Consider the following 266,067-nt stretch of genomic DNA (forward strand, 5'->3'; position numbering starts at 1 on the left):
CAGGGCTTGGTTCACGTTGTTTGTGTACTTTGGGGATAGCATAAATGGTTGCAATTGTTGGATGTGAATGGTAAAGCTCACTGAGCTACTTTTACTGTGATCATTAAAAGCTATGTTTTATAGGGAAACATTATCTGGGTCAAGTTTGGGAAGTAAGCCTCGTGGCTTACAGTATGTGTTTGTTGAGAGACTGACACTGGGAGATCTGAGAGATGAAGTAAGAAGAACTCTTGTGTGTTATGCCCAGGGCTTTTTTTCTGGCGGAACGCACCGGAACGGCGTTCCGCCACCTTTTGACATCGCAGCCTGCCATGCTCCAGCATCGCAGGTTGCGATGTATTAGCGGGGAGGGACTGGGAGGAGGAGCTGGGAGCCGGTGCGTTCACTGTGCTCCGGCCCCGCCGCTCCAGTACAGTTATAAAATGTGTAATTCAATTAATAACTATTCATGCTGCCCCCTCTGTAGTATAACATTCAATATATCCTACTCACAGGGCTACTGTTATATCGTAATGCAGGCCGGCCAGGCAGACGAGCGGCAGAGTGACTGCCTGCTTCATTCATAAAGTAGGCCGGGCAGGGTCTGTGGATGGCACTGTTATGGGGTGGGGGGGTCTGTGGATGGCACTGTTATGGGGTGGGGGGGTCTGTGGATGGCACTGTTAAGGGGGAGGTCTGTGGATGGCACTGTTAGGGGGTGGGGGGGGTCTGTGGATGGTACTGTTATGGGGTGGGGGGGTCTGTGGATGGCACTGTTATGGGGTGGGGGGGGTCTGTGGATGGCACTGTTATGGGGTGGGGGGGTCTGTGGATGGCACTGTTAAGGGGGGGTCTGTGGATGGCACTGTTATGGGGTGGGGGGGTCTGTGGATGGCACTGTTATAGGATGGGAGGGGTCTCTGGATGGCACTGTTATAGGATGGGGGATCTGTGGATGCCATCCACAGATCCCCCATAACAGTGCCATCCACAGATCCTCCACCCCATAACAGTGCCATCCCCAGATCCCCCATAACAGTGCCATCCACAGATCCTCCACCCCATAACAGTGCCATCCCCAGATCCCCCATTAACAGTGCCATCCCCAGATTCCCCATTAACAGTGCCATTCCCATCTGGGGGGTTTCTTTGCTGGGCTGGACTTTTATAGCCCCCCCAAATTTTACTTGCATCCCTGTTCTCTAAAGGGGCGGTTTTAGGGGGTGGTCCTAGGGGTGGGTAGGGGCGTGGCCAGGGGAGGAGGGGTGAGTTCCACCACCTTTTCTCTGAGAAAAAAAGCCCTGGTTATGCCTCATTCATATGTCAAAGTTTTGGTCAGTGATTTCCATCAGGGATTTTGAGCCAAAACCAGGGACGGCTCCAATCACAGAACAGGTGCAGATCTTTCCCTTATACCAGGGATGGCCCCTGCGGCTTTCCAGCTGCTGCAAAACTACAACTCCCGGAATGCCCAGACTGATTACAACTATCAGCCTACAGCAGGGCATGGTGGGAATTGTAGTTTTACAACAGCTGGAGAGCCACAGGTTGGCCAGCCCTGCCTTATACCTTAAATCTGTGGAGGCTCTAATCTTGGTTTTGGCTCACAGTCACTGATGAAAATCATTGATCAAAACACTGACGTGCAAATGAGGCTTTAGGCAGGGAGAAGGAAAGAATCTTATTCAAGATAAAAATGACTTGCGTTTGAGGCATTACTAAAAAATGTGAATGATTGTTCCCTATGCCGATTGACATCACAAGCAAAGAGGAGAAGATGTAGGGAACATCTTGAGCAGTCTGGAGGGAACACTGTGCCATCTAGTCAGTAACTTATAAGCTACTTCTTGGCATTTGCTAGCAATGGAAGACTTATGTGTTGTATCAAACAACCTCTTACACTGATCTGGTGAGATAGTAAGGGCTGTAATACACTGGCCAAGGGTCAGCCAGATTATCGCTAACAAGCTTTCATAGGTTCTGTGTAAAGGTGCTGTGATTACCCGATGAATGAGTAAATGCTCATTCATCAGGTAAATGCATCTTTTATGCAGTCACAAAAATCATCTATTTCCAGAAGCAGATCATGCCATCTAATCCCTCTCTGCTGTCAGCAAATAATGAATTTGTATGGGGATGAGCAATGGCATTGGCAATCGCTCCTCCCCATACGGTGGAGAAGATATCGCTGCATGTAATAGCAGTGGTCTCCTTCACTGATGAGCAAGCTATTGTCGGGAAGGAACGTTTCCTAACCAACAATGGGTGAGCCTCATCTGTCAGTGTAATACAGCCCTAAGTGTTAAGTCAGATGCCAAATTCTTGGTCTATGGCCGTTTAAAAACTGAGGTAGGCATAGTTAATAGTTGGTAGAATTCTGCCAAAAAATGTAGAAGACTGGAGCCAGAAGAGGCCTTTATAAATGGGGTTATAAATCTGTCATAAGCAGTCTGTGAGGGAAGAGCAGACAAAAAGTAGGACAGCTGTGTGACTCTCCATGAGCCCAAAGAGCAGGAGTCAAGAGACTATTTAATTCCAAATGGGAAAGCCACTGTCCTCACTCTCCAAAATGAGATGTCCGGCATTTCTGAGCTAAGTCCAGCAGAGAATATGGGGTTCCCCAAGATTGGAACATTTGGGGGGGAAGGGTGGGAGGCGGAGAGATTTGTTCTAATTGAAAGACTTTTTGGCACGTTAGTAACATAGGGCCTATTGTAGGGTGAATTTTCAAAGAGGAGGGGAATGGGAACCTCAAAACAAGGGAAAAGGTAAAGTGAGATGGAAGAAAACTATTTTAAAAGGCATGACAACACCAGTCTAGGACCCTCTGAAGCATGGAGGCGTTATCATACCTACTCAAGTCAGGAATACCCAGGACTCCCCGAGATTTCATCATATATAAAAAGAGAAAGGTTACTGGTAGAGTTGAGCGAACACCTGGATGTTCGGGTTCGAGAAGTTCGGCCGAACTTCCCGGAAATGTTCGGGTTCAGGATCCGAACCCGACCCGAACTTCGTCCCGAACCCCATTGAAGTCAATGGGGACCCGAACTTTTCGGCACTAAAAAGGCTGTAAAACAGCCCAGGAAAGAGCTAGAGGTCTGCAAAAGGCAGCAACATGTAGGTAAATCCCCTGAAAACAAATGTGGATAGGGAAATGAATTAAAATAAAAATAAAATATATAAAAATTAACCAATATCAATTGGAGAGAGGTCCCATAACAGAGATTCAGGCTTCATGTCAGCAGAGAATCAGTCTTCATGTCATAGCAGAGAATCAGGCTTCACGTCACCCACCACTGGAACAGGCCACTGTCACATATTTAGGCCCAGCACCCAGGCAGAGGAGAGAGGTCCCATAACAGAGATTCAGGCTTCATGTCAGCAGAGAATCAGTCTTCATGTCATAGCAGAGAATCAGGCTTCACGTCACCCACCACAGGAACAGGCCACTGTCACATATTTAGGCCCAGGCACCCAGACAGAGGAGAGAGGTCCCGTAACAGAGATTCTGGCTTCATGTCAGCACAGAATCAGTCTTCATGTCATAGCAGAGAATCAGCCTTCACGTCACCCACCACTGGAACAGGCCACTGTCACATATTTAGGCCCAGGCACCCAGACAGAGGAGAGAGGTCCCGTAACAGAGAATCTGGCTTCATGTCAGCACAGAATCAGTCTTCATGTCATAGCAGAGAATCAGGCTTCACGTCACCCACCACTGGAACAGGCCACTGTCACATATTTAGGCCCAGGCACCCAGGCAGAGGAGAGAGGTCCCATAACAGAGATTCAGGCTTCATGTCAGCAGAGAATCAGTCTTCATGTCATAGCAGAGAATCAGGCTTCACGTCACCCACCACTGGAACAGGCCACAGTCACATATTTAGGCCCAGGCACCCAGGCAGAGGAGAGAGGTCCCATAACAGAGATTCAGGCTTCATGTCAGCAGAGAATCAGTCTTCATGTCATAGCAGAGAATCAGGCTTCACGTCACCCACCACTGGAACAGGCCACTGTCACATATTTAGGCCCAGGCACCCAGGCAGAGGAGAGAGGTCCCATAACAGAGATTCAGGCTTCATGTCAGCAGAGAATCAGTCTTCATGTCATAGCAGAGAATCAGGCTTCACGTCACCCACCACTGGAACAGGCCACTGTCACATATTTAGGCCCAGGCACCCAGGCAGAGGAGAGAGGTCCCATAACAGAGATTCAGGCTTCATGTCAGCAGAGAATCAGTCTTCATGTCATAGCAGAAAATCAGGCTTCACGTCACCCACCACTGGAACAGGCCACTGTCACACATTTAGGCCCCGGCACCCAGACAGAGGAGAGGTTCATTCAACTTTGGGTTGCCCCGCAATATAATGGTAAAATGAAAATAAAAATAGGATTGAATGAGGAAGTGCCCTGGAGTACAATAATATATTGTTAAGGGGAGGTAGTTAATGTCTAATCTGCACAAGGGATGGACAGGTCCTGTGGGATCCATGCCTGGTTCATTTTTATGAACGTCAGCTTGTCCACATTGGCTGTAGACAGGCGGCTGCGTTTGTCTGTAATGACGCCCCCTGCCGTGCTGAATACACATTCAGACAAAACGCTGGCCGCCGGGCAGGCCAGCACCTCCAAGGCATAAAAGGCTAGCTCTGACCACGTGGACAATTTGGAGACCCAGAAGTTGAATGGGGCCGAACCATCAGTCAGTACGTGGAGGGGTGTGCACAGGTACTGTTCCACCATGTTAGTGAAATGTTGCCTCCTGCTAACACGTTCCGTATCAGGTGGTGGTGCAGTTAGCTGTGGCGTGGTGACAAAACTTTTCCACATCTCTGCCATGCTAACCCTGCCCTCAGAGGAGCTGGCCGTGACACAGTTGCGTTGGCGACCTCTTGCTCCTCCTCTGCCTTCGCCTTGGGCTTCCACTGGTTCCCCTGTGACATTTGGGAATGCTCTCAGTAGCGCGTCTACCAACGTGCGCTTGTACTCGCGCATCTTCCTATCACGCTCCAGTGTAGGAAGTAAGGTGGGCACATTGTCTTTGTACCGGGGATCCAGCAGGATGGCAACCCAGTAGTCCGCACACGTTAAAATGTGGGCAACTCTGCTGTCGTTGCGCAGGCACTGCAGCATGTAGTCGCTCATGTGTGCCAGGCTGCCCAGAGGTAAGGACAAGCTGTCCTCTGTGGGAGGCGTATCGTCATCGTCCTGTGTTTCCCCCCAGCCACGCACCAGTGATGGGCCCGAGCTGCTTTGGGTGCCACCCCGCTGTAAACATGCTTCATCCTCATCCTCCTCCACCTCCTCCTCATCCTCGTCCTCCTCGTCCTCCAGTAGTGGGCCCTGTCTGGCCACATTTGTACCTGGCCTCTGGTGTTGCAAAAAACCTCCCTCTGAGTCACTTCAAAGAGACTGGCCTGAATGTGCTAAAAATGACCCCTCTTCCTCCTCTTCCTCCTGGGCCACCTCCTCTTCCATCATCGCCCTAAGTGTTTTCTCAAGGAGACATAGAAGTGGTATTGTAACGCTGATAATGGCGTCATCGCCACTGGCCATGTTGGTGGAGTACTCGAAACAGCGCAACAGGGCACACAGGTCTCACATGGAGGCCCAGTCATTGGTGGTGAAGTGGTGCTGTTCCGCAGTGCGACTGACCCGTGCATGCTGCAGCTGAAACTCCACTATGGCCTGCTGCTGCTCGCACAGTCTGTCCAGCATGTGCAAGGTGGAGGTCTACCTGGTGGGCACATCGCATATGAGGCGGTGAGCGGGAAGGCCGAAGTTACGCTGTAGCGCAGACAGGCGTGCAGCAGCAGCAGGGTGTGAACGCCGGAATCGCGAACAGACGGCCCGCACTTTATGCAGCAGCTCTGACATGTCGGTGTAGTTGCGAATGAACTTCTGCACCACCAAATTCAGCACATGCGCCAGGCAAGGGATGTGCGTCAAACCGGCTAGTCCCAGAGCTGCAACGAGATTTCGCCCATTATCGCACACCACCAGGCCGGGCTTGAGGCTCACCGGCAGCAACCACTCGTCGGTCTGTTGTTCTATACCCCGCCACAACTCCTGTGCGGTGTGGGGCCTGTCCCCCAAACATATGAGTTTCAGAACGGCCTGCTGACGTTTACCCCGGGCTGTGCTGAAGTTGGTGGTGAAGGTGTGTGGCTGACTGGATGAGCAGGTGGAAGAAGAGGAGGAGGAAGCTGAGTAGGAGGAGGAGGAGACAGGAGGCAAAGAATGTTGCCCTGCGATCCTTGGCGGCGGAAGGACGTGCGCCAAACAGCTCTCCGCCTGGGGCCCAGCCGCCACTACATTTACCCAGTGTGCAGTTAGGGAGATATAGCGTCCCTGGCCATGCTTACTGGTCCACGTATCTGTGGTTAGGTGGACCTTGCCACAGATGGCGTTGCGCAGTGCACACTTGATTTTATCGGACACTTGGTTGTGCAGGGAAGGCACGGCTCTCTTGGAGAAGTAGTGCCGGCTGAGAACAACATACTGTGGGACAGCAAGCGACATGAGCTGTTTGAAGCTGTCTGTGTCCACCAGCCTAAATGACAGCATTTCATAGGCCAGTAGTTTAGAAATGCTGGCATTCAGGGCCAGGGATCGAGGGTGGCTAGGTGGGAATTTACGCTTTCTCTCAAATGTTTGTGAGATGGAGAGCTGAACGCTGCCGTGTGACATGGTTGAGATGCTTGATGACGCAGGTGGTTGTTGTTGGTGGTACATCCCATGTTTGCTGGGCGGCAGGTGCCAACGTTCCTCCAGAGGCGGAGGAAGAGGCCGAGGCGGCGGCAGCAGCAGAAGAGGCCGAGGCGGCAGCAGCAGAAGAGGTAGCAAGGGGAGCCTGAGTGACTTCTTTGTTTTTAAGGTGTTTACTCCACTGCAGTTCATGCTTTGCATGCAGGTGCCTGGTCATGCAGGTTGTGCTAAGGTTCAGAACGTTAATGCCTCGCTTCAGGCTCTGATGGCACAGCGTGCAAACCACTCGGGTCTTGTCGTCAGCACATTGTTTAAAGAAGTGCCATGCCAGGGAACTCCTTGAAGCTGCCTTTGGGGTGCTCGGTCCCAGATGGCGGCGGTCAGTAGCAGGCGGAGTCTCTTGGCGGCGGGTGTTCTGATTTTGCCCACTGCTCCCTCTTTGTCTTTTGCTACGCTGTTGGCTCGGTCTCACCACTGCCTCTTCCTCCGAACTGTGAAAGTCAGTGGCACGACCTTCATTCCATGTGGGGTCTAGGACCTCATCATCCCCTGCATCGTCTTCCACCCAGTCTTGATCCCTGACCTCCTGTTCAGTCTGCACACTGCAGAAAGACGCAGCAGTTGGCACCTGTGTTTCGTCATCATCAGAGACGTGCTGAGGTGGTATTCCCATGTCCTCATCATCAGGAAACATAAGTGGTTGTGCGTTAGTGCATTCTATCTCTTCCACCCCTGGGGAAGGGCTAGGTGGATGCCCTTGGGAAACCCTGGCAGCAGAGTCTTCAAACAGCATAAGAGACTGCTAGATAACTTGAGGCTCAGACAGTTTCCCTGATATGCATGGGGGTGATGTGACAGACTGATGGGCTTGGTTTTCATGCGCCATCTGTGCGCTTTCTGCAGAAGACTGGGTGGGAGATAATGTGAACGTGCTGGATGCACTGTCGGCCACCCAATTGACTAATGCCTATACCTGCTCAGGCCTTACCATCCTTAGAACGGCATTGGGCCCCACCAAATATCCCTGTAAATTCTGGCAGCTACTGGGACCTGAGGTAGTTGGTACACTAGGACGTGTGGCTGTGGCAGAACGGCCACGTCCTCTCCCAGCACCAGAGGGTCCACTAACACCACCACGACCATGTCCACGTCCGCGTCCCTTACTAGTTGTTTTCCTCATTGTTACCGTTCACCACAATAAGAAAAATATTATTCGGGCCAATGTATTGAATTAAAATTCAGGCCTTTTTTTACAGACACCTAACACTGTCTGGCTATCTATTTAGGTACCGTATTACACTAATACAGGCACACAAGTAATGACAGATTTGGTTGAATATAAATGTGAGGCCTATTTTTTACGCGCTGTGTGACAGATATACCTTTAATCACAGAATTAGACTTGTATCTGTACTGTAGCGTGTGTGTTAAGTTTTTCAGAATGACACTATCAGCACCTTCAATCTAAGATATCCTTTTTGGGATAGATTTAAAGTAGGCCTGATATAGCAGAAACTACTAATTTTGAGAATGGCAAATTTGGGAATAGTTTTTCAACCCAGAACAAAAACTGTGCTTTTACGGTCACTACAAATAATTTGACCAGCTAAAACAGTACAGATTTGGTTGAATATAAATGTGAGGCCTATTTTTTACGCGCTGTGTGACAGATATACCTTTAATCACAGAATTAGACTTGTATCTGCACTGTAGCGTGTGTGTTAAGTTTTTCAGAATGACACTATCAGCACCTTCAATCTAAGATATCCTTTTTGGGATAGATTTAAAGTAGGCCTGATATAGCAGAAACTACTAATTTTGAGAATGGCAAATTTGGGAATAGTTTTTCAACCCAGAACAAAAGCTGTGCTTTTACGGTCACTAAATATAACTTGACCAGCTAAAACTGTACTGATTTGGAGGAATAGAAATGTCAGGCCTATTTTTTACGCGCTGTGTGACAGATATACCTTTAATCACAGAATTAGACTTGTATCTGCACGGTAGCGTGTGTGTTAAGTTTTTCAGAATGACACTATCAGCACCTTCAATCTAAGATATCCTTTTTGGGATAGATTTAAAGTAGGCCTGATATAGCAGAAACTACTAATTTTGAGAATGGCAAATTTGGGAATAGTTTTTCAACCCAGAACAAAAACTGTGCTTTTACGGTCACTACAAATAATTTGACCAGCTAAAACAGTACAGATTTGGTTGAATATAAATGTGAGGCCTATTTTTTACGCGCTGTGTGACAGATATACCTTTAATCACAGAATTAGACTTGTATCTGCACTGTAGCGTGTGTGTTAAGTTTTTCAGAATGACACTATCAGCACCTTCAATCTAAGATATCCTTTTTGGGATAGATTTAAAGTAGGCCTGATATAGCAGAAACTACTAATTTTGAGAATGGCAAATTTGGGAATAGTTTTTCAACCCAGAACAAAAACTGTGCTTTTACGGTCACTACAAATAATTTGACCAGCTAAAACAGTACAGATTTGGTTGAATATAAATGTGAGGCCTATTTTTTACGCGCTGTGTGACAGATATACCTTTAATCACAGAATTAGACTTGTATCTGCACTGTAGCGTGTGTGTTAAGTTTTTCAGAATGACACTATCAACACCTTCAATCTAAGATATCCTTTTTGGGATAGATTTAAAGTAGGCCTGATATAGCAGAAACTACTAATTTTGAGAATGGCAAATTTGGGAATAGTTTTTCAACCCAGAACAAAAACTGTGCTTTTACGGTCACTAAATATAACTTGACCAGCTAAAACTGTACTGATTTGGAGGAATAGAAATGTCAGGCCTATTCTTTAGGCGCTGGGTGACAGGCTCAACTTGCCCCTGATGTAGTATATGGCCAAAAAATAACCACACTATTGATGGTTAAATGCACTTGGGTGACACAGGCTCAGCCTGCACCTAATGTAGTATATGGCCAAAAAATAACCACACTATTGATGGTTAAATGCACTTGATGAAAGATTGACCCTGATGTAGGATATAGCAAAAAATAACCACACTATTGATGGTTAAATGCACTTGGGTGACACAGGCTCAGCCTGCACCTGATGTAGTATATGGCCAAAAAATAACCACACTATTGATGGTTAAATGCACTTGGGTGACACAGGCTCAGCCTGCACCTGATGTAGGATATAGCAAAAAATAACCACACTATTGATGGTTAAATGAACTTGGTGGTAGCTTGTGCTGGCGCACCACAAGCCACAAAATGGCCGCAGATCACCCCAGAAAAAAGTGATATAAAAATGCTCTGGGCAGCCTACAAAAAGTGAGCAATTCAATATCAGCACTTCAATGATCCACAGCTGGAGATCGATCACTGAATTAAGTCTTTTGGAGGAGTTAATCTGCCTAATCTCGCCCTAACGTCGCAGCAGCAACCTCTCCCTACGCTTGTATCAGCAGAGTGACGTGCAGCGCTACGTGACCCAAGCTTATATAGAGGCTGGGTCACATGCTGCACTGGCCAATCACAGCCATGCCAATAGTAGGCAAGTCTGTGATGGCCTCTTGGGGCAAGTAGTATGACGCTTGTTGATTGGTTGCTTTGCAGCCTTTCAAAAAGCGCCAAGAAAGCGCCGAACACCGAACCCGAACCCGGACTTTTACGAAAATGTTCGGGTTCGGATCCGTGTCACGGACACCCCAAAATTCGGTACCAACCCGAACTATACAGTTCGGGTTCGCTCATCCCTAGTTACTGGCCCAAACGAAGGGTTAATTTCACCAGGAGAGTGTCACGGCCTTTGGTGTGCGCCGCTATGCGGTTGCCGTGCATACTTTTGCCTTCGGCAACCTGTTGTGGTTAGAGCATGTAGGTGCCTCCTCCTTTCTCATTGGGCCTTTCCTGTCTGGTGCTGGAGTGGTTAATTATCTAGCTGGTGGGGATTTAGGTGTGTCCTGGGTGTGGCCATGAGGTTTATATTACTTGTGGCTTCCTGGATGGAGTCAGTTGTATTCCAGCCTTGTTTGGTGATGGAGCTCTGCTCCTTTCCTGGGTGAACCTGCCCAGTCCTTGAGGGCCACCTTGTTGGACATAAATTGTCTTCCCATTCTATCCTCCATATTCCCCTTCCTTACCTGTGTGGGTTTATGTTCAGGGTGTGGTGTCTCATCTTGTTGTTGTTGTTACATGTCTGGTCAGTTGGTGTTTTATGTCATATGATGTAAAAAAAACACGGCACTCGAGTAAGTAGATAAATTATGCTTTTTTATTATCCATCCAGGAAGGTTAATAAATGGACTAAGGCCAACGTTTTGGTCTCATCCCGAGACCTTGTTCACGGCCTAAGTGAAGAAAACGTCTGGTGCGCCATCCATTTATTAACCTTCCTGGATGGATAATAAAAAAGCATAATTTATCTACTTACCCGAGTGCCGCGGTTTTATACATCATATGTCTATTGGCTCTACCGCCGAGCACCGGAACATACACTGCGTGCAGAATTAATAGGCAAATGAGTATTTTGACCACATCATCCTCTTTATGCATGTTGTCTTACTCCAAGCTGTATAGGCTCGAAAGCCTACTACCAATTAAGCATATTAGGTGATGTGCATCTCTGTAATGAGAAGGGGTGTAGTCTAATGACATCAACACCCTATATTAGGTGTGCATAATTATTAGACAACTTCCTTTCCTTTGGCAAAATGGGTCAAAAGAAGGACTTGACAGGCTCAGAAAAGTCAAAAATAGTGAGATATCTTGCAGAGAGATGCAGCACTCTTAAAATTGCAAAGCTTCTGAAGCGTGATCATCGAACAATCAAGCGTTTCATTCAAAATAGTCAACAGGGTCGCAAGAAGCGTGTGGAAAAACCAAGGCGCAAAATAACTGCCCATGAACTGAGAAAAGTCAAGCGTGCAGCTGCCAAGATGCCACTTGCCACCAGTTTGGCCATATTTCAGAGCTGCAACATCACTGGAGTGCCCAAAAGCACAAGGTGCGCAATACTCAGAGACATGGCTAAGGTAAGAAAGGCTGAAAGACGACCACCACTGAACAAGACACACAAGCTGAAACGTCAAGACTGGGCCAAGAAATATCTCAAGACTGATTTTTCTAAGGTTTTATGGACTGATGAAATGAGAGTGAGTCTTGATGGGCCAGATGGATGGGCCCGTGGCTGGATTGGTAAAGGGCAGAGAGCTCCAGTCCGACTCAGACGCCAGCAAGGTGGAGGTGGAGTACTGGTTTGGGCTGGTATCATCAAAGATGAGCTTGTGGGGCCTTTTCGGGTTGAGGATGGAGTCAAGCTCAACTCCCAGTCCTACTGCCAGTTTCTGGAAGACACCTTCTTCAAGCAGTGGTACAGGAAGAAGTCTGCATCCTTCAAGAAAAACATGATTTTCATGCAGGACAATGCTCCATCACACACGTCCAAGTACTGCACAGCGTGGCTGGCAAGAAAGGGTATAAAAGAAGAAAATCTAATGACATGGCCTCCTTGTTCACCTGATCTGAACCCCATTGAGAACCTGTGGTCCATCATCAAATGTGAGATTTACAAGGAGGGAAAACAGTACACCTCTCTGAACAGTGTCTGGGAGGCTGTGGTTGCTGCTGCACGCAATGTTGATGGTGAACAGATCAAAACACTGACAGAATCCATGGATGGCAGGCTTTTGAGTGTCCTTGCAAAGAAAGGTGGCTATATTGGTCACTGATTTGTTTTTGTTTTGTTTTTGAATGTCAGAAATGTATATTTGTGAATGTTGAGATGTTATATTGGTTTCACTGGTAAAAATAAATAATTGAAATGGGTATATATTTGTTTTTTGTTAAGTTACCTAATAATTATGCACAGTAATAGTCATCTGCACACACAGATATCCCCCTAAAATAGCTAAAACTAAAAACAAACTAAAAACTACTTCCAAAAATATTCAGCTTTGATATTGATGAGTTTTTTGGGTTCATTGAGAACATGGTTGTTGTTCAATAATAAAATTAATCCTCAAAAATACAACTTGCCTAATAATTCTGCACTCCCTGTATTTACGGAGTGCCGTCCAAACAACCTTTAAAGGTGTCAGGCATGTAGGCAAGTCGTACCCTGTTTGTTGTGCCTCCGGAAGGGGGCTCCATGGTTTCCCGGAGGGGTGAACCAAAAGTCAAGTCTGTGAGCTGTTGCTGGAGTGCTGGTTCCTGTGTGTCAGTACGTACTGCATCCGTTTGGTGTTTGGATTGGAGTATGTTTGTATGGGTTCCAGTTTACCTTGGTGTGGTCTTCTTTTGTGGCGTCCAGCAGCTGCGGCAGGTAAGTTACCATGCCTTCCTGGGTTCTTGGTTCAGTGGTTATCCCCGCCACTGGATACTTACCTGCCATTCCTCTTGGCTTCCTTTCCTTGCTGTTAGGCCTGCAGAGACTCCTGCTCTTCCGTGTCTTGGAAGAACAGGTCGTATCTCCCCTGCTCCTATGTGAGGGATCCTATGTGAGGGATTATCAGGGTCCTAGGTATCCTGGGTATGAGCCGTCATCCAGGTCCGCTCGTACGGTGAGGAGTTAGGGCGAGGATTAGGGATGCTTTAGGAGGTGACCTGATCCCGGGCATCCTGGCCTAGCTGCTTCCCCGCTACCTACCTAGCGATGTAGGAGAAAGTGGCCACCAGGAAAAAGCTGCCCCAAGACCAGAGAGCTGAGGTCCTCGCTCCTTTTCTGACATCAGAATCCTTTTCTGACATCAGGTGTTTTTCGATTTGCCGGACGATCAAGCGGCCGAATACCCAAAGGTAAAGGGGGAGATTTTGGCAAGACTGGGGGTGAATGTGCTGGTCCGGGCCCAGCGGGTGCATCAGTGAGGGTTCAACCCGGCGGAGCCTGTGAGACCCCAGTATTATCATCTGCTCAACCTGTTGCAAAAGTGGCTACAACCAGACGTGCTGAGCCCCACTGCTATGTTGGACCGGTTGTTAGCAGACAGGTTCTGGAGGGCTCTGCCACCCCCTCTCCAGCAATGGATTGGCCAGGTCTCTCCAGGTAATGCGCTGGAGATGGTCGACCTGGTGGAGCGCTATGAGGCTACCTGGAACTTACAGGAAGGTTCTGTTGGGAGGGGGACAGTCAAATCCCGTAACTCTCCACCCCGGACCCAGCAACCGGTGCCCACCAAACCCGCCCGGGATGTAACTCCTGTGGACCCTGCTCCAATAATCTTCTGGCGATGTCGGCAGCCTGGATATGTTCGAGCGGACTGTCCACGTCAGGGGGAACCCATGGACACGAACTATGGCTTCCGTCAATCATTATATGCCAGGAAACTGTGTGCAGTGGGTGCTTCGGAGTCTCTGAACCACCTGTGCCAGGTTGAGGTGGGAGACACTCCAGCGGAGGTTCTGTTGGAAGTCTGGTGACCCTGGTACGCTCCGCTGAGTACACCGGCCGCAAGGTCGGAGTCATGTGTATACATGGGGACTTAAAACACTATCCTACTGCTATGGTGTCTCTGTCTACGGTTTCCGGCAGGTGGATCCACGAGGTGGCTGTCGCAACCAACCTACATTATGAACTTATAGTAGGGAGAGACTTCCCGGGTTTCACGGCACTGTGGCCTGTTCCGAGAGTGACTGATACGCATGAGACAGATGTAACCCTAGCAGAGTGGCCCGGCTCAGGGGGGAGACCAGAACCCTGGGAACCTGAGTCCAAAGGGCCAGCGGTAGGGATGACCGCCACTTTGGTGGAAGAGGAGGAGACAACCCCGCTGAGTGTAATGGTGGGAGACATGGAGGACTTGCCGCCGGGGCCTGAGCTGGCAGACCTCAATGTCTCCAGTGATAATTTTGGTACCGCGCAACACCGGGATCCAACCTTATCCTGAGCCTGGGAAAATGTACTAATAATAGATGGTGAACCACAACAACCAGGGGCAGAGTCGGTGTTCCCCCATTTGGTGGTTCAGGATATGTTGTATCGGGTAAATCAGCTGCGAGGTGAATCCGTTGAACAGTTGGTGGTGCCTCAGGCTTATCGCAAACTCGTGTTAGAGTTAGCCCACCAGCATGTTCTCGGGGGTCATCTGGGAATGCAGAAAACACAGGACCAGATACTACAACGGTTTTACTGGCCCAGTGTGTTTAAAGAGGTGGACGAATTCTGTAAGTCTTGCCCGACCTGCCAGGCAACTAGCCCCCAGCACCTTTTCCGCAGTCCCTTGGTACCCCTCCCGATCATCGAGGTACCGTTTGTGCGAATCACTATGGACCTGGTAGGTCCTGTACCGAAGTCTGCTAGGGGACACCAACACATTTTGGTTGTCCTTGATTACGCTACTCGGTACCCGGAGGCAGTGCCACTGCGATATACATCGGCGAAACTTATAGCTAAAGAGCTAAGAGATGTTCTCCCGAGTGGGGCTACCTAAAGAGGTCCTGACTGACCAGGGGACCCCTTTTATGTCCAACGTCATGAGGGAACTCCTCAAGTTGCTGCGTATTAAACAGTTACTGTCACGGCGGACATGCACAGTATAACAGATAACACACCAACCAGGCTCTGGACGAGAGACAGGGGAAGGGTCACCTCCTAGTTTATCCCTGACCTCTTTCCCTGCACTGCTCAGCCCACAGACAGACCTTGAAGGTAGGTTTGCTGTGTCCTCCAGCCTGTACTGACAGAACCCTGAACTCCCTGAGATGGTGAAGTGGGGAGAAAGGAGCAGCCTGCTCGCCCAGAACCTGGATGGGATAGATGACATAAACAACCAAACAAGAAATGACACTTATCTTCTGAGAGCAGGAACTGACAGCCAACCTTCCCTCCAAACTTCCCAGACCAAAATGAACAGTATAATCCGCTCAGAGCACTTAGCTGGAGACCATTTAAACTAATGACTCCACCCAGTGCACCTGATGTGAGGCGATCCAGCACGGCATCAAAACAAAAACTAAACTCGTGCTGCAATCCTGGCTGACCTCCGCACATCGTCAGAGTGGGGCATGACAGTACCCCCCCTTCTACGGGTGACCTCCGGACAACCTGGACCAACCTTATCCGGATGGGACCTATGAAAGGCCCTCACCAGTCGGCTGGCGTTGACATCTGACGCCGGAACCCACATCCTCTCCTCAGGACCGTATCCCCTCCAGTGCACCAGGTACTGGAGGGAACCCCGCAGAACTCTCGAGTCGAGAATCCTGGAGATCTCGAACTCCAAGTTTCCCTCGACTAGAAGGAGGAGGCAATGGCGATGGTACCACCGGTTTAACATATTTTTTTAGTAAAGACTTGTGGAAGACATCATGGATCCTCCAAGTCTGCGGCAGATCCAGTCGAAACGCCACAGGATTGATCACCGCAGAAATTTTATACAGACCAACAAATCTTGGACCCAGTTTCCAAGATGGCACTCTCAACTTGATATTCCTAGTGGACAACCACACCAGATCACCCACACACCAGTCACACGTCTCCTGTCAGCCATTCGTTTATACCTCTCACCCATCCTCTCCAAATTCCCTTGAATCCTCCGCCAGATAGAGGATAAGGCAGAAGAGAATCTCTCCTCCTCTGGCATCCCGGAGGAACCAGACCCAGAAAAGGTACCAAACTGAGGATGGAAACCATATGCGCCAAAAAATGGCGACTTACCCGTGGACTCCTGCCTACGGTTATTCAATGCAAATTCTGCTAAGGACAAGAATAAGGACCAGTCCTCCTGATTCTCATCCACAAAGCACCTCAAGTAGGTCTCCAGGTTTTGATTGGTACGCTCCGTCTGACCATTCGACTGTGGATGAAAAGCCGACGAGAAAGAAAGTTGAATGCCAAGTCGAGTGCAGAACGCCCTCCAAAACCTGGAGACAAACTGCGTGCCCCTATCAGAGATCACATCCGAAGGAATACCGTGCAATTTCACAATATTATCCACAAAAATCTGTGCAAGAGTCTTAGCGTTAGGCAGACTTGTTAGTGGTATAAAGTGAGCCATTTTACTGAAACGATCGACTACCACCAAAATCACTGTTCTCCCGGAGGAACTCGGTAGGTCCGTAATAAAGTCCATGGACAAATGCGTCCAAGGACGAGATGGAATAGACAATGGAAGAAGTGAACCAGGCGGTCGAGTATGAGTAACCTTAGACCGAGCGCAGGTTTCACAAGCTGTCCCGTAATTCTCAATACTCTTACGCAACCCTGGCCACCAGAACCTCCAGGACACCAGATCACAGGTGGACTTACCACCAGGATGTCCAGCGAGAACAGTATCGTGATGTTCCTTGAATCTAGGCCCTCAGGAACAAACAACCTCCCTGGGGGACACGAACCAGGAGCCCCCTCCTGAGCTCCCAAAACCTCCATCTCCAATTCAGGGTACAGAGCGGAGACCACCACTCCATCCGCCAAAATCGGCGCTGGATCTTCTGAATCACCTCCCCCAGGGAAGCTGCGAGACAAGGCATCTGCCTTGACGTTCTTGACCCCTGGGCGAAAGGTAACCACGAAATTGAACCTGGTAAAAAACAATTACCATCTGGCCTGTCTAGGGTTCCAACGCTTGGCAGATTGCAGGTAAGCCAAATTCTTATGGTCTGTATACACAGTAACCGGGTGAGAAGCCCCCTCTAACCAGTGACGCCATTCTTCAAAGGCCAACTTGATCGCCAACAACTCCCTATCTCCAGCATCATAATTCCTCTCGGCGACCGAGAGCTTCCTGGAGAAGAAGGCACACGGGACCCACTTGCCAGGAGAAGGACCCTGCGAAAGCACCGTCCCAACCCCCACCTCTGATGCATCAACCTCGACCACGAATGGCTGAGATACATCCGGCTGCACCAGATGGCTGCAATGCCTCATCCGACCAGACAGAGACATCAGCGCCCTTCTTGGTCATATCAGTAAGAGGTTTGACTAGCGTGGAATAATTCGAAATACATTTTCTATAATAATTCGTAAACCCCAAAAATCGCATCAAAGCTTTCTGATTCTCCGGTCGGTCCCACTCCAGAACCGCCCGGACCTTTTCGGGGTCCATACGAAAACCAGAATCAGAAAGCATGTATCCCAAAAATGGAAGCTCTTGCACCGCAAACAAACATTTCTCCAATTTGGCGTATAACTTATTCTCCTGAAGGATCGTCAAAACCTGTCTCACATGATCCTGATGGGTCTTCAGATCAGGAGAATAAATTAAAATGTCATCTAGGTAGACTACCACGAACCTCCCCACCAAATGATGAAAAATATCATTGACGAATCGCTGAAATACCGCTGGCGCATTCGTCAACCCAAAAGGCATTACCAGGTTCTCAAAATTACCCTTGTGCGTATTGAAGGCCGTTTTCTACTCACCCCCCTCCTTGATCCTGATCAGATTGTATGCTCCTCTCAAATCCAACTTGGAGAACACCTTGGCTCCAACAACCTGATCAAAAAGATCAGAGATCAAAGGCAGGGGATATGGATCCCGGACTGTAATACGGTTCAGCTCCCGGAAATCCAAACACGGTCTCAGTGATCCATCTTTCTTCTTCACGAAGAACAAACCTACAGCCACTGGAGACTTAGATGGTCTAATATGACCCTTTGCCAAACTTTCGCATGACCTCTCTCTCGGGTTGAGAGAGGTTGTAGAGCAGAGACTTAGGCAACTTAGCCCCCGGAATGAGATTCACAGGACAATCATAGTCACGATGAGGGGGCAATTTCTGAGCCCCACCCTCTGAAAAAACGTCCGAAAAATTAGAGAGATACCGAGGCAAGGCCGTAACGGACACTTCAGAAATAGATGAGACAAGACAATTATCCGAACAAAACTTGCTCCAACCAATGATTTGTCTCGCTTGCCAGTCTATAATTGGGTTATGTCTAGACAACCATGGCAACCCCAAAACTATTGGAGCTGGCAAATCCTTCATGACGAAACAGGAAATAATCTCAGCATGTGAATCACCCACCCTTAAATGAATACCATGAACAACGTGAGTAAGGCTCCCTTGAGAAAGAGGGGAAGAATCAATAGCAAAAACACGAATCTCGTTCTCTAACGTGCAAATACTTAGTCCCAAACCCTCAAGAAACAGAAAGTCAATTAAATTAACCCCAGCACCACAATCAAGAAAAACATCAACAAACACATTTCTAGACTCTAGCGCCACCATAGCTGAAAGGAGAAAACGGGAACTGCAGGGAACTTGCATACCAGTCTGCTCCACCACACCATTCATACTACCAAGTGTGAGGGGAGTTTTTTTTTCTTTTTCTTTTTTCTTTATCACTTCCCCCTGTGGTTCAAAATACGGACAAGAAAAAACAAAATGACCCCTCTTCCCACAATAGAAACATAAATTGTGCACTTTTCGAAAGTCTCTACTATATAAATGGAAAGATATCTGACCTAACTGCATAGGTTCCTCCCCTACCCCAGAGTAACAAGCAATATCACCCTGGGCAGCTGGTGAAACAAAACCACACGCGGGAGGAATCCCCTGCACAGAGGGACCCTTACACCTCTCTCTGATACGTCTATCCAAACGTATCGCCAAAGACATTGCGTTTTCCAAAGTATCTGGGTATTCATGAAAAGCCAGAGCATCTTTCAACCTTTCAGATAACCCCTGACAAAACTGGCTACGTAACGCGGGGTCATTTCACCCCGACTCAGTAGCCCACCTCCTAAACTCTGTGCAGTAAACCTCAGCAGTATGTTTACCCTGTAGTAAGTTACGTAATTTGGACTCTGCCATCGAAACTCGATCTGGATCATCGTAAATCAATCCCAGGGCTTTAAAAAATTCCTCCACCGACCGGAGAGCCAGAGAACCGGGCGGCAGGGAAAAAGCCCAGGATTGCGCGTCCCCTTTCAGCAAAGACATGATGATACCCACCCTCTGATCCTCATTACCTGATGAAAATGGGCAAAATCGAAAGTACAAATTACATGACTCTTTGAAATGGAAAAAATCATCAGTACCCCCTGCAAATTTCTCAGGAAGAGCGACTTTAGGCTCCCCAACAATTTGACCTGTACCTGAAGCCAACACCCTCTGACACTGTGTGACCGTACTATGCAGATCCGCAACCTCCAGGGACAAACCCTGCATGCGGTCAACCAGTGCATCAATTGACGCCATCACATAAACGCTGAGCAATGGCAGTCACAGTAAGGCGGATTATAATGTCACGGCGGACGTGCACAGTATAACAGATAACACACCAACCAGGCTCTGGACGAGAGACAGGGGAAGGGTCACCTCCTAGTTTATCCCTGACCTCTTTCCCTGCACTGCTCAGCCCACAGACAGACCTTGAAGGTAGGTTTGCTGTGTCCTCCAGCCTGTACTGACAGAACCCTGAACTCCCTGAGATGGTGAAGTGGGGAAAAAGGAGCAGCCTGCTCGCACAGAACCTGGATGGGATAGATGACATAAACAACCAAACAAGAAATGACACTTATCTTCTGAGAGCAGGAACTGACAGCCAACCTTCCCTCCAAACTTCCCAGACCAAAATGAACAGTATAATCCGCTCAGAGCACTTAGCTGGAGACTATTTAAACTAATGACTCCACCCAGTACACCTGATGCGAGGCGGATCCAGCACGGCATCAAAACAAAAACTAAACTCATGCTGCAATCCTGGCTGACCTCCGCACATCGTCAGAGTGGGGCATGACAGTTACGGACGTCCGTGTACCATCCAAAGACGGACTGGTTGAAAGGTTTAACAAAACTCAAAAAACTATGTTAAAAAGGGTGGTGACCAAAGATGGAAAGGATTGGGACCTTCTGCCGTATCTCATGTTCGCAGTGTGAGAGGTGCCCCAGGCCTCTACTGGGTTCTCGCCCTTCGAATTGCTATATGGCAGACATCCTCGTGGCTTGTTGGACATAGCCAAAGAGGCGTGGGAACAACAACCCACTCCGCATAAAAGCGTCCTTGAATATGTTACCAAGATGCAACAGCGGATAAAGACCATTTTGCCTCTTGTCAGGGAACATATGGAGGCCGCTCAGCGAGCCCAGAGTCGGATCTATACTCGGCAGGCTCGGGTCCGGAACTTTAACCCGGGTGATCAGGTTGTGGTTCTGGTGCCGACCATGGGCAGTACGTTCCTAACCAGGTGGCAGGGGTCCTACGAGGTGCGGGAAAAAATTGGAGATGTAAATTACAAGTTACACCAGCCGGGGAGGTGAAAGCCGGAGCAGATTTACCATGTTAATTTACTATAACTTTGGAAGGATAGGGAAACCTGAACGGAAGACAGCCCGCGGGCTGGCTTTCTTGGACAAGAGATAGCGGCTCCTATATCTGTTGCAAGGGAAGCGGTTGCCACAATAAAAATTGCTGACAGCCTCTCCAGGCTCAGGAAACCAGGGAGTTTGTTAGTCAGAACACGGATGTGTTCCCAGACCTCCCTGGACGCACTTCCGTAATCCAACATGACATTGTCACTGAGCCTCAGGCAAAAATCCGGTTAAAGCCATACCGAGTACCCGAGGCTCGGCGAAAAGCCATCTCAGAGTAAGTGCAGCTCATGTTGCGGCTGGACGTCATTGAGGAGTCTAAAAGTTAGTGGGCCAGTCCTATAGTCTTACCTCCCAAGCCAGACGGGAAGTTACGATTTTGTAACGATTTTCGGAAATTAAACGAAATATCAAAGTTTGATGCATATCCAATGCCTCAGGTAGATGAACTAATTGAGAAATTAGGCCAAGCCAGGTATTTTTCTGTTTTGGACCTCACCAAAGGGTATTGGCAGGTACCCTTGACAAAGGCTGCCGAAGAGAAAACTGCCTTCATTACACTAGAGGGGCTGTACCAGTATAAGGTATTACCCTTTGGCCTGCATGGCGCCCCCGCCACTTTCCAACATCTAATGGATATCGTACGTCGTCCACATCGGCGGTACACCTCGGCTTACCTGGACGATATTATCATTCACAGTATTGACTGGGAAAGTCACCTGCCCAAAGTACAGGCCGTAGTGGACTCCCTTCGAAAGGCGGGACTAACAGCTAACCCAAAGAAATGTGCGATAGGATTAGAGGAGACTAAATACCTTTGGTATGTCATTGGGCACAGAGTCATTAAACCCCAAGTAAGCAAAATAGAGGTGATACGGAATTGTCCCCGACCTGTCACCTCTAGGCAAGTAAAGTCGTCCCTGGGAATGGTGGGCTATTACATGAGGTTTTGTCTCCCATTCCCCATTAAAGGGACGAAAGTCAGTGATAGTCCGCTGGAATGACCAGGCGGAAGAGGCTTTCTCCACTTTGAAGTCGGCCCTGTGTGGGTCCCCGGTTTTGGTGACACCCGACTTCAAGAGGGAATTTGTGGTACAGACTGATGCCTCCGAAGTAGGCTTCGGTGCAGTACTGTCTCAGGAAGTCAACAGGCAGGAGCATCCCGTTGTCTTCCTCAGCCGTAAGCTCACTCCAGCGGAGACCCGGTACAGTATAGTGGAGAGAGAGTGCCTGGCCATCAAGTGGGCACTCGAGTCTCTCTGCTATTATCTGTTGGGGAGGAAATTCCGTCTGGTGACCGATCACTCCCCTCTCAAGTGGATAAGCCAGGCCAAAAAGAGGAATGCTCGGGTCACCAGGTGGTTCTTGTCTCTGTGAACTTTAAGTTCACAGTAGAACACAGGGCAGGCCGGTTACAGGGAAACGCGGATGCCCTGTCCCGAGTACACTGTCTCGTGTGTTTACCCCCTCAGGGTTGAACAAAGGGAGGAGGTATGTAGGAAGGCGCAGGGGTCCGTCATTGAGGGAAGGTACATGTCACCGAGGTTCCTGGCCTCGGTGAGATAAGAACCGGAAATTTTGTGTGTCAGCAGCAGCTAGTGCTCGCTGACACTGTTTTACTTAGAGTAGCTGTAAAGCTAATCCGGGCCAGTTCTTATTGGGAGCAGCCAAAGAGCAGGGTGGGTGGCTGTTCCCCCACGTCCAGGCCAGGTTTTGGGCTGGGGTTTAAAAGCCCAGCCAGCAGCTCAGCTGGGTGTGGAATGATCCTCCAGGTGATAGTGGAGCTCTGTGTTTTGGGAGCTGAGGATTTCTGTCATACTGCAAGGCTGAGAGATGCATGAGAGCTGCCAGCTGGAAGCCAGGTGCCCTAAAGCCTGCTGTGGACTGCCAGGTGACGTTTTTTTTTTTTGTTCTGTGGACTTTTGCTGTGTGAATTAACACGAGGATTCCTGCAGTGTGAATTAACACCAGGGCCCTGCCAAGTATTGTGTTTCTTTTCTGCCTTTTTGTGTGAATAAACACTGACTTTTGCTTTTCAACCGTGGTTTTGCCTCTGTATTGCGTCCGCTTACCCTGCCTACCAGAGCAAATCCCTACAGTCTGCATATATATATATATAGATAGCAGTCACTGATAGCTTTACACAGGGGAGGTGTTATCAGTGATTGTGCCACGGACGTTCCCGCATGTACTGTAATTTATTGTCCAGACGTGGAAACACACCAGGATCACGTTAGACAGGTGTTACAGATCCTAAAGGACAATAAATTGTACGCAAAATTAGAGAAGTGTGTTTTTGCTGTACACGAGGTGCAGTTTTTGGGCTACCTGCTGTCATCTTCAGGTTTTCGAATGAATCTAGAGAAAGTCTGTGCTATATTGGACTGGGATCGACCCAAAAATCTTAAGGCTCTTATGCGGTTTTTGGGGTTCACCAACTATTACTGAAAATGTATTCAGAATTATTTGACAATAGTAAAACCCTTAAATGACATGACTAAGAAAGGGTCAGATGTCTCAGTGTGGTCTGATTCGGCGTTGTGAGCCTTTTCTGCGATTAAGGAATGCTTCTCTTCTGCCCCTATATTGGTGCAGCAGGAAGTATCACAACCTTTCATTGTGGAAGTGGACGCGTCCGAGGTGAGGGTAGGAGCAGTTTTATCGCAGGGTCCGTCACCTGGTAAATCGCGTCCATGTGCCTTTTTCTCTAAAAAATTATCTTCCGCAGAGAGAAATTATGATGTGGGTAACAGAGAGTTACTGGCCATTAAGTTGGCTTTTGAGGAATGGCATCATAGGTTGGAAAGGGCGATTCATCCGATCATTGTGTTCACTGATCACAAAAACCTGGCTTACCTGGAGTCAGCTAAACGACTGAACCCAAGACAAGCCAGATGGTCTTTGTTTTTCACCAGATTCAATTTCATTGTCACCTATTGTCCTAGGGGTTAAGAACATCAAGGCAGATACCTTGTCACATAGTTTTCCTGGAGATGGTGATTTTGAAAATCCAAGTCCTATACTGTCGGAAGGGGTGGTGATATCCACTCTTTACCCTGACCTAGAGGTGAAGGTGTTAGAGACCCAGGGAGACACACTGGATTCTTGTCCCTCTGGGAAACTGTGCCATCGGAATTGCATCACAAGGTGATTGAGGAACATCACTGTACGGTTCTTACAGGACACCCTGGGAGTAGATCCACTGCCGACCTCATCTCTCGTAGAATCTGATGGCCGGGGTTGTGTAAGTGTGTGGAGGACTATGTGTCAGTCAGGCTGTAGTACTTGTGCACGTGCTAAGATGACACATACTCTGCCTTCCGGATCTCTACTTCCGTTGCCCATCCCGTCCAGACTATGGACTCACTTATCCATGGATTTTATCACTGATCTACCTAATTCTTCAGGAAAGGCAGTTATTCTGGTGGTAGTTGATCGCTTTAGTAAAATGGTGCACTTTATAGCGTTGCTGGGCCTACCTAATGCTAAAACACTTGCACAAGTGTTTGTTGACAACATTGTGAAACTCCATGGCATTCCCTCTGATGTGGTCCCGGATTGTGGGACTGAGTTTGTTTCCAGACTCTGGAAGGTGTTCTGTACTCGACTGGGGGTAAAACTGTCCTTTTCTTCTGCTTTTCATCCTCAGTCAAACAAACAGACGGAACGCACTAATCAAAGTCTGAAGACTTACTTGAGAGGTTTTGTCTCCGAGAACCAGGAGGAGTGGTCTTCGTTTTTGTCTTTGGCAGAGTTTGCCATAAACAATCGTAGACAGGAGTCCACTGGTAAGTTGCAGTTTTTTGGGGCATATGGGTTTTACCCGCAGTTTGGCACATTTTCTGGTTCTGATACTTCTGATATTCCTGAGGAGGAAAGTTTTTCGTCATCATTGTCATCTATATGGCGGAAAATTCGAAATAACTTGATGAATATGGGCAACAAGTATAAACGTGTGGCTGACAGGAAACGTATGAATGGTCCGGATCTAAGAATGGGTGATTCTGTATGGCTGTCCACAAGAAACAAAGTTGAAGGTACCTTCTTGGAAGTTGGGTCCAAGATTTATTGGTCCATATAAGATCACTGCCATTATTAATCCTGTAGCTTTTCGTCTTGAACTTCCTCAGGCCCTGAAAATTCATAATGTGTTTCATAAATCTTTGTTGAAGAGATATGTTGAACCTCTAGAGCAGTCTTCCTTGCCACCCACTCCTGTCATGGTGGACAACAGTTTGGAATTTCAGATCGCCAAGATAATTGACTCTCGAGTTCTCCGTAAATCTCTTCAGTATCTTGTTCACTGAAAGGGTTATGGACCAGAGGAAAGGATGTGGGTACAGGCATCTGACGTGAATGCCAGTCATTTAGTGAAAGCTTTTCACAGGTCTCACCCGGATAAGGTCGGTCCTGGGTGCCCAAAGGTCACCCGTAGAAGGGGGAGTACTTTCACGGACGTTCCCTCGACAGATGGCAGGAGATCGGCGAGACTGGCAACATGTGGTTTGATCTGACAGGTTTTCCCTGTGGATCAATAGGCATCTGTGTTGCTTCTGGTAATGGCCACACCCCTTGCCTCAGGTGTTGCTAATGTGGTCATTTAACCTTCCTTATTTATTGTTGCTTCTCCGACAATGCTGTGCGGTTTATAGCTTCAGTTTCAGTTGTGGATAGCTGGTGTGTGGATCTCAGCGGAGTTCCTTCATAGCCCCATTGAAGTTAAATCTTTCCTTTCCCTTTTTGTATTCTGTTTGGGTTCTGTGTGTTGCATTTCCCTATTGTTTGTATTAGGCCTGAAGGAGACTCCTGTTCGTCCTTCTCTTTGGAGGAACAGGTAGTCTTGTCCCTGCCATTAGTACCACGGTCCTATAGGGCTAGATAGGACTCTAGGTATTCCTGCATATGAACACACCTACCTCTGGGGTCTGTTCATACTGGTAGTCAGTCAGGATTTTGGTTAGGGTTTTATTAGGTGTCCATCTTCCTTCCCTAGTTCTCAGGCCTGATTCCCTGTTCCTTACTTCCCTCTTATGCTCGGTGTGGTGTTCCCCTCCCACACCAAAGCATGACAGATTGATAGCATTCTATGTGTAGGTGTATATAATTATTTTGGCCCAGATTGGCATTTCTGGTGCTAATGTAACCACCACTTCACTCTACTGGTGCCTTAACTATATGTTACTTCAAAATTTTTTAAAGCAAAAGGTGAAAAAAAAAATATCTTTACTGCATTTCATAATATCCACACACAGACAACTGTAAAAAATAAACTTTATTTTTTTATTGCTTCTCTTTCTCCTGACTGTCAAGGTCACAGGTTGTGGTTATAAATTCACAGCTGTAATTGTGCTGCAGGGCAGATTTGATTTTTACACAGTCGACGATATTCATTTTATTTTATAATAAAAAGAATACACAGGAAAACACTATAAAATAGTTGCAATTAACCTCATTACATTTGTGCAAAATACAACAAACAAGGAGTGAGGTATTTCTGAAATTCAGGCATCAATTGTACCAATCTCTTGGGAGTTAGTGACCTGGGGTGCATCTTGTATTGAAGATGTGGAGGCTTTACCTAGATAAAAAAATAAGGTGGTTAGAGGTCAGTTTTATATCTTTTCAACAATTATCATTGCATTCTAATGCATTCTAAATGGCAAAGGATCCGCTCAGAATGCATCAGTTCAGTCTCTATTCTGCTTTGGAGACGGATACCAAAAGCGGATCCGTCCTGGCACACAATGTAAGTCAATGGGACGGATCTGTTTTCACTGACACAATCTGGCACAATAAAAAACGTATCCGTCCTCCATTGACTTTCTATGGTGTTCAAGACGGATCCGTCTTGGCTATGGTAAAGATAATACAAACGGATCCGTTATGAACGGATGCAAACGGTTGTATTATCTGAACGGATCCGTCCATGAAAGTAGCCTTAAAAGGATATGTCCTTTTGTTAACTCAAAAATATTATGCAAAGCAGGACCTGCAGTTGATGCTTACCTGCTATTAACTCAGGGCTGGTGCTTGGCTGATTCTACAGCTCCAATTACAGTAGAGCTGTCATCTGTGACTACACTTTAGCTGCACGGTCTACAAGAAGTGTGAGGTAGGTTGAGACACCCCCCAATCTCATCATTAGCTCAAAGCTGCAGCTTTCTCCACTCTCCTTAAAGCTCTGTCTCCTCAAACTGACTGTTATGTAAGGTATAAACACATGTAGACAAAAATCTGTTGTGGTAATGTGAGTGACATAGGTGCACAGATTTAGGGCTCTTTCACACTTGCGTTGTTGTGTTCCGGCATAGAGTTCCGTCGCCGGGGCTCTATGCCGGAAGAATCCTGATCAGGATTATCCCCATGCATTCTAAATGGAGATAAATCCGATCAGGATGCATCAGGATGTCTTCAGTTCCGGAACGGGACGCTTTTTGGCCGGAGAAAATACCGCAGCATGCTGTGCTTTTTGCTCCGGTCAAAAATCCTGAACACTTGCCGCAAGGCCGGATCCGGAATTAATGCCCATTGAAAGGCATTAATCCGGATCCGGCCTTAAGCTAAACGTCGTTTCGGCGCATTACCGGATCCGACGTTTAGCTTTTTCTGAATGGTTACCATGGCTGCCAGGACGCTAAAGTCCTGGTTGCCATGGTAAAGTGTAGTGGGGAGCGGGGGAGCAGTATACTTACCGTCCGTGCGGCTCCCGGGGCGCTTCAGAGTGACGTCAGGGCGCCCCACGTGCATGGATGACGTGTCGCATGGATCACATCATCCATGCGCATGGGGCGCTCTGACGTCATTCTGGAGCGCCCCGGGAGCCGCACGGACGGTAAGTATACTGCTCCCCCGCTCCCCACTACTACTATGGCAACCAGGACTTTAATAGCGTCCTGGGTGCCATAGTAACACTGAACGCATTTTGAAGACGGATCCGTCTTCAAATGCTTTCAGTTCACTTGCGGTGTTACGGATCCGGCGGGCACTTCCGGCAAATGGAGTGCACGACGGATCCGGACAACGCAAGTGTGAAAGAGGCCTAAGCCACAGCTGTAATAACTGCAGTGTAACTGTAACGAGAAGTGGACCTGTGTGTCTATCATTTGACTAGAACAATTTTTTATCTACTAAAAAGAAACTAAAATAAATTTTAAAAATGATATATTATTGGGGTCATTCATTAACAGACTTTGTTGCACGCCATTTTTTTTAAAGTGGTGAGAATACAGGGAGTGGAAAATGTCTTACATCTATGCCAGCAAGGGAGCGGTTATAAATTTAAGTCTCTTGCACTGCCTGTTGGAGGACGCCCCAAACTTATGTAGAGGCCAGTGCCTCTACATAACTATGGCGCTTCCTCCAGCAGTACAGAGGTACCGGTGAGGACAATCTCCCCCTTTATTTCTATATCTAACACGTATAACTACACCAGAATTGCAGGATGAAAATGAGTCAAGTAGTTGTATATATCCCAAAATGGTACCAACAAAAATTATTGGTCCTCACACAAAATCCAAGCTCACAAATAGGTCCATCTAGAAATTTTTTTTAATGTCAAGGGTCTTTGGATGTGGCAACATATTTTTTTATAAAAGTATTTCTATTGTATAAAAGTATTAAAATCACCATATAAATCAAGCGAACATGTCATTTATACCACATAAATACAATTAAAAAAATTGCAGCATAGCACTTATTAATTTATTCCACAACCCCCCACCCTGCCCCAAGTTAAGAATTTGAAAAAAGGATGCTATACAGGGCATTTTGGTGATTCTAGGGGAGAACCATCTCTGAAATTTGAAGGAGTATGCCTCCAGTTTTTTCTGCTGGATTTGTATAGAATCTGAATAAAAATGTACCTTGTGCCTTTGTATGAAATCAGTGGCATAAGTAGGAACAGTAGAGCTCCACAGAAGTCTATGGGTGCCCTCATAGGTGATACAGGGCATTAATACAGCCATCTGTAGAAAGGTTATCTTGACAGATGGCTGTACATATGTTCCATGACAGTTTTTTGTGCAGAAGGATTGCAAATTTTAATAGCCTTTGCACAGCAGTGTAGGCATTTAAAAAAAAAGTAGGGAAGTGCTCTTTATGCAATTTTCTACTACATAAAGGTACATGTAGGTAAGTATTAAACTTTGCCACATCATACCCAGTAAATTAACTTAACACTTTGCTATTCTAACACCCCCAGTAATAAAAGATCACAAAGATGTTTGTACACACTATACTGTGCAAATATTATCAAGAAGATCTGTAAAAGATAAAGAAGCCACATAGGATGATCATCACAAGACCATGAGATCCCGGTTCAAGTTTATTCTGTAATAATGTGACAACAGGGCCAAGGGCACACTGAGTGAGGTAGCATCGTGCAAGAACCAACCCTCAGATATGCAGTAACAGAAGTTCTGCAAAAATGTCTTCAGCTTGTTAACTTACATATTCAGTTATCAAATATCCCAGACCCAATCAACATTTACACCATACAGCAAGTTCTGGAATGTATTGTATAACACTGACATAATGCTGTCAGTGTTATCCAATACATTCCAGAACTGTAAGGCTGAGTTCACACGGGCGTTGCGGGAAAAGGTGCGGGTGCGTTGGGGGAACAAGCACGATTTTTCTGCGCGAGTGCAAAACATTGTAATGCGTTTTGCACGCGCGTGAGAAAAATCGGCATGTTTGGTACCCAAACCCAAACTTCTTCACAGAAGTTCGGGCTTGGGATCGAAAAACGAAAAAATAATTTAACTCCCCTTAATCCACTTGCTCGCGCAGCCCGGCATCTCTTCTGTCTTCATCTTAGCTGTGTGCAGGAAAAGGACCTGTGGTGACATCACTCCGGTCATCACATGGTCCGTCACATGATCTTTTACCATGGTGATGGATCATGTGATGACCGGAGTGAAGTCACCACAGGTCCTTTTCCTGCACACAGCTAAGATGAAGACAGAAGAAATGCCAGGCTGTGCGAGCAAGTGGATTAAGGTGAGTTAAATTTTTTATTTTTATTTTTTAACCCCTCCAGCGCTATTGTACTATGCATTCTGTATTCAGAATGCTATTATTTTCCCTTATACCCATGTTATAAGGGAAAATAATAATGATCGGGTCTCCATCCCGATCGTCTCCTAGCAACCGTGCGTGAAAATCGCACCGCATCCGCACTTGCTTGCGGATGCTTGCAATTTTCACTCAGCCCCATTCACTTCTATGGGGCCTGCATTGCGTGGAAAACGCACAATATAGAGCATGCTGCGATTTTTACGCAACGCATAAGTGATGCGTGAAAATCACAGCTCATGTGCACAGCCCCATAGAAATGAATGGGTCAGGATTCAGTGCGGGTGCAATGCGTTCACCTCCTGCATTCACACGGGCGAGTATTCCGCGCGGATGCGATGCGTGAGTTGAACGCATTGCACCCGCACTGAATCCTGACCCATTCATTTCTATGGGGCTGTGCACACGATCGGTGGTTTTCACTCATCACTTGTGCGTTGCGTGAAAATTGCAGCATGCTCCTCTTTGTGCGTTTTTCACGTAACACAGGCCCCATAGAAAAGAAGTGCGGATATGGTGCGATTTTCACGCACGGTTGCTAGGTGACGATCGGGATGGGGACCTGATCATTATTATTTCCCCTTATAACATGGTTATAAGGGAAAATAATAGCATTCTGAATACAGAATGCATAGTAAAATAGGGCTGGAGGGGTTAAAAAAAAATAAAAAAATAATTTAACTCTTCTGTCTTCACCTGTGAGCAATAGGACCTTTGATGACGTCACTACGCTCACTACCATAGTGATGGATCATGTGACGTACCATGTGATGAGCGTAGTGACGTCATCAAAGGTCCTATTCCTCACAGAACAAGACAGAAGAGATTCCGGCTGCGCGAACAAGTGGATTAAGGTGAGAAATTATTTTTTTTAAAAATGTAACCCCTCCAGGCCTATTGTACTATGCATTCTGTCTACAGAATGCTATTATTTTCCCTTATAACCATGTTATAAGGGGAAATAATACAATCTACACTACAACTAACCCAAACCTGAACTTCTGTAAAGAAGATATATGATCTGGATAGCCTGCATCCCAGGGGTCTCAATATTGAGTTCAGGTGAGAGACCTAGGATCTGTGGCTGGCCCCCGGTCCCTTGGCATGTTTGCGCTTTGTCTTTCTCATTTTTGTATATTGGTGCTTGATAACCGTGAAAGATTTATCTGCAATTATGAAAAAGATCTATTTTGAAACTAAAATATTTTTTCTCTGCTTTTTAGGATTTTATATTTTCACTAAATTGGATGTGGATCCTAGAACCAGACCCTTTGGAAGCTATGCGACCCGAGGTGGACATCAGCGTTCTTGTATTAATGCGTTACTCCAGATATGTCATTATATTTCAATAAGATAAGGCTGTTGGTATAATTGAGGGATCATCCCTCTACGACTGCTATTTTTTTGGCAATTGTGCTTGTAATGGCGCTTTGGTCAGGTGTCCCGCCCATTTGGACGGGACCCCTGTCCATTTGCTGACATATGTAGGAGATTCCTGCAGCGGTCGGAGATATGATTGTTCCGTGTGGACAACAGTTAAATAGACAACCTGTACGTAACCTTTAGGTATCTTTCCCTTATGTAAAATGGCGCTCTCATGTCGACCCAGGCAGAGCGCTTGCGCTTGACCTTTACACTGTGATGCATCGGATGATGTCAGTGTGGTCATGCGCAATGAGGACCTGGAGACGCACAAAGAACGCCATGGTATATGCGGGCCCCATCGCTTCCTACGGTTTGACTTCTGTGATCCACTTTCATCATACTATCACTTATATAATTGTGATTTTAGCTTAGATGAAGTATCGCATACATTTTAATACACTTTGTAGGGATGGCATCCCTTAGTCATGAATTGTATACCACTGCTCACTTTATGCACATGCACTTTATTTGTATTGCTATGCATCGTATGTTTGCAATTGTAATTGATTGTAACCACACCCTTATGGGTTGGACACTTTGTAAATGCCTTTATAATGCTCTCACTTTCACTGTTATCATGCTTGAGGAAGGCTCTTGTGAGCCGAAACGTCGCAAGACTTGCCATATTATGGGTGAATAAACCACTTGCTGATTTTATCACTATCTTGGAGTGCAGTCCTACTTCTTTGTTCTCTATACCATTGGGGATTGCCGTTACCCTACGTTGGACCTTGCACCCACATGCTGGCTGGTGCTCCCACTGGACTTTTTCTTCTCTATATATATATATATATATATGGGCCTATAACTGCCCATGTATGCCCCAGGTTTATAATGAGTATATATATGTATATAGATGCGCCCCAAGTATCTATATACATATATATATACTTGAATTCCCCCCGTAGGCACAGCGTTCAGCCAGTTCCTGCAGGGGGGTGGATATGTCTCCAGGTGGCTGGGGACTTCAAAGGCCTTTTGTTGAGTTTATCAGCCTAGGTACTATGCTCTGACGCTCCTTATGTTTGTGACATGGCTGGGCGTGTGGTGCTGATAGCCTCAGGGGGCCAACTGGCAGGCATACGTCACAGTCACACTATGATGTCACATCCCTGAGGAGGGGGGGAGGTGGGCTGTTTCTGAGGCTGATATAGGAGCCTGAAACCAGGAACAGGGGGCTCTTGGAATCTGGACTACAATCAGAGACATATGGGATGGGAACAGCTCCCTGAAGGAAGAGAGGCCACATGCAGCCACATGCTCCTGGAAAGGGCTGAGTACCAACCATCCCCTAACCCCTGGCTGCTGACTTCATGTCTCAGCATTAATCCCTGATGAGCCTGTACCCTGGAAGCAGCCCAGTCACCCCCTGTATAACCCTTGGTTACCCTTAACCTCTCCTGCCCTGAGTCCCCCTATAATCCTAATATCCCCTGTGTTCCCCCAGGATTGTAGATCCCTCATATCCCCTGGTTATTCCCCGTAGGGATAGTATATTGTCAGGATTAGGTGGGCTGCTGGTAAAGTGTATGCATGTGTATTATTACAATTGTAGTTAGATGTTGGGGAGGACTTGGGACTGTGTTAGTGTAGTTAGTACCGTAATAGTGTATTGTTATAGCGTGTGTACTTATATTGTTGTGTGCTGCTATAAATATATATATATATATATATATATCTATTCCATTGATATAGATATATATAATTATAAGCAAATATTAGACCGTGACATATAGTGTGTGAATAAATCCCTGCAGAGCATTAACCTCTGCATTGCCCTGTCCCTGCAGAGTCCTGACCATTAACCCCTTCAATCCTCTGTTCCCCTGCTCTGCAAGTCTGCAGAGCATTAACCTCCCAGAACCCTGTGTCCCTTGGCCTGCAGGTATTATCTCCTGCAGTGCCACAATTGTGTTTAACCCCTTGTAACCGGTAGGGACAGTAAGTAGCCAGGCGGGTAGGTTATTGATATTTGTGTGTATAAATGTATTATTGTAATGTATAGATAGTATGTGGGGTGGAATTTGGGATTGTGCTGTGTAGTGTAGTTAGGCTTGTATTGTGTTTATGGTAGTACTGTTTCTGTACTGCGGTGTGTACGTCTATATGTACAGTGGGATGCGAAAGTTTGGGCAACCTTGTTAATCGTCATGATTTTCCTGTATAAATCGTTGGTTGTTACGATAAAAAATGTCAGTTAAATATATCATATAGGAGACACACACAGTGATATTTGAGAAGTGAAATGAAGTTTATTGGATTTACAGAAAGTGTGCTATAATTGTTTAAACAAAATTAGGCAGGTGCATAAATTTGGGCACCACAAAAAAGAAATGAAATCAATATTTAGTAGATCCTCCTTTTGCAGAAATTACAGCCTCTAAACGCTTCCTGTAGGTTCCAATGAGAGTCTGGATTCTGGTTGAAGGTATTTTGGACCATTCCTCTTTACAAAACATCTTTAGTTCATTCAGGTTTGATGGCTTCCGAGCATGGACAGCTCTCTTTAAGTCACACCACAGATTTTCAATTATATTCAGGTCTGGGGACTGAGATGGCCATTCCAGAACGTTGTACTTGTTCCTCTGCATAAATGCCTTAGTGGATTTTGAGCAGTGTTTAGGGTCGTTGTCTTGTTGAAAGATCCAGCCACGGCGCAGCTTCAGCTTTGTCACTGATTCCTGGACATTGGTCTCCAGAATCTGCTGATACTAAGTGGAATTCATGCGTCCCTCAACTTTGACAAGATTCCCAGTCCCTGCACTGGCCACACAGCCCCACAGCATGATGGAACCACCACCATATTTTACTGTAGGTAGCAGGTGTTTTTCTTGGAATGCTGTGTTCTTTTTCCTCCATGCATAACGCTCCTTGTTATGGCCAAATAACAAAATTTTAGTTTCATCAGTCCACAGCACCTTATTCCAAAATGAAGCTGGCTTGTCCAAATGTGCTTTAGCCCACCTTAAGCGGCACTTTTTGTGCTACGGCGGGGAAAAAGCTTCCTCTGCATCACTCTCGCATACAGCATCTCCTTGTGTAAAGTGCGCCGAATGGTTGACCGATGCACAGTGACTCCATCTGCAGCAAGATAATGTTGTAGGTCTTTGGTGCTGGTCTGTGGGTTGACTCTGACTGTTCTCACCATTCGTCGCTTCTGTCTATCCGAGATTTTTCTTGGTCTGCCACTTTGAGCCTTAACTTGAACTGAGCCTGTGGTCTTCCATTTCCTCAATATGGTCCTAACTGTGGAAACAGACAGCTGAAATCTCTGAGACAGCTTTCTGTATCCTTCCCCTAAACCATGATGGTGAACAATCTTTGTCTTCAGGTCATTTGAGAGTTGTTTTGAGACCCCCATGTTGTTACTCTTCAGAGAAAATTAAAAGAGGAGGGAAACTTACAATTGACCCCCTTAAATACTCTTTCTCATAATTGGATTCACCTGTGTATGTAGGTCAGGGGTCACTGAGCTTACCAAGCCAATTTGAGTTCCAATAATTAGTTCTAAAGGTTTTGGAATCAATAAAATGACAACAGTGCCCAAATTTATGCACCTGCCTAATTTTGTTTAAACAATTATAACACACTTTCTGTAAATCCAATAAACTTCATTTCACTTCTCAAATATCACTGTGTGTGTCTCCTATATGATATATTTAACTGACATTTTTCATCGTAACAACCAACGATTTATACAGGAAAATCATGACGATTAACAAGGTTGCCCAAACTTTCGCATCCCACTGTATATATATTCATATCCATTGATCCATGAATATATATAGATATAGCGTATTGCTAGACTTGTATAATTGTATTGTGTAATAAATATTCCTTATTGTTCATAATGCAGTGTATGGTGTTTTTAGTAGTCGCCGCCGTAGTATAGTGATAGTAAGTCGCACGTAGTGTAGTTCAGTGTAGTGTATATGCAATCAGAGGTAATCAGTAGTGTTTGTTGTTTATGTTTATTTAGGTATAAATAGGCGGAGTCATCACTAGATGACTTACGCCTATTTATGAATATTAATTATTGAGATTTGCATAAATATCAATAATTAATATCCCCTTTAACAAACGCATTGCACCCGCACTGAATACCGACCCATTCATTTCTATGGGGCTGTGCACACGAGCGGTGATTTTCACACATCACTTGTGCGTTGCGTGAAAATCGCAGCATGCTCTTTATTCTGCATTTTTCACGCAACGTAGGCCCCATAGAAGTGAATGTGGTTGCGTGAAAATCGCAAGCATCCGCAAGCAAGTGCGGATGCGGTGCAATTTTCACGCACGGTTGCTAGGAGACGATCGGGATGGAGACCCAATTATTATTATTTTTCCTTATAACATGGTTATAAGGGAAAATAATAGCATTCTGAATACAGAATGCTTAGTACAATAGCGCTGGAGGGGTTAAAAAAATAATAATAATAATTTAACTCACCTTAATCCACTTGCTCGTGCAGCCCGGCATCTCCTTCTGTCTCCTTTATTGTACAGGACCTGTGGTGAGCATTAAATACAGTTACAGGACCTTTGATGACGTCACTCCGGTCATCACATGATCTTTTACCATGGTGATGGATCATGTGATGACCGGAGTGATGTCACCACAGGTCCTGTTCAGCAAAAGAGACAGAAGGAGATGCCGGGCTGCGCGAGCAAGTGGATTAAGGGGAGTTAAATTATTAATATATTTTTTTTTTAACCCCTCCAGCGCTATTTTACTATGCATTCTGTATTCAGAATGCTATTATTTTCCCTTATAACCAGGTAATAAGGAAAAATAATACAATCTACACAACACCGATCCCAAGCCCGAACTTCTGTGAAGAAGTTTGGGTTTGGGTACCAAACATGCGTGATTTTTCTCACGCGAGTGCAAAACGCATTACAATGTTTTGCACTCGTGCGGAAAAATCACGGGTGTTCTTGTAATGCACCCGCACATTTTCCCGCAACGCCCGTCTGAAAGAGGCCTAAGGGTTGTCCCACCAATCAAGTAAGTCTGTTACAAAACACATTTTCAATTGAAATCATAAAAAAAAATTATATTCTTATGTAGTGCAATTGATTGGGCCAGACAAGATTACTATGCAAGAACCTGACCCTGCCTATCAAAAAGGTGTGGGAAATGCTGTCAGAAGAAGCAGGAGGAGCAGGGGTGCACAGAGTGGCTTGGCAGCACTTTTGTGGTGCCCTTAACTACTTATCTGCATATGAATTAACACCTTAAAGGGAACCTGTCACATTACTACGCTGCCCTTCCTAAGCCCGAAACAGCTCACTGCCCTGAACTATGATTGATAGGTTTCCACATAATTTACAAGGCTATAACACAATCTTTATTAAGAAATACTTAAAAAGCACATATGCCAGAGGAAAAAGCCAAAACATGAAAAATCTGAAAAAGGGTGCACCTGCAACAATCACAGACTAAATAACAGCCTATGCAAGATCAGTTAATAAATATATACATCAAAGGACAATGCCACCTAAATTCATAAAACAGTACAATGTGTACAAGTATATATGTACTAAGGCAGAGCTCACCCACCACACCTGACGCACAAATCAGCTATTTTTTTTCTTTCCATTTTGGTGTTATCCACACACTACACATGGTTATATTTTCATAGTTCGGACATGGCACTATCCATTATGTGTGTAATGTTTATTTTTATACGTAAAATTCTGATAGCAATGTGATTTGAATTATTTTAAGTTTTTCAAAACATTTTTTTACTGAACTTTTTAGTCCCCTTATGGGACTAGTACAAGTCATCTTCTGATATATAACAACAGAGGCCCCTCCCTCTGTCTAACTCCACAGTTGCCACAGTCACTACTGACAGTGGCATCTGAGGGGTGAAATGACTGGGATTGGAGTAATATCAGCTTCCGGTCACTGCCAGTGGATATCAGCTGTATAATATAGCTGGCTAAGGGTGAGCCCGCTCTATAAATCCCTTAACGCTCATGATGTACAGGTACATCATGGTGGGTTAAGGAGTTACCTTTCTCTTAGCGATCTTTTGCTTCACTCTGGAGAAAAAGTATCATTACATTCAGGTGAACTAGTCCTACAAGGCATTGTACCTGGTTCAGCAATGACAAAATGACAATGACAAACAATTGTAATGCGCTTTTCTCTTAGGGACTCAAAACTCAGGCAGTTGTATGGCCGGGGCAACTCTCTTGGAATTTAGTGGCTGCCATGTAGGTGCATACTAGGGTCAATTTCATTGTGACAGACTCACCTTATTCCCTTTCGGATACAGCAATTTCCTGCCTTCAAGGAACAATAACTTTTTTATTTTTCCATTCACATAGCTGTATGAGGGCTTCTTTTTTTGGCAAGAAAAGTTATAATTTTTAATGGCACCACTTAATATTGCATATGATTTAGTGGGAAGCAGAAATAAAATTCTAAATGGGGTGGAAGTGGAAAAAAATGAAACTCTAGCACTGTTGTAAGGGTTTTAATTTTACAGCATAACCTGGGCAGTAAAATTGACATGTTAACCTCATTCTGCGGGTCAGTACAATTAGAGCAGTATCACAGTTTCTTTAGTTTTTCTTGTGTTTTTAATAACATTTTTGTGTTGTAATACATTTTTTCTTTGTATCAACATATTTTGACCCCCATAACGTTTTTACATTTATGTCCATGGAGCTGTGTGAGGGATCATTTTTTTTGTGGGGCAATCTGTATTTTTCAATGATACCGTTTTAGAGTGTGTATGACAACAACAAAAAAACAATACAAAACATCATGCTACTAAAGTCAAATTCATCATATACAATAGAAATAAATTTCATATCCAAGGGAAGGAGGGCACTCAAAAATAATAAAAAAAAGAAAAGAAAAAAAAGAAAGAAACTTGTAAGTAAGGCCTTATTCACATGTCAGTGTTTTGGTCAGTGATTTCCATCAGTAATTGTGCCAAAACCAGACGTGGAGGCTACAGAGAAATAAGTTATAAGGAAAAGATCTGCACCTGTCCTGTGTTTAGACTCACACCTGGTTTTGGCTCACGATCACTGATGGAAATCTCTGACCAAACATTGACTGTGTGAATATGGCCTTAGTAGGGAAAAATCTCAGTTTGCAGATATTCTAGCAAATCTATATTGCGCCCACGGCTGCCATTACCTCAATTTTCTACCATATGCTCTATGCTCCCATGTAAGTGAGATCTCATACAACATATTATGAATTTTTCATTACATCGTTCACCGTATGTGATAAATACTTTTATATTTTAATAGTTTGGATGTTTTGGGTCGTGGTGACACTAATGATCTTTATTTTTTTTATAGGTTATTTAGTTTTAAAAACTGAGTAAGAGGGTTATTTGAGGGTTAATATCTTTTTGCTTTTTTAAATATATTTTTATATATAGAGGACTTAAACATGTGATCGCTTCTCTCATGGACTGCAATGATTTAACACTGCAGTCTATGGGAAATGTACTTTGTTCCTATGGAGCCCTGCCACAGTCAAGGCTTGATACGACCTAGGGATGAGCTTCGGATGAAACATCCAAAGTCGATTCGCATAAAACTTAGTTTCAATATTGTACGGAGCGAGCGCTCCGTACAGTATTAGAATGTATTTGTTCCGATGAGCCGAAGTCTCGTGAGACTTCGCGTAATAACTTCATAAATTGATTTCTACTGTAAAAAAACATTTAATTAACTCGGGTTCGGTTCCATCTTGGAACTGAACCAGAGTTCGGGAAATGGTTTTTAACTTCGGAACCAATACATTCTAGTACTGTACGGAGAGTTTGCTCCGTACAGTATTGAAACTAAGTTTTATGCGATTCGACTTTGGATATTTCATCCGAAGTCGATTCGCTCATCCCTAATAGGAACTTTCCTGTGGCAGGCCTCAGAGCATTCAGAGGCAGGGGAGCGCAGTACAAATACGTCTGATTCATACGACTGTGCTTCATCTGGGAAGCATGGCCCGTGTGTCAGCTACAGACCTTTCAGACCAAAAACAGCTCCTCTGACGCGAAGCGACTGCATCATAGTGATTTATGATTCAATCAGTTCCTATCTGAACGCAGGTCTATTATACTGTACTGACATCATCATCACTATGATACAGTCAGATCGGGTCAGGAGATTCAGCCGACACACTAACTTTGTTTTCTGAACCGAGCATGTCATGTCAGGCTAAGTTCACACAGAAAAATCTGCTACAAAAAAAATGATTAGCTAAAAACAGGTTGTTTTTAGTGGTGGATTGTTAATTTTATGGCGGATTTGCCGAAGTATTACAAACGTTTTAGAAGAGCGTTTGGTTGAGGAGTTAGGAGAGGATTACAAGAGGTGTTAGAAGCGGTTTCGCCAGCATTTAATTTTATCCAGCCCTTGGTTGAGCTATAATTCAGAAGTATTTTTGGTAGTAGAAACGCCACCAAAAACACTTCTAAAAATGCTGGCCTTTCTTTCTACTTCTCCACTGACTTCTATACAAAATCCTCTATCAATCTGCTTCTAAGGCCTCATGCACACGAACCAGTTTTTGCGGCTTGAATGCGGACCCATTCACTTCAATGAGGCCACAAATGATGAGGACAGCACTCCGTGTGTTGTCCGCATCTGTTGCTCAGTCCCGTTGTCCGCAAAAAAATATAACCTGTCCTATTCTTGCGGACAAGAATAGGCAGGTATATTAATGGCTGTCCGCGCCGTTCCACAAATTGCGGAACGCACACGGACGCCATCCTGTTTTACGGATCCGCAATTTGCGGACCACAAAACACACAACGGTCATGTGCATGAGGCCTAAGAAGTAACATGCACATGGTGATGAAGTCAATGAAAAGCTATTGATGGCATTTTGATGGTGGATTTAATGATGGAACGCTTTCGTCTGAACAAATACTGAATCAGGTCTTACATACGAACTTTGCTGGTCAGGTGAAAAAGTGAAGTTATATGCTGCTTTTGAACGTGCCCAAGGCTTTTCTTCACTTGAACTGAACTCTTCTATCAACATTGAGCTGCTTCACAGGCCCTCCCCTCTGCTCTGCGTGACAGCTATGTTGGTTTGCTGGGTGGAGGCTACTCATAGCAAAGGCATGAAAAGCAGCTCTACAGAGAGAGCTTCATAGCAAAGCCCTGGCCTGGAGACTTGCAAGAACAGAATCTAGCAGAATTGGGCTGCGGCTACACTGTTTAACTATGCAATGACAGCAGCAGTCCACAAGATTGCGTTCAACTGAATGCATTAGTTTGGACTGCAGCTGTAGTTTAATAGTTAAAATCAGTCGCACTACAAAAAGTTGCAGGGTAGCCCTGAGCTTAGGGTGTCTTCACATGCGGTAGATTTTGTTGCAGAAACTTTTCTGTTACTAAAAATCTGTTCCATTCACCTGAATACGTTGTTTCAGCATGAATCACGTGGATTTCTACAAGCCCTATTCAGGAGAATGCAACAGATTTTCAGTCACAGAAAATTTTCTGCAACAAATCTGTCATGTGTGAAGACACACTTAAATTTCATGTTCAAACTATTCCTAATGAGAAAAGCTCCACAAAAAGTCTGTTTATATTACTCTCCCTAGCCCCTACCTAGTGTTGTCAACAGCTTAACTTACTGATAAAAGTTATCACCCAAATAATCCAAATCACCCCAAAATTCAAAGCACAGGTGGATAGATTTTGCATGAATTTCATCACGGAAACTCAATGTATGCACTCCCTAGAACATCTTGGCATGCAAGTGCCCCCCCCCCCCCCCCTGGAATCTGTGAACCGAGTTCTGCCTGGCGGATACAGGGGGAGGCAACGGGGCAACGGGGCAACCCCCCCCCCCCCCCCCCCGAGCTGCTCAGAAGTGGGGGGGGGGGGGGGCGGCGGCGGGGCACAGGGAGATGAACGCTTTCATCTCCATAGTCATCTGTATCGCCGTCCTCAGGACAGCGATACAGATGACTGTGCTGAGGCAGGGGAGGGAGAGGTGTGTCCCTTTCCCTTCCTCTGATAGGCTGCCGGCCTAGTGCCTGCAGCCTTTCAGAGGCCGGCGCAGGCGGCGCGATGATGTCATCGCGCCGCCTGAGCCGTACAGCGCGGGACACAGGCCGGAAGAGGCCTGCATCGCATCGCTGCCAAGGAGGTAAGTATAAGTGTTTATTTTTTTTTGTGTACAATACTGGTGGCTACTGCCACATAATGAGGGTCTCTGGCTACTGGCACATAATGGGGGTCTCTGGCTACTGGCACATAATGAGGGTCTCTGGCTACTGGCACATAATGGGGGTTTCTGGCTACTGGCACAAAATGGGGGGGCTCTGGCTACTGGCACAAAATGGGGGGGCTCTGGCTACTGGCACATAATGGGGGGCTGTCATTACTGGCACATAATGGGGGGCTGTCCTTACTGGCACACGGGGGGGCTGTCATTACTGGCACATGATGGGGGGGCTGTCATTACTGGCACATGATGGGGGGCTGTTATTACTGGCACATGATGGGGGGCACTATAGTGGCATCTACTGAGGCCACAAAGAAGGGGTGTTTTATATGGGGGGCTTTGTACAGTAGAGTTTTATACTGGGACACATTATGGTGGGTACTATGAGGAAGGGGGGAGAGGAGTACTATGGGGTCATCTACGGGGGGCACTAAGAAGGGGTATTTTATACTTGAAAATTATGGGGGACACTGAGGGCATCTACTGGAGCATTTTATACTGGTACATTATGGGGGGCACTAGGAGGAAGGGGGGAGAGGAGCACTATGGAGGCATTTACTGGGGGCACTATATAGGGGTATTTTATACTGGCACATTATGGGGGCACTATGGGGACATTAGCTCAACTGGGGGCATTACAAGGGGGTATTTTTTGCACTGTCACATTATAAGGAGAAGTATTCCTACTGGGGGGCTTTATGGTGGGCTTTATTACTCCCACATGGTATGACCCCCTAGTAGCAGCACCATCCTCTCCCTGCTCTGCTATTCCTCTGCCCCTTCTCCAAATCTTTATGATGAAATCTTTCTCATTAGGATAAAACACATCAGCTCCACCGAGCCCCCCCAGCCAAGTGTTGAAGTGGTGTCCGAGATCCCCAAGGGCCAAGCCAAGTAATTGTAAGTTTTCATGTGAAATATGTTTATGTTATACACATATAGCCTACACTGTGCCACACAATATGCAGTATATCGCTACACTGTGTAGTCTGTTCTATAAGCACCATTGTTTTGTGGTGGCGGACAGAAAATAATCTGGAAGTGCCCCTCCCGAGACCAGGCTCTGGATCTGCCACTGCACAGCTCATGCGTTATTATACTTTGTGATAATGAATATGCCCCTCCCCTTCATTACATTCTCAGAAACAAGCAGAGCATGGATGTCAATAAAATTATGCCCCCCCTGGAAAAATTTCTGCAGACGCCCATGCCTGGGGATAGCCTCTCTGACCTGGATCAGGGCATCACTGAGCACCTAGGCAGTCTGTGGCACTACTGCACTGATACAGAATGTCCCAGAGGTTCTCAGGTGGATTCAGGTCTAGGGAACATGAGTGCCAGTCAATGGTATCAATGGCTTTGTCATCCAGGAACTGCCTACATACTCTGGCCACACGAGCATTATTCAACCCCAGAAGGAATCCAGGGCCCACTGCACCAGCATAAGATCTGATAATGACTCTGAGGACTTCATAATACTAGTTACAGCAGCCAGGGTACCATTGACTATCATATGGAGGTTTGTCTAATCCACCAAGGATATGCCTCCCCAGACCATCACTGACCCACCGCCAAACCACTCATGTTGGATGATGTTGCAGGCAATAAGATTCACCAAGGCGTCACCAGACTCTTTGATATCTGACACGAGCTCAGTGTGAACCTGCTCCCATCTGTGAAGAGAGAACGGGACAGCAACGGGAGACCTACCAATTCTGGTGTTCTCTGATGATTGGCAATCGGCTGCACAGGATGTTGGGCCAGGGGTATACACAGACCGCATAGGGCCCCCAAATCCACCCAGTTTCCCAACATGCACGCATCAATCAGTTAGTCGTAATGCATGTAATCCATGTAATGCAGAATGCCAAGCACGACTCCTCAGATGTCTGACGACTTAATTTTTTTTTTTAACAGGAAGAAACTTTAATAAAAAAATGTAAGGAAAAAAAAGCTCTAGGCCTCGCGTTTGGTGCGGATCCATCATGGATCTCCACAAACGCTTCCGTTCAGATAATACAACCGCATGCATCCGTTCAGAACGGATCCGTTTGTATTATCTTTAACATAGCCAAGACTGAAATTCACTAAAAGTCAATGGAGGACATATCAGTTTTCTGTTGTGCCAGATTGTGTCATAGAAAACTGATCTGTCCCCATTGACTTACATTGTGTGCCAGGACGGATCCGTTTGGCTCAGTTTCATCAGACGGACACCAAAAAGAGGTCACTTACTAATTGTAATGATCTATGATCTAATTCATCACGTATGCTGAATATTGAAAAGTCAATAGTCAATAGACAAAATGCCCGAATCACCATTTTCTGGCTGCTTCGCCTTCCAAAAAAAATGTGACAAAAAAGTGATCAAAAAGTTATACATACCCCAAAATCATATGACTCAGACCGAAATCTAAAAAGTTTTGGGGGTCAGAATATGGCAATGGAAATAATTTTTTTCAAAGTAAAAAAAAAAGGATTAAAAGAAAACATTTTTTTTTCTCTATTATCATACTGACCCACTAAATAAAAGTAACATGTCATTTTTACCACCCAATGAATGCTGTATATACAAAACCCGGAAATTGTGTTGTTTTTTTTTTCAAATTCCACTCCATTTAGAATTGTATGGAATATTAAATGGTACCATTAGAAAGTGCAACTAATAAGCCCTCAAATTACTATGTGAAAGGAAAAGAAGAAAGTTTCAGCCATTGGAAGGCAGGGAGGTAAATAGGGAAAACATGAAAATTGATCTGGTCTGGAAAAGAGGCCAAAATGCCTAATCAGATTATGTTTGTCATTTTTTTTCCTGGTTACGAAATGAAAGCTGAAATTTGATTGGTTGTCATAGGCAGGACATATAAAGACCTCAGTGGTCCATTATTCACTAACAGCTTAAAGCTAAACACTTTGGAAGTCGTAGCAGATCAGTACCGCATGGGCTTTCCTTTCTCATAGCCTAAAAATACAAAGGGACATAATAAGAAATATTGTGTACATAGAGCATATTCAAAAACCAGGTAAGCAACATAATGGGCACATTTATAAAAAGGGTCAGCTTTGGATGATTTTTCCATCAAGTTTTATCTGCATCTGCCATCTTTTTGGCAATAGGTTTAGCTATATGAAAGCTTTAATTGTTCCCAAATTCTCAAATATGTTAAGTCAGCTTTCAGAAAGCATTTTGGTAAAAGAAAATGTAGCACTGCATTTCATTTAGGCCCAGATTTTACAAAGATTAAAGGAATTGTTCATATTTTTGGTGGGGCCCTACATGTGGCTGGACCTGTGGAAGGAAGCATACTTACCTGGTTACCCCGCTGGGTTCTCTCTCCTTTGGTCCGCTGCCACAGCCTCACTCCGGTCTCCAACGAGTCAACATCCTGTTTAATGTGGGTCCCATGGCCGCTGCAGCAAATGACTGGCTGCAGCCTTGATGTGTACCCCATGTGTAACGGTCATGTCCACACACACACAGGGGGAAGGATAGTGACCACTGCGCTCCACCCTCACCCCTGCCTACTTGCCTCACGAGTCCTGATGACAGGGGACAACTGGACGACAGTCCCTTACTTAGGATATGTGCAGGGAAGACAGACAAGACAAAATACGGAACGTGAACGGACCGGGTCAGAAGCAAGAAAGCTACGCCGTACAAAGGGTTAAGCAAAGAATGGTCAGGAGAAGCCGGGGTCAAATACCAGGAGAGTAGAGAAGTACCAGAGGAGTCCGCAAAGAGTAGTCAACAAACTGCCTGTATTTATAGTGGGGTCTGAGGGTCATGTGACGTGGCCAGCGTCACATGACCGACAGACAGACAAGTCGAGCACCGAGTGATCAGCTCGGCGCTCAAGGCAGACCTAGGAGCAGGGAGCCTGCCAGCTAGCAAAGCCGCCCTGGGAGGCTCCCTGGGAACGAGGGCAAACACAGATCCTCGCTCCCGAAGCTAAGCAGCAGGTCTGCGGCTGATGGGAGACAGAGTGCGCCTTTGGCGCCCCGTGACACCATGCATCACATGATCCAGTGACATGACACAAGGGAGACATATAACCACTGCAACAAGTTATTGGCTGAGGTGGCCATGTGACCCGCATCAAACAAGATGTTTACTTGTGGAGACTGGAGCATGTTAGTGGCGGCAGAAGACCAAAGGAGACGGAACCCAGCCAGGGCAAGCAGGGTTCTTCCATCCACAGGTCCAGAGTTGGGCAGAAAGACTCCTTGAAGCTGAACCCTTTTAAAACTGCACTCTGTGATTGCTGTAAAATGCTATATAATGGTCCATGATCTCCGCTAATGACCTATGAAGTGCACATTCATATGTACATGCCATATCCTATAAACATGCAAACCTCATTTAAATGCCCTCCTTATTAACAACGTGTGTCGCACTACAATATACAAGAATTGCAAAGGGCAACATTCTTCGCCATCGCTGAAGCCATGGCATAACATTTTTTTTTTTTACATCCAAACATCTACCCTGATTTTTATAAGCGTGCCCACTACCTCCCAATATTTGAATACTTATTTCTTACTTTAGATTCAATAAAATGCATACTACATACAAAGTAATTGCAATATTGTAGCTGAAATACCACTGCATCATAAAAGCAGCCACAGACAGCTCTGCAACAAACGTGTAGTGTTGCAGATTTACAAACGTGCCACCTGCAACAAAGAACACCATCTGTGCTTAAAAAGCAAGATATCCTATGAAGCGCTGTAATAATGGAAAAGCCTTTGCATAGCATAACATCAGACAGTACAACAAAAACAGCAAGTTCAGACTTGAAACATAGTACATATATTTATTTAAGACCTTTTACTGGTGCTAAGAAATATTCATAGCTTTCATAGAAAATTGTACACTACCCATATGCAGATGTAGGGAAAAACAAGGATCAGTTATGTCAGATTTCAATGTGGCCTCCATAATTCTTAAATGGAAGACGTTTTGAACTACTAGGGCTTCTCCTAGAGCTGGCCATCCCACTAAACGAAGTTATTGGGGGAGAAGGGCCATGGTAAGAGAGGCTACCAAGAACCCAATGATCACTCTGGTTGAGCTTCAAAGATCCTATGTGCAGATGGGAGAAACTTCCAGAAGGTCAACCATCACTGCAGCACTCCACTAATCTGGGCTTTATGGCAGCACCTAAAGGACTCTCAAACTGCAAGAAACAAGGGGGAAGATTTATCAAACTGGTGTAAAGTTGAACTGTCTTAGTTGCCCATAGAGTTTGATAAACCTCCCCCAAGATTCTCTGGTCTGATGAAACCAATATTGAAGAACTTTCTGGCCTCACTTTAAGCATCATGTCTTGAGAAAACCAGGCACTGCTCATCACCTGCCAAATACCATCCCTACAGTAAAGCATGGTGGTGGCAGCATCATGAGGTAAGGGTTGTTTTTCAGCGGCTGGGACAGGAAGACTGGTTAGGTTTCAGCAAAAGCTGAATGGAGCAAAGTACAGAGATGTTCTTAATGAAAACCTCATTCAGAATGCTCTGGACCTCGAAAATGGGCCAAAGTTTCACCTTCCAACAAGACAATGACCCTAATCACACAGCCAAGACAATACAGGAATGGCTTAGGGACAACTCTGTGAATGACCCCGAGTGGCTAAGCCAGAGCCCTGACTTGAACACAATTGAACATCTCTGGAGAGACCTTAAAACAGCTGTCCATCAATGGTCCCCATCCAACCTGACAGATCTTGAGAGGATCTGCAGAGAAGAATGGCAGAAAATCCCCAAATCCAGATGTACAAACCTTGTGGCATCATACAAGAATACTCGAGTCTGTAATTGCAGCCCAAGTACTGAATAAAGGGTCTGAATACTTGTCAATGCAAGATGTTAGTTTAATTATTGAGTCCAGAATGAAGGGGAACAACCGAATTATTTTTTTAATTTTAGCACAAGGCTGCAACATAACAGAATGTTAAAAAAAAAATGAAAGGGTCTGAAGACTTTCCGAATGCATTGAATACACCACAGAACCTTGCAATATGTATTACAGATGTTGCAATTTCTTCCATAGCTTGCACTCCTCTCCAACACTAGTATTTTGTGCATCAGAGTCCAGTTTATTACCTAAGTAACTAGTCAGCGTATCTATTTGCAATGTATTTTTAAAGAGAATCTATCACCTGGATAAAGTCGTGTTTTTATAGAAAAAAATTGTTAGCTCTACATAAATAAATGTACATACATGTTGTGTAAATCACCGGACTCTGCAGTAAACAGATCAGACCTTCTGATTAAACAGCTCATGTCATACATATTAGGACTCTCTGCTGGAGTCTGGTCCAAACTTCTAGTTAAACAGTCACCAAAGAAATTGCACAAACATCTTCGCATAGTAAATCTAAATAAACTTTATTGACAATGTAAAATACATACACAAAGATAAAAAAAAAAGGCAGCACAAAGGTGGAACACAAGGGAGAGGAATAGGACCCAAGGAGGGGCTGGGAGGTCAGCACACCAGGAGTCAGGGAAAAATATATTATAATAATCAGATGCTAGTCACCAAGATACCTCAAGACAATAAGCCCCAAGCAATGGCAAATGGAGACAAATGTGAGGATAAACAGACTTGGTGATTAAAAGAAAAGGATAAGCATACCCTGAGTGGTGTGTCGATCTCTCAGCCACCTCCTGACCCAACGCTGTTTCACCAGTAGTCTGGCTTCATCCCCAGAAGAAGCCAGACTACTGGTGAAACGGCATTGGGTCAGGAGGTGGCTGAGAGATCGACACACCACTCAGGGTATGCTTATCCTTTTCTTTTAATCACCAAGTCTGTTTATCCTCACATTTGTCTCCATTTGCCATTGCTTGGGGCTTATTGTCTTGAGGTGTCTTGGTGACTAGCATCTGATTATTATAATATATTTTTCCCTGATTCCTGGTGTGCTGACCTCCCAGCCCCTCCTTGGGTCCTATTCCTCTCCCTTGTGTTCCACCTTTGTGCTGCCTTTTTTTTACCTTCATGTATATACGCTGCTCAAAAAAATAAAGGGAACACAAAAATAACACATCCTAGATCTGAATTAATTAAATATTCTTCTGAAATACTTTGTTCTTTACATAGTTGAGTGTGCTGACAACAAAATCACATAAAAAAAAAAAAACGGAAATCACATTTTTTAACCCATGGAGGTCTGGATTTGGAGTCACACTCAAAATTAAAGTGGAAAAACACTACAGGCTGATCCAACTTTGATGTAATGTCCTTAAAACAAGTCAAAATGAGGCTCAGTAGTGTGTGTGGCCTCCACGTGCCTGAATGACCTCCCTACAACGCCTGTGCATGCTACTGATGAGGTGGTGGACGGTCTCCTGAGGGATCTCCTCCCAGACCTGGACTAAAGCATCTGCCAACTCCTGGACAGTCTGGGGTGCAACATGACGTTGGTGGATAGAGCGAGACATGATGTCCCAGATGTGCTCAATTGGATTCAGGTCTGGGGAACGGGCGGGCCAGTCCATAGCATAAATGCCTTCGTCTTGCAGGAACTGCTAACACACTCCAGCCACATGAGGTCTAGCATTGTCTTGCATTAGGAGGAACCCAGGGCCAACCGCACCAGCATATGGTCTCACAAGGGGTCTGAGGATCTCATCTCGGTACCTAATGGCAGTCAGGCTACCTCTGGCGAGCACATGGAGGGCTGTGCGGCCCTCCAAAGAAATGCCACCCCACACCATTACTGACCCAATGCCAAACCGGTCATGCTGGAGGATGTTGCAGGCAACAGAACGTTCTCCATGGCGTCTCCAGACTCTGTCACTTCTGTCACATGTGCTCAGTGTGAACCTGCTTTCATCTGTGAAGAGCACAGTGCGCCAGTGGCGAATTTGCCAATCTTGGTGTCCTCTGGCAAATGCCAAACGTCCTGCACGGTGTTGGGCTGTAAGCACAACCCCCACCTGTGGACGTAGGGCCCTCATATCACCCTCATGGAGTCTATTTCTGACCGTTTGAGCAGACACATGCACATTTGTGGCCTGCTGGAGGTCATTTTGCAGTGCTCTGGCAGTGCTCCTCCTGTTCCTCCTTGCACAAAGGCGGAGGTAGCGGTCCTGCTGCTGGGTTGTTGCCCTCCTACGGCCTCCTCTACGTCTCCTGATGTACTGGCCTGTCTCCTGGTAGCGCCTCCATGCTCTGGACACTACGCTGACAGACACAGCAAACCTTCTTGCCATAGCTTGCATTGATGTGCCATCCTGGATAAGCTGCACTACCTGAGCCACTTGTGTGGGTTGTAGACTCCGTCTCATGCTACCACTAGAGAGAAAGCACCGCCAGCATTCAAAAGTGACCAAAACATCAGCCAGGAAGCATAGGAACTGAGAAGTGGTCTGTGGTCACCACCTGCAGAACCACTCCTTTATTGGGGGTGTCTTGCTAATTGCCTATAATTTCCACCTGTTGTCTATCCCATTTGCACAACAGCATGTGAAATTGATTGTCACTCAGTGTTGCTTCCTAAGTGGACAGTTTGATTTCACAGAAGTATGATTGACTTTGAGTTACATTGTGTTGTTTAAGTGTTCCTTTAATTTTTTTGAGCAGTGTATTTTACATTGTCAATAAAGTTTATTTATATTTACTATGCGAAGATTTTTGTGCAATTTCTTTGGTGATAGTTAAGGCTCCTTGTGGGTCCGCAATTCTTTGCGATTTTTTCTGTCCGGTAACAATTTGGTAGCCCTTCTAGTTAAACAGCTACCCTCATGGCCCTGACACCTACCCATAATCCTCATTGGTATTCGGTGCCATAACGAGAGATCTTGCAGATCTAACTTCATACAGTATTGTGTGTTTCTGTTGTATATAGCATCTATAAAGCACATATAGCACTGGGGACTATAGGTAGTTGTCAGGGCCATGAGGGAAACTATTTAACTAGAAGAAGTTTGGACCAGACTCCTGCAGAGAGTCCTAATTTGCACACACAATACAAAGCATTTTATTTTCATTGCCTAGAAACACAAATTTGCACATCATTTTTATACTCGGAGCAGTTGTCACTATTTTCCCTGTCCCGCATAGTGAGAGAACTTTGCAGCCAAGTTTATCGGCCTGAATAACAGCATTTAGAAGCATTATCTGGTTTATTCATTTAGAAATAAAAGCCTCTAAAGATAATCTAGCATCACAAACTATAAAAGCAGTCCAAAAACACTGCTTAAATTAAAAATAAACATTTTCAGGAAACTCCATATTAAAATGCTGAGAATGGGAACCGAGTTACCAATTTATCTGGCAGCCATGACATCTGTATCTCACTGTAGAGCAGAATAATAGCTTTATCTATAGATCCAAGTGGGTGATAGAGGTCAAACTGTCTGGCCAAGCCGGTCTCATACCTAAAAATTTGAGTTTTTTTTTATTTTTATTCTACAACATAGACTAAACAAGGACCATGATATTTAAAGGACAACACATCCCTGACCATGCATTGTGGAATGCCTAGATTATTCCTCCTAAAAATATATGATAAACTGATACCTGGATGTTACCGTTTCCTTTATAAATGGTCCTAAACACTCTGCCCAATCAGTGCAGATAGTGTCAAACTACATGTGGCCTACCTGCTATATAAACAAAAAAAACAAATCGATGTACAAAGAACTGAAAGCGGGGGGGGAGTCACGCACAAAAATAAAAGAGCACATTTTAGAAACAATTTCTGTTTTTGCTTGACTTAAGGGAATGTGTCATCAGAAAATGACCTATTGTTTAAATCAAGTTTTTATGTTAAATATATTTTTAAAGAATTTTTAAAAGTTTTTTCTAATTTTCCATGTTAAAAAAAAAATCCTGTAGTTTTTACTATGGCTGCCAAGTCTAATAAGCTACTTCTTGGTCTATATAGATCTCTTTTCAGCAGTCATCTAAATATCACAGGCAGGAATACAATGACAGAGATCACCTATATATAAATAACACAGGATCCACCATTCACAATAGCTGATATCACATCTCATCTACTCCCTCCTGACCTCTGCACAGGTCACAGAGCATGCCTAAAAATCAATGAGTTCCTAAAAATCAATGGTCAATGAGTTCCCTTCCTGCCCACTGTTTCCATGGTCCACAGTGGCTGCTGTAAAGTATGTCCCTAAATGCTCAGGCAAAATGGCAGCCCCAAAAGGAAACAGAATAGAAAAAAATCTACAATCATAAAATAAGAACAGATGACCAAAAATGAAATTCATTACTATCTGGTTTTAACTGGGAGAAAAAAAATATTATACTGTAGGTGACACATTCCCTTTAAGCACAGCATAAAACCATTACAGAGATGTACAACACCGCTGGGCACAAATAGAGCTGCACTTTCAAGCTAGCACACATATTGGCTATAGATTACTGGTTCACAATCGGCAGACTGAGTTTAGTGAATGGCTCAGGTTCCAAAAAAGGCAACTACTGAGGCTGGGTTCACATCATGTTTTTCCCATCCGTTTAACGTATACAAAAAAAAACATATATGTCAAATGGATGCATAAAACATGATGTGAACCCACCCTAAGGCTACTTTCACACTAGCGTTGTTTAAATCCGGCGTTCAATTCCGACACCGGAACTGCCCGCCGGATCCGGAAAAACGTGTGAAAACGGATTACATTTGAATCCTGATCAGGATTTTGATCACAATGAAAAAGTGCATTGGAAAAAACGGATGCGCCATTTATGGACTTTAACTTTTTTTTAAAACATTTTTCGGGTTTAACATGCAAAAGCCGGGTCCGGTTTGACTGAACACACGGCGCAGGATCCGGAGTTAATGCAAGTCAATGGGAAAAAGGCCGGATCCGGCGTTCAGTCAAAGTGTTCCGGATTTTTGTCCGGAGGTAAAAATACAACATGCTACGGTTTTCTGAAAAGCCTGATCAGTCAAAAAGACTGAACTGAAGACATCCTGATGCATCCTGAACGGATTACTCTCCATTCAGAATGCATTAGTATAAAACTGATCAGTTCTTTTCCGGATTTGAGCCCCTAGAACGGAACTCAGCGCCGGAAAAGAAAAACGCTAGTGTGAAAGTACCCTAAGAGAGCAACACTTGTGCAATGAGCACTGTGCCCAACCATAGAGTACAATGGTACAGTAAACACTGTTACCAATGTGGGGCACTGCAGGTGTCGCTTTTATGTGACCAGTTGCAACATCAGCCTTGATAATGTTGGTGTACCAACACTTCAGACTGCAATCACATTGCTATATTAAGGGACCCTGGACCAATTGACCTCTTGTGATATAATCATTTAAAGGGAATCTGTCACCAGCAACCTCCCTAGCCAATTGTTTGCATAGACACATACAGTGGCATAACTAGAAATGACTGTGCCCCATCCAATTTTTGAACAGACCCCTTCCCCCCAAGCAACTTTTTCGCAACCTCTTCACCTCCGGCTAGTCAAGATCGCTCTCTCAGACCAGACCTGGCAGACACTCTGTCAGTTTCCTACACGTATATAATGTCATTGTATGATAATGTTGAGGGGGCCCCGAGAATAAAATCTTTTAGTCCTCCTCCTGGGTGGGCCCCTTCTGAGTTTGGGCCCGATTGCAGCCGCTTTCCCTGCTTCCAATATAGCTACGTAAAGTGTTTTTTATTTTGTTGATCTAAGGCTTCGTTCCAAAGTAATGATATCTTTTGATGATATCCAAATTAGACATTTGGTGCAGTGAGGGGGTTACCATTCCTTTTTTTCACCCAAACTCTGCTCCTTTCTGTAGCCAGCCATTCCCTCGCTACTTTGATTGACAGGGCCAGGCTTTGGGAGGGGCTGACCACAGAAAGGAGTGGAGCTTGGCTGCAACAAGAGCAATAGTCACTCCCTATTTGCACATTAGGAAAAAGTGTCATTACTTGGGAACGGATCATCAGATCAACTAAAGAAAAGCAGCACTTTAATCAGATGGACCACAACTATGTGTCTATGCAAACTGTTGCATATGGAGCTTGCTGGTGACATAGTCCCTTTAAGCTTACATAAGAATGTTACAAAATGCTGGGTAAACATATTTCTACAAATAAATATACAAAAGAAATTAAATATGTACTTACAAAACCGCACATTTATAGGCCAGATCATTATGGAGCTCAGTGAGAAAGCAGCCACTAGAGCAACAGCTCCAGTTATGATCACCATCACCCAGTGATAAAATGGAGCACAAGCCGGACAACAGTTAAGAGAGCTGAGGGGAGGAAAAAGCAACAAGTTGTTATACAGTTCCTAGCTCTCGTCTAGTCTCCTCTATGAAATATCAAGCAGCACAAGGTTGCCTTGAGGCGTGTTTGCTCCTGGGGTGCTTCACTTGACATTAATGAAACATTTAATAAATACTGTAGATCCAATATCTATTCACGGTATAATCACTAGTGAGAAAGGATGGATTAAGCTGTCTTTGTCTTATCCCCCTCCAAAAAAAAAGGCTAGAAATAAGTGGTCAGCTGGAATTTACTCGCATCTGGATACGAGTAACAACTTGTCTCACTGAACACTGAAAATAGGACCAGTTAAAGGGGTTGTCCAGGTTCAGAGCTGAACCCAGACATATCCCCATTTTCACCCCTCCAGCCTCGCTGAATCGCACATGCATGGGCTTTTTCTGGAGATCCAGTGAAGTACCGGGGTCTCCATAAGGACTGCTAGACGGAGGATTCCGTCCAGCAGTGAGCCCGGCGACGTCACCGGCACTAATGGGTGGGCTTTAGGGCTGCCAATGGTTTAATAATGCCTAATATGAGCTGTGCTGCTCCAGGTACACGTGCAGCTAGAAATAGATAGCGCCAACTCTTCTGCTGTCTGGACTGTGGGCATAAAATAAAGGGGATGGCAAATTGGTAAGAATCATTGCAGATATGAAGTAATCTATATCTTGTGTGACATACAACTTTATCACAAAATGACTGTCACCACTCTGTAGATGACGCTTAGGTCCCAATCCGTGCGCTGAATAAGCATCAGTACTTGTCTACTGAGTCCACAGGGCACAGGATGGCTGCAGTAACGTGATTCACCCATGTCACCGTTGTCTGTGCCACCTCTGGATGGATCCTCTTCTGGGCTTGTGCTAAACAGGTCACAAGAAGAGGTCCATCCAGGGGCAGCACAGACAGTGGTGATGTGGGTGAACCGTGTCAATTCCACCATCTTGGTCACCTTCAGCGTGGATACATTTGTACATAAAATACAGCTACAAAATAAGACATGAGAATTAAAGAGGTCAGGGGCCAGCACCTAGGAAAAGAAGAAGAACAAAACAGGTCAGTGGTCATGGACATAAACGCTCAGTGTATCACCAGAACATACAGTATTAGTAAGTAAGACACTCAATTGTGAGTCTGTTCGTATTAATTTTAGAGATTGTTGGAAACCACTTTGTGTCATAGAAACAGGTTTCACATAACAAGATCCATGAATGATGCTGCCATTTTTTATTCATTTAAAAGTCCCAGTAACAGACATTAGGAGTGGGCATGTTTTGCTCGACCACCTCACTAAGAAGATCAGTCCCATGAGGACTGTAATTTATAACAGGACCACATTAAAAGGGGTTGTCCCACAACAAATATTCTACAGTTCTTAAACCAGCACCTGGATCTGAATACTTTTGTAATTGCATGTAGTTAAAAATTTTGTATAGCCACTGAGTTATTCAATAAAATGTATCTGTGTAGCGCCACCTGCTGTTTGAGACTGTGGCACTATAAAATGTGTATGATCTAGAGCAGGCATCCTCAACCTGCGGCCCTCCAGCTGTTGTAAAACTACAACTCCCACAATGCCCTGCTGTAGGCTGATACCTGTAGGCTGTTCGGGCATGCTGGGAGTTGTAGTTTTGCAACAGCTGGAGGGCCGCAGTTTGAGGATGCCTAATCTAGAGTGTACAAAAAGAGGGAGAATGATCATTCTGATGAGAATAATGCCACATGCACACCGTGGGTATTATGTGTGGATGTTCCATGTGGAAAATCTGCAGCTTAATAAAGAACTAACTAAATAGATTATATTTTCAGATTTTCATCTACACGGTGTAGAAATTATCCTCTTGGAAATTGACCTGCAGATTTTGAAATCTCTAGCATGTCAATTGTTTGTGCAGATTTTACCCTTTGCAAGGCAAAGGGTGAGAGATGGAGTAAATCCACAAGTATCACATGTGGATTTAGGTGTGGACAATCTGCATAGAACTCTTTGAATTTATCTCTGAGATATAATAGCAGGGCGTAGCGTATGATCTCTAGCTACAAGGACCTGTAAAAATGTGAAACATTAGAAAGGCAACAGTAGCAAAACCCTCTTCTGATAGTCCAACCATTCTGCATCAGGGTCTAAAATGACTACAGTACTGATGTTTATGCAGCCCACAGATGGTGACCTGAGGGCTTTCCACAGCAAGTGACAGTAAGTTTTTGTGTGACAGATTACAATATATCTGCAATGATTTCAGAAAATTGGCCTCCACTTTAACACGCTTTGTCAGTGAGGGGTGGTGACTCAAGTAAAGCATCACACATCCACTATGCTATCCTAGTAGTGTGCAGACAAACCCTTCCCTGTGCAGCAGGCTCATCTTCCTGAAATTACTGCTACAGGAGGAATGAATATATATTATATATAGACATATTTACACCTTTCTGATGAAAGTGTCCCTTTAAGCCAACCCATCTGTTCAGAGAAAAACACTGGCAATACTTACTGGCATGGATGCAAAGACTGAATAAGCACTACAGCCAGTCCATTGGCAATTTTGTCAGTGAAGCTCATCGCTCCATATACAAAAGCTCCGCTGTGCTGTAAAGTCAGAAATAACATTACTCATATTGATAGATTTCATTTTTATTTTTTTTAAATTGTGCAATCATAAACTGCAAATACATCCTAAATAAATTTATATCCATGATCAAGCTTTTTTGTATGTTAATAGATACAAAGGGAGTAATTTATTATCCAGAAATACGTCTATATTAGGCGTATTTCTGGTGCAGATTGCACCACAATCTGCGACTTTTCCCCGCTCACACCAGCTCTAAAAGAGTGGGCGTGGTATGGGCGGGGAAGATGAGGCTCGTCTCATTCATCATTTTGTGTTTCAGGCATAGAAGATGGTCTTAATGTAAGACAGCTCGGAAGCTGGATTACATTTAGACTGGTTTTGGAAACACCGAAGTTATGTAGAGGCCGGCGTCTCTTCATAACTTCGGCGGATCCACCGTCAGCTATAGGGGATATTCAGTTTTAGAAGCCGGTCTTAATAAATGACCCCAAAGTTCTGTGCCACTTAATTACTTAAAAGGAACACTAAACAGAAAAATGAACAAATTGCTGGGAAATTTTTGGGTGCATTTTTAATGTCCCTTTAGGGTACATGCACTTGGCAGTGTAGTGTATGCAGATATTCGCACAGATTTTGCGGCGTTTTTCACCGCAACTCCGCACCAAAACTCACATGTGTTACCTGAAGATTTTGTCATGGATTTGCCCCAGATCTCACCCTAGGCGTTACAAAGGGTAAAATCTGCACTAAAAAGGCGCACAAACAATTGATATCCTGCAGACTTCAAAATCCGCTCCACCTGACAATTTCTGTGTGGAAATTGTCATCCACTTAGCTGGTACTGTATTACATTGCAGATTTTCCATAACACACACCGTGTGCATATACCCTTAACTTTACAGTGAGGCTGGCCATAAACACCAGGGGGAGCCAGGTGATTGCTGTGCCAGTCTCTATGTCCCCTGCAGTGTGTGCAGACTAATATACTGTATCTAACTATTTAGCAGTTTACACACTACACTGTATATGTTCTCTGAGGTATACATATTAATTAGAATATTTAGGATTCATTTGTCTGAATTTGACTTCATATAAATCTGCAAACTGCATTTTATCTGGACAAAAATTATGGGTCGAAAAAAAAAAAACTCTAAGCAATGGCGAATGGAAATCGGAAAATCCTACTGAATCTGGCCTTAAAGGGATTCTGTCATCAGAATTTAGGCCTATAACCTAAACATATGGCGATGTCTACTAATACACAGAATCCTAAAGTGACTTTATCAAATGCGCCTGTGGCTCTATAATCATAAAAAACAGGTTTATATCACCTGTCACCCACTTCAAAATGTGTCCAAGGGGACGTCTCATGGTGCAGGGTGCCCGGCTGCAGCCATCTCGTTTAGGTGCCCAGCGCCGCCATGTGAAGTGAAATCGCCGCCCTCCCTTTCATTAGATCCGCCTACCTTAGTTCATCGCTGCCTCTCTAACATCCACTCGCTTCAGCCAGATCTCGCGCGTGCGCACTTGGTATAACCTGATGCGCAGTGCGGACTACTGGCAGCGGCCTTGTTTAGCGAAGTGCACATGCGCCGGCCGGCGCACTTCGCTCGAACCTGCAGGATCTGGCTGAAGCGAGCGGACGTTAGAGAGGCGGCGATGAACTGAGGTAGGCGGATCTAATGAAAGGGAGGGCGGCGTTTTTACTTCACAAGGCGGCGCTGGGCACCTAAACGAGATGGCTGCAGCCGGGCCCCCTGCATCATGAGACGACCCCTTGGACACATTTTGAAGTCAGTGACAGGTGATATAAACCTGTTTTTTATGATTATAGAGCCACAGGCGCATTTGATAAAGTCACTTTCGGATTCAGTGTATTACTAGGGACATCGCCATATGTTTAGGTTATAGGCCTAAATTCTGATGACAGAATCCCTTTAACCACCTCAGCCCCCAGTGCTTAAACACCCTGAAAGACCAGGCCACTTTTTACACTTCTGACCTACACTACTTTCACCATTTATTGCTCGGTCATGCAACTTACCACCCAAATGAATTTTGCCTCCTTTTCTTCTCACTAATAGAGCTTTCATTTGGTGGTATTTCATTGCTGCTGACATTTTTACTTTTTTTGTTATTAATCGAAATTTAACGATTTTTTTTGCAAAAAAATGACATTTTTCACTTTCAGTTGTAAAATTTTGCAAAAAAAACAAGATCCATATATAAATTTTGCTCTAAATTTATTGTCCTACATGTCTTTGATAAAAAAAAAATGTTTGGGTAAAAAAAAAATGGTTTGGGTAAAAGTTATAGCGTTTACAAACTATGGTACAAAAATGTGAATTTCCGCTTTTTGAAGCAGCTCTGACTTTCTGAGCACCTGTCATGTTTCCTGAGGTTCTACAATGGCCAGACAGTACAAACACCCCACAAATGACCCCATTTCGGAAAGTACACACCCTAAGGTATTCACTGATGGGCATAGTGAGTTCATAGAACTTTTTATTTTTTGTCACAAGTTAGCGGAAAATGATGATTTTTTTTTTTATTTTTTTTTTTATTACAAAGTCTCATATTCCACTAACTTGTGACAAAAAATAAAAAGTTCTATGAACTCACTATGCCCATCAGCGAATACCTTGGGGTCTCTTCTTTCCAAAATGGGGTCACTTGTGGGGTAGTTATACTGCCCTGGCATTCTAGGGGCCCAAATGTGTGGTAAGGAGTTTGAAATCAAATTCTGTAAAAAATGACGAGTGAAATCCGAAAGGTGCTCTTTGGAATATGGGCCCCTTTGCCCACCTAGGCTGCAAAAAAGTGTCACACATCTGGTATCTCCTTATTCAGTAGAAGTTGGGGAATGTGTTTTGGGGTGTCTTTTTACATATACCCATGCTGGGTGAGATAAATATCTTGGTCAAATGCCAACTTTGTATAAAAAAATGGGAAAAGTTGTCTTTTGCCAAGATATTTCTCTCACCCAGCATGGGTATATGTAAAATGACACCCCAAAACACATTCCCCAACTTCTACTGAGTACGGAGATACCAGATGTGTGACACTTTTTTGCAGCCTAGGTGGGCAAAGGGGCCCATATTCCAAAGAGCACCTTTCGGATTTCACTCGTCATTTTTTACAGAATTTGATTTCAAACTCCTTACCACACATTTGGGCCCCTAGAATGCCAGGGCAGTATAACTACCCCACAAGTGACCCCATTTTGGAAAGAAGAGACCCCAAGGTATTCACTGATGGGCATGGCGAGTTCATGGAAGTTTTTATTTTTTGTCACAAGTTAGTGGAATATGAGACTTTGTATGAAAAAAAAAATAAATAAAAAAAATCATCATTTTCCACTAACTTGTGACAAAAAATAAAAAATTCTAGGAACTCGCCATGCCCCTCACGAAATACCTTGGGGTGTCTTCTTTCCAAAATGGGGTCACTTGTGGGGTAGTTATACTGCCCTGGCATTCTAGGGGCCCAAATGTGTGGTAAGGAGTTTGAAATCAAATTCTGTAAAAAATGACGAGTGAAATCCGAAAGGTGCTCTTTGGAATATGGGCCCCTTTGCCCACCTAGGCTGCAAAAAAGTGTCACACATCTGGTATCTCCTTATTCAGTAGAAGTTGGGGAATGTGTTTTGGGGTGTCTTTTTACATATACCCATGCTGGGTGAGATAAATATCTTGGTCAAATGCCAACTTTGTATAAAAAAAATGGGAAAAGTTGTCTTTTGCCAAGATATTTCTCTCACCCAGCATGGGTATATGTAAAATGACACCCCAAAACACATTCCCCAACTTCTACTGAGTACGGAGATACCAGATGTGTGACACTTTTTTGCAGCCTAGGTGGGCAAAGGGGCCCATATTCCAAAGAGCACCTTTCGGATTTCACTCGTCATTTCTTACAGAATTTGATTTCAAACTCCTTACCACACATTTGGGCCCCTAGAATGCCAGGGCAGTATAACTACCCCACAAGTGACCCCATTTTGGAAAGAAGACATCCCAAGGTATTCGCTGATGGGCATAGTGAGTTCATGGAAGTTTTTATTTTTTGTCACAAGTTAGTGGAATATGAGACTTTGTATGAAAAAAAAAATAAATAAAAAAAATCATCATTTTCCACTAACTTGTGACAAAAAATAAAAAATTCTAGGAACTCGCCATGCCCCTCACGAAATACCTTGGGGTGTCTTCTTTCCAAAATGGGGTCACTTGTGGGGTAGTTATACTGCCCTGGCATTCTAGGGGCCCAAATGTGTGGTAAGGAGTTTGAAATCAAATTCTGTAAAAAATGACGAGTGAAATCCGAAAGGTGCTCTTTGGAATATGGGCCCCTTTGCCCACCTAGGCTGCAAAAAAGTGTCACACATCTGGTATCTCCTTATTCAGTAGAAGTTGGGGAATGTGTTTTGGGGTGTCTTTTTACATATACCCATGCTGGGTGAGATAAATATCTTGGTCAAATGCCAACTTTGTATAAAAAAATGGGAAAAGTTGTCTTTTGCCAAGATATTTCTCTCACCCAGCATGGGTATATGTAAAATGACACCCCAAAACACATTCCCCAACTTCTACTGAGTACGGAGATACCAGATGTGTGACACTTTTTTGCAGCCTAGGTGGGCAAAGGGGCCCATATTCCAAAGAGCACCTTTCGGATTTCACTCGTCATTTCTTACAGAATTTGATTTCAAACTCCTTACCACACATTTGGGCCCCTAGAATGCCAGGGCAGTATAACTACCCCACAAGTGACCCCATTTTGGAAAGAAGACATCCCAAGGTATTCGCTGATGGGCATAGTGAGTTCATGGAAGTTTTTATTTTTTGTCACAAGTTAGTGGAATATGAGACTTTGTATGTAAAAAAAAAAAAAAAAAAAAAATCATAATTTTCCACTAACTTGTGACAAAAAATAAAAAATTCTAGGAACTCGCCATGCCCCTCACGGAATACCTTGGGGTGTCTTCTTTCCAAAATAGGGTCACTTGTGGGGTAGTTATACTGCCCTGGCATTTTCCAGGGGCCCTAATGTGTGGTAAGTAGGTAAATGACCTGTGAAATCCGAAAGGTGCTCTTTGGAATGTGGGCCCCTTTGCCCACCTAGGCTGCAAAAAAGTGTCACACATCTGGTATCGCCGTACTCGGGAGAAGTTGGGGAATGTGTTTTGGGGTGTCATTTTACATATACCCATGCTGGGTGAGAGAAATATCTTGGCAAAAGACAACTTTTCCCATTTTTTTATACAAAGTTGGCATTTGACCAAGATATTTATCTCACCCAGCATGGGTATATGTAAAATGACACCCCAAAACACATTCACCAACTTCTACTGAATACGGAGATACCACATGTGTGACACTTTTTTGCAGCCTAGGTGGGCAAAGGGGCCCAAATTCCTTTTAGGAGGGCATTTTTAGACATTTGGATACCAGACTTCTTCTCACGCTTTGGGGCCCCTAAAATGCCAGGGCAGTATAAATACCCCACATGTGACCCCATTTTGGAAAGAAGACACCCCAAGGTATTCAATGAGGGGCATGGCGAGTTCATAGAAAAAAAAAAATTTTGGCACAAGTTAGCGGAAATTGATTTTTTTATTTTTTTTCTCACAAAGTCTCCCTTTCCGCTAACTTGGGACAAAAATTTCAATCTTTCATGGACTCAATATGCCCCTCAGCGAATACCTTGGGGTGTCTTCTTTCCAAAATGGTGTTATTTGTGGGGTGTTTGTACTGCCCTGGCATTTGAGGGTCTCCGCAATCATTACATGTATGCCCAGCATTAGGAGTTTCTGCTATTCTCCTTATATTGAGCATACGGGTAATGAGATTTTTTTTTTCCGTTCAGCCTCTGGGCTGAAAGAAAAAAATGAACGGCACAGATTTCTTCATTCGCATCAATCAATGTGGATGAAAAAATCTCTGCCAAAAAAAGAAAAAGGAGGGGAAAGGCGTCTGCCAGGACATAGGAGCTCCGCCCAACATCCATACCCACTTAGCTCGTATGCCCTGGCAAACCCGATTTCTCCATTCACATCAATCGATGTGGATGAATAAATCATTGCTGGGATTTTTTTTTTATATATACAAAGTGTTTGCCAAAGTATATGAACACCGCCACCTCCTCAGCTCATATGCCTCGGCAAACGTATCTTTTACTGCAGAGGAGAAATCTCGTCTTGCAGCGCCGCATACACCGACTTGCGTGTAATCTGACAGCAGCACAATGCTTCTGTCCGAATGCACATCAGTGCTGCAGCTAGTCGATCGGTTGGTCCACCTGAAAGGTAAAAAAAAACAAAACAAAAAAGAAAAAACCAGGCCGCAAAGCAATAACTTTATTAACTTTAGAACAGAACATATTAACTTTTTTTAACTTTTGTAACTTTTTTACTTACCGGTAATTTTTTTTTTGTTTAGTTTTTTTTTACCTTTATAGAACAAACCTCTCCTTCCCCATGGGACAATGTGCAAAGCGCAAATCGCCCAAAGATGTGGCGAAGTACGTTATGCACTTTATCCCAGGTGAAAGGAGAGGTTTGCAGCAGCTGTGAGTAAAAGGGCCCTAATAGCCCTGTGTGCCTGTCCTGTGAGATGCAATCCCTATGCTAGGTGTACCTGTGTGTGGTACTTCCGGAAACACTCACCTAAGCATAGGGCAGGGTGGTCAGGGCAGTCAGGACAGAAATAGCGGGTGTCACGCCTTATTCCACTCCTGCTACAGACACGACATTTTTTTCGGGGTGGCGGTTGGGTTGAGGTACCAGCAACGACACTGGGGAAATGTCGCTCGTGTAGACGGCTAACTACACTGGTGGATGGGGCCACGGAACCTCCTGGGTAAAGGAGGTTCGCGATGATCTCTTCCTGGAATTTGAGGAAGGATCCTGTTCTCCCAGCCTTACTGTAGAGAACAAAACTATTGTACAGCGCCAATTGAATTAAATATACAGACACCTTCTTATACCAGCGTCTGGTTCTGCGGGAAACTAAATAGGGAGCCAACATCTGGTCATTGAAGTCCACCCCTCCCATGAGCGCATTATAGTCGTGGACTGAGAGGGGCTTTTCAATGACACGGGTTGCCCTTTCAATTTGGATTGTCGTGTCTGCGTGAATGGAGGAGAGCATGTAAACGTCACGCTTGTCTCTCCATTTCACCGCGAGCAGTTCTTCGTTACACAAGGCAGCCCTCTCCCCCCTTGCAAGACGGGTGGTTACAAGCCGTTGGGGGAAGCCCACGCGACTAGTTCGCGCGGTGCCACAGGCGCAAATCCGTTCTAGAAACAAATGCCTAAAGAGGGCCACACTTGTGTAAAAATTGTCCACATAAAGATGGTACCCCTTGCCGAATAAGGGTGACACCAAGTCCCAGACTGTCTTCCCACTGCTCCCCAGGTAGTCAGGGCAACCGACCGGCTCCAGGGTCTGATCTTTTCCCTCATAGATCCGAAATTTGTGGGTATAGCCTGTGGCCCTTTCACAGAGCTTATACAATTTGACCCCATACCGGGCACGCTTGCTTGGGATGTATTGTTTGAAGCCAAGGCGCCCGGTAAAATGTATTAGGGACTCGTCTACGCAGATGTTTTGCTCAGGGGTATACAAATCTGCAAATTTCTGGTTGAAATGGTCTATGAGGGGCCGAATTTTGTGGAGCCGGTCAAAAGCTGGGTGGCCTCTGGGACGGGAGGTGGTGTTGTCGCTAAAATGCAGAAAACGCAGGATGGTCTCAAATCGTGTCCTGGACATAGCAGCAGAGAACATGGGCATGTGATGAATTGGGTTCGTGGACCAATATGACCGCAATTCATGCTTTTTTGTCAGGCCCATGTTGAGGAGAAGGCCCAGAAAAATTTTAAGTTCGGAAACTTGGACTGGTTTCCACCGGAAAGGCTGGGCATAATAGCTTTCCGGGTTTGCGGTTATAAATTGTGTGGCATATTGGTTGGTCTCTGCCACGACTAAGTCCAAGAGCTCCGCAGTCAAGAACAGCTCAAAAAATCCCAGGGCCGAAGCGATTTGAGCCGTCTCAACCCGAACTCCAGACTGGGCGGTGAAAGGGGGAACTACAGGTGCGGCTGAAGTTGGTGACTGCCAATCAGGGTTTGCCAGCACCTCAGGGACTCTAGGGGGTCTACGGGCCTGTCTGCGCGGTGGCTGCGACGGGGTAACTACTGCACGTGCCACCGTACCAGCTTCAACTGCCCTTCTGGTGCTCGCTACTTCACCAGGTTGTACGGCAGTGCTGGTACTAGGTCCAGGAAGGGCTGCGCTGCTGGTGTATGCCTCACCACGTGATCGGCAGCGACAGCCCCACTCTGCTGCTCTTGAAGCGGATCCTGCGTAACCTGTGGTCTAGTGACACGGGGCCGGGTACGCCTGGTGCTGCCAGGGACCTCAACCTCCTCGTCCGAACTTTGGGTCAGAGAGCCACTGCTTTCTACAGGTTCATATTCTGACCCGCTAGATTCGTCAGATGAGGGTTCCCACTCCTCATCCGACTGGGTCAGAATCCTGTAGGCCTCTTCAGAAGAATACCCCCTGTTTGACATTTTGGACTACTAAATTTAGGGGTATTCCCTGAGACTACCCAAGAAAAAAAGCAAACCTGTCTTACAAAGGGGAGGCTAGCGAAGTACCGGAGGCCGCTGCGGTTGATAAAAAATATCAAAACTGATTTTTTTATCGCCGCAGTGCGTGTAAAGTGAATGTGCAGTGATCAAAAAATAATAATTTTTTGTCACTGCGGTGGGGCGGGCGTGGGTGAACGCACGTGTGGGCGACCGATCAGGCCTGATCGGGCAAACACTGCGTTTTGGGTGGAGGGCGAACTAAAGTGACACTAATACTATTATAGATCTGACCGTGATCAGTTTTGATCACTTACAGATACTATAAAAGTACAAATGCTGATTAGCGATACGCTAATCAGCAAATAAAAGTGACTGCGGTGCGGTGGGGTGGGCGCTAACTGACGCTAACTACCTAACCAAGGGGCCTAAACTATCCCTAAAACCTAACAGCCAATACCAGTGAAAAAAAAAAAGTGACAGTTTACACTGATCACTTTTTTTCCTTTCACTAGTGATTGACAGGGGCGATCAAAGGGGTGATCAAAGGGTTAATTGGGGTGCAGGGGGGTGATCTGGGGCTAAGGTGTGCTGTTTGGTGTACTCACTGTGAAGTCTGCTCCTGTGCTGGATCCAACCGACGAAAAGGACCAGCACAGGAGCAGAGAAGCCATATAACAGATCATATTTACTAATATGATCTGTTATCTGGTTTGTGATTCGATTTTTTAAAAATCAGCAACCTGCCAGCGACGATCATTGGCTGGCAGGTTGCTGATGCAACTCTCCTCGAACTTTTGCCGGCCCGCGATGCGCATGCGCGGGCCGGCTGTGACCGAAATCTCGCGTCTCGCGAGAAGACGCGCCGGCGCGTCCACTCGGAATGAAACAACCACCTCCAGGACGCGTCTGTGCGTACAGCGGTCCGGAGGTGGTTAATGTAGATGACATGTAGCCCAGTTTTATGTGATTTGTATACCACAGTTGACAGGTGAATACTATACACAATTTATACGTACACTCAGCTTTTACAGCTCACTATTTCCCTCTAGTGGACAAATTGTAGATTTCACATGCAGAATATACAGTCGTGGCCAAAAGTTTTGAGAATGACACATATATTAGTTTTCACAAAGTTTGCTGCTAAACTGCTTTTAGATCTTTGTTTCAGTTGTTTCTGTGATGTAGTGAAATATAATTACACGCACTTCATACGTTTTAAAGGCTTTTATCGACAATTACATGACATTTATGCAAAGAGTCAGTATTTGCAGTGTTGGCCCTTCTTTTTCAGGACCTCTGCAATTCGACTGGGCATGCTCTCAATCAACTTCTGGGCCAATTCCTGACTGATAGCAACCCATTCTTTCATAATCACTTCTTGGAGTTTGTCAGAATTAGTGGGTTTTTGTTTGTCCACCCGCCTCTTGAGGATTGACCACAAGTTCTCAATGGGATTAAGGTCTGGGGAGTTTCCAGGCCATGGACCCAAAATGTCAACGTTTTGGTCCCCGAGCCACTTAGTTATCACTTTTGCCTTATGGCACGGTGCTCCATCGTGCTGGAAAATGCATTGTTCTTCACCAAACTGTTGTTGGATTGTTGGAAGAAGTTGCTGTTGGAGGGTGTTTTGGTACCATTCTTTATTCATGGCTGTGTTTTTGGGCAAAATTGTGAGTGAGCCCACTCCCTTGGATGAGAAGCAACCCCACACATGAATGGTCTCAGGATGCTTTACTGTTGGCATGACACAAAACTGATGGTAGCGCTCACCTTTTCTTCTCCGGACAAGCCTTTTTCCAGATGCCCCAAACAATCGGAAAGAGGCTTCATCGGAGAATATGTCTTTGCCCCAGTCCTCAGCAGTCCATTCACCATACTTTCTGCAGAAGATCAATCTGTCCCTGATGTTTTTTTTGGAGAGAAGTGGCTCCTTTGCTGCCCTTCTTGACACCAGGCCATCTTCCAAAAGTCTTCGCATCACTGTGCGTGCAGATGCGCTCACACCTGCCTGCTGCCATTCTTGAACAAGCTCTGCACTGGTGGCACTCCGATCCCGCAGCTGAATCCTCTTTAGGAGACGATCCTGGCGCTTGCTGGACTTTCTTGGACGCCCTGAAGCCTTCTTAACATGAAATGAACCTCTTTCCTTGAAGTTCTTGATGATCCTATTAATTGTTGATTGAGGTGCAATCTTAGTAGCCACAATATCCTTGCCTGTGAAGCCATTTTTATGCAACGCAATGATGGCTGCACGCGTTTCTTTGCAGGTCACCATGGTTAACAATGGAAGAACAATGATTTCAAGCATCACCCTCCTTTTAACATGTCAAGTCTGCCATTTTAACCCAATCAGCCTGACATAATGATCTCCAGCCTTGTGCTCGTCAACATTCTCACCTGAGTTAACAAGTCGATTACTGAAATGATCTCAGCAGGTCCTTTAACCTCCTCAGGACCGCCGTACACAGGATTGCGTCTTTGCGGCGGTCCTGTTTCTCTGGGTGGACGCGCCGATGCGTCCTCTCGCGAGACGCGAGATTTCGGGCATTGCCGGCCCGCGCATGCGCATCGCGGGCCGGCAAAAGTTAAAGAAGTATTTAGTCACCAGCCTGCCAGCCAATGATCGTGGCTGGCAGGCTGGCGATTTTCAAAAAATCAAATCAAAAGCCAGATAACACATCATATTAGTAAATATGATGTGTTAAATGGCTTGTCTGCTCCTCTTCTGGTCCTTTTCGTCGGTTGGTTCCAGCAGAGGAGCAGACATCACTGTGAGTACCCACCAAACACTACCCTTAGCCCCAGATCACCCTCCATCACCCCCATCATCCAAATTAACCCCTTGATCGCCCCCTGTCAATCACTTAGTGAAAGACAAAAAGTGATCAGTGTAAACTGTCACTTTTTTTTTTCACTAGTATTGGCTGTTAGGTTTTAGGATAGTTTAGGCCCCTTGGTTAGGTAGTTAGCGATCAGTTAGCGCCCAGCCCACCGCACCGCAGTCACTGATTCGCTGATTAGCGTATCGCTAATCAGCATTTGTACTTTTATAGTATCTGTAAGTGATCAAAACTGATCACGGTCAGATCTATAATAGTATTAGTGTCACTTTAGTTCGCCCTCCACCCAAAACGCAGTGTTTCCCCGATCAGGCCTGATCGGTCGCCCACACGTGCGTTCACCCACACCCGCCCCGCCGCAGTGACAAAAAAAAAGTTGTTTTTTGATCACTGCACAATCACTTTACACGCACTGCGGCGATAAAAAAATCAGTTTTGATATTTTTTATCAACCGCAGCGGCCTCCGGTACTTCGCTAGCCTCCCCTGTGTAAGACAGGCTTGCTTTTTTTCTTGGGTAGTCTCAGGGAATACCCCTAAATTTAGTAGTCCAAATGGCAAACAGGGGGTATTCTTCTGAAGAGGCCTACAGGATTCTGACCCAGTCGGATGAGGAATGGGAACCCTCATCTGACGAATCTAGCGGGTCAGAATATGAACCTGTAGAAAGCAGTGGCTCTCTGACCCAAAGTTCGGACGAGGAGGTGGAGGTCCCTAATAGAACCAGGTGTACCCGGCCCCGTGTCGCTAGACCACAGGTTGTGCAGGATCCGTTTCAAGAGCAGCAGAGTGGGGCTGGCGCTGTCAGATCACGTGGTGAGGCATACACCAGCAGCGCAGCCCTTCCTGGACCTAGTACCAGCACTGCCGTACAACATGGTGACGTGGCGAGCACATGAAGGGCAGTTGAAGCTGGTACGGTGGCACGTGCAGTAGTTACCCCGTCGCAGCCACCGCGCAGACAGGCCCGTAGAGCCCCTAGAATCCCTGAGGTGCTGGCAACCCCTGATTGGCAGTCACCAACTTCAGCCGCACCATTAGTTCCCCCTTTCACCGCCCAGTCTGGAGTTCGGGTTGAGACGGCTCAGATCGGTTCGGCCCTGGGATTTTTTGAGCTGTTCTTGACTGCGGAGCTCTTGGACTTAGTCGTGGCAGAAACAAATCGGTATGCCACTCAATTTATATCCGCCAACCCGGGAAGCTCTTATGCCCAGTCTTTCCGGTGGAAACCAGTCCAAGTTTCTGAACTTAAAATTTTTCTGGGCCTTCTCCTCAACATGGGTCTAACTAAAAAGCATGAATTGCGGTCATATTGGTCCACGAACCCAATTCATCACATGCCCATGTTCTCTGCTGCTATGTCCAGGACACGATTTGAGACCATCCTGCGTTTCCTGCATTTTAGCGACAACACCACCTCCCGTCCCAGAGGCCACCCAGCTTTTGACCGGCTCCACAAAATTCGGCCCCTCATAGACCATTTCAACCAGAAATTTGCAGATTTGTATACCCTCGAGCAAAACATCTGCGTAGACGAGTCCCTAATACATTTTACCGGGCGCCTTGGCTTCAAACAATACATCCCAAGCAAGCGTGCCCGGTATGGGGTCAAATTGTATAAGCTCTGTGAAAGGGCCACAGGCTATACCCACAAATTTCGGATCTATGAGGGAAAAGATCAGACCCTGGAGCCGGTCGGTTGCCCTGACTACCTGGGGAGCAGTGGGAAGACAGTCTGGGACTTGGTGTCACCCTTATTCGGCAAGGGGTACCATCTTTATGTGGACAATTTTTACACAAGTGTGGCCCTCTTTAGGCATTTGTTTCTAGAACGGATTGGCGCCTGTGGCACCGCGCGAACTAGTCGCGTGGGCTTCCCCCAACGGCTCGTTACCACCCGTCTTGCAAGGGGGGAGAGGGCTGCCTTGTGTAACAAAGAACTGCTCGCGGTGAAATGGAGAGACAAGCGTGATGTTTACATGCTCTCCTCCATTCACGCAGACACGACAATCCAAATTGAAAGGGCAACCCGTGTCATTGAAAAGCCCCTCTCAGTCCACGACTATAATGCGCTCATGGGAGGGGTGGACTTCAATGACCAGATGTTGGCTCCCTATTTAGTTTCCCGACGCACCAGACGCTGGTATAAGAAGGTGTCTGTATATTTAATTCAATTGGCTGCCTATAATAGTTTTGTTCTCTACAGTAAGGCTGGGAGAACAGGATCCTTCCTCAAATTCCAGGAAGAGATCATCGAGAACCTCCTGTATCCAGGAGGTTCCGTGGCCCCAACCACCAGTGTAGTTAGCCGTCTACACGAGCGTCATTTCCCCAGTGTCGTTGCTGGTACCTCAACCCAACCGCCACCCCGAAAAAAATGTTGTGTCTGTAGCAGGAGTGGAATAAGGCGTGACACCCGCGATTTCTGTCCTGACTGTCCTGACCACCCTGCCCTATGCTATGGAGAGTGTTTCCGGAAGTACCACACACAGGTACACTTAGCATAGGGATTGCATTTCACAGGACAACACACAGGGCTATTAGGACCCTTTTACTCACAGCTGCTGCAAACCTCTCCTTTCACCTGGGATAAAGTGCATAACGTACTTCGCCACATCTTTGGGCGAATTGCGCTTTGCACATTGTCCCATGGGGAAGGAGAGGTTTGTTCTATAAAGGTAAAAAAAACTAAACAAAAAAAAAATTACCGGTAAGTAAAAAAGTTAACGTTCAGTTAAAAAAGTAAAAAAAAAAGTTTCTATGTTCTGTTCAACGGTTAATAAATTTATTGCGTTGCGGCCTGGTTTTTTCTTTTTTGTTTTGTTTTTTTTACCTTCCAGGTGGACCAACCGATCGACAAGCTGCAGCACCGATGTGCATTCTGACAGAAGCATTGCGCTGCTGTCAGATTACACGCAAGTCGGTGTATGCGGCGCTGCAAGATGAGATTTCTCCTCTGCAGTAAAAGATACGTTTGCCGAGGCATATGAGCTGAGGAGGTGGTGGTGTTCATATACTTTGGCAAACACTTTGTATATATAAAAAAAAAAAATCCCGGCAAGGATTTATTCATCCACATCGATTGATGTGAATGGAGAAATCTGGTTTGCCAGGGCATACGAGCTAAGTGGGTATGGATGTTGGGCGGAGCTCCTATGTCCTGGCAGACGCCTTTCCCCTCCTTTTTCTTTTTTTGGCAGAGATTTTTTCATCCACATTGATCGATGCGAATGAAGAAATCTGTGCCGTTCATTTTTTTCTTTCAGCCCAGAGGCTGAACGGAAAAAAAATATCTCATTACCCGTATGCTCAATATAAGGAGAATAGCAGAAACTCCTAATGCTGGGCATACATGTAATGATTGCGGAGACCCTCAAATGCCAGGGCAGTACAAACACCCCACAAATAACACCATTTTGGAAAGAAGACACCCCAAGGTATTCGCTGAGGGGCATATTGAGTCCATGAAAGATTGAAATTTTTGTCCCAAGTTAGCGGAAAGGGAGACTTTGTGAGAAAAAAATTCAAAAAAATCAATTTCCGCTAACTTGTGCCAAAATTTTTTTTTTTCTATGAACTCGCCATGCCCCTCATTGAATACCTTGGGGTGTCTTCTTTCCAAAATGGGGTCACATGTGGGGTATTTATACTGCCCTGGCATTTTAGGGGCCCCAAAGCGTGAGAAGAAGTCTGGTATCCAAATGTCTAAAAATGCCCTCCTAAAAGGAATTTGGGCACCTTTGCGCATCTACGCTGCAAAAAAGTGTCACACATGTGGTATCGCCGTACTCAGGAGAAGTTGGGGAATGTGTTTTGGGGTGTCATTTTACATATACTCATGCTGGGCGAGATAAATATCTTGGTCAAATGCCAACTTTGTATAAACAAATGGGAAAAGTTGTCTTTTGCCAAGATATTTCTCTCACCCAGCATGGGTATATGTAAAATGACACCCCAAAACACATTCCCCAACTTCTCCTGAATACGGAGATACCACATGTGTGACACTTTTTTGCAGCCTAGGTGGGCAAAGGGGCCCACATTCCAAAGAGCACCTTTCGGATTTCACCGGCCATTTTTTTACAGAATTTGATTTCAAACTCCTTACCACACATTTGGGCCCCTAGAATGCCAGAGCAGTATAACTACCCCACAAGTGACCCCATTTTGGAAAGAAGACACCACAAGGTATTCCGTGAGGGGCATGGCGAGTTCCTAGAATTTTTTATTTTTTGTCACAAGTTAGTGGAAAATGATGATTTATTTTTTATTTTTTTTTCTTACAAAGTCTCATATTCCACTAACTTGTGACAAAAAATAAAAACTTCCATGAACTCACTATGCCCATCAGCGAATACCTTGGGGTGTCTTCTTTTCAAAATGGGGTCACTTGTGGGGTAGTTATACTGCCCTGGCATTCTAGGGGCCCAAATGTGTGGTAAGGAGTTTGAAATCAAATTCTGTAAAAAATGGCCGGTGAAATCCGAAAGGTGCTCTTTGGAATGTGGGCCCCTTTGCTCACCTAGGCTGCAAAAAAGTGTCACACATGTGGTATCTCCGTATTCAGGAGAAGTTGGGGAATGTGTTTTGGGGTGTCATTTTACATATACCCATGCTGGGTGAGAGAAATATCTTGGCAAAAGACAACTTTTCCCATTTTTTTATACAAAGTTGGCATTTGACCAAGATATTTATCTCACCCAGCATGGGTATATGTAAAATGACACCCCAAAACACATTCCCCAACTTCTTCTGAATACGGAGATACCACATGTGTGACACTTTTTTGCAGCCTAGGTGGGCAAAGGGGCCCACATTCCAAAGAGCACCTTTCGGATTTCACCGGCCATTTTTTACAGAATTTGTTGTTCAAATACTTTTATTAGCAAGAACCAAAAAAGTCACGTTACATTAAGAATAACCCGGACATAAATCAGGACCAAGTAGAATATCATCATACATGTATATGGACACAGTAAAGATATGAATATACCATGTAATCATGAATATGAGCAAAGAAATCACATATGATCCCAGCATGAAAATAAAAGCAACACAAAGACCCAGTTGCGGGAAAGAGGTATCAAGAGCTCCTGCATAGGACACATCACAAACTTATACAAACAAGACAGGACACAGGAGGGAAAACAGGGGGGGGGGGGGATCCCTGAACTGTCAAGTCGAGGCAGAAAGGACTGCGTAAAATATAACTTGTTAAGGCGTGCCGAATATTTGTGGGCTAAGATCCAATGGGATGTGCAATCTCCCCAGGGAATTTTTTACAGAATTTGATTTCAAACTCCTTACCACACATTTGGGCCCCTAGAATGCCAGGGCAGTATAACTACCCCACAAGTGACCCCATTTTGGAAAGAAGACACCCAAAGGTATTCGCTGATGGGCATAGTGAGTTCATAGAAGTTTTTATTTTTTGTCACAAGTTAGTGGAATATGAGACTTTGTAAGAAAAAAAAATAAAAAAAAAAATAAATCATCATTTTCTGCTAACTTGTGACAAAAAATAAAAAGTTCTATGAACTCACTATGCCCATCAGCGAATACCTTAGGGTGTCTACTTTCCGAAATGGGGTCATTTGTGGGGTGTTTGTACTGTCTGGCCATTGTAGAACCTCAGGAAACATGACAGGTGCTCAGAAAGTCAGAGCTGCTTCAAAAAGCGGAAATTCACTTTTTTGTACCATAGTTTGTAAACGCTATAACTTTTACCCAAACCATTTTTTTTTTTTACCCAAACATTTTTTTTTAATCAAAGACATGTAGAACAATAAATTTAGAGCAAAATTTATATATGGATGTCGTTTTTTTTTGCAAAATTTTACAACTGAAAGTGAAAAATGTCATTTTTTTGCAAAACAATCATTAAATTTCGATTAATAACAAACAAAATGTAAAAATGTCGGCAGCAATGAAATACCACCAAACGAAAGCTCTATTAGTGAGAAGAAAAGGAGGTAAAATTCATTTGGGTGGTAAGTTGCATGACCGAGCAATAAACGGTGAAAGTAGGGTAGGTCAGAAGTGTAAAAAGTGGCCTGGTCTTTAAGGGTGTTTAAGCTCTGGGGGCTGAGGTGGTTAATGACAGCAATGAAATGCAGTGGAAAGTTTTTTGGGGGATTAAGTGAATTTTCATGGCAAAGAAGGACTATGCAATTCATCTGATCACTCTTCATAACATTCTGGAGTATATGCAAATTGCTATTATAAAAACGTAAGCAGCAACTTTTCCAATTTCCAATATTTATGCAATTCTCAAAACTTTTGGCCACGACTGTAGAACAATACAATTAGGACAGCTGAACATCCTTACCGAGTGGGTTCCAATAAGATCAGCAGTCATGGAAAGTGATGTAACCAAGATAGTAGCTGAACCAGATCCCAAAATAACAGCAGCTCCATAGATTGCCACACCAAGCTGTGGATCCAGAGCCACCCAGGCGGAAAAAGCAGCAATGGCTAACAGACCTATAAAATAGGTAATCTGGACAGGCAATGATTAGGTAGCAGTTCACAAACTAAACAGAGACAATACATACTATATTCTAGTTTCTGATGTAGACTTAATTAAAACTCACATTGCGTCCAAAATATTTGTTGACTGGCTTCATTAGAAAAGATGAAACAAATCCACTCACATATATGACCAGTGGAATTGTGGCAATGTAATTCTAGAAAAGAAAAGTGAAGAGTATGGCAAATTAAAATCTTACTAGGCCCTCTAGATTCAATCTAAAGATCATAGGTTTGTTGCATCTCTTCACAGCGTCCACTGTGAAACATTTCAGCGTCTGTAAAATGAAATACTGCATGCAAACTTTTTTTTCGGGTGAATCAATATATAAAAATAAAAAAAAACAACAAAAAACTAAAACTTAGCAACAGCAGAAATTTATTATAGCACTGACTGAACAGTGTTAAATGGTATAGCGACCTCCCCAATTTATTCATACAATTCTAGGTGGAATAACTGAGGGACCACACAAAACAGAGCTCTAAGCAATGTGCCCCAGCATGGTTATTTCCTGAAGAATACACACTTACGGTTTCTATGCACTATAGAATATGGTCAACCAAGTAGAGGAACCAAAAATATTAGTTTCCAAATGCTGAAATATACAACATATTGAAAACCCAGATGTCATACATTTGCAGAAAAAAATTACATTAAGGGCACAATTTCTTTCGAGAAGTCATCTGCCTCTAAGATAGTGGAGTTTTCTGCCTAGTTCTGGACATGGGTCTAGTACATGCACATGCACATGCACATACATGCAGGACAGTTATATGCTGAATGTACGTTATGCAATAAAGATTGAATACACAGCAAAATTGTGTTCCAGCAATGCCTTCCTGAACTAAAATGTACTCGTCCTCATTTCCAGCACATACCCACACAATAAGGAAATTAATCTTTCCGGGATACAATTGAGTCATGTGTATTATGCAATCCAGAACTGCCTGGGTAGAGCAAACGAAAAGTACAGAGTTACTTATTCCAACTTGCATACATCAGTGCAAGATATTGGAACCGTGGCTTTACACCAGCAGTTCTGTGTTGGTCCCTATTTAGTGATGTAAGGCGGACGAGTAAGGTCAGTGTTGGTCCCTATTCAGTGATTTAAGGGGGATGAGTAAGGTCAGTGGCGGGTCCTTTTCAGTGATGCAAGTGGGATAAGTAAGGTCAGTGTCGGTCACTATTCAGTGAAGTAAGTGGGACGAGTAAGGTCAGTGTCAGGGCCTTTTCAGTGATGTAACGGGGACCAATAAGGTGAGTGTCGGTCCCTATTCAGTGATGTAAGGGGGACGAGTAAGTTCAGTATTGGGCCCTATTCAGTTATATAAAAGGGACGAGTAAGGTCAGTGTTGGTCCCCCTACAGTAATGTAAGGGGGACGAGTAGGGTCAGTGTTGGTTACTATTCAGTGATATAAGGGGGACGAGTAAAGTCAGTGTTGGTCCCTATTCAGTGACGTAAGGGGGGTGAGTAAAGTCAGTGTTGGTCTTTATTCAGTTATGTAAGGGGGGTGAGTAAAGTCAGTTTTGGTCCCTATTCAGTGATGTAAAGGGGGTGAGTAAAGTCAGTGTTGGTCCCTATTCAGTGATGTAAGGGGGGTGAGTAAAGTCAGTGTTGGTCCCTATTCAGTGATGTAAGGGGGGTGAGTAAAGTCAGTGTTGGTCCCTATTCAGTGATGTAAGGGGGGTGAGTAAAGTCAGTGTTGGTCCCTATTCAGTGATGTAAGGGGGGTGAGTAAAGTCAGTGTTGGTCCCTATTCAGTGATGTAAGGGGGGTAAGTAAAGTCAGTGTTGGTCCCTATTCAGTGATGTAAGGGGGGTGAGTAAAGTCAGTGTTGGTCCCTATTCAGTGATGTAAGGGGGGTGAGTAAAGTCAGTATTGGTCCCTATTCAGTGATGTAAGGGGGGTGAGTAAAGTCAGTGTTGGTCCCTATTCAGTGGATGTAAGGGGGGTGAGTAAAGTCAGTGTTGGTCCCTATTCAGTGATGTAAGGGGGGTGAGTAAAGTCAGTGTTGGTCCCTATTCAGTGATGTAAGGGGGGTGAGTAAGGTCAGTGTTGGTCTCTATTCAGTGATGTAAGGGGGGTGAGTAAAGTCAGTGTTGGTCCCTATTCAGTGATGTAAGGGGTTGAGTAAAGTCAGTGTTGGTCCCTATTCAGTGATGTAAGGGGGGGTGAGTAAAGTCAGTGTTGGTCCCTATTCAGTGATGTAAGGGGTTGAGTAAAGTCAGTGTTGGTCCCTATTCAGTGATGTAAGGGGGGGTGAGTAAAGTCAGTATTGGTCCCTATTCAGTGATGTAAGGGGGGTGAGTAAAGTCAGTGTTGGTCCCTATTCAGTGATGTAAGCGGGGTGAGTAAAGTCAGTGTTGGTCTCTACTTAGTGATTTATGAACAAACTCTAGAAGCACTGGATATATTTTCAACTACTGCTTTACTTTAATTATGTATGTGCTAGTTTCCCTACGTCATGACTGAACAAGGAAAGTGCATTCCCATTTACATTTTTTGGTGATCAGACATTTGTAGAAAAAAACTAACATTCAGGGAAGAATTTCTTTCGAGAAGTCATCTGCCTCTAAGATAATGGAGTTTTTTGCCTAGTTCTGGACATGGGTCTAGTACATGCACATACATGCAGGACAGTTATATGCTAAATGTATGTTATGCAATAAAGATTCAATACACAGCAAAATTGGGTTCCAGCAAGGCCTTCCTGAACCAAAAAGGTACCCGTCCTCATTTCCAGCCTGCGCGAGCAATCAAAAATCTTCCAGCCATCAGCGCAATATTGCAAATGGAATGTTACATGTGCATTGCAACAGGGCATGAGAAGGATCAGAAAACAAGAGGTACTCCCAGAATTGTTTCTTTTTGTCCTAATAGTTTGTCAGTTAGCTGCTATACATAACAGCTTCTGTAACAAACTATATATCAATTTATTGATGTATTTTCAGCCTGTGTTACATTTGGCAGTTAGATTATGTGACTCGTGATAAGACTCACTAACTGCCAGAGCATCTGCCGTGTAAACAGGAAGTTAGTTTCTCTATTCCTTCCTATGAGACTGACGTGAAGGCTTCCATAGAAATGAATGGAGAAACTGACTTCCTGTCCACACTGCAGACACTGGGGGCAGCTAGTGAGTCCTATCAGGGGTCACATGATTTAACTCCCTAATGCAGTGCACGCGGAAAATACATCAATAAATCAATGTGCAGGTTTGTTAAACTTTTATGTACAGAGGCACACTTACAAATAAGAGGGACAAAAAGGTTGGGACAAAAATCTTTTCAGCTTATGTTGTGTAATAAAACACCACTGAGGAATATGGACATTAATGTATTCTCACAAAGTTATGTTCTTAAAGGGTTTGTCTCACCTCAGACATTGGGGGCATATGATCAGGATATTTCCCCAATGTCTGATAGGTGTGGATCCCATGTCTATCTTTAGAACGAAGCCTGCAAAATGAAGAAAGACGCACCACACATGCGCGGCCACTTTCCATTCATTCCTATGGGAGCGCGGAAAATAGCTAAGCGGCGAGCTCGGCTAATTTTGACTGTCCCATTGAAATGAAAAGGAAGTGCATCGCACAAGTGCGGCCACTGCTCCATTCACTTCTATGGGGCTGACGGAATAGCCGAGCCAGCGGTTGGCTATTTTTGGCACGCCCATAGGAATAAATGGAGGGCGGCTGCGCATGCGCGATTTGCCCCCCTTACTTTGCAGGCTCCGTTCTAAAGATGGGTGCGGGTCCCAGAGGTGAAACCTGCACCTATCATACATGGGGGTCATATCCTACGATATGCCTACAATGTCTGAGGTGAGACAACCCCTTAAAGGTTCCTGGTACTTGTCTGAAGGTCATAGACTGATAAGGAGACTTTTGTATTACTTACCAGTAAAGTCTCTTTCTCGCTCTTCCTTGGGGGACACAGGAAACCATGGGTATAGCTCTGTTCCCTAGGAGGCGTGACACTAAGTGAAAGCTGTAAGCCCCTCCTCCATCAGCTATACCCTTCAGCCTGGAGAAGAGACTGCCAGTTGCGTGTCCAAGTAGTGAAAGATAACCACCAACCGGAAAAAAGAACTGTCGAGCCCCAACGGGGGCAACCAAGCCGGAACCACAACTGTAACCCAAATGAAGGGCGGGTGCTGTGTCCCCCAAGGAAGAGCGAGAAAGAGACTTTACTGGTAAGTAATACAAAAGTCTCCTTTTCTCGCCCATATTCCTTGGGGGACACAGGAAACCATGGGACGTTCCAGAGCAGTCCCAGAAGGGAGGGACCAGAACAAACTAGACCAACACCAGAGGCATCAATCAACTGCCGCCTGCAACACCAGACGGCCTAAAGCAGCGTCAGCCGACGCATGAGTATGCACCCTGTAGAACTTGGTGAAGGTGTGCAAGGAGGACCAAGTGGCCGCCTTGCAAATCTGCTCCGTAGAAGCCCGATTCCTCTGAGCCCAGGAAGCCCCGACCGCTCTAGTGGAGTGAGCGGTAACACCGAGGGGCGGAACTTTGCCCTTGGCGAGATAAGCCTCAGTAACAGCCATCTTGACAAAACGGGCGATAGCAACTTTGGATGCCGCCATCCCTCTGCGCGACCCCTCCGGAACCACAAAGAGCGAGTCAGTACGCCTGAAAGAGCTGGTTACCTCCAGGTAAACCTTGAGCGCCCTGACAACGTCCAGGCGATGAAGCTTCCTCTCCCGCGGGTGGGAAGGGGAAGGACACAAAGAGGGGAGAACGATGTCCTCGTTCAGATGAAAGGCGGAGACCACCTTAGGAAGGAAGGAAGGGACCGGACGAAGAACTACCTTGTCCTGGTGGAACACTAGGAAAGGTTCCAGATAGGAGAGTGCAGCCAATTCGGACACCCTCCGAAGAGAGGTGACGGCTACAAGGAAAATAACCTTGCAGGACAGAAGTCGCAAGGAAACCGTCCGCAGAGGCTCGAAAGGAGAAGCCTGGAGCGCTGAGAGAACCAGGTTCAGGTCCCAGGGCGGTACCGGAGGGCGGTACGGGGGAACCGCGTGAGCCACGCCCTGAAGGAAGGTCTTGACAGGACCAAGGGGGGCCAGTGGGCGCTGAAACAAAATGGACAGCGCAGACACCTGACCCTTCAAAGAACTAAGGCCCAGACCTTGGGCAAGTCCGCTCTGCAGGAAGGACAAAACGGTGGGGAGAGAAAAGCGGAGCGGAGGAATCCCCAGATCGGCACAGAACCCCAAATAGGTCCTCCAGGTCCTATAATAGATCCTAGAAGAGGACGGCTTACGGGCGCGGATCATGGTGCGGACGACGTCCGCAGAAAAACCCCTACGTGTCAGGACGGTGGTCTCAACAACCACGCCGTCAAACGTAGGGACCTTAAACGCGGGTGGAAGATTGGTCCCTGAGAGAGAAGATCTTCCCTGGCGGGCAGCGGCCAGGGCGCGTCTGCCAGGAGCAGCATGAGGTCGGCATACCAAGACCGGCGGGGCCAGTCCGGAGCGACCAGAATCACCGAGACGCCTTCCGCCGCGATCTTCCGAAGGACCTTGGGCAGGAGTGGGATGGGAGGGAATATGTATGGACGCGCGAAGCCTCGCCAAGGAAGAACGAGGGCGTCGGCTCCGCAGGCTCCCGTATCCCTGGACAGATAGGCGGGGACCTTGTGATTGAATTTGGAGGCCATGAGGTCCACGTCCGGTATGCCCCAACGAAGGCAAATGGCCTCGAACACCTCCGGGTGAAGAGACCACTCGCCGGGGTCGACGGTGGGCGACAATCCGCCCAATTGTCCACCCCTGGAATAAAAATTGCAGATAGGGCCGGGACGTGGGCTTCCGCCCAACGGAGAATGCTGGTGACCTCCCGCATTGCTGCAACGCTGCGAGTGCCCCCCTGGTGGTTTATGTACGCCACGGCCGTGGCGTTGTCCGATTGCACACGAACTGGATGACCCTTCAGCAGATGAGTCCAGTGTCGCAGAGACAGAAGGGCCGCTCTCAGCTCCAGGACATTGATCGAGAGTTTGGACTCCGATGGAGACCAAATGCCCTGGACGGATCGGGGAGGAAACACGCCTCCCCAGCCCAAGAGACTGGCATCGGTTGTAACCACCAACCAGTTGAGCGGCAGAAAGGACCTGCCCAGAAGAGGGGACTGCAACCACCAGCGGAGAGATGACCGCACCGGAGGCGATAGATGGAAGGGATGATCCAGAGACTCCGGCGATTTGTCCCAGGAGGAGAGGATCGCCCGTTGGAGAGGGCGGGAGTGAAACTGCGCAAATGGGATCGCCTCGAAGCAGGCAACCATCTGCCCCAAGACCCGCATGCAGAAGCGGAAGGACGGTCGACGGTGGAGAAGGAGACCCCGAATCGCCCGACGGAGGGTCAGTCGTTTTTCCGAGGGAAGACGTACCTCCGCCGCTTCCGTGTCTAAAAGCATTCCCAGGAAGACCAGTTGTCTGGCGGGAGGAAGGGAGGACTTGGGGAAGTTGATGACCCAACCGAATCTCGCCAGAGTCTCTAGAGTGAGATCCACGCTGGCAACCGCTTGGGAAAGGGACGGAGCCTTGATGAGGATATCGTCCAAGTACGGTAGCAGAAAAACACCCCTGGAACGGAGTAAGGCCAAAACCGGGGCCAGGACCTTGGTGAACACCCGGGGGGCTGTTGCCAGCCCAAAGGGAAGGGCGACAAACTGGAAGTGGAGGTCCCCCACGGCGAATCGGAGGAAGCGATGGTGACACCGGGCTACCGGAACATGGAGGTAGGCATCCTGTATATCGATGGAAGACATGAAATCTCCCTGCTCCAGGGAAGCCACCGCGGAACGGAGGGACTCCATCCGAAACCGTCGAAGGAGGAGAAAACGGTTGAGCTTTTTGAGGTCCAAAATGGGCCGCACCGAACCTCCCTTCTTGGGAACTACAAAGAGGTTCGAATAGAACCCTTGGAACCTTTCCTCTAGAGGAACGGGGGTAACCCCCCTGTCCAGTAAGGCTTGAACAGCCGCGGAGAACGCAGCCGCGCTTTTCGGGTCCCGCGGGGGGCGGGAGCGAAAGAACCGATCTGGAGGGAAGGACGCAAATTCGATTTTGTATCCTGAGGACACAATTTCGAGAGCCCAGGCGTCGGAGACGTGAGCCATCCAGATGTCCCTGAAAAGGAGGAGCCGGCCCCCCACCCGGGTGGGTGGGGGCGCGCCTTCAGGCAGAGGACTGCTTTGCTGCGGGTGTGCGGGCAGCCTGCGGCCTGCGCCAGGAGGGCTGCGCCCGAAAAAACGGCTTCCTACGCTTATCCTGGGGAGGGGCCGAAGCGGCAGCTGCGGGGGGAGCCCCAGAGGTCCTGCGGGAGGACCGAAAACGAGACGCACCAGGGCGTCCGCGGGGGGCGCCCCTGGCTTGGGGTTGAGGAAGATGGGTGCTTTTACCACCCGTGGCCTCCGAAATAAGCTCGTCTAGGCGGACCCCGAAAAGGCGGGAACCCGCAAACGGTAGCCCCGCCAAGGAACGTTTGGAGGCAGCGTCCGCTTTCCAAACCTTCAGCCAGAGCTCCCTCCTGACAGAAACCGCCAGGGCGGAGGAGCGTGCAATAAGGGCTCCCGCATCAAGGGAGGCCTCACAAACAAAATTCCCGGCCCGAATAATAAGCTGGGCCAAGGAACGTAGGTCCTGGATGGAGACGTCCGAGTCCAACTCCTGTTCCAGCTGCGCACCCCAAGCAGAGATTGCTTTACCTGCCCAAGCAGAGGCAAAAACCGGTCTGAGAGCAGAACCGGAGGCAGCAAAAATGCCCTTGGAAAGGGTCTCCATGCGACGGTCCTCCGCTGACTGAAGAGAGGACCCGTCGGGAACAGGGATGGCCGTGTTCTTTGACAGACGGGCCACAGGGGGGTCCACCTTGGGTGGGGACGACCAGGTGGCCACGACATCGGCTGGAAAAGGATAGCAAATGTCCAGCTTCTTGGGATTGACAAAACGGGCGTCCGGGCGAGCCCAAGCCTTAGACACCACGGAGGAGAAATCAGAGTGGATTGGAAAGACTTTTGAGGCCTGCCTGGGTCTGATAAAGGAGACGCTAGCTGCGTCAGAACTAGGGGGGTCATCTTGCACCTTAAAGGTGTCACGAATATCCGAGATGAGTTGACCCATCGCTGAGGCTAGCTTGGACGGCAGGGCCGAGTCCATTTCCAAATCTGAAACCGCCAATTCACCTTCAGAGAGCGAATCCTTTGGAGAGGAGAGGCTCGTCTGAGTGCGCACGCGTGGCGGGGAGAGGGAGGCATCCGAGGAGGAGGCTCGCTCTACTCTAAGACGCTTCTGAGAGTGCCTAGCTCGGGAGGGGTCACTAAGAAGGGGTGAACCCGCTGCAGCGGCAGAAGCGGTGGACCCGGAGGGCGCGACAGTAAGAGTGGCGTCCTGCGGGGTAGGCGGCCTGTCTATTAGGCGGCCCACGACATGAGTGAGGCTTTCCACGGCCTGGGACAGGGATCTAGCCCAGTCAGGCGGGTCAGAGGAAGCAGGGAGCGACACAGCGGGTGACTGAGGCTGCGGTGGAACTCGGCATGCAGGACAGTGCGGATCAGACTGCCCCCGGGGAAAGGGTTCCCTACAAGCAGTACAGGCATGGTACCAAGGCTTGGCGGCTGCAGAAGGGTCTGACATGGTGGAAAAAATGTTGCCTTAAAGTGGGAGACCCCAGGGCAAAAGGAACGGGGATTACACCCAACAACAGTACTGGTGGCACGGAGGGGGTTAACAGTCCTACCAGACCCGGATGATGCAAGCGGCAGCAGCAAGGGGAGCAGACTGAAGGAGGCTGTGGAGGAGAGGCAGCAGGCACGGGGATGAATAGCTTCAGGATCGGACGCAGAGAGGATTCCACGCAGCACTATGCGATGTGGAGCCCGACGAAACCGGAAGTAGCGGAGCGCTGTGAAGCTCCGCCCACCCCTTGCCGCGCTGAAAGAGACGCAAAATGATTTTAACCCCCGAGGTGGATGAGTGCCGGCCAGATGAAATGGCGCCGTTCGCGCCAAGAAAACGGCCCCCGCCGCGCCTGATGTGGCAGACGGCCTCCTGCCTACAGCCGTCCCCTGAAGGCAGAGTTCGTGCCCTGCCGCTAAATAAAGGATTTTGCCCAGATAAAGTCCCCCCCAAATGATACCTGGTAAGGTTGCCGGTACGATATGCCCATGGGGGGGGTGGAGGGGGGGATGTAGCAGCGGTGGGAGGAAGGAAGGGGAGGCTGGAGCAGCCACTCTCACCATACGCTGTCTTCGCCCTCAATCCATCCAGCAGGGTCGCCCCTTCAGCTACTGGCACCGCAGTGGCAGGAAGCCGGGGGAGGGACTTGGCGTGCGGGCGACCCTTGAGCTGGCGGGACGCAGGGGAGCGAGGCTGCCCTGGTCCACCTTGTCTTCTGTGGGGGAGGCGGCAGTGCGGAATTACCGGCACTGGCGCAACTCAACCCCGGGAGAAACAGAGGGGTCTAATGCGCCTCTGTTGTCCCTGTAAGTAGAAAAAAATCGAATTAAAACAACAAAAAACGCAAAAATTAAAATTATAGGAAAACAACCCTGCATAAGCAGGGGGTGTCTTGCCTCCTTGGACACTAAGCAAAAACTGGCAGTCTCTTCTCCAGGCTGAAGGGTATAGCTGATGGAGGAGGGGCTTACAGCTTTCACTTAGTGTTACGCCTCCTCGGGAACAGAGCTATACCCATGGTTTCCTGTGTCCCCCAAGGAATATGGGCGAGAAATAATATTTACAAGACGTTGGATAATACATGGATATGTAGTTTGTGGTGCATATCTGCATACTCTGTAATAAACCACACAGTCTGGTGACATATCTTCTTTAATCAAATACTACAAAACAGCACAAAGTCAGTATGGCTGTATAATCTTTTTGAAAGTTTTCCTGCTTGATGTTCATATGAGCATTTTATGAGACCAGCTATAAAGTGAGAGCTCATAAGTCTCATGTTTGATGAACTAAACGCTGTCTCTGCTCACGTAGTCTGATTGACAGCTCCATTCAGAGTACCTCCTCCCCTGCTGCAGAAATCTCACACTGTTAAGTACAAGCTAAAGTCTCCTGGCTTATGCTGTCAGAGAGCCTACTTTCAGCATTAGTCTTTGGCTACCTGCACACGTTGCGGATTACAAGTGGACTTCCCATGTGGATTCTCAGGCAGAAAAAACGCAACATACGGTAATATGGTACCAGCAAAGTTTTTCCGACAAGACAAATCTCATATACACTTTACTTTTTTTCTTTCATGCAGAAATCCACCTGTGTGGATTTCAAAATCTGCAGCATGGCAATAGATTGTGAGATTTCTGGTATGTATTTCAATGGAAGGGTGAGATTTGTGACAAAATTGCATAAGACCCGCAATAAACCATGCAAGTAACATGCCAAATTTAGTGCAGAAATGCACAGAAATACCTGCAGAATTTCTGCGAGTCTACCCACATCCATGTGCAGGTAGCCTTAAAGGGCCCTTTATACTGCCCAAGTTCGAGCAGATTATGACTAACGAGCGTTCATACGGAAGCTCCTTAGCAATTAACTGTCCGTGTAAAGGTGGATAATAGATCGTTGGAGTGGTCACCTAAATCATTGTTTGCCAGCAGCAGATCGCGATGTCTAAACAGCACTTTGCTGCCGGCAAACAATGATTCTGTATGTGGACGAGCGATGGCATTTGCGAAATGCATGTAATAGCACCGGTCTCCTCCACTGACGGGCAAGCGATCATCGGGAAGGAACGCTTGCTACATTGCGCCATGTAAAGGGGCCTTTAGTCTGGAATTACAGCCTCTAACTATCAGTCAGCCTACGTTGAGGAGATTGTATTTAGCTCATGAATACACTGGATTCATAAACTCTCAATCAATAGATGGACTTGAAACTGCTAAAATTTGAAAACTAGAAATTTTTTGTGACACCTGCCTGCCTACTACACAGTGACACCATGTCTACTACACAGAAATGATAGCTCTATGTCCATATCTTTGGAATCAGTGGATGATGTTAATTAATATAAAATATATTACTTTCTAAGAAAGATGCAGTGTGATGGTAAGAAAACAGAAAAATCTAGAAGACTAGGTAAGTTAGTAAAAAGTCAAATACATCACCAAGTTTCTTACCTTTGGAAGATGCAAAGAATAGGTCAAGTAAACAGCTATATAGGTCTGTGACAAATTAACTATGAGCCGTGTGCACATATATAAAAAAGCCACCTGAAATCAAATAATATAAAAATAAAACATCAAAAAGCTAATACATCATTGAACTACTGCATTCATAAGGAAAAACCTCCAAAAATGTACCTGATAGAAAGATGGTTCTGAAAGCCAGTTCTTCCACAGCATCAGAGGCTTTGGTGTGCTAGAAAGTTGCTTGTGAAGAGGGTCTTCATTTTCATCATCATCTGTTACTGGAAGGCGTTGAAAACTAGAATCCTCCTTTGTTCCAATATGGAATAACAAAGAGAATAATACTCCAATGCCCACTACACTGAGGGCTAATGTCTATAGGGCAGGAAGAAAATGTTCCAGAATGAAAAGTCATTTCATAAATATATCAATAAGACATAAAGCTTAAAAGGGTTTTCCAAGATTTTTTTTATTGATCAGGATAGGTCATCAGTATCGGATCAGTGGGGGTCCGACAACTGGGACCCCTGCCAATCAGCTGTTTTGAGAAGGCATTGGCGCTCCTGTGAGCACTGCTGCCTTCTCGAACCTTACCAAGCACAGTGCAGTACATTATATAGTGGTTGTGCTTGGTATTGCAGCTCTGCCCCATTCACTTGAGCTGCTCCTAGGCCACGTGACACATGAACGTGACAACACTGGACATGAAAAAGCAGAGAGAAGGCTGCATCGCTCACAGGAAACAGCTGTACAATGAGGGTGCTGGGTGTTGGACTTCCACTGATCAGATACTGATGACCTACCCAGAGGAAACTCCCTGTAAAGGGGTGTGGGAAGCTAAAAAATGGCATTTAATAGTGTAAACCTTGTCTAGTCTCCTACAGAGCATAATAGTGTACCTGTCAACTCTTTCTGAGACTTCACTTCAAATCTCCATGTTCCCACTGTACTCCAATGTTTACAACCCAAACTTTCAGGTTCTGGGGGTAGATGAGCAGCAGCCACTACACTTTCCATAGTGCTGTGCACTGCAAGATCATGTAAACGTCTACTACACCCTGCCCTAGGATCCGGTATTTCAATGCATTTGTCAGACGTATCCGCATCTGGAAACAAATGCTATCCGTTTGCTTACGGATTTCCGGATCCAGCAGGCAGCTCCGGCAACGGAACTGCCCGCCGGAATCCAACAACGCAAGTGTGAAAGTACCCTAAGTAAGTTGCAGAGGCTGGCAGGTGAAGCACATGGAAAGAGAAAAATTCATACCCGGATAAACCATTTATTGGGTTTACCTTGGGTACAAAAATGATCAATGTCCCTAGCAGATTTTATTTTAGATTTTTTAGAACCCTTATTGGTTTGCATTCAAGGCTTCTATTTATCCTATTAATAATTATCATCAGTTTGGAGCACAATGTTCTGCATCTGTTGACAACTTTAACGTACCCTGAATACAGGAATATCCTGCCGTCCCAAATGCTGTGCATCTTCTGTTTCAGTCAGTTCAAAGTGCAACAATAGCCAAGCGATTGTATATACAGAGATGTTTGCCAGGACTGTAAATGCATACCTAAGAATTTAAAGGGAGAGAAACAGGGATGTAAAGAATAAATCATTGGAAAGAAAATATGATGTCCTAATGAAATGATCACTGTGTGATCTAGCTATAATATTTCACACTTTTTTAGAAACATTCTTCATATAAACTTGAAATGCTTACTAAAACAATATTTGAGTACCCGTGTGTCGTAAAGCAGCCGATTGTTGCATTTCTGACTTTCCTAACCACCAGCCGTGCCTGAAGTTATAGTGTCTCTATATTCTGGCCCCCAGCTAATGATGTCCGCATGCCACATGGACAGGGGTTATCCTTATTAGACACCGAAAAACCATTTTATTGTAGACCAAACTATTAGGCAGGGATCAATATGAAATTTCTCCAGTTTTTTAAACTACTAAAATGTTAGATTTTTTTTTTTTATATACAATAAAGTCTGGCTTCTGTTTAAACACTACATACAGTAAGAGATCTGCAGTGAGCAGCAAGAACGGAGGGGCTGTTGACTAACCAGGGATGTTTTAGAGGAAACGTTTCTGGTAGAAGCTTTTTTCTCTCTATTTATGCTTATTTAAGCCAAACAAGCAGGTGTATGGAACAGTTAGGAAGAAGGTGTATGGGCCCCTTTTAATCCCTTTAAGCACCAGGCTAAAATTTGATTTTGCTATTTTTCATACCTTCCAAAAGCCCTAACCAGAGTCGGATTGGGAACTTAAAGTGGCCCTGGAAAAATAAAATAAATAGTGGCCCCATGTTGTAGGTGGGTACTGCCGCCCTCCCCACAGTATTTAACTGTATCACCCTCCTGTGGTAGGAGATTGTGTTCAGGAGGGCATCTGTGGCTGTTGGTCAGGTGCATAAGTACTTGATCTTCCTAAAATGAAATAATGCTGAGAGCATCAGACCGTTATATACCCGGCCGGCGGCCGTGAGAAAGGCTCGGGCTGCCCCCTGGGCAATGTCCCTGTAGGGTCTATGGCCAGCCCGCCCCGGTCCCATCTGTTTACGTTTTGCATTCACATAGCCATATAAGGGCTTTCTTTAATATATATATTTCCATCTACAGAACTGTGCGGGGGCCTGTTTTTTTGCGAGGTGAACTATAGTCTTTATTGGTACCATTTTGGGGTACATAGGATTTTTTTTCACTTTTTGTTAAATTTTTCGGGGGGGGGACAAGGTGACCAAAAAAATTGAGAATTATGCCTTTTTTTCTAACCAGATGTGGCGATGCCTATTTTTTTTTATTATTTTTTTTTTATATGTAAAACTGGGGAAGGGAGTGATTTAAATTTTTAATATTTTGGTTTATTTTTTAACTTTTTGTTTCACCCATTTCCCTTACAAAAAGGCACATGGCAGGGGTGCCCACTTTCACCCTTTCTATTTAACCTGGTGGTAGAACCTTTCGCCTGGAAAATTCCTCTCAGAGTACTAGGGTAGGTAAGGAGAAAGTTAAACTGTCAATGTTTGCCGATGACATACTATTGTTCCTCGCAAATGCAGCAAGAGGGGTGTCATGCAGGAGCTCAAGGATTTTGGATCCTTCTGGGGCTTTAAGATAAACACAGACAAGTGTGAATTGCTCACTCTGGGTTCATCTCCTCAGCCTAGAGATTCCACTTCTGATTTCCCTCAATTGAAGATGGCACATACTCATATTATATATTTAGGAATTAAAATTGGCAAAACCTCCAAGACCCTATATTCTTTGAACTATTCTCCCTTTCTGGAAAAAATACAGGCTGACTTGAGTAGATGGCAACACCTTCCTCTCTCATTTAGGGGTCGCTGTCACCTCATAAAGATGGCTAGTTTCCCGAAACTACTGTATCCTCTCCAAAATACACCCTTGCTTCTGACCCATGAAGACATAAATTCACTATATTCCCTTTACAGCTTTGATTTGGGCAGGGAAGCGTCCACATATAGCTTCCCTGCCCAAATCAGACAATCTGAAAATCGTAAAAAACCCACTGGATGGAGTGATTGACAGCTCCACCAGTATACTTATTCCTTATTCACCTATTATAGGCCTATTAGACAGGTTTTGAGCAATAAAATGAGGGGCTTGCTCTTTAACTATTGGAAGAGGAAACTGCAATCCACGAACATTGTGGAGACCCTTCTCCAGGTTTGGAGTATGGTCAGGGGATTGGTGGCTTGCGAGAGATGGAGGGAATCACATTAGCAGTGTATGCTTTTAATTTTCCGGCTTCACCAGGTTCCCCTCATAGGATAGGTTCCTGCCCTAAATGGTCACTCTCTAGGTCGGATCTCTTCCATTGTATATGAGAATGTCCGCAGGTCCAGTAGTATTGGAGAGAGGTGATTGACTGGATTTTACATACTTAGTCGATTGTGATGTCCAACGATCCCATTAACATACTATTTCACAAATTCTTGGGTGTGGAGTCATTGCCCCCAACAGTTTCAGGGACTTTGCAGGTGGCATTACAAATGTCTCTTGCAAAAGTGGATAACCTCCAGTATACCTACAGTCACTGATGTAATAATAAACATGAAAAAGGTCATGCTTCTTGATAAAATCGAGACGGAGAAAACCAAACATACTCTCAATAAAACCTTCTTTCATAAATAGAACCAGTTTACAGTGACCCATTTTACGCCCGGGGAGATATTGGACCTCATGGCCTCTTTCAAGTACACTCAGTGGCATTCTGGAGAACACCCGAAGGGCAATTTAAAATAAATGAAGATGCTTGATGTGCCTTAAGCTGGGATTCGGAATAAGATATTAATCTGGGGCCTGGTTGGGCTCATAGTTGGACATCCGGGGGAGGAGGGAGAGGGGTATTTCAGGTAACAGTATGCTCTCGATATATTGGTATTTGTTTATGATGTATGATGGGAATTAATGTCGAGTCACAAAGTGCCTTTCTTGATCTATACCGGTAACTATTTGTCACAGAACCATGAACCAGACGTACAACAAGGGATGAGTGAAAATAAGAAGGCTTTATTGAAAATAAAGCTGTAAAGCAAAAGTCCAAACGGATGGCGAAACCGAAGCAGAGTCTTTGCGAAGCCAGAGGTCAGGAACCAGAAGGGTAGTCAGACGAAGCCAGGATCAGGAACCAGCAGGGTAGTCAGACGAAGCCAGGATCAGGAACCAGCAGGGTAGTCGGACGAAACCAGGATCAGGAACCAGCAGGGTAGTCGGACGAAACCAGGATCAGGAACCAGAAGCAGCAGCAGTCTAGAAGCATGTGAACACAGGAGGACCAAGCAAGGAACTGAAGCCACAGACCTCCTATATATATGAGCTAGGCATCCAGCTCCTCCCAGTGGGAAGGAGGAGCCGCAGGGTGGGAGGCTACAAGAAACCCAGAAACCAAGATGGCCGCCAGCACATGTCAAACGAAGGAGAACAGCAAGAAGGTAAGACCATGACAGTACCTCCCCCTCAAGGGCCCCTCCTCCGCGGAGTAAAGAACGGTTTCTGAGGGAAGCGTGCGTGGAAGGCTCGGAGCAAGGCAGGAGCATGGACATCTGCGGAGGGAACCCAGGAACGCTCCTCTGGACCATAACCACGCCAATGGACCAAAAACTGCACCCGACCGCGGACCAGGCGTGAGTCCAGGATATTGCTCACCTCATACTCCTCACGATTACCCACTTGGACCGGACGAGGCCGAGGAACCGAGGAAGTGAAACGATTACACACCAGTGGCTTCAACAGGGAGACATGAAACACGTTGGAGATCCGCATGCCAGGAGGAAGCGCAAGGGCATAGGCTACCGGGTTTACCCTGCGAAGCACTCGGAAGGGACCAACAAAGCGAGGCGCCAGCTTGGGAGTGGGCACTCGAAGGTTGAGGTTGCGGGTGGACAACCATACACGGTCTCCGACCTGGTAGGAAGGAGCAGGCGCTCGTCTGCGATCAGCCTGGAGTCTCTGGCGCTGCGCAGAGACCTCAAGGGACTTCTGGATCAGTACCCAAGAAGCACGTAGGACGGAAAGGTGATCCTCCACAGCCGGAATATCCTGGGGAGAGAATACCTCCGGTAACACGGCAGGTTGGAACCCATAATTGGCCATGAAGGGAGACGTCCCAGAGGAAGAGTTCACCGCCGTGTTCCTGGCAAACTCAGCCCAAGGCAGGAGGTCAACCCAATTGTCTTGGTGATCGGAGACATAGCAACGAAGGAATTGCTCCAAGGCCTGATTGGATCGTTCTGCGGCCCCATTGGACTGAGGGTGGTAGGCCGAGGAGAAGGAGAGATGAATCCCCAACTGGGAGCAAAAGGCGCGCCAGAACCTGGACACAAACTGACTCCCCCGATCCGACACAATCTCCTTGGGCAAACCGTGCAACCGGAAGACCTCCCTGGCAAAAATCGTGGCCAACTCTTGTGCAGAGGGTAACTTCTTGAGAGGAACACAGTGGCACATTTTGGAAAACCGATCCACAATCATGAGAATGACCGTATGGCCTCGGAATGCAGGGAGGTCCACAATGAAATCCATCCCCAGGTGTGACCATGGGCGCTCCCCGGTGGCTATGGGTTGCAGAAGGCCCAACGGAAGGTGCCGAGGGGACTTACTCTGGGCACAAACGGAGCATACCGCTACATATGCGGCGATGTCGGAACGTAGGGAAGGCCACCAGAACAGACGTGAAACAGCCCAGGACAGCTGATTCTTTCCAGGATGCCCCGCGGTCTTGGAGTTATGGTAGGTTCGCAACAACCGAGTGCGCAACTCCTCAGGCACAAAACATCTGCCGTTGGGTCTCCCAGAGGGAGCACCAGATTGAGCCGCCAAAATCTGCTCACCCAGGGGAGAGGTCAGGCTGGTGCGAATGGCGGCCAAGATCTGATTCGGAGGTATGACCGAAGTCGGAATCGACTCCTCCCTGGACAGCTCGGAGTACTGCCGTGATAAGGCATCCGCCCTGATGTTCTTGGAACCGGGTAGGTAGGAGACCACGTAATTAAAACGTGACAAGAACAGAGCCCATCTGGCCTGACGTGGTGTCAATCTCTTGGCCTCAGAAAGGTAGGTCAGATTCTTGTGGTCCGTCAGGATGAGGACCGGAACCACCGAACCCTCGAGCAAGTGCCTCCATTCTTTAAGGGCCTGCACGATGGCCAATAACTCCCTGTCACCAATCTGATAGTTGCACTCCGCGGAAGACAGTTTCCGGGAGTAAAACCCACAAGGAAGCAGAGGACCCTCTGGTGTTCTACGCTGAGACAGAAGGGCGCCTACTCCCGTCTCAGACGCGTCCACCTCGAGGACAAAGGGCAACCCAGGGTTGGGATGCGACAGAATCGGAGCCGACACAAAGGCGGACTTTAGAGCCTCAAAAGCTCGGATGGCCTCGAGCGGCCAGACCTGGGAATTACTGCCCTTCCTGGTCAGATCCGTGAGAGGCTTGGCTAGCATGGAAAAGTCCCTGATGAACTTCCGATAATAATTGGCGAAGCCCAAAAAGCGCTGCAGGGAACGAAGACCACTGGGCTGGGGCCACTGTAAGACAGCCGAAACCTTCTCAGGATCCATGGAGAACCCCTCAGCGGAAATGATGTAACCTAAGAAGGTTACCTGGGATCGGTGAAATTCGCATTTCTCAAGCTTACCGAACAGCTTGTTCTCTCGTAACCGTTGCAACACTCGTCTGACATCCAGAATGTGGGCCTCCATGGATTCAGAATATACCAAGATGTCATCCAAATAGACCACCACACACTGCTGCAACAGGTCACGGAAAACATCGTTGATGAATTCCTGAAAGACTGCGGGCGCATTGCACAACCCAAAGGGCATAACCAAGGATTCATAATGACCGGTCCTGGTGTTAAACGCGGTCTTCCACTCATCGCCCGCCTTGATCCTTACCAGGTTATATGCCGCCCTCAGGTCGAGTTTGGTAAAGACCGTGGCCCCTTTAAGGCGATCGAACAGCTCGGAAATCAAGGGCATCGGGTAAGCGTTCTTGATCGTGATGCGACTGAGACCCCTGTAATCGATGCAAGGCCTCAACTCACCGCCCTTCTTTTTCACAAAGAAAAATCCAGCCCCTGCCGGGGACGAGGATTTGCGAATGTGTCCGCGTGAAAGCGCCTCCCTCACGTACTCCTCCATGGCCTCATTCTCCGCTACCGACAGTGGATAGACTTTGCCACGAGGAGGAACGGCACCAGATTGTAACTCTATGGCACAATCGTATGGGCGGTGCGGAGGTAGGGCAACCGCGCGCACCTTATCGAATACATCCCGGTACTCCTCGTATTCAGGAGGCAACAGAGAGTCCGAGGAAGTACACAGCAACTTGACAGACCCATGGATGCAACTAGCCCCACACTGCGGTGACCACGAGAGGATCTCGGCCGATCTCCAATCGAAAGTCGGATTATGCTTCCGGAGCCAGGGGTACCCCAAGACCACCGAGTAGTGTGGAGACGAAATAACCTGGAGGCAGACCGACTCTCTGTGAACGGCACCAATGGCTATCCCCACTGGAAGGGTCTCATGAGTCACGTGTGGCGGCAGAAGGGGTCTGCCGTCTATCGCCTCAAGAGCCAGTGGGGAACCTCGAGAATGCAGAGGAATGGAATTGGCGGCAGCGAACACATTATCAATGAACAAACCACCAGCACCAGAGTCCACCAACGCCTGGGTCGTCACCGAGCCCCCGACCCAGGAGAGGACAACAGTGATCAGTGGTTTGTCAACACGGGAAACCGGGGACGAGGAGACTCCACCCAAGATCTGCCCCCGACAGGATCTCAGGTGCGAGCGTTTCCCGGACGGTTCGGACATGCCAACCGAAAATGCCCACCGAGACCACAGTACATGCATCGGCCCTCGCGTCTCCGGAGTACCCTCTCCCCCTCGGACAGGCGAGCAAACCCCAGCTGCATGGGTTCACCCCCAGACAAGTCATCCCCAGGAGGCGTGGGAGGAGAGGGAGGCACGGGTGGGACAACAAACGTAGGCGCCAATCTGTTAGAAAACCTCCGCAGGCTCTCCTTAAAGGAAGGTCTCTCCCTGAGTCTGGTGTCAATCAAAATCAGGAAAGAAATAAGAGACTCGAGCTCCACTGGTAGGTCCTTAGCTGCAACCTCATCCTTCAAGGCATCCGAGAGACCATGAGAGAAAGCAGCGACCAGAGACTCATTATTCCAGCCCACCTCTGCTGCCAGGGTACGAAACTCAATGGCGTATTCAGCTACGGATCGTGAACCCTGTCTGATGGACATAAGGAGCTTCGCAGCAGAGGCAGCACGAGCCGGCACATCGAATACCTTCCGAAGAGAAGCAACAAAACCGGAAAACTCGGCAACCACCGGATTGTTGTTCTCCCATAAAGGGCTGGCCCAGGCCAAGGCCTTGTCCGAGAGCAGCGAGATCAAGAAGCCCACCTTTGATCTCTCAGTGGGAAAGGCATGTGGCAGCAACTCGAAATAAATGCCCACCTGGTTAAGGAAACCTCGGCACTGAGTTGGCTCTCCCCCAAAGCACTGTGGAAGAGGGGCAGAACCGGTCATACCCCGAAACACCGCAGGTGCAACAACAGGTGTCGGGGTAGACTCTGGCGCAACAACCGGAGCGGCAGTAGGAGCGGGCCCAGGAGCGACAACCGACCCATCGGCAACGGGAGCGAAATGAGCCGTGCGTTCAAGCAGGGTTTGCAACGCCACAGCGAACCGACCCAACAGGTGATCCTGCTGATCAAGTCTGGCAACCAGCGTGGGTAGCGAGGATGGCCCTGTACCGTCAGAATTCATGGCTTGGTCCTAATGTCACAGAACCATGAACCAGACGTACAACAAGGGATGAGTGAAAATAAGAAGGCTTTATTGAAAATAAAGCTGTAAAGCAAAAGTCCAAACGGATGGCGAAACCGAAGCAGAGTCTTTGCGAAGCCAGAGGTCAGGAACCAGAAGGGTAGTCAGACGAAGCCAGGATCAGGAACCAGCAGGGTAGTCAGACAAAGCCAGGATCAGGAACCAGCAGGGTAGTCAGACGAAACCAGGATCAGGAACCAGCAGGGTAGTCGGACGAAACCAGGATCAGGAACCAGAAGCAGCAGCAGTCTAGAAGCATGTGAACACAGGAGGACCAAGCAAGGAACTGAAGCCACAGACCTCCTATATATATGAGCTAGGCATCCAGCTCCTCCCAGTGGGAAGGAGGAGCCGCAGGGTGGGAGGCTACAAGAAACCCAGAAACCAAGATGGCCGCCAGCACATGTCAAACGAAGGAGAACAGCAAGAAGGTAAGACCATGACACTATTGCTGTGACCAAAATAATAAAAAATGCTTAAAAAAAAAAAGAAAAGAAAAACTAAATTTGTCTGTTTAGCCCACTTTTTGTACAACAAAAATTCCTTTGTTGTCCTCTGCAGATACAATACAATTTTTCTACTATGAAGGTTTCAGGGTACAGCTATACGGAGACACTGGTCGCAAGGCATGTCGCAGCAAGAATAGTAGAGTAGTGTAATCCCATAGAAATGAATGGGATTGCTGCGCAAGTCACAAAAAATCCAGCAGTGCGTAGAGAGTTTTCTTAATTTCTCTGTGTAGCCATAACCTTAGACACAAAGATGAAGCTAGATCATAAACAATTCTATAAAACACATACAGACAGAACCAGAAAAACTTGAAAACAAAGCAGGAAGTTGAAATAAAAAAATAAAATTAAGGAAGTGGAGCTGGGAAGTTTAGGCTTCTGTTTTTTTTATTAACCAAATAAATAAGTTATCAAGTACAGTTAGTTGTTTCACCATAGGACTCACGCACATAACTATATTTTTCTTCAGTGCTCTACTCATTTTAAACCTTGACACTGATCTATAGAAGTAAATAGGGTTCTTCAAACATCATTTTTTCACAGATCCACGTGCTAACCTCACTGCAGATCCTAATCTTTTTTTGTGGACGAGAATAGCCCTTTCGGTCGATGGGATGAAAAAAAAAATTAAATGCACACAAAAGCTGTCTTTTAAAACATCCGTTTTTTTGTTCTTTTTTCGGACCAAGAACCGGATACAGCTATGTGCACAAGGCTTTACAAAAGGATGGCAAGAAATAAATGTAGAAAAGATTGTGCTCTTATAAGCTTAAGTTCACATAGAGGATTTGTTCACAGATGAATGCAATTTTACAGGTCACAACTTTCAAGAGTTTTTCATAGCAGTTTTTGCAGCTTTTTTGTGATTGGCTGTGTCCCAGTGTCAGGATGTCAGTGCAGCATCACAAAATAGAAAACAGGAGGGGATTGGGCAGCCTCAGAATGGGCGTGGCAGGGGATCGATGAGGTAAATACAGTCCTGATCAAAAGTTTAAGACCACTTGAAAAATGGCAAAAAATCATATTTTACATTGTTGGATCTTAACAAGGTTCCAAGTAGAGCTTCAACATGCAACAAGAAGAAATGAGAGTGAGACAAAACATTTTTTGTGCATTCAATTAATTGAAAATAACGATTAAACTGAAACAGGCTGTTTTTCAGCTGATCCAAATTTTTAGAACCACATGCCTTTAAAAGGTCAAATCTGTGCAAAGATGTCATTTTCTGTCAGGTAGGCACACGTTGTGATTGCAAAGGCAAAAAAACTCTCCCTTTTTGAACATGGTCGGGTTGTTGAACTGCATAAGCAGGGTCTCTCACAGCGCGCCATAGCTGCTGAGGTGGGACGCAGTAAGACAGTCATTTGGAATTTCTTAAATGTTCCTGAGGGTTATGGAACAAAAAAGTCAAGTGGAAGACCCAAAAAAATTTCAACAGCACTGAGCCGGAGGATCCAATTGGCTATGCGTCAAGACACTGGACGATCCTCGACCCAAATTAAGGCCCTTACTGGTGCTGACTGCAGCCCCATAACCATCAGACAACATCTGAGACTGAAGGGCTTCAAAAACAAAAAACGTCTTCAAAGACCTCGTCTCCTTGAACGCCACAGAACTGCTCGTTTGGACTTTGCAAGAGTGCACCAAACATGGGACATTCAAAGGTGGAAGAAAGTTTCATTCTCTGATGAGAATTTTTTTTACCTTGATGGTCCTGATGGTTTCCAACGTTACTGGCATGACAAGCAGATCCCACCTGAGATGTTTTCTACGCGCCACAGTGGAGGGGGCGCCATAATGGTCTGGGGTGCTTTTTCCTTCAGTGGAACAATGGAGCTTCAGGAAGTGCAGGGGCGTCAAACGGCCGCTGGCTATGTCCAGATGTTGCAGAGAGCATTCCTCATGACTGAGGGCCCTCGTCTGTGTGGTAACGACTGGGTTTTTCACAGGACAACGCTACAGTACACAATGCGCGCAGGACAAGGGACTTCTTCCAGGAGAATAACATCACTCTTTTGTCCCATCCTGCATGTTCCCCTGATCTAAAACCAATTGAGAACCTTTGGGGATGGATGGCAAGGGAATTTTACAAAAATGGACAACAGTTCCAGACAGTAGATGGCCTTCGTGCGGCCGTCTTCACCACTTGGAGAAATGTTCCCACTCACCTCATGGAAACGCTTGCATTAAGCATGCCGAAACGAATTTTTTAAGTGATAAACAATAACGGCGGAGCTACTCATTACTGAGTTCATGTTTGGAAGTTGGATTTCTGTTTTGGGGGGGAAGGGGGTCTAGTTTTTTTTTTGGAGGTGTGGTCCTAAACTTTTGATCAGCTAAAAAACTGCCGGTTTCAGTTTATTCGTTGTTTTCATTAAATTGAATGCTTAAAAAAGGTTTTGTCTCACTCCCATTTCTTCTTGTTGCATGTTGAAGCTCTACTTGGAACCTTGTTAAGATCCAGCCATGCTAAATATTATTTTTTGCCATTTTTCAAGTGATCTTAAACTTTTAATCAGGACTGTATAGAGGCTGGGTCACATGCTGCACTGGCCAATCACAGCCATGCCATTAGTAGGCATGGCTGTGATGGCTTCTAAGGGCACAAGAGTTAAACGCTTGTTGATTGGCTGCTCTGTAGCCTTTCAAAAAGCTCCATTAAAACGCCGAACACCGAACTCGATCCGAACTTTTACAGTTCGGGTTCGCTTAGCCCTAGTCCTGAGCAAAAAGCTATCATCTCCCTCTAAGTTAACCCGAGAGTCTGCAGATTAAACGTACAGGATCCCAAAAAAAAAGCCTCAGGATGTGAGGAAATTATCAATAGTGGAGTGGGAGTCTTTTAGATAATGTACTAAGGGGTTTCAGTGTCTTTCAAAGTCAAGACATTTATGGAAGCGAATTGCCATAAATTGTTCAACAGAGAAAGTGAACTTTAGAGGTGGCAACAAATTATCTAAGCCCAAGGAGATGGTTAGTTTCCATGAGTAAGCGATAATGGATCTAGCAACGTGAATGATATGGCAGGCTAACACATTCCCAGGGTGTGGAAGAAGTTCCAAATTAAAGGGGTTCTCTGGGAATTAAGAAAATGAAAATACTTAAATATTACCTTATGATAAATATATTCCCAAATACCTTTAATTAGTTAAAGTGGCTAGTTTTGTCTACGGAGCAAACACTAGGAGAAATAAAATGGCTGCCGTCCTACCAGTACACACAGAACCTGTCCTAACCACACAGGAGGACAAGTTACTTCACAACACTAAGCTGAAGAGCTGCCTCATCCTCCTCTCTGCTCTGTGGTAATGGAAATTATGAGGAGTCATGAAGTACAGAGAGGAGGGTGGGGGTAATGAGCAGCAGCACTTGTATGCAGTCTCCATTACCACAGCTCCACATTACCACAGTCTATCCTGTCCATCCTCTCTGTACTTCGTGTCTCCTCTGAACTAAATTCCCCAGAGATTCAGCTAAAGTTCTTATCATCTGTATTCAGGATCATAATCCCTGACAAGTAGAGCAGAGAGGAGGATGAGGGAGCTCTTTACCTCAGTGTTGTGAAGTAACTTGTCCTCCTGTGTGGTTAGGACAGGTTGTGTGCGTACTTGATTCCCCTGATGATTGCTCCCCGACAAAACGATCCATTAAAAATAATGAAATGTATTTGGAAATATATTTATTATAAAGAAATATTTAAGTATTTTCATTTTCTTAATTCCTGTAGAACCCGTTTAAGGAATAATAACACCAATGCGGGATCTGACTCTACCTCTATCCGTCATCTGTTGGTCGTAGAGGCCCACCATGTCTTGGTTCAGAGCTGAACCCGGACATGTCCCCATTTTTATCCAGGCAGCCCCCCTGACATGAGCATCGGAGCATTTCATGCTCCGATGCTCTCCTTTGCCCTGCTCTGAATTGTGCAGGGCAAAGGTTACTTATGGAGATCCGGTGACTTACCTGGCTCTCCATAGGGACTGTTAGGTGGAGGCTAGGGCAGCGCTAAAGCCGACCCATCAGTGCCGGTGACATCACCAGCAACACTGCTAGGTGGAAGCTTCTGCCTAGCAGTGTACCAAAGTAAACAAAAAAGCCCTTGCCCTATACAGCGCATGAAATGCTCCGATGCTCATGTTAGAGGGGTCGGAGGGGTGAAAATGGGGATATGTTCAGTTTCAGCTCGGAACCCAGACAACCCCTTTAACTTAGCTAAAATTGACGCTTTAAAATAACGTTGAACATCAGGTAGTCCTAAGCCACCCTGACACCATAGGCGAGACAGAACTCTAAAACAGACTCTTGGTTTACCATAGGCCCAAATTAAACCATTCGGTATCCCTTGCAGACGTTTAAAATAACTTTTCAGAAGGGGCCAACAATGTTGAATTTTTACAGTCGCAGTTCGCAAGTCACGTGATTTTGAAATCATATGTCCCATGGATGCTCTGAATTTACACATCAAACTTATCGCAAACAGCACATTATCACACTTTAGATGTGGTCAGCCTGCGTGTTAGAAAAAAATAAATAAGGAACGAAAGTTATCCCCATTGTATAACTGCTATGCACCTTTAACTTGAGGTTTCACAGCTATGTAAGTGTTTAACATTATCGAGTAGTGTGACCTTGTTTTTAGGTCACACGACCACAGCAATAGACATGGATTAATCACACTTTGCTTGTGGAGAAGCTGTATGTTTTCACAAAGTTTCCATGGGTGAAAACCTCACCTACGCAAACACCTAGAGGGATACTCTAGTCTGAAGGATTTATCACCGATCCACTGGTAGATGCTAGATCGCTGGGACCCCCACTGAACACCAGAATGGTTGCCCAGTACCCCATGCGCACTGCTGGTTCATTCAAAGCTGTACAGGTGATAAATACTTCAGGCTGGAATACCCCTTTAAAGAGCTCTCCTGAGATGCCTGCTTTACTGGATACTCTACTTTTCTTAAAACTCTGTTGTACTGGTCCACTGTTATTCTTCCTGGATATGTATTAATGATAGAGCTTTTCTCGCTTGCTGGCTTCTTTATATTCCATTCGCTCACCCTGTGCCTGCCTTCACCACGGTCTTGTGCTTTGGGGGCAGTGTGTGTGCCTATGTTGCTTCTATACAGGGGGCTACCTCTCTGTCACCAGTCAATTTTATTGATGCTCCCTGTTCAGGTTTCTAATATGCAAGGCATGTTCTTGGTGGGGAGGTTCATTGAAAACGTCTTAACTAGTTCTTCTAGAATTGTTAGTTCTGCAATAGAGAAAGGGCTGAGGAAGTGCGGACTGTCCTTGCCTGTGCCATGCTATTTCGAGAGAATTCTTCTACAACAGTGGCCTTTTTTTTCCTTCTAATTAATATGGACGCTTCTATGTAATCTCAAAAGTGCTCTTAAAATTACACCCAAGGAGAAATTCTTCGGAAATTTGATAATTTTCTTAACCTCCTTCTGACACCTCGTAATGTCGCATTAAGGGAAGTTGTGCCAAAGTTACAACCATTTTCTATGCAGGATATTTTGTGTATACATATTATTATTTTTTATTATTTTTTTTTATAGGGTTATGTCAAAAATACTGTAAGAGATGACAAAATTAAGTGCCTGATGAGTATTTTCTTCTGTTGAGCTGCAGAATCTCCAGGGCATCGTATTAATAAATTAACAACAAGCTGTTAGCACCCCTCTTGTCAATGGAATGTGTACCTAAACTGTCCAATCAGAACTACCATGTCAAACTGTATGGACACACCCTATTGACAGGAATGATTACACCCAGTTGTTAAATTAGTCAAACATTTTCAAGAGGAATAACAGAGGAACAGTCCACTGCTCAACATTATTTCATGGGGAAGGCATGCCGAATAACATGCGGGCCCAAGCTGAGTATGTCATTTATCCCCACTTGATTTTAATTTACGGTCATTAACAGGGTATAAATATGTTTGGAGGCGAGAGTAAGGTATCCCCTGAGGAAGCTTGAGGCGAAACGTATGTCGGGGTTGGAGCTACACTGGTGTGTTTTTTTTTATTTTATTTTTTTTATCGTTTTCTTGAACAGATGCATAAAACAAGGAAATAGCAATATTGAGTGGGTACACAGACCCAAATCAAGTATACAGGTACAGTCCTGATCAAAAGTTTAAGACCACTTGAAAAATGGCAAAAAATCATATTTAGCATGGCTGGATCTTAACAAGGTTCCAAGTAGAGCTTCAACATGCAACAAGAAGAAATGGGATTGAGACAAAACATTTTTTGAGCATTCAATTTATTAAAAACAACGAATAAACTGAAACAGGCTGTTTTTCAGCTGATCAAAAGTTTAGGACCACACCTCCAAAAAAAAACTAAACCCCCCCAAAACAGAAATCCAACTTCCAAACATGAACTCAGTAATGAGTAGCTCCAAACGTTTCCATGAGGTGAGTGGGAACATTTCTCCAAGTGGTGAAGACGGCCGCACGAAGGCCATCTACTGTCTGGAACTGTTGTCCATTTTTGTAAACTTCCCTTGCCATCCATCCCCAAAGGTTCTCAATTGGATTTAGATCAGGGGAACACGCAGGATGGGCCAAAAGAGTGATGTTATCCTCCTGGAAGAAGTCCCTTGTCCTGCGGGCATTGTGTACTGTAGCGTTGTCCTGTTGAAAAACCCAGTCGTTACCACACAGACGAGGGCCCTGAGTCATGAAGAATGCTCTCTGCAACATCTGGACATAGCCAGCGGCCGTTTGACGCCCCTGCACTTCCTGAAGCTCCATTGTTCCACTGAAGGAAAAAGCACCCCAGACCATTATGGCACCCCCTCCACTGTGGCGCGTAGAAAACATCTCAGGTGGGATCTGCTTGTCATGCCAGTAACGTTGGAAACCATCAGGACCATCAAGGTTACATTTCTTCTCATCAGGGAATAAAACTTTCTTCCACCTTTGAATGTCCCATGTTTGGTGCTCTCTTGCAAAGTCCAAAAGAGCAGTTCTTTAGCGTTCAAGGAGACGAGGTCTTTAAAGACGTTTTTTTGTTTTTAAAGCCCTTCAGTCTCAGATGCCATCTGATGGTTATGGGGCTGCAGTCAGCACCAGTAAGGGCCTTAAATTGGGTTTGAGGATCGTCCAGTGTCTTGATGGACAGCCAATTGGATCCTCCGGTCTTCCACTTGACTTTTTTGTTCCATAACCCTCAGGATCATTTAAGAATTTAAGAAATTCCAAATGACTGTCTTACTGCGTCCCACCTCAGCAGCGATGGTGCGCTGTGAGAGACCCTGCTTATGCAGTTCAACAACCCGACCACGTTCAAAAGGGAGAGTTTTTTGCCTTTGCCATAACAACATGTGACTACCTGATAAAAAATGACAATGGATCCACATCTTTGCACAGATTTGGCCTTTTAAAAGGCATGTGGTCCTAAACTTTTGATCAGCTGAAAAACAGCCTATTTCAGTTTATTCGTTGTTTTCATTAAATTGAATGCTCAAAAAATGTTTTGTCTCGATCTCATTTCTTCTTGTTGCATGTTGAAGCTCTACTTGGAACCTTGTTAAGATCCAGCCATGCTAAATATGATTTTTTTGCCATTTTTCAAGTGGTCTTAAACTTTTGATCAGGACTATATATACTGACAACAATGCACATAATCAGATATAAACATCCTTTAAGCAAGAGAAGCTAAGGTAGCATTCAGTGATTGAGCAGAGTATAAAGTATGCGGAGAGGAGCACCATGATCCCCATATTCTCCAGAATTTGGCTGGACAACCTCTGTGTTTATATACTATGTTTTCATATGGAATGATTGTATGATTGTATTCACAAGAGTTTTCTATTGAGACAAGGAGGGGCTTCTCTCACCCATCCATCTTAGAGCGATAGCTTTGCGTGCCAAAAATAAGGATTCACGCAGAAATATCCGGACATAATGAGAGTACGTAGCTTCATCTAAAACTCCAAATAAACAATGAATTGGAGAAGTGGGAATTGGAATTTAACAACTTCTTCCCAATATATATAGGCACGCCCAAATGAGGTGCCAAAAGTCTGCATCCTCTCTAGAGCACCTATGGCACAGTGTGTGAGTTAACCTTCCCATTTTATATAATTGGGATGGTGACAAAGCTTTGATTAAGGATGCATACTTGGATGAACTTGTTGTTCACAGCGGAGGATACATAAGAGGGGGATTCTAGCATGTTCGAGATGTCCTCCTCTGTAAGGTCCGGGATCATGGCCCTCCACCTCCCAATAGCAGGTATTTGTACATTCTGCAGTTTAGTTCCCTATAGATATATGTATATAAAGCAGATAAAGATAAAGTGTATATAAAGCGGATATAAATCCACGTGGCCCCTGACATCGGGAGACCCCGATTAAGGGGTAGTTCGAGATTTGAACCTAAAGTGCTTGAGAAATGTTTATGTATGGCGTGTCGTAGTTGCAAATATCTGTAAAAAGCCGTTCAAGGCAGTGAGAATTTGTCTCGCAGATCGACAAAAAAAACGTTGTTCTGAAAAACATCACCCAGAGAAAACACCCAATGAGTTCTCCAGAACCCAGAGTCTTGAAGAGACAATAACTGGGGAAAGGCAGAGATGTCCCATAGAGGGGTTTCAGCCATATGTCCCTGAAAGCCATGTACGCCCTTACTAGCCTCCCATACCCGTATAGCTACTCTGTGTATGGGCAGGAGCATTCGGGGGAAGAGATTAAGTTGTTCCAGCAGCGGCCAGAGAGATTTGAGATTCAAGTACATGGCCGGGGCATATAAGGAGAGACAGATCTTCAAGCACTCTAGTTAGCCCGTCAGGTAATAGAAATAAAAATAAGGCAGGGACCCCTCGTGCCTTAGGTCGACACAAAGTAGAGATTGATAATTTGGGCCTGGTAGAGCCCCATATAAACGGGAACAGAAGGGAGTTAAGCTGCTGGAAAAGCGATTTGGGCACTATATATGGGGCGTGTTCAAGAACATACAAACACTTAGGCCTCTTGCACACGACCGTATGGTATTTTGCGGTCTGCAAAAAATAAAGATGACGTCCGTGTGCATTCCGTTTTTTGTGGAACGGAACAGCTGGCCCCTGATAGAACAGTACTATCCTTGTCCGTCATGCGAACAATAATAGGACATGTTCTATCTTTGAAAAGAATGGAAAAACCGAAATGGAAGGCATACGGAGTACCTTCCGTTTCTTTTGCGGATCCATTGAAATGAATGGTTCTGTATACAGTCCGTATACGGAACGCAAAAAACTGAACATAAACGTGTGCAAGAGGCCTTAGGGCTCGTTCACATGAACATGTGATTCCCGTTGCTGTATTGCGGATCCGCAATACACGGGCACTGTTCCGTGGCCATTCCGCATCATGGATCTGGAGATGCGGAATGGTGCGGAACGGAACACTACGGAAGCCCTATACAGCCCCACTCTATTCCCCTGTCCCCAGCCCGTATACCACTGTACTGTGGGTCCTGACGGAGACACATAGCCAAGGGCTCAATAGCCAATGCGAACAGTAGGGAAAGAGAGGACAGCCTTGCTGCGTACCCCTCCCCAATTCAAAAAAGGAAGAGCAGATCCCATTAACAAAACATTGGATCTTGGGTTCTTATAAAGTATAGATGTCCATTTAATAAAAGAGAGGCCAAATCCAAAAGATCGAAGGGTAGTGGGATGGATAAGGGTAAGTATATAATTATCCAATCTAGTGGCCAAGATTTTCACCAGTATCTTGTAATCTAGGTGCAGTAATGAAATTGGGCTATAGGACCTACATTCAACCGGATTCTTACCAGGTTTCAGAATAACCACTGTAGTGGCATCATATAAGGATGGTGGGACAGCGCCAGCAGCAAAGGCCTCCTTGTACATCTGTTTCAAGGGGGGCACCAGGTGTTCATAATAGCGGGCATATACCTCTATAGGGATGCCAGGTGCTTTCCTATTAGCCAGAGAGGCAATAGCCTCTGCAATTTCTACTGAGGTAATTGGGGAGTCAAGAGAATCCACTGTCTCCCGGGGCATCTGAAGGTCATGGAGATAGCTCTCAATAATATCCGGAGTGTGGGTGGCCTGAGCCTGGTACAAATCCCTATAGAATTCTTGAAATCTGCAAGTTGTATCAGTGGATTCTGTTAGAAGTGAACCATCCCCAGCCTGTACTCGCAGAATTGCGGGCAAGGCCTGGTTCTGGTGTACAATATCTGCCAGGAGTCTGCCGGATTGGTTTCCCTGTTCAAAAAAGGGCTGTTTAGCGAAAAAAAACTTGCGTTGAGCTTTCTCTTTCAGCACAGTGAGATACTGGCGCCCCACTTGCAACCACTGTTCCCCATTGAGGTCAGTTGGATCTGTAACATAAGCAGCCTCTAGGCGAGTGCAGTCCCTAGCCAAAGTGTCTTCGCGACGGCTGTCTCCCTTTTAATATATGATATGGAAGACTTCAAGAACCCTCGTAAATAGGCCTTTAAAGTATCCCAAACTAATTTGGGGTCATTATGTGTGGCATGATCAGACAGAAACACAGAGAGCTGATCAGGAATGCGGTCAATAGGGGTAAGAAGGGTAAGCCAGAAGGGGTGTCTTACCAGGCAGTGGGCGCCATCAGAGTTAGGAGCAATGGGGAGTGGTCAGAAACTCCACGAGCCCCATACTCAACAGTGTATTGTACATTGCACAGAGTAGTTTCCCAGGGCATAATCAATATGAATAGGGGGTCACTCAAAATATCAGGCAAACACTTGGAGATGTATCCACACTCACTTTATAATACATAAATTACACAATAATAAATGCTACATAAAACATATCGTAAAATACAATATAAAAAACCGCTGGTATCCCAAATGTCTGTTGAGATTGTAACCACAATTAGGGGACCTATTTCAATCTAGCTGGAGGCTGACTGTGGGTCCCAAATAGCCACAATAGGGATAAGAGTTCCTCAAGTTGCCGTTTAGAAGAAAGTCACTCTTGCATTTGTGGGTATAAAAGTACTAGAAAAGTGGATCAATTGTACGTTACCATACCGGACCTTCGGTGAAGTCTCCCGCTTCCAAATGTGAGGCTGTGTGAAGCTCAGCAGGCTAGTACCGCACTATGGTAGTCGCTTCCTGCTGTGACCTTCCAGGACCTTACGTGGCGTCCCACGTGGTTCACTGTTTGGTCATGTGCTGGTGACGTCTTCTGCGCGGAGATTTCAAATCACCTGTGTCCGGTTTGTTGGTATATTTCGTAGATGCTGCTTGGATAATCCCTCACTGTTTCCCAAACGCGTTTCGGGGATGAGCCCCTTCTTCAGTGGTATCATCCCCGAAACGCGTTTGGGAAACAGTGAGGGATTATCCAAGCAGCATCTACGAAATATACCAACAAACCGGACACAGGTGATTTGAAATCTCCGCGCAGAAGACGTCACCAGCACATGACCAAACAGTGAACCACGTGGGACGCCACGTAAGGTCCTGGAAGGTCACAGCAGGAAGCGACTACCATAGTGCGGTACTAGCCTGCTGAGCTTCACACAGCCTCACATTTGGAAGCGGGAGACTTCACCGAAGGTCCGGTATGGTAACGTACAATTGATCCACTTTTCTAGTACTTTTATACCCACAAATGCAAGAGTGACTTTCTTCTAAACGGCAACTTGAGGAACTCTTATCCCTATTGTGGCTATTTGGGACCCACAGTCAGCCTCCAGCTAGATTGAAATAGGTCCCCTAATTGTGGTTACAATCTCAACAGACATTTGGGATACCAGCGGTTTTTTATATTGTATTTTACGATATGTTTTATGTAGCATTTATTATTGTGTAATTTATGTATTATAAAGTGAGTGTGGATACATCTCCAAGTGTTTGCCTGATATTTTGAGTGACCCCCTATCCAAGTTTTTTCCAAAGTCTTACGTATCAGCAATTGGGAGTGCTGAGGGGTTGTGCACCAATCCAGAAGTGGTACAGTGAGAGAGCCACCATTTGTTTTTTCCTTTACCATAATCAATATGAGATGACAGGATGTTTAATTCGCCATAAGTCATACCACCCCACCTCTCCCAAAAGTGTGGCAAAGGGAGTGGGTGAAGGGTCTGCAGCAGTGGCCTCGGGAGTGGAACAAAGTCTGTCTAAGGATTGATCCAACAGCATATTGCAGTTTCCAATGCACAAGACCCTAGCAGTCGGGAAAGAAGCAGCAAAAGATATGGCATGATGGATTAAATGCAGTGAAGAAGGGGGAGGTATATAAATGCTCAATAACACATACAAGATGCAGTTAATGTATGCTGATACAAAAACATACCGTCCCTCTGGGTCTATCAGCATTCTCTCTACCTTTCATCGTAGGGATTTATGTATCAGTATTTAGACTCCTCTAGAAAAAGAAGAATGGCACGAATGTCGTGCCTACTGCACCCAGGGTTTCTGTAGTCCCCTGGAATGTTCTGGCACTAGGTGGGTTTCTCGCAGGCATAATATGTGAGGGGTAAAGTTACAGATCACGGAAAACACCATTGTGCGTTTCTTAATGTTCCCCAGGCCACGAACATTCCAGGACATTATACGCAGGTCCTCCATATACACAAGTAGGGCAATGGGACAGCAGCTGGGCCCTATTATTCCGCTTTCCCCGCCTCAGGAACGACACAGTAGATAATTGGGGGAAAGTAAGATTCAGAGTATGTACAGTACAGACCAAAAGTTTGGACACACCTTCTCATTCAAAGAGTTTGCTTTATTTTCATGACTATGAAAATTGTAGATTCACACTGAAGGCATCAAAACTATGAACTAACACATGTGGAATTATATACATAACAAACAAGTGTGAAACAACTGAAAATAAGTCATATTCTAGGTTCTTCAAAGTAGCCACCTTTTGCTTTGATTACTGCTTTGCACACTCTTGGCATTCTCTTGATGAGCTTCAAGAGGTAGTCCCCTGAAATGGTTTTCACTTCACAGGTGTGCCCTGTCAGGTTTAATAAGTGGGATTTCTTGCCTTATAAATGGGGTTGGGACCATCAGTTGCGTTGAGGAGAAGTCAGGTGTATACACAGCTGATAGTCCTACTGAATATACTGTTAGAATTTGTATTATGGCAAGAAAAAAGCAGCTAAGTAAAGAAAAACGAGTGGCCTTCATTACTTTAAGAAATGAAGGTCAGTCAGTCAGCCAAAAAATTGGGAAAACTTTGAAAGTATGGGCTATTTGACCATGAAGGAGAGTGATGGGGTGCTGTGCCAGATGACCTGGCCTCCACAGTCACCAGACCTGAACCCAATCGAGCTGGTTTGGGGTGAGCTGGACCGCAGAGTGAAGGCAAAAGGGCCAACAAGTGCTAAGCATCTCTGGGAACTCCTTCAAGACTGTTGGAAGACCATTTCAGGGGACTACCTCTTGAAGCTCATCAAGAGAATGCCAAGAGTGTGCAAAGCAGTAATCAAAGCAAAGGGTGGCTACTTTGAAGAACCTAGAATATGACATATTTTCAGTTGTTTCACACTTGTTTGTTATGTATATAATTCCACATGTGTTAATTCATAGTTTTGATGCCTTCATAGTCATGAAAATAAAGAAAACTCTTTGAATGAGAAGGTGTGTCCAAACTTTTGGTCTGTACTGTACATCATAGCAATGACATGTGAAGTCAGTGAATACCCGCAAAGATGGAGGATGTATATGCATCAACAACCAAACCTTGGTTAAACTATAAACCATAACAACAAGTAAAGATAACATTGTCAGATGTTTCATCAGTAACTGACTGAAAATAATGACACCGTGGCAATGATTACGGGGTGTGCTAATAACAGAAGTTTGCCATGTGCACAATATGGATTGTGCAGTACAACGGCATATCAAAGGTCCTGATCAAAAAATAACAGAAAAGGAAATAAAACCTAGTAAAAAAAAGGGGGCAAGATTAGTAATATTGCCGCAATTACGCAGTCCACCTAAAGGAGAAAAAACTGTTAACTTAGAACAGGCTGATTCCCAGATAGATAAGAAACAGCAATGAGTGGGATACTCATGAGTAGGTGGAGATGGTCTAAGGTCCCAGCAGGTCCAGCAGGAGAGAAGTCATACCCCTCTGGCATGAGGGTAGACAGTGGGCTGAGTGTTCGTTCAGCAGACAGGTGAGGGCTGCAATGGTCAAAGCCCCAAATAAGGATCAGTCAGGAGATCTAGCGGCGCGATGTCTGCCATCCAGCCATGCATTAGCCTCCACAGGTGGTGTGAAGAATCTGGGTGATTCCCTGTCCACTACCTGTAGGAGGGCTGAGTAGACCATAGAGTAGGGGATGTTTAGGTCACGTAGTCGCCTTTTCACTGCAGTAAAAGGTAACCCTGCGCTTCTGTAGCTCAGCAGAAAAATCAGGGAATAACATGATGGTGGCATTCTCATGACGCAGTTTTTGTTTGCATCTAGCTAATTGCAAGATGTGGTTTCTATCAGTAGAGTTGAGGAGTCGAGCCAACATCGGCTGTGGTGGTGCACCCAGAGGGGGCGAATTGGCAGGTACTTGATGGACTCGTTCTTTAGCAAATGCGCCAGAGAAGGCGGTTTTCAACCCTGTGGCAATAAACTTGCTGGGGTTGTTTCCCTCTGCCCTCTCCGGCAGCCCGATGATACGCAAAGTATTGCGACAAAGCCGTCATCACATTTTTGCTGCCAAAAGTCCACTTTCTGCTCCAGGGCAGTGAGTTGCGCAGGAATGAGAGTTGTGCAATCGATCTTCTGCCTCTTTCACTCTATCACGCAAGATCTGTATGTCATGACGCAGTAGGCCAAGATCTACCTTCACCTCCTCCAGCTTGCCAGAGAGAGTGGTTCGGCAGGCCGATATTGCATGGAGAAGCTGTTCCGTGACCTGCTTTAGGGTAGGTTCTAGTTCAGGATCCGAATCCCCTGAGGTGGCAGTCGTGAGGCCGGATGCACTGGCTGAGGAAGCTTGGAGAGACGCTCCAGTGCCATCTTGAATTTCAGAGCCGGCAAATTCTCAGAGCTTCTCTGCTGCAGTGAGTTGTTTGTTGCGGGGCATCTTTGAGCCCCGGGAGAGTCCTGACTTTCTACCTGCTGGGTAGGGAATTTGGCGACTAAAAATAATCAGGATGATGAGGCATCAGGGTCTTCACACCGGAGCTCTGCTAAACATGTCTGCACATAGCAGATGCAGGCCATGCCCCCACACTGGTCGGTATTTTACTTGTATTATATATTCCCTTGTGGACTAACTTTATATGCTGCACTGTTTATGCTTATATGAATTTTGCTTGAAGGATTGTAATATTAGACTATTACTTTCATTATAACCTCCGTTCTGTGATTGCACTAAGCATTTTATATGTTATAATTGGGGGTATGTGCCAATAGAGGGAGGTGCCAAATGCAGGTGTGCCGAGTCCAACATTGGGATTAGTATTGGGGTTACATGCCCAGTGTATCTTCATTTGGTGTATGTGTAGGCCGCTGTGATCTGATGGATTTTTAATATTATGTAAGATGAATAAATAAAGTTATTGTTTTTTTGTACTTATTGAGGACTGTGTGGGAGTTGCTTTCTTAATTGGTGTGGCAAATTTATTCTTAACAGCACACAGTGGTTATATTTGTGGAGCCATATAGTGGTTGGGGTGTATTTCGTAAAACAGACAAGTCAACAGAAGTGACTCGTCCTCTATTAGGCCCAATTCATACAACCGTGTCCATTTTGCTGATCTGCAAAACAGGGACTCCAACCGTGTGCACCCCTCATCGCAGTGTGGACTCATTGAATTCAAGATGCATCCAAAGTTAAGACATGTTGTGTGAATGGGGCCTTATAGTAATCGCATCCACAAGGCAAGAGTCCTGGACATATTCTATACTTGTCAAAACATGTTCGGTCAAAATTTCTATTCCCCCTATCTCATCCAGTGCTTCAGCATTACCTACGACACAATTAATAGAATAGGTAGAGGGGTGGACATATGATATGTGCAACTGCACAGGGGTTCCGCAGGCAAGGGGCCCACAGTTAACGTCCTACCATCTACATGTAACAGACAGCTCATACATTTCCTAACTCACATATCTTGTGACAGAGAGATTAAGGGATTGCAAATCATGAGTACGGGACTTGTTCTACTATTCTTGCAAAAGGCCTTATAGCAAGTGTGTGTCATCTCCGTGCTTATTTTATCATGATTCTTTGTCATAAAAAAAACAATTTTCAATGTTAATCTATGACTAAACAAATATTAATTTCCAAAACTATGCGGGGGAGAAGAGACGTTGAAAGAAGAGACAAGAAAGCAGAAGTAGAAAACTGGAAAAACTAAAAACAAAAAAAATAATAGTAAGGCTGGGTTCACATTAACATATACATTTTTTGCTGGACTTTGCAGGATGGAAAAGCGTGGAACATTAAGTTTTCCCATCCTTCACAGTCATGCAAAAATATATATACGTTAACGCATCAGTTAACATATACCTTTTTTTGGGTACATTAAACGCAAGACAAAAACGTGATGTGAACCCAACCTAGTTATTAAGGAGATTCTATGAAAGTTTTGTAATGCTTTTAATCCATTATATAGATTTTGAATACTTGATACAATCAATTCATGTCCAGATTTTCTGTTTGTATACAAGTGTTTTTTATAAGGCCATATAGTGTCCCAACTTTTAGGTCCCTTAGAGGACCTTTATCAAGGGATCTGTCCAAATTATGAACATGATAATCTGTATGTTATAGACAAATTGAAGTACAGGTAGAAAAAGTCAAGCAAGGTTGCAAAATGTAAACATATTGTAAGGGATCGCTCTCTCACAGGGGGTCGCAATCACAGACTTCTAACTCTGATAACGGGGTTCAAGTCCAAATGGTGCTTTATTTCGGCACTTCAGCACCAGCACAAACACCTGCCCGTCTAGGCACTACCTAATACAGAGGTCTTCTCCTTGACTCATCTCTAAAGCACAGTTTACGCACAGGGTCTCAGGCTCCAACCCTTAGCAGGTCAGCTCACCAAACATAGGTCCAGGGGAGAGATGTGGCTTCACTAACAGCCCTCCTGGCTGAGACCACACAGTACCTCACAGGCTTCCCTCTCTCTAGGGTTACTTTCTCTCCCCCCAGACTCATGCACAAAGGGTTGATTTATCCCAGCTTGATTTACCCAGCTGGCCTTACCTGGGGCCAGGGAACCTGTAATGGATTAGGGGTGTGGACTGGAAGACTCCCACTACCAACCTGTCTCCCAGTCCAAAGAAATCCAGCCCATACAACATTAAATAAAAAACAGCTCCAGCAACTTTGCCTTGCTGAAGCCATACCATTTCTGGATTTCAGTTCTCAAGAACCGGGTAAGATACACACCCCCACCATACCTCTACTGTGCACTTTACTGTACACATTACCACAATATATATACATGTGAGCCAATATAAGAAGGTAGCATAAATAACATTTATCATGGAGCAGCAATAGCGACAAACAATATACTCAAAGGCCATTATGTAGACAATTGTATAGATAACGACTGTATTTTTCACCCTATAAGACGCACCGGCCCATAAGACGCACCTAGGTTTTTGAGGAGGAAAATAAGAAAAAAAAAATTTTAACCAAAAGGTGTGCTTTTGGTGGGTTTTGAACTAATGGTGGTCTGTGCATGACACTACTATGGGGGATCTCTGGATGGCACTGTTATGGGGGGGGTTTTGTGGGTGGCACTGTTATGGGGGGTGATCTGTGGATGGCACTGTTATGGGGGGGTGATCTGTGGATGGCACTGTTATGGGGGGGTGATCTGTGGATGGCACTGTTATGGGGGGGTGATCTGTGGATGGCACTGTTATGGGGGGGTGATCTGTGGATGGCACTGTTATGGGGGGGTGATCTGTGGATGGCACTGTTATGGGGGGGTGATCTGTGGATGGCACTGTTATGGGGGGGGTGATCTGTGGATGGCACTGTTATGGGGGGGGGTGATCTGTGGATGGCACTGTTATGGGGGGGGTGATCTGTGGATGGCACTGTTATGGGGGGGCTGATCTGTGGATGGCACTGTTATGGGGGGGTGATCTGTGGATGGCACTGTTATGGGGGGGGGGGGTGATCTGTGGATGGCACTGTTATGGGGGGGTGATCTGTGGATGGCACTGTTATGGGGGGTGATCTGTGGATGGCACTGTTATGGGGGGGGTGATCTGTGGATGGCACTGCTATATATGTGTCACCCACAGATCCCCCACCCCATAACAAAGCCATCCACATATCCCCCACCCCATAATAGTGGCATCCACAGATCACCCCCCCCCCATAACAGTGCCAACCACAGATCACCCACCCCATAATAGTGGCATCCACAGATGCCCTAATAACCTGTGGGAGGGGCCGGTGTCATGCAAATGCGGCGGGGCCGGTGCGGTTACTGTACTCCGGCCCCAACGCTCACTCACTGCTTTATTGCCTAAATATTTTATTAATAATAGCTTTCATTGAAGTTCCGATCCCCAGTGACCGCACCGGCCGCGCCGCATTTGCATGACACCAGCCCCTCCTCCCTTACCCGTCCAGCTGATACATCGCAGTCTCCGATGTAAAATGGCAGCATTCGCCCCATAATACGCAGGGGCATTTTCCCCCCACTTTTGGGGGGGGGGGGAGTGCGTCTTATGGGGCGAAAAATACGGATGTATAAATATCATTATAAAATACATGAGGCTATTTGAATGGATATTAAAAAGAAAAAAGGGACATGACTAAGTGGGAAGCAATTTTAGGCCATCCTATAGCACATGCAGAATGGTAACAGTTATGGGACCGAGCAGCGAAGTCGTCTTCATGTGTCACATATAGGGAAAACACATATAAAGTGCTTATGTTTTGGTATCATACCCCACAGCTATTAAAACATTTTAGCCAAGATATCTCTGATAGATGTTGGAGGTGTATGACAGGTGAGGGGACTCACCTTCACATTTTTTGGGAATGTCCTGTGATTGTGCCCTTTTGGAGAATGGTGGGGTCGGTCCTTTTTCAACTCCTCGCAATTCATTTTCCTTTTACACCTTTTTTTTACTTATTGAATATGCCAAAAATGTCATTAAAGAAACAATTCCTGCTTTTAGTCCTTCAGGTGTTAACGGCGGCCAGGCGCTTAATTGCGAGGTTTTGGTTGAGGGCAGATGCGCCTACCCAAATGGACCTCATACACAGTGTGGGGGAAGTTAGGAAAATTGAATACTTAAAGGGCTTCTGTCAGCCCACTAAACCGTTTTTTTTTTTTGCTTAATAATAACCCCTACACTGCGATTTATCCATACATAAGTAAAATAATAATTTTGGTTCAGTAGAATTTGCTAAAACCCTATTTTTATAATATGTAAATTACCTTGCTACCAGCAAGTAGGGCGGCTACTTGCTGGTAGCAGCCGCATCCTCCGATCCTAATGACACCCCCTCTGCTTGTTGATTGACAGGGCCAGCGCACGGGATCTTTCTCCGCTGGCCCTGCCTGTTTTCATTCAATATCTGGCGCCTGCGCCGCGGCCGTACCTCTCTTCAATCGGCGCAGGCGCACTGAGAGGCGGCCACTCACTCGGCTGCTTCATCCTCAATGCGCCTGCGCCGGGTGTAGATGTGACGTCATCGGCGCAGGCGCATTGAGGATGAAGCGGCCGAGTGAGTGGCCGCCTCTCAGTGAGCCTGCGCCGATTGAAGAGAGGTACGGCCGCGGCGCAGGCGCCAGATATTGAATGAAAACAGGCAGGGCCAGCGGAGAAAGATCCCGTCCGCTGGCCCTGTCAATCAACAAGCAGAGGGGGCGTCATTAGGATCGGAGGATGCGGCTGCTACCAGCAAGTAGCCGCCCTACTTGCTGGTAGCAAGGTAATTTACATATTATAAAAATAGGGTTTTAGCAAATTCTACTGAACCAAAATTATTATTTTACTTATGTATGGATAAATCGCAGTGTAGGGGTTATTATTAAGCAAAAAAAAAAAAACGGTTTAGTGGGCTGACAGAAGCCCTTTAACTGCATGCATTACTAACTCAGTCGATAGATTTACAAAGACCTGGCAAGCATGGGATGACGCTTTTGACCACTTACAATAAGAGATCTCTGAATATCAGTTTATCTTTTTCTCCCCTTCCTTTTTTTCCCTTATGTGTCGTGTTGTTGTAATTGTTCTATGTCCTTTCGTTGTTTCAACTCTCAATGCGTCTATTGGCTTCTGATGCAAAATGTATGTTTTGTATACTAATGTACATTTTTCATATTGACGTTATGCAATATAACATTGTACCTGTATTGCTTCTCACGGATATGCAATGAGACAATGTATCTGTATTACTTTTTCATTGACAAAAATTTATAAAATAAACTATTTAAAAAAAAAAAAAAAAGGGGGAAGAGAAAGGGTGATCAGATGATCTAAGTATAAAGGATAAACAAAGAAATGCTAAAACAAGATCCTTATGGATCCTTATGAAGGGCACATGGATCGTTGGTGGTGAATAGTGGTGATTACCTGCGGCCTGAGCTAAAGTAAGGCCCCATTCACACGTCCGCAATTTCGTTCTGCATTTTGCGGATCGGAATTGCGGACTCATTCCTTTCTATGGGGCCACACAATGTGCGGCCCGGCTCCCGAAATGCGTTTCCGTTCCCGAATTTCCATTCCCGAAAAAAATAGAACATGTCCTATTCTTGTCTGCAATTGCGGACAAGAATAGGCATATTCTCTTAGTGCCGGCAATGTGCGGTCCGCAAAATGCGGAACACACATTGCCGCTGTCTGTGTTTTGCGGATCTGCAAAACACGTTACGGATGTGTGAATGGAGCCTTAGCGAGTCTGGACGCTACTGATGGCGTCCCAGCATGGTGTCAAATAGAATGTAGGGCGTCCTGGGAGTGGGCGTGCTAATAACAAAGCTTCTTTGGTTGTCTATTTACACAGGTAGGAAAATATATGTTTCCTGGAAATATTACTCAAAGATCAATCAACCTTCCCAAAATAAACCTCTTTCAGCTTTCCCAGCATACCTATGATAACAGATTTTCTTCTTCAGCATGGATTCGCCCTTCTGACAATCACCAGCAAGATCATCCATCAGACCTCATGGATGTAGCCATCCTTGACCAATACTACACCTGCTTGGTCTCCACAGCCATCACAAACAAACAAAAACTTGGACGCTTTTAACATATAGTTGGTTCACAGATGGAAGATTTACATGGAATACATTTTCCCTTAGAAAAGCAAACAGAAGAATAGTCAAGAAAAAAACATAACATACCGGAATGCTGTAAGCTCCACTTTGTCATGCTCATTCTTAGCCAGGTCTGGAATTAATGCTAGATGAGAGATTTGTGTAGCTGCCCATCCAAACTGGAAAATGATGATGAAAGGGATAAAGTATATCAGGCCAACCCACTGTGGTGTATTTTCTGTACAGCCCAAGCATGGGTTGAAGATGAAGGGGAATGAGACAATAACGCTCAATGTTCCTGCAAAAAAAAAAAAAAGACCACTATAGGTTTAGAGGGTCTCAGGTTCACTTAGGATCACTGTAGTTTAAGGGGGAGATTTACCAAGACTGGAGTTTCCTACACCAGTCTTGATCTCTTGAGCGGTGGAGCGAGATGCACCTAATTTATGAATAGACACATGCCTCTTAATAAGTGAAGTGCATCTGTGGCATCTCCATGCAAAAGAAAGTCTTGCTAGGAGCTGGCGTAAACTTGAGCTATAATCTATGCATGGACACAAATAAAATAACCTGCAGGACATGAAAACATCACATTAGCCAGCAAAATCAGCAAAATACATCCTGTAGTTAGATATTTAACAGGAAGGCACTAGTCAAAGGTCAGTATGGTCAGAGGGTCTAGAGCAGTCATGTTCAACCTGCGGCCCTCCAGCTGTTGCAAAACTACAACTCCCATCATTCCCAGACAGCATACAACTATCAGCCTACAGAAGGGCATGGTGGGAGTTGTAGTTTTACAACAGCTGGAGGGCCGCAGGTAGAGCATGCACATAAAACCCAACATAGGATTAGACTATTAACAATTCTCCTTTGGCTTTGGCTTCAAACTAGACACAGGACTGGATAAAGGTTTGTCAGCGTTTCTGGGACATTTACACAACTAATAAGTCAACATGTAACATGTCAAATCTCCTACAAACGTATATAAAAATACACAATCCTATACGGTAGAGTGCATCTGGCAGCCTCTGATAAGGCTTGCACCACCAGCTTGCTTCTGTAACTGTTGTGTGGGGGTTTAACAGGAAATGCTGACAGACAATTTTGGCTGTCTGTGTATAAGCAGTGTAGCCAGCTGTAAAGGGAATTTGTATTCAGAGAATGGAACATATTTTGAAAGAATTTTTGATGATCTTACTTTAATTTTCCATGTTAATCTATATTTAAACAAAAACCATAAAACCCTGCAGTTTTCCCACTGGCCATTAAAGGGAACCTGTCACCAAAAAATTGCTTATTAAGCTGTTCAGAGTACCTTATAGTGCTACATAGTAGTGTCCTATTGCACTTTTTCTTTGTTTTCCAGCATTTAGCCTCATTGAGAAATCGATGTTTTATTCAGCTGCTGCCCCGTGCTTCAAGTCAGGCTTGAAGTCAAGGGGGCAGCGGCCTAGGCGTCTCCAATCCTGCTCTCCCCGCCTCCCGCCGCTTTGATTGACACGCCGCATCTCAGTGCCGGGACCGCGCTCTCAGCCCGCATGCGCAGTAAAGAGCTGCTGTAGCGCGATCCCGGCTCCGGCTCGTACACTCAGCCGGCTTCAGTCTCGCTACAGTGCATGCGCCCGCCAGCCTTACATACTCGCGCCCGGCATCTTCTCTACCTGCACATACAGAGCGGGCGCATGCGCTGTAGCGAGACTGAAGCCGGCTGAGTGTACGAGCCGGAGCCGGGATCGTGCTTCAGCAGCTCTTTACTGCGCATGCGGGCTGAGAGCGCGGTCCCGGCACTGAGATGCGGCGTGTCAATCAAGGCGGCGGGAGGCGGGGAGAGCAGGATTGGAGACGCCTAGGCCGCTGCCCCCTTGACTTCAAGCCTGACTTAAAGCACGGGGCAGCAGCTGAATAAAACATCGATTTCTCAATGAGGCTAAATGCTGGAAAAACGAAGAAAAAGTGCAATAGGACACTACTATGTAGCACTATAAGGTACTCTGAACAGCTTAATAAGCGATTTTTTGGTGACAGGTTCCCTTTAAGCCTAATAATAGGCGCCACTTCTTGGTCCGTACATATCACTTTACTGCAGTTAGCTACTTATCTATCATTCTAATCCTGTTTGTAGTAATATCATCTCTGTGTGTAGATAATACAGGATCTATGATTCCTAATGAGCAATTGTCAAAGCTTATCTATTCTTTCCTTGTACAATGACCTCTGCACAGGTCACAGACCATGCCTAGAAAACTCTCCCATAGAAGTCAATGAGGTCCCCCCTCCTAACCATTGTGTCTATGGACTATGGGGCTGCCATAAAGCAATTTTCTTAATGCTTTGTAAATGCTGTTAAGAACAGCTCAGGCAAGATGGCAATAATGTTCAGGAAATAAAATTTAAAAATCTACAATCAGAAAATAAAAACAGATTAGAAAAGATGTGTCGCTGTCTGGTTTTAACTGGCAGATAAAATTTTTGGTGACACTTTTCCTTTTACGTTTTCTTTCTACACAGTGCTTTGAACAAAGACTAGCTCCCAAGCGTCCCACTTTTGGAGGGACAGTCCCTACTATTAAGGCCTCCTGCACACGACCATTGTGTGCACCCGTGGCCGTTGTGCCGTTTTCCGTTTTTTTTTCGCGGACCCATTGACTTTCAATTGACTTGCATTGTAATTCAGGACGGATCCGTTTGGCTCCGCACAGCCAGGCGGACACCAAAACGACTTTTTTTTCATGTCCGTGGATCCTCCAAAAATCAAGGAAGACCCACGGACGAAAAAACGGTCACGTATCACGGAAAAACGGAACCCCGTTTTGCGGACCGCAAAAAAATACGGTCGTGTGCATGAGGCCTAACCCAAATCCATTTGCCTTTCTTTGATACGTAAACAAAAAACTACTTAAAGGGTTTCTACCACTTCGTTTTCACATAATTAGCTTTCAGACACTAGCGATCCGCTAGTGTCTGCTCTCCCAAACAATCCTAATATAATAGCTTATTGTGCAGCCGTTTCGCTAAAAATCGAACTTATATAGATATGCTAATGAGCCTCTAGGTGCTATGGGGGCTAGAGGCGCGGTCTACCTTCACAAAATGCCGCCGCCCAGCGCGTCCCTCCAGCCCGCCCATCTCCTCCGGAATGCGATCAAGCGGACGAATTCTCGCGCATGCGCCGTGCGCGTCTGTATTCGGCGCATGCGCAGTGAATGTCTGACCGCTTCCCTGCTCAGACATCTCCACTGCGCCTGCGCCGATGACGTCATAGTGCTCCGAGGAACAGGCGCAGTGGAGATGTCTGAGCATGCGCCGAATACATACGCTCACAGGGAGGATCGCATTCCGGAGGAGATGGGCGGGCTGGAGGGACGCGCTGGGCGGCGGCATTTTGTGAAGGTAGACCGAGCCTCTAGGTGCTAATGACGCCCCCTTAGCACCTAGAGGCTCATTAGCATATTAATATAAGTTAGTTTTTTAGCGAAACGGCTGCCCCAAAAGCTATTATATAAGGATTGTTTGGTAGAGCAGACACTAGCGGATCGCTAGTGTCTGAAAACTAATTATGTGAAAATGAAGTGGTAGAACCTTTAACACCCATGACTCTGAGGCTGGGTTCACACTTGAGCGCATTTTATATGCGCGTTTAACACGCGTTTTTGTCGCGCGTTTTTATGAGCGTTTTTTGCAATAGTAAACGCGCGTTTGTGTGATTGACTGCAGTGTCCTATGGCCACAAACGCGCGTCAAAACGCCCCAAAGAAGCTCAAGAACTTGTTTGAGCGTAGGGCGTTTTTCAGCGCGTTCAAACACGATGTAAAACGCTCAAGTGAGAACCAGGGCCATAGGGAAGCAATGGTTTTCATGTGTTGAGCGTTTTACAGCGCGTTTGAACGCGCTGTAAAACGCTCAAGTGTGAACCCAGCCTGAGGGTATACAAATGAGCTCTTAACAGCTCTACCTTTATTTTTTTATTTTTTTTCCTCTATAAGCCCAAAGTCGTGCCACACAAAAATCGTGCACTAGGTCGCGGTCTATCGCAGGCCCTCTCCTTAAGAGAAGGGCCCCCCACAAACCATTCCCTATCCCTTCGGGGCCGAAGCTCCTGCAAGGGACTGGGACAAACAGCAACCCTCAGCCAAAGCCAAGGGTACGCCCATCTATGCTCCCGGCTTTCGCCTACGCTGCCACCCAAGGCGTCAGCCAGGAGCTTCAATAAAGGTCAGGACTCTCCCCGGAGGGAGAGCCCACGGGGTTTGGCAGGGGGGTGAGGAACCAATATGGCCACACACACCCCCCCTAGACCTGGGGGGGTACCCGTAAGGGCGCCGCAACCCTGAAAATCCTAGTGACAAACAACGTGTAAAGTGCACACAGTGAACACAAAAAATAAATAAAGTGAACGTGTGCCATTACGGCCCGGACATTCGACCAGAATTATAAAAATTCATCTTGTCAAGGCCGAAGCCGAGCAAAGAGAGGTGTGTGCTAAAATTGTGAGAAAGAAAGTGCTGTGCCAATGTGCCATCTCTCAGTGGGATTCCACTCCCAGTGAGTTCAGGCACCCCAGGGTCACCACTCCTGAGGCACTTGCACTTTGGGCTTTCAACACAACTCAACCTAATGGCATTGATCCAGCAGACCGGACCACCTCGCACAGGACATTTCTGCCCTAATGCTGTACACCCTTCATGGGGCACTGTGTGGTTCTCTGCTCTCCTCTAATCCCATGGCTCAGCCTACTGCGGCCTTCCTCCATGGGCAGAGTTCAGTCCAGGAGATCGACCGGACTGATAAGAACAGATACTACACTTGATCTTAGCCAAAAGGCAGAGAAGCGAAGCTCTACCTCTAATGCTACCTCATGTAATGTAGCTAAAAATCTATGTTCCACCTTTTGAAGGGCCTTGAGACAGAAGAGCATGCACACAGTTTAACGCGCTTTCCATAAGGAGATATTGTATTCCCCAAATCCTTACTTAGGCTTCTCTCCCAGTTAAGCCAGTAGTCTCTGCCCTACACTGATGAGGAGCAATCACTCAGAAACAGCTTTCTGCAGATGAGATGCTAACTTAACTTTTTTCCAAGTCATGTATCAATGCCTTTCAGAGGGTCAAACATTGACTTATGGGATAGCTACTTTACATCTGCTAGCATTAGAGGTGGAGCTTGTTGAGTTCATTTGCATACCCTCTTCCCAGAATTCCAGAGGAACGTGTAAGGCCTATACGACTCCTCACGCTGTTTAAGGCACTCATCATAAAGGAGATATTGTGTTCCCAAACACCCATAAGAAAGGGGATCTTTCAACCCAAGAAACTATAAAATTGGGTTCACCTGTGTGCGTTTAGCTCTGGGACGACAGGGAGAGGATTGGGGCTGACAGAAAGTCAGATAGGCTGGGATAGTTAGGGCATATATAAGGAGGCAGGGGCTGGGGTAGTTAGAAAGGAGACATGCTGAGAAGCCTTCCTTTGTATGCTTCACAGTGGTTTTCAGTGCTCAGTAGAAATGCTGAAGATGGATACTTCTTAGTAGTCCTCAGAGTGTTGCTAAAGAGACTCTTTACATCCTGTTCTCTAGCGGAAAAAAAACACATTACCCTATCAAAGTAATTGGTGTAACTACCAGGGTAGCAGACATAGCAGCTGCAATGAGGCCCAATGTCTAAGGGGACCCATCTTCACTCATACACGTGCAGTTAATGATATATAGCCAATGGAAGTACATTAACCCCCGCACTTTAAACATGGCGCCCACTCAGAAGCTGAGAAGGCACTATAGCGGATTATAGTATTATGGCAACAAAGTTTATAAGGATGAAAAAAGACATCTATCCAGTTCAGACTGTCGTCGTGCAAAGATGATCCAGAGGAAGGAGGGGGGGGGGGGACGACTCATGAGATCAAAGCTAAATTTCTGACTGGTGAAATCCTGGGAATGCTGTGCTCCCAGGGAGCAAATGGCTCTCCTGTGCCAAGATTAGGGAGCCGTTCAGTTGCTATGGCAGTCTTGGGCCTTCTGAATGCTCTGAGGCCTGCCACAGCAAGGTTCCTATGGAGCCCTGTGAACCTCCCAAAGGCTGAAGTATTAAATCATTGCAGTCTATGGAAAAAGAGATCAGACAATTGCATGTCCTTAGGTGAACTTTAAATAAGTTTAAAAAAAAAAGTTTAAATTTTTTTACAACTATAACTAAAAATTTAAACTTATATCATCCCCTTGACCATATAAAAAATAAACAATAAAAATTAAGATAATTAATATCCCAAAATACCCATACTGTTAAAATAAAAAAATAAAATGGCCGATTTACTGTTTTTCCATCGCTTCACTTCCCAACAAATTTTTTTTTTTTATAAAAAAGTGATCAAAAAGTCATACACGCTCCAAAAAAGTATCAATAAAAACTACAGACTACTGTCCTGCAAAAAATGAACCCTTGCAAAACTACTTACATATAAATATAAAAAAGTTATCGGGGTCAGAATAGGGCAATGTAAAGAAAAAAAATAGCTTTTTCAGTAATTATCTAAATGTGGTATCTATTTAATCATACTAATTACAGGTCAGTTTTAGCACATAGAGAATGACAAACAAAACCCCAAAAACTGTGGCAGAATTGAGTTTTTTTCCAATTCAATACCATTTGGAATTTTGGAAGGCGATAAGTAAAAAATTAAATAAAAAAAAAAAATAAAAAAATCTGGCTTGTCCCTAAGGGGTTCATTTTTGCATTATTTCTATGCTGTGACATCACTGATATAGTACATTACCATGAATATTATCATACTATTGTCATATCACTGGAAGTCTTTTTGCTGTACTGTGACATCACTGTGCACATTATGCTGTAACTTTACTGTGAACATTGTCCTACCAACATCACCATGTGCATTATCCCTGTGCATTACAAAAACCAACATGGGGTCCCTTAAGTCATTGTTACATAACTGAACAAAGTATTTTACAGAAAATTTTCATATCCCTGGTCCTTACACTATATTAAAAATAAAGGGGGAGATTTATCAAATTGGTGTAAAGTAGAACTGGCTTAGTTGCCCATAGCAACCAATCAGATTCCACCTTTCATTTTCCAAAGGAGCTGTCAAAAATGAAAGGTGGAATCTGATTGGTTGCTATGGGCAACTAAGCCAGTTCAACTTTACACCAGTTTGATAAATCTCCCCCAAGGTGAATGACAGGTTGTGCAGCCAGTACATATTGATGACCTACCCTCAGGATAGGTCACCAATATCTGATTGACTTCCGGAACCGCCGCAGATGAGCTGTTTGAAGAGGAGCGCTGCTTCCTCTTTTAGATTACACTGTGTGTTGTCCTCTTGCAGCGGCGGCTGCAACAAGGACTTATAAATACACTGCGCTGCCAAAACTTTTGAGATGACCCACAGTGTAATCTTGAAGAGGCAGTAGCACTCACATGAGCACCACCGACTCTTCAAACAGCCGATCAGCGGAGGTGCCGAGAGTTGGACCCCCACCAATCAGATACTGATCACCTATTGATGACCTATCCTGAGCAGTCTTGTCCGCTGTATTTTACATGCCAGGTGGACATAACCAAAGTGTTCCTTTTTGACCACTCAAATAGTTGGGCTTATGAACATTTGATCAATGGCTAAGCCTGCCGATTTCTTTTGTCTGCTTTCCATCAGAAGAAATCAAGCATAATTCCAGGGTCTGATCCTTGGCTACCTTAGAGACGGGCATTGTATCTGGCAGCAGCTTATCCCTGCTTACCTATGAAATAAACATCCATCATCAGAAAATTCCAGTGCACATAAAGGAGCTGTGAGGAGACTGCCGATTGCTTACAGCAGATATTTTTGTGCATAAAAATCCAAAAATGCTATGCTAAACTGGCCATAAACACAGGGCGGACCGCACATTGGCTTGGATTCAAAGGATGATCATACAGGTAAATAACACCACAGGAGGTGTCTTCTGTTACAGCCTGATAATGGATGGTAATCCATATTAACTTGCTTATATAAGCATCTTTTTTTTTTAAGTTGCATATGAGAAGAAAAGCGCTATAATAGACAAAGCAAATATTGTTAAAGCCAAGAATGAATGAGATTTTTGAGCAAGGCCTGTCATGTGAAATGGAATTTTTCTGCTACTTATTATCTGTGAAAAACACGATGTCCATCCTTAAAGGGGTTGTCTGGCCAAATATATTGATGCCCTATCGTCAGGATAGGTCATCAATATAAGATTGGCAGGGTTCCGACACCCGGGATCCCAGACGGTAGCACTAAAATAAAACTTAAAAAAAAGTTTTTGGAGCATATTTATGACATAACTAATAAAAAAAAATAAAGACAAAATCAGTAATCGCAATATGTCAGGTGCCTCCAGACACTTTTGGAAAACCATGATGGCAATATAGACTACATAAAAGTTCTAGGCATAGAACGAGTTAAATTAAATAAACGAGGAGGGGAATTACATAAATTATTACTTGAAAGGCAGGCTTTTTGCATTTTTACTTTAAATACTGCCTTCCCCTAGGTATGAATTATCGTTTACACTTGTTTCCACATTATTAAAGGGTTTCATTTCTCTACTGTGTTTATCACACCTTGGTCCGCGTCTACATATATGGAAATATGTGTGGTTTAAAGTTAAATTTGTTGTTTTTTTATAAAAAAAAATAATAATAAAAAAAAACTAATGTAATTATTATGTATTTCATATAATCTCAAGACTCAATATATGGACATGAACTACTAAAGCCGGAGTATAAGAGGTTAATTTGAGCTGTTGCTCCTAGCTGATTTCACAGACAAAACCAGCCCTCTTTGAGTCCAAAATCCATATAGATCAGCCTTGAGTCATTGTATATTACTCTATGACTAAGGCCTAGTTCACACGACCGTATGGCTTTTATTGTTTTTTGCGGTCCGCTTTTCACGGATCCGTTGTTCCATTTTCTGAGTTCCGTTGTGTTTCTGTTTCTGTTCCGTTTTTCCGTATGGCATATACAGTATACAGTAATTACATAGAAAAAATTGGGGTGGGCATAACATTTTCAATAGATGGTTCAGCAAAAATGGAACAGATACGGAAGACATACGGATGCATTTCCGTATGTGTTCTGTTTTTTTTGCGGACCCATTGACTTTAATGGAGCCACGGAACGTAATTTGCGGCCAAATATAGGACATGCTCTATCTTTCAACGGAACGGAAAAACGGAAACGGAATGCATACGGAACACATTCCGTTTTTTTTGCGGAACCATTGAAATGAATGGTTCCGTATACGGACCGTATACAGAACACAAAAAAACAGCCTGTACACCCGCAAAAAAAACCGTTCGTGTGAACTAGGCCTAAGACCTAACTGGTCAAAACGCGTCAGGAGGGATGAATATGTAGATCTACGCTGTAATGTAATTTTAAATGAAGAAATAAAGTACATTTGGATTTTATTTGCTTTTCCCGTTTTTGTTACTTTGCTGAAGAGTGTGGACTAAGGCTACTTTCACACTGGCGTTTCTGGGTCCGCTTGTGAGATCCGTTTCAGGGCTCTCAGAAGCGGCTCAAAACGGATCAGTTAAGCCCCAATGCATTCTGAGTGGATAAGGATCCGTTCAGAATGCCTCAATTTGGCTGCGTTTGGTCTCCGTTACGTTTTTTTAGACGGTCACTTAAAGGCAGCCTGCAGCGTATTGGTGACTGTCTGACTATGCGGAGCCTAACGGATCCGTCTAGACTTACAATGTAAGTCAATGGGGACGGATCCGTTATTCACTGACACAATATGGTGCAATTGAAAACGGATCTGTCCCCAATTGACTTTCAATGTATGTCAAGACGGATCCGTTTTGACTTAGACTTTCTTTTTAATGAATAATGAAAACGGATCCGTTATTAATCCGCACAAAACGCAAGTGTGAAAGTAGCCTAACTCTGGATCCGAGCTGGATCAATGAAAAGTACAGATCGTTCACAAATTGGCCAAAAAATGAGTCCACAAACAGATAACACATAACTACAAAAAAGTTATAGGAATCAGAATATGGTGATAAAAAGAAGAAAAAATATTATTGCGGGGAGCAATGTGGGCAACAGCAAGCAACGGCCGTGTGCATGAGGCCTTACTCTGTAAAATAAAAAGATGAAGACCGCTGCGGTTAGCATTAGCAAGCTGATGATCGGGTAACAATCTTTGCAGTAAGCAATGCCAATTCAGTTGAAATATCAAGCTGAAGCGATCAAATATCAGTTGAAACGTTCATTACGGTTCAATAACATTAGCTTTGGATTAAATAGTCCAAAAAACAGGTCAGATCGCCAGAGATTTATTACATACACCAGAATTCAAAGATATGTCCAGATGACAGTTTAAAGATAATATTAACCCCTTAGTGACCACCAATACGCCTTTTTACTGATGTAAACAAAGGGGGCTTAAGACAGATAGTTGGTGTTAATCAATGATTATATGTACCCAAAATGGTGCATTAAAAACTTGTCCTGCAAAAAATAAGGCCTCATAAAGGTATATTTATGAAAAAACAAAAAAGTGATAGCTCTTGGAATGCAATTTAGAAAAAATGTGCGTGGTCACTAAGGGGTTAAAGGGATTCTGTCACCTGGATTTTGCCTATAGAGCTGCGGACATGTGCTGGTAGATCACCCCTAGCACGTCCGCAATATCCAGTCCCCATAGCTCTGAGTGCTTTTGTTTAGGCAAAAAAAACCGATTTTATAGATATGTAAATGAGGCAAGTAAGGAGCCCAAGGGGCTGTACTAACGTTTCTGTAGCCCAGCCACGTCCACTGTGAAGAAGCCCAGCCCAGCACCGCCCCGCATCCTCCGAATCTTCTCCTTGCTCCCCGAAGTCACCAAGTTAGAGCGCCGTAATCTCGTGCATGTGCGAGTACGCGGCATGTCAGTGCCGGCATAGTGTTCCTTCCCTGTGCTGGCATCAGCCTCAAGGAACGAACTGCGCATGCGCTAGCTGCGAGATTACGGCGCTCTAACTTTGTGACGTCCAGGAGCAAGGAGAAGATTCGGAGGATGCGGAGCGGTGCTGGGCTCCTTCACAGCGGGCGTGGCTAGGCTCCAGAAACGTTCGTAACAGCCCCTTGGGCTCCTTACTTGCCAAGAAAATCTTTTATTTTTTTGCCTAAATAAAACCACTCACAGCTATGGGAAATGTATATTGCGGACGTGCTAGCAGCGATCTAGCAGCCCATGTCCGCAGCTCTATAGGCAAAATCCGGGTGACAGAATCCCTTTAAAGTCTGTGCCTATCACTAATCTTCCCTCTATAGACGCTAGTAATATTACCGTATAACTGATGGTAGATAACAGTCTGCAACGCTGTCACATGCCCGTTCCTTACAAAACCACATTTCCTCTTCAGCCTCCTACTAGTGGCTCTGGGGTTACATATTACAATGCAGTTACACTATACGGCAGGTCTGACCATCTTGTCCAATGTGACAATGAGGAACTAAAGGGGGTTTTGTCACTTCAGCAAATAGCATTTATCATGTAGAGAAAGTTAATACAAGCTACTTACTAATGTATTGTATTGGATTCATTTTTCCATCACATTATACACTGCTCGTTTCCATGGTTACAACCACCCAGCAATCCATCAGTGGTGCTCGTGCTTGCACACTATAGGAAAAAAAGTTCTGACCCCTCTGGTGACCGAGACCATGGGAGCTCACATAGGCCGTTGCTTTTTCCTATAGTGGCCAAGCGCGGCCACCGTTCCTGGTAGCTAAGTGGCTTGTATTAACTTTCTCTACATGCTAAATGCCACTTCCTGAAAAAACACAACCCCTTTAACTATGGTCATTATTTGCTTCCATCTAAGAACATTATTTTAGCAAGAAGGGGAGCAGTCCTACCATTAACTCAATTCCCTGTTACTGATTTCTTTAGTAAAAAACTACAAGCTGTGCACAATTCACTTCAAAGCAATAATAATCTGTGCATGGTGGCACAGACTGTTGGGTGCTGATGGACAGGTAACAAGTAATAGGTCTGAAGATCGAGGAGGCGAATTGACCAAAGTGTCAGCAAATGGGAAAATTAAGGGCAAAAAAAAAAAAAAGTACAGAACAGGGGCCTCTGAGAAACAAGGCCATGGTGTTTTATGAAACCAAAGTTGCCCTATTTGTTTCATTTTTGTTGGCTTTCTAGTACGAAAAATAGCAATGAAAACCGCAAATTGGCAAATTAGCACAGACAACTTCAAGCACATTAGATAAGCTGATCACTCCACTGCTAAACTAGATGAAATAAAGTACTATATTTTTGGATGAGGAAAATAGGAAAAAAATATATTTTTCATCAGACCCCGAATCCTCATCAGAACCCCAAATCAGATCCCCATTTTTCATCAGACCTCAGATCAGACCCCAAAATCATACTCTCAAATTCCTTCAGACCTCAAATCAGACTCCAATCAGACACCCCAGCCTCAGGTCATAGTGCACGTCTACGCAGCACTTCCCTCACCTCTTCCCGCACCTCTGGCATACTGATGACTGCTTCCAGGTCATTAGCATTCCGACTAGAAGACACACTGACATTTTTCCCTTACTTTTGGGGCGGGGAAAGTGAGTCTTATAGTCTGAAAAATACAGCATTTGTTACAACCCTTTAATGCATCTTTTTCCAAACGTGTTATACATGTACAAAATACATAAATTTGACACAATTTATATATGCCATTTTTGTAATAAACATTATAACAATTTCCACACATTTGAGATACATGCCACTACATTTTTTATTTATACATAAATGTATACTAGCGTGGAGGCCATTTAAAGCAGTAATCAGCAGTGTTGCTGTGGATTCCGCCCTGGCATGAGACAGTTAAGGGTACGATCTTGAGGTCACAGTGTGACTCGCAAGTTTACTCACAGCAGGGTTGGATTTTTTGGCCATTCATTTATATGGCTGCCCTGCTACACTGCGATACTTGCCGCAGCAGCTGTCACAATACCAAGATCGCCGTGTAGCCCTACCCTAAAAAAGAAACAGCAGCATCCCTTTGTGCATCTCTTCCTTCAGCTCCCCATAGACTTCTATGAGCAGGAGCTGCAACCTGCCTTAGAGAAGCTGAGAATGTATCCAATTACAGATTTAAGCAATGAATTTGCAAGTGACAAAGAAGCATTTTTCTGTAATAATTTTACAAAGTTTCTTATCTTCGCTTTTACTAATGATTTATGTATCAATAGACCTTTAGGTTTGAATGGATCTAACATTCATTGGAAAGGCTTCCAGTGGCATGGCTCCAAAAGATACTTGCTAAGGCTACTTTCACACTTGCGTTCGGGGTTCCGCTTGTGAGCTCAGTTTGAAGGCTCTCACAAGCAGCCCCGAATGTATCCATACGGCCCCAATGCATTCTGAGTGGATGCGGATCCGCTCAGAATGCATCAGTCTGGCAGCGTTCAGCCTCCGCTCCGCTCAGCAGGCGGACACCCGAACGCAGCTTGCAGCGTTTTCGTGTCCGCCTGGCCGTGTGGAGCCAAACGGATCCATCCAGACTTACATCGAAAGTCAATGGGGACGGATCCGTTTGTCTTGGCTCCGCTTTGACACGGATCCGTTAGAAACCGTTCACGTCTCTGCGCATGCCCAGTAACTTCCTGTCCCTCCCCCTCATCGTCGGCCATTTTGGATTGTCGACTTGATGAGACTGGTAAGTATATGAAGTTTTGTCTGTTTGTCTATCTTTCTTTTTTTTTCTATCTATCTATCTATCTATCTATCTATTTCTAGGGGGGGCTGCTGTCACTTGGGAAGGGGTGTGTGTGTCTGGAACAGTGGGGGCTGCTGGCACTGGTGGTGGGGGCTGCCTTTATGGGGGGCTTCTGGCACTGGGGGGGCTGATGGCACTGCGGGGGGGGGGTGTGTGGCTGGAACTGGGGGGGGTCTGCTGGCACTGCGATTATGTTTGTGGCTGGAACTGTGCGGTGCTTCTGGCACTGGCGGGGTTTATGTGGCTGGAACTGTGGTTGCTGCTGGCACTGCGGGGGGGGGGGGGGGGGGGTGTGGCTGGAATTGGGGGGTCTGCTGGCACTGCGGGGGTGTTTGTGTCTGGAACTGTGCATGCAGTGCTTCTGGCACTGCAGGGGTTTTTGTGGCTGAAACTGTGGTTGCTGCTGGCACTGCAGGGGTGTTTGTGTCTGGAACTGTGCATGCAGTGCTTCTGGCATTGCGGGGGTGCTTGTGGCTGGAACTGTGAGGTGCTTCCGGCACTGCGGGGGTATGTGTAGCTGGAACTGTGGGGGCTGCTGGCATTGGGGGGGCTGAGGGCACTGTGGGAAGGTTGTTTAAAACTGGGGGGCTGATGTCACTGTGGGGGGCTGCTGGCACTATGCGGGGCTGCTGTCTCTGGGGGTGTTTATGGCACTCGGGGGGATTATGGCTCCTGTCGGATTAATTTTTTTAATCATTTTATTATTAGGGTCGTTCCCAAAAAAATAAAAAATAAATAGAATTATTAAGAAAGTTCTGCGGTGGGCAAGCACCAATCTATATTTTAAAAAGTATTATAAAAAATAAAAAAATTGTTGATATATGTGGAAATAGTGCTCTAAACAAGTTCCTTTAACATTATCTTCATTTTGTCTGGTATTCTGTTGCGTACAGATGTCATCAAAGAAGTCAAAAATGTACTGGAAAAACCCACCCAGAAGGCGACGGTGTATTGAGTGGCCGGTAAGTATAAAATAAACGCTTGGAGTTTGTACTGTTTGATTCGTTGCATTAATCAGTATGTGCTCTTATTATAGATTTCTTCATCATCAGAGGAGGGCTCTCCAGATGTGGGCGGGGCTCCAGTGCTTGAATCGCCAGCGTCCAGGGGAGGTGGACCAAGCCCGGACCGGGGCTGTCAAGAAGTGTGTATATATATATATTATATATAAAATTAATTTTTTTATTTAACCACCTCAGCCCCCAGTGCTTAAACACCCTGAAAGACCAGGCCACTTTTTACACTTCTGACCTACACTACTTTCACCGTTTATTGCTCGGTCATGCAACTTACCACCCAAATGAATTTTACCTCCTTTTCTTCTCACTAATAGAGCTTTCATTTGGTGGTATTTCATTGCTGCTGACATTTTTACTTTTTTTGTTATTAATCGAAATTTAACGTTTTTTTTGCAAAAAAATGACATTTTTCACTTTCAGTTGTAAAATTTTGCAAAAAAAACGACATCCATATATAAATTTTGCTCTAAATTTATTGTTCTACATGTCTTTGATAAAAAAAAAATGTTTGGGTAAAAAAAAAATGGTTTGGGTAAAAGTTATAGCGTTTACAAACTATGGTACAAAAATGTGAATTTCCGCTTTTTGAAGCAGCTCTGACTTTCTGAGCACCTGTCATGTTTCCTGAGGTTCTACAATGGCCAGACAGTACAAACACCCCACAAATGACCCCATTTCGGAAAGTACACACCCTAAGGTATTCGCTGATGGGCATAGTGAGTTCATAGAACTTTTTATTTTTTGTCACAAGTTAGCGGAAAATGATGATTTTTTTTCTTTTTTTTTTTTTTTTCTTACAAAGTCTCATATTCCACTAACTTGTGACAAAAAATAAAAACTTCCATGAACTCACTATGCCCATCACGAAATACCTTGGGGTCTCTTCTTTCCAAAATGGGGTCACTTGTGGGGTAGTTATACTGCCCTGGCATTCTAGGGGCCCAAATGTGTGGTAAGGAGTTTGAAATCAAATTCTGTAAAAAATGACCTGTGAAATCCGAAAGGTGCTCTTTGGAATATGGGCCCCTTTGCCCACCTAGGCTGCAAAAAAGTGTCACACATCTGGTATCTCCGTACTCAGGAGAAGTTGGGGAATGTGTTTTGGGGTGTCATTTTACATATACCCATGCTGGGTGAGAGAAATATCTTGGCAAAAGACAACTTTTCCCATTTTTTTATACAAAGTTGGCATTTGACCAAGATATTTATCTCACCCAGCATGGGTATATGTAAAAAGACACCCCAAAAACACATTCCTCAACTTCTCCTGAATACAGAGATACCAGATGTGTGACACTTTTTTGCAGCCTAGGTGGGCAAAGGGGCCCATATTCCAAAGAGCACCTTTCGGATTTCACTCGTCATTTTTTACAGAATTTGATTTCAAACTCCTTACCACACATTTGGGCCCCTAGAATGCCAGGGCAGTATAACTACCCCACAAGTGACCCCATTTTGGAAAGAAGAGACCCCAAGGTATTCGCTGATGGGCATAGTGAGTTCATGGAAGTTTTTATTTTTTGTCACAAGTTAGTGGAATATGAGACTTTGTATGAAAAAAAAAAAAAAAAAAAAAAATCATCATTTTCCACTAACTTGTGACAAAAAATAAAAAATTCTAGGAACTCGCCATGCCCCTCACAGAATACCTTGGGGTGTCTTCTTTCCAAAATGGGGTCACTTGTGGGGTAGTTATACTGCCCTGGCATTTTCCAGGGGCCCTAATGTGTGGTAAGTAGGTAAATGACCAGTGAAATCCGAAAGGTGCTCTTTGGAATGTGGGCCCCTTTGCCCACCTAGGCTGCAAAAAAGTGTCACACATGTGGTATCACCGTATTCAGGAGACGTTGGGGAATGTGTTTTGGGGTGTCTTTTTACATATACCCATGCTGGGTGAGAGAAATATCTTGGCAAAAGACAACTTTTTCCATTTTTTTATGCAAAGTTGGCATTTGACCAAGATATTTATCTCACCCAGCATGGGTATATGTAAAATGACACCCCAAAACACATTGCCCAACTTCTCCTGAGTACGGCGATACCAGATGTGTGACACTTTTTTGCAGCCTAGATGCGCAAAGGGGCCCAAATTCCTTTTAGGAGGGCATTTTTAGACATTTGGATACCAGACTTCTTCTCACGCTTTGGGGCCCCTAGAATGCCAGGGCAGTATGAATACCCCACATGTGACCCCATTTTGGAAAGAAGACACCCCAAGGTATTCAATGAGGGGCATGGCGAGTTCATAGAAAATTTTTTTTTTTGGCACAAGTTAGCGGAAATTGATATTTTTTATTTTTTTCTCACAAAGTCTCCCGTTCCGCTAACTTGGGACAAAAATTTCAATCTTTCATGGACTCAATATGCCCCTCACGGAATACCTGGGGGTGTCTTCTTTCCGAAATGGGGTCACATGTGGGGTATTTATACTGCCCTGGCATTCTAGGGGCCCTAAAGCGTGAGAAGAAGTCTGGAATATAAATGTCTAAAAAATTTTACGCAATTGGATTCCGTGAGGGGTATGGTGAGTTCATGTGAGATTTTATTTTTTGTCACAAGTTAGTGGAATATGTGACTTTGTAAGAAAAAAAAAAAAATTCCGCTAACTTGGGCCAAAAAAATGACTGAATGCAGCCTTACAGGGGGGGGGGGGGGGGGGATCAATGACAGGGGGGTGATCAATGACAGGGGGGTGATCAGGGAGTCTATATGGGGTGATCACCCAACTGTCATTGATCACCCCCCTGTAAGGCTGCATTCAGACGTCCGTATGATTTTTACGGATCCGATCAGTCTATCAGTGGATCCGTAAAAATCATGCGGACATCTGAATGGAGCTTTACAGGGGGGTGATCAATGACAGGGGGGTGATCAGGGAGTCTATATGGGGTGATCACCACAGTCATTGATCACTCCCCTGTAAGGCTGCATTCAGACGTCCGTATGATTTTTACGGATCCGATCAGTCTATCAGTGGATCCGTAAAAATCATGCGGACATCTGAATGGAGCTTTACAGGGGGGTGATCAATGACAGGGGGGTAATCAATGACAGGGGGGTGATCAGGGAGTCTATATGGGGTGATCACCACAGTCATTGATCACTCCCCTGTAAGGCTGCATTCAGACGTCCGTATGATTTTTACGGATCCGATCAGTCTATCAGTGGATCCGTAAAAATCATGCGGACATCTGAATGGAGCTTTACAGGGGGGTGATCAATGACAGAGGGGTAATCAATGACAGGGGGGTGATCAGGGAGTCTATATGGGGTGATCACCACAGTCATTGATCACTCCCCTGTAAGGCTGCATTCAGACGTCCGTATGATTTTTACGGATCCGATCAGTCTATCAGTGGATCCGTAAAAATCATGCGGACATCTGAATGGAGCTTTACAGGGGGGTGATCAATGACAGAGGGGTAATCAATGACAGGGGGGGTGATCAGGGAGTCTATATGGGGTGATCACCTCCGTCATTGATCACTCCCCTGTAAGGCTGCATTCAGACGTCCGTATGATTTTTACGGATCCGATCAGTCTATCAGTGGATCCGTAAAAATCATGCGGACATCTGAATGGAGCTTTACAGGGGGGTGATCAATGACAGGGGGGTGATCAGGGAGTCTATATGGGGTGATCACCTCCGTCATTGATCACTCCCCTGTAAGGCTGCATTCAGACGTCCGTATGATTTTTACGGATCCGATCAGTCTATCAGTGGATCCGTAAAAATCATGCGGACATCTGAATGGAGCTTTACAGGGGGGTGATCAATGACAGGGGGGTAATCAATGACAGGGGGGTGATCAGGGAGTCTATATGGGGTGATCAGGGGTGATCAAGGGTGAATAAGGGGTTAATAAGTGACAGGGGGGGGGGGTGTAGTGTAGTGGTGCTTGGTGCAACATATTACTGAGCTGCCTGTGTCCTCTGGTGGTCGATCCAAACAAAGGGGACCACCAGAGGACCAGGTAGCAGGTATATTAGACGCTGTTATCAAAACAGCGTCTAATATACCTGTTAGGGGTTAAAAAAATCACATCTCCAGCCTGCCAGCGAACGATCGCCGCTGGCAGGCTGGAGATCCACTCGCTTACCTTCCGATCCTGTGAACGCGCGCGCCTGTGTGCGCGCGTTCACAGGAAATCTCGCGTCTCGCGAGAGGACGCACCGGCGCGTCCACCCAGAACAACAGGACCGCCGCAGAGACGCAATCCTGCGTACGGCGGTCCTGAGGAGGTTAAATATATTTTAAAAAAAATTAATTATTTTTGTTTCAGCAATCTGCACCTAGAGCCACCAGCGAGGATCCGCCAGTCGCCTCCAGAGTCCACGGGAATGAGCGTGGCGGTCGTAGACGTGTAAGTCTTGAATTAAGTAGTTTTAATTTGCATTTTGTATTAGGATTTACATTTAATTTTGTATTTCCTTTTTTTCAGGGTTCCGTAGGCTTCACCAGGGAAGATGAGGAGTTCGGGGTTCCTACCATAGATAACCTGCTCCTCATCCAACTGGTGGAGGCGCGTCCAGCATTATGGGACCACTCCGACCGCCACCACGCTGATCATCATCATACCCAGCGGCTCTGGAGGGACATCTGTGCGGAAGTTTTTGAGACCTGGGGGGATCTAAATGCGGCGGCTCAGGAAAAATATGGTAAGTAAAGCAATATGTGTTTTAATACATTAATATTGTTCTTTTCCTTTCCTTATGCTGATTGAATTTTTTATGTTTTTTTTCTATAGTCAAACAGGTTACAACGCGTTGGCAATCTATCCGGGACCGCTTCAGGAGGGATTATAACAAGGAGGTTCAGGCCCCGGGTATCTCCGGAGGAACCTCAGGGACCCCATACATCCATACGGCGGCCCTGGGGTTCCTACGAAAGACGATGGCACCAAGAAGGTAAATATTTTTAACAACTGTTAAACATTTTTTTGTAAAGGGGCTGTCTGAGACAGCGGAGTGTTTGGCTTCCCTGTTTTGGCCAGCCCCCTACAGTCCGTCTGAGTGTAAGGGGCTGTCTGAGACAGCGGAGTGTTTTGCTCCCCTGTTTTGGCCAGTCCCCTACAGTCAGAGGGACAACTGTTCTCTCCTTCTGAGTGTAAGGGGCTGTCTGAGACAGCGGAGCGTTTGGCTCCCCTGTTTTGGCCAGCCCCCTACAGTCAGAGGGACAACTGTTCTCTCCTTCTGAGTGTAAGGGGCTGTCTGAGACAGTGGAGTGTTTGGCTCCCCTGTTTTGGCCAGTCCCCTATGGTATACGGTAGACATAGCATAGAACATGGATGTTTTATTTAAAGAACAATTCCTAACTTTCCTTATTTTTTTCCTACAGTTCACTCGGGAGCCTGAACAACCTTCTGAGGCGGAAACGGAACAGATCGCCAGCGCCAGCCCTCCTATCCCTCATGTATCGGCTCAGGATAATCCGGGTCCCCTACCGAATCCCTCCGCTCATCGGAGGCTCTTAGGTTTTCGCCAAAATTTGAGAGCCCTGGTGAGCGGGCAGAGATCCGGTAGGCCAAATCGAGCTGATTATGCGAACCTTGTAGAGGTCGTTTCCGACGCTCTAGAAGGTTTTGCCCAACATCAGATGGAGTTTGGTGCTGACTTGATTCGCCGCTGGGAGGGGGCGGAGTCGGCGTTTCAACCCAGCCCAAACTACCATTATGGGCTAAGCATGATCAGTTTGATGACTCAATGACGCCCGAGCAGTTGCATGAGTTCAAGATCGTGCTAGAGAACGGGTCATGGGAAATTATGCACCGCCCCCAACCCCCACCCCACCCCCATCCCACACCTATCCCCCATCCCACACCTACCCCCCATCCCACTCCAGTGGCCAGTACCGCCAACCTTTCCCTTCCCAACCCCCCCCCCCCCCCCTCAAGCATGTGTTACCTTCTGTTTCTTATTCTTCTCCTGCTCAGTATTTTCCTCCTACTTCTTTTCAAACTCCCTCCACCTCTACACATGCTCGGGTCCCCTCCTCCTCAGACCCTTCCTTTCTCCACACCCCACAATTACGCCCTGCATCCTTTCCTGTGGCCCGTAGTTTCACCTCAGTAGATCACCAGGACAGGGGGGCTACCATTGCCAGCCCCAGACCATCTAGTCCACGACAGTCCACCTCCCCTCACCAGTTTGAACAATTATAGATTTTATGTTTATATTTATTTAAGTTTTTTATTGTTAAAAAAATAAAACATTATTTATAGTTTACTATACAAACTGTGTCTGTCTTTTTATTGTCCAGTACAGGGTAACCTTGGCACTACAGCTGTGTTGAAATAAAAACTACCCTAGTCTCACTACTGTCCGTTTATTATAACACCCTTGGTAGTTTTTATATCAAAGCAGCATTAGTGCCGATGTTGTAATTAACATGACCATCAATATTGAGCTATCTTTTGGCTCATTATTGATCGTAGACCCTATGATTGAACAATGAACAAGCAAATGCTTGTTCATTGTTCAATCTTGTGCCCTTTCATATGAGCCCTTGTGGGAGTCACGGTCCATCAGCATCATCAGGAATTCATTAATAAATTGTAATTTTACAGTTTAATGATTTCCCGATGACGCTCTAATATAACTAGTGTGATTACCACAAGGGACACGCAAGGGACATACAGTTTTTAAAAGGGTATTCACATAGACAATGGGGGGATTTCGCTTGAATATGCCCCCATTGTCTGATAGGTGTGGGTAACATTGGTAGGACCCGCACCTATATCGAGAACGGAGCGGGGAGCACTGTGGCTGGAGGACAACAAATTTCCCGTGCTACGTCCACCACCAAGTGCTAATCCCCGCCTCTCACATAGAAGTGAATGGAGGGCGGCAGCACAGTGCGACCTCATCTACTTTCTTGGCTTCGTTCTCAATATATGTGAGGGTACCAGCCGTGGGACCCGCACCTATAAGACAATGTGGGCATATTTTAGTGGTATGCCCCCATTGTATGAGATCAGAAAACCCCTTTAAGGTCTCTTGCACACGACTGTATGCCCCAAGAGACATACGGTCCCTGAGCGGGCCATATGTCCCGTAGTAGCATTGATCGTGCGCACGAGAGTACACAGCATCATAGTGTACAATGATTCTGTGCAAGTCGAGCTGCTCGCGGGGATATAGTCTTGCACTAATAGATCATATGAGTGCGGGACAATAGCCCAGTTTGCGGCACAACATGGTCAGCATCATGATGCTCTGTACTCCCGTACGCACGATCAAGGACGATCAGGGACATATGGCCCGCTAACGAACACTATACATCTTTAAGGTCATGTAGTCGTGTACAAGAGTCCGAACCGAAAGGTGTGGTCCATTATCAAAGCTGGACCAACTTTGAATTTCAACAAGATAGCCCTGGAGAAATATAGGAGCATTACAACCCTGGGGATCTGAATACATGAAGATGGAACCTAGAGATGCTACTCATTCCAAAACGGATCCGCTAAACGGATGGCAAAACGGAATCGAACGTGACAAACGGATCCGCAATACAGACGGATCCGTTTGAACGGATCCGTCTGAATGGCTTCTGTTTGTCTCCTTTTAGTCAGTTTATTGACGGATCCGTTTGAAATGCATTTCAAACGGATCCGTGAAACGCAAGTGTGAAAGTAGCCTAACTCTCCTGAAACATCCAGGAGGCTCCTGATAAAAAAAAAAAAAAAAGTCAGTCCTTCTGGACTCCCACAAAAGTTCTCTAGTCTCCAGGGTACCAAAGATATCGAACAGGTTGCATATGTATACAGGTTAAAAACAGTCCCATCCAGGCTATAGAGGAAGGGGGGGGGGGGAATTTGACCCCGACCCTCTGTATTATTGTCAAATTTTAGCAATTTTATCCTGCTCTCCAAGATCTGGCTTTTGATGACTGGCCTGTAACCAGCTGTATGAACCTGCTGCTGTATGAGACCTGCCCTGCAAAAACTGCCCCATCACACCCAGAAGGGTACCTGTCTATGGTGGAGCTGCAGCTGGTGGATCCAGTTTCACAGTTTACCACTTGTGAAATGGCCATGACAGGCTACAGCCCTAACCCCTCTGCGCACATTCATCCATTAACCCTTTACAGGTAGGCATGACAAGTGAACTAGTCCCCTAACAATATGACAAGTCATACGCTGGCTGCAAGTGATTTGTAAAAGAGGCGTAGCCTATAACTTGTAAAAAGGGTCTGGCCTAAATCAGAAGGAAGCCAAATGTGTAGAGCTGGTTAACAAGAAGTATGGCGCATCTTGTTACATAGGAATTTTTTGAAGTCAACAGTAACAATGAAGACAAAGGTCTACCCAAGAGCTGAACGGATATTTATAAATCAAAAGTATCTGCAAAGTTGTTCCCCATTGGCATGGGCAGATTGGTCATAGACCTTACAGGGAAATTTCACCCAAGCCCCCCTCTCTGCAGCTAGCCAGATATATAATGAGCTCTCAGTGGTAATTTCCACTGTGGGAATCAGATACTCATGTACCCGGCCAGCGACCCACATGCCCTCCTGAATTTAACTGCTGTGGCCCACATCTCCTCTCCTAAACCCCCTGCTGCATATCTTAAAATCAGAGACTACTGGAGAAGGACAGAAAATGGCATGTATTGATGGCCACCACAGAGAGACAGCTTTTGGGGCAATATGTTGTGCTGCACTGTGGTATATGGTCCTGGTGGGACGGTATTTTGTACTATGGTATTCCTACCCTGCCTACTTGTGTTGCTCCACCTTCTGCCACCCGCCTTTACAACATGGGGTCACTTTTAGTTGTTTTTTTTCCAGGACCACTAAGTTCCCAGTCCACCCCTGCCATTTGGTTTCTACTACCTAATCCTATCTCAACGGACAGGAAGTACCAGCTCAGCCAATCATTAGCTGCAGCAGTGATCCACCTCTGCCAGTGATGGACGGAGCAGGCATCACCAGGAATTTCCTGTGTGTGAAAAAGCACTGGAACGGCAGAGGTGGGGGTTCAGTGAGGGAAAGTATACCTTTAGGCCCCTTTCACACGGGCAAGTATTCCGCGCAGATGCGATGCGCGAGTTGAACGCATTGCACCCGCACTGAATCCTGACCCATTCATTTCTATGGGGCTGTGCACATGAGCAGTGATTTTCACGCATCACTGGTGCGTTGCGTGAAAATCGCAGCATGTTCTATATTCTTTTTTTCACGCAACGCAGGCCCCATAGAAGTGAATGGGGCAGCGTGAAAATCGCAAGCATCCACAAGCAAGTGCGGATGCGGTGCGATTTTCACGCACGGTTGCTAGGAGACGATCGGGATGGAGACCCGATCATTATTATTTTCCCTTATAACATGGTTATAAGGTAAAATAATAGCATTCTGAATACAGAATGCATAGTAAAACAGCGCTGGAGGGGTTAAAAAAAAAATAATAATAATAATTTAATTCACCTTAATCCACTTGATCGCGCAGCCGGCATCTCCTTCTGGCTTCATCTTTGCTGATTGCAGGAAAAGGACCTGTGGTGACGTCACTCCGGTCATCACATGGTCCATCACATGATCTTTTACCATGGTGATGGATCATGTGATGACTGAAGTGACGTCACCACAGGTCCTTTTCCTGCAATCAGCAAAGAAGGAGACAGAAGAGAAGCCGGCTGCGCGATCAAGTGGATTAAGGCGAGTTTAATTATTTATTTATTTATTTTAACCCCTCCAGCGCTGTTTTACTATGCATTCTGTATTCAGAATGCTATTACTTTCCCTTATAACCATGTTATAATAGAAAATAATACAATCTACAGAACACCGATCCCAAGCCCGAACTTCTGTGAAGAAGTTCGGGTTTGGGTACCAAACATGCGCGATTTTTCTCACGCGCGTGCAAAACGCATTACAATGTTTTGTACTCGCGCGGAAAAATCGTGCATGTTCCTGCAACGCACCCGCACCTTTTCCCGCAATGCCCGTGTGAAACCAGCCTTAGGGAAAAAAAAATAATGAACCCACTTTGAGTGCTTAAAGGGAACCTGTCACCTGGATTTTGGGTATAGAGCTGAGGACATGGGCTGCTAGTTGGCCGCTAGCACATCCGCAATACCCAGTCCCCATAGCTTAGTGTGCTTTTATTGTGTAACACATGCAAATTAACCTGAGATGAGTCAGAGCTTGAAAATATGACTCTTCTCTGGTCACACAAGTAAGATATGACTCTTATGTTAATTTTCATATGTATCAAATCGGTTTTTTTACACAATAAAAGCACACAGAGCTATGGGGACTGGGTATTGCGGATGTGCTAGCGGCCATCTAGCAACCCATGTCCTCAGCTCTATACCGCAAATCCCGGTGACAGGTTCCCTTTAAAGGGGACCTGTCACCTCTCCTGACATGCCTGGTTTAATAGCTTCATGCATCCCCCATGTAATAACAATTCTGGAACATCTATTCTTATGGCTCTATGTTCTGCCATTCCTTTATTATTTCTACTAGAAGTTATGAATTAATCGCTGTCAGTCAGCAGTAAGGGTACAGAGGGGTGTTAACCAGTTGGGGGGGTGTACCTGCACAGACTCACTCTATCAGTCAGTGCTGCCATTGTAAGACTGTGCAGGTACCCCCCCCCCCCCCACCCCACCCCAACTGGTTACCACCCCTCTGTACCCTTATTGCAGACTGCTAGCAATTCATTCATAACTTCTAGTAGAAATAATAAAGAAACATCCCAACATAGAGTTATAAGAATAGATGTCCTTTATTTTTTATTACATGAGAAATGCATGCAGCCATTAAAACAGGCATGTCAGAAGTGGTGACAGGTCCTCTTTAAGGATCAGGCTTTGATTCTCCTGTAATGACGCTGTTGACCTTCTTGTTTGCAGTTGTTCTGTATGATTTACACTTAATTCATTCCTCAGAGGCAGACAACAGCAAACGCATCCAAACACAAGAGCATTTGGGCTTTGGCCATCTAGCAGCACCTTCAAAAATGTTTGACTTGTGTGTAAGCTTTTTCTGAAAACACTGTCGGAGTGCTGCTTCTACGTGTTTTTACTGTGTCAGACGGTTGAAGGAGATTATGTAAGGTTTACGTCTGGTCCACTTTAGTACTACAATACTTGTGAAAGCTGGCCTTATAATAGATACACCAATATTACTCCACATCTTCTTTCCATTACTGCATAACTGATGGTAGATAACAGTCTGCAACGCGGTCACGTGCCCACTCCTTTCAAAACCACATCTCCTTTCCAGCCTCCTTCTAGTGGCTCTGGGGTTACATATTACAATTACATACTACAAAAACAACAAAAAAAGGCTCACAGAAGCCAGACAAAAAAAAATTACCCTTTGAATTGTATAGGGCTGAAGGTCCATGAAAACGGACAAAATCTGTCCTATTTAAAGCCCGTTAAAAAAAAAAAAAAAGAAAAAGAAACAGCATCAACAGAATCCCAAACGGCAATGATAATGGTAATAAACGCAAGGCGGTCCTTAAAAACCGTCCATCACACAGCGTTGTGCGAATGTACCCTAAAGGATCTGCGGGTAGGCATCACTGTAGGCTACCCTTTCTACATTGTTGCATAGTAGAATAGAATGAATTGTTTTTGCAGCACCACAATACACACTACCACCATTAAAGCCCCCGAATGAAAACCCAGCCTCATCCCCAGTCTTTCAAGAGCAATTACTTTTCAAATGATACATTCACATAGCCACTAAAGGTAGATTCATCACCGCTCATTTTCCGTTCTTCTGATCTGTCACAAAAAAAAAAAATACTCCTTTAGGCCTCTAGCACACGACCGTATGTATTTTGCGGTCCTCAAAAAATACAGATGACGTCCGTATGCATTCCGTATTTTGCAGAACGGAAAAGCTGGACCCTAATAGAACAGTCCTATCCTTGTCCGTAATGCGGACAATAATAGAACATGTTCTATTTTTTTGCGGAACGGAAATACGGACATGCGGAAACGGAATGCACACTGAGTAACTTCCGTTTTTTTTGCCGACCCATTGAAATTAATAGTTCCGCATACAGTCTGCAAAAAAAAATAAAAAATTTGAACGGACATGGAAAGAAAATAAGTTTGTGTGCATGAGCCCTTATTTTGAGCATCCATTACGCTCAATTAGGCCTCATGCGCGGAATGGGCCACCTACGGTTGTGTGCATGAGACAAACTGATTTTCCATCTGATATCCATTATTTTAGACAGAAAAAAGTACTTTGCGGAGTACTCTCAGATGCAAATTGCTAAAACATATGTAAAATGAGCATAACTGAGCATTACGGAGAAGGATAGTACTGTTCTATTAGGGGACAGCTGTTTCGTTCTGCAAAATACGGAATGCACACGGATGTCATCTGTATTTTTTGCAGACCACAAAATACATCCGGTCGTGTGCATGAGGCCTAAAGAATTCTTTTTTTTTTGTTCTTCTGACGATGACGGTGATGTGAAGCTAGCCTAAATGCTAATTTTTTACCAGCCAAGTTGAATTTGTTTAACACTATTTCATTTACCATATGATGTACTGAAAGCTAGGAAAAACATCCAATTCCACCATTGCTATTTTGGTTTTGAAGCATCTCTTGTGCGCTAAAACTGCAGGTCGCTAAGATTATTGCAATGCCAAATTAATATAGTTTATCATGCTTTACTACTTTAAAGAGGACCTTTCATCAGTTTAGCCCTAGTCTAATTATGGTCTTACCTTATAGGGCGGCTCCCACTGATGCCATGGCACAATTTTTTTTCTACAGAACCCCCCGTTCATCCGCTGTTGGCCCTGTATATTTTGGTGCCTTATATTATAATGAGGTGACTCGGTTATACTAGGCGGAGACTTGGGAGTGGTTATCTTCTCCCTGGCTGTGAGCACATCCAATCAGAGCGCCCCGCTCTTAGCCAGGGAGAATGAGATTAAGTTCTTGCGAGAATTGCGAGAACTTGAGAGTGTACACATCCGGAGCGATTCTCGAGAGAACTTGAGCTCATTCTCCCTCGCTAAGAGTGGGGCGCTGTGATTGGATGCACTCACAGCCAGGGAGAAGATAACCGCGCCCAGGGAAAATACAAGTCTCCGCCTAGTATAACCGAGTCGCCTCATTATAATATAAGGCGCCAAAATATACAGGGCCAACGGAGGACGAACGGGGGGGTTCTTTAGAAAAGAAAAAGTGCCATGGCATCAGTGGGGGCTGCCCTATAAGGTAGGATAATAATTAGACTAGAGCTAGCCTGATGAAACGTCCTCTTTAAAGGGCTTCTGTCATCAGAAATAACGTTATATAGCTGGCTGACATTAGTGATGTGCTAATGTCAGCAGTACGTAACAGTATGCTTTATAACTCCCTGCCTGCCGCCGTTCTCCTAAAATAAAGACGTTTAAAATATGCTAATGAGTCTCTAGGTGCTACTGGGACGTTGCTTCAGCACCTAGAGACTCAGTCTACGCACCCTTTGACACGCTCAGGTCCCATTGATTGACTGTCGAGTTCTCCTCATCGTCACGTAAATCCCGTCCCGTTTAGTATTCTGCGCAGGCGCAGTGAGTGAAGGACGCGCTCCTGGTGCCGGCTTCCTTCCTTCGGTGCAGGCACAGTGTGGAAGCCGGCACCAGGAGCGCGTCCTTCACTCACTGCGCCTGCGCAGAATACTAAACGGGACGAAGCAGGTGCGGGATTTACGGGACACTGGGGAGAACTCAAAAGTCAATTAACTGGACCTGGGCGTGCCAAAGAGTGAGTAGACGGAGCCTCTAGGTGCTGAAGCAACGCCCCAATAGCACCTAGAGGCTCATTAGCATATTATACAAGTCTTTATTTTAGGAGAACGGCGGCAGGCAGGCAGTAATAAATCATACTGTTATGTAGTGCTGACATTAGCACATCGCTCATGTCAGTCAGCTACATAACGTTATTTCTGATGACAGAAACCCTTTACATAGATACCATTGTGGCGAGCTGACAATATAACTGCAATGTGGGCATTTTGATTTTGTTCTTCACTATGGCAATCCCTGTGCAGGATAAAATCTTTACTTCAGACATTTACTCCAATTCTGTTTAATATTTTATTGCTTATTTTAGATGTAAAATAACGAAGGGGAGGATAACTTCGGAATCATTTTTTTTTATGTTTTAAAAGCTTTTTAAACTTTTATTTTTAGTCCTCCTAAGAGGCTTAACCGATTCCCGGGGTCCATCCACCACCAATCGCTGCTCCCATAACAGTGAATGGGAACGCACCCCGCACGCACGGCCCCTGCTCTCATTCATTTCTATGAGGCAGATGGAAATAGCTGAGCCAGCTAAATGTACAGATATCAGAGCCTGTATAATAAGTGATAGGGAATACACCTGGCTAAATGTACAGATATCAGAGCTTATATAATAAGTGATAGGGAATACACCTGGCTAAATGTACAGATATCAGAGCCTAAATAATAAGTGATAGGGAATACACCTGGCTGAATATACAGATATCAGAGCCTAAATAATAAGTGATAGGGAATACACCTGGCTAAATGTACAGATATCAGAGCCTGTATAATAAGTGATAGGGAATACACCTGGCTGAATGTACAGATATCAGAGCCTATATAATAAGTGATAGGGAATACACCTGGCTGAATGTACAGATATCAGAGCCTATATAATAAGTGATAGGGAATACACATGGCTGAATGTACAGCCAGGTGTATTCCCTATCACTTATTATCTAGGCTCTGATATCTGTACATTCAGCATTGTATCTTCCCCATCACTTATTATATAGGCTCTGATATCTGTATATTCAGCATTGTATCTTCCCTATCACTTATTATACAGGCTTTGATATCTGTATATTCAGCATTGTATCTTCCCCATCACTTATTATACAGGCTTTGATATCTGTACATTCAGCATTGTATCTTCCCTGTCACTTATTATATAGGCTCTGATATCTGTACATTCAGCATTGTATCTTCCCCATCACTTACTATACAGGCTCTGATATCTGTATATTCAGCATTGTATCTTTCCTATCACTTATTATATAGGCTCTGATATCTGTACATTCAGCATTGTATCTTCCCCATCACTTACTATACAGGCTCTGATATCTGTATATTCAGCATTGTATCTTCCCCATCACTTATTATACAGGCTCTGATATCTGTATATTCAGCATTGTATCTTCCCCATCACTTACTATACAGGCTCTGATATCTGTATATTCAGCATTGTATCTTCCCCATCACTTATTATACAGGCTCTGATATCTGTATATTCAGCATTGTATCTTCCCCATCACTTACTATACAGGCTCTGATATCTGTATATTCAGCATTGTATCTTCCCCATCACTTATTATACAGGCTCTGATATCTGTATATTCAGCATTGTATCTTCCCCATCACTTACTATACAGGCTCTGATATCTGTATATTCAGCATTGTATCTTCCCCATCACTTATTATATAGGCTTTGATATCTGTACATTCAGCATTGTATCTTCCCCATCACTTATTATATAGGCTTTGATATCTGTACATTCAGCATTGTATCTTCCCCATCACTTATTATATAGGCTCTGATATCTGTACATTCAGCCCCATTCACAAACCATGTGGAATTTCAGGATTATTGCTCAACATCCTTCCCATGGGTCACATCACCATCAGCCTATGATATTTCCCGTACGTACCGATTAGATGGCAGGATTTCCTGCGCCCGTAAGACCGAAAGCCAGCGTGTCGATCCGATTCATACCCTACAAGCGGGGTAGAGATGCCATCCGCTATCTGCCCAACCAGCAGGAGGAGCCCGGCGTAAAATGAGTCGAATCCCAGCACTGAGTGAAAGTAGACTAGGAAATAGGTGAACCACATGGAGGCGCAGAGGTCATTCAGGTAATGCCCAGTGGCATAGCTGAGCTTCTGGCACAGGTGCAGGGTGGGTGCAGGGTCTGCCATCCTCAGCTGCGATAAGGACTGTCCGGGACAAAGCTACAGCATCTGGTAAGTGGTCTTATCACACAGTCCTGCTCTGATCAGCCGGAGCCGGCCATGGCACCCCCCGCAGTCAGAACGTAGATGCTGTCAGGCGACTAGAAGTGGCACCGATCATCTCCAGCCTGCTGCACTACCACTCCGCGGTAAATTCCAGGTATGGAGCCCAGGTTGTGCCCAGGAGACTGACAGCTCACGCACCAATCAGGAGAGCGCTGGAGGCCGAGACCGGTTACTCCCACCCCCTCATCCAGACGTGTGACACTCCCAGTTAACCCCTTCCTCCACAGAATGTAGTCACTGCCCAGCTGTTTGGATAAAGACTAAACACTATGCTACGTCAGGACTTCCTGACGGCACAATATCACGTGACATCCATAGGTCACGTGGGTCGGCAGCCGACTCGCTCTGCTATCATAGGCAGTTAGGCACTAGCTGACTCTTTGCTCCGCAGCGTCTGTACTGTAGCACTGAGAGGGGAGAGAGTCTGACAGTGCTAGAGAGGTGGCTGTGACTACTGGGAAGGGGCTGAGAATTGTATGTAAGGGGGGGATTCTGTGCGAGGCTATATACTGGAGGGGGGCTGCTGTGCGAGGCTATATACTGGAGGGGGGCTGCTGTGCGAGGCTATATACTGGAGGGGGGCTGCTGTGTGAGGCTATATACTGGAGGGGGCTGCTGTGCGAGGCTATATACTGGAGGGGGCTGCTGTGCGAGGCTATATACTGGAGGGGGGCTGCTGTGTGAGGCTATATACTGGGGGGGGGGCTGCTGTGTGAGGCTATATACTGGAGGGGGCTGCTGTGCGAGGCTATATACTGGGGGGCTGCTGTGCGAGGCTATATACTGGAGGGGGCTGCTGTGCGAGATTATATACTGGAAGGGGGCTGCTGTGCGATGCTATATACTGGAGGGGGGCTGCTGTGCGAGGCTATATACTGGGGGGGGGGGGGCTGTGCGAGGCTATATACTGGAGGGGGCTGCTGTGCGAGGCTATATACTGGGGGGGGCTGCTGTGCAAGGCTATATACTGGGGGGCTGCTGTGCGAGGCTATATACTGGAGGGGGGCTGCTGTGCGAGGCTATATACTGGAGGGGGGCTGCTGTGTGAGGCTATATACTGGAGGGGGCTGCTGTGCGAGATTATATACTGGAGGGGGGCTGCTGTGCGAGGCTATATACTGGAGGGGGGCTGCTGTGCGAGGCTATATACTGGAGGGGGGCTGCTGTGCGAGATTATATACTGGAGGGGGGCTGCTGTGCGAGGCTATATACTGGAGGGGGGGCTGCTGTGCGAGGCTATATACTGGAGGGGGGCTGCTGTGTGAGGCTATATACTGGGGGGGGCTGCTGTGCGAGGCTATATACTGGAGGGGGGCTGCTGTGCGAGGCTATATACTGGAGGGGGCTGCTGTGCGAGATTATATACTGGAGGGGGGCTGCTGTGCGAGGCTATATACTGGGGGGGCTGCTGTGCGAGGCTATATACTGGGGGGGCTGCTGTGCGAGGCTATATACTGGAGGGGGCTGCTGTGTGAGGCTATATACTGGAGGGAGCTGCTGTGCGAGGCTATATACTGGAGGGGGCTGCTGGGTGAGGCTATATACTGGAGGGGGCTGCTGTGCGAGGCTATATACTGGAGGGGGGCTGCTGTGCGAGGCTATATACTGGGGGGGCTGCTGTGCGAGGCTATATACTGGAGGGGTGCTTCTGGGTGAGATTATATACTGGAGGGGGGCTGCTGTGCGAGGCTATATACTGGAGGGGGGCTGCTGTGCGAGGCTATATACTGGAGGGGGGCTGCTGTGCGAGGCTATATACTGGGGGGGGGGGCTGCTGTGCGAGGCTATATACTGAATCATCAGCACTATCTACTGTACGGATGATAACCAATTAGAACACACAGTGGTACAACATGAAAGGCATTTTCAAGAAATTTTGGCCCACTTTAAAATCGGATGTTGACTTGGAGAAAGTATTGACACCTACTCCCATGTTTGTGGCCAAACGTAGTAGGAATCGTAAGGATATCCTAGTGAGGAGCCATTACATACCACCAAGATCTGGCTTTATATTTGAGTCTAAGGGCCCCAAATGGGGATCCATATCGTGTGGACACTGTACAACTTGTAGGGCCATCGTCAAAACTAACACATTTGAGGATTCCTCTAATAGAGTGAGTTACAACATTGTGCACTTTATCAATTGTAGTACCACAGGCGTTATATATCATGCCACATGTCCATGTGGCTTGATATATATCGGTATGACGACCCGTGAACTACGGATTCGCATACAGGAACATCAGAAGGACATCCGGGCGGCAGCCAAAATAGGGGATGAAGATAGGGACAAACTTTTAAAGTTAAAACCGATTGCCAGACATTTTCGTCAGAAACATAACAACTGCTGGCAGGACCTAAAATTCAGGGGGATAGACAAGATCTCCCTGGGTGTGCGGGGTGGAAATCTGTTTAGACGGTTGGAGCAGATTGAAAGCAAGTGGGTTGTGAAATTGAATACGCAAGTGCCACATGGCTTAAATGACAAGATTCCATTTGCCTCGTTTCTGTAGGTTGCAGCATCATCCTTGAATTGTGGTGTTTTAAACAGTTTAACCAATAAAGACGTATTGTATTTTAATATTTTCCAGCCGGAGTATTATGGTCATGGTTGCTTGATAGCTACTAATGTGTTTTCTTTTTATCTCAATATGTAGGGTATATGTTCATTGGGCCATGGAACATGAATATTGGAAGTCCATTCTTCCTATGAGACTATCATCAATACCAGCCTTATGTGGGACTCGTGATAGATATAATAACACTAATTAATTTATGTAATTACACATTTTCTGGATATAACACACATTTGCCCCCTTTGTTTTGGTATTTGCTATCACTTATTTGTTGATGTGTTGGGGGGTGGGGATGGATGTGCTGGCTGTTGGGGACATGCATCCCTATTCCCACAGATCTCCGAATATACTTATATAGATTCTATATATATTTTTTCTTTAATTTTTCTCACTTGCATTTTTGTTTAATTTTTACACATTTGGATTGAGCTGGACTTTTATTATGTGTTCAGCATAATGGCACACCAACTGATGAAGGTGTGAATTCACTGTTTAACAATGTATTGTCATCTTGAGAAGAACAAAATAATGTATTGTCATCTTAAGAAGAACAAAATAATTTGGATATAATTTGCACTGCACATTATGTTACCACATACACATATAAGATAAGATGCCTTTATTGTCACTGTACAATACAATGTAATACAATGTACAATACAATGAAATGTTGTTTGGAGCAATCCTAGAGGCCATGGACAGAGGAACAAGAACTGACATTTAAACTAAAGCATTACACTAGAAAAACAAAACAAAACATTGCACTAGAAAGCATTACTATTCCCAGTTCACAGCATATATATAGCAAGAGCAAAGTAGGAAGTGCTTATGAGTATATATACACACTGATCAGACACCACTGCAGACAAGAGATCATCATGGGTTCACGAATGCAGCAGTCACTTTCAGTCTGTGGTAGTTTCTATCCTAGGAAGGGGCAATAATCTCCGAGCATTTAGGAGACTGATTGCTTTGGGGTAAAAGCTGTTCTTCAGCCTAGTGGTGCGGGCATGTAGGGCTGTAAAAATTGACTAGCAGCTGTTTTGGGAGTTGTGCTTTCTTCAGACGCCTCAGAAAATAAAGCCTCTGAAGGCCTTTTTTGGTAATTTCTGTTGTGTTTTTTATCCATGACAGGTCCTGACTAATATGAACTCCCAAGAATCTGAAACTTTGATCTATCTCCACGTTTCCACCATTAATGCTAATGGAATGGTGTCCATTTTGTTTCTTCTTCGTAAAATCCAGAATTAGCTCCTTTGTTTTCTTGGTATTGAGTATGAGGTTGTTGTTCTTACTCCACCTCTCTAGGTTCTCAACATCTTTCCTATAGGCTGTTTCATCATTGTTGGAAATTAGGCCTATCACGGTCGTGTCATCTGCAAATTTTATAATGGTATTGGTATTGTGAATAGGTTTACAGTCATTTGTGAAGAGGGAGTAAAGGAGAGGGCTCAACACATAGCCTTGCGGTACCCCAGTGTTTAGTGTTAAGGATGAAGAGAAGAATCCAGTATCCAGTTGCACAGGTGTGAGCTGTGACCCAAGTTGTTCAGTTTCGTTGCCAACTTGTTGGGAGGGATGGTGTTAAAGGCGGAGCTGTAATCAATGAACAGCATCCGCACATAGCTGTCTCTCTGCTCCAGGTGTGACAGCGCAGTGTGAAGGGTAAGTGAGACGGCATCCTCAGTTGACCTATGTGCTCTGTAAGCAAACGGGTATTGGTCTATGGAGGTGCAGATCTTGCTCTTCATGTGTCTGAGGACAAGTTGTTCAAAGCACTTCATAGCAATAGGAGTGAGAGCCACCGGGCGATAATCACTTAAGGTCTTCACCCCTGCCTGTTTTGGAATTGGGACAATTGTGGAGGACTTCAGGCAAGTGGGGACAATGGCCTGCTCTAGTGTGCTGTCAAACATACTGGTAAACACTGTTTTCAGCTGTTTAGCACAATTTTTTAGGACTTTTCCAGGAACTTCATCAGGGCCAGCTGCTTTGTGGGGATTAATGTGGTTTAAGGCCCATTCTACCTCATGTGCTCTCAGCATCAGGGAACATGATGGAGCCTCTTGCTGGGCTAATTTGATGATAGGCAGCTCATTGTCTTTGTCAAATCGTGCAAAAAAATAATTTAGGTCATCAGGAGAGAAAGAATTTCCGGTGTTGATAGAACAGGTGTTGCTCTTATAATTTGTAATGGAGGGGGCTGCTGTGCGAGGCTATATACTGGAGGGGGCTGCTGTGCGAGGCTATATACTGGAGGGGGCTGCTGTGAGAGGCTATATACTGGAGGGGGCTGCTGTGAGAGGCTATATACTGGAGGGGGGCTACTGTGCGAGGCTATATACTGGAGGGGGGCTGCTGTGCGAAGCTATATACTGGAGGGGGGCTGCTGTGCGAGGCTATATACTGGAGGGGGGCTGCTGTGCAAGGCTATATCCTGGAGGGGGCTGCTGTGCGTGATTATATGCTGGGGGGCTGCTGTGCAAGACTGTATACTGGGGGGGCTGCTGTGCGAGACTGTATACTGGGTGGGGCTGCTGTGTGTGACTGTATACTGGAGGGTGGCTAATGTGTGAATGTATTCTTACCCATAGTAAACTAACTACACACACGACAAACCCCCCACCCCCCTCTTAGCATAATTCCACAAGACACTACCCCCCCTCCTTACAATCTTACATGGCAGCCCCCACCTCCATACAATTTTATACAGCCCCCACCTCCATACAATTTTATGCAGCCCCCACCTCCATACAATTTCATGCAGCCCCCCTCCATACAATCTCACACAGCAGCCCCCCCCCCCATACAATCTCACACAGCAGCCCCCCCCCCCCCATACAATCTCACACAGCAGCCCCCCCCCCCATACAATCTCACACAGCAGCCCCCCCCCCCCCCATACAATCTCACACAGCAGCCCCCCTTCCACAGACCTCCCAAGTGTCCCTATTTTGGAGGGACAGTCCCTCTTTTTGACCCAAGTCCCTCTTTGCTCCTTAAATGTTCCTCATTTTTGGTCTGAGGTATAGATTTGCATTATTACATTCAATATTGACCCAGAAAGTGTTTGTCTGGTTCCTCTCTGTATATTTGACCCCACCCTGCATATTATTTCATTATTTGGGATTTTAGAAATTTCTATATTCACATTTTTTTTTAACCATTTCATAAGAGAAAACTGTTGACGTGTATAGATATGCAGGAAAAATGGATCTTTCACGCAATGAACCATAAGTGTCCCTCTTTGGCCGTTCAAAAAGTTGGGAGGTATGCCTCCATACAATCCCACACAGCAGACACCTCAGCATACAATCCCACACAGCAGACCCCCCCCCCCTCAGCATACAATCCCACACAGCAGACCCCCCCCAAACAATCTCACACAACAGACCCCCCCTCCATACAATCTCACACAACAGACCCCCCCTCCATACAATCTCACACAATAGACCCCCCCTCCATACAATCTCACACAACAGACCCCCCTCCATACAATCTCACACAACAGACCTTCCCCCTCCATACAATCTCACACAACAGCCCCCCCCCCCCTCCATACAATCTCACACAACAGACCCCCCCCTCCATACAATCTCACACAGCAGCCCCCCTAGCATACAATCCCACACAGCAGCCCCCCTAGCATACAATCCCACACAGCAGCCCCCCTAGCATACAATCCCACACAGCAGCCCCCCTGGCATACAATCCCACACAGCAGCCCCCTTAGCATACAATCCCACACAGCAGCCCCCCTAGCATACAATCCCACACAGCAGCCCCTTACCCCTCCCTCAGCACACATACTCACACAGCAGCCCCCCTTCATACAGTCTCGCACAGCAACAGCCCCCCTCCATACAATCTCACACAACAGCCCCCCCCTCCACACAATCTCACACAGCAGCAGCCCCCTCTCCATACGATCTCACACAACAGCCCCCCCTCCATACAATCTCACACAACAGCCCCCCCTCCATACAATCTCACACAACAGCCCCCCTCTCCACACAATCTCACACAGCAGCAGCCCCCTCTCCATACAATCTCACACAACAGCCCCCTCTCCATACAATCTCACACAACAGCCCTTCCTCCATATAATGTCACGGAGAAGCCCCCCCCCCCCCCTTCATACAATTCTAGTTATCATTTCTCCCTGTCTGATATCTTCTACTGTACATGTAGAGGAGAAATCTGCCGGTTTTCTTGACTTCAATAAAAACTAATAGTTTTATGTTTTATCCAATTTTTTAAAATTAAAATTAATTTTTTTTAACCTATATCCGCTGGCGTTCTTGTAGCTGTGGATAGAGATCGGCACAGACTTCTACAATGACCACACTAAACCGCCTGCTGACCAGCATTTACTGCTACAAGGGACCTCCCTGCATTGTACAATGCTTTAACCCCTTCCCGGCAACCCAACGTAAATATACAGTACATCAGCAGTTTGGTATTTAGAGATGGCGCCTGTGCGTGAGAACCATATGCCCGGGTGTCTGGTGTTTTAAATATAACAGATATGCACAATACCTAATAGTGAAAAACATTACTTATAGTCAGAAAAATACAATTAGCATAGATATGTGTATATTATAATTAGAAAAAAACTGACCTCCTCATCATACCCCTTTATAGCCAGCCTAACATCTCCTAGTCTCCTCATCGGTCATAATAAAACTATTATGAAAGAGAGGAAATGAGACTAACATTGTGTAAAAATTAACATAGTGATCTGCAATCTCTGAATTAAAAAAAACAATTTGGGACTTTTTTAAAGGGAGTCTTTCACGCCGATTCACCCTATTAACCTAATTACAGTGTTATGTCCACGGCATCCCCCCTATTAAAACGGTGCTTACCGTTTGTTCCTTGCTATCATCGTTCTGCAGAAAAACACTTTTAATCCACATGTAAATTAGGCTGTGAAGGTGCCCAGGGGTGGCGTTACAACGGCCGGTGCCCAGGCCCCTAGGTCATTTTCATACGAAGTAACTCCCTCTCCGCCACGTCTGCCCGCCCTTAGTCTCTGCTCTAACCTCCCTCCTCCCGCCCGTAATCCCGCGCATGCGCCGATGAACGCGATATCGGCGCGTGCGCATTGAATGGCCACAGTCGGGCCGGGGCATCACAGTTTACCGTGCGCATGCCTTTCCTGCTCAATGAAGAAGGACAACTGGAATAGCTGCACTGATATTTTTATTTGCAGCTGTTCCAGTTCCCTAAACCTCCCTCCCCCACCATCTGCCTCACGCAGTGCAACACATCTCCGTCGCATAGAGTTGATCAGGTTGTTGATTGAGGCCTGTGGAATGTTGGTCCACTCCTCTTCAATAGCTGTGCGAAGTTGCAGAATATTGGCAGGAACTGGAACACGCTGTCGTATCCAGAGCATCCCAAACATGCTCAATGGGTGAAATGTCTGGTAAGTATGCTGGCCATGCAAGAACTGGGATGTTTTCAGCCTCCAGGAATTGTGTACAGAGCCTTGCAATATGGGGCCGTGCATTATCATGCTGCAACATGAGGTGATGGTCGTGGATGAATGGCACATTAATGGACCTCAGGATCTCATCACAATAAAATGCACCTGTGTTCGTTGTCCATAACATACGCCTGCCCATGCCATAACACCACCACCACCATGGGCCACTCGATCGACGCCACACACATCTGCCTTGGACAGTGAAAACCGGGACTCATCCGTGAACAGAACGCCTCTCCAACGTGCCAGACACCATCGAATTTGAGCATTTGCCCACTCAAGCCGGTTATGACAATGAACTGCAGTCAGGTCCGGACCCCGATGAGGACAACGAGCATGCAGATGAGCTTCCCTGAGACGGTTTCTGACAGTTTGTGCAGAAATTCTTTGGTTATGCAAACCGATTGTTGCTGCAGCTGTCCAGGTCGGTGGTCTCAGATGATCATGTAGGTGAACATGCTGTATGTGGAGGTCCTGAGCTGGTGTGGTTACACGTGGTCTGCGGTTGTGAGGCCGGTTGGATGTACTGCCAAATTCTCTGAAACGCCTTTGGAGACGGCTTATAGTAGAGAAATGAGCACTCATTGCACAGGCAACAGCTCTGGTAGACATTCCTGCAGTCAGCATGCCAATTGCACGCTCCCTCAAACGTTGCGACATCTGTGGCATTGTGCTGTGTGGGCAGTCTAAGGCACACCTGTGCAGTATTCATGCTGTCTAATCTGCACCTTGATATGACACACCTGTGAGGTAGGAAGGATTATCTCGACAAAGGAGAAGTGCTCACTAACACAGATTTAGACAGATTTGTGAACAATATTTGAGAGTAATGGGTCTTTTGTGTATGTAGAAAATGTTTCAGATCTTTGAGTTCAGCTCATGCAAAATGGGAGCAAAACCGAATGTGTTGCGTTTATATTTTTGTTCAGTGTATATAGATAGAAGTACATTTTTAGCTAGTGTTCACTTTTTTAACACTGTAGTGAATTTTTATAGTACAGTTTTTGCACGCACGATCTGTGTGCATGCGTGTGTGCTGCAAAGCACCGATCAGTAGTGTGCTCATTTACATCTGCACATTTTTTTAGGTTTTGTTTTTTTACATTTTATTTTTTTTTGTGTGAAAAAAGAACTGCAGTTAGTGGTAGTTAGTTAGAGAGATATATATATTTAAGTTTCAGTGCATTTTGCAACCACTGAGCACCGATCAGTAGTGTCCATTACTGATCGTGTCTGCTCAGTTTGCACTGCAAGGTTTTTTTTGTGCAGAAGACTTTTTTTTTTTCTAATTTATTACAAGCCCCTTCGCGTGTGAAAACACAACATGCACACCCCTCACACGAAATAAAGGTTTACACATTTCACACGTCGCACCCCAATAAAATAAAAATGGCCCGTCCATCCCAACGAGTATACTCAGCTGAAGAGGCATACACCATGCTTGCCTCCGATACTGAATCTGCCAGTGAGGGAGAAGAGGATGCCACTTTCCTCTACTCCTCTACCCCCTCATCATTATCATCATCTGCTGATGAGAAACTCTCTAGAAGGCGCCCCAGGATAGCAGCAGAGGCAAACCCCCAGAGGGAACCCTTATGGAACCAACCCCCTGACAATTATCAGCCCCACATTCCAGATTTTAAAGGGGCAGGTCCGGAATACAGATAGATAGTGCGGGCTTCACTGAACTAGATTTTTTTCAAAATCTTCTTTGAAAATTTTGTAAATTTAATGGTGGCACAAACCAATTTATACGCCCGACAATTTATTGATCATAACCCTACATCGGCATACGCTAGACCCCTAGGTTGGACCCCAGTAAGTGAAGCAGAGATGAAGTTTTGGGGACACGTGCTGCATATGGGCGTTGTAAAAAAAACAAAAACGTTAGACAATATTGGAGTTCGGACATTTTCTACCAGACTCCAATCTACAGTTAGGCTACATGCACACGACCGTATGTGTTCTGCGGTCCGCAAATTGCGGATCCGCCTCAAAAAACTAATTACATCCGTATGCCATCGTTTGTTTTTGGTTTTTTTTTGCGGATCCATTGTAATAATGCCTAAAACGGACATGTTCTATTTTTGTGCTATCCGCATTTTTTGTGGACCCATTGAAATGAATGGGTCCGCATCCTATCTGCAAAAAAACAGAACGGACACGGAAACAAAATACGTTCATGTGCATGAGGCCTAAGACCGATTTGAGTCAATTAGGAAAATGCTAACTACGACAATGCACAGTGCCCACCTCAAAACGACCCAACGTTTGACCGTCTGTTCAAAGTTAGGCCTGTCATTGACCACTTTAATACCAAGTTTGCTGAGGTGTACAACCCAGTTAAAAATATCAGTGTAGATGAGTCCCTATTACTCTTCAAATGGAGGATTAGATTCCGCCAGTACCTGCCTAACAAACGGGCAAGGTATAGCATTAAAATATACAAACTTTGTGAGAGTAGCTCCGGATACACCCACAAGTTCCGAATTTCCGAAGGGAAAGAATTCCGGATACAGCCCCCATCCTAGGAGTTAGTGGGAAGATCGTGTGGGACTTACTGCACCCACTGCTGGATACGGGCTACCACTTCTATGTGGGTAACTATTATACCAGCATACCCCTATTCATGTCCCTAACTGCCAGAGGTACTGTGGCTTGCGGCACAGTACACAAAAATCCGAGAGGCCTCCCTAGATCCCTGGTAGGGCAACCATTGAGAAAGGGTGAAAGTAGGGCTCTCCAAGCATGTATTACAAGTCATCACGTCAATTGCTTCGGTCTGTACAGTACCATATCATTGTTTACAAAACATATAGCGATTGACAGACAAATATTTCGGTATAAATAAACCCCAACAAGGTACTCCCCACCCCAAAACTAGAGACACTTGTTAGATGAAATAAGTGTGTAACATACGCCAAGGGACAAAATCCCCACTAATAGACAGAAGACCCAAAGTAAGGAGGATCATAAGCAGCAGCAGACTAACACTCCAGTCACTGAAGAGGATAGCAAGTAAGATCATGATAGATATCCTAAAACACCCGTTTAGTAGCTCACTAGGGACGCTTAGCAGAAACCCTGAGTCCACCATGAAGGGTCAACCATGGGCTACATACACCAGATTTGTGTCACAGCCAGACAGCTGAGAAGCGCTCACAGGAGCTTCTCAGATCCTCCTCCTTGAATTTCTTTGTTTTGGTTTAGTTTCTCATCTCGTTAGTCTATCTCAGCTGTCATGCAGTTAGACTGATCGCTACCCTTTAAGTTCCTCCCCATAATGCAGTAGTGTGTGGCTGATACAACTTCCTGGAGTGTGTGTGCATGCTGTTCCCAGTTCCCTGTTCCCAGTCGTCATTCGTCTGCAAGATAAGTGCTGTTTATGTATTTATGATTTTGTCTTTTCTGGATCCAGGTGACCCTGACTCCCTCCGTGTCAGTGTAGGGAGCCGGTGGTCGTGTCCCTTCACTATTGTAGGGTCTTCAGGTAATAGATAGCCGAGGAACGTGGATATGCGGCCATCCACCTTTGGGGTGTTCGCATAGGCTGAGCAGTGAGGGAGAGCGGCAGGTCTATTGCAGGGGTCTCCCTTTGTTGCTTAGTTGTGGATCCAGAGAGACATTGTTTATATGGTATTGTCTTGTTTCCCGTACACCATCCGTGACATTATCAGCCGCCAAAACCGTCTCAAGCATGGATCCGGTTTCACTTTTGGCTGAACGCTTTCAGGGTCTTTCTTTGGAGGTAGCTGATCTCCGTAAGACTTTTTCTCAGTTTCAAGTGACCGGTTCAGCTTGCGTTCATGGAGTTTGTGCTGAGCCTAAGATCTCGCTCCCGGATACGTTCTCCGGGGGTAGTGAGAATTTTGTGCGTTTTAGAGAGGCTTGCAAACTCCATTTTCGCCTTCTTCCCCATTCTTCTGGTGATGAAGAACGGAGGGTGGGGATCATTATATCGCTGCTCAGGGGTAACGCTCAGTCCTGGGCCTTTTCTCTGCCGGAGGGGGCACGGCCCCTTCGTTCAGTGGATGAATTCTTTTTAGCCCTGGGTCAGATATATGATGATCCGGATCGTATTGCTCTGGCTGAGTCTAGACTACGTCTGTTATGCCAGGGTAAACAATCCGCAGAGATATACTGTTCAGAATTTCGGAGATGGGCAGCAGATACGGGTTGGAATGATGCTGCACTCCGAAGTCAATTTTGCTATGGTCTTTCAGAGGGATTGAAAGATGCATTTGCCTTTCATGAAAGACCTACCTCCTTGGATTCTGCTATGTCTCAGGCTGTTCGTATTGACAGGTGTCTTAGAGAGAGAGGAGAGATCTCTCCTTCCTGTCATACTCAGTCCCGGGACAGTGCAGCGGTCTCATTCTGTGCACAGGGGTCTCAGTCGCTGTCAGCCCCTTCTGAGCAGGAGTCCATGCAGCTGGGGTTGATTGCCTCTGACAATAGAAGATTCAGCCCGCAGGGGAGGGTTTGTTTTTGTTGTGGAGGTATAAATCATCTGGCAAATGTTTGTCCCTCTAGGAGATTCAGGCAGTTTTCTGGGAGTAATAAAGAGACAAAAAGGAAAAAATCTTTTAAAAATGTTCCGTCTGTTACTATTGGCAGGGTTGAGGCGGAAATTGAAGGTTTTCCATTTGCTTGTAGTTCCCGTTTTGTCCTGCCTGCTAGGGTGGCGCTAGAGAGCAAGAGCATTTTTTGTGAGATTTTTGTGGATAGTGGAGCAGCTGTCAACCTCATTGATAATCAATTTGCAATAACTCATGGTTTCCAGGTATGCACTTTGGGAAAGGATATTCCTGTTTTTGCTATTGATTCAGCTCCACTTTCTCAGAAATCATTAAAGGGCATAGTTCACAATATCCGTTTAATTGTGAGTGATGCTCATGTTGAGGATGTGTCATGTTTCGTCCTTAGCGGTTTGCCTACTCCTCTAGTGTTGGGGCTACCCTGGCTCACTAAACATAACCCCACCATTGATTGGCAAGCGAGGCAAATAAATGGTTGGAGTAACTTTTGGAGAGAGAATTGCCTCATAACATCTGTTTCTGAGGTTTCTACTAAGACTGTACCACCTTTCCTCTCTGAATTTTTGGATGTCTTCTCTGAGAGTGGAGTTCAGGGTTTGCCTCCGCACAGGGAGTATGATTGCCCTATTAATCTCATCCCAGGCGCCAAGCTGCCTAAATCTCGTTTATACAATCTCTCCCAACCTGAGAGGGTCGCTATGCGGGCTTATATCTCTGAGAGTCTGAGAAAAGGACACATACGACCCTCGAAGTCACCTGTTGCCGCTGGTTTTTTCTTTGTTAAGAAAAAAGATGGTTCTTTAAGACCTTGTCTGGATTTCAGGGAGCTGAACAGTATCACTATTCGTGATCCTTATCCGCTTCCTCTGATCCCGGACCTGTTTAACCAGGTTGTTGGGGCTAAAGTCTTTTCCAAATTAGACCTAAGAGGGGCATACAACCTGGTTAGGGTCAGAGAAGGAGACGAATGGAAGACGGCTTTCAATACCCCTGAGGGCCATTTTGAGAATTTGGTTATGCCTTTTGGTTTGATGAATGCCCCAGCCGTTTTTCAGCATTTCGTCAACAGCATTTTTTATCATTTAATGGGAAAATTTGTATTAGTGTATTTGGATGACATTTTGATTTTTTCTCCTGATTTCAAGACTCATAAGGAACACTTACGTCAGGTCTTGCTCATCCTGCGGGAGAATAAATTATACGCGAAACTGGAAAAATGTGTGTTTGCGGTTCCAGAAATCCAATTTCTGGGGTTTCTTGTCTCCGCTTCTGGTTTTCGCATGGACCCCGAGAAGGTCCGCGCTGTGCTTGAGTGGGAGCTTCCTGAGAATCAGAAGGCGCTGATGCGTTTTTTGGGCTTTGCCAATTATTACAGGAAATTTATTTTGAATTATTCCTCTGTTGTTAAACCACTCACTGATATGACCAGAAAAGGGGTAGATTTTTCTTCCTGGTCGGTAGAGGCGCGTAAGGCCTTTTCTAATATCAAGGAGAGTTTTGCTTCCGCTCCCATCCTAGTACAACCTGATATTTCGTTACCCTTCATAGTTGAGGTTGATGCTTCTGAGGTAGGGGTGGGTGCGGTCTTGTCTCAGGGTTCCTCTCCTGCCAAATGGCAACCGTGTGCCTTTTTCTCAAAGAAACTCTCCTCCGCAGAGAGAAATTATGATGTGGGAGATAGGGAATTGTTGGCCATCAAGTTGGCTTTTGAGGAATGGCGCCATTGGCTAGAGGGAGCCAGACACCCTATTACCGTGTTTACTGACCATAAAAATCTGGCCTACTTGGAGTCAGCCAAGCGTCTGAACCCGAGACAGGCCAGATGGTCTTTGTTCTTTTCAAGGTTTAATTTTGTTGTTACGTTCCGCCCTGGGGTTAAGAATGTGAAGGCAGATGCCCTGTCACGTTGTTTTCCGGGAGGTGGGAATTTTGAAGACCCGGGTCCCATTTTGGCTGAAGGTGTGGTGGTCTCTGCTCTTTTTCCTGAATTGGAGGCAGAGGTTCAGGCAGCCCAGTCAGAAGCTCCTGATCTTTGTCCTCCTGGGAGGTTGTTTGTGCCTCTCGCTTTGAGACACAAGATTTTTAAAGAACACCACGACACGGTCCTTGCTGGGCACCCGGGGGCAAGAGCCACACTGGATCTCATCGCTCGGAGATTCTGGTGGCCTGCGCTTCGTAAGTCGGTTGAGGGTTTTGTGGCAGCTTGCGAGACTTGCGCTCGTGCCAAGGTCCCTCATTCACGGCCATCAGGTCCTCTCCTTCCTTTGCCCATTCCTTCCCGTCCTTGGACACATCTGTCCATGGACTTCATAACGGACTTGCCTCGTTCCTCGGGGAAGTCTGTGATTCTGGTGGTGGGGGACCGTTTTAGCAAAATGGTGCATTTTATCCCTTTTCCTGGTTTGCCCAATGCTAAGACGCTGGCGCAGGCATTTATTGACCACATTGTCAAATTGCATGGGATTCCTTCAGACATAGTCTCTGATAGGGGCACGCAGTTTGTTTCCAGATTCTGGAACGCTTTCTGTTCTCGCTTGGGGGTTCGGTTGTCATTCTCTTCTGCTTTCCATCCGCAGTCGAATGGCCAGACAGAGTGCGTCAATCAGAATCTGGAGACATATCTGCGCTGTTTTGTGGCGGAGAATCAGGAGGATTGGTGTTCTTTTTTGTCCCTTGCTGAGTTTGCTTTAAATAACCGTCGTCAGGAGTCCTCTGATAAGTCACCATTTTTTGGTGCATATGGGTTCCATCCGCAGTTTGGGACTTTCTCGGGAGAGGGCTCTTCTGGTTTGCCTGATGAGGACAGATTCTCCTCGTCTTTGTCATCTATTTGGCAAAAGATTCAGGATAATCTAAAGAGCATGAGTGAGAGATATAAGCGTGTGGCGGATAAGAGACGTGTGCCTGGTCCGGACCTGAATGTTGGTGATCTGGTGTGGTTGTCTACCAAGAATATCAAATTGAAGGTTCCCTCCTGGAAGTTGGGTCCTAGGTTTATTGGGCCTTACAAGATCCTGTCTGTCATCAATCCTGTTGCCTACCGTCTTGATCTTCCTCAGACTTGGAAGATCCATAATGTTTTTCATAAGTCCTTATTGAAACCTTATGTTCAACCTATTGTACCCTCGCCTTTGCCTCCTCCTCCGATTATGGTTGATGGAAATCTTGAATTTCAGGTCTCTAGGATTGTGGATTCTCGTCTTGTCCGCGGTTCCCTCCAGTACCTCGTTCATTGGGAGGGTTATGGTCCTGAGGAGAGGATGTGGGTCCCAGTGATGGACATTAAGGCCTCTCGTCTCATCAGGGCTTTCCATAGGTCCCATCCTGAGAAGGTGGGCCCTGAGTGTCCGGAGTCCACTCCTAGAGGGAGGGGTACTGTCACAGCCAGACAGCTGAGAAGCGCTCACAGGAGCTTCTCAGATCCTCCTCCTTGAATTTCTTTGTTTTGGTTTAGTTTCTCATCTCGTTAGTCTATCTCAGCTGTCATGCAGTTAGACTGATCGCTACCCTTTAAGTTCCTCCCCATAATGCAGTAGTGTGCGGCTGATACAACTTCCTGGAGTGTGTATGCATGCTGTTCCCAGTTCCCAGTTCCCTGTTCCCAGTCGTCAGTCGTCATTCGTCTGCAAGATAAGTGCTGTTTATGTATTTATGATTTTGTCTTTTCTGGATCCAGGTGACCCTGACTCCCTCCGTGTCAGTGTAGGGAGCCGGTGGTCGTGTCCCTTCACTATTGTAGGGTCTTTAGGTAATAGATAGCCGAGGAACGTGGATATGCGGCCATCCACCTTTGGGGTGTTCGCATAGGCTGAGCAGTGAGGGAGAGCGGCAGGTCTATTGCAGGGGTCTCCCTTTGTTCCTTAGTTGTGGATCCAGAGAGACATTGTTTATATGGTATTGTCTTGTTTCCTGTACACCATCCGTGACAATTTGTCTATCCAACGACCCCAGATGTTGTCAAACTTAGAGAGGCAGTTACGCTTCATATATATCCCCCTTTCCAGCCGTATAACCACGTTCATCCTAGCAATAAATTCAGAAATGCTCGGGGGAAGCGGCTGTATCTACTTAGCAGCCAGAGTTTTACATGCTTGATACAAAAGTCTATTAATACCAATCGTAATATACGGTTGCAGATCATCAGAATCAAAAATACCAAGTAGGCACAATCTGGGATCCAGTGTGTAAGTAGCACTATAAATTTTGTTTATCAAATTGATGACACCAGTCCAATACCCCTGTAAAGCCTCATGCAGACGTCCGTGTTTCACGGACGTGTGCTGTACGTGTTCTCCACGGACAGCACACGTCCCTATTCATTTTAATGTGTGTATTCACACATCAGTGTTTCATCACGGTCCTTGGGTCTGTTTTTTTACCACGGATGCATGCTCTATTTTGTCCGTGTTCACGGATCCATCACGCCCATCATAGTCTATGGGTCAGTGAAAACCACGGATGCCATCCGTGTTGCATCCGTGTTTCACGGATCATTAACAAGAGATTCTTTGAAAATTATTTTTCAGCTGTTGAGTGTTAGTGAAACACGGATGCAACACGGACAGCAAAAAACAGACCCACGGACCCAACACGGATCTGTCACGGGAGAAAACACAGATTGAACACGGTCCGTGTTACCACTGATCCAAAACTGACACAGACGTTTGCATGAGGCATAAAGCCGTACAACTCCACATCATATGGAACACACCAGCCGCTTCTTCCCCGCATCTCGGACAAGAGGAATCTGATCTAAATCCCACCTTCCACAAAAAGATTGGGGTTTTATAGACCCTATGAATCCTAAATAGTTGAGACAATCTAGCAGCTTCACTAAGGGACACTATTGGAGTCAGTGCAAGCACGTCCTCCCACTGGGAATCGGTCATAGGGCCGACATCCGCTTCCCATTTCGCCTTAACTATAAGTGGGAATTTTTTCAAATGTTCACCTAGTAGCTCCTTGTGCGTAACAGAAATAACCCCCCTAATAGAGCCCGGCTCCACCAGTTTGGTAAGTATTAGGTGAGAAACAAGTCTCACAGAGGACTCTTTAAATTTTGAGTTCAAAGCATGTCTTAACTGGAGATATTGATAAAATTGGAAAGATTCTAAACCAAACTCAGAACAAAGTTGGCTGAACTGTTTTAGGACACCCTGAGAATAAAGCTGTCCCATATTCCACAACCCTTTTCGCTCCCAGACAGAAAATCCCTGTAGGCCGACAAGTTCAGCCAAAGCAGGATTGTTCCAGACAGGGGATAGATTCAATAGGCCCGGGACTCCCAATATTTCCCTAGCTTTTCCCCAGGCTTTTCTCATTAGTTTAATAATTGAGAGGGATTTTAGGGGGTCAGGAATGTTTCTCTCCAGGATCGAGAGAGGAGGGCGATGTCCCGTTACCCAGTTTATCAGTTCCCAACTCCTCCCCACCATTCCCTGTGCACCCCAGCTTTTGAAATGTTGCAACTGAGCCGCCAGGAAATAAAGGAAGGGGTTAGGCAACGCCAAACCACCCATTTCTTTATCCCGTTGTAAGGTTTCATACTGGATTCTACTACATTTATTCTTTCCCCATACCAATGAGCGAAAAATCTGTTGGATCCTAGAAAAATGGTGCATGGGTATCCAGACCGGTGAGTTATGCAGGATATACAATAACTGCGGCATTAAAATCATTTTAAGAAGGTTACCTCTACCTATCTCAGACAGTGGAAGCTTATGCCAAGCATTCGTCTTCAATTGAAACCTCGCCAGCAACAGTTGCAGGTTGTCCATGATAGCGTATGTGCTATTTCAAACTGCAGGCCACACAGGAACTTTCCTTTAGTTCCAAGAGGTGGTTATCAAGGCCCTCATTTTTCAAAGCCAGGCCGGGGAGGGTCCCAGTACTTCAGGAAGTAATGGTGCCCGTGTTGTACCAGGGCAACATTTTCCAGGTCAAGTCCCCCTGACACCAAGGAAGGGAAGGACCCAAAAAAGATGCAGGGTGTATTACAAAAGGGAGATAAGGAAAGACACCATATACCACTGAAAAACCTGGCCTGTGCATTGTGTTTTAAAATCTATCACTCATCCATGGAGTATTAATTTAATTTAATCCATGATGTACCCTGTAGTTTTACCACCTTATATCTCTGATTTAGTCTGCATAGCTTACAGATCGACTTTTCACCAACCACTTCATATTTATTTCTGTGAAACCTGTTAAGTCAAAAGTACCCTTTCCACCACTTAAAATGTTCGTACGGGGGTGCTCTTTCCAAAATGTGGTCACTTCTTGGGGTTTTTAATTTCTGGGAACCTCAGTAATCTTTTATATGCAACATGGCACCTTAAATCCATGTCTGCCAATTCAGGCCTGTCAGCAAAATCCATATTTTGCTGTTTGCCTGGTGTGCTCCCATACAGCAGGCTAAGAGCACATATGGGATGTTTCCTGAATGGGGAAAAAATAGGGAACACATACTGGGGTGCATTTTCTCCTTTAACCCCTTGTGGAAAAAAAAAATTGGAGTCTGCTAGTAATTTTATTTTTTCACAAATGTGTGCTTTGAAATCCTTTAACAAGTGTTTCTGCCTTCTGTGAGACACCTATTTGCTGAAAAGTACCCTTTCTAGCACTTAAAATGTTTGTACGGGGGTGCTCTTTCCAAAATGGGGTCACTTCTTTGGTTTTTTAATTTCTGGGGACCTCAGGAATATTTTAAATGCGACATGGCACCTAAAATCCATGTCTGTTTATTCAGGCCTGCAAAAAACATATTTTGCACTTTGCCTTTAGAGCCCTGCTGTGCACCCATACAGCAGGCTACAAGCACATATGGGGTGTTTTCTGAATGGGGACAAAATGAGGAACACATACTGGGGTGCATTTTCTCCTTTATGTCACGGTAGGTAAGATAAGGGAAGGAAACCGGAAACGGCAAAGCAAACAAAACAACTAACTAGGTCCCAAAAGCTAGGGAACAAAGGGGTAACCTCCTAGCAATCCCTAAAAGACTTTCCCTACGCTGCTATGCCCATGTGCATATCTCGATGGTAGATATGCACATGCCCACGTACCTAAGCTGAAACACACTGGACCAAACCCTCAGCAGTAGGGAAAAGGGAAAGATACTACCAGCTCCTTCAACCACTGAAGGAGCTAGCGTCACTCTAGGGGCCTAGTAAAAACAGACACAGAAGGGAAAAGGACTTATCTTTAGATGAGTTGGAGCAGACAATCCACCAAAACTTCCAGCACACAAACAAGGAAGAAGTATAACCCACAAAGGCTATAGAGAGAGAGAGGAATAAATAGCCTCCCCAATGACCAAACGAACCACACCCGATAGGAGGTGGGATTCTGTTCAAATCCAAAACAAAACAAACTGTCAGATCGAGTCATGTGCAGCAACTCTGACAGATTGACAGATCGTCTCAGAACACCCACAGGGCAGGGCGTGACAGTACCCCTCCCTCTCTACGGGTGACCTCCGGACACCCAGGCCCAACTTTATCCGGGTGTGCCCTGTGAAAGGCATTAACAAGGCGGCTAGTGTTAACATCGGTAGCTGGAACCCACATTCTTTCCTCAGGACCGTATCCCCTCCAATGCACCAGGTACTGAAGGAAACCCCGAAGAACACGTGAATTGAGAATTCTGGAGATCTGAAACTCCAGATTTCCATCAACCAAAACAGGAGGAGAAGGCAAAGGAGATGGTTCCGCAGGTTCCACATATTTCTTTAACAAGGACCTGTGAAACACATTATGGATCTTCCAGGCCTGCGGAAGTTCCAGACAAAACGCCACCGGATTGACAATGGCCGAGATTTTGTAAGGGCCAATAAATCTTGGACCCAATTTCCAAGAGGGTACCTTCAGCCTAATGTTTTTAGTGGACAACCACACCAAATCACCCACACACAGGTCCGGACCAGTCATACGTCTCTTGTCAGCCATCCGTTTATATCTTTCACCAATTTTTTTTTTATTAACTTGAATCTTCCGCCAGATAGATGACAAAGAGGAAGAGAATCTCTCCTCTTCTGGTATCCCAGAAGATTCGGTCCCAGAAAAAGTACCAAACTGAGGGTGAAAACCATATGCGCCAAAAAATGGTGACTTATCAGTTGACTCCTGCCTATGGTTGTTCAAGGCAAACTCAGCTAAAGACAAGAACGAGGACCACTCATCCAATTCTTAGCGACAAAACACCTCAAATAGGTCTCCAGATTTTGGTTAGTGCGCTCAGTTTGACCATTCGACTGAGGATGGAAAGCCGAAGAGAAAAACAACTGAATACCCAGACGAGAACAAAACGCCCTCCAAAACCTGGAAACAAATTGCGTCCCCCTATCAGACACAACATCAGAGGGAATGCCATGTCATTTCACAATGTTATCAATGAAAACCTGAGCGAGAGTTTTTGCATTGTGCAAACCTGATAATGGTACAAAGTGAGCCATCTTGCTGAAGCGGTCCACTACCACCAAAATCACAGTTTTCCCAGAGGAACTCAGCAAATCAGTAATGAAGTCCATGGACAAATGCATCCAAGGACAAGATGGGATGGACAAAAGAAGAAGGGATCCTGATGGCCGAGTGTGCGCCACCTTCGCGCGTGCACAGGTCTCACAAGCTGCTACATAACTCTCAACACTTTTACGCAACCCAGGCCACCAGAATCTCCTGGAAATAAGATCTACAGTGGATCTACTTCCAGGATGTCCCGCAAGGACAATATCATGATGCTCCTTAAAGACTTGTCTCAAATGATCCTGATGAGTCTTTATATCGGGAGAGTAAATTAGTATGTCATCGATGTAAATAACCACGAACCTCCCCACCAAATGATGAAAAATGTCATTGATAAAGTGCTGAAAGACTGCTGGAGCATAAGTTAAACCAAAGGGCATGACTAGGTTCTCGAAGTGGCCCTCGGGGGTATTGAAGGCCGTTTTCCACTCATCTTCTTCCCTGATTCTGATCAGATTATAAGCTCCTCTTAAATCCAACTTAGAAAACACCTTAGCACCAACAATCTGATCAAAAAGATCCGGAATCAAGGGAAGGGGATAAGGGTCACGGACTGTAATGAGATTCAGTTCCTGGAAATCTAGGCACGGTCTAAGGGATCTGTCCTTCTTTACGAAAAAGGAGCCAGCAGCCATAGGAGACTTAGATGGTCTAATATGTCCCTTTGCCAAACTTTCGGCAATGTACTCCCACATAGCTACTCTTTCGGGTTGAGAAAGATTATATAACCGAGATTTAGCCAATTTTGCTCCGGGATAAGATTGACCGGACAATCATACTCCCGGTGAGGGGGCAACTCCTGAGCTCCGCCCTCCGAGAATACGTCCGAAAAATCGCAAAGAAACTGAGGCAACACCGTAGTGACCACCCCCAAAATCGAGGCACTAAGACAGTTGTCCATACAAGATTCACTCCAATTCCTGATTTGTCTTGTTTGCCAGTCAATGTTAGGGTTATGCTTTATCAACCATGGTAAACCCAGAACCATCGGAGCAGACAAACCTTTCATAACAAAACAAGAAATGAACTCAACATGAGAATAACCCACCTTCAAATGAATATTCTGAACAATATGAGCTAGACATGTTTGCGAGAGGGGGGCGGAATCTATAGCAAATACAGGTATCTCTTTGCTTAATGCGTTAGTTTTAAAGCCATGACTCTGAACAAACTGAAAATCAATAAGATTAACCCTTGCGCCACTGTCAACAAATACCTTTAACTCAAAATTTCCAGAGTCTAGCGCCACCATGGCTGGCAGGAGGAATCGGGTACTGCAGGTAAGACACAAATATGCCTGCTCTGACTCCCCACTCACACTACCAAGAGTAAGGGAGTTTTTTTTTCTTTGAAGGGATCTCCTATTTGTTTTTTATTACCACTTCGAGGTTTAATAAAAGGGCACACATTAACGAAATGACCTTCTTTACCACAGAAGAAACAGTTTATTCAACTTCCTAAAATTCCTATTACCAGAGCAAGAAGTAACCTGACCCAATTGCATAGGCTCCTCTCCAACCCCTAATTCAGGTGTCAGAGTACCCCGAGGGACAGGAGGGACTGATTCCCCACCAGGCAGTACCCCCTACCCGAAGGGAATCTTGCATCTCTCCCTAAGACGCCTATCAATCCGTACGGCCAAAGACATGGAATCAGGTTTTTCATGAAATGCAAGGGCATCTTTTAGGCTGGTTTAACACGGGCGTTGCGGGAAAAGGTGCGGGTGCCTTGGGGGAGCATGCAGGATTTTTCCGAGCGAGTGCAAAACATTGTAATGCGTTTTGCAAGCGCGTGAGAAAAATCGGCATGTTTGGTACCCAAACCTGAACTTCTTCACAGAAGTTCGGGTTTGGGTTAGGTGTTCTGTAGATTGTATTATTTTCCCTTATAACATGGTTATTGATGGAGTATAAGTAACTACATTTTGTCTTATTTAACAATGTGTACTGTGATAATATCTTGGTCAATGCACTTTTTCAAGATTCCCCCCTTTGTGGAATGTGAGAAAGTTCCTGCCCAGTTTCAAGATACCCATACATTCCTTAGTTTAAATAGTCACACCTTATAAGGTCATCCTCACTTAAGGCATACTAGCCCATATGTGTCTATACCTGATTGGTTAAATGCTGTTACTATGAGTCATCTATTATTTTAATGCAGAGCTCATGTGTATTCATGCTATAGGTTAAAACAAATGCTAACATATGATTGGATGTAAAGGAAGTTCAACCCCCCCCCTATATTAAGTGTTTGCAAGCAGTTAATAAACCAGAGTGAATTGGAACAAGACACGTGTTTGATGTTAAATCTGATTTGACCCTCCTGGCGCCAGAAAATACTTAATTCAAGCTTACCACCGAAAGTCTGGTGTCAGGGACACCATAGGTAAAGAGTCCAAATTGCCTAACAGCTTTGGGGGCTCATGTCCGGGATCGAGAGGGTCATCCTCGGGTCCGGTGTGAACGACATCAATTTTTGTCCTCCTTCTGATCCGAGGGCACTGGCCACGTCTCGACCCAAGTAAGTTGAACCATCTATTTAAGATTTCGGTAGGTTGTTGTGTCAGGGACACATCAAGGCTCAGGGAGCCAAAAAAGGTGATTAAAAAAGGAACTCTGGGAGTCCACATCACCGCAGGTAAATATAAAGTGCACTAAAGAAATACTGTTCAGGGAACAGAAGGTTACAAGCTTGGATTAACTCTTATATATATAGTATAAGTATCTTAGAAGTGATAAGATTATCTGTTTGTGTGAGATACTGACCGGGTGGTAAGTGTACGGTCACATCCCACTGTTGTTGTCAAATTAATGTATTTTGGGTTAACTACTGGCTGGCAACAGGGATGAAAATCTGTAAGAATCTGTGAAGTTAGAGCTTACAGACTGTGTACGTTAGAACTCCTGTGATGTTGAGGGAGGGTTCTAATAAGTCAGAAAACAGAGCAGTGTCAGGAAGTTAATTGATGGCACTAGCAAGAAAGAAAGTGCTTTAGTGTCTGCAATCAGAAAGGCGCTTGTGTTAAATGTTCAGAAATGAACAGGTTAAGTTTTGTTACCCTAATGATATGTGTGTGTTTAAATAGGGATGATCCATAGCCCTAGCATTAGAAATTAGAGCAGTAAAAGATGGTCAGTTAATGGATAAGTATTGTTTGGTGCAGTATCTGTAAAAAGTTTGAGGAATATTTAGGACGGTTGAATATCCTGTGATGGATTGCTTTACTTCCCCTACTTTAACATTCCTAAGATAGAAAAAAAAGCAGGAAAAGGGGTAGGGAATCGTGTAGAGTAAATGATGTTATATGTGTAACAATACAGCTTTTAACAAAAAAAATTATTATATATGTGCAAACACTAACTAAGACCACCTGGCATATAAGATGATTTGGGTTTAACAAAATGACTGTATGATTATAACATGTATATTGTCTTCTTATAAGAGTTGATTAATCACAGAGTGAAGACCAGAAGACATTGGAAAATGCAGCACAAACAGTGACAGACCATTAGCAATTCTGGGTGTGGTGTGGCTATCTGTTTCCAGGAAAGCTGTGTTTGTCTGTGCTGCAAGTTTTGGAATGTAACAAAGAAACTGTGTGACTGGGTTGGAAGATACATGATTCAGTGGAATGTGAATGGGTGTGGCTTTGAGTTGTAGTGGAGTTGAATATGTGTGAAGACTGAGGGATGTTTTTAGCAGAACTGTGTATGCAATTCAGTTTTTATGTATGAGGGCGTGGTTATGAGCTGTTTGTGAAAATGAGTACATGAAAATGTGAATGCGTATGAAGTACGGTATTTGTTTTCATATAATATGCGCATTGAGAATTTTGTTTTATTTTTCTTGGAAGTTTTGGGTTTTTATTGGTGCCAACAACATTGATCAAGCTGTACATTTTTTTTTATTGAAGTCAATGAAATTTTTTTATGGGCCCTTTGTGTGTTCATGTCTGTATTGTCAGATCTGTTTGTTTCAATGTTTGAAGTTATGTGTTACATGTTAAGTGTTGTGCTTAACATCAGAGCTCTGTTCTTATGGGCAGCTGGGACACTAATGACGGACAGAAGGAGGACCACAGCGTCCGACTAAAAGGGGTGGACTTAGATGACTCAGAATGGGAGGAAGGAGAGTCTGAGCCTTCTATGTGAATTAATGGGGTTTTGACAAAACCTTTCAAAACTGACTCACTACCACTCGAGACCATGGACAGGGAATACATCACAGATCATGTATTTAGCATTATACTAGATTGCACAGTCAGCCTGTTAGGGAGAGATTTGTTCATTAAGCTTGACTTGCAGGTATCAGCAAAGAATCAGGGCATAAGAGTACACCCAGATCTCATTCCAATCTCTACACCAGTGCCACTGATTCTTGCAAACATACAGGACCACCCAGAACTTAACAACATTAACCCTGCATTATGGTCTTCAAATGAATATGACACAGGATTCATAGATTGCACACTTTACAAAGCTACTGGGAAACCAGGTGTTATCTCAGTGTTCCAGAAACAATACCCGTTGTCAAAAGAGAAACTTGATGGACTTAGACCAATGATAGAAGAATTCCTACAAAAGGGAATCCTGGAAGAGGTGATTTCACCCTACAGCACGCCCGTGAATCCAGTGACAAAGGCAGATGGTACTACCCGCTTTGTACAGGATTTAAGGGCCATCAGCAACATCATTGTGCCTATATCCCCTGTTGTACCTGATGTCAATTATTATCTGCCATTCCACCAGACACTGTTTGGTTCAGTGTGATAGATCTGAAAAATGCATTCTTTTCTATCCCAGTTGATAAGATAACCAGACTACTTTTTGCTTTTTCCTTTGAGGGACGTTAACTGACCTGGTGCAGAATGCCCCAGGGATATGCTGATTCACCTGTACATGTACAGCATAGTCCTCCAAGCCACGTTAAAACCATAGTATTCCCCCAAGGTTCTGTGCTGCTGCAATATGTCGATGATTTGTTACTGTGTAGCATGTCAGCGGAGGCCAGCATTCAGGAATGGTTGTCAGGATGTGGTCACAAAGTGGCACTTAAGAAAATGCAATGGTGTAAAATGTAGGTTGAATACTTGGGGCTTTGTCCTCACAAAAGGTGAAAGGAGAATCAGCATAGAAAGAGTCCAGTCTATTGCGGGTCTATCCCCCCGCACACCAAGAATGAACTGTTATCTTTCCTTGGGATGATAAACTACTGTAGACAATGGATTCCTGATTGCTCCTATTATGACAATGTTTGGAGGTAAGCCACTCTGGACGAAAATCCAGATTTGATTAAATGGTCTTCTGAAATGTACAATGCATTTGATTATCTGAAATGTTCACTCCTGTCGAGTCCAGGGCTGGGCCTCCCTGACTATAATATGCCCTTCCACATGTTTGAATGCCAAAATTGTAAAACCATGGCGAGTGTACTGACACAAGAAAACTGAGGCAAGTTGCGTCCTTGTGTATTTTTTCTCAAAGGTAATGCCCACCCCTGTTCAAGGGCTGTCGGCATGTCTGTGTTCTCTTGCAGCCTGTGCTATGATGGTAGAGTTGGCAACTCCTTTCACAATGTGACATTACACCATTTTGCATAACACTCATGATGTTGTAGGCCTACTCAAGGGCATCCACATTCAACACAGCAGGCAGCTCAGCTCATTGCACTCACTAGAGCATCTATTCTACATGCTGATAGACCTGTCACCATTTATACTGAGAGTAGGTATGCACATGGGGTAGTGTGGGACCATGGTATGATTTGGCAGAGGAGAGGATTCACGGCAGCAGATGGTAAGGATCATGTCCCACAGGGCAATGCGCGAAATGAGTGGCCAAATGCAACCCCACAGGTTTGTGTAACCATTGGGAGATGCCATGTCTGGCACCTCCATCCCCTGAGATGTTTCAAATGCTTACTGATCTTCAATGGTATGCCACTGTACAGGAACAGCAAGACTGGTGTTATCCAGTATTGCAGAAAAATCCTAAGACAGGATTAGTCTGCAAAGAGGGGTAGGATATAACAGCATTGAGATACTCATGGGAAGGCCTTTCCCCACCCCCTGGGCCCAATGATAGTGCATGGAGGGAGACCTTGATTTAATAAGGGAAGACTATGTCACCAAATTGATACAGGTACTTAAAAAAACTGAGGACAAAGTTGCTTGTAAGTCTCCCTCTTTTCCACAGGAACCCACTGTGGCAAACCCAGCCACTGTATATTGTCATTCCTGTATGTACGATGTTATTGCATATGTGTATACCACTTTAAAGAACCAAGCGTATATATGTTTTGTGTAATATGGTTCAGGTGGGCTGTAACGTTCCTATGCTGGCGGCATGAAAACCGCCAGCATTCATGCAATTGTATTTTGTTATGTGAGGGTACCCAGATAGCTAATTGTATTGTATTTGTGTATTCTGAGTGCCATTCACCTAATGATATGCACTCAGACTTGAGCTATCTGGGAATATGTTAAATGTCTGTGTTTGCTGTGGGGGTGTGACATTGTGTGTTTGGGTGGTGATTTCTGTTCTGTTGTCCCCACATGTGTATTGGCGATTTCCCTTTGTCTTGAGAGATAATTGGATTACTCCTCGGGTGTCTCCAGGGCAGAGAGGAGGAAACCATGATGCATTGTGGGGATGTGTTGTGTCTTTGTATCCTGAGTTGCTGCATATCTGTCCTGTGTCGCAGTCTTCCTTCTGGTCCACTAGGGGCGTGTCCACCAGATGGGGACCTGCATAAATATGGGCGGGTAGCCCTCAATAAAGTGTTCCTGTTTTATACTTTCATGAAGTCTTGGCTCCTGTTTGGGGGATGGAATAACTACACTCTTGGGGATTGCTATATCATAATACTCCCCTGAGTATAAGCTCTTGTAAGAGCTTGCTCCTGGTTCCTGTCTCTGGATTTAGGAGAGGTTCACCCACTGGAGCTTGGAGCCATGTCATAGGTCCAGGGTGGATTAGGAGACGGCGAGACCTCCACCAAGCTTCGGCGGTTCGTTGGGTCTGCAGTGCTGATGGTGTCAAGTGGAGTGCTTGGAGTCCTCTGGAAGCACTAGGAGCATCTATCGACGGAGGTACACGGTCGGGGTGCTAGGCGTTCTATTACAGTTCTTGGGAGGGAAAGATCGTATGCTGTACCGGCCTATTTGGATCATTGCCTGCTTTTCCTGTCTACCAGCGGAGACCTTGTGGATCGTGCTACCTCACCGCTACACCCACCCACCCATACAGGGTGGGGGATGAGGTGGTGGTCGAAACACTGAAGAAAGGAAGAGCTCAAGGGGATTTCGTATATATGGCCCACCTACTATCGTGGTTGCAGTAACCAGAACAGCTGTGCTGACTGAACAATCTCCAATTTGGATCCACGCCACCCGAGTGAAGCTTGTGAGAGAAAGAGAGGAGGCAGGAACGGAGGCAGACAGCCTTGGCCTTGAATAAGGATAGGAGGTACTAACGGGGGCAGACAGCCCTGACCTCCAACGAGGCCCAGAGGTACTAACGGAGGCAGACAGCTTTGACCTCAAAGAAGATACAGAAGGGGTATTAACAGAGGCAGACAGCCTTGACCCCCAACAAGATGACGCAGTCGGGAAATTCCTCGAGAAGGCTGAGATGCAGTGCCTTGATAATTGCAATTTTGTGTCTCCTACTCACTGTCCCACGGCTGTGGAACAGACAGACATACCTGAAAACGGAATGCAGGAGGGAAGATAATCTGTGGAAGACGAAGGAGAACTTATGGCTGTACCTGGCCAAAACTCTGAACTTAACTGATTTCTGTCTCCGAACCACTTTATCCGCATCTAACATTTTGGAGACATGTCTGGTAGCAGTCCCCACCCAGTAGATGTATGGACGGGGCTCCTACGTTCGCAATGGAATGACACAGATTTGCAGGATCATGATGTTAAATATGGATATGTAAATCCTTATCATGCTTGTTATAACTGTTCTACATATGAGACTTTGCAAAGTAACATGATAAGAATAATTACAGGTCTTGTTACAGCAGCAGAAATATGTTACAAGTTCTCCTGCGATGAGAAACTATTGCCTCCCTGCATACAAGCAAAAAAAGCAGAACAAGACTAAGCCAAATATTTGCGACAGAAATCTAAGTAGCTGTAAAAAGATAGTATCAGGAAAGAATATGCAATGTAACATTACAAAAACAGTACCATCCCTAGACAAACATGTACCTCTACCAATAGGATGGGTATTGGCCTGTGGAAATACTAGTTACACATACATACCGGCCAATATTACAGAGGGACCCTGTACAATAGCTAGGTTGACATTAGCAATGATACCACTAGTCCCAGCAATGCAGACGCGACACACGAGAGACACTTCCCTACAGCTACCAGAAAATTGTGATTATAATGTGAATCTCCTCTCTAGATCAGAATAAATGAGTTTAAGGATATCCTTGATAGGGGTACCAGGGTTGGCCATATATAACCACAGGACAATATCAAAACTTGCCTGTTTTATGGTAAAACAGATAAATGTCGCTAGTGCAATTCTGCAAGATATGCTGCTGGATATACAATCATATAAAAAAGCTATCTTGCAGAATAGGGCAACCATTGACTATTTATTGCTTCAACATGGTATAGGATGCTCAGCGTTTGCAGGGATGCGTTGTTTCAATTTATCAGATCACTCCCGTGGAATAAAAGATAAAATAGGCCAACTAGAAGAGATGATAAAACATATAAAACAAGATGTTGACCAAGGATGGTGGGACTGGCTTTTTTGGCTGGATACCTGACTTTGGTCAAATAAGGTATGTTTTAGGAGTGGCACTCGCCGTGGTCGCTGCAATAGTGTGCCTCTGCTGTTGTCTACAGTGTGTGCCCTCTCTTCTTGCCATATGTCAAAATGTGGCCGAAAGAGGGGTACACTCAACATTCCTCTATACTCCGGTAGAGGTAGAAGAGGTAAACACAACCTCAACAAAGCCTGAGGATTATACTCCTGAAGGGTATATGGAATATCTAAAGGCTTACAAGCAAACTAAGGGAGAGCAGAGAAAGAACCATATAGTATAAGGTATATACACTGCTCAATAAAATAAAGGGAACACTTAAACAACACAATGTAACTCCAAGGCAATCACACTTCTGTGAAATCAAACTGTCCACTTAGGAAGCAACACTGAGTGACAATCAATTTCACATGCTGTTGTGCAAATGGGATAGACAACAGGTGGAAATTATAGGCAATTAGCAAGACACCCCCAATAAAGGAGTGGTTCTGCAGGTGGTAACCACAGACCACTTCTCAGTTCCTATGCTTCCTGGCTGATGTTTTGGTCACTTTTGAATGCTGGCGGTGCTTTCACTCTAGTGGTAGCATGAGACGGAGTCTACAACCCACACAAGTGGCTCAGGTAGTGCAACTTATCCAGGATGGCACATCAATGCGAGCTGTGGCAAGAAGGTTTGCTGTGTCTGTCAGCGTAGTGTCCAGAGCATGGAGGCGCTACCAGGAGACAGGTCAGTACATCAGGAGACGTGGAGGAGGCCGTAGGAGGGCAACAACCCAGCAGCAGGACCGCTACCTCCGCCTTTGTGCAAGGAGGAACAGGAGGAGCACTGCCAGAGCCCTGCAAAATGACCTCCAGCAGGCCACAAATGTGCATGTGTCTGCTCAAACGGTCAGAAACAGACTCCATGAAGGTGATATGAGGGCCCGATATCCACAGGTGGGGGTTGTGCTTACAGCCCAACACCGTGCAGGACATTTGCCAGAGAACACCAAGATTGGCAAATTCGCCACTGGCGCCCTGTGCTCTTCACAGATGAAAGCAGGTTCACACTGAGCACATGTGACAGACGTGACAGAGTCTGGAGAGGCCGTGGAGAACGTTCTGCTGCCTGCAACATCCACCAGCATGACCGGTTTAGGTCAGTAATGGTGTGGAGTGGCATTTCTTTGGAGGGCCGCACAGCCCTCCATGTGCTCGCCAGAGGTAGCCTGACTGCCATTAGGTACCGAGATGAGATCCTCAGACCCCTTGTGAGACCATATGCTGGTGCGGTTGGCCCTGGGTTCCTCCTGATGCAAGACAATGCTAGACCTCATGTGGCTGGAGTGTGTCAGCAGTTCCTGCAAGATGAAGGCATTGATGCTATGGACTGGCCCGCCCGTTCCCCAGACCTCAATCCAATTGAGCACATCTGGGACATCATGTCTCACTCTATCCACCATGGATAGGTGGATAGAGCGAGACATGATGTCCCAGATGTGCTCAATTGGATTCAGGTCTGGGGAACCACAGACTGTCCAGGAGTTGGCAGATGCTTTAGTCCAGGTCTGGGAGGAGATCCCTCAGGAGACCGTCCGCCACCTCATCAGGAGCATGCACAGGCGTTGTAGGGAGGTCATACAGGCACGTGGAGGCCACACACACTACTGAGCCTCATTTTGACTTGTTTTAAGGACATTACATCAAAGTTGGATCAGCCTGTAGTGTGTTTTTCCACTTTAATTTTGAGTGTGACTCCTAATCCAGACCTCCATGGGTTGAAAAATTAGATTTCCATTTTTTTATTTTTGTATGATTTTGTTGTCAGCACATTCAACTATGTAAAGAACAAAGTATTTCAGAAGAATATTTAATTAACTCAGATCTAGGATGTGTTATTTTTGTGTTCCCTTTATTTTTTTGAGCAGTGTATATAAGGTTCTAAGAGGGGATTGATGGGGTATAAGTAACTCCATTTTGTCTTATTTAACAATGTGTACTGTGATAATATCTTGGTCAATGAACTGTTTCAAGATTCCCCCCTTTGTGGAATGTGAGAAAGTTCCTGCCCAGTTTCAAGATACCCATAAATTCCTTAGTTTAAATAGTCACACCTTATAAGGTCATCCTCACTTAAGGCATACTAGCCCATATGTGTCTATACCTGATTGGTTAAATGCTGTTACTATGAGTCATCTATTATGTTAATGCAGAGCTCATGTGTATTCATGCTATAGGTTAAAACAAATGCTAACATATGATTGGATGTAAAGGAAGTTCAACCCCCCCCCCCCCCCCCATATTAAGTGTTTGCAAGCAGTTAATAAACCAGAGTGAATTGGAACAAGACACGTCTTTGGTGTTAAATCTGATTTCACCCTCCTGGCGCCAGAAAAGACTTAATTCAAGCTTACCACCGAAAGTCTGGTGTCAGGGAGACCATAGGCAAAGAGTCCAAATTTCCTAACAGTTATAAGGGAAAATAATAGCATTCTTAATACAGAATATATAGTACAATAGGGCTGGAGGGGTTAAAAATAAAATAAAAATAATTTAACCCACCTTAATCCACTTGTCTTCTTCTTTGCTGTGCACAGGAATAGGACCTTTGATGACGTCACTGTGCTCATCACATGGTCCAGTCACATGGTTCATCACCATGGTGAGGGACCATGTGATTGGATCATGTGATGTGACGTCACCACAGGTCTTTAGCCGGCAGCTCAACATTACAGAAGAAGACAGAGATCCGCAACTACGCGATCAAGTGGACTTGGTGAGTTAATTTATTTTTATTTTTAACCCCTCCATCACTATTTTACTTTGCATTCTGTATTCAGAATGCTATTATTTTCCCTTATAACCATGTTATAATACAGATCGGGTCCCGAGCTCGATCGTCACCTAGCAACCATGCGTGAAAATCACACCGTATCCGCACTTGCGGATGCTTGCGATTTTCACGCGGCCCCATTCGCTTCTATGGGGCCTGCGTTGCGTGAAAAACGCAGAATATAGAGCATGCTGCGATTTTCACGCAACGCACAAGTGATGCGTGAAAATCACAGCTCATGTGCACAGCCCCATAGAAATGAATGGGTCAGGATTCAGTGCGGGTGCAATGCGTTCAACTCACGCATTGCACCCGCGCGGAATACTCGCCCGTGTGAAAGGGGCCTTAATCTCTCAGATAGCCCCTGACAGAACTGACTACGGAGTGCAGGATCATTCCACTCCGAGTCAGTCGCCCATCTTCTAAATTCCGCATAATACGACTCAGCAGCACGTTCTCCCTGGCACAAGCTGCGCAACTTAGATTCAATGAGATCTTCAAAGGTGCATATTTGGTCAACCTTCTCACACCATTCATCGAGTGAGGGGGGGTTTGACTGCAGCCAGTGTAGAGGAATCAGAGCCTTCGCTGCTGCTAGGAGATGTGTGATAAGGTTTGTCTTAGAGGGACGGTACGTAGGACTTGGGGTGGCCAAGACAATCATGGCAGGCGTGATATGGAAGGATGTATTGTAAATATCTTGTATAACAGATTCAATCTGCTTCCAAAACGTTTGAATGGCGTCGCACTCCCACCAAATGTGCAAATAGGATCCTCTGGATGTCTGACATCTCCAGCATGAGTCAGAGACATTACATAGGTAAAGAAATTCTGTGGTTTTGTACCATCTACATAGTAGTTTATAATGGCTTTCCTGAAGGCGCAGACAACGTGAGAAGCCCTGGGAATGCCTCAACACGCACTTGGTCTCTGTGTCAGAAAGAGTGATTCCCAGTTTTCTTTCCCAGGATGAGAGATAAGCTGGTTTAGATAGTGTACCTTGCATAATAAAGTTTTGGTATATATGGGAGATTTTTCTACAGTTGGGAAGTTTTGACATCATCAACTGCTCAAAAGCAGTGTGACCCCTCCTCAAAGTTGTCGTATCTAAAAACCTGGCGCAAATACATTTAAAATGGGCATACTAAAAGGAGCATGACATTTCAGATACTTCTAGGCTCTAAAGGTATCCTTTGTGGGGATGGTTTTGTCTGGGAAAGCATCTTCTACTTTCCAGTTTTTCAAAAAGGGCCATAAACTTTCCTTTGCTGCTTCCGGAGCGTCAGCCAGAACAGGCATGAGAGCCATCGGTGCAAGAGGAGATGGACGCAGGGCTAGGGTATGTGCAAAATGTTACCATACTTCCATTGGGCCTCTTAACATGGTATTTGTGTTTCTCTCTAATTTATCCTTCGCGTTTGGGAACCACAAGTGTTCTAGATCAGTGTGTGAACTCCAAGAGGAAAAGACTGTGAAGGGATCCTCCTCCCCTACTGGGAACATCAATTGTAGCCATCTACTCAGCTGTATCGCATTGTAATAAGCGTGTATGTCAGGTAGACCCAGGCCGCCTGCCTCCCTTCTCTTGATCATCATAGCATGAGCTAGTTGGGTGGCAGGTGGATGGGTACCATTTGTAGTATGTAGAGTATTTTTGGCATTATGTATGCTTTCAGTAGATTTCTCCTACCAGGCCAGGAGATCCACAATGCCTCATAGGATTTCAACATCTTTCTAATTTCCACTAGCAGGGTGGAGTAGTTTAACTGGTAGAGGTCTGAAAGGTCTTTAGAGAGACGCACTCCAAGATAGGTAATGGATGTAGGAGCCCACGAGAATTTGGTACACGACTTTAAGCCGGGCACCAGTGCTTGCGGGACTGAAATATTCAGCACCTCTGACTTGGTATAATTGACCCTGTAATCAGACATAATGCCAAATTCTTGCATCAGTTGTACAAACTTTGGTAGGCTGACTAGTGGGTTTGTCGTTAGGAATAGCAGGTCATCTGCAAAGGCCAAAAATTTCAGCTGTTTCCCCCCCACCCCCATAGGAAAACCTCTAATGGTCTCCTGTTCCCTGACCGCTTGCAATAAAGTTTTCATAACAAGGACCAAAAGGGTAGGGGATAATGGACACCCATGACGGGTTCCGTTTGTGATTTCAAAAACAGGTGAGAGCGTGCCATTTATGTTCAAACGTGCATGAGGTGCCTGATACAGCGTGAAAATGGCATGAATCAGCGGTTGTGGGAAGGCAAATTTACATAATGACGCTTCCATAAAAGCCCATTTAACCCTATCAAAAGCCTTCTCGGCATCAATGCCAGGAAGGACCAGTGGTGTTTTAACAGCATGAGCTGTGTGAATGGCATGGAACAGTCTAGTGGTGTTTGTCTTTCCCTCTCTGCCTTGCACAAAACCCACTTGTTCGGGTCCTACTAATAAGAGGATGGAGGATTTGATTCTGTTGGCTTGCAGTTTGGCCCATATTTTCAGATCTTGATTGAGTAGAGAGATTGGCCTATAGCTACCACACTCTGTGGGATCTTTCCCTTCTTTCGGTATTAATGTAATGAAAGCTTCTTGGGATTGTCTAGGGAGGGAACCTCCTGCAAGGAGGGTGTTACACAACTTTGTCAGGTTAGGTATCAAGATTTCATGAAAGGTCTTATAATAAGGCAGGGGGAAGCCTTCTGGACCCGGGGCTCTTTTTGGGGGAGAAGCTCCAAATCACACTTTTAATTTCCTTTTCCGAAATGGGGCAAACTAGGTCTACAGCAGCTGAAGGGGAAAGTGAGGGGAGTTTTAAGGATTGTAAGAATTTCTGCGTTGTTTCACTAGCATTGGGGTCGGCCTCTGTGTCTTTTGAGTCATTTAAATTGTAAAGTTTAGAGTAGAAAGACTGAACGGCCTTTGCTATCTCTTCAGTGGCCGTAACCATAACCCCGGAGTCCGTTTTTAATTTTATTAATATAGTATTTGGCTCTGGCCTTTTTGAGGAGGGAAGACATTAGTCTGCCTCCTTTATCACCATGCGCATAAATAAGGTGTTTAAAATATAGGATTTTTTTTTTGCTTGACGGACCGAGAGGTAAGTCTTAGGGCTGTTTCACACGAGCGGATGCCGTGCGTGACATCCGCTCCGTGAAAGAGTGCCAAGACCCGATGCAGACTGCAGAGGCACGGAGCATTAACATGACTGATAATGCTCCGTGCCTCTCTGTGATCTCTTTACTACGAAATCACAGTTGTCACTGTGATTTCGTAGTAAAGAGATCACAGAGAGGCACGGAGCATTATCAATCATGTTAATGCTCCGTGCCTCTGCAGTCTGCATCGGGTCTTGGCACTCTTTCACGGAGCGGATGTCACGCACGGCATCCGCTCGTGTGAAACAGCCCTTAAGCTTTGCCCTCAGGGTTGCCAACTCTTCCTGGAGAAGTAGGGATCTGGATTGTTTCTGGACTCTCTCTGCTGCAGCTATCTGCTGAAGAATACTATCCACTTCTTTTTGCCTTACTCTTTTTAGTTTTGTACCCACGAAAGCAAAAATTCCCCTGATAAAGACTTTGTGTCTCCCAGACAATTGGCAGTTTCACTTCGTCTGTTGAGTTTAAGTCAAAATATTCATGTAGGTGCATGTTGATTTCCTGACAAACCTTTTCATCATTGAGGAGGGACTCATTTCATCTCCATGCCCATTCCCCTTTAGGTAGCTGATTCATGGTTAACGTGATAGAACATGGTGCGTGGTCTGAGATGGTAATATTACCTATAGAGGCAGCTTTCGTTTGTGACAGGACTAATTTGGTAGCAAATAGGTGGTCTAATCTCTGAAAGGAGTTGTGAGTGGCCGATCTAAAAGTGTAGTCTTTCGTAATCTATGAGCCCTACTTCCTGTAGCTTAGCATGAAGTCTCCCGATTGCCCTTTGGGAGATGTGGGAGCACTGTGATGAGGAATCTAGCAATGGATTTAATATTATTTTAAAGTCTCCCCCTAGAACAATCTGGCTTTCAGCAAATACCTGAAGCAACCATGGTACCTGCTTTGTATTAGGGGCGTAAATATTCGCTAGGGTATATTTCGTGTACGCCACAGATCCTTTAAGAAAGAGGACTCTGCCCTCCGCATCAGTATACTGTTGCGAAATCTGGAAGGGGATAGACTTGTGGATAGCAATCGTCACCCCTTTTGTACGAGACGACTCCTGACAGCTGTGAAACCACTGGTTAAAGGGAACTTGTCAGGACTGAGACTGTGATGAGGGGACATCCTCTGCGTCTTGAGGAAAGAAGGTTTGTACACAAACATAGAAGAGGATTCTTTACGGTAAGAGCAGTGAGACTATGGAACTCTCTGCCTGAGGAGGTGGTGATGGTGAGTTCACTAAAAGAGTTCAAGAGGGGCCTGGATGTATTTCTGGAGTGTAATATTACAGGCTATAGCTACTAGAGAGGGGTCGTTGATCCAGGGAGTTATTCTGATAGGAATTTCTTTCCCCTTAAGTGGGGAAAATTGGTTTCTACCTCACAGTTTTTTATTTTGCCTTCCTCTGGATCAACTTGCAGGATAACAGGCTGAACTGGATGGACAGATGTCTTTTTTCAGCCTTATAAACTATGTTACTATGTTACATTTATAGACAAACTGTCACCCCTCCATACATGTATGATTTAGTATCAACTTGCATTTTCCATCAAAGAACAATTCTGGAGCATCTTTTCTTATGATTCTATGTTGCACCTTTTCTCCTAGACGTTTATAAATGTTCAGCAGTCTGCAATAAAGTTTATTTGGGTGTTACCAGTCTGTCACTAATTAATGCTTTAAGCATTGTTCATACTGTGCAGGGACAGACATCCCCCCCCCCCCCAAACTGGTAACACCCAGATCAGCCTTCATTGCAGACAGTGGGCAATTAATTCAGAAACTTGTAGTAGGAATCATAGAAGAATGGCCTAACATAGAGTCTTACAGGCCTCTTTCACACGGGCGTCGCGTGTGAGGGCCGGATAGGATGCGGGTGCGTTGCGGGAAAATGAGCGATTTTTCCGCGTGAGTGCAAAGCGTTTTAATGCGTTTTGCACGCGCGCGAGAAAAATCGGCATGTTTGGTACCCAGACCCGAACCCGGACTTCTTCACAGAAGTTCGGTTTTGGGTTAGGTGTTGTGTACAATTTATTATTTTCCCTTATAATATGGTTATAAGGCAAAATAATAGCATTCTTAATACAGAATGCTTAGTAAAATAGGGATGGCGAGGTTAAAAAAATAAAATAAAAAATTGAACTCACCTCATCCACTTGTTTGCACAGCCCGGCTTGTCTTCTTTCTTCTTCTTTGATGACCTGGGAGGAAAAGAACCTTTGGTGACGTCACTGCGCTCATCACATGGTCCATCACATGGTACAAGAAGAAGAAAGAAGACAAGCCGGGCTGCGCGAACAAGTGGATGAGGTGAGTTTAATTATTATCTTTTAACCCCTCCATCCCTAATTTACTTAGCATTCTGTATTAAGAATGCTATTATTTTCCCTTATAACCATGTTATAAGGAAAAATAATAAAGATCGGGTCCCCATCCCGATCGTCACCTAGAAACCATGCGTGAAAATCGCACCGCATCCGCACTTGCGATTTTCACGCAGCCCCATTCACATCTATGGGGCCTGCATTGCGTGAAAAACGCACAATATAGAGCTTGCTGCAATGAAAATCACTGCTCATGTGCACAGCCCCATAGAAATGAATAGGTCCGGATTCAGTGCGGGTGCAATGCATTTACCTCACGCATTGCACCCGCATGGAAAACTCGCCTGTGTGAAAGGGGCCAAAGGGGTAACTATTAGATTGGTGGGGGTCCCAGCACTTGGCTATCTCCGGAACTGCCATAGAAATTAATGGAACGGCCTTGCGCATGCCTGATCAGCCACTCCATTCATTTCAGGGGGCATAAGGCCCCCATTCTCGTTATTGGTGGGGGTCCCAGCAGTAGGACCCAACAGAACTAATGGTTATCCTTATGCTGGGTGATAGGGGATAACTTAATGTAACTGGAATACCCCTTTAACCACCTCCGGACCGCTGTACGCACAGACGCGTCCTGGAGGTGGTTGATTCATTCCGCCTGGACGCATATACGCGTCATCTCGCGAGACGCGAGATTTCCTGTGAACGCGCGCACACAGGCGCGCGCGCTCACAGGAACGGAAGGTAAGAGAGTTGATCTCCAGCCTGCCAGCGGCGATCGTTCGCTGGCAGGCTGGAGATGTGTTTTTTTTTTAACCCCTAACAGGTATATTAGACGCTGTTTTGATAACAGCGTCTAATATACCTGCTACCTGGTCCTCTGGTGGTCCCCTTTGTTTGGATCGACCACCAGAGGACACAGGTAGCTCAGTAAAGTAGCACCAAGCACCACTACACTACACTACACCACACCCCCCCCGTCACTTATTAACCCCTTATTAGCCCCTGATCACCCCATATAGACTCCCTGATCACCCCCCTGTCATTGATTTCCCCCCTGTCATTGATCACCCCCCTGTAAAGCTCCATTCAGATGTCCGCATGATTTTTACGGATCCACTGATAGATGGATCGGATCCGCAAAACGCATCCGGACGTCTGAATGAAGCCTTACAGGGGCGTGATCAATGACTGTGGTGATCACCCCATATAGACTCCCTGATCACCCCCCTGTAAAGCTCCATTCAGATGTCCGCATGATTTTTACGGATGCACTGATAGATGGATCGGATCCGCAAAACGCATCCGGACGTCTGAATGAAGCCTTACAGGGGCATGATCAATGACTGTGGTTATCACCCCATATAGACTCCCTGATCACCCCCCTGTCATTGATTACACCCCTGTCATTGATCAACCCCCTGTAAAGCTCCATTCAGATGTCTGCATGATTTTTACGGATGCACTGATAGATGGATCGGATCCGCAAAACGCATCCGGACGTCTGAATGAAGCCTTACAGGGGCGTGATCAATGACTGTGGTGATCACCCCATATAGACTCCCTGATCACCCCCCTGTCATTGATTACCCCCCCTGTCATTGATTACCCCCTTGTAAAGCTCCATTCAGACGTCCGCATGATTTTTACGGATCCACTGATAGATGGATCGGATCCGCAAAACGCATACGGACGTCTGAATGAAGCCTTACAGGGGCATGATCAATGACTGTGGTGATCACCCCATATAGACTCCCTGATCACCCCCCTGTAAATCTCCATTCAGATGTCCGCATGATTTTTACGGATGCACTGATAGATGGATCGGATCCGCAAAACGCATCCGGACGTCTGAATGAAGCCTTACAGGGGCATGATCAATGACTGTGGTTATCACCCCATATAGACTCCCTGATCACCCCCCTGTCATTGATTACACCCCTGTCATTGATTACCCCCCTGTAAAGCTCCATTCAGATGTCTGCATGATTTTTACGGATGCACTGATAGATGGATCGGATCCGCAAAACGCATCCGGACGTCTGAATGAAGCCTTACAGGGGCGTGATCAATGACTGTGGTTATCACCCCATATAGACTCCCTGATCACCCCCCTGTCATTGATTACACCCCTGTCATTGATCACCCCCCTGTAAAGCTCCATTCAGATGTCTGCATGATTTTTACGGATGCACTGATAGATGGATCGGATCCGCAAAACGCATCCGGACGTCTGAATGAAGCCTTACAGGGGCGTGATCAATGACTGTGGTGATCACCCCATATAGACTCCCTGATCACCCCCCTGTCATTGATTACCCCCCTGTAAAGCTCCATTCAGACGTCCGCATGATTTTTACGGATCCACTGATAGATGGATCGGATCCGCAAACTGCATCCGGACGTCTGAATGAAGCCTTACAGGGGCATGATCAATGACTGTGGTGATCACCCCATATAGACTCCCTGATCACCCCCCTGTCATTGATTACCCCCCTGTAAAGCTCCATTCAGACGTCCGCATGATTTTTACGGATGCACTGATAGATGGATCGGATCCGCAAAACGCATCCGGACGTCTGAATGAAGCCTTACACGGGCGTGATCAATGACTGTGGTGATCACCCCATATAGACTCTCTGATCACCCCCCTGTCATTGATCACCCCCCCTGTCATTGATCACCCCTCTGTAAGGCTCCAGACATTTTTTTGGCCCAAGTTAGCGGAATTTTATTTTTTTTTTTCTTACAAAGTCTCATATTCCACTAACTTGTGTCAAAAAATAAAATCTCACATGAACTCACCATACCCCTCACGGAATCCAAATGCGTAAAATTTTTTAGACATTTATATTCCAGACTTCTTCTCACGCTTTAGGGCCCCTAGAATGCCAGGGCAGTATAAATACCCCACATGTGACCCTATTTCGGAAAGAAGACACCCCCAGGTATTCCGTGAGGGGCATATTGAGTCCATGAAAGATTGAAATTTTTGTCCCAAGTTAGCGGAACGGGAGACTTTGTGAGAAAAAAATTAAAAATATCAATTTCCGCTAACTTGTGCCAAAAAAAAAAAATTTCTATGAACTCGCCATGCCCCTCATTGAATACCTTGGGGTGTCTTCTTTCCAAAATGGGGTCACATGTGGGGTATTTATACTGCCCTGGCATTCTAGGGGCCCCAAAGCGTGAGAAGAAGTCTGGTATCCAAATGTCTAAAAATGCCCTCCTAAAAGGAATTTGGGCACCTTTGCGCATCTAGGCTGCAAAAAAGTGTCACACATGTGGTATCGCCGTATTCAGGAGAAGTTGGGGAATGTGTTTTGGGGTGTCATTTTACATATACCCTTGCTGGGTGAGAGAAATATCTTGGTCAAATGCCAACTTTGTATAAAAAAATGGGAAAAGTTGTCTTTTGTCAAGATATTTCTCTCACCCAGCAAGGGTATATGTAAAATGACACCCCAAAACACATTCCCCAACTTCTCCTGAATACGGCGATACCACATGTGTGACACTTTTTTGCAGCCTAGGTGGGCAAAGGGGCCCATATTCCAAAGAGCACCTTTAGGATTTCACAGGTCATTTACCTACTTACCACACATTAGGGCCCCTGGAAAATGCCAGGGCAGTATAACTACCCAACAAGTGACCCCATTTTGGAAAGAAGACACCCCAAGGTATTCCGTGAGGGGCATGGCGAGTTCCTAGAATTTTTTATTTTTTGTCACAAGTTAGTGGAAAATGCTGATTTTTTTTTTATTTATTTTTTTCATACAAAGTCTCATATTCCACTAACTTGTGACAAAAAATAAAAACTTCCATGAACTCACTATGCCCATCAGCGAATACCTTGGGGTCTCTTCTTTCCAAAATGGGGTCACTTGTGGGGTAGTTATACTGCCCTGGCATTCTAGGGGCCCAAATGTGTGGTAAGGAGTTTGAAATCAAATTCTGTAAAAAATGACCTGTGAAATCCAAAAGGTGCTCTTTGGAATATGGGCCCCTTTGCCCACCTAGGCTGCAAAAAAGTGTCACACATCTGGTATCTCCGTACTCAGGAGAAGTTGGGGAATGTGTTTTGGGGTGTCATTTTACATATACCCATGCTGGGTGAGAGAAATATCTTGGCAAAAGACAACTTTTCCCATTTTTTTATACAAAGTTGGCATTTGACCAAGATATTTCTCTCACCCAGCATGGGTATATATAAAATGACACCCCAAAACACATTCCCCACCTTCTTCTGAGTACGGAGATACCAGATGTGTGACACTTTTTTGCAGCCTAGGTGGGCAAAGGGGCCCATATTCCAAAGAGCACCTTTCGGATTTCACAGGTCATTTTTTACAGAATTTGATTTCAAACTCCTTACCACACATTTGGGCCCCTAGAATGCCAGGGCAGTATAACCACCCCACAAGTGACCCCATTTTGGAAAGAAGAGACCCCAAGGTATTTCGTGATGGGCATAGTGAGTTCATAGAAGTTTTTATTTTTTGTCACAAGTTAGTGGAATATGAGACTTTGTAAGAAAAAAAAAAATCATCATTTTCCGCTAACTTGTGACAAAAAATAAAAAGTTCTATGAACTCACTATGCCCATCAGCGAATACCTTAGGGTGTGTACTTTCCGAAATGGGGTCATTTGTGGGGTGTTTGTACTGTCTGGGCATTGTAGAACCTCAGGAAACATGACAGGTGCTCAGAAAGTCAGAGCTGCTTCAAAAAGCGGAAATTCACATTTTTGTACCATAGTTTGTAAACGCTATAACTTTTACCCAAACCATTTTTTTTTTTACCCAAACATTTTTTTTTTATCAAAGACATGTAGAACAATAAATTTAGAGCAAAATTTATATATGGATGTCGTTTTTTTTGCAAAATTTTACAACTGAAAGTGAAAAATGTCATTTATTTGCAAAAAAATCGTTAAATTTCGATTAATAACAAAAAAAGTAAAAATGTCAGCAGCAATGAAATACCACCAAATGAAAGCTCTATTAGTGAGAAGAAAAGGAGGTAAAATTCATTTGGGTGGTAAGTTGCATGACCGAGCAATAAATGGTGAAAGTAGTGTAGGTCAGAAGTGTAAAAAGTGGCCTGGTCTTTCAGGGTGTTTAAGCACTGGGGGCTGAGGTGGTTAAGTAAAGATGCTACAAAACAGTTATTACATGGGAAATGTAAGTATGTACTAAAACAAATACATCATGAGAGGTGATACGCCCTCTATAAAGCTTCCATAAATTTAGGCAGCAGGACCCTGGCACAACATCTATCTTTAATTTGTCTTTAGTTACAGCACACATCCGTTCGCTCATTTTCATGTCCAGATCTGGCACACATTATGTGTTGGGTATCGTATGACTGCTTTTGGCAGAAAATACCTAACTCAATAACACAAAGAAACCAAAATAACTACTACTATACAATACTTCATAACTATTGACAGATGCTGCTAAAAAAATAACTTTATGCGGCACATTTATTGAAGGCCCATAGCTGGCAGTGGTTCCACCAAAGTTATGAAGAGGAGCAGGCCTCTCCATAACTTTGGCACATTCAGCACCAATTCTAAATGTAAGACAGCTTCCGAGCTGTCTTACATTTAGACCAATTTCTACTCCTAAAAGAGGCGTAGAAAATGGTAAATGAGACGGCCCGTCCACTTTCCTGCCCACGGCCACAATTTTAGACCTGACGTGAGTGGATCGAAGTCGCAGATAGTGGCGTAACGGTTGAGCCTAAAATGCGCCTAATTTAGGCATATTTCACAATAGTAAATGGCCCCTTATATTTTTACGAATGTTACCTTGGAGTCTGCAGCTATCTACTGTTGTTAATGTGACGTCACCGTTACAGCAGGGAAAACAAGAGAACCTGAGGGCCAGCGCAATCTGTTAGGTAAGTGATGGTCAGTTCTTTATTGTAGTCCTTGGGTGGAATTCAAATTTTTATATAATACAGTAATACACCAATGGAAGCAAACATTTGTCCATTAAATTCATAGATAATCAAAGAAGGGACATAAATCCAATAACAATAAAGATAGCAATTGAATATTTCCAAGATGCATGAACCAAGATCTAGAATTCAAATTTTTAACAATGGGTTCCCCACTCAATAGGGAAAGGCACACATGCAGCGTCATGACACATATGTAAGAAGTCATAAATAAAAATACATCATATACTGTAAATGCTATACACACATAACCATCAAAATAAAGAAAAATCCATGGTACTCACTAGAGAGGAGCGATTTTCATAGAAACATAGAATGTGTCGGCAGATAAAAACCATTTGGCCCATCTAGTCTGCCCAATATACTGAATACTATGAATAGCCCTTGGCCCTATCTTATATGAAGGATGGCCTTATGACTATCCCATGCATGCTTAAACTCCTTCACTATATTTTCAGCTACCACTTCTGCAGGAAGGCTATTCCATGCATCCACTACTCTCTCAGTAAAGTAATACTTCCTGATTATTACTTTTAAACCTTTGCCCCTCTAATTTAAAACTATGTCCTCTTGTAGCAGTTTTTCTTCTTTTAAATATTCTCTCCTTTTTTACCTTGTTGATTCCCTTTATGTATTTAAAAGTTTCTATCATATCCCCTCTGTCTCGTCTTTCTTCCAAGCTATACATGTTAAGGTCCTTTAATCTCTCCTGGTAAGTTTTATCCTGCAATCCATGTTTGTGCTCGGATCGGCTCATGGTGAGATGTTACCCTAACTAACCTACTCACCCCATCCCTACCTAAAGAGCAGCCAGGTTATGCCGGCTGCTGTCAAAGGGTAGCCTAAAGGGGGCTACACCAATAAGGAGTACCTAAGAAGAAGGGTGGGTACCTGGGAGGGCCAAAGCACTCGAACCGACGAGTGTGAGCAGGAGAGGTTGGCATAAATAGGTCATGCCCTGCCTCCCCTCTCACAAACCCGGCAACCTTAATTGCCTACACTTGTGCTCGGATCGGCTCATGGTGAGATGTTACCCTAACTAACCTACTCACCCCATCCCTACCTAAAGAGCAGCAGGGTTATGCTGGAACTGCTGTCGAAGGGTAGCCTAAAGGGGCTAAAAAATGCAACGCCTATCAATTGAAATACTTTATTTAACACAGTACTACAGAACCAAATTTTGAAAGGCCAGCGACATCTCACATTGGGGATCTGGGATGTAACGCATGTAGCAGGATGAACTCCAGCGTCCCAACCGTTTGATGACGTGTACGGGCACCTCATGCATGGAGGCAGCAGCCACCGCACTGATGCGGAAGGAGTGCCCGGTGATCGACAGAGGATCAATACCTGAACCACCTAACAAAATACAGATGAACCTGAGAACGATGCCGTAGACAAAGGTGAAGCCCCTAGCTTGAGCAACGGGGAATCTGCAGGCTCGGACCCAACCATAAGCCACCATGCATCCAACACCCGTACCGGACACCACCTATTGGCCGAGGGGAAGTACCTGACCTCTACTGATTCCCCCAGCCGAGACGTCTTGGACGAAGCCAAGGTGAGAACCTATATGGTGCCGTGCCGGCGGAGCTGATCTTTGCGCGGAAATTTAGCAGGCGTGTTGGCGCCCGTAAGCTCGGCTGGCCTGAGGAACCCGTAGAAGGCAAGGTACATGGCTGTCTCTAGTAGAGCACTAAGCTGCGGCCCGAATGGTTTATCCTGTAACTTGTCAGCCACAGACCTAAACATCTCACCAGTGAACGGCTGACGAGTATGCCGTTTCTTAACGGACATCTTCCTCAGACCCTTCAACGTTGCTCTGATAGGGTGGGCTGAGAAGAGTGACGGCAGGTCCGGACACAGCACGTACCAATGGTGTTGCACACCTGCTAGGTACAATTTAACAGTGCTATAGGCCAGATTCAGTTGAGAGTGGCAAAACCCGACAAAGCCCAGTAGGTGAGTGATAGGCCCCTGCCCTGTGGCCGGGTAGGTGTTCTTATATTTTAGGAAGAGGCGCCAAGCCGTCTTGTAAGCCCTCAAGGTATTGGTAGACTTGGCCATCAGCCTCCTAGCTATGGCGAGATGGGAGACTAGCCCAACCGCAACTGGGCCTGGTGAGGAGTTGGCGTAGGTAAGCGATCTGCCCCTGGACAAACCTGAAAGAAAAGTTGAAAATTAAGGCGGGACAGAGCATCCGCTGCAACATTAAGGTGTCCACTAATATGCCTAAAAACAAAACGAAACTCATGCATCAGAGACAGCCAAACAAACCTCCTGACAAACTACATAATCTGTGTGGAACTAGACCTGCCTTTCATGATGATGTCTACGACTGCCGCATTGTCAGTCAGGAACAGCACCGTCCGGTTTTTCCACTGCTCGCCCCATACAACCGCTGCCCCTACAATAGGATACACTTCGAACAAAGAGGAACATGAAGAGAATCCCGGGATTGATGTGACCTCTATTGGCCATGCACTAGCAAACCAATGATCGCCGTGCAGTGCGGCGAAGCCGACTGATGACGAGGCATCAGTGTGGACTACTGGAGACTGGTCCGAAATCACCGGAACAAAGAGTGACACTCCGTTCCACTGAGTTAAAAACCTATCCCACATTAAGAGATCTGCCATGGCCTCCGGACCGAGAGTTACCACGTCGTCCTGCGAGCAGGCCTGGGGGAGCAATGCTAGGAGTCTCGAAATGAATGACCTGCCCTGGGGGATGATGCGCATGGCAAAGTTGAGCATGCCTAAGAGGGACTGAAGATCCGCTCTGGTCGCCACCCTCACTCGTGCCCACCTATGCACCACCTGTCTAACCCTGTCTAGCTTATCAGGAGGGAGACTAGCTTGCATGCGTACTGTGTCCAGCCGAATTCCCAAGAATGTGATTGTGGAATCAGGGCCTTCTACCTTGTGTGAAGCTATAGGCACGCTCAGATCGGAAAACACCGTGCACAAGCGCTGTAAGTCCTGGGGCTGCTGTGCCGGGGGTTCAATAAGAAGGAAGTCGTCCAGGTAATGTGTGACATGACTGACCCGAAAGACATCTGACAATATCCAATGCAAGGCGGTCGCCAACTGGTCAAAGAGCCACGGGCTCGATTTGGACCCAAAGGTCAGCTTATTGGCAAAATAATACTGTTCCTGCCACTTGATGCCATGCCACTGCCACAGGTCTGGCTGGATGGGGAGCAGTTTGAAGGCGTCTGTGATATCCGCCTTAGACAACCAGGCGCCTCTGCCCAACTTAAGTATTACCTCAATAGCCTCATCGATGGAGGCGTACCTCATTGAGAACTCATCTGAGGGGATCAACGAATTTAAACTGGGAACGGGTAAGGAATGCGGGGCTGACAAGTCGTAAACCAATCTTTTTTTATTCGAAAATTTGCCAGTCACCACCCCGACCGGGTTAACCCTCCAACAATCGAACGGGGGCTGTGCCACTGGGCTGACCAAATATCCTTTGTCTAGCTCCAGCCGTATCAATTGTGTGACTGTTTCTGGATCTCTGATTGCCGACAACAAGTTCCTGCACTCATGCGGGGCTTGAGGAAGGGCAAGCAAACCTGTGTGAAAGCCGTAACGTAGGCCGTTGAGTACGAACTGTACCCAAACTGAGTTTGGATGACCGGCTAGAAAACAGGCGAGGAGATCCACGTTGACCACGCTTAGTCATGCATGACTACCACCCTTCTGCGTGCAAGCAGAGCGGGGGTGGGCCCTGAAACACAGCGTACACAAATGAAGCAACCTACATTGATTGTAGTGGCATACTGCGTAATTGAAATTATAACACAATGGCGATTTGCCGAGAAACTTCACGGGGCGACCCAACTAGCCGGCTGGGCAGGGGGAGTGCCAGCTACAGAAGGCCCTGTTGAGCTACCACTCTCTGAACACCAGCCAACCGTATGGGCGTAGGATCCGCAACCTGAGCAGGTCGGAGCCTTGAGCCCCGCAAAGTGACGGCAAAACAGCTCCGTGTCAACCTGTGACCAATCCACGGAATGGTTGCACTGGGTGAGAGTGGCTGCCGCCTTGGCCGAAAAGGAACGGTGGTAGTTGTAAAACGCGGTACCACCATATTTGTACCCTAAATCGACCACCTTAAACAAATATAAATCTAATTCCTCCCTTCTGAGGGGGTTAACCGAGCACACCACGTCCCGGTAGAGGCTGAAGGCCAACACAAACTCAGCGACACTCAGCTTCCTATTCAGCCTGACGTCCCTTGACCTAAGCACAACCGAGACCTCTCCACATGAAATGGTCTTGTTGTCCGGGGCTTCGTGTGCAGCCACAAGAAGGGATGCCAGATTGATGTCCTTGCCTTCCAAAATATCCTGTCGGATATTAGCAGGTACGAAATGGGACGGTGCTACCGTGAGAGAAAGACCGAACCCACCAGGAGCACCGGAGGCTGACGAGCCGGCGACTGATGATGTCTGCACTCCTGTGCGGAACACCGCAGGACTGGCGTCGACAGTGTCCAACCTAGCCTGCATGTTGGACATGGACGAACCCATCGTGTTGACAGCCGCCTGTAGCTGATTGAGCGATGTGAGGATGGTGCTAAGGGACACTTCATCCTGGCTAGGAGCCACCGGGTGTGTTGACAGAAGGCCGTAGAGTTCTGCCTTACTCGCGGTAGCTGGGAATGAAATTCCCCTCCTAGACAACTCAGCCGTCAGCTTAGGGACAGTCCACAACCTCATTGGTAACTCCGCCATCCGCTCGGACTGCTGCTCCCCACTGTCCCGAGAGGAGGAAGAACCTTCGGGAAGAAACGCCCGAGACATCTCCCTACTAAAAGAAAATACAGGCTCAAGTGACCATACCAACACCTACAAATCAACCACAGGCTATGTCAGCCTCAGATGTGCACCACGAAGGAGCTACTGCACCCGTGCCTAAGAGCAAGGGCGCCCACGGTCGTATCCACAAAGCTGCCAGGTCTGTTGGCCTGGCCAGTTACCGACTCAGGAAGTGGACAACGTTAAGGAGGACTTAATCTCGCAGAGCCTATGACCGTGCCAGCGTGAAGCTCCAAGTCTGATGACGTGGTAGAGTGCAGATGCCGCGGCTATCGGCGTAGACGAGGGTGGCACTGCGATTTGTGCCTGCTGGGAGACTGTGGGCGTGACCGGACATGCCTAATGCCGTGACTGATTAAACTGATGAACTCGGGGCCGACTGGCGTGTGTGAACGTGACGAAACTAGCCGAATCTATGGACGTGACGGACGGGTGCCTGGAGTCGTGCCCGGACGCCCATCGAGTCTGTAGACGTGACAGAGTAATGCCTGCGGTCGTGGCAGGGCTTCGTAGCGGGTCTGTAGTCGTGACAGACTAATGGCTACAGTCGCGGTGGGCCTTTATAACGAGTCTGTAGTCGTGACAGACCTGGCAGAAAAAAATATATATATATATTTTATTTTTTCTCTTAAAAAAATAAAACTTTCTTCCCTTTTTTTTTTTTTTTCAAAAGCCCCCCAGTGGCCATGACAGTAGGCGCCACCCTACGGAACTAGCAAAAGTGGCTGCATACAAATAAAACAGAAAGTCAGTCCTGTGTCCCAACACGGACAATTACTTGCGCTGCTGCTGGTCCCGGAATAGTGTGGTAGGTTTCACACTGGCAAAGTCAAGTCAATAGGTTTTGGAACCGCGCTGCTGGAAACTATGTGTTCCGGTCACAAGTGGATGGTACAAGGGTGTCAGCCCCTCTCCTCAACACCAAAGGATACGATCCTCCTAGATCCCCTCCTCTACAGGATTTAAGGAGATAGGCAAAATAGTGAAGCACCCTTGAGAATCTTATCATAAAAAGGTTTTATTCTACTTACAACAGGTCAGTAGACAAAAGGCATAAAAATACAAAGTGATCGCCACTTTCCTGCCCGACCCGGGTTTCGCTGCCTCGCTTCTTCAAGGGCGATGACTGAGCATGCTCACAATCAAGCCTTTTAAATAGCCCAGCTGTCTCATTATTCAAGCGGGTGTGGTTCCGATCCGTATAATATACTTTCAAAATTAACAGTTTTACATCATATAGCATAAAATCACATTCATTAATACTTTTAGTGCAATCACCTTTAAAATGTAGACATAAAAATACACACGGGAGCAGATTATTACTCCCTATTGCCAGTTCATATGTAAACCCTTTCGGAGGTGGAGGCGGGGTCGAGAACACCTGAATGACGCTACCGGAGTGGGTGGCGTCCTTCTTAGTGACGCTCCAAGAGTGGGTGGAGACCACCTGAGCGACGCCCCAGGAATGGATGGCGTTTTGCGGAGTGACGCTCCTAAAGTGGGCGGAGATCACCGGAGTGACGTTCCGGGAGTAGAAGGAGAATACCTGTATAATATTCTAGGAGTGGATGGAATGTATAGGATGGTAGGACTATTATAATAGATTGAGTTGGAACACTTTTAGGATACGAGAAGACTATTTGGGGGGTTGATTCCTATAAGGAGGCTGAATTTATATATTGAATATGAATACTAGCGGTAACCCGAAAGGGTTTACATATGAACTGGCAATAGGGAGTAATAATCTGCTCCCGTGTGTATTTTTATGTCTACATTTTAAAGGTGATTGCACTAAAAGTATTAATTAATATGTGATTTTATGCTATATGATGTAAAACTGTTAATTTTGAAAGTATATTATACGGATCGGAACCACACCCGCTTGAATAATGAGACAGCTGGGCTATTTAAAAGGCTTGATTGTGAGCATGCTCAGTCATCGCCCTTGAAGAAGCGAGGCAGCGAAACCCGGGTCGGGCAGGAAAGTGACGATCACTTTGTATTTTTATGCCTTTTGTCTACTGACCTGTTGTAAGTAGAATAGAACCTTTTTATGATAAGATTCTCAAGGGTGCTTCACTATTTTGCCTATCTCCTTAAATCCTGTAGAGGAGGGGATCTAGGAGGATCGTATCCTTTGGTGTTGAGGAGAGGGGCTGACACCCTTGTACCATCCACTTGTGACCGGAACACATAGTTTCCAGCAGCGCGGTTCCAAAACCTATTGAAAAGTGGCTGCATGCCCGTATGCCCAGGACGGTGGCCTCAACCGTCCCTGCCACCCCCAAGCACCAAAGGGAGCCCGTACGTGAGAATCGCGTCTAACTCACCTGGCGACCTATCAGTGTCACAGCAGAGTGCTTGCCAAACTGAAAACCTAAACAAGTAATGACAATAGGTGACCAAACGTATCACTGCTGCGGTACCCCTACCCTAACCTAACAGCGCTCCTGCCAACCCCTGCCGATGCTGTATGCCGAAGGTAACCCACTGAACCACGTGTGTGTAAGCACAGACTGGCGCCAACACTAAGTGGCTCATCTCAACCCCCCTGGTACTGCTTAAGTACACGGAGGCTGCATTTACCAACAGAAGCCTGCTACCCAAGTATAAGTAAGGCTAAACCGCTGTGTTTCTTTATTTTTATTTTTTTCATATATCAATACATTTATTCCCTGCTGGACAACTACCTCCCCTAAACAACCTACCCCCCCCCCCCCCCCGCAACCCCTAAACTGGTTTACCAAAACCTACTGATCCAACATGAGGCACTACTATATAGGTGCAATACCAACAGTGGCCGGTAGGTGGCGATCATCGTATGTGTGCTACCAACCAGCGCTCCCGTCATCCCGTCGGACCCAGCTGAACTAGACCCGACGCATGGGGAGCTGCTCCACACATGGCGAGCTGGAGGAGCGACATGGTGCGGGTGAGGGCGGCCGGAGGGTGCGTGTGTCGACTGCAGGGCGAGAGCAGGTAAGGGGGTGGACGCCGCTTACACATGTAGCGCGGCCCGGATGGACCGGACCGCTGCAGATGAAACATGGGGAGGAGGGTGAGGGCAGCAGCTTGCGCCGGGTGGACCTGAGAAAACCGTAGTACGCTCAGCGTGAGCCGGAGTGTCAGTGGAGCAGTCTGCAGAGACCTACCTATGCCGCAACGACAAAATAGCCCTGTGCGTGAACGAGCCTCAACCTCCCGTCGCTCTGAGGTGACGATCCACGCGTGTCGATCCGAAGCACTCGAACCGACGAGTGTGAGCAGGAGAGGTCGGCATAAATAGGTCATGCCCCGCCTCCCCTCTCACAAACCCGGCAACCTTAATTGCCTACACTTAGTAGCTCTTCTCTGAACTCTCTCCAAAGTATCAATATCCTTCTGGAGATATGGTCTCCAGTACTGCGCACAATACTCCAAATGAGGTCTCACTAGTGCTCTGTAGAGCGGCATTAGCACCTCCCTCTTTCTACTGGTAATGCCTCTCCCTATTTTCATATTTTGAAATTCCTCCCCTGCATAACGGAAACGGGACGGATCCATTTTGCAGCCCATAGACTTCTATTATGACAGAATGAATAACTGAATGCCTCTAAAGGCATTCCGTTATGCATTCCGTCATAGAATCGCGTTGTGGTCCGTGGAAACGGAATCCATAACTCAATTCACCTTTTACCAACAAACGAAGTGTGAACTAATTTCATAAGTTGAAATTCACTCATCTCTAGCACTCACCATTAACACATTGCAGGTAATACAAAGGAGACAAACACATGTAGATCGGCCTTGAGAAAGCGTTTGAGGACACAAAACATCCATTGGCTGATCTACATGTGTTTGTTTCTCATGTGTTACCTGCAATGAAGCACAAAAATAAAGTTAGTGGCTATTGTTAGTGGTGAGCGCCATGGATGTTTTATTTTAAATGACTGCTATCACTCACTCATGAAATTTAGCACCATGATTTACTGGCAGTGTAGAGAGAGGTGTTGAAGTTACTGTTACAGTGCACTTGAATGCCCTTTATAGTACCCCCAGTAATTTATAATACCCCCTATAGTGCCCCCGGTAGTTATTGCATCACCTACAATGTCTCCAGTAGTTATAATCTCCCCTATATTGCCCCAGTAGTTATATAGGTCATCGGTAAAAAAAAAATTCGCAAGACCCTTTTAAACAGCATCCGTCACTATGATAAACCCTATTAAACCAGGCATACTGCCTGGTAGGGTTGATCATGGTGGATAAAAACAGATGTGCTCTTGCAGCATAATTATTACTTTTCTTTTTATATAAATGGGGTGATTGGAGCACTGAGAGGTGGGTCTAGTACCTTGGAGCACTGCTTCACCTCCTCCTGTCTGTCCAGATGCCACCTGTATATTGTTAGACAACAGAAGTGCCCCAAATTCATCATACTGCGTGTGCCACTTGTTGCCTCTTTAGAAGGTCTTGTCCCCCCCAGTGTGTTCTGAACCATCAGGTACAATGGGATGCATGGTTTCAATGACAACAGTGACGGCTGTCAGTAAGTCAGTGCTTAAAGTCTGTAGTAACAAGAGTTTTCCCACCTCAACTTCTGTGGCATATCTCTAGGATATGTCACAAATGTCAGATAGCTGCAGGTCCCACCTCCGGGACCTGCTTCTATCTCTACAACAGGTGAAGGGAAGGATAGCACACTGCACATGTGCAGTCACCTCTCTATTCACTGCCATGGAACAACCAGAAATAGCTTCTCCTTCCAGTTCGGAGGACCTATTCTTGAGATAGGAGCCATACTTATTTGACATTTGTGGCATATCCTAGTGACATGCCACAAATGCTGAGAGTGGACAACCCCTGTAAAGGAAAAAAGGCAGGAAAGCTACATTGCTCAAAAAAATAAAGGGAACACTTAAACAACACAATGTAACTCCAAGTCAATCACACTTCTGTGAAATCAAACTGTCCATTTAGGAAGCAACACTGAGTGACAATCAATTTCACATGCTGTTGTGCAAATGGGATAGACAACAGGTGGAAATTATAGGCAATTAGCAAGACACCCCCAATAAAGGAGTGGTTCTGCAGGTGGTGACCACAGACACTTCTCAGTTCCTATGCTTCCTGGCTAATGTTTTGGTCACTTTTGAATGCTGGCGGTGCTTTCACTATAGTGGTAGCATGAGACGGAGTCTACAACCCACACAAGTGGCTCAGGTAGTGCAGCTTATCCAGGATGGCACATCAATGCGAGCTGTGGCAAGAAGGTTTGCTGTGTCTGTCAGCGTAGTGTCCAGAGCATGGAGGCGCTACCAGGAGACAGGCCAGTACATCAGGAGACGTGGAGGAGGCCAACAACCCAGCAGCAGGACCGCTACCTCCGCCTTTGTGCAAGGAGGAACAAAAGGAGCCCTGCCAGAGCCCTGCAAAATGACCTCCAGCAGGCCACAAATGTGCATGTGTCTGCTCAAACGGTCAGAAACAGACTCCATGAGGGTGATATGAGGGCCCGACGTCCACAGGTGGGGGTTGTGCTTACAGCCCAACACCGTGCAGGACGTTTGGCATTTGCCAGAGAACACCAAGATTGGCAAATTCGCCACTGGCGCCCTGTGATCTTCACAGATGAAAGCAGGTTCACACTGAGCACATGTGACAGACATGACAGAGTCTGGAGACGCCGTGGAGAACGTTCTGCTGCCTGCAACATCCTCCAGCATGACCGGTTTGGCATTGGGTCAGTAATGGTGTGGGGTGGCATTTCTTTGGAGGGCCGCACAGCCCTCCATGTGCTCGCCAGAGGTAGCCTGACTGCCATTAGGTACCGAGATGAGATCCTCAGACCCCTTGTGAGACCATATGCTGGTGTGGTTGGCCCTGGGTTCCTCCTAATGCAAGACAATGCTAGACCTCATGTGGCTGGAGTGTGTCAGCAGTTCCTGCAAGACGAAGGCATTGATGCTATGGACTGGCCCGCCCGTTCCCCAGACCTGAATCCAATTGAGCACATCTGGGACATCATGTCTCGCTCTATCCACCAACGTCACGTTGCACCACAGACTGTCCAGGAGTTGGCAGATGCTTTAGTCCAGGTCTGGGAGGAGATCCCTCAGGAGACCGTCCGCCACCTCATCAGGAGCATGCACAGGCGTTGTAGGGAGGTCATACAGGCACGTGGAGGCCACACACACTACTGAGCCTCATTTTGACTTGTTTTAAGGACATTACATCAAAGTTGGATCAGCCTGTAGTGTGTTTTTCCACTTTAATTTTGAGTGTGACTCCAAATCCAGACCTCCATGGGTTCAAAAATTTGATTTCCATTTTTCATTTTTGTGTGATTTTGTTGTCAGCACATTCAACTATGTAAAGAACAAATTATTTCAGAAGAATATTTATTAACTCAGATCTAGGATGTGTTATTTTTGTGTTCCCTTTATTTTTTTGAGCAGTATATAAGAATTACCATCTTGACCCCCCTCTATTCCAGCACCACTTGCTTTGTTTTCCTGAATGCATCTGTGATGTGCCCAGTAATTCTGCATGTGACCGCTGCAGCCAATCCCTGGCCTCAGCAGTCTTGTGCTACTTACAGGTGATGGGCTGCAGCAGTCACATGTGGTATACAGACATGTCATTGCTGCAGTCAAGACAACAAAGCCCGACGGGCGGTGCCGGAATAGAGGGGGTTTTAAAAAGGAGAGTAAGTAAAATATGTTTTAAAGGGAGTCTGTCCCCTAATTTTCACTAATTTAAAGAGGACCTTTCATGGATTTTATTTATTCTAGATACAGTCAGGTCCATAAATATTGGGACATTGACACAATTCTAACATTTTTGGCTCTATACATCACCACAATGGATTTGAAATAATGAAACTAACAAGATGTGCTTTAACTGCAGACTGTCAGCTTTAATTTGAGGGTTTTTAAATCCAAATCAGGTGAACGGTGTAGGAATTACAACAGTTTGCATATGTGCCTCCCACTTGTTAAGGAACCAAAAGTAATGGGACAATTGGCCTCTCAGCTGTTCCATGGCCAGGTGTGTGTTATTCCCTCATTATCCCACTTACATTGAGCAGATAAAAGGTCCAGAGTTCATTTCAAGTGTGCTGTTTGCATTTGGAATCTGTTGCTGTCAACTCTCAAGATGAGATCCAAAGAGCTGTCACTATCAGTGAAGCAAGCCATCATTAGGCTGAAAAAACTAAACAAACCTATCAGAGAGATAGCAAAAACATTAGGTGTGGCCCAAACAACTGTTTGGAACATTCTTAAAAAGAAGAAACGCACCGGTGAGCTCAGCAACACCAAAAGACCCGGGAGACCACGGAAAACAATTGTGGTGGATGACCGAAGAATTCCTTCCCTGGTGAAGAAAACACCCTTCACAACAGTTGACCAGATCAAGAACACTCTCCAGGAGGTAGGTGTATGTGTATCAAAGTCAACAATCAAGAGAAGACTTCACCAGAGTGAATACAGAGGGTTCACCACAAGATGTAAACCATTGGTGACCCTCAAAAACAGAAAGGCCAGATTAGAGTTTGCCAAATGACATCTCAAAAAGCCTTCACAGTTCTAGAACAACATCCTATGGACAGATGAGACCAAGATCAACTCGTACCAGAGTGATGGGAAGAGAAGAGTATGGAGAAGGAAAGGAACTACTCATGATCCTAAGCATACCACCTCATCAGTGAAGCATGGTGGTGGTAGTGTCATGGCGTGGGCATGTATGGCTGCCAATGGAACTGGTTCTCTTGTATTTATTGATGATGTGACTGCTGACAAAAGCAGCAGGATGAATTCTGAAGTGTTTCGGGCAATATTATCTGCTCATATTCAGCCAAATGCTTCAGAACTCATTGAAAAGCGCTTCACAGTGCAGATGGACAATGACCCAAAGCATACTGCAAAAGCAACCAAAGAGTTTTTTAAGGGAAAGAAGTGGAATGTTATGCAATGGCCTGGCAAAGCATCACCAGGGAGGCCTGGCAGAGCATCACCAGGGATGAAACCAAGCGAATGGTGATGTCTATGCGTTCCAGACTTTAGGCTGTAATTGACTGCAAAGGATTTGCAACCAAGTATTAAAAAGAGAAAGTTTGATTTATGATTATTATTATTCTGTCCCATTACTTTTGGTCCCTTAACAAGTGGGAGGCACATATGCAAACTGTTGTAATTCCTACACCGTTTACCATTTATTTGGATGTAAATACCCTCAAATTAAAGCTGACAGTCTGCAGTTAAAGAACATCTTGTTCGTTTCATTCCAAATCCATTGTGGTGGTGTATAGAGCCAAAAATTTTAGAATTGTGTTGATATCCCAATATTTATGGACCTGACTGTAAATACCTTTACTTGCGGGGTACCCCCCACTGATGCTGCCACCCTGCCTGTTTTTTAAAATATCGCTCCTGCGCCCCACTGTGCCCCCCTGTAGTTTTCCCACTCAGTATGTTAATACGGAGCATCAGTACAGGGAGGAGGAAACGCCAGGGTTTCTCAATGGGCGTCTCCTTCTCCCTGGCTGGGCCTTAATCTAATCACAGCTAAGAGCATCACAGCCAGCAGGGAGAAGGAGACGCCCATTGAGAAACCCTGGCGTCTCCTCCTCCCTGTACCGATGCTCACCATTAACATACTGAGCGGGAAAACTGCAGGGGGGCACAGCAGGGCGCAGGAGCTGTTCTGTCCCCACATGAAGGCGAATGAAGGTGTAACTGATAATGACTGTGTGACTGTCCTACCTTCGTATCCAAGCAGTGGAGCAGACCGGACCAGCAGATGCTCAGGTTAGATGGATCCAGACGTAGACACGGGGATGCAATCAAACGTGGGTTTATTTGATCCAAAGCAGCGACATACGATGATGCAATACAGGAATGCAGTAGCAGAGTAGATGCTGTCATGTGGATGTCTTTCCTGAGGCCAACTGCTGGTCAAAAACTGATGCCTTCACAAGCCAAGGTGTGTGTCTCCAGTCACAAAGGAATGCAGCACTGAAAAATGGCTACAGGAAGTGACAAGGACCAAGGCAGCTAAAACCACGCCCAGCAGAGAAAAACTTTAATAACAAGAACAAGGCGTGCAGCATACGAATTCCGGCCAGCAGATGGCAGCAGAGAACGATACATAGAAACAACATAGTAAAAGAAGAGATAATAACACAGTGTATGAATTAAATTTGAAAGAACAGCACACTCCCTGTCTGAAATTCACTTCGGGGATTTCACTACGACGAATGTCCATAAAATATAAACAACCTGTAAAAAGAACATGTTAGAATGCAAAACATAGATTAATCCTGTTTTCCAACTTGGAATGGAGAAGATCTGCGAAGTTAGATACAGTCCTGTTCACCCAGCAGGGACGTTCTCGATGGGTAATATTAAAATGAGTTTGTTAATTGGTCTTGAGAACGTTTTAAGCTCGCCCTTCCTGAAGATCTTCAACTCCACCTTCCTGACCTTGCCATCCTTGCTAGGGAAAAACTTTGAAATTAATCCGATAGGCCAGTCAATCCTTTTGGTTTGTTGCTCTTTCATCAATACCAGGTCTCCTTCCTTCAAGTTTGGTTTGTGGTGTTGTCACTTTCTTCTTCCTTGAAGAACACTGAGGTACTCCTTTCGCCACCTGTTCCAGAAGTAATCTGCTAGGTATTGTACACGTTTCCAGTGTTTTTGGTAGATGTTAGCATGAGTAAATTCTCCACTAGGTATTAGTGTATTTTCTGTTTTTTGGGTAAGTAGAATAGCCGGAGTCAGTATGGCTGGTGTTTCAGGATCCATAGACACTGGCACAAGGGGTCTTGAATTGATAATGGCCGAAACTTCAGCGAGAAGGGTGACTAGAGTCTGATGTATGAGTCTAGACGAGTTTACATCCATCAACATAGAATTTAAGATGTTGCGTGAGATGCAGATCATTCTCTCCCAGGAGCCCCCCATGTGGAAACTATGAGGAGGATTGAAAATCCAGGTGCAACCTTTTTCCGCCAACTAAGCTTGAATGGACTTGGTGTCGATGTTAAGTTCTCTACAGGCTCCGATGAAGTTGCTTCCCTGGTCAGACCTCAATTGTTTTACTGGTCCTCTGATTGCGAAGAACCGTCTTAAGGCATTAATAAGGCTGGATGTGTCCATAGATTCTATCACCTCTATGTGAACTGCTCGCACGCTCAGGCAAGTACATAGTACAGCCCAACGCTTACTGTTTGCGTGACCGCCGTGGGTCCTGCGTGCGGACACCATCCATGGCCCAAAGACATCTAGGCCAACATAGGTGAAAGGCGGCTCTGTACATAGTCTATCCGCAGGCAAGTCGGCCATTTGTTGGTGTAGTTGTTTCCCTCTTGCTTTACGAATGTGCACACACTGATGCAGTACTTGGGCCACATGTTTTTTTCATACCTATAATCCAAAGGCCTGCAGACCATAATTTGCCCTCAGTAATTTGCCTGCCTTGGTGTTCGGCCCTTTCGTGGTAGTGTCGGATTAGCAAGACGGTGATATGATGTTTGCTGGGAATGATGAGAGGATTTTGTTCTGCAATTCCCAGGTGGGCTTGATTCAAACGACCACCAACTCTCAGCAAGCCAAAACTGTTGATAACTGGATTTAAGTTGGCAAGAGGACTTTTTAAAGGAATCTGCTGTTTGTTGCACAAGTACTTCCATTCTATGTTGAAATTTTCCTGCTGGACGTGACATATTATGAGGTACTGACTATGAGAGATGTTCTCAGCAGAGAAGGGTTTATGACAGGCATGCCAACCATGACAATCTTTATCTTGGTGAGTATTATGATAACATCTTGCAATGTGCACTAACCTTGCAATAGTTCTGACGAGTTACTAACGTACACATAAAATCATTTGGTCTGATTGTGGATGTAACCTAAAATGACTTTACTGTCGGTGTAATACTGGACTTCAGCTATGTCGACACCCAGTTCTTGTATGAAATCCGCAATCTCCACTGCCAACACAGTCCCACAAAGTTCCAGTCTGGGAATAGTATGATCGGGCTTGGGGGCTAACTTAGCCTTACCAAAGACGAATCCAACGTGATTTTGGTTGTTGGGTTCTTTCACCTTCAGATAGGCAACCGCTGCGATGGCCTCCGTGGAGGCGTCCGAGAACACGTGGAGTTCTTTCTTTATGCAAGAGGAAAGTTAGGTTTTAATATAGCATCTCGGGATGTGGATCTCATCCAAGGCACACAAGGATCGCTTCCAGGCTTCCCATTTTTGCTCTTTCTCGGAGGGAAGTGGGGTATCCCAATCCTTGACTGTTTCAGAAAACTGTCTCAGTAGAGATTTACCTTGTATGGTGATGGGCGCTACAAATCCGAGCGGGTCAAATAGGCTGTTTACCACTGATAGGACACCTCGTTTTGTGAATGGCTTGTCTGCACAACTTATCTGAAAACCGAAGCTCCTCTGCACAGGTGGACTGTCCAGTCTCAAGTTAATGTCCTTGAATCCTAGTGCATGATCGCCTGATTCGAAAGGCCCTCATAACGGCCAGGTTGTTTGAAGCAATTTTGTGTAGTCTAAGTTTAGCTTGGTACAACATACTTTGAGTCCTCTTGAGCAGATCGATAGCCGCTTCTTCAGTCGGTAGTGATTTGAGTCCATCGTCTACGTAGAAGTCCTTTTCTACAAAGTCTCTGGCGTCTTTACCGTACTCGGATTCTCCCTCTAATGCAGTTCGCCGAAGGCCGTAAGTTGCCACGGCAGGTGAAGGGCTGTTGTCACGAGGGTGTCAAGAGCCACGTCTGACTCCGTTATACCCGGGGTCAGGAAGTCGCAGCGGGTGGCTGCGCGTTCGATGTACAAAGACAGTGCTGTTTCGTAATGGTAGCTTTCTGGGTTTGCCTTGCAATCCTTTTTGGCTCACTCAGGGATCCGTAGCTTCTCCTCCTCAGCTGTTTCTTGTCCAGCAATCCCAACCTCCTTATATTCCCATCTCCCACTTCTCTGGTTGCCAGATATAGAGCTTCCTGCCTGGACTTCTATACTGACCCACTGGAGCTGTGTAGCTGTGTTCCCTGGTTGTTGTTCCAGAACGTTACCCTCCGGATCCCTATTGGGCCTTGGTGGTCTACTGTTGTCGCCCACCTGGGATTATATGTTTGTCTGTATTGTCTGTCCTCTCCTTGGTGTTTTCCTCTTAGTGTCAGTGGTGCGGACTAGTGATCCCACCGCCCCGTTCACTACACAGGGCTCATCTTAGGGAAAGCCAGGGTTTAGGCACGTGATCGGCGTACGGGTGAGGAACCCGTCTAGGGACGTCAGGGCAGTCAGGTGCCAGCCGCAAGGTGAGTCAGGGGTCACCACCTTTCCCTCTCCCTTGGACAGGGCCTTCCCATTTCCCTCCCTTTGCGTGACGCCGGTCATTACAGCTGTTTCCAAATACGTGTACCCTCATTCGATATTCTGCCATCTCTGCGTTGGTGTCATTATTCTTGTACCACAGAAACCTGAGGAAATTCCAGTGGTCCTCTCTGACTATGAAACAGTGGAACATCTGCTCAATGTCAGCGGTGATGGCAACGAGCTCTTTTCTGAACCTCATCAGCACTCCAACTAGGTTATTCGGCAGATTAGGACCTGTGAGAAAGACATCATTAAGAGATACACCTCGATGTTTGGCTCTTGAGTCGAAAACAACCCTAATTTGATTAGGTTTCCGTGGGTGATACACTCCAAATCAAGGCAAGTACCAGCACTCGTCGTTCTTCCCTAAGGATGGAGCTGGTTCTGCATGGTTGTTGCGGAATATTTTGTCAATAAAGGCAACAATGTGTTCTCTCATCTCAGGCTTACTGTTCATGGTACGCTGAAGAGAGTTAAATCTAGACAGAGCTTGTTCCCTATTGTTCGGGAGTCTCACCCTGGTAGCTCGGAAGGGTAATGGAGAAACCCAGTGATTGGTTTCGTCTTTAAGGAACTCGTTGTCCATTATCTTGATAAATTCTCTGTCCTCTACTGACAAAGCTACTTTATCATCGTCCTTGCTTGTGTGAAAGACTAATCTTCCCAAGTTGTCAGCAAAGAAGGGAGGAATGTCGTCGGGTGGTTGTATGAGGTCTGGAGGCTTCTCTTTCACCTCATAGTGATGAAGGCAAGGCTTAATGCAAGTTGTGCGTCCATCTCCACGCATGTACGTTTTGAAAGAGCGGATTCTTGGTTGATCCAAGCATACATTTCCTATGACTACCCATCCCAAGTCCAGTCTCTGGGCGTATGGTGCATAGTCCGGACCATTACACTGTTGACGCACCTTGTGTACCTTTAGATTGTCTCTGCCAAGCAGGAGTAGAATCTCTGCGTTGTTGTCCATGGGTGGGATAACGTTGGCTAGGTGCCTTAGGTGTGGTTGGTGAAATGCAGATTCTGGGGTAGGAATTTCATCCCTATGGTTGGGTATTTGATCGCATTCGATCAGCGTCGGTAGAGGTATTTTCCCACTGAAGGAACAAGCGATGAATCCTTGTGCCCTCCTGCCGCTAGTCTCTATGCGACACGAGCAGGTGTTTAAGATGTAGGGTTCTGACGGTCCCTTTATACCAAAGGCTTCAAAGAATTTAGGTCCTGCTAGGGAGCGGTTGCTTTGGTCGTCAATGATGGCATACATTTTTACTGCCTTTTCTGGTAGCCCCTCCGGGTAGATCTTGATTAGGCATATGCGGGCACAACATTTCTCACTCTGGCCCTCCCCACATACGTCCAAGCATGAGCAGGAAACAGCAGTGGCTGTGTTAGCGTGGTTCTGGGGCTCCCCGCCATGACTTGGAGCAGGACTGGTGGTGACAGCAGCTGGTGAATCCCTTGTGAGTGGAGTTGGGTGCATAGCTGAGGCGTGTCTTTCACTATGACACTCCTCACACTTGATAATGAATTTACAGTCCTTAGCCATGTGCTCCAATGAAGCGCAGCACCTGAAACATACTCCAAGCTCGGTGAGGACTTTCTTGCGCTCCTGTATAGTTTTGGATCTAAATCCTCTTAATTTGTTCAGTGAGTGTGGTTTCTTATGAATGGGACATTCACGATTGAAAGCCTTGTCTCCTGATGAGGTAGTGTACTGTTTACCAGTGGGTACTGCAGATGATGGTAGGTTAGTCTTTCTAACATTCACGCTGCTCTTAAAATCTCTGTGTTTATGCACAATACTTTCATACCTTGATGATGGTGTCACTGAAGCTGTAGTATTGAACTCCAGGAAGTCGAGGCTGGGGTCATTCCTCATCTGGGACTGTTCATCGATGAACCTACAGAAATGAATAAATGGGGGAAAAGTGATGTTGTGCACTCTTTTGTACCTTGAGACTGATGCTGCCCACTTCTCTTGCAGGCTGTATGGTAGCTTCACGACAATTGGGTTCACCCCATGGGCTGTATCCAGGTAGCACAGCCCGGACAGACGAGAGTCTCTTTTGGCGAGCTCCAGCTCCATGAGCAAATCACTTAAATCCTGAAGCTTATGGACATCCTTGAGACTGATCTTGGGGACGTTCTGCAGTCTCCTGAATAGTGCCTTCTCTATTGCTTCTGCACTGCCAAAGGTGCGTTCGAGTCTCTGCCAGGCTGCAGCGAGACCTGCCTCTGCTTGTCCCACATAGACAGTTCTAAGGCTCTTGATGCGATTTGTGGAGCCTGGGCACAGCCAGTTGATCAAGAGGTCGAGCTCCTGCTCTGCGGTTAGGTTGAGGTTGGCGATGGCGGCTTTGAAGGTTGCCTTCCAGGCTCTGTAGCTCTCTGCACGGTCATCAAATTTTGAGAGACTGGTGTTAATTAGCTCTCTGCTCACCATAAACCTGGCAAACAAAGACATATCTGATTTCTCACTGCTTGATTCTATGACAACTTGTGATGCCCCTGGGGCGTATAGGCTGCGTGGCGTGAAAGGGTGAGATGCTTCCGGGTAGAATGATGTTGCTGCAGGGTTAAGCTGTGGTCTAGCCTCTGTAGATTTTGATGACTGCTGCTTGAGCTCTGGAGGTAGGTAGCCTGGTAGCCATCTTGCTGTAATAACTGTCCTTGGGAGGATGCGCCTGGGCAACTGATATTGGATTGCTCGGGTGCTGTGGGTATCGCTGGCACTGCAGGTAGAGCTGACTTGGAGGTTTCAGTGTTGTTGGCTTGGACAGTACTGAATACTGGGGGTGGTGCAGATAACTGTTTCAGTACATAGTCGCTGGTGCGATCAACTGGATCGTCTATCTCCTCTGGCGGCAAGCAGACTGAATCAAGGCCTTGGCTCATTGTAGTAGTCTTACTCTTGCTAATGCAATTTCCTCTTCCCTCTCTGATTCAAGGATCTTTATTCGAGCCTCTGCTTCTGCCCTCTTGGCTTCTGCCTCCGCTTCTGCCTCTGCTTCTGCCCTCTTGGCCGCCGCCTCTGCTTCTGCCCTCTTGGCCGCCGCCTCTGCCCTCTTGGCCGCCGCCTCTGCTTCTGCCCTCTTGGCCGCCGCCTCCGCTTCAGCCCTCTTGGCTGCCGTCTGTGCTTCTGCCCTCGCAAGGACTTCTTTTTCGGTGAAGGAACGCCTCACTTTGGATTGCTCTGCATTTATGCGGGCCTCTAGTAATCTGTCGCTCAGGGCGGAGCTTCTAGAGCATGATGATCTGTAGGACCGCGAGGAATGTTTGGATGAATGCGATCTGTGTGATCTAGTTTCTTGCAATTGAGAGATGCGGAGTTCCACTTTATCTTTAGCATCCAGCACCATGGCGTCTCTTTGTCTGTCTATTGATTCTGCCTTGCACAATTCTGACGGGGCTTCTTCAATATTAGAGTCTTTTAGAAAGGTTATATACCTTGTGGACAGTCTCTTGTATCTTTCATGGGCTGCGTTCAGCCGCCCGACGGCCACTTGTAAGCTGGTGGCATCGCCTGAGGAGGACTTAAGTCCTGATATGAGGGAGGAAACTCGTTCCCATAGCTCTTCCAGGTTGTCACATAGCTCATCTTTCCTGGTGTGATAATTTTCCGTGATCTTTATAGTTGGTTTGAGAGAGCGCCTTAGTCGCGTGACTTGGTCTGCTGGAAGTGTGGGTTCTACCTCCAGCTCTTCATAATGATCAGTATCAGGTTGCATTTGCTCTATTTCACCACTGGGGAACTGTACAAGGTCCTTTTCGGCCATTTTGATTTAAGGTGTGCTGTCTCTTTAAGAAAATGAACTTTTGAATTGGGGGCTGAAAATTGCAGTGCGGCTCAGATGAGGCACCCTGATGAGGTTCCCAAAGTGTTTTGAGTGAATTGCGGGGTTTTGGTTTGAGGGAGGCCCCGCGTGCATGAACAGTTCTTATATCATGCGAGCAAGGGTTAATATAGGATGTAGAAAATGGCTTGGCGAGTAGCTGAGGACTTCCAGGCGAGAATATATCTACTGCGGACACGCCGTGCTTCCCCTTAGGCTTGTGGGACGTGCACTGTTGCTGGGCAGATTTGCTGCAAGTGGGCCTGTTGCAAGGAAGGCTCCTGAGTGTGGTACTGGGCTCTGAGGGAATCTGTAGCCGGGCATTGGACGTTGAGACAGATATTGATTGGGTATAAGGCTTTAAGGCAGTTTTTGACTGTTCTGTCCCCACAGGAAGGCGAATGAAGGTGTAACTGATAATGACTGTGTGACTGTCCTACCTTCGTATCCAAGCAGTGGAGCAGACCGGACCAGCAGATGCTCAGGTTATATGGATCCAGACGTAGACACGAGGATGCAATCAAACGTGGGTTTATTTGATCCAAAGCAGCGACATACGGTGATGCAATACAGGAATGCAGTAGCAGAGTAGATGCTGTCATGTGGATGTCTTTCCTGAGGCTAACTGCTGCTCAAAAACTGATGCCTTCACACGCCAAGGTGTGTGTCTCCAGTCACAAAGGAATGCAGCACTGAAAAATGGCTACAGGAAGTGACAAGGACCAAGGCAGCTAAAACCACGCCCAGCAGAGAAAAACTTTAATAACAAGAACAAGGCGTGCAGCATACGAATTCCGGCCAGCAGATGGCAGCAGAGAACGATACATGGAAACAACATAGTAAAAGAAGAGATAATAACACAGTGTATGAATTTAATTTGAAAGAACAGCACAGGAGCGATATGTAAAAAAAAACAGGCAGGGAGGCGGCATCTCGAATAAATAAAAAACCATGAAAGGTCCTCTTTAACTAAGAGCACTGCCCCACAGAAGATGGCAGACACATTCCAGACATACCTGTGTGCACTGCACTATGTATCTGTATACCATGTCCAGGAAATGCACTTTAAGGGTCCATTCACATGTCCGTATGTGTTTTGCAAATTGGGGATCCACAAAACACGAACATCGGCAATGTGCGTTCCGCATTTTTCGGACCGCACATCGCTGGAACTCTCATAGAAAATGCCTTTTCTTGTACGCAATTGTGGACAAGAATAGGAGATGTTCTATTTTTTTGCAGAACGGAAGTACGAATCCGGAAGTGCGGATCCGCGGATGCGGACAGCACATTCTGGCCCCATTGAAAATGAATGGGTCCACACCTGTTCCACAATATTGCGGAACAGATGCAGACCCATTTTGCAGACGTGTGAATGGACCCTTATTCTGCAGGAAAACAGCTCCCAAGTGCCCAGTTGAAAGTGAATCTAAAAACAGCTTTCACTCCTGACTCAATTTCTAACAGCTATATCTTCTGATATAGTGGATATAATGTTGATTCTGGTATCGTTTGAAAGGTTGGAATGCCAGGTCAGGTTTATATTTCTAGTGGCTACCAATCCCAAGATATGAGCGACTAAAGCAGCCCTCCCCTCTTCAGTCTGGTTTGCTTTGGGCACTTGGAGCAGCAGAGCTGGGCACTTAGGAGCTGTTTTCCAGCAGAATAAGGGTCCATTCACACGTCCGTTTTTTCTTTCCTGATCTGTTCCGTTTTTTGCGGAACAGATCAGGACCAGATCTGGACTCATTCATTTTCAATGGGTCCTGGAAAAAAACGGACAGCACAATGTGTGCTGTCCGTTTCCGTTGTTCCGTTCCGCATGTCCGTTTAAATATAAAACATGTCCTATTCTTTTCCTGAAAAATCGGATCCTGGTACAATACAAAGTCAATGGATCCGCAAAAAACGGATGACATACGGATGTCATTCCGTATGTCATCCGTTTTATACGGAATCCGTTCCTGGAAATTACATTTTAATTTATTTATTTTTTTTTTTTAAAGAAATCCAAACAACTTTATTTGCTTATTGAAATTTATACATGTTTCCATTTTTTGCAGATCCGCAAAAAACGGATGACATACGGAAACATTTTCAGGAACAACGGATGCGCAAAAAACGGACCGAAAATCGGATTATAGAAAAATACTGACGTGTGAATGTAGCCTAAAAGTGCTTTTCCTGGACATGGAATACAGACACAAAGTGCACACAGGTATGTTTGGCAATTGGGATGTGTATGCAATCTTCTGTGGGTCAGTGCTCTTAGTTATATTGGTGAAAAACAGGTGACAGACTCCCTTTAATCTTTTATTTTCTTTCTAACATATTCTAACACTTTCCCTGCCTTTTTTCAGTTAACTCAGACAATCCCTTTGATGGTTTTGTACCACCCCTTTTATAAATGCAGACCTGATGACAATTCACAGCACCTCTATAGCGTTACATGGAAGGTGGTGTCCACATTGTTCTATTGGTTGGTCCTGCTCCAGATGATCACACACTGTAGTTAGTAGCAGGCATGTTAATAGGTTTACATCTTAGCTGCCATTACACATGAGGCTGCTTCGTGAACTACAACCAACGAGTTGCAATAACACAATCGTACAAATCTCTAAGTAGTGAGACCCCTAGAGGCCATACACAGCATATAACATATTGCTACATCCTTTCCCTTTTAAATTAAAGAACAATGAAATATAACTAACAAAAAGTGGTGAACATGAACAAGTAGAACATAGCTATAAGTTAGATATAATCCTTGAGGTGAGCTGGCTTTCTGATCTTTCTGCCACCTCACGTAACATATGAGGTTTCTTCACAAGAATCTTGGTGTTCTTCTAATTCTGGCAGTCTATTTTCTAGCACTGGCTGTCTCTGACCAGAGACCTCCCCAAGCTCCTCAGCAGTCTCCATTTCTTTGTTGCCGGTATTCATAGTCTCATTGCTTTGAGTGCCCATATACTGTTCCAAGGGCCCTGTATCATCTCTTTCTTGTGTTTTTCTCAGATGTTTCCGATTTCTCCTCAATCTTCTTCCTTCCTCTGTTATAATTTCATAGGACCGTGGTCCCAATTTCTGGACGACCTTTGCCTTTTGCCATTGTTTCTCATATTTGCCTATTGGCTGAATCCGTCATTTTCATTGCTCTGGAGAACAGGCAGATCTTTTGCAGATTTATTGTAATATAAAGCTTGCCTATCTTGATTCTTCTTCAGTTTGGCTTTAACATTGCCCACAAGCTTTGGTTTTAGTAGTTAACCTGCAGTTAATAAGAGAGTTCTTGTACGTCTACTCATAAGCCGCTCTGCTGGACTGGTGTCTAGGCCTTGTGTGGGCATGTTTCTGTGGTCCAGTATAGACAGGTATACATCAGTGTTGATTGCGAATATTCTAATCGCAAATTTTTATCGCGATCATTGGCACTTAGAAAATTCACGAATATCTAGAACAGGGGTACTCAACTAGTTTTATTAAAGGTCCACATACCAGGGTCTGCAGTCAGGTGAAGGTCCGAGCTGAACGCCAGCAGTAAAGATGCCATGCGATCATGTGATCCATGCACGTGGGGCGCTCTGACGTTATAGTGGAGCGCCCCGGGTAAGTCCCAGAATTAGTAATGGCCACATTAGTGCCCCAGTAAGAATAATGTCCCCATTAGTGCCCCCAGTAAGAGTATTGCCCCCATTAGTGCCCCCCTTCTCTGCTTTTGCAAAAAAAAAAAAAAATATTAGCATTCACCTGGCTGCGGTGAACATTCGCTGCTGACTGCAATCTCAGGACCGGTGCTCCAACATGATGACGTCTTGTAGCTCCTGTCCTGAGCTTCTAGTCAGCAGGGAGTGTTCTCCACAGCGTGAGCAAATGGAGGTGGAGGTACCGTAATACAGTGTTTCCCAACCAGTGTGCCTCCAGCTGTTGCAAAACTACAACTCCCAGCATGCCCGCACAGCCAAAGGCTGTAGTTTTGCAACAGCTGGAGGCACACTGGTTGGGAAACACTGCCGTAATATATATTTTTTTTTACTAGCACAAGTAGCGGTGGAGGTAAAGGCTGTACTAATGGGCGTTCCATGATGGAAGCGCTCATTAGTAAGGGTACTTTCACACTTGCAGCAGGACGGATCCGACAGACTGCTCACCCTGTCAGATCCATCTTGCCACTACTTCGCCGTGCCGCTGCTCTGTGCCCATCGACTATAATGGGGATGGGGGCAGAGTTACGGCGCAGCACGGTGAGAGGCCGCCAGACTAAAAGTACTACATGTCCGACTTTTTCATCTGGCGGCCCCCTCAATATAATAAACATTGGTGGCGCAGTGCGCCCCCCCTCAAAATAATAAACATTGGTGGCGCAGTGCGCCCCCCTCAAAATAATAAACATTGGTGGCGCAGTGCGCCCCCCTCAAAATAATAAACATTGGTGGCGCAGTGCGCCCCCCCTCAAAATAATAAACATTAGTGGCGCAGTGCGCCCCCCCATCACCCCAGTATAATAAACATTGGTGGCGCAGTGCGCCCCCCCTCAATATAATAAACATTGGTGGCGCAGTGTGCCCCCCAATATAATAAACATTGGTGGCGCAGTGCGCCCCCCCAATATAATAAACATTGGTGGCGCAGTGTGCCCCCCCAATATAATAAACATTGGTGGCGCAGTGGGCAGTGCCAATGAGGGTTAAAAAATAATTTACTCACCTCCTCCAGTTGATCGATTAGCTGCCGGTCTCCAGTTCTTACTTCTTTCTTCAGGACCTGTGGTGACATCACTGAGCTCATCACATGGCCCATTACCATGGTAATGGGCCATGTGATGAGCTCAGTGACGTCACCACAGGTCCTGAAGAAAGAAGTAAGAACAGGAGACCGGCAGTTAAGCGATCAACTGGAGGAGGTGAGTTAATTTTCTTTTATTATTTTTAACCCTCATTGGCACTTCCCACTGAGCCACCAATGTTTCTTATAATGGGGAAGGGAGGGGGGGGGGCGCACTGCGCACCAATGTTTCTTATACTAGGGGGGGGGGGGCGCACTGCGCACCAATGTTTCTTATACTAGGGGGGGGGCGCCACCAATGTTTCTTATACTGGGGTGTTGGGGGGGGGGGGCGCACTGTGCCACCAACGTTTCTTATACAAATACAGGAGGCGGGTGCCGGAATCAAATAGCCGGCACCCGACCTTTGTGACAGGGGGCTGCGATCAGCTACAATTAACCCCTCAGGTACCGCACCTGAAGGGTTAACTCAACTGCAGCTGATCGCAGCTCCCTGTCACAGAGGTCGGGTGCCGGCTATTTGATTCCGGCACCCGCCTCCTGTATTTGTATTACAGGTCGGTTTTCATCATTGGTGGCGCAGTGGCCACAGCCCCTCCCCTCCTCCTCCTGCCTCTTCTTATTGGCAGCGGCGGGGACAGCAGCAGCACAGGGGGGAGGGAGAGACTCCTCCTGTGCCCGCCGCTGTATTGAGCAGAGCTGCCAGAGTGTGCAGGAGGAGGAGCGCTACATGTGGAGGAAGCCCTGTCTCACTGCGCTGTGGGACAGGTGGAAGTGCGCCGGTAAGCTCCTCCTCCTGCACGGCACAGTGTGCAGGAGAGGAGCAGCGCTCTGAACGATGGCCGGGATCCGGACAACTGGCGGCAGCGGTCCGTATTTGGACCGCGGTCCGCCAGTTGAGTACCCCTGCTCTAAAGCTTCAGGCGCCACTAGTATAAGGTGATGAGTAAACGGATTTACTGACCTGCGTCCGTTCTGTGTCAGAGGATGTCTTTTAACCGAGATGATCACCAGGCCAACCAGTCCTCATGCGGCCTTGCTTGGTAATTAAACTTCTGTTGAAACGCTGTAAACAATCCTCCTGGAACAATCCCTCTTCCAAAAAGCAGGATCTAGGTGAGGGACAATGACCAGTCCCCCTCCACTGCATCCCTGAACACTCCAGGACACTCTGACACCAGGATGGAACCGGATTCTATCTCACACTTCCAGTGCTTTCACCATCTCAGCTCTCACTTCCTGGTTCTTCTTTCAGCAACCAGTAGCATGAGTCATCCTCTACTTTGCATATTTAAATCCAGCAGTAACTTAGCTGTAACAGAGAACCAGTGGTCTCCTGTGGCCGAAAATGACAATCCTAAAGTTCAATTATGCATAGCATTATACAGGAAGAGCTGTTCCACAATCTCACGTGGCACCCCACTAGAGGTTGTCATCCTCGGCAACTACCCCCATACAAACTCCTCCTGTGCATAGCACTGTGGAGGCACACCAGCATTGGGCCTTGCTGACTGTCTTAGAGGGAGGGGCTCAGAAGTACTGGGGACATCAGGCATATCTGTCAGAGGAGGAGCTACTACTTGTTCAGCACTCTCTCTGGGTGGCAAACCTGCCACAGCCGGGGCCTCTGTGGGTACCTGGGCAGGGACAACCCACCATTCCTCCTCCTCTGAGAGGCTTTCCTCTGTACTCTGAGCGTGAGGAGGCATCTCCTCCACGCACACTGGTTCATCAAAATTACAACATCTTAACATATTATGGTGCAAGTTCCATGAGGGTCCCCCAGTCCCTACTGGCTCTACCTCATAGTCTGGAATGTCAGGGTCTACCCTCCTTTTTACCGTGTATGGGACCGCCTCCCACCGCCCATCCAACTTCCCATCACCCAATCACCCGGGGCATACCCATCTTTCTGCACTGGTCTTGGGTTAGGGTGTACCACCTGTCCCAAGTGCTCCCCCACAACCTTGTGGACCGCTCTCAGCCGGCAGCGGTGCTCTTGCACCCATGAGCTTGTACTTCTCGATGGTGGCTCCATCAGGTTGGGCATGTGGAGATCTTCAATCTCCCGTCCGGCTCTTCCAAACATGAGCATATGTGGAGAGTATCCGGTGGTACTGTGTACCCTGTTGTTATAGGCCCACATTAGTTCAAGTAGGTATTCGGGCCACCGAGCCTTATGGCTATCCTCCAGAGTCCGCAGCATCTAGAGCAAGGTTCGGTTAAAGCGTTCGCATGCCCCATTTCCTTGGGGTTGATACGGGGTGGTGCGGGAGCGTTCGATCCCATGCCGCTGGTACAGTTCGTTCATTAGAGTACCCTGGAAACTCGCCCCCTGGTCCGAATCTATTCTCCGTGGACAATCGAACACCTGAATAAAGTGCAGATCGCTTCAGCGGCCGACTCTGCTGTCTGGTCTCAGCTACTGCATACATGGTGAAGTGATCTGTCATGACTAGACAGTATGAGTGTCCCAAGGTACAGTATCCAATCTGCACATAATCAATCATCAGAAGCTCCAGGGGCGCTGAGGTCCGGATGGCCTGGACAGGAGCCAGCTGTTCAGTACCCTTACTCAACCCGCAGGGTCGACACTTAAGACATACCTCATCCACCATGTTGGCCAGATCTGGACAGTATACCAGCCATTGGAGCCACTTGAACGTTTTGTAGCTCCCGAAATGGGCTCCCCTTTCATGAGCTTCCCTGGTGGCTTCCTGTCCCAATGACATGGGGATGACAATCTGGTGTCGGTACTGCAGCTCCAACTGTAAGTATATGGTCCGGCACAGGAGACACTGGGTAACGGTCAACTTATCCCACTGCCTCAACAACTTTTGGCCCTCTGGGGTCAGTCGAGCTCGCTCATCTGGCCATGGCCAGATCTTAGCCCGAACCCATTCCTTCACTTTCCACAAGTCCAGGTAGCCATTCTGGATTCTCTCCCAATCGGCCAATGTCTTTCCCAGCACCAGGGACATCCCGGACGCCACCCCACTTGAATGTGCCACGTCCTGGAACACGGGTAATCGACCAAAGTCAGGCGTTTGAGTGTCCTCCAGCTCCTTGTCGAGAGTGCATCGACATTGCTGTTCTCCCTACCTGACCGAAACTTGATGCGGTATTGGTACTTAGAAAGGCGAGCCAACCACTGTTCAAGCGCACCGGGTTTGGCATTCTGCAGATGTGCTAACGGATTGTTGTCCGTCATCACGGTCACCTCTTGTCATGGTCTTACCTTCTTGCTGTTCTCCTTCGTTTGACATGTGCTGGCGGCCATCTTGGTTTGTGGGTTTCTTGTAGCCTTCCACCCTGCGGCTCCTCCTTCCCACTGGGAGGAGCTGGATGCCTAGCTCACATATATAGGAGGTCTGTGGCTTCAGTTCCTTGCTTGGTCCTCTTGTGTACACATGCTTCTAAGACTGCTGCTGCTTCTGGTTCCTGATCCTGGCTTCGTCTGACTACCCTGCTGGTTCCTGATCCTGGCTTCGTCTGACTACCCTGCTGGTTCCTGATCCTGGCTTCGTCTGACTACCCTTCTGGTTCCTGACCTCTGGCTTCGCAAAGACTCTGCTCGGTTTCACCATCCGTTTTGGACTTTTGCTTTACAGCTTTATTTTCAATAAAGCCTTCTTATTTTCTCTTATCTCTTGTTGCACGTCTGGTTCATGGTTCCGTGACATTAGGACCAAGCCATGAATTCTGACGGTACAGGGTCATCCTCGCTACCCACGCTGGTTGCCAGACTTGATCAGCAGGATCACCTGTTGGGTCGGTTCGCTGTGGCGTTGCAAACCCTGCTTGAACGCACGGCTCATTTCGCTCCCGTTGTCGCTCCTGGGCTCGCTCCTACTGCCGCTCCGGTTGTTGCGCCAGAGTCTACCCCGACACCTGTTGTTGCGCCTGCGGTGTTTCGGGGTATGACCGGTTCTGCCCCTCTTCCACAGCGCTTTGGGGGAGAGCCAACTCAGTGCCGAGGTTTCCTTAACCAGGTGGGCATTTATTTCGAGTTGCTGCCACATGCCTTTCCTACTGAGAGATCAAAGGTGGGCTTCTTGATCTCGCTGCTCTCGGACAAGGCCTTGGCCTGGGCCAGCCCTTTATGGGAGAACAACAATCCGGTGGTTGCCGAGTTTTCCGGTTTTGTTGCTTCTCTTCGGAAGGTATTCGATGTGCCGGCTCGTGCTGCCTCTGCTGCGAAGCTCCTTATGTCCATCAGACAGGGTTCACGATCCGTAGCTGAATACGCCATTGAGTTTCGTACCCTGGCAGCAGAGGTGGGCTGGAATAATGAGGCTCTGGTCGCTGCTTTCTCTCATGGTCTCTCGGATGCCTTGAAGGATGAGGTTGCAGCTAAGGACCTACCAGTTGAGCTTGAGTCTCTTATTTCATTCCTGATTTTGATTGACACCAGACTCAGGGAGAGACCTTCCTTTAAGGAGAACCTGCGGAGGTCTTCTAACAGATTGGTGCCTACGTTTGCTGTCCCACCCGTGCCTCCCTCTCCTCCCACGCCTCCTGGGGATGACTTGTCTGGGGGTGAACCCATGCAGCTGGGGTTTGCTCGCCTGTCCGAGGGGGAGAGGGCACTCCGGAGACGCGAGGGCCGATGCATGTACTGTGGTCTCGGTGGGCATTTTCGGTTGGCATGTCCGAACCGTCCGGGAAAACGCTCGTACCTGAGATCCTGTCGGGGGCAGATCTTGGGTGGAGTCTCCTCGTCCCCGGTTTCCCGTGTTGACAAACCACTGATCACTGTTGTCCTCTCCTGGGTCGGGGGCTCGGTGACGACCCAGGCGTTGGTGGACTCTGGTGCTGGTGGTTTGTTCATTGATGGTGGGTTCGCTGCCGCCAATTCCATTCCTCTGCAGGCTCGAGGTTCCCCACTGGCTCTTGAGGCGATAGACGGCAGACCCCTTCTGCCGCCACACGTGACTCATGAGACCCTTCCAGTGGGGATAGCCATTGGTGCCGTTCACAGAGAGTCGGTCTGTCTCCAGGTTATTTCGTCTCCACACTACTCGGTGGTCTTGGGGTACCCCTGGCTCCAGAAGCATAATCCGACTTTCGATTGGAGATCGGTCGAGATCCTCTCGTGGTCACCACAGTGTGGGGCTAGTTGCATCCATGGGCCTGTCAAGTTGCTGTGTACTTCCTCGGACTCTCTGTTGCCTCCTGAATACGAGGAGTACCGGGATGTATTCGATAAGGTGCGCGCGGTTGCCCTACCTCCGCACCGCCCATACGATTGTGCCATAGAGTTACAATCTGGTGCCGTTCCTCCTCGTGGCAAAGTCTATCCACTGTCGGTAGCGGAGAATGAGGCCATGGAGGAGTACGTGAGGGAGGCGCTTTCACGCGGACACATTCGCAAATCTTCGTCCCCGGCAGGGGCTGGATTTTTCTTTGTGAAAAAGAAGGGCGGTGAGTTGAGGCCTTGCATCGATTACAGGGGTCTCAATCGCATCACGATCAAGAACGCTTACCCGATACCCTTGATTTCCGAGCTGTTCGATCGCCTTAAAGGGGCCACGGTCTTTACCAAACTCGACCTGAGGGCGGCATATAACCTGGTAAGGATCAAGGCGGGCGATGAGTGGAAGACCGCGTTTAACACCAGGACCGGTCATTATGAATCCTTGGTTATGCCCTTTGGGTTGTGCAATGCGCCCGCAGTCTTTCAGGAATTCATCAACGATGTTTTCCGTGACCTCTTGCAACAGTGTGTGGTGGTCTATTTGGATGACATCTTGGTATATTCTGAATCCATGGAGGTCCACATTCTGGATGTCAGACGAGTGTTGCAACGGTTACGAGAGAACAAGCTGTTCGGTAAGCTTGAGAAATGCGAATTTCACCGATCCCAGGTAACCTTCTTAGGTTACATCATTTCCGCTGAGGGGTTCTCCATGGATCCTGAGAAGGTTTCGGCTGTCTTACAGTGGCCCCAGCCCAGTGGTCTTCGTTCCCTGCAGCGCTTTTTGGGCTTCGCCAATTATTATCGGAAGTTCATCAGGGACTTTTCCATGCTGGCCAAGCCTCTCACGGATCTGACCAGGAAGGGCAGTAATTCCCAGGTCTGGCCGCTCGAGGCCATCCGAGCTTTTGAGGCCCTAAAGTCCGCCTTTGTGTCGGCACCGATTCTGTCGCATCCCAACCCTGGGTTGCCCTTTGTCCTCGAGGTGGACGCGTCTGAGACGGGAGTAGGCGCCCTTCTGTCTCAGCGTAGAACACCTGAGGGTCCTCTGCTTCCTTGTGGGTTTTACTCCCGGAAACTGTCTTCCGCGGAGTGCAACTATCAGATTGGTGACAGGGAGTTATTGGCCATCGTGCAGGCCCTTAAAGAATGGAGGCACTTGCTCGAGGGTTCGGTGGTTCCGGTTCTCATCCTGACGGACCACAAGAATCTGACCTACCTTTCTGAGGCCAAGAGATTGACACCACGTCAGGCCAGATGGGCTCTGTTCTTGTCACGTTTTAATTACGTGGTCTCCTACCTACCCGGTTCCAAGAACATCAGGGCGGATGCCTTATCACGGCAGTACTCCGAGCTGTCCAGGGAGGAGTCGATTCCGACTTCGGTCATACCTCCGAATCAGATCCTGGCCGCCATTCGCACCAGCCTGACCTCTCCCCTGGGTGAGCAGATTTTGGCGGCTCAATCTGGTGCTCCCTCTGGGAGACCCAACGGCAGATGTTTTGTGCCTGAGGAGTTGCGCACTCGGTTGTTGCGTACCTACCATAACTCCAAGACCGCGGGGCATCCTGGAAAGAATCAGCTGTCCTGGGCTGTTTCACGTCTGTTCTGGTGGCCTTCCCTACGTTCCGACATCGCCGCATATGTAGCGGCATGCTCCGTTTGTGCCCAGAGTAAGTCCCCTCGGCACCTTCCGTTGGGCCTTCTGCAACCCATAGCCACCGGGGAGCGCCCATGGTCACACCTGGGGATGGATTTCATTGTGGACCTCCCTGCATCCCGAGGCCATACGGTCATTCTCATGATTGTGGATCGGTTTTCCAAAATGTGCCACTGTGTTCCTCTCAAGAAGTTACCCTCTGCACAAGAGTTGGCCACGATTTTTGCCAGGGAGGTCTTCCGGTTGCACGGTTTGCCCAAGGAGATTGTGTCGGATCGGGGGAGTCAGTTTGTGTCCAGGTTCTGGCGCGCCTTTTGCTCCCAGTTGGGGATTCATCTCTCCTTCTCCTCGGCCTACCACCCTCAGTCCAATGGGGCCGCAGAACGATCCAATCAGGCCTTGGAGCAATTCCTTCGTTGCTATGTCTCCGACCACCAAGACAATTGGGTTGACCTCCTGCCTTGGGCTGAGTTTGCCAGGAACACGGCGGTGAACTCTTCCTCTGGGACGTCTCCCTTCATGGCCAATTATGGGTTCCAACCTGCCGTGTTACCGGAGGAATTCTCTCCCCAGGATATTCCGGCTGTGGAGGATCACCTTTCCGTCCTACGTGCTTCTTGGGTACAGATCCAGAGGTCCCTTGAGGTCTCTGCGCAGCGCCAGAGACTCCAGGCTGATCGCAGACGAGCGCCTGCTCCTTCCTACCAGGTCGGAGACCGTGTATGGTTGTCCACCCGCAACCTCAACCTTCGAGTGCCCACTCCCAAGCTGGCGCCTCGCTTTGTTGGTCCCTTCCGAGTGCTTCGCAGGGTAAACCCGGTAGCCTATGCCCTTGCGCTTCCTTCTGGCATGCGGATCTCCAATGTGTTTCATGTCTCCCTGTTGAAGCCACTGGTGTGTAATCGTTTCACTTCCTCGGTTCCTCGGCCTCGTCCGGTCCAAGTGGGCAATCGTGAGGAATATGAGGTGAGCAATATCCTGGACTCACGCCTGGTCCGCGGTCGGTTGCAGTTTTTGGTCCATTGGCGTGGTTATGGTCCAGAGGAGCGTTCCTGGGTTCCCTCCGCAGATGTCCATGCTCCTGCCTTGCTCCGAGCCTTCCACGCACGCTTCCCTCAGAAACCGTTTTGTGCTCCGCGGAGGAGGGGCCCTTGAGGGGGAGGTACTGTCATGGTCTTACCTTCTTGCTGTTCTCCTTCGTTTGACATGTGCTGGCGGCCATCTTGGTTTGTGGGTTTCTTGTAGCCTTCCACCCTGCGGCTCCTCCTTCCCACTGGGAGGAGCTGGATGCCTAGCTCACATATATAGGAGGTCTGTGGCTTCAGTTCCTTGCTTGGTCCTCTTGTGTACACATGCTTCTAAGACTGCTGCTGCTTCTGGTTCCTGATCCTGGCTTCGTCTGACTACCCTGCTGGTTCCTGATCCTGGCTTCGTCTGACTACCCTGCTGGTTCCTGATCCTGGCTTCGTCTGACTACCCTTCTGGTTCCTGACCTCTGGCTTCGCAAAGACTCTGCTCGGTTTCACCATCCGTTTTGGACTTTTGCTTTACAGCTTTATTTTCAATAAAGCCTTCTTATTTTCTCTTATCTCTTGTTGCACGTCTGGTTCATGGTTCCGTGACACCTCTGCACCTGTCAGGTACTCCACGAACCTTTCGGTCATGGCCCACACCAGCGCCAGTAGTTCCAATTTAAAGGAGCTGTAATTGTCAGGGTTGCATTCTGATTCCCTCAGAGACCGGCTGCCATAGGCAATGACTCTCTCGCGTGCATCCTGGACTTGGGATAACACGGCCCCCAGACCTTGTAGACTTCCGTCAGTGTACAACAGGAATGGGGTGTCGAACTGTGCATAAGCTAGAATCGGGGCACTGATCAGCGCCTCCTTCACTGCTTCAAAGTCCTCTTGTTGTCTGGATCCCCACTCGATGGGGCGATTCTTTGGGCCCCCCGCAGTGCCCCTTAATATTTTGTTTAACAGGCCCACCAAATGAGCAAATTTGGGTATGAACCTCCGGTAGTAGCCAGCCAGTCTCACGAATGCCCACACCTCTCTTAGTGTACGCGGTTGGGGCCACTTCTGGACGGCCTTCACCTTGCTGGGGGCCGGCTTTACCCCCTCCTGGGGGCCGGCTTTACCCCCTCCTGGGTGAACACATGTCCCAAATACTCGATCTGTTGCTGAAACAATTGGCACTTCTTGGGCTTAATCTTGAGCCCATGGTCTCGTAGCCGTCCTAGGACCTGTCGCAGCTTCTGGAGGTGATCTTCAAAGGAGGCCCCTGGCTACTATGTTGTCTAGGTATAGCAATACTGACTCGAAGTTGAGATCCCCCAGGCAGTGTTCCATCAGCCGCTGGAATGTTCCCGGGGCATTGGACAGGCAGAATGGCATCCAGTTGAACTCGTAGAGTCCAATAGGTAGAATGAAAGCCATCTTCGCTTTGTCCTTCTTGGCCACCGGTTGTAACGCACCTAGTTGATCAGTTAGGATCTCAACTGCGGAAGCAATGGACATGCACTATTATCCCACCGCCCTTGTTCTTGGCTGTGGGATTCGCGGTTACTCAGTATGTACCCCAGGCGTCTCTCTCAGTCTTGGGCGGAGAGTTTGGGGTAACAAAATCATTTACCGCTATCCATCTATTTAGTATTACTGCTGGAGAGGAAGGTCTCCCAGTATTACAGTATGTACAGTTAGTATAAGCTTGTGCACAGTTCAGAGTTAGTATCTAGTATGCAATAGGTTCAGGGTTAGTATATAGCATGTCCTCAGTTTAGTATATTGTATGCCATAGGTTCAGAGCATGTCCACAGTTTAGTATATAGTATGCAGTAGGTTCAGAACATGTCCACAGTTTAGTATATAGTATGCAGTAGGTTCAGAGTTAGTATAGCATGTCCACAGTTTAGTATATAGTATGCAGTAGGTTCAGAGTTAGTATAGCATGTCCACAGTTTAGTATATAGTATGCAGTAGGTTCAGAGCATGTCCACAGTTTAGTATATAGTATGCAGTAGGTTCAGAGTTAGTATAGCATGTCCACAGTTTAGTATATAGTATGCAGTAGGTTCAGAGCATGTCCACAGTTTAGTATATAGTATGCAGTAGGTTCAGAGTTAGTATAGCATGTCCACAGTTTAGTATATAGTATGCAGTAGGTTCAGAGCATGTCCACAGTTTAGTATATAGTATGCAGTAGGTTCAGAGTTGGTTTGGGAGTATCGTCTCACACCAGTCAGGAACCACCCCACTCAGAGTTCCAGGACATTAATCAGAGCAGGTAACAGGCATATACTTGCGGTTAGTTGGTCCTGGCTAGGAAGCCAGCAGTGGGGAAGCCAGTGGCAAGAAGGTAGATAGTCCTTCACGCTGTTGTTAGGGATCCAGGTCTGGATATGTGGACAGAGTCCTCAGATGCAGTGGAGCTAGCAGGGTGCGCACTCCATTAGTGGAACACCGTGCTTAGCACCTGTCTTCTATTTAAGGGCCGGACGGTAAGTGGGCGGAGTCACAGGAGGGCCCAGCAGCCACTGCGTTCCACGCTGGAGCGCAAGCCAGCGTAACAACACAGGCGGTCGCTGCGTTCCACGCTGGAACGTAAACCAGCGTATCATCGCAGACGGCCGGTGCGTTCCACGCTGGAGCGCAAGTCAGCGTATCGTCACAGGGAGCCGCTGTGATCCAGGCTGTACTGTTACAGTACCCCCCCCTTAAGGGACCCCTCCGGGGTACCCCACTAGGAGAGGGTCGGTTGGGAAATCTTCTATGGAACAATCTTTGGAGTCTGGGAGCATGAACGTTTTGCACATCTTCCCAAGAGTCATCCTGGGGACCATACCCCTTCCATCTAATGAGATACTGGATCTTCCCCCGTCTTCTTCTGGAATCAATGAGCTGCTCAACTTCAAATTCTTCTTCTCCTTGGACCTCTATCGGAGGCAAGGGTCGAGGATCACTTGATGGGAACGGCCTAGATCTAAACGGCTTCAGTAGTGACACGTGGAATGTGGGATGTACCTGTAATCGCGGAGGAAGGGTGAGTCTCACCGTGTTGGGGTTAATAATCCTTTCTATCGGAAAAGGACCCAGGAATTGTCTTCCCAATTTCTTTGAAGGTACCCCCAACCGAAGGTTTTTTGTTGATAACCAAACCGAGTCCCCGACCTGGTAGGGAGGACTTTCTCTCCTACGACGGTCGTAGTAACACTTCTGTCTTTTTGCCCGTTGAAGGTTGTCAGATAATCGTAGGTGGCTGGAACGTTTGTGGGAAGGCTGGTTTGAGGAAGAGACCTAGGGTGAAATCCGTAATTAGCAAAGAATGGAGTATGTAATGTGGAGAAATTCGTAGAATTATTATAGACGAATTCAGCGAGAGGAAGTAGGCCCTCCCAGTCATCCTGGAGAAATGAGCAGTGACATCTGAGATACTGTTCCAGACACTGATTCACCCTTTTAGTCTGCCCATTAGTTTGGGGGTGATAGGCGGTAGACATTCTGTGGTCGATTTGAAGTCTGGAACAAAGTGCTCTCCAGAATTTGGATACGAATTGCGAACCCCTGTCTGATATGACCTGGCTAGGAATTCCATGTAACTTAATAATATTAGACAGGAATACCACGGCCGTTTCCTTGGAGGAGGGTAACTTCTTGAGGGGCACGAAGTGTGCCATCTTAGTCAGCAAATCCACTACCACCATGATGGTGTTGTTTCCTCTGGAAAGGGGAAGTTCAACTATGAAATCCATCGAGACCCATTCCCAGGGTCTGTTGGCGATGGGAAGACTCATTAGGAGACCATAAGGTCGGTTTCTGTCAGTTTTACATGAGGCACAGGTCTCGCACGTGGAAACGTATTCCTCAATTTGTTTGGTCATCTTTGGCCACCAGAAGTTCCTGCGTATCAGGGTTGTGGTTTTAGCAATGCCCGGATGTCCCGCGAGGGGTACTTCATGGCAAAGTTTGATCACCTGATTGGTGAGGGAGGGTGGTATGTACAGTTGGCTGTCCTTGTAAAGGAGACCCTGTTGGTTCTGCGAAAGACCAGGGGGGGTATTAGCATGGTCATTAATTAGAGCATCCTTGAGCTGGGTTTCCAACGTTATGGTGGCAAGGACGAGTTTCTTCGGTGGAATGATCCATGTGGGGGCCGTGTCTGAGGTGCGAATTTCAGCCAGTCGTGACAAGGCGTCGGCCTTCCCATTTTTTGAGCCTGGTCGGTATGTAATTTGGAAGTTAAACCTGTCAAAAAAAAAACTCCACCGTACTTGACGGCCTGATAATGTTTTATTGGTTTTCAGGTATTGTAGATTACGGTGATCCGTATAAATTGTGATGGGGTGTATTGATCCTTCAAGTAAATGCCTCCAATTTTCCAGGGAGCACTTTATGGCGAGGAGTTCCTTTTCGCCTATGGGGTAATTGAATTCGGCGGTATTTAGCGTCCGGGAGTAGAACCCGATAGGATGTAACGGAGTTGAAAAAGAGCTTCGCTGGGACAGAACAGCTCCTATGGCTGCCTGGGATGCGTCTACTTCCAGCACGTAGTGATGGTTCGGATTTGGGAGAGTCAGTATTGGTGCCGTAGTGAACCTGTTCTTTAATAACTCAAACGCTGATTGGGCGTCCTTGGACCAAACGAACTTCGTGTTGACACTAGTTAAGTGGGTTAGTGGTTTAGTGGTAGCGGAGAAATCTTTAATGAATTTCCTATAGAAGTTTGAGAACCCCAGGAACCGTTGAAGAGCTTTCCTAGAATCCGGAATCGGACAATTTTGGATGCAAGTGATTTTTGAGGGATCCATCTGGATACCTTTGGGTGAAATTATGTATCCGAGGAAGGGAAGAGAGGTAGTCTCAAATACACATTTTTCCTGTTTGACGTATAAGCGATGAACACTTAACCGTGCGAGAACCCAACGGACATGTTTCCTGTGATCGTGTAAGTTATCGGAATACACTAGTATATCATCAAGATAGATGATTACACATACGTCCAGTAGATCCCTAAAGATGTCGTTAATAAAATTTTGGAATGTGGCAGGGGCGTTGCACAACCCGAAGGGCATCACTGTATACTCGAAGAGACCATACCGAGTGCGGAAAGCTGTCTTCCATTCATCACCTTTTCTGATCCTAATTAAGTTGTATGCGCCTCTCAAATCCAGCTTGGTGTAGATTGTTGCTGTTTGTAATCTTTCTATGAGTTCGGATATTAGTGGCAAGGGGTACCGATTTTTGATTGTTACTTTGTTCAAGGCTCTGTAATCTATAATGGGCCTTAGGCTTGAGTCTTTGTTTCTCACAAAGAACATCCCTGCTGCTGCCGGGGAGGTTGAAGGCTGAATAAAACCTTTTCGTAAGTTCTCTTCTAGGTACTGTTTGAGGTGAACAAGTTCTGGTTGTGCCAATGGATAAATTCTACCCGTGGGTATCTCACTACCCGGCAGCAAGTCTATGGGGCAATCGTAAGATCTATGGGGCGGAGAGAAGGTAGATAGTCCTTCACGCTGTTGTTAGGGATCCAGGTCTGGATATGTGGACAGAGTCCTCAGATGCAGTGGAGCTAGCAGGGTGCGCACTCCATTAGTGGAACACCGTGCTTAGCACCTGTCTTCTATTTAAGGGCCGGACGGTAAGTGGGCGGAGTCACAAGAGGGCCCAGCAGCCACTGCGTTCCACGCTGGAGCGCAAGCCAGCGTAACAACACAGGCAGTCGCTGCGTTCCACGCTGGAACGTAAGCCAGCGTATCATCGCAGACGGCCGGTGCGTTCCACGCTGGAGCGCAAGTCAGCGTATCGTCACAGGGAGCCGCTGTGATCCAGGCTGTACTGTTACACCGGTACCTGCCAATATCCACTGGCCAGGTCAAGAGTCGGGAAGAACTTTGCGAGGCTTAGGGCTGACAACGACTCCTCAATCCGTGCAAGTGAGTAAGCATCCCGGACGGTCCGATAATCCACGCAGAACCGGAGACTCCCATCTTTCTTCCGCACCAAGACTACTGGAGCAGCCCAAGGACTTTGACTCTCTTGGATCACCCGGTTTTCCAACATGCTGGCCACCATATTATTCACCTCCTGGTATATTTTAGGTGGGATTTGCCAGTAACGTTCCCTGATCGGTGCCGCATCGCCGGTAGAAATTTCATGTTCAATGGTGGAAGCACACCCGAAGCCTCATCATGTCGTGAAAATGCCTCTTGAAATTCCCAGAGGGTCTCTTCCAGCAACTTCTGTTGTCCGGGAGTCAGAGTCTTGCAGTCCACCCCCATCCGGGACAGGATCACTCGACCATTCCACTCCGCTGTCGGGGTCTCCCTTTGATGAAACTCTACAGCATAGGCCCAGGCTGATCTCCTATCAGGCTGTAGCGTGAAACTCCGTCGTTGAGAGAAATCCCCTTCGGACACATAGACTTTGGCCAGCAAGGTGTTTCTGGGAATGGTCGGCTCACAGTCTTCAACATTGGGGCAGCGTACAGTCACACAGATCCTTCACAATGGCGAGGGCCTGGGCTACCAGTGGGCGTGTCTGTGTTTCCTCTTGATAAGAGGGCTCGATCAGGACCTCCAGTTCATTCAGTCGTTGTCCAGCCCCCACCGGCAGCATCAGTATTCGTTCTTGTTGAGGTGGGATCTTCACCGGGGTCCTCCGTGAGACCTTCACATCTCCAATGAGCAGACCGGACATGTTACTATTTTCCAGACTACAGCTCCTCACCATCTGTTGTAAAACCTTCTGGGTCGGTTGGTGTGTGGTGGCCGGTTGCCAATACTTTGGCCCTTCTTTGGCATCGAGTTGATGCTCTAGGTCCCTCAGTACATTTATACCTAGGGTCACGTCCATTCCTTTCCAGGACGGATAGTTCACCAGCACGACCCCCTTCTTGCCGACGTCTTGCCCAAACAGACGGACCCGCATCCAGACTATCCCTCAGATGTCCATCTCTCAGTTATCGTCAGCCGTCAGTCTTCGGGCTCCATCATATGCCGGAAGTGCCTTTCAAAGAACTCCAGGGGCATAAGGGTGCACTCTGACCCTGTGTCAACTAGGCAGCGTACCTTCTGGCCTTCCAACTCGGCTTCCATAACGGGGCTGCTGGCATACAGGTCATGTTCCTCACGTATAGGGCCTAGCTTCTGGTGTACCGCCGCAGTACGACCAGCTACTGTGGCGTTCGGAATTCTAACGTCGACTTGGACTTCATCTGTTTCGGGCACTCTCTGGCTATATGGCCATACTGTCGACAAACCCAACAGAGGGCTCCTCTTTTGACGTGCCCCCGCACCTGAGTTATCTTGGGTTGAGTGGCGTGGGGCGCTGGGGTCATTTTCAGAGGCCGGGGTGATCCTGCCTTCATCTGGGACACTTCCAGCCGGAGTTCATTCAATTCTGTCCGCAGGGCCTGGACCACATCCTTTAAGGAATCAGAGTCTTCAGATGCAGACTGACGTCCCGTAGCATGGGTGCTACTCACTACTCTCGCCGTCACAGGCATGTGCTCTTCCTCTCTCTCCATGGCAGCTAGGTAGACACTGTAGAATGTCATGTCGGCCACCGTCCGGGTCATCACTTGCAGCTTGTCCTGTAAGAACTTGTTGGAGAGCCCCACTATGAACTGATCTCCCGGAAGGCTCCCATGGCCTCTGGGTCCTGCCGCTGTATTTCATTGAGCTCTCCTGTAGGGCATTGGAGTACTGGATCAGGGTATCACCCTCTCGCTGTGGTCGGTTGAAGAAGTGGCTCCGCAGCTGCACTACTTTAGCACGCCCCCCACCCCCCCAGTGCTCCCTCCAGCAGGGAGAATATTTTCTCTAGGGTGTCACTCTCAGATTCGGGCCTTACCATCACTGTCCGTCTAACATCACCCTCTAGAGCTCCCAATGCAACCTCTGCCTGCAGCTCGGGGGTCAGGTTACACATTCTAACTGCGCTCCACACCCTTTCAGTCCAGTCCTGCAACGTCATGTTTCGGCCGTCATACTTTGGCAGATGACGCAGCAGTGCCCCTACGGGGATGTATCCTACTGGAGCAGGCATGGCATTGGGGGCAAGCTGGCCTTGCGCTGGTGCACCCTGAGCTGGGTTCTGATCCAGCACCACTGCTGCAGGGGAAAAGTCTCCCACCACGTTCCCGTCCATAACAGTTGCTGTATCCTGCTGACTACGCCAAGTTGTAAGACCGTTAAACGGGGAGGAACCCCCAGGATACAGCGAAGTCACAGACAATAAAAGCGACAACACACAGCTTTGTGCAAAACAGAAACTTTACTAAAACAGTAATATAGACATTACAATGTGAAGTTGCACCACAGATCTTATACCCCAGGCCTATAGTCACTGTCCCTGTCCGGTTGGACAGACCTATCGCGATGGCGTGCACAGCAGAACCTGCAAGTCGATGCTGTGCCGCAAAAGAGAACAAACCTAGCCGATGGCGCACACAGCAGAGCCTGCAAGTCAATACTTTGCCGCAGAACAATTCTGTAAAGCCTGCCAAGAATGCAAGTCCTAACTAACTATTTGCAGGCCTAAACTTAGTCTCTAAAGCTTCAGGCGCCACTAGTATAAGGTGATGAGTAAACGGATTTACTGACCTGCGTCCATTATGTGTCAGAGAATATCTTTTAACCGAGATGATCACCAGGCCCCCAGTCCTCATGCGGCCTTGCTTGGTAATTAAACTGATGTTCAAACGCTATAAACAATCTTCCTGGAACAATTCCTCTTCCAAAAAGCAGGATCTAGGTGAGGGACAATGACCAGTCCCCCTCCACTGCGTCCCCGAACACTCCAGGACACTCTCACACCAGGATGGAACCAGATTCTATCTCACACTTCCAGTGCTTTCACCATCTCAGCTCTCACTTCCTGGTTCTTCTTTCAGCAACCTGCAGCATGAGTCATCCTCTTCTTTGCATGTTTAAATCCAGAAGTAACCTAGCTGTAACAGAGAACCAGCGTTCTCCTGTGGCCGAAATGCAAAATGACAACCCTAAAGTTCAATTATGCATAGCATTATACAGGAAGAGCTGTTCCACAATCTCACACAATCCAGAACTGTCCCGCTGGATCCAGGACGGTTGGGAGGTATGATATAGAGCAGGGATGCTCAACCTGCAGCCCTACAGCTGTTGTAAAACTACAACTCCCACAATGCCCTGCTGTAGACTGATAGCTGTAGGCTATCCGAGCATGCTGGGAGTTGTAGTTTTGCAACAGCTGGAGGGCCGCAGATTGGGCATCCCTGATATAGAGTGACGTGTATGTGACTATACAGTGTGTGGTGTGTGTGTGTGTGTATATATAGGGTAAATATCATCTACTGTATATAGATTGAGGTGTGTGTGAATAGGGTATATAGTGTGTGCAATAGGGTTAGTAATGTCTATTTAGTGTGTGTACAGGGAAAGGGTGAATTCACATGACTGTAATTCTGGGTCCGCATCCGTTCTGCAATTTTGTGGAACAGGTGCAGACCCATTCATTTCAATGGGGCTACAGAATATGTGGACAGCACACCACGTGCTGTCCGTATCCGTTGCTCCGTTCCACGGCCTCGCAAAAAATATAGCGGACAAGAACAGGCATTTTCAATATAGCCCTGGCATTGTGCGGTCTGCAAAATGCGGAACACACACGGCCGGTATTCATGTTTTGCGGATCCGCAGTTTGGGGGCCGCAAAACACTTATGGTCGTGTGAATGAGCCCAAAGTGTTGTGTATGTAGTGTGTGCATAGGGTTAGGGCTCATGCACATGGTTTTAAATGTTTTGCACTCCACAAATTGCAGATCCGCAAAACACAGATCTCGGTCGAAAGCCTGCCCCCATTTATTTTTTAACTCTTTTTCTGTGGAGCCACGGAATGGACATACAGATGAGGACAGCACACAGTGTACTGTCCGCATCTTTTGTGGCCCCCGCTGAAATGAATGGGTTCTCATCTGATCCACAAAAAATGCAGATCAGATACAGAACGAGCATGCAGTCGTGTGCATGAGCTCTTTGTATAGGATTAGTAAATGCTATATCGTGTGTGTATTGAGTAAATGTAGTCTATATAGTTTGTGCATATGGTTAGAAGGGGCACTATATGCGGTATTATTGCTTGAGGAACTATTGGGGGCATTATTATTACTGGGGCACAATAGGGAGCATTATTATTACTGGTGGAATTATAGGGGGAACTATTGGGACATTATTATTACTGAGTGCACTATAGAGGGCATTATTAATACTGGCAGAAGTATAGGGGGCATTATTATTACTGGAAAGATTTTTACCCCACAATACAGTATTTGGGGAACACAGCGGGCACTTAATTTAGGTGGCAGCAGGATTACACTGTCTGGGCACCAGGGTCAGGAAGATGATGGAAAAGTGAGGATTGTAAGATGTTTGTGTGGTAAACTCTGCAGAAACAAGATAAGACTGAAAGAAGTCATCATGGCAGAATGGAGAAGATGAGGAAATAGAATGTCTACATGAGAGGAGTCGTCATGGTGGTTTAGTCTGAATGAAGATGAGGAAAAAGAGAATGTCTGCATCAGAGGACATCACTGCATGTACAGTAAGAGATATGCAGTGCTGAATTCTCCTGTATGTATGGTAGCTGATGGCTTGCTCTGTGTTGTTGCCTGCGTCTTATGTCCTCATCCCCATCCTCTATTTTAATTAGAGACAAACAAAGAAGAAGGAAGACAGAACATGGCATCTGGCACTGGCCACCACAGAGGGGCAGTTTCTGGAGAGGTATATTGTGTAAATGGGACACTACATTGTGCACTTTGATATTTGGGTCTGCTGCAATACTAATGTGCAGCACAATATACACTGCCCGTCCAAAAAAAAAGTCACCACCAAAAATATTTTGTTGGACCGTCTTTAGCTTTGATTACGGCACGCATTCGCTGTGGCATTGTTTCGATAAGCTTCTGCAATGTCACAAGATTTATTTCCATCCAGTGTTGCATTCATTTTTCACCAAGATCTTGCATTAATGATGGTAGAGTCTGACTGCTGCACAAAGCCTTCTCCAGCCCATCCCAAAGATTCTCAATGGGGTTAAGGTCTGGACACTGTGGTGGCCAATCCATGTGTGAAAATGATGTCTCATGCTCCCTGAACCACTCTTTCACAATTTGAGCCCGATGAATCCTGGGATTGTCATCTTGGATTATGCCCGTGCCATCAGGGAAGAAAAAATCCATTGATGGAATAACCTGGTCATTCAGTATGTTCAGGTAGTCAGCTGACCTCATTCTTGGAGCACATACTGTTGCTGAACCTAGACCTGACCAACTGCAGCAACCCCAGATCACAGCACTTCCCCCAAAGGCTTGTACAGTAGGCACTAGGCATGATGGGTGCATCACTTCATATGCCTCTCTTCTTACCCTGATGCGCCCATCACTCTGGAACAGGGTAAATCTTGACTCATCAGACCACATGACCTTCTTCCATTGCTCCAGAGTCCAATCTTTATGCTCCCTAGCAAATTTAAGCCTTTTTTCTGGTTTTCCTCACTGATTAGTGGTTTTCTTACGGCTACACAGCTGTTCAGTCCCAATCCCTTGAGTTCCCTTTGCATTGTGCGTGTGGAAATGCTCTTACTTTCACTATTAGACATAGCCCTGAGTTCTACTGTTGTTTTTCTTCGATTTGATTTCACCAAACGTTTAAGTGATCGCCGATCACGATCATTTACAATTTTTTTCCCGCCATATTTCTTCCTCAAATACAGTGGGTCCACACTATCCTTCCAGTTTTTAATAATGCGTTGGACAGTTCTTAACCCAATTTTAGTAGTTTCTGCAATCTCCTTAGATGCTTTCTCTGATTGATGCATGCCAATGATTTGACCCTTCTCAAACAGACTAACATATTTTCCACGACCACGAGATGTGTCTTTCGACATGGTTGTTTAAGAAATGAGAAGCAACTCACTGCACCAGTTGGGGTTAAATAACTTGTTGCCAGCTGAAAGATAATTGCCCATGCAGGAATTATCCAATAGGAGGCTCATAACTATTTGCTTAGTTAAATCCAGGTGGCGACTTTTTTTTTGGACAGGCAGTGTATAATCTCTGCAGAAGGTCTGCTGGGACAATATATTGTGCTGCACTGTGGTATCTGGTTCTGCTGGGGCAGTATATTGTGCTGCACTATGATATTTGGTTCTCCTGGGGCAGAATTTTGTGCTGCACTGTTGTATTTAGTTATCCTGGGGCAATATATTGTGCTGCACCATGGTATTTGGCTCTACTGGGCAGGGATTTGTGCTGCACTGTAGTATTTGGTTCTGCTGGGGCAGTATTTTGTGCTGCACTGTGGTATTTGGATTTGCCGGGGAAGTATATTGTAATGCACACTATATGCAACTCTATAGTATTGCAGTCCCGACTACTTGAGTTGACACTGCCTACTTGTGTTGGCTGCACCTTCTGTAAATCTGGGTCTGCCTACAACATAGGACCACATTTAGTTTTTTTTCAAGGGCCTCTTTAAATTCTCAGTCTGCCCCTGGGTTAGTGTTGTCTATATAGTATTTGTGTAGGGTGTAGTGTAGACTATATAGTGTGTGTATAGGGTAAGTGTGCAGGGTAATTGTAGTCTATTCTGTGTGTAGGGTAAATGTAGCCGAGCCAATTAACCGTCTGAATAAATATTATATATCCCTGTGATGGTGGCAAGTACAGTGTTTTAAAAAACAAAAATAAGTAGGCCACACCGACCCGATTAACCGGCTGAATAACTATTATATAACCCTGACACGGTGGAAAGTACAGTGTTTTTTCAACCCAAAAAATAGGTAGGACACACAACTCAATTAACCGGCTGAATAACTGTTATATATTCCCTTTGAAGCTGGCAGGTACAGTGTATTTAAAAAAATATAAAAGTACGACACACCGACCCAATTAATCAGCTGAATAACTATTATATATCCCTATGATGGTGGCAAGTACAGTGTTTTTAAAACCCCAAAAATAGGTAGGTCACACCAACCCAATAAGCCTGCTAAATAACTATTATATATCCCTGTTACAGTGGCAAGTACAGTGTTTTTTCAACCCAAAAAATAGGTAGGTCACACCGACTCAATTAACTGGCTGAATAGCTATTATATATCCCTGTGATGGTGGCAAGTACAGTGTTTTTTAAACAAAAAAAAATTGATAGGTCACACTGAACCAATTAACCGGCTGATTTACTATTATATATCCCTGTGACGGTGGCAAGTACAGTGTTTTTTCAACCCAAAAAATAGGTAGGACACACCAACCCCATTAACCGGCTGAATAACTGTTATATATTCCCTTTGAAGGTGGCAAGTACAGTGTATTTAAAAAAAAAAAGTACGACACACCAACCCAATTATTCGGCTGAATAACTATTATATATCCCTGTGACTGTGGCAAGTACAGTGTTTTTTAAACAAAAAAAAAATGGATAGGTCACACCGACCCAATTAACTGGCTGAATATTAAATATCCCTGTGACGGTGGCAAGTACAGTGTTTTTTAAACAAAACAAAAAAATGGATAGGTCACACCGATCCAATTAACCGGGTAAATAACTATTATATATGCTTTTGACGATGGCAAGTACTGTGTTTTTTAAACCCCAAAAATAGGTAGGTCACACCAACCTAATAAACCGGCTGAATAACTATTATATATCCCTGTGACGTGGCAAGTACAGTGTTTATTAGACAAAAAAATAGGTAGGTCACACCGACCCAATTAACCGGCTGAATAACTGTTATATATTCCCTTTGAAGCTGGCAAGTACAGTGTATTTAAAAAAATATAAAAGTATGACACACCGACCCAATTAATCAGCTGAATAACTATTATATATCCCTATGATGGTGGCAAGTACAGTGTTTTTAAAACCCCAAAAATAGGTAGGTCACACCAACCCAATAAGCCTGCTGAATAACTATTATATATCCCTGTGACGGTGGCAAGTACAGTGTTTTTTCAACCCAAAAAATAGGTAGGTCACACTGACCCAATTAACTGGCTAAATATTAAATATCCCTGTGACGATGGCAAGTACAGTGTTTTTTAAAGAAAACAAAAAAATTGATAGGTCACACCGATCCAATTAACCGGGTAAATAACTATTATATATCCTTTTGACGATGGCAAGTACTGTGTTTTTTAAACCCAAAAAATAGGTAGGTCACACCAACCCAATAAACCGGCTGAATAACTATTATATATCCCTGTGACGGCGGCAAGTGCAGTGTTTTTCCACCAAAAAAATAGGTAGGTCACACCGACACAATTATCCGGCTTAATAACTATTATATATCCCTGTGACGGTGGCAAGTATAGTGTTTTTTAAACACAAAAAATAGGTAGGTCACACCGACCCAATAAACCGGCTGAATAACTATTATATATCCCTGTGACGGTGGTAAGTACATTGTTTTTTTCAACCAAAAAAATAGGTGGGTCACACCGACCCAATTAACCGGCTGAATAACTATTATATATCCCTGTGACGGTGGCAAGTACAGTGTTTTTTTCAACCGAAAAAATAGGTAGGTCCCACCGACCCAATTAACTGGCTGATTAACTATTATATATCCCTGTGAAGGTGGCAAGTACAGTGTTTTTTCAACCCAAAAAATAGGTAGGACACACAACCCAATTAACCAGCTGAATAACTGTTATATATTCCCTTTGAAGCTGGCAAGTACAGTGTATTTAAAAAAAAATAAAAGTACGACACACCGACCCAATTAATCAGTTGAATAACTATTATACAGGGTGGGCCATTTATATGGATACACCTTAATAAAATAGGAATGGTGGGTGATATTAACTTCCTGTTTGTGGCACATTAGTATATGTGAGGGGGAGAAACTTTTCAAGATGGGTGGTGACCATGGTGGCCATTTTGAAGTCGGCCATTTTGAATCCAACTTTTGTTTTTTCAATAGGAAGAGGGTCATGTGACACATCAAACCTATTGGTAATTTCACAAGAAAAACAATGGTGTGCTTGGTTTTAACGTAACTTTATTCTTTCATGAGTTATTTACAAGTTTCTGACCACTTATAAAATGTGTTCAATGTGCTGCCCATTGTGTTGGATTGTCAATGCAACCCTCTTCTTCCTCTCTTCACACACTGAAAGCAACATCGCAGGAGAAATGCTAGCACAGGCTTCCGGTATCCGTAGTTTCAGGTGCTGCACATCTCGTATCTTCACAGCATAGACAATTGCCTTCAGATGACCCCAAAGATAAAAGTCTAAGGGGGTCACTGGATATGCGAAATTGCTACATGATGATGTGTTTCCCTCTTTATGCACTGAAGCTGGCACGTTCCCTGAGTTTTTCCAGCAAGATGGTGCACCACCACATTATGGGTGTCAGGTCCGAGCATTCCTAGATGAAAAGTTTCCTGGAAAGTGGATTGGTCGTCGTGGGCCAGTTGAATGGCCCCCAAGGTCTCCCTACCAAAAAATAGGTAGGACACACCAGCCCAATTAATCGGCTGAATAACTATTATATATCCCTGTGACTGTGGCAAGTACAGTGTTTTTTAAACAAAAAAAAAATGGATAGGTCACACCGACCCAATTAATCAGCCAAATAACTATTATATATCCCTGTGACGGTGGCAAGTACAGTGTTTTTTAAACCCAAAAAATAGGTCACACCAATCCAATAAACCGGCTGAATAACTATTATATATCCCTGTGACGGTGGCAAGTACAGTGTTTTTTCAACCAAAAAAAATAGGTAGGTCACACCAACCCAATTAACCACCTCAGCCCCCAGTGCTTAAACACCCTGAAAGACCAGGCCACTTTTTACACTTCTGACCTACACTACTTTCACCGTTTATTGCTCGGTCATGCAACTTACCACCCAAATGAATTTTACCTCCTTTTCTTCTCACTAATAGAGCTTTCATTTGGTGGTATTTCATTGCTGCTGACATTTTTACTTTTTTTGTTATTAATCGAAATTCAACGATTTTTGAGATAAATATCTTGGTCAAATGCCAACTTTGTATAAAAAAATGGGAAAAGTTGTCTTTTGCCAAGATATTTCTCTCACCCAGCATGGGTATATGTAAAATGACACCCCAAAACACATTCCCCACCTTCTCCTGAGTACGGAGATACCAGATGTGTGACACTTTTTTGCAGCCTAGGTGGGCAAAGGGGCCCATATTCCAAAGAGCACCTTTCGGATTTCACAGGTCATTTTTTACAGAATTTGATTTCAAACTCCTTACCACACATTTGGGCCCCTAGAATGCCAGGGCAGTATAACTACCCCACAAGTGACCCCATTTTGGAAAGAAGAGACCCCAAGGTATTCGCTGATGGGCATAGTGAGTTCATGGAAGTTTTTATTTTTTGTCACAAGTTAGTGGAATATGAGACTTTGTATGAAAAAAAAAATAAAAAAAATCAGCATTTTCCACTAACTTGTGACAAAAAATAAAAAATTCTAGGAACTCGCCATGCCCCTTACGGAATACCTTGGGGTGTCTTCTTTCCAAAATGGGGTCACTTGTGGGGTAGTTATACTGCCCTGGCATTTTCCAGGGGCCCTAATGTGTGGTAAGTAGGTAAATGACCTGTGAAATCCTAAAGGTGCTCTTTGGAATGTGGGCCCCTTTGCCCACCTAGGCTGCAAAAAAGTGTCACACATGTGGTATCGCCGTATTCAGGAGAAGTTGGGGAATGTGTTTTGGGGTGTCATTTTACATATACCCTTGCTGGGTGAGAGAAATATCTTGGCAAAAGACAACTTTTCCCATTTTTTTATACAAAGTTGGCATTTGACCAAGATATTTCTCTCACCCAGCATGGGTATATGTAAAATGACACCCCAAAACACATTCCCCACCTTCTCCTGAGTACGGCGATACCAGATGTGTGACACTTTTTTGCAGCCTAGATGCGCAAAGGGGCCCAAATTCCTTTTAGGAGGGCATTTTTAGACATTCGGATACCAGACTTCTTCTCACGCTTTGGGGCCCCTAGAATGCCAGGGCAGTATAAATACCCCACATGTGACCCCATTTTGGAAAGAAGACACCCCAAGGTATTCAATGAGGGGCATGGCGAGTTCATAGAATTTTTTTTTTTTTGGCACAAGTTAGCGGAAATTGATATTTTTTATTTTTTTCTCACAAAGTCTCCCGTTCCGCTAACTTGGGACAAAAATTTCAATCTTTCATGGACTCAATATGCCCCTCACGGAATACCTGGGGGTGTCTTCTTTCCGAAATGGGGTCACATGTGGGGTATTTATACTGCCCTGGCATTCTAGGGGCCCTAAAGCGTGAGAAGAAGTCTGGAATATAAATGTCTAAAAAATTTTACGCATTTGGTTTCCGTGAGGGGTATGGGGAGTTCATGTGAGATTTTATTTTTTGACACAAGTTAGTGGAATATGAGACTTTGTAAGAAAAAAAAAAAAAATTCCGCTAACTTGGGCCAAAAAAATGTCTGAATGGAGCCTTACAGAGGGGTGATCAATGACAGGGGGGTGATCAATGACAGGGGGGTGATTAATGACAGGGGGGTGATCAGGGAGTCTATATGGGGTGATAACCACAGTCATTGATCACGCCCGTGTAAGGCTTCATTCAGACGTCCGTATGCGTTTTGCGGATCCGATCCATCTATCAGTGGATCCGTAAAAATCATGCGGACGTCTGAATGGAGCTTTACAGGGGGGTAATCCATGACAGGGGGGTAATCAATGACAGGGGGGTGATCAGGGAGTCTATATGGGGTGATCACCACAGTCATTGATCACGCCCCTGTAAGGCTTCATTCAGACGTCTGGATGCGTTTTGCGGATCCGATCCATCTATCAGTGCATCCGTAAAAATCATGCGGACATCTGAATGGAGCTTTACAGGGGGGTAATCAATGACAGGGGGGTGATCAGGGAGTCTATATGGGGTGATCACCACAGTCATTGATCACGCCCCTGTAAGGCTTCATTCAGACGTCCGGATGCGTTTTGCGGATCCGATCCATCTATCAGTGGATCCGTAAAAATCATGCGGACGTCTGAATGGAGCTTTACAGGGGGGTAATCAATGACAGGGGGGTAATCAATGACAGGGGGGTAATCAGGGAGTCTATATGGGGTGATCACCACAGTCATTGATCACGCCCCTGTAAGGCTTCATTCAGACGTCCGGATGCGTTTTGCGGATCCGATCCATCTATTAGTGCATCCGTAAAAATCATGCGGACATCTGAATGGAGCTTTACAGGGGGTTGATCAATGACAGGGGGGTGATCACCACAGTCATTGATCATGCCCCTGTAAGGCTTCATTCAGACGTCCGGATGCGTTTTGCGGATCGGATCCATCTATCAGTGCATCCGTAAAAATCATGCGGACATCTGAATGGAGCTTTACAGGGGGGTAATCAATGACAGGGGGGTGATCACCACAGTCATTGATCATGCCCCTGTAAGGCTTTATTCAGACGTCCGGATGCGTTTTGCGGATCGGATCCATCTATCAGTGCATCCGTAAAAATCATGCGGACATCTGAATGGAGCTTTACAGGGGGGTAATCAATGACAGGGGGGTGATCACCACAGTCATTGATCATGCCCCTGTAAGGCTTCATTCAGACGTCCGGATGCGTTTTGCGGATCGGATCCATCTATCAGTGCATCCGTAAAAATCATGCGGACATCTGAATGGAGCTTTACAGGGGGGTGATCAGGGAGTCTATATGGGGTGATCACCACAGTAATTGATCATGCCCCTGTAAGGCTTCATTCAGACGTCCGGATGCGTTTTGCGGATCCGATCCATCTATCAGTGGATCCGTAAAAATCATGCGGACATCTGAATGGAGCTTTACAGGGGGGTGATCAATGACAGGGGGGTAATCAATGACAGGGGGGTGATCAGGGAGTCTATATGGGGTGATCAGGGGCTAATAAGGGGTTAATAAGTGACGGGGGGGGGTGTAGTGTAGTGTAGTGGTGCTTGGTGCTACTTTACTGAGCTACCTGTGTCCTCTGGTGGTCGATCCAAACAAAGGGGACCACCAGAGGACCAGGTAGCAGGTATATTAGACGCTGTTATCAAAACAGCGTCTAATATACCTGTTAGGGGTTAAAAAAAACACATCTCCAGCCTGCCAGCGAACGATCGCCGCTGGCAGGCTGGAGATCAACTCTCTTACCGTCCGTTCCTGTGAGCGCGCGCGCCTGTGTGCGCGCGTTCACAGGAAATCTCGGCCATCGCGAGATGACGCGTATATGCGTGACTGTGCGCAGCGCTGCCACCTCCGGAACGCGATCCTGCGTTAGGCGGTCCGGAGGTGGTTATCCGGCTGAATAACTATTATATATCCCTGTGATGGTGGCAAGTACAGTGTTTTTTCAACAAAAAAAATAGGTAGGTAACACCGACCCAATTAACCGGCTGAAAAGAAATGGATGGGTCAGGCGACTCAATTAACCATTTGAATAACTATTATATATGCCTGTGACATTGACAAGTAACATTGACATGTTTTTTTCACCCCAAAAAATAGTAGGTATGTCTCACCCACACAATTAAGAGACTGATTAACTATTATATTTCCCTGTCACTGGTGCAAAGGAGTAGGATTGCGCAAAAAAAAAAAAGCCAACAGGTCACCCTCAGACTGAACAGCACGATTAAGTATGGTATTTCTGTCTCATTGGTGCAAAGGAGCTGTATTGCACCAGTCAATAATGCCTAAAGGTCACCAGCACATGTGGTAGTATTAGTTCGCTCATCCCCATCTATGGAACCTCAAATAAAGCTTACTGAGAAGTTTGCGGGTGACAGAAAATTGCTTTTGAAGAAGGCTGTAAACTTTAGTTCAGACTATGGCCTTTTTCTTCTGGTTCTGAGCAGCTATTGAAATTGTCTGGCAGTAGGAATTGTCATTTCATTGTTACAGAGAGACCCACAGGAGTGGGCATTCTCTCTTCCTTCTGATTCACCTGTTTTGGCTTGACAATTTCTTTTCGGGTCTGGGTCTTTTGTATGATGAACCGGACAAAGCAGCTTATGCTGAAAGTAAACTGGTCATTTTGAAACAAGGTATTCAGAGTGTAGAAGAGTTTTGTGCAGAGTTTAGAAAGTGGTGTATTGCCTCTGGATGATACAACCCTGCATTAAGGTGTCAATTTTGCCAGGGTCTTTCTGAGGCCTTAAAGGATTTACTTTTCAGCTATCCTACCCCCAACTCGTTAGACAGACTATGATGTTTGTAGTACATTTGGATTGACGGCTTAGAGAACAAAATAGGGAACGCATAGTTTTGCAGGTTACCAGGTATCCTCTAGATTTGGTTTCTAACCCCCCAACCCCCCTGTTTCCGGTTTCTGACCTGGAAGAACCTATGCAGCGATTCTGTCTCAGGGCACATTAACCCTCTCTCGTATGAAGCCATGTGCATATTTCTCTAGAAAATTTCCTGCTGTTGAACATTGGCTATCAAGTGGGCCTTTGAGTAATGCAATCATTTCCTGGAGGGGGCTACACACCAACTAGTGGTACTTACAGACCATAAGAATCCGAAATTTCTAGAGTCCGCAGTGGCGTACCGCCAATATAGGCAGACCACGCCGTTGCTATAGGGCCCGCGGCACGGGGGGGCCCGGAGCGCAGGAAAGGCCCCGCCCACTCCGTTTACTGTGGAAAAAAAGTTAATATGTGGCGCAGCGGGGCACTTGTGTTCATTCAGCATCCAGCGACAGTCTACCCCGCTCCCAGCCCAGTTTCTGTCTGACCTGCGGATACATCCAGTCAAGGGCTTGCTGCACGTAACACTGGCCAATCAGCGCAAGTCAGCAGAAAGAGGCAGCTGCTGATTGGCCAGTGTATTGCTGGCACAGGCATGCTGCACCCAGACTCCGACCCGGAGGGTAACGTCGCCACTCACCAACAGCCGACAGGCACAGCACAGGCCAGTGGAGGACCGCTGCTGACGGGACAGACAGAGTGACACGGTCACCAAGGTCTATATCGCTGGTTGGTGTGGTTCAGTAGTTCATGTATAACTTCGATTGAGCATGCAGCAAGAGAGGACTCATAGGGAGGGAGGGGGACACGCTTTTTCTCCTACACTGTCCTCTATGAGCCTTCCCCCCCCCCCCCCCCCCGAGTCCTCTATGAGCCCTAACCCCTAATGCTCCCCCAAAATGCCCGGGAGTAGGAGGAAAGCACACTGGCCCCTATGAGACTCTCCCCCCCCCCCCCCCCCAGGTCCACTATGAGCTTCCCTAACCGGGCCCAATTCCCGCCAAAATGCCCGAGGGGGGTGGGAAAAGAGTAGTAGGAAAGCACACTGGTCTCTATGAGCCTCCCCCTGAGTCCTCTATGAGCCCCCACAACCCCTAATGCCCCACAAAATGCCCAGTAGGGGGAGGAAAGCACACTGTCCTGAGAATTTTGAGGGGCATTAGGGGTTTAGGGGGCTCATAGAGGACAGTGTGCTTTCCTCCTACACCTACTCCTTCCTTCCCACTTCCCTGGGCATTTTGGGGGGCATTAGGGGTTGGATAACCCCTCTAACTCCTTGCTGCTGATTCTGAGTGTGCACATAGCCACCAATCATATTCCATAGCCACCAATCATATTCCCCCAACCCCCCATCCCCACCCAACACATCAGTCACCTTTAGGGGGAGGATATGATTGGTGGCTATGTGCACACTCAGCATCAGCAGCAAGGAGTTAAAGGGGTTTGGGCAGTGGCGTACTGCAACCGTTTGGGGTAACAGAAGTTATGACAAAATGGGGGTGTGGCATGGGAGGAGCCAGACAGGAGGTGAGATGGGCCAGGGGTGGGTAGTGGGCAGAGTTAGGGGGCCCAATTCAGAGTCTTGCTATGGGGCCCGGTGATTTCTATGTACGCCCCTGGGAGTCCGTCAAAAGACTTAAAAGAGTTTTCTAAGATTTTTATACTAATGACCCTCCGCTGATCAGTTGTTTGAGAAGGCAACAGCACTGATGTGAGGACTGCGGCCTTCTCGCAACTTACCAAGCCCAGCGCTGTACATTGTATAGTGGTAGTGCTTGATATTGCAGCTCAGCCCTATTCAGTTCTATAGGTCTGAGCACCCCCTTGGCCACGTAACAGATTCATGTGTCGTCACTGGCCTAGAAAATCTGAGATAAGGCCTCGGCGCTCGCAGCTGATTGGCTGGGGTCCTAGGATAGGTCATCAGTATAAAAATCTCGGAAAACCCCTTTAATTATAAACAGGCACGTTGGGCTTTAGTGTTTGTTTGTTTTTTATACATTTTAACTTTGTTGTTACCTATAGGCAAGGTTCCAAAAACATCAAGGCTGATGCCTTGTCCAGAAGCCTTTGCGCCACTCAAACCCTGAAGTCTGAGCCTCTTCCGGTTTAACCTGCAGGGATTGTGGTTTCTGCTATTTCTCCTGATCTGGCCTCCGAGATCTCCGCTAATTAAATTGAGGTACCTGATGGTACTCCTGCAGCTAAATTCTTTGTTGAGCAGAGATCCGGGTATTGAGGGCACTAGTAGGTTAGTGTCTAGGCATTATTGGTGGCCAACCATGTGTAAAGATATTCGGACATATGTAAATTTTGGAGACCTTTTTGTAGCAATTTGGTCACTACTCTCTTGTTCTCATCAGTGCTTCACTTGGAGACTAACAGGCAAACTGAAAGGCTGAATCAGGTTTTAGAACAATATCTGAAATTTTATGTTGCTGACAATCAAGGTGATTGGGTATCGTATCTGTCATTGGCCTAACTGGCCATTAATAATCGTCTTAAAAGTTAGAACCAATACTTTGCCGTTCTTCTGTAATTATGCCTTCTACTCTAGCATGTTCGTGCTTGTTTAGGTCATCAGTTTCTGATAATCCGGAGTTGGAAGTTGTGTCTAACAAGTTGTGCACAGTCTGGGCCCACATTCATACAAACCTGAGGAATTCCTATGAAACAAAAAAAAATATAATGAACTGCTAACAGAAGGAGATCTCAAGGGGCTAATTTTGTGCTGGGTGACAAATTGTGGTTATTTACAAAAAATATTTCTCTACAGGTACCGTCCCAAAAATGTGTGCCAAATTTCATTGGTCCATACGAAATTCTAGATGTTATTAATTCTGTATACTTTCATCTGATATCGCCTTATTCTTTCAAAATTCACAATAATCTTAACAAGCCTTTGTTAAAAAAAAATATGTAACTTCTAAGAAACCTCCTGGTCAAGTGGAGGTGGAAGGTGAAACAGAATTTGAAGTAGGAAAAATTCTGGATTCAACATGGGTCCGTAATAAGTTGCAATATTTGATTCACTGAAAAGGTTATTGTCCTGAAAGAGGTCATGGGTGTTGGCTGAGGAGGTCCATGCAGATTGGTTGATTAAGAGATTTCATGCGTTACACCCTGACAAACCTGCTCCTATTGAGGGTCCAGTGGCCCTTCCTGAAGGGGGTACCGTTACGGGGAACAAGATCAGCTGGGCACCACGCTCTGATATTGGAGCCCTGGGCCAATGAAGTGGCGCATCAGGATGCTCAGCCAGCAGCTCTACCTGGCGTGCAAGGACTCCAGCGTGAGGTGTTCCTCACTCAATATATAAGGCTGGCTGTTGTGCCTTTCCAGAAGTGTAAACAGTTAGATCTACTTATTCTAGTTATGATGAATAGTTTATAGTCACTATTTGGTATGGACTTCTGGGAATGAGACTTCGTTCAGAGGAAGTTATGTTTTTGTAACCAGTAGTCAATAGTCATTTAGACAGTTAGAAGATAGACGCCACCTGTAGTAGTAGAGGCTTCATTGTATTTCTTATCTGAACATAAATTCCACAACGTGAAAAGTGTCAAGATGTTCCTCAGAGTCTATATTATAGTTGGTTCATGTATCAAAGTTTGTCCCTCAGCTCTGAGATAAGGCTTCCAGATGTCAGGTATGTGTAGTGTTGAAGATGTCAGGCATGTATGAGTTAACCCTTAATGGTATGATGCTTATAGCTTATACAACAGTACCACCTAGGTATGAACAGGTAACACTACACCAGTAGCAAAAGTGCATTCTTGCTAGTGTTATGATGTCACATTACTTATCAATGTACATGCCTATCCGATAATGATTGGAGAGTTCCAAACTAGGAAGGCGTGTTCATCCGATAAGTTTTTGGTTAAGAAACCACATACAAAAGAAAAAAGAAAAGAAGGAAGGCGAGGAACAAAGAAAGAGAGCCGGATCTTGATTTTTAGAAAAACTCTTGAGAGCTGACTTCCCCTAGACTCTGCCTATTACCTACCTTCTTGGGTAATGTATGAATTTTATGCATGTGTAGTATTGATAAATTAATTCGCTTGATATCTAGCCATTTTGTGTGGATATAGTATTAAGGTGCTACGTCAATATTGGTGCTGTTCAGTTACGATGCATATAACTGAATAAAAGATCTAATATTGATACCACAAGAGAACTTCTCTGTTGGGAATCTTTATATTCCCTAGTTTGATATTAAGCCGATAAATTTATAAGCTTCATTGCAATACTACCAATACAATCCGAGATTGGTCATAGTTTTAGCAGAGCAAGGGCTCATATCTGTAATTTTCTCGATTGAATTTCTGTGCATAATCAATTGATTGGTATATCTCTCATAAATTGAAAGCTGTATTGCATAATATTCTTGTGTTGATTGAATAGTGTTTTGTCGGCGCCATATAGTGGAGAATTCTGGGTACTGCATATCATTGAACTTTACATTGATTAATTTTTGATTGTATTTTAAATTATTGTATAATAAATCATTTATATTTTTACATAGATGCTTGTACCCTGTTCTTTCTGATTGCACAAAATAATTAGGTTCTCAATCAAAATCTTTTTGAGGTGTTTATATGTCAACGTCGCGGATCAATACCATTTGAATAATTTTTCTTTTGATCTATTAGTTTTTTTAAATATATATAAGGCATTTGCTTTATATCCCCAACATAAAATGGAGGTCCCACCAAGATAGAGTTAATTCTTTAATTATTTGTGCAAATAGTAAAACGTTCCATACTTTTCTTGGCTAACCAGATTATTCATAGATCTGTGTATAACTTTGTTGTAGGAAAATGAGTGCAGCCGGTAGTGGTGATGCAACAGGAGATAGTCCATCTAGCCCAGAGCAGTTAATCCATAACATTGTTGTATATGTAAATTCACATTTAGATTTGGATCAGGATGTGGTTGCATGGATAAATTAGTTGCAGGCAGAAGCCAAGAGAGAATGTGTGGATGTATGGATGCCACTTTCAGGACAGTCAGGAGACATCTAACTTATCTTAATGTGCCTAAGAATAAAAACTAACACCTCTCAAAGATGTTGCCATCAATTCTGTACACATTATTAGAGGTCCGCATTCTCTCAGAGAGTAGACACGTGCATATAACGAAAATGCGAGCGTATCCCATATGGAAGAAAGATTAGAATCTGCAAAGGCATCGATCGAGGACTTAAAATGCCAGCTCGATCACAGCCATGCTGTCTATCACAAATTAAAAAGTAAGACCATTTCAGGCTGTAACCGCCTTACTAGGCGCTAGCAACACGAAAGGCCACAAAAGTGCCCCTCCACATTTTCCCCTGGAGAGGAATGTTAGGGTTAAGTCACCTGTGCCAAGTGGGTCTGATGGAAGTGATCAGAGCGCAAGTGATTGTGACAGTGATGTGGGAAAGCATGTGATTCATTCCCTACTACGCAGGCATGAGTTTGCCCATAAGGGGGATAAGAGTTTCAGACAATCGACTTATGCTGAGGTGGTTTCTAGAAAGAAAAATGTTCAGTGTGCAGAAGGGGATCAGAGTTCCTCGAGTATCATTAAATTTCTCAATGCCACTGTACCTAAATTCTCTAAGAAAGGTTCTCCTGAAATTGCTGATAACTTAGAACTGTACCAGTCCACCATGGATTCTTTAAAATTGTTCTCTGATGCGGACAGGATCAGATTCCTACCATGGGCATTTGAAAATAAGTATCACCACTACTTTATTTCCTTCAGGGACGGGGGGATCTGGGATTGGCAGGATGTTTGCACGAGGTAAAATTAGAATTCAGCCCTTACCAGGCAATTACTGCTGCAAAACATGATATTTATAAACTCACATGTAGACCCAATCAAAGTCCCCGGGAATTTCTCTCTATCCTTAAAAATGCCTATGGGTTGGCGTATAGGTCCCTAAATTGGGACTCTGGGGAATTCAAACAGATGTTTTATGATGCAATGCCCATGCAAATTAAATTTAGCCTAGCTAGAGATCTTGATTTTAAAGCTCCCTTGGACAGGTTGGTGACGGCTGCCACTTCACTGTATAACATCAGTGAATGCCACACTACAGGTGAGACGAGATATAAAAAGTCCCCAGAACAAAGTGTAGCAGAAGCTAAACCCTAGCTTGAAATTTGAAACGCAACCATGCAAGTACCCTCAGTCTATAGGACCTGTCCAACAAACCCAGCGACAAGAGGTAGGACCCAAGCAACCAAAACCTCAGAGCCCCAATGGGCCAGAGGGGGATAACTCCGGTGCTGCGAGGTCTAACTACCGTCCCCAATATTACAATAGGTGTCCCCAGGGATACAGGCGCTGGAACAGCATGCCTAGACAACAGAAGGAAAGTAGGCCTGAACCCCTTACTTCACCTAGAAGTCAGTCACCCACCTCTAACAAGGGCACACCACAAGACCAAACTGTGCACAAATCAAACAATCGATTTGATCAGTTGGCAGATCAAGTAGCCAAATTAAGCGAGATTGTTAGTAAAATGTCCCAGGTGTTCACTGGAAAACAGCCTGAGTCTTTTTTTAGGGGCGACTGCAGGTCCCAGCTGAGCCCCATAATGCAGGCAGGGCGTGGTCAGAGCCCAGGCCGATGCAAGGCTACCGAGATGGTTGCAGGGAAATCTAATATGATGCCTAATCCTATATAGCCTTGCAGCGTTCCTGACCCTAAAATTGAGGTCCAGGAGATGTCTAACTTGTTGTCTATCTTGCAGTCTAACCATGTAGATTAGTGCACTAGTGCATCGTCTCCAGTGAGTGATCCTATCATCTCAGCGTCCAGATGTAAGCTCCCGTCTGTAAGCTGTGGTGTGATCCAGTTTGGCCCCAAAGGTGGGGGCTGCTGCTCCTGTGTGCAGCAGGAATGTACAGGGTTCACCAGAGGTCGCATTGCTGCAAAAGGATCAAGTCCTCAAAAAGCATCAAATGAGTGAACATCATCATTTCTTATGTGATTTATTTCAGGTTGAAGGACGATATTTTGTTGATTCTTATCTCCAAGATGAACTTATCGGGCCGATCAGGGGTTTAATTGACACGGGATCACAAGCCACTATATTGTCATATAGTTATTTTCAACAGGTATTGGATGTGACAGCAAAGAAGCCGAGATTTTAATTGTTTCATGGCTCTTTGATAAGTGTAGGCAGAGACGCTTTGATGGTAAGAGGTACATCATGGTTAAAATTTAAAGTTGGCAAGAAAATAATAATAGACATCCCACATTGATTGTGGACCTTATCTATGATTGGCTGATCATCGGAATCAACCTCCTGAAAAGATTGAGTTCCATAGTAGACTTGCCTATGAGTACTCTTGCAATGTACAACCCCAACGTAGTTGTCATATGACTGAAGAAAGGTTTAACTCTGTTAAAGTTCATTTTAGGAACAATCAAACGCCAGATGTCACGATCCTGAAAAATGGTGAACCCGAGGAAGCAGTCAACGGTGCCGCCCATACCATAACCATCCAGAAAGACAGAATTGAAAAGGTAAACTTGGATGGGGATGCATTAACTGTTTCTCTTAAAGGGGGAAGTTCCGAAGTTGCGGACCTGACCAGGCATACTCAATCCATGGTACGGATTGAGGAGGTTAATGATAACTTATTGATTCCCATACAGGTGAACAATATGGCCCAGGTGAAATACGCCAAGTTGGATCTGAAATCAGAAGCCAGTTACATGAGCCTAAGTCTCTTGAAACAGGTCGCTAACCCTAAAGTGATTAAAGTTTCCTCTCCGCAGGACCAATGGGTTCATGATCTGGATGGAGATTCACAGAGTCATAATGTGATTGCAAGATGTCTATTGTCTATTTCCATAGGAGATAAAACTACGGAACATTTATTCATTGTGTTAAATGAACCACGGTATCCGATGTATCTAGGTAATGACCTTCTACACCGATTTGCTGTGCAGATTGATCTGGTCAACAATACTCTATGGTCCAGATTACCTGGAGACCCGGAGGGATTCCAGGATGCAGGACAGGATGCAGCAACTCGGCCTGAAGGTAAGGCCCACTCCTATGATAAATATCCATCAGGATCCATTACATATGGTAATTCATAATATGGCTCCCATAGTATATCTCTACAATAAGACACCATAATTGGTCTATTATACTTTTGGATTCCAAAATGATGTCATTGGACTTATTCCTGATGAATACTTGACAGAAGAACAGGTAGTGGAACAACATTTATCCTCAACACCTGAGGGATTATTCAATATCCACTCTGTTTATCCTTTCAGTTCTGAAGAAGGTACATGCCACATAGAAGAATCATCATTGGTTTTCAACCATAAGATAGATGAGGAGTACGAGTCATGCCAACAAGAAATTGAAAAGGTACGCGATACTCAAAACAATTTAACTAGTGAGCTCGAAGAAGCTTATGAGTTGAGTCAACCTGAAATCTTTTCCAGAATTTCAGGAACGGGTGGAAGAGCAAATCTCTATAGCGGACGCATGTTCCGAGGAGTCAGAGCGTCAACAGCTAAAGGGGATCTTCGCAGAATTCCAGGACATGTTTGCTAAGGATTCTTATGACTTATGGAGAAACTGTACCACATCAAAAACCCGCTTTGCAGTAAAATGTAAGGGAAGAAACAATTAATATACACTGGAACACCTTCCCAATTAAAATATACCTTTTATTATTATTATAATAAAAAATGGCCTACAACCGGACTACATGTAACAAGAGAGTCAGGAAAAACATGTACTATACATATTAGGTTATAGTGTATAGAATCAAGAGGAATAATGGCGATACATGTGAGTACACCCACATAAAGTTTCTCCGTATGTGATTCACAGATAGCTACGGAGTAAATGAAATGCCAAGAACCAATGTTAGAGACTCATTGATCGCCCAGTACATATAAGACCATCATAAGGTGACATTTATACAACATGGAAGCAAATAGTAGTGTAGAAGCAGCACTATGCGGTCTCAGGATAATGCGTCTGTATCAATGCAGCAGCCTAACCGTAGGCCCTTGATCCATCAGGCCATATAATATACATGTAAGAAAGAAGATGGCTTCGGCAGCATTCCGCAATATCAAAAAGATTCTTTAATTGTACCTCCAGACACAAATAGCAACGAACGTTTCGACTGTACACCAGTCTTTGTCAAGCCTAATGACATAAATTCTGATAGGCATATATATACCCCCCACATAAAATACACACCCCGTTACATCATCAGTGCAAATCACTGCATAATAGAATACACATGTTCATATTTCAACTTACAGCTAATGACATGTCCACCAAGCTAACATCTTCATGGCGGAGGTCGAGGATCGGCTTGTGTATCGCTCCACATTTTTTGAGAGAGTTCTGTGCTGGTGGCGCTACATCGACGACATTTTCCTGATTTGGACGGGTACTGTACCTGAATTCTGGGGTCTGGGACCTGCAGTTCACCGTGATGCATTCTGCCCGTGAGCTGCAGTTCCTTGACGTCCGAATTCAGGTGCACAATGGAAGGATCTGTACTGATCTCTTCCAAAAACCTACAGACAGGAATACCTTGTTAATGTATGACAGTAGCCACCCTCAGAATATGGTAAGCTCCCTTCCGTGGAGTCAATTACTTAGGGTACGTCGCATCGTATCAGATGACACTCTCTTTGGTTTTAGGGTGGATGAGATGTGCAATAAGTTCAGTAAGAGAGGTTATCCCACCAAATTGATCAACCGTACCAAGCATAGGATTACATCCATGGAACGTAGTTCCACTTTGGTAAGGAAACCACAAAAACAGGAGACCCCCCGAATTCCATTTGTATCCATCTTTGGGAGTGATAGCGGCAATATAGCCACCATCCTACCACAGGAATGGCAGATCCTGCAGAAAGGATTGCCTGCAGTCACTGAATTTTCAGTTCCCCCAATGATGGCATACAAACGGAGCCCCAACCTACGTGATAGATTGGTGAAGGCGGATATAGGGGGTAAGGACACCGAAAGACAGAAAAGACTAGCACCACTGAGGAATGGTAATTTCCCTTGCCTTTCCTGTTGCAACTGCGGTGGCATCATGAAAGGTGACGGTTTTACACATCCATACAGTGGTAAACGGTTTAAGATCAAAGGTCACTATACATGTAAATCCACAGATGTGGTTTACATGATACAGTGCCCGTGTAGTTTGATCTATGTGGGGGGGACCACGATGGAATTGAGGGAAAGAATTAACAAACACAAAAGCACAATAAGAACAGGTGCACTCGACAAACCGGTTGCAAAACACTTCATTGATTGCAAACACTTCATTGATTGCAAACATTCCATCAATCAATTGAGATTCCGAGTTATCGATAGCGTAGGATATTTGAGAAGGGGTGGGGACAGGAAGGGAATCCTGAGGAAAAAGGAACTTAAATGGATCCATACCCTTAGGTCCCTTCAACCTTTTGGCTTGAATCTAGAGTTCAATGTCTCATCCATCGAATGATATTTGTCACTGTTTTGTCCTCTTAGTATAGGGACATCATGTTTTTAACATATATGTAGCGCATCCCCGGGGGAACAGTCTCCAATCTATATGTCAAAGTGCTATGGTGATGGTCTATATGTGATGTATACATGGGATACACTGTCCAGATGGTGGCTATGTGTGGCTGCTGGGCATCACACTTGTTATGATATGTATTTTCTCTATTTCTGTCATGATTGTAAATATGTGCAGTCCGGATTGATGTCCCTTTTTTAATCAGGTGATCATCGGTGTGGGCAGGGTCCTTATAGTGTATAGACCTGTTCACTTTAGATACGGATAGCACATATTTACTTCATAGTAAGCAGCGTTGACCGTGGCGTCATCGTTGTCATGGCGCCGGTGTTTGCGCTGTGTTGTCATTTGCTGCGTACCCCATGTGACCCACGCTATTGACGCACGGATATGCGCACTTGGATGAGTGTCACGGGGTGGACGCGCAGGCTGTGACGTCAGTGGGTGCCTCTGGCAGCTCATTGGCTAGAGACACGTGCGCCGCCGGGTGCCATGGCGACGCATGATACTTCCGGTATGTAAATGTATTGAGACGCGGCTGCGCATTACAGACAAGGGAACGCCGAGGCGAACAACACGAGCTTGGTGGACATGTCATTAGCTGTAAGTTGAAATATGAACATGTGTATTCTATTATGCAGTGATTTGCACTGATGATGTAACGGGGTGTGTATTTTATGTGGGGGGTATATATATGCCTATCAGAATTTATGTCATTAGGCTTGACAAAGACTGGTGTACAGTCGAAACGTTCGTTGCTATTTGTGTCTGGAGGTACGATTAAAGAATCTTTTTGATATTGCGGAATGCTGCCGAAGCCATCTTCTTTCTTACATTTATACAACATGGTCAGTTTGAATATGGGGTGTTTTGTGGTTACTCACGGTTAGCTGAAACACCAAAGATGAGATATTTCTAAACCAGGTGGAAATCCAACACTGGTGAAAAAATTCAAAAGGTGGTCATTGGGTACTGATAGAATCCGGGGTGGTCCAGAGGCAGTCATAAAAATAAACTTCTGAGAATTAATATCCAATGGATTGAGACACTCCCTTGGAAAGTCAGTAAGGAGAGTCCTACCTACACATTACCCTCCGTTACCCTAACTGGACTCAGCCCAGGGATACCCCTTGATGGTAGAGGCTCCCTGTCCTCGTGCCTAGCCTGACTCACCCTGTAGTACTCTATCCTCAATGATCTAAGGCAGATAACAAAACTAAAACATATAGGAAAACACGAAACAAACAAATCCCAACGTTACGTTTCCCCAGCCAGTATGAATTCTGACTGGTTCGTCAGGGGAAGAGGAGAGAGATGCTCCTACAGCAATGTCTCATAATAGAGATCTCCGATATCGTGTCCCTCAATCGAGACCCTCCAGGAGTATGAGCCCAGATGCAGGCAATAGATGACCGGTGTCCCCGGCTGTAGGCCATTTTTTTGTATAATAATAATAAAAGGTATATTTTAATTGGGAAGGTGTTCCAGTGTATATTAATTATTTATGGAGAAACTGACCTACACGTTGCAAGAATCCAGATGGATCCCAATGCACCCCCTGTATATGTCAAACAGTACTGACTTCGCTATCGGAAATAGTCAAGAACTTGGAGAAGCGGGGAATCATCCGTCCGGTGCACAGCTCGTTCAACCATCCTATACTTGGGATTCTCAAACCCAATGGTCAATTTCGTCTCTGTTCGGACCCAAGGCAGTTAAAGGGGTATTCCCATCAGCCGTTTTCATACTTACCTGCGGCGAGCCCAACGCTCACTTCCTGGATTTGGCTGGGCGGGCTCAGTCAGCTTTATTGACATCTTCTCCTGGTTGGGCCGCGCTTGCGCAGAAGACTGAAGATTTTCCCCCGGCTGGGCAATGTCCTGAACGCGCACGACGCCGCGCATGCGCCATGGTGACTTATTCCTGGCCTGTATAGTACAGAGCCGGCGTGCGCGTTCGCGGCTCTGTACTATACTGGCCAGGAAGAAGTCATCATGGCGCATGCGCGGCGGCGTGCGCGTTCAGGACATTGCGCGGCCCGGCCGGGAGAAAATCTTCAATCTTCTGCGCAAGCGCGGCCACAGGATTTGGCAGGCGAGAGGTGGCCATAACCAGGGGAGACGAAAGACAACAATCAGGTAAGAGGGGACTTATTTTCCCAAAAAGGGTGGGAATTGGGTAATAAAATGTATTTACAAAAATTATCACTGTCAAATCATCAACAGATTTAACAGTGATTATTGTGATGGGAATACCCCTTTAAACGTGTATACGTGTCCGAATGGCCCGTGCCGTACATTGACCAGAGTTTGGCGCAAATACAGGGATCCAAAATTTTCACTGCTCTGGATTGTGCGCAAGGGTATTGGACAATTAAAGTGGACGAGAGGGATCAATACAAACTGGCCTTTACATTTGGAAAACAACAATATGCATGGACCTGATTACCTTTCGGGTACATAAATGCGGGTCATGAATTTGCTGTGTTCATGCATAAGGCGATGCCTGATGCCACTGAACGAGGTACCTTATCCTATGTGGATGACATCCTAATCAAAAGCACGAATTTTGAGGAACATATTGCGGAATTTAGGCATGTACTAACCCAACTGAGAAAAGCTGGCATGAAACTTTCTTTACAGAAGGCTCAATGGTGTCGTACCAAAGTCAATTTCTTAGGTCATGAAATCACTGCTGATGGAATCAACCCGCAGAAAAAAAAAAGGTGGAAGCAGTGATCAATACGAAGTTGCCTACAAATCCCAAGGAGTTGAGATCCTTCCTGGGCATGATGAACTATTCACGCAAGTTCATAGACAACTATGCCGAGATTACAGAACTTCTTTTGCAGTTGCTGAAGAAAGGAGTGAAATGGGAATGAAGTGAGCGTCACGAGCAAGCTGTGAATGAGCTCAAAGCCAGACTTATCCAGGCCCCATGTCTTGCCTATTCAGAAGGTGGAAAACCCTTTTATATTGAAACAGGCTTCACCGACAAAAGCATGAGTGCGGTCATTTTGCAAAAACAGGACAACCTGAACAAGATCATCGCCTATGCCAGCAAGTCCTTGTCACCAGTTGAGATAAAGTTCAATGACTGCGAAAAAGCATTACCGTCAACTGTGTGAGCTTTGCAATATTTCAGGAGTTTTATACAAGGCGAAAAGATCATTGTGGAAAGTGCACACCAACCACTGCAATATTTGCAAAGTGATAGAATCAAGGATGGGAATTTATCAAACAGCAGGATAACCGCCTGGACGATGTCCTTAATGGGATGGCCATTGGAAATCAGGTACAAACAAAATAATAAGAATCCAGTTGCTCAAGGATTAGCTGAACTTCACGATTGTTCCAATACAGGACATAAAGGTGAATCACCAGAAAATGATTTCCTGGAAGAACAATCTTCATCTCCATACAAGTCCTATGAAGAAGAATACTGCAAATTATTACCATGTGTATATGTAGACGGTTGTTCTTTCCATACCGATATAGGAATTGAACATACATTGGTTGCAGGCATAGGAATCGTGTGGAATAACACATTCCCAGACGTGTCTGTCGGATACAAAATTGGTTCCAAAAGCAGCCAGGTCGCAGAGCTTACCGCTGTGTATAAAACCGTACAAATGGCTATCAATTAAAGAGTTTGTTATAATCACAGATTCTAATTATATTCGCAACAGCTTTGTGGAGTACTTCCCTGGATGGAAAAGGTCTAACATGGTAAGAAGCAACAATAAGCCTGTCAAGCATGGTAAAAGGTTTTGTAGGATCGACGAGATGGTTACCACCCACGGTCTCACCATTTTCTGGAAAAAGGTAAAAGGCCACTCAAAATATCTAGGTGTGGATAAGGAAGGGAATGACTTGGCAGATTCCCTTGCCAAACAAGTAGCCATTAATGGTGAAGTCCTGAACGTTGATGACCTTATGGGATCTGTCCAAGTGGAGGCAACGGCAAGAAGGCAGGCCCAAAAGGAGGCCGAAGCCAATGTGGTGCAATGGAGACAAGATTCCCCTGGTGAGGATCTTATCGCGAGTCAAAAGGGGGATCCAGTCATTGGTATCTTTTATAAACACATTGAAGATCCTTAGAATTGTTCCATAACTGTGGAAGACTGTGCAGGCAAAGAAGAGTTACGGATTTTGATGAAGGGTAAGTTCCAATTCTCGTTACAGGATGGATTGTTGGTAAGAACCTTGAAGAATGGTATCTCACAATGGTTGGTACCCGCGGCATTTCGAGGTTTGATGTTACAGCACGCCTATGACGCCCCAACAGCTGGTCATCAAGGTGAGAAGTTATAGGGAACCTTTGTAACTGCGCATGCGCCGGCTGGCAATAATCAGCGTGCGCGCTCACGCCGGCGAGTTATATTCACAGTGCGAGCCTGATCACTGGTTTGAGTTCTCCTGCAGCCAGTGATCACGCTTGCGCTGTGAATATAACTCGCCGGTGCGAGCGCGCACGCTGATTATTGCCGGCCGGCGCATGCGCAGTTACAACATTATGCCCAGCTAACTGCGGGAGCCCGAGATGAGATCGTGCAGTCACAAGCGGCGCACCGCGCAGGCGCCAGACTAGCACTATCCCAAGGAATGGTTAATATGTAAATCATAGTCAGGAGGGGGCGGGTAACAGGCGGGCATTGCTTGACTTGAAGCCAGGAGGCCGCTGCCCCCTTGACTTCAAGCTCACTGCAAACAAAACGCTCAAGGAGATTAAAAAAGCGTTTTTATGAAGTATGGATTAACAAATTTCTGGCTTACACACATGATCAGTGACAGACTGGGGGCTGCTATAAGGTAATGCTGGCAGTTTTATATCACATCTGGGAGGTGACAGATTCCCTTTAACATATGAATTATGAACATATGATTACTATTATTATTATTGGCCTCATATGTTGCAAGAGGTTCGCACATATTGTCAAGGATGTTTAATATGCCCTCAATTCCAGCCACAAGCACCCACTCATCGGGCACCGCTGATGAAGAGGGGATGTCCATGCCATGGTCAGACATCCAAGTTTGCTTTATTGGAACAGTAACAACTTCATCAAAAGGCAACAGATACATGTTAACCGTGACTTGTTTGTTCACAAAATGAGTGGAATGTTTGCCTTGCAAGACATGCAGTTCAAGTGTGTGCGCATCTCGGAAGTCATTTCACTAGTGAGGTGATGACGAATATGTGGGAGATACTGGGGGTAAAAAGAAAGCTACATATAGCGTATCAGCCAGCCTACAGCCAAACAATTGTCAACATTTAAAAACAATTGTCAATGAATCCGGTAAGGACTGGGATGTGAAGTTGCTTTTAGTTCTCACGGCCATCAGAGCCGCTCCAAAATGTGGCAACCAAACTTTCTCCCTTTGAAATGATCACAGGCAGGAAGATGGTGTTACCAAGCATTTACTCTACCGGATGACTGACCAAAATTTGATAAATGCTTCAACAGCTCATCAATATATGGAGAATCTAAGCACCTTCAGCATGCTTTTGCGTTTGCCCAGAAAAAAGTGGAGAAAGCAGCAGTAAGCGCAAAAACCTACTATGATCTGAAGACTACTCAAAAGGAGTACCAGATTTCCGATCAGGTTATCTCTATAAACTTTGCCTGGGATCAGGTGAAGGAAAGAGGGTCCCTTCCAGGAAGGTAGGAACTTCATGTCGTCATTGACAAATTGTCCCCTGTGGTCTACAAGATCCAAATTCCTAAGGGGGGTGAATTTATAGAGAAGTGGGTGCATATCAATCAGTTACATGTTTGTCATCTTCGGTCACAACTTTGCCAAATGGAAGGATTACCAGATGATGAGGAGTAGAGATATCAAGGTTCCAGCTAAAGACGAAAACCCAGGATTGGTATAGTACGAACATACAAATGTACTAATCTATCCTCATGTATATGTCCTCTGTAACTAATTCTCTCTTAGCTCACTTTTGAATCGAGAACTTGCTCTGTTCAAGAAAATAAACTATGCCAAATCAAAGATGTATGGTAGTATGAACTCTTTTCTTGCAGGAGTGATAAAAAGTGGAAGATGTATGTGCTTATATTTGTCACACAATATATTACAGGCGCAAGATGGCATCAAGGGTTGTTGCCGTTATCTACGTCATCCTAATCTTGTGGAAGGAGTGCCAGGCCGAGCCTATCGCTGTACCAGGCCCTTCATCTGGGATCATGCTGCATGATACCACAGGATTCATCTTGACGAATAAGAGGGTTCTATCCCAAAAGATCTACGTCAGTTTGGATCCAAGCGTCTTCGTTGAAAGACAGTTAAACGTTTCTGAGATTTTGTCTCCAGAGATAAAGACGTGGCATCAAATACACGTCGGTTATTCCCAAGAAAGGATTATACAGATCCTGGAACAGACAAGGAAAACCATGACCAGAGAACAGTTTTCAACGAGTCAACGACCAAAGTGGTTTCTCCATGAAAACTTTTATCTTGATACCGCTGCAGCCAATCACTGGCCACAGTGGAGATCTGCTCCCCTTGCATCACATGACTATTTAACATAATGCAAGGGAAGCAGTGGTCAGTTATTGGCTGTAATGGCATCAAACAGGAAGTTTTCATGAAGGGACTCAAGACAAGCAATGGTGGCTGTGAAGCAAAGAGCCAGGACCCAGCACTGGGGATCAGGCAAGTATGATCACCAACAAAGGTCCTGCCAGTCTCAGAAATTAGTGTATACAAACCCTTTAAGGAGTTAATTCTTTTAAGGGCGTTTCAAACAGATATTCTTCTATATGTGACACAGTATGGGTTCAAATAAACTATCCCCACTAGGGTTGTTGCGATGCAAAAATTTTGATTCGATCTCGATACCATAAAAAAGTATTGCGATACTCGATACCACGCGAAAAAAATAACACCAAAAAGCAGCCTGCATTCCATCGAACGTCCGGCCCATAATTAAACAGTCCAATCCTATTTTTTGGGGGGGGGACAAGTTGACAAAAAAAATGCCGAATCGCGTGGTTTTAAAAAAAAAAATTAAAATTCTGTTACGGCATTCACCGCATAGGATATTTTTTAATATTTTAATAGCAATCCTGCGCAGGGTAAGGGAAAGCATCAGAGCATGAACTGCTCTGATGCTTAAGTCGGGGGAGGGGCTGCCTGGGTGAAATTATGGGTATGTCCGGACAACCCCTTTAACCATGTATTCACTAAAAGATAATTATTGAGACAAAGAAGTATTTTTATTGCAATGAAGTAAAAATCTCAAGCAATCACATATAAATAACACAAATATTAATTTTTTAGGAATCTTTTATTGACTATGTAAAGGCAGACAATCATTTAAACACTTGTGCTACAAGAAACCAGAATGATTTCAATCTCTGCTAATGCCAATAGTGTTTACTCTAACACGATTACATGGACAGTATTACAGACTGCACCAAAACCTTTCCTTTGCACATAAGGCTACATAGTATAATTACCTTTGGTTTGTTAAGAACGAAAAAAAAAAAAAGTATATATATTGCACTCAGTATAATTTACAAAGCAAAGAAGGGGGAGGAAAACATGCACAACTAACATCACTATACAGTGGAACATCAGCATGCATAGAAATAAATATACTTACAAAAGTAGCTTCATAATGGATTTATAGATCATACAAGTAGAAAAACAAAACTGAGGCAAGATGTGAAGAATGGCACCACGGTGATCAATGCTTGGTAAAATATTGATAAGGACACTTAAAAAATGACCTCCAAAACCTTCGCACAAATGCGAGCTCAGAATTGGATGTAGACAGTTAATGCAATCTTTTTCCAGGTTTAAATTTTTCTGAAATACACCTGGATTCATTAGTCAATAGAATATGTAACCAGAAACATTACACAATAGAAATCTAGGTATGCCCAACTACAAAATTTAGCTTTTATTAACATTGATTCTCAAGATGCTAGAATGGATTTTTTTGCCACCTGCGTTTCTTGCTGCTTTTTTTTTTTCCTAATGTGTCTTACCACTCGAATTTTTTTTTTTCATGGGTTTTTCCCCTTATAGAGAAGGTGATATCAAAACACCTGAAAAAAAAAAAATCAAAAAAGCTACAGCATGCTGCTTTTTTAAAGCAAGAACAAAAACAAAAAACACTTGGGTATCCTGCATTTCATATTTCCCATAGACCAGGAGCTGGCATTCTCCCTGTAACATGCAAAAGTACAGAAAAACACCAGCAAAAATCTGTGTGAATGCAGCCTAAATGCGAAAACTTTTACTGGTTTATCATTATTTTTTTAAACCCTCAGTAAATTCCAATTGTATTATACATTTTCCCTACCTCAATTATAGAAAACATCACGTAAACAGAAAGGTTGCACCTAAAATATACACTTAATGGGGATATTCTAACTTTTCTGCACTTATCTTTGGATAAAAACTGAACAAATCTACGCCCAAACAATTTATTGCACAAAGTATATTTTTTTTCCACTGCGCTGGCTTGCCGGGAGCACTTCTGAAGCATGAAAGTGCCAGTTTGAAGGAGTTCTTGTCCTCTCTTTGCATTCTTCCAGGTAGGACAATGTAGTATACAAGAAGGGAACCTTTTACTTGGAAGTATAAGAAGTGCCTGAAATGTTAGTTTTAAGCAAAAGTGCACAAACATCTATTTTCTGGAGTAAATTCTGTGAAAGAAGATCTATACTTATGAGTGCTGTGTTCAGAAATTTTTGTAGATTGCCACGTTAGGACTTACATGCTTTTTCACATAAACACTGTCTACGACCATTACCGATCTAATGCCTTTTTAATTCTTTTTATTTTATAAATCTATACTGGCTAAAACACTACAATAATGATTGTCTGAGCATTATTGGGGGGGGGGGGGGGGGGGGGGAATGAGAAAAAAAAAAGATAGTATTGTCTGTAGTGACTGTCCATACCCACAAACGCTTACATCCAGGCACTATGGAAGAGGTTTAACATCTCCCTGCACCACTTTATGGCTGCTGCAGATTTCATTCCAGTGCATGGACTGCTGAGCATACGCCAAACATATCATGTGCAATGTGCCTGGTCATAAATTGAGGCATCCTCCAGCAGAGCAGATTTCTAAGGCCTCTTTCACACTTGCGTTGTCCGGATCCGGCGTGTACTCCACTTGCCGGAATTACACGCCGGATCCGGAAAAACGCAAGTGTACTGAAAGCATTTGAAGACGGAGCCGTCTTCAAAATGCTTTCAGTGTTACTATGGCACCCAGGACGCTATTAAAGTCCTGGTTGCCATAGTAGGAGCGGGGAGCGGTATACTTACAGTCCGTGCGGCTCCCGGGGCGCTCCAGAATGACGTCAGAGCGCCTCATGCGCATGGATGACGTTTAGCTTAAGGCCGGATCCGGATCAATGCCTTTCAAGGGGCATTAATTCCGGATCCGGCCTTGCGGCAAGTCTTCAGGATTTTTGGCCGGAGCAAAAAGCGCAGCATGCTGCGGTATTTTCTCCGGCCAAAAAACGTTCTGTTCCGGAACTGAAGACATCCTGATGCATCCTGAACGGATTTCACTCCATTCAGAATGCATTAGGATAAAACTGATCAGGATTCTTCCGGCATAGAGCCCCGACGACGGAACTCTATGCCAGAAGAAAAGAACACAGGTGTGAAAGAGCCCTAAGACGCCAATCTTTGATAAATCTCCTCCCTATATGCTATTAAAAGGATGAGGGGGTAAATAAACATTATAGACGAAGGGCCCTTTCACACTGGCCCAGGATCAGGCCACTAATTGGGAACAAACTTATGAAAGTGTGTTCCAGATACTGTAATTGGCTTGTGTAAAGGTGCCACTGATCAGCGGACAAGCAAAATGCTAATTTCTCTTGTGACTGCATCTT

The 266,067-nt window shown here is 45.7% G+C and overlaps 1 protein-coding gene, 1 long non-coding RNA gene and 1 pseudogene across 3 annotated transcripts; 1 reads left to right on the forward strand and 2 right to left on the reverse strand.

Annotated features, from left to right (window-relative positions):
* Nucleotides 1–26,173: 26,173 nt before the first annotated feature.
* Nucleotides 26,174–147,667, reverse strand: MFSD12 (major facilitator superfamily domain containing 12). Of its 2 annotated transcripts, XM_040417862.1 has the most exons (11): nucleotides 147,122–147,667; nucleotides 116,755–116,965; nucleotides 87,030–87,153; nucleotides 85,757–85,957; nucleotides 85,574–85,666; nucleotides 74,481–74,573; nucleotides 74,216–74,386; nucleotides 56,378–56,472; nucleotides 53,739–53,869; nucleotides 44,577–44,601; nucleotides 26,174–26,498 (listed from the first exon to the last, which is right to left on the reverse strand). In XM_040417862.1, the coding sequence occupies exons 1-11, from the start codon at nucleotides 147,387–147,389 to the stop codon at nucleotides 26,495–26,497; spliced, it is 1,416 nt and encodes a 471-aa protein (XP_040273796.1). In that variant the 5' UTR covers nucleotides 147,390–147,667; the 3' UTR covers nucleotides 26,174–26,494. The 2 variants fall into 2 exon arrangements, with proteins under 2 accessions (XP_040273796.1, XP_040273795.1); XM_040417861.1 differs by lacking the exon at nucleotides 44,577–44,601 and having other exon boundaries at nucleotides 147,122–147,665.
* LOC120989635 lies at nucleotides 42,856–52,216 on the forward strand. The gene is made up of 3 exons (XR_005776286.1): nucleotides 42,856–43,606; nucleotides 44,823–44,829; nucleotides 52,197–52,216. It is a non-coding gene; the product is annotated as an uncharacterized LOC120989635 (long non-coding RNA).
* LOC120992958 lies at nucleotides 121,387–121,500 on the reverse strand (annotated as a pseudogene).
* Nucleotides 147,668–266,067: the final 118,400 nt, after the last annotated feature.

The sequence above is a fragment of the Bufo bufo genome, chromosome 2 (assembly GCF_905171765.1).
Source record: "Bufo bufo chromosome 2, aBufBuf1.1, whole genome shotgun sequence".
Lineage (NCBI taxonomy): Eukaryota > Metazoa > Chordata > Amphibia > Anura > Bufonidae > Bufo > Bufo bufo.

What these genes read in the sequence shown, in the direction of transcription:
- MFSD12 (XM_040417861.1), bottom strand. Translation starts at nt 147,389, where the DNA reads ATGGCAGACCCTGCACCCACCCTGCACCTGTGCCAGAAGCTCAGCTAT. An exon ending in GTGGAGCTTACAGCATTCCG is followed by an intron (nt 87,154 to 116,754) that starts GTATGTTATGTT and finishes TTAAATTCTTAG; the next exon opens with GTATGCATTTACAGTCCTGG. An exon ending in ATTCTTTGCATCTTCCAAAG is followed by an intron (nt 74,574 to 85,573) that starts GTAAGAAACTTG and finishes TTTCTTTTCTAG; the next exon opens with AATTACATTGCCACAATTCC.